Source organism: Myxocyprinus asiaticus, chromosome 5, assembly GCF_019703515.2.
Source record: "Myxocyprinus asiaticus isolate MX2 ecotype Aquarium Trade chromosome 5, UBuf_Myxa_2, whole genome shotgun sequence".
NCBI classification, from domain to species: domain Eukaryota; kingdom Metazoa; phylum Chordata; class Actinopteri; order Cypriniformes; family Catostomidae; genus Myxocyprinus; species Myxocyprinus asiaticus.
The window spans coordinates 46,092,496-46,366,952 of NC_059348.1; the positions used below are offsets into that span (position 1 = coordinate 46,092,496).

General features: G+C 39.3%; 4 protein-coding genes, 1 non-coding gene and 1 pseudogene across 14 annotated transcripts; all 6 read right to left on the reverse strand.

Annotated features, from left to right (window-relative positions):
• Positions 1–9,247: 9,247 nt before the first annotated feature.
• On the reverse strand, positions 9,248–80,036 carry LOC127441017 (kin of IRRE-like protein 1). Its single transcript, XM_051698133.1, has 15 exons — positions 79,905–80,036; positions 34,510–34,662; positions 33,122–33,271; positions 32,476–32,633; positions 31,567–31,717; positions 31,331–31,436; positions 31,100–31,248; positions 29,899–30,026; positions 29,421–29,547; positions 28,780–28,880; positions 18,045–18,261; positions 17,274–17,381; positions 16,615–16,739; positions 14,037–14,117; positions 9,248–10,201 (listed from the first exon to the last, which is right to left on the reverse strand). Exons 1-15 carry the CDS (start codon positions 79,948–79,950, stop codon positions 9,650–9,652), a joined length of 2,352 nt encoding a protein of 783 aa, XP_051554093.1. The 5' UTR covers positions 79,951–80,036; the 3' UTR covers positions 9,248–9,649.
• A 7,456-nt stretch (positions 80,037–87,492) lies between these two features.
• Positions 87,493–196,460, reverse strand: cadm3 (cell adhesion molecule 3). 7 transcript variants are annotated; one of them, XM_051698997.1, is made up of 12 exons: positions 196,258–196,460; positions 191,429–191,620; positions 117,829–117,978; positions 115,048–115,200; positions 113,775–113,912; positions 113,498–113,668; positions 112,297–112,387; positions 107,499–107,671; positions 106,855–107,232; positions 104,327–104,347; positions 94,917–95,042; positions 87,493–90,486 (listed from the first exon to the last, which is right to left on the reverse strand). In XM_051698997.1, the coding sequence occupies exons 2-12, from the start codon at positions 191,553–191,555 to the stop codon at positions 90,368–90,370; spliced, it is 1,647 nt and encodes a 548-aa protein (XP_051554957.1). In that variant the 5' UTR covers positions 191,556–191,620; positions 196,258–196,460; the 3' UTR covers positions 87,493–90,367. The 7 variants fall into 7 exon arrangements, with proteins under 7 accessions (XP_051554957.1, XP_051554958.1, XP_051554959.1 ...); XM_051698998.1 differs by lacking the exon at positions 196,258–196,460 and adding an exon at positions 195,728–195,907; XM_051698999.1 differs by lacking the exon at positions 196,258–196,460 and adding an exon at positions 192,181–192,217.
• An 11,168-nt stretch (positions 196,461–207,628) lies between these two features.
• On the reverse strand, positions 207,629–207,702 carry trnar-ucu (transfer RNA arginine (anticodon UCU)). The gene has a single exon. It is a non-coding gene; the product is annotated as a tRNA-Arg (tRNA).
• A 1,984-nt stretch (positions 207,703–209,686) lies between these two features.
• sdhc (succinate dehydrogenase complex, subunit C, integral membrane protein) lies at positions 209,687–213,352 on the reverse strand. The gene is made up of 6 exons (XM_051698111.1): positions 213,291–213,352; positions 212,339–212,401; positions 212,100–212,201; positions 210,775–210,836; positions 210,505–210,668; positions 209,687–210,303 (listed from the first exon to the last, which is right to left on the reverse strand). The coding sequence occupies exons 1-6, from the start codon at positions 213,305–213,307 to the stop codon at positions 210,199–210,201; spliced, it is 513 nt and encodes a 170-aa protein (XP_051554071.1). The 5' UTR covers positions 213,308–213,352; the 3' UTR covers positions 209,687–210,198.
• Positions 213,353–218,035: 4,683 nt separating this feature from the next.
• Positions 218,036–236,178, reverse strand: LOC127441211 (sodium/potassium-transporting ATPase subunit alpha-2-like; annotated as a pseudogene).
• A 2,237-nt stretch (positions 236,179–238,415) lies between these two features.
• mpz (myelin protein zero) lies at positions 238,416–259,929 on the reverse strand. Of its 4 annotated transcripts, none has more exons than XM_051698572.1 (6): positions 259,775–259,929; positions 258,819–258,982; positions 254,963–255,176; positions 249,902–250,031; positions 248,964–249,012; positions 238,416–240,790 (listed from the first exon to the last, which is right to left on the reverse strand). In XM_051698572.1, exons 1-6 carry the CDS (start codon positions 259,818–259,820, stop codon positions 240,773–240,775), a joined length of 621 nt encoding a protein of 206 aa, XP_051554532.1. In that variant the 5' UTR covers positions 259,821–259,929; the 3' UTR covers positions 238,416–240,772. The 4 variants fall into 4 exon arrangements, with proteins under 4 accessions (XP_051554532.1, XP_051554533.1, XP_051554529.1 ...); XM_051698573.1 differs by having other exon boundaries at positions 238,416–240,902; XM_051698569.1 differs by lacking the exon at positions 238,416–240,790 and adding an exon at positions 241,962–243,357.
• Between the last annotated feature and the right edge of the window lie 14,528 nt (positions 259,930–274,457).

The window sequence follows — 274,457 nt, forward strand, 5'->3', positions numbered from 1 at the left end:
ATTTCAATTTCAAAACAATTTTAATGATTCAGCTCCAATAAACTTGTCACTATAAAACTTCTAGTTAATCAACTGAACAGTGCTGCTAATTTGTTGAAACAATTCATATTCTGATCATTGCATATTTTGAACTTGAAAAGTTATTGGCAAAAATCTGGACCAAGGGTCAATTTGAACTCAACAACAAAGAAAAATATTTTGCATTAATGTTGAGTGACTGAAAAAAGCCTGCCAAATGATTAGAGCTCAGACAAGGAAAAACCCTTTTGCATAAAGGACAATCTTGTATGATGTAGGAATGGTGCCAAAGAAACTGAATTGCTTCCATTTTAGAATTATTTTAAACTTTGCTGTTATTATCTGGATCAGCTTCCATTGACAGAACATAGAAAAATGTACAAACCCGAAATATTACGAATTTCTCCACGTTACTTACCAAAAGCCATTCCATCTCAGTTTTTTTTCAACCTCCTAGAAAAATACTATAAAATCGCTTTCAAATGCAATTTACAAATATGGAAAAGCACACTACTCTACTTTTGAAAGTGTGAAGTACAAGTACAAGGTAATTGAACAAACTGAGGTTTCACATTCAAAATGTTCCTCCACATTACATGAGCAAAAACACACACTCGCACACATTTATAAACAATTAAAGTGTCAAATATTTGTGAGGTTTTCTTGGAAGGAGGCAGAGCGTGTGTTCAGAAAAGAGTCTGTAAGCTCACTTTGACACTTGTTTTTTTTTTTATCCTAAAATGTTACATAAACCAGCTTTCAGAGTTAAAAGCACTGGTGGCATTTACCCAGATACTCAGATCTCCAAGACCATCCTAGTCAACCAATCAGAAGAGGCAGCAGACAGCTAATCCTATGAGGAGTTCGGGCAGTGCAGACATTATACTGTAGAAATAGTGATAGCGTGGCCCCTTTGCACTGAAGTGAGTTGTTGGTATGAAAGTTGAACATACGGGAAATCATTTCACAAGTGATTGTCAACAACTGTAGTAGCATTCTTCAATTGAATGATTTGTTCTGCAGTATTACTTGCTTTTTTTTAACGTACACAGTAAATTACACAATCAATGTGATCCCAACTGAAATGGCCACAATGTACAACATCATATCTGTTACGTTGAGTGGTGGCACAGGTCTTAGCAGGGTACACTCTCTTGTCTAGTGCATAGCAATCAGGCCTTCACTGGGCTTTACTCCCAGATGTTATGGCTTCTGGTGCCCTCCAGCCTTTATACTGTAATTCTTCGTTCTTTCAGTAGTAGCCAATAGTGTGACTCAGAGTCACACTTCACATGGAGAAACCATCCAATGACTGCTTGCAGTGTCTCATTGTGGTGCGGAGGGATGGAGATACTGATACAAGAAGGAAGGGGATTCCTTTTTAGAAGTGGGATTTGCCACTTCTACCCATTCTGCCACACATTTGCAGACAATTTCAGAAAGGAGGAAGGATGGTAAAGTCGTACACTGTAAATAATCAGTATTTTCATCTTGTATTCCAAGGAAATGTCTAAGCATCTTTAAAACAAAATAAATTTACATGAAAAGCAAAATTGCTTAAATTACAGTGTTAAGACTTGTTCCCCTTCTGTCACTCACTCGACGTTGTGTCGATGAAGTGACACTAGGGGTCGCTCCTGGGAGCCCCAGACATCTCTGATCTTTGAGAAAAGGCCAATGAGAATTGGCGAGTGGAATTTGCATGCCACTCCCCTGGACATATAGTATAAAAGGAGCTGGAATGCAACCACTCATTCAGATTTCTTCTTTGGAGCCGAGTGGTTGTGTTCATTCGAGCTGAACTGCTGTTGGTCCATTCATCCCTCATGCTCTCACGAGCTGTTGGTCTTACGCCGCATTACAGCAGTTCTCCCCCTCTTGCGTTGTGCAGAGTACATCCCTGGGTGCTTCAAAAGCGAGAAAAAAAAAAGAGTATATTTTCTCTCTAAAAGAGAATATTTCCAACTAAAAGAGTGGCACTCACGAAAGCGTCTTTTTCAAGATGCCTTTTCGTTTGTGTATCCTTCCTTGTGGTCGCTATCTCTCCGCTTCTGACAGCCACGACCGCTGTATCTCATGTTTGGGTGCTTCCCAGGTGGAGACATCGTTCGTGGATGGTTCATGTCCTCATTGCGAGAACATGGCTATGTTGTGGTCGTGGCTTTCTTTCATCAGAAAAAAAGCTACCCCAGCGGCTCCCCGTCTCGGTCCTTCTACCTACGGGTATGAGGCTGAGTCGGTTAGCACTGGGGGCGATTTGAGGACTTCACTGGGAGCTTCTCCGCCGGGTAACCCCCCCACGGACCTCCCATTCCCCTGCATGCTTGTATGCCCCGGCCGGGTTCTGGTTTTGAGGCCGTGGGCCCGTCTCAGGACGGGTTCGCTGCCTCGTTCGGAACTCGTGAAGAGGATGAGATATCCATTGCAGCATCAGAGAGTGGGCTCGCCATGTCTGACGTGGAAGACTCGGCTGGACTCCCACCCTCGGGTATGGTGGTCCAGTCACAGGCGGACATGGAGCTGGCGGCCATGCTTGCCAGGCAGCCGTGAGTGTCGGGCTGGAGTGGAACCCTCCGCCCCCAAACCCCCCCCCCCGAACCCTCGCAGCTCGACGATTAGTTCCTGGGCCCGGAGCGCCGCTCACGGCCACGCTCCGTCCCTGTTCCTTTCTTCCCGGAAGTGCACGAGGAGCTTATGCGGTCGTGTCAGGCACCTTTTACTGCCCGCACCTGATTCACGAACTCCTCCGCTCTCACTACCCTTGATAGTGGGGCGGTGAGGGGGTACTCACTTGTGCCCGCAGAGCGCTGCCACCTGGCGGAGTTGTCCGATGCTCCCGTCCAGGGCCTGTAGGCTCACGTCGTCACTGACGGCTAAAGACTATGGCGCTACTGGACATGCTGCCTCCGCCCTGCATGCCATGGCTCTCCTACAGTTGCACCAAGCCAAGGCACTTAAAGAACTGCACGAGGGTAGTTCTGACCTGGGATTAATGCAGGAGCTGCGCTCGGCGACCGACCTCACCCTCCGGGCGACAAAGGTCACGGCGCGGTCTCTTGGGCAGGTGATGTCCACCTTGGTGGTCCAGGAACACCACTTTTGGATCAACCTGGTCGAGTCAAGAGAGGCTAACAAGGTTCGATTCCTTGATGCCCTATCTCCCATGCTGGCCTATTCGGCGACGCCGTTGGAGACTTTGCCCCAGCAGTTTTCGACAGAGGCCATACAACATATCCTGCCCCGGAGCGGCTCGAGGCCCCGCACCCCTTCTGTCGTCGCCAAGGGCGTCCCCCTGCGGAGGTAACACTGGCTCCGCCGAAGCCCGCCCCAGTGGGCCGGCCCCGCCATGGAGCTGCCCGCAGGAAACAGACGCCACCCGTCTCACGGCCGGCCACCAAGAACCCGAGGAAGACTTCAAAGTGCCCCTGAGACAGGCAGCCCAGGAAGTCGGGAACTCACCCTTCAGGAGCTGGTAAAGAGACCACTCCTTCCCCTGACAGAGGGTCGGGTGGAGAATCCTTATTTTCCTTTTATTTTGATTTCGCCGCATGCCCAACAGTCTGCGGTACCCACTTTGTCAAGAAAAGAGTAGTTCCCTCACTTCCTGGGCCTCACAGTCAGTGTTCACAGCTGTCGTTATCACAACCGCTGGACACCATTTCTCTCTGGCAGGTTTGGCGCCCCGGAGGTGGGACTTCTGCCCTTCCGTGCCCAGCTGTGGCACAAGTCTGCTCCCAATGTGATGGGCTCCACGGGTCACAAGAACGCACTTCTTCCTCCCCCGTCCCAGGCCGTTCCAGGGGTAGTCACAAGGAGCCAGGTAAGTGCTTTGATGTCCTTAGACTCGGCACGGCCACAAGTGGCACCTCAGGCTCTGCTCCATCGCGAGGCCCCGCCTGCCGGTATGTCCGACACGGTTGTTCCCTTGGTCCCCCTCGCACGGAGCTTGGGGGCATGGCTCGCGCTCCCCAACCCGTCGCGTTGGCTGATCAGGACTGTCCAACTTGGCTATGCTATTCAGTTAGCCAGGCGTCCGCCCAGGTTCAACGGCGTCCACTACACTGCGGTGAAAGGCGAGAATGCTGCTGCCTTGCGCGCATAGATCGTCTCCCTCCTCTGGAAGGACGCGATCAAGCCTGTTCCTCCAGCCGAGATGAAGAAGGGGTTTTACAACCCTACTTCATCATACCCAAAAAAGGCGGCGGGTTGCGGCCAATCTTGGACCTGCGAGTTCTGAACCGGGCTTTGCACAGAACGCATTCTAGCAAGCATCCGGCATCAAGATTGGTTCGCGGCGGTAGACCTGAAGGACGCGTACTTCCAAATCTCGGTTTTACCTCGAAACAGACCCTTCCTGCGGTTTGCTTTTGAGGGCAGGGCATACCAGTACAAGGTCCTCCCCTTCGGTCTGTCCCTGTCACCTCACGCCTTCACGAAGGTCGCAGAGGCAGCCCTTGCCCCGCTAAGGGAAGTGGGCATCCACATTCTCAACTATCTCGATGACTGGCTGATCCTAGCTCACTCGCGGGACACAGGGACCTGGTGTTCACGCACCTCAGCCGGCTGGGGCTTCGGGTCAACTGGGAAAAGAGCAAGCTCTCCCCAGTTCAGAGCATCACTTTTCTCGGTATGGAGTTAGACTCGGTCTCAATGACGGCGCGCCTCACAAATGAGCACGCACAGTCGGTGCTGAACTGTCTGAGTACGTTCAGACAGAAGACGTCGGTCCCACTGAAATCTTTTCAGAGGCTCCTGGGGCATATGGCATCCTCAGTGGCGGTCACGCTGCTCGGGCTGATGCATATGAGACCGCTTCAGCACTGGCTCCAGACTTGAGTTACGAGATGGGCATGGCACCACGGCGCACACCGCATGCTCGTCACGCAGGTCTGTCGCCATCTGTTCAGCCCTTGGTCCGACCTAGCATTCCTACGGGCAGGAGTTCCCCTAGGTCAGGTCTCCAGGCACGTCGTGGTTACGACGGACACCTACAAGCGTGGCTGGGGCACTGTGTGCAACAGGCATGCAGCCGCCGGCCCTTGGACTGGTCCGCGACTGTGTTGGCACATCAACTGCCTCGAGTTTCTGGCAGTATTGCTCGCCCTACGGAGGCTTTTGCCATTTATCCAGGGCAAGCACGTGTTGGTCCAGACCGTCTCCTCCTCTGGAGTCAGCAGCGGCTTAAGTCACTGCGAGACACTCATATCCCGGGCAACCTCAACAGCAAAGTGGATGCACTGTCGTGGCATGTCACGCTCAGGGGAGAGTGGAGACTCCACCCTCAGGAGGTCCAGTTGTTCTGGAGTTGATTCGGTCAAGCGCAGGTGGACCTGTTTGTTTCCCGGGAATCCTCCCACTGCCTGCTCTGGTATTCTCTGACCGAGGCTCCCCTCAGCACAGACGCGTTGGCACACAGCTGGCCCCTGGGGCTGTGCAAGTATGCGTTTCCCCCAGTGAGCCTACTTTCACAGACATTGTGCAAGGTCAGGGAGGATGAGGAGCAGGTCATCCTAGTGGCACCTTATTGGCCCACCCGGACTTGGTTCACGGACCTCACACTCCTTGCGACAGCCCCCCCCCAGCAAATTCCCCTGAGGAAGGACCTTCTTTCTCAGGGACGGGGCACCATCGGCACCCACGACCAGACCATGTCTGGCCATTGGATGGGACGCAGAAGACTTAAGTGGCCTACCACTGGCAGTGGTAGACATGATCACTCAGGCCAGGGCTCCCTTGATGAGGCACCTGTATGACCTGAAGTGGCATCTGTTTGCTAAGTGGTGTTCTTCCTGACGTGAAGACCCCCAGAGATGCGCAGTCAGATCAGTGCTTTCCTTTCTGCAGGAGAGGTTAAACCCCCCCAGAACGTGCCTCGTTCCCTCGTGGGACCTCTCCGTGGTCCTTCGGGGTCTACGGGGAGCTCCATTTGAGCCCCTAGAGTCAGTAGAGTTGAAGGCACTCTCTTTGAAGACTGCCCTCCTGACGGCGCTCACCTCCATCAAGAGGGTGGGGGACCTGCAGGCATTCTCTGTCAGCGAACTGTGCCTGGAGTTTGGCCCGGGTGACTCTCATGTGATCCTGAGACCCAGACCGGGCTATGTGCCCAAGGTTCCCACGACCCCGTTCAGGGATCAGGTGGTGAACCTGCAAGCACTGCCTCAGGAGGAGGCAGACCCAGCCTTGGCGTTGCTGTGTCCGGTGCGTGCTTTGCACATCTACTTGAATCGCACGCAGAGCTTTAGAAGCTCCGAGCAGCTCTTTGTCTGCTTTGGGGGACAGCGGAAAGGAAGTGCTGTCTCCAAGCAGAGGTTCGACAAACATTTGTAGAGCAGCAGGCTGGGCAACACCTTTGCGAGGTTCTACAACCTCCTGGTTGAGCCGGTTTTGTCCCATGTGTTGTCAGGTCCAAACAGGTAAGTCTCGGGACAGCTGGCAGGGCGTACCGCTTGCGCATAGCACCTTTCCCCTCCCTTGAGGCGAAAACGTGTGCTCTTTCTCCCAGTCCCGTTCTAAAATGTGTGGACCCTGGATGTCCTTCCTCCTTAACCCTGTGGCTGGCGAGTTTTCGGAGAAACTCACTGCCGGCCCAGTACGTATGCTAATTAGACCCTATACTGGGGTAGGTGCTCCACATGCACCGGATACCCCATTGGTAACCGCATGTGATGTGTTTTCCGCAAAGTGGTTTCCCCGTTGGTAAACGTAAGCGTCTTCCTCTGCCCTGGGTCACCGTGTCTGTAGAAACTCCTCCCCACTCGGGTAGGACCTACCACGGGACCCTTCCACATGACGTGCTTCCGACTAGACTCGGTAAGACCATGTGATGTATTTCCACTTGAAAGCCCCCCCCCCTCTGGGTGGGGTGTGGTCTCCACGGTGTCCTCCTCTTTGGAGGGACACCCCCCAACATGGACCTTAAATGGCCCCCAGCTGAATGATTTTGTTTCTTTTGGGGAGAAAAAAGAGAAAAGGCTACGGCTGGTCCGGCCGGTCATCATTTTTTTGTGCAGTCGACTTGTCCCTGAAGTGCAGGGGACCGTTTGACGGCCACAAGAGCGTTGGGGGAGGTTACGTGATGGTCGGGTGCGCTGGCTACGAGGCACACAGAGGTCTGCCCATCTCGCCCCGCTAGTCCACGTAACACAGTTCAGTAGTCGTGGCATTTTGTATAGGGATCCCCTAGTGTCACTTCATCGACACAACGTTGAGTGAGTGACAAAAGGGGAACGTCTCGGTTACTGTCGTAACCTCCGTTCCCTGATGGAGGGAACGAGACGTTGTGTCCCTCCTGCCACAACACCGAACTACCCGCTGAATGGGCCGGCTCCTCAGTGCAAAACCTGAATGAGTGGTTGCATTCCAGCTCCTTTTATACCCGTATGTCCGGGGGAGTGGCATGCAAATTGCACTCGCCAATTCTCATTGGCCTTTTCTCAAAGATCAGAGATGTCTGGGGCTCCCAGGAGCGACCCCTAGTGTCACTTCATCGACACAACATCTTGTTCCCTCCATCAGGGAATGGAGGTTACAACAGTAACTGAGACGTTTTCGGAGAACATATCTAAGATTAAGTTTAATCAGTCAACTCATTCAATATTTTTCTTGTTTTAAACCTAATTAATAAAAGTGCATAAATCTCACTAAATATTGCTAGATTTATGCTTAAAACAAGAGAAAACTATTTGAAAATGGGGTAAGAAGAATAAACTTAATTTAAGATAAATAAACAATAGAGCTGTCAAAATTAACGGGATAGCACGTGCAATTAATTAAAAATGTTTAACACTTAATTTTACTTTAACGTAATTGAGGCATTTACCAATTTGACATTAGATTCGGACATTTTATTCAGCTCTGTGTACGTTCTGAACACTAGGGATGTGCGAGACTAGTCGACTAAACTGTTCTGATGCTGCTAGTTGACACTGGAATTACTAGTCGGTTAATATTTCCCCCCATTAAACTGATCAACATTTTTACACATTTGGCTTTATATTTTACTGAGGCTGCGCTTAAATTACTGTCATATTAAGGTTACATATTTTAATTTTTTTTTCTTTACCAAACAGCTGTCATATTAGATCAATGGCTAATGCACGACGGCACGTTGTGAAATACGCGCAACTTTTCAGCGCATATTTTGTCTCTCGTAGACTTGGCTTAGCCTACCTGTTAATTATTTTCAACAATGTACTGACTGTTTTAATATGTTAAGTAACTTTTACTTGGTGAATTCCGCTTAGAACAGGCTGGGTTGCTCTGTTGGTTCTGCACTATTCATTCAGTTGTTTTCAATAAATATGCTTGTTAAATATTCGCTAACGTTGATTCAGTGAATGCGTGTCATGTTCTATATTTAATGTACAATGATCATAATGCAAGGTGAGCACGACGCAGATAAATGCCCCTTTTCGGTGGAATTTAGTGACAGATTTGGAATAGATGAAGTATTTTAAATGGGTTGCATAAACACTTTTTTCTGTTTTCTGAAGGTTGGTTTCTTTTTAGACTAGTCGACTTCAAAATTTTCGTTTAAACGTCAGTGAAATTAGTTGTTCCGCACATCTCTATTGAACACTGGTTGAAACAGGGTGGAACCTTTGTGATGTGTCCGGGGGCATTACAATGACGCACACACCACAAACAAACACAAAAGGGTTGTGTCAATGATCAAGCTATGGGGAAAGGACCTAACGATATTTGTTGTACAAAACAAGAAATATATATATAAATAAAAGGATAAATAAGACGATTTTGCTGTGAAATATTGTTGAGGATGAGATTTTAAGAGATTTTATGTGCATTGCAATGAATACACAATCTATGGGGACTAGTTAATCAAGCCACCACTTAGACTTTAGGAAATGTATAATGTTACTTGAATTGCTGCTATTTTAGTGCATTTCTGTCTTTATACTGTTGAAGGCTTTGTTTGGAATATTTTAATAAAGCAATATTGTTACATATTGTTTTGTTTTCTTTCCTAGGAAGAAAATAAATGCAATTTTACAGAAAAATAAGTATATATTGAGTGAAATTTCAGCCCTTTCAAAATCTGTGATTTATGGTGATTAACTATGAAAAATTATGCAATTAATCATGATTAAACATTTTCATTGTCTGACCACACTAATAAAAAAAAGTCTTAAAGGGAAATTCTGCCATCATTTACTCAAGTACTTTATTTATTTACATTCCACAGAAGAAAGTTTTGGAACAACATGAGGGTGAGAAAATGATGACAGAATTTAAAATTTTTGGATGAACTACAAAATCTTAAGCAATTTTGCTTCTCAAGTAAATTGATTTTGTTTTCAGAATGTTTTTATTGGAAAACAAGATGTTGGTTAAGAATGATTATTACACTCTGACCTGTATTTTCCTCTTCTGTTTCAGTCATTTTCTTTTAATCAAATGTAATTTGGCACTTTTTCTCTCAAAAATGTCTCTTGTTGATGTAAAGGTAAAAGCAGTGTGTGTTTGCACATTGTTGTTATGGACAGAGAGTTTGGGACCATAACTGCTTGACGGACTGGTTTGTAAAAACAGAACACTACCTCTGTGTACCACATATGTATTTGTGTCCAGGGAAGTGCTTTCATGTGATGGAAAGTGTGTGTCTGTGTTTGTCTCACACATGAGTCTGCATTCTCTGCGTGTGTCTCTGAGAGTACTCCGTAGGAGGGGTTGAATACGGATATTGGGCGGAGCTGGTGTATTTTCCTACACCAGTGTCTTGCCCCACCCCTTGACTTGTCCCCTGTCCTGTAGGATACATTTCATAGGCTGGTCCTGCCTCCAAAGGTGGGGCAAACCCCATCCTGTACTGAGGTGTCGTTGAATAAGCGTAGCTGTCAAAAGCAAGTGGATTGGTTGATTCCAGCAGGCCACGCTCTCCAGAATAGTCTGTGGCCTTGGAGATAGGGTTGGGTGGGGCTTGGATTTGTGACGCCCTGGCAATGGTGTTAAAATGAGCGTAGGTGTTGTGTGCCATTCGAGAAGCCGGGCGAGGCTCGTAACGGCCTGTGGGCGCGGGGTGTATGTTGGTCACTGGGCTGCCGGCTGAAGCGGAAACTGAAGCAGGATTAGGTGGTCGGAATTCTTGGTACAGCAGGGAGCGGGTCGAGGCGCGAACCTCATCATGCGTCGTAGCTCGAACGTTGTAGTAGCCATTAGTGGGGTCCTGGAATGACAAACATACAGTATTCTTTCACTGTGCTGAACTTGGGTGCATTTTTCAGCCTGATCTCATGAAATTTACATGACCATGGCAACATTTTTGCAAACCAAAATTTTGTGCTGTATTAGACATTTGACTGCAGTTTCCCAGTGAAATGTCCAGCAGGGGTCACCAAAAACAAGTGAAATGATGTTGTAATCTCATGAGATTTGTAAGGTGAATGGAGGTAGATGGATGTTTTAATGAGTAAAATGTACCTCCCTAACCTAAAACTTAAGCCTAAACCTAACCAATAGTGTCCTAAAAGATAAATAAGAGGTGAACAAAATAGACATTCTTACCCTTAACGAACGCCTAAGCCTGACAGCCTGAATGTCAATACAGTACAATACAACGTACTGTACATTTTATATATACTATATATACTATTTTTATTGTATAATGTGTATTCTATATTGTGTGTATTGTATACTGTACATTGTATGTTATTATTTGTATATTGTGTTATGTGTAATTATGTATATATTAGATTTTAAATTGTATTGTGTAAAACTGATGTTTATTGTAAATTGGTATATGTCTCATCACTGTCACGACTACTATGTTGCTCGGAACTGCACCCAAGAATTTCACACACTATTGCACTTGTGTATATGGTTGTGTGACAATAAAAGTGATTTGATTTGATTTGATTTGAGCCTAACCGATAGTTTTAGTTTAAAAATCAAATTCGACATGAAAAGCAAATTTTTTCTAAAGCAACCACGTCATTTTGTGTCGCTTCTATGACACCTTGTTTTACTTTCACTTTCGTTTCGAGCATCCTTGACCGGGTTCGAACTAGAGGTCTTCACACAAATTTGTGCCCGAACCCAAAGAGACCCGGAAATGTACTACCTGGACCCGAACCCATCTATTATTAGAAAGCTTAGACACGTACCCATGCAGAACCGAGAAATGCCGGACCCAGACTGGACCCATCTATTATTTGAAAGCTGGGATCCGGACCCAGCCGGGAGACACAGACCCGATCAACACCGATTTCACAGCTGATTGCTTAATTTAGTTAATTTAGTTAATTAATTTAATAAAGTTAATTTACAAGTTGTGGAAACAAAACTGTGTGTGTTACCTAATGTAACGTTAGTAGCCTAGTAGTAGAAAGTTGGTAAAATACATCCAGGTTTTCTGTGATTCCTCTCTTGCTGATTGAAACAGCGTAGCTAATCCACTCATTGTTTCACCTTCAAAAGTCCACTTGCTGTCACGGTGATGGATGATAAATTTGACTTTGCAGTTTGTTTGTATCTCGCATAAGATAACTTTGACTGTTTGCCTTTTTGAACTATAATAACGTTTGCTCGTTCATTGCCACGGCTGCTGATGTTAGCACTGCTAATTTGCTATCGTGTGCCTTAACTCTGCTCTGCCTCTGATGTCACTCAGCTCGTTGTGGCTCCACTCCATTTTTCACCTTATTTCCCGGCCCGCACTTTCTCATCCTAGTTTTACAATGTTGCCAGTTACAACACACACACAGCACCATCATCATCAGCGCTGTCTGATCACAGCCAGGTCTTCTCGAATCGACTCGGGTATTACACATAATGTTAAACAGACCCGGGACCCACAGCAATAGAATGGGATGGGTCTCGGGTCCTCAGGTTACGGTGGACCCATGAAGACCTCTAGTTTGAACCGCAGTCTTCTGAGTCCAAAAAAGCATAGTAGCCTATGTGTCTGGTCTATGTGCATGTAGGCACTGTGTAGGATAAATCTCTGTGTATTTGTACAGCTCTATATGTATGTTAGTGTAATCATTATGTGTGTATAAATGGGGATGTTGTGTATTTGTAAAATCAATGGGGCTCATTGATAAAAAAAAATTCTATATAAATCGTCTGTAAATCCATCTGTACGTATTGTAAATCGTTGCATTCAATTCACTGGCACAATTTACGCACAAATGTTTTAGGTAAAATTTACTCAGAAATTAGTTTGTGTTTCATGAATGAGGCTCATTGTACCTGTAGTACAATCAGGGTCCAAAATGAATGCTGACCAAATGTAACGAAAAATATATATATTTAATGAGTTTACTGCAGCGCATTAAGGTAAACAGATTTTTCGTGCTGTCCATAACTGAAGGGTTTGAACACAGGACGGGGCTTGAGCTCTGAGATTCTCCTCTGGACTATTTGACTAAAGTAAGAAATAGAAAGACAATTTTTAAATAATAATTGGTATAGGCGTTTTAAAATGTAAAGGTGGAGGGATGGCATAGGAACTGTCACCAGTGCGATGGAAGCAGTCCCTTATATATATCTGGTAAATGATCCTCCCGAACTTATGTTTGGAACTTAATATTTATATAGATCCTCATGTGACCCCACGTCCACATGTGTGGACATTGTATTTTGGCTTCGCTATATGCAACGCATAATTTAAATGAATTAAAACAGACTGAATACTGTTCGAAAGACGCTACACTGTCATTTAAGGGTAAAACTTCTGGCGCACCGGATCATGTGACACAACAGCATGTCGTTGACATACAGGAAGCGCTGCTACTGGTGCAGCACCAACAAAAGTGCCTCTGGTAAGAAACCTCTTTAAGTTTATTGATAAATACCTTTTTGTTTGTAAAGAGTAGCGCCTCTAGTTTCATTTGATATGCGGCTTTAAAACATCCGTTAATTTTTCGCGCGTCAGCATACTGATAAGCATGATGTCCACATATGTTGAAATTAGGACTGCATTCCCTCAAAAGCTGAAAAAACATGTAAGTTATTTTGAATATTTTTTAACGTTAACACATCTGTGGGTCAATTCCCTTCATTTTAATATACATTTTGTTATTGTTTTATTTTGTTATCACTGTACAATATGGTTCTATTCATTAACATTAGTAAATGCATTCCTATACACGATCAGAATGCTATTCTGAGATGTGGGTTGGCGCTGTTTTGGCGGCACGAGGGGGACCTAAACAATATTAGGCAGGTGGTTTTAATGTTGTGGCTGATCGGTGTATATTTACTATGCATTTTCACATTGAGAATAAATGTATTCATGCAAAAGCTGAAAAATTTTGCTTTCAGAGGATTTATATGAAAATAAGGTGCATTTCTAACTGTTCTGAGACCAGTGCATACAGACAGTTCTGGAGGTTAAATCATTCACTAAATAGGGAGCAAGTGAGCAAGGATGCACCCTATAGCCCTAAGTTTTAGGCTGCAGATGATGTTTGGACCACTCAACATGTTTAGCAGACATGGGACAATGATAATCAGTACATGGATTCAGAATTGTATAATATATAATTTTATTTTAACATGGTTGGCAGTGATTTGATGATGCTGGCCATTACTTTTAATAAGAATTATTAATTCAGCTTTATAGAAAATCAGCTGTAATGTCTATAATGTCTCAAAAACATGAATAACCAACACTCCTGGACACATAATAAACTATTAGATGAAAAAAATCGAATAGTTTCTAAATCTAAAGACTTTCTATAGCTTGGTATTACTTAAAATTTCACAACTTAGTCCCGTTATCCACATATGTATGTCTGAAAACGATATGCACTAGAAATTAGGATAGGAGGATAACCCATTTTCCATTTCCAGTTTTGATTGGGTTAATGTTCCTATGTCGGGGTGGTTGCGATGCTCAAACAAACAAAGCCACATTGTTGACACTTTTTGGGGCTTCTTTACAACTATGAGCATATTAAACTGGGATAGGGGAAAGTATTTAATGCTGAAAATGTAATATGCATCACCAAGGGCAGCACTCATTTTATGTGTGTGTGTGTGTCCACTCTGTTTCTTACCTTGGGCTCATACTCCTCCACCTTTGGCTCCAGTGTGTCACTTTGCAAGTCTTGCTTCAAGTCCATGTCATCTTTGAAAGGCTGGGTGGAGGGAGAAAGGGAGACAGAGGGAAGAAACTAAACCATCAAACAACAAAACACACACACAGAGAGAGGGAAGAAGAGAAGGAGGGAGGGGGAGGAAAACAGGATATCAGGTTTATCAGAATTGAAGAATAGATGTTCTTTAGTTTGTGGTTGAACAGGCAAGAAAGTATGTTTTACAACTGTTGACTTAAAAAAAACTTTACAGGCATACTACAGGAACAGTTAGAAAAGCTCAAATGTATTTATTTATTTAATTTATGTGCATAAAATATTTTGGTAACACTTTACAAGAAGGTTCTATACATTAACATAATGCATTATGTATCATGAACTAATAATGAACAATAGTTTTTGGACAGCATTTATTAATCTTGGTTAATGTTAATTTATCAAATTTATTTGTTAATGTTAGTTCATAATGCAGTACACAATGCATCATGTTGCATTGTATGTTTACAACATTTAATGTAAGAATGTGTAGACAATAGACATTAACAATGTGTTAACTGATGTTAATGAATAACGCCTTATTGTAAAGTGTTACCATTTTTATGAAATAATATGACACTGTCATTGTTAAGGCCTAGAAATACTATGAAGCTATAGTCACAAATGTAATAATGTTCTTTTTTAGGTTCACCTCAAAAAGCCCTTTCTCTACTCTTTCACAGCTTGAGAATAAAATCAAGTATAATGGTTAAGTAAACCAGACACTTTAAAACTTCAGAATGAAGTGTGTGTAGTTCTCCCTATATGGATTCTTCCTGTAGTGCCTCCTAAACTCATTGTCATTTTAGAGATTTTCCATTTGTCGAGGTGTGTGACAAGGAGGAGGGCGGGGCCAGGCCATGACTACGCATGCCCAGCCCCCAATTGGACTAATCAGCCGAGAAGAGGGATAAGTGCAACGAGATGCAGTAGTTCGGGAGAGAGAGAGAGAGCTACAGGCAGCTGCCCTGTATGCATTTACATTTGTGTGTCTTTGTGTTTAAGTTTATTAAAAACAATACTTTGATGCTTCATCTGGTTCCCACTGCCTCCTTGTCACAAGGTGAAACTACTTTATTGGCTAGAGTTTCAAGTCAGGTATTATTTTGAGATTTCAGAGGTGGAGAATCCCTTAAATCCAGTGGTGATTCTATTGAACTTTGTGAGATATGACATCTTAATCAATATATTGTTTGTCAATGTGGCTTGTTAGGGCAAAACGTTATTGCAACACATCATTTCATTGTCACTCAAAGTTAATTGCTCTAGTATGACTCTAGTATAGGCTAATTTTCAATTAAGTATAACAATTACAAAGTTGAAATTTCAACTCCAGTTCTCATTTAATGTTATCTTTTCTTCTTAATCTCCTTTTTCTAAATTTCTTTATTTTGTGTGCTCACAGCAAAATAGTAAGTCCTTAAAGGAATAGTTCACCAAAATGAAAATTCTCTAATAATTTACTTGCCCTCATGCTGTCTCAGATGTGTAAGACTTTCTTTCTTCAGCAGAACACAAATGAAGTTTTTTAGAAGAATATTTCAACTCTGTAGGTCCATAAAATGCAAGTGAATGGGTGCCAACTTTTTGAAGCTCCAAAAAGTACATTATATTCATCATAAAAATAATCCATATGATTCCAGTGGTCTAATTAATGTCTTCTGAAGCGAAACGCTATGTGTGTAAGGAATATATCAATATTTAAAACGTTTTTTTTTAATAAGAATGTTCGTTGTACCTTGACGAGGGTGGAGTTCAAATTGCCTCTCGCGTGATGCAAGCGCGAAAGCCTCCTCTTAATAGAAACTCATCCATAGATACCTTATTAGCAGCTGCTTCTGTGGGCCGCAATACTGTTTCCACACAAAAGAAGCTAATACAGCAGTTTGAGCAAGGAGCTCAGTCTAAGGCATCTCCTACACTCACTCACTTGCATTCAAACTGATTCAAACAGCTCTCCTTTCCAAGATGGCGCAGCAGTTAATGTATCCAAACCAGCCGAATGAGGTATGTATGTATTAATATTTATGGTCCTCGGTTGTAAACAACACTGCACCTCTGTATTTTTTTGTATTTGACGTGCCAGTTCTCACGTGAACTTGCCAACGTGCTTTCACTTGACCCTCATGAATTTTTTGTAAAAAAAAAAAGAAAGTTTCAAATATTTATCTATTTCTTACACACACACACAGCGTTTTGATTCAGAAGACGTTAATTAGACCACTGGAAGCATATGGATTATTTTTATGATGCTATATGTACTTTTAGGAGCTTAAAGTTGGCACCTAATCACTTGCATTGTATGGACCTTTAGAGCTGAGATATTCTTCTAAAAATCTTCATTTGTGTTCTGCTGAAGAAAGATATTCATACACATCTGGGATGGCATGACACTGAGTAAATTATGAGAAAATGTTCATTTTTGGGTGAACTACTCTTTTAATATCAAGCTTATTTCAAATCAGACAACCTGGAAGTTTAGGTTTTTGCTAATGATACTCACGGAATACATAGCCTTTACCATTCGCGTTGCCGTGGATGCGCTGGCGGTCTCCTCCTCAAGATTGTGTGTCTCCTTATTGACCGTTTCCACCTTAATGTCTGGCTTCAACGTGACTCCACGACGACCTGGAAATGTAACAGTCAAGTCAAGTTTTGTCCTGGAGTAATCAGGGGTTAAGTGTCATACTCCACATTCATTTTATTCTTACCTTGGATTGAATTTACAACCTTTGTGTTAGCAGGCTAGTTCAGAACACCTTCACGTAGTAGCATGAATTATTATACCGTGTTTTACCTAATCAAAACTGATACTTTGTATTTGATATTAGTTGATCCAAAAGCTGCGATTAATGGGGGAAAAAAAGCATAAAAACACTTACCAATAACTTTTTATCATAATTTACCAAAGCTTTTTTCTTGCTGTCTCCTAGCCAAAAGAGGGTACCAAACTACATAATAACGTTAAATCAAGCTGCAACCACTTAATTTGTTTCTTCTATTTTTTTTATCCAGTTTTTAGAATATTGCCTTTTTAAATTACTTGTATTTTCATTTTTATATTCTTTTCTGAATCCCACTGATAAACTGGATAGATTTTAAAACAAAACAATTCACATGGAACATGTGCCACACAAATACACGCACACACTGTGTACTCACTGCCTTTGCGTTGTCGATAAAGATAGAATATCAGAGCAAACAGGAGGAGAAGAAGCAGAATGGAAGATCCAACAGATCCACCTGCTATCACACCTACAGGCACTATATCTATGAGAGAGAGACGGGTATAAAGCCTACAGACACTACTGATAAAAAAGAGAGAGAGAGAGAGAGAGAGACAGGTATAACATCTACAAGCACAATATCTGAAAGACAGACAAGTATAATACAGAAGCAAAGTCTTATAGAGAAAGAGATGGGTACAAAATCTGAGAGAGAGTAGTTTAGTATATAATATCTATGGGGTCTATAGACATTGTATTTGAAATAGAGAACTTTTTTTCTCCCCGATTTGGAATGCCCAATTCCCAATGTGCTCTATGTCCTCGTGGTGGCGTAGTGATTCGCCTCAATCCGGGTGGCAGAGGACAAATCTCAGTTGCCTCTGTGTCTGAGACCGTCAGTCCGCGCATCTTATCACGTGGATTGTTGAGCGCGTTACCGCAGAGACATAGCGCGTGTGGAGGCTTCACGCTATTCTCCGCGGCATCCACGCACAACTCACCGCACACCCCACCAAGAGCGAACCACATTATAGCAACCACAAGGAGGTTAACCCATGTGACTCTACCCTCCCTAGCAACCGGGCCAATCTGGTTGCTTAGGAGACCTGGCTGGATTCACTCAGCATGCCCTGGATTCGAACTCGCGACTCCAGTGGTGGTAGTGTAATAGAGAACTTTTGTATCCACTGTGTATGTGTATTCTGACCTGTCTCCTCTAGGGTGATGATCATGGTTCCTGGTCCAAAAGTGTTCCATGCAGTGCAGTTGTAAGTGGACTGGAAGTCAGATTCCATGACGTTACTGATGGTGAGAGTGGAGAGAACAGCGCCCCCCTGTGACGCAGGTCTGCTCTGTTCCACTGTGTACCTCTCTAACAGCGTCCCTCTCTCTTTTTCCCACACATTCTCCTTCCAGGCCCAAACCTGTATAGAGAAACATGCATATATACACAAGCACACATTAGTAAACAGTGAAATGTGAAAGTAATACTTGAATTATGAAAATACAACAGCATCTACCTTATTACAGGTACAGGTATACCTCAGGCATTTTCACACCTGGCTCGTTTGGAGCATTTGTTTCAGAACCTGGTGCGTTTTTCGCTTCGTTTAGGCATATATGAACACGGCACTCAGATCAGCTCCAAAACACTCAGACCAATTGCAAACGAACCCTGGAGCAGTTCGCTTGTGGTGCAAATGCAATCCGACCCAACAGACCAACAAACCAAACCCAAATAAAAAACCATGAATATACCTGATGGATCTTTGGAGAAGATCTGTAGGTCAGCACTTCACTGTAATTAATAATCAAAACATGGATAGCCATATGATTCCTGAGGTAATTTGAGTAGGATCGCTTCTCTTTTTTGGATAGCTGCAGAATACAGGTAGGACAGCATCGGCAACTTTATGACAGATACTGTATATACACAGGGGCATCGCTATAGACTTCAGTGTCATCCGGGGCTTAGACACAGGCCATATTATAATGTAAAAATAAGAAGAATCCTTCCTTCCATGACTTAAAAATGACCACCCTACCTGTCAAATAATAATTATATTAAGCACAACACGGCACCAGTTCAGAACATTATATAAGCAAATGTCAGGTGCACAATAAACGGATCAAACATGTTTTAATTTAAATAGCAGAGGATCAAAGCAAGAATTACATATTTTCGGCTCATTGTTCATTGTGCAGAAACTAACGCTAACAATAAAATCAAAGTCATTTAACAATTTCAATTTGCAATTGTCATTTATCATAATATTTTGAGAATTAAGTAAAAATTACGAAAAGAAAGTTGAAGCATTATGAGATTAAAGTGGTAATATTTTGAGAATAATTCGAAAGGAAAGTAACATCAAAATGATGTGATGGACAACAGCAAAGTGGAGCATCTGGGTCTTTACATACAACACCACTAACCAGGGAGATAACCTGGCTATGCAACCGAGCTGAATTTGTGGGAAGTTTTAGCAACCTCTCTGTTCATAAATGAGGTGTGCATTAATACAGGAGTTTTCAACATGTGGGCGCCTGTCAAGGGAGGCGCGGGATATAGGCTTGCACTCAGGTTAAGTGAAAAATAATTGGAACTGCTGTGAATTATACTGTATATGTCCATAACAAGATATTGTATGTGGTATCATGCCCTCAGCTACAGTATTGTTTAGAGAGGAAAACCCAACAACAGCACCGAGCTGGACTGTGCAAATCTGTCTGGTTCTTTCTCCTGAATAAATTACATTTCCTACAAAACCGCTGAAGAGTCCGGATACTAATAACTCTGTGCTGATGCGCCAAAAGACCACGGATGATTTAACTACATCCTCCATATCCATCTCTTTTATTAATGAAGCTGCTGGCTCAGCATCCGTTCTATTGTTGTGATAATGATGCTCTGTTTAGCCTAATATTGAGATTTTTTTCCCCCTCAAATATTTCTACTTTATTCACACAATGCTTTATTCTAATAATTTTTACTTTATTCTCAAAATGTTATGACTATAATCTCAAAATGCTATGACTTTATTCTAATAATTTTTACTTTGTTCTCATACAAAATGTAATATCATAATGCTACAACTTTATTCTCGTAATTTTTACTTGATTCACAAAATGTTATGACTTTATTATCAAAATCGTATTTTTTTTTAATTCATCGTGGTAATAAAACACCATCGTGGGATCACCGAGTACAGTTAAAAATAACTTTAATTTGTATAAATGCAGTTTCATAATTCCAGGTTGTTTTTAACAAAGCAAAGTTTCAAAGCTTGATAAACGGTATGAGAGTGTTTTTTTTCCCCCATTTTCTTTGGTGTGCAGACTTAAGTACAATAATTTGACAAGTTCAATGTCATTTGATTTTAAAGCACTGTTACTCCATGCACATGACATGGAAATGTGAACCAGCACGGGCAGAGCACATATACAGGCAGTCATTTTTGTTTGACTTTAATGTGAGATTTATCATTTTAAAACATTTGCTTTGTGCTGTTTAGGCTTAAAGCTCACTGTGCTGCTATTTTGAGTTGCGTTTGAGGAAATTCCTTTGCAATTAACATTCTTTATTCCCGCGTAGGCCCTACTGACTCCCGACTAAACCCGAGTAACCAAACAAGATGACTGGTGCATACATTAAAATCTACTTTGTGTGTGCATTGTTAAAAACAAATGAAGATTAGAAATGAGGCTTATAGATTATATATTTAGAAATAAGGCTTGCATAATAAAACCTCCGTGCCTCTGATACAGAAAAGCTGAACTCCCATGAGAGAAAATAGAAAGCTCCCATTCGAGGTGTTCGTAACGATTCATCTGATGAACTTGAGCATGAACAGCAGGTAAATGTCAAAGTACGAACTGTCATTTAATGCAAGTTGTGCTCACTGTCCAGAATTAATTTACATTTGAAGCCAAAACTGATGCCTGCCTTGTTGCTTTTGGACCCTGATGTAATTAACATTAAGCCTTACTTTTTTCTTTTTTTTTTTTTCTCATCACAAAAAAGGATCTAGCTACGCTGCTATATATATATATATATATATATATATATAAAAAATGTAAGTAATTAGTGCGTGAGAGAGAGCTCTGTGACCATGAGAACAGGCACTTTTCAATGCAGAAATAATGCAAAAGCAACTAATGATGGATAAATGTGACTTCGACACTGTTTTGGTCCATTTTTAAATGTTGCCTTGTGAAAGCAAACTGAACCAAGAAGAAAGTGCAACATTGTTACAATTTTAGCCAATGCTTCTGAACAAATCAAATGAGATAAAGGTCAGAAAACGCCCTTGAAACACAGCTTCAGTAGTGCTCTAAGGGCCATGCATCTGCTGGCTTTTGGGGACATATTCATGTAGAAAAAAAGTGGACCATGTTACCTAAACAAATAGTGATGTGATGATATTTTACACTTTTATGTGCTAAAATATTGAAATGCACAGATTAATATGTCATTTATATAGATTTGTTGTTTACTTATTTATATACACTACTGGTCAAAAGTTTTGAAACACTTTCTTTATTATAATTTTTTTTACATTTTAGAATAATAGTAAAGTCATCAAAACTATGGAATAACATAAATGGAAATATGGGAATTATGTTCCAAAATAAATCAAAACTGTGTTATATTTTAGCATCTTCAAAGTAGTCACCCTTTGCCTAGAATTTGCAGAAATGTACTCTTGACATTTTCTCAACCAACTTCTTGAGGTATCACCCTGGGATGCTTTTAAACAGTATTAAAGGAGTTCCCATCTATGTTGGGCACTTATTGGCTGTTTTCTTTATTATTTGGTCCAAGTCATCCATTTCAAAAACTTTTTTTTTTATTATAAAATTTTAGTTTTGTAATGAAATAATTTTATATGATGGCACAATTATATTTTTGTCTACAAAACTAATTTCAAACAGTGTTTCAAAACTTTTGACCGGTAGTGTATAGCATATTAATTTCAGAAATTTTAGGTGAAGCTGTGTTTTCTTAAAACAATCACCACTGAGCCTAACCCTACCCCTAAAAGAAAACTTTTTTAGAATTTAGAAAACAGTATTAGCTTTTTTTAAAGTATACATCGACTTTCCGATTAACCCTGTACAAAAAATTCCACTTTTTTTTTATGTATCATATTTGATACATTAGGCTTTAAAGGTCATTATCCTCCTGAGGCCCAGCAATTTCATTTTCTTAGCCTATACTGTACATGCTACTGTGGTAAATCCTGGGGTATTATCAGAGGACTCCCTGGGCTTTTCAGAGATACAAAATGTTTGAGAGTTTGGCTATGATGACAACTTCCTCTCCTTGGTCTATAAATATGGATTGAAATGTATCACAGTCCAATTCAGCACAGCATTTTTTCAATAAACAATTTTTACATATGTATTTTATGCACCAAACACTATATTGACATTTAAAATTGGGAAATTGTAAAACTTTTGTCGCTGGGTCTCTGAAACTTATGGTAAGATAGCATCATCATAGCTTGTAATGTAAAATAATGAGATCTTTATAATGACAGAGCAGGCTGCATATATTAAAATACACAGAAATATTAGTTCACACTTTAAATATATCTTATAAAAAGTATATGTCAGAATTTTTTTTTTTTTTTGTGGTGGGCATGAATGGAATGTAAATAGTGATTGAGAGATATCCCTATAGATATAGCTGTTGTATCATATTTGATACATATGGATTTCAACAGGGTTTTTCAATAAAATAATATATAAAAAAATGTAACCAAGCACAAGTTCCTTATATTCAGCAAATGCTCATTTTAAAATATCAGTAACAATATAATCATTACTGTCACTTCTACTTTATGAATATAAGCTGTCATTTATCCCAACATAAGAGTCACTTTTTGAGCAAGTCCGCTGCCATTTTAAATAGATCAATGTAAACGCTGAAACAACCTTTTTTTCACAAATAACCACTAGATGGTGCCATAAACATGTGAATCTTACACACTATAGGTCGTTTGGTTCATCAGCTTGAACGGAGAGTGAAACAGGAGCTGTCAAACGTTGTGCATCATATTTGATACACAGCGTTATAGGGTTAAAGACGACCCCGAACTTCCGCAAAGGGAGCTTTTGTCAGATTTAGCTCACTTTTGTGGACAATTTTGTTCTCAAACTATAGCTCAGTATATAAGCATATACACACGCATTAGTAAACAGTGACGTGATCATACAAAGTTGTGACAGTCACATTACACACACTCTTTCTGTGTCTCTCTCTTACTCTAACACACACACAGGCAAGGGTTCACAGACACTAACACATTTTTAGGATTTTGCTCTGAACTGTGGAAGTGCAGATACTTCATACAAAATGAACAACACTCCATCAAATATTCACAGCGCTAATGTGGGGGTGGGGGGGCGGGCCACAGGAAGGATGAGAGGATGAAGAACAAAAGTATATGGCCCTTTCCTCTTCTCTGCCTTACTTCCTCGTTCATTCCATTATTCATTATTTCATAACTACTGTCTTCACTCTTCACATTAAGGCTACTCCTGTTGTGCCATGTCTGATTATCCAGAGAGCAATCAGAGAGAGAGAGGGAAGACTGAGTATGTGCCCCTATTACTAAACTTACGCTCATTATGACTAGTCTTATTTTTTATCATTATTTTATTACTTTGATAACTTGTTTAATAAATGTTACCTTTGTAAGTCATTCTTACAAAGGTTGAATTATAGCCTCAATAATCGTTTACTTTCATTGCATTTTTTGTTCTTACACTGAAAGTGAATAGTGACTAGGTGCTGTCAATCACTTACATGTCTCATTCTTTGAGTTTTAAGGATGACAGTCATATGGGTTTGGAACACTATGATGGTGATTAAATGATGACAAAAATGTTATTTTTGGGGAACTATCCCTTTAAATGTGCTATTTCATTTTATTTTATACCATTGTTTTATTTTATTTGTTAATACTACTTGTTTACTCCACTGGCACTATTGTTTGATTTATTTTGCACTGCTTTGGCAATACAAATATACTGTTATTGTGGATGAATGGTACATGTACCGTTTTGTTGCAAAGGAAAGAGATAAAGAGGAGGAGGGTGAGACAAGGACAGGTGGAGGGAAGAAAGTAGAGAGAGAGAGAGAGAAGTAGGAAAGAGGCAGAGCATTGAGTAAAGTGCTGAGATTGTTAAAAGCTCACTCATTTGTCTGTCTTGTCTTGTCATCTGCTGGTGATAATTGACACTGAAAGGTACAGGACTTTGTTCTGCACTGTCACTCTTTTTCTCCCCCCTCCCCATCAGCCCACCTCATCTTTCATCTCTCTTTTAATATCTTTTTGACCTCTATTTTTAATGCTTCCTTTGACATTGCACTGCCTCTCACTCTCTCTCTTTCTTACACACACAGACACACAGACAGACAGTATTCAGTCAGGTCTAGTGTGACGATTATGATACAAAGACAAATGCAAATGTACAGTAGAAATCACCGAACTGGCACAGAAAAGATTTATGATGTAAATTTCAGACGCAGCACATCCTTAATTTGTTGCATAATGTCGATTACCACAAAAAATTGTTTTGACTCCTACTTTATATATATATATATATATATATATATATATATATATATATATATATATATATATAATATATATATACATTTATATATATAAATTTATATATATATTATATATATATATATATATATATATATATATATATATATATATATATATATATATATACATTTATATATATAAAAGCAAAAATCATGCTAACAGAAAGGCACTTACAATCAAAGTGCATGGGGCCAGTCCATAGACCCATAAAATATACAAGGTATAGCCGCAATATACAGTTGTGCTCAAAAGATTGCATACCCTGGCAGAAACTGTGAGATTTTGGCATTGATTTTGACAATTGACTGATCATGCAAAAAAAAACCTGTCTTTTATTTAAGGATAGTGATCATATGAAGCCATTTATTATCACATAGTTGTTTGGCTCCTTTTTAAATCATAATGATAACAGAAATCACCCAAATGGCACTGATCAAAAGTTTACATAACCTTGAATATTTGACAGACACACAAGGTGACACACACAGGTTTAAATGGCAATTAAAGGTTAATTTCCCACACCTGTGGCTTTTTAAATTGCAATTAGTGTCTGTGTATAAATAGTCAAAGAGTTTGTTAGCTCTCACGTGGATGCACTGAGCAGGCTAGATACTGAGCCATGGGGAGCAGAAAACCACTGTCAAAAGACCTGCATAAGGTAATGGAACTTTATAAAGATGGAAAAGGATATAAAAAGATATCCAAAGCCTTGAAAATGCCAGTCAGTACTGTTCAATCACTTATTAAGAAGTGGAAAATTCAGGGATCTCTTGATACCAAGACAAGGTCAGGTAGACCAAGAAAAATTTCAGCCACAACTGCCAGAAGAATTGTTCGGGATGCAAAGAAAAACCCACAGGTAACCTCAGGAGAAATACAGGCTGCTCTGGAAAAAGATGGTGTGGTTGTTTTAAGGAGCACAATACGACGATACTTGAACAAAAATGAGCTGCATGGTCGAGTTGCCAGAAAGAAGCCTTTACTGCACCAATGCCACAAAAAAGCCCGGTTACAATATGCCCGACAACACCTTGACATGCCTCACAGCTTCTGGCACACTGTAATTTAGAGTGACGTGACCAAAATAGAGCTTTATGGTCACAACCATAAGCGCAATGTTTGGAGAGGGGTCAACAAGGCCTATAATGAAAAGAATACCATCCCCACTGTGAAGCATGGTGGTGGCTCACTGATATTTTGGGGGTGTGTGAGCTCTAAAGGCATGGGGAATCTTGTGAAAATTGATGGCAAGATGAATGCAGCATGTTATCAGAAAATACTGGCAGACAATTTGGATTCTTCTGCACGAAAGCTGCGCATGGGACGCTCTTGGACTTTCCAGCACGACAATGACCCTAAGCACAAGGCCAAGTTGACCCTCCAGTCCCTCCTTCTGGAGTGGCCATCACAGTCTCCTGACCTTAATATCATCGAGCCACTCTGGGGAGATCTCAAACGTGCGGTTCACGCAAGACAACCAAAGACTTTGCATGACCTGGAGGCATTTTGCCAAGATGAATGGGCATTTATACCACCTGCAAGAATTTGGGGCCTCATAGACAACTATTACAAAAGACTGCACGCTGTCATTGATGCTAAAGGGGGCAATACACAGTATTAAGAACTAAGGGTATGCAGACTTTTGAACAGGGGTCATTTCATTTTTTTTCTTTGTTGCCATGTTTTGTTTTATGATTGTGCCATTCTGTTATAACCTACAGCTGAATATGAATCCCATAAGAAATAAAAGAAATGTGTTTTGCCTGCTCACTCATGTTTTCTTTAAAAATGGTACATATATTACCAATTCTCCAAGGGTGTGCAAACTTTTGAGCACAACTGTATATGTTAACATGATTTTATTGTGATAAAATCGCTTACCAACCATATCTGTGCAAAGTAATATCTAATGTTACAACTTCATTGTCATGACAATGAAACCTTGTAATCCTGGCATTGGAAATAACAGATATGGTTAATAAGCAGTTTTATCACACTAAATTATCAGAATCAGAAACAGAATGAGCTTTATTGCCAAGTATGCTTCCACATACAAGGAATTTGTCTTTATGACAGAAGCTTCCAGTGCACAAACAATACAACAATATTATAGAGATAATAATAACAAAAAAAGAATAAAGATAAAAAGTGAATAGATATATAAGTATATATAGAAATACACAATAAGACAAAAATATATATATAAATATAGTATGTACAAATACAAATGTTATATACAGTGCAAGGGAATGTAATGCAGAAGAGGTAGGATATGTTAAATAATATAACTGACTGTGTATTGCATGTAATTATAGTACAGTTTTTAACAGTTCATGAGACGGATAGCCTGAGGGAAAAAACTGTTCTTGTGCCTGATGGTTCTGGTGCTCAGTGTTCTGTAGCGTAGGCCAGAAGGCAACAGTTCAGAAAGGTAGTGGGCTGGGTGAGTGGGGTCCAGAGAGATTTTACCAGCCCTTTTCCTCATTCTGGAAGTGTACAGTTCTTGAAGGGAGGGCAAGGGGCAGCCAATAATCCGCTCAGCAGTCCGAACTGTCCTTTGTGGTCTTCTGATGTCCGATTTTGTAGCTGAACCAAATCAGACAGTTATTGAAGTGCAGAGGACAGACTCAGTGACTGCTGAGTAGAACTGGATTAGCAGCGCCTGTGGCAGGTTGAACTTCCTCAACTGGTGAAGGAAATACAACCTATGCTGGGCCTTTTTCACAATGGAGTCAATGTGGGTCTCCCACTTCAGGTCCTGTGAGATGGTAGTGCCCAGGAACCTGAATGACTCCACTGCTGCCAAAGTGCTGTTTAGAATGGTGAGCGGGGTCAATGTTGGTGTGTTCCTCCTAAAGTCCACAATCATCTCCACTGTTTTGAGCATACTGAGCTCCAGGTTGTTATGACTGCACAAGTGAGCCAGCCATTCAACCTCCCTTCTGTATGCAGACTCATCGTCATCTTGGATGAGGCCAATGACAGTAGTGTCGTCTGCAAACTTCAGGAGCTTGACAGAGGTATCCTTGGTGGTGCAGTCATTGGTATACAGGGAGAAGAGTAGTGGGGAGAGCACACATCCCTGGGGGGCACTAATGCTGATCGTACATGTGCTGGAAGTGAATTTCCCCAGCCACACTAGCTACTGCCTGTCCGTCAGAAAGCTGGTGATCCACTTATGTTATTATGTGATCTACTTATGAATTATGTGGTTGTTCCTGTGGTGATTCTGTTTCCTGTTCCTGTTCCTGCTAGTGCTCGTGTTTGTAGCCTGCTAGCCTGCTTAGCATTGCTTATATTCCTATTTTCAGCATTTAATCTTTAATCTCTTCCATTTTTTTGTTCACATTGTTTTTTCCACTTTTTACTTTTAATGCGATACAACTACTGTACGTGCATTTTACCGCGCACACCTGTCTTTCTACTTTTATCACGCTTAAACTTCGTACTTTACCACATGCATTTTTTACACTGATCTTTACATCGATCACATGTTTACTATAGCTTCTTCCATCAGCAGTGAGGGATTTACATGTGATAAATGTAAAGAATTAGTCAAGCTGATGGAGAAGATAAATTAGTTAGAGACACGCATCCAAATGCTAGTGGAGGTCAGTGAGAAAGTGAAGCCGGTAGATACTGTTTCGGATGCGGGTAGTACAGTGAGCAACACACACACTTTGATTCCGGCTGTAGAGCCCCTGCAGCAGGGCATTTGGGTGATGTCTCGGCAGCATACTTGTAGGGCAAAGCGACACCACTCCCGTTCCTGTCTCAAATACTCAGTACGCCGGTTTTGACCTCGGGATTTTATCCTGAGGTTACCAGAGCCTGCTAGATCCATCTCCAATCCTGCCTGATGTCCGACTCCCACTGTGTCGCTGAGCCAGACTTCACTTCAGTCTACTAAGACAGACTTCACAGAGTATGAATTGATGCAAACTCAAAGACATGGGATTCTTCATGAGTCTCTGTCTGAAGCATGGGCTCAGGATGGAGTTCACCAAAAAATACCTATATCAACTTGGCTTTAAAAATGCAGATTTCATCACTGAACAATTAATGTACAGCAAGTGCTTTAACAAAAATATTTACTTCACATTTCGACTTGCACCCTCCAGCACGTTTACCCTTCTAGGCTTCCTTTGTAAGTGAACACATCAAAATTACTATCTCTGGTAATCGATAGCATGCCACATACTGCAGGCTGTTCTTAGACATTAAGTTGTGAATAACCCTGAATATTTCTTTAAGCTGCAAGGATGAAATGCTGTAAAGCAACTGTATATGTGTGTGTAGAGTGCGATATTAACTCACAATTTTGTCTGGTGGAGGGGTGCTGGCAATGTAGCACTTGATTTCTGCCTTCTCTCCTCTCACGGCATACTGGATTGGCTCACTTGAGATAATTGGAGGTCCTGGACAGCCAGTCAGATCGTAAGAGATGCATATCATGCCGCCCACTTTTTTAGCAGGCTTGTAAAGTTGTTTAAAGGGACAATTCATTCACAAATGAAAATTCTATCATTATCTACTCACAACCTTAATGAGTAGGTGGGGCTCCCACCTTCACAGCCAATGGCGACCTTGGATGTGAAGCTCCAAAAAGGACAAAAGTACCATAAAAGAGGTTCATACAACTCATATGTGCAATATTCCAAGTCTTCTGAAGACATATGATAGCTTTGTGTGAGGATCAGACTAAATGTTAAGTTTTAATTCATGCTTTGCATCCATGCTCTCAAATGTTGGTCATTTCCAGATGTTCAAGCCTGGGTCGTTCACAATAGGTAAACATGAGGATGAGTAGAATTTTCATTTTTGGGTGAACTTTGCCTTCAAACACCACAGATCATTTAATTTACAGCTGTGTAAAAATGTTTGAATTCCAGGTTCACTCATGTGTATATTTGTAATAGAGTGCTTTTGTGTGGCTAATATGCGTGTGTGTTACTGACCATTGACAGTTAGTGTGACCTCTGTCTCACCGACGCCAATTCTGGGCACGATAGCTTTACAAACATACTGCCCTGTGTCCGCCTGACTCACAGACTTCAGGAATAACTGATTACTATTACTGAGGACCTGAACAAGAAAGAGTGGAATACAGAAAGATAAACAGCATTAAAGAAAGATTGGGAAGGATCTGGGTAGGATGGAAAGAAAAGAGTTATCGTTTCGCCTGTTTAAAATGACTCTTGTTCAACAGTAGGGTGTTTCTTTTTGTGTGGGTTTAGCAGTCTACAAAAAACATCTTCTTGGTCCTGATAAAAATGATGGAAATGTAAAGTGGAAATTCATGCTGGTTTAAACTGGTCTTTTAAACAGGGTTGCACAGGTGTAAGTTTTTGGTATAGCTAGTCAACTGTATATCTAACATACTACATAATTTTTTGGTAATGCATTCTGTAGGGTGCATATCTAGTTCACACTAACCATACTAGAGCCCTTCTTGGTCCATGTGAGGGTGAGGGGAGGATTTCCTGCCCACTTACAGTTGAGTGTGACATCAGAGTCAACATCAACTGTTACGGGCCTTGGCTCCACCACCAGAATTGGACCAACTATGAGAGAGAAAAAGACATGAACAGAGGAGTTAATGGCAACAGATGAGTGAATGAAAATATTAAATGTTTGAGACTATAATGGACAAAGATTCATTGGAAAAAAATATAGACCAGTGGTTCCCAACCCTGTTCCTGGAGGCCACCTAACACTACACATTTTGGATATCTCCCTAATCAAACACACCTAAATCAACTCATCAGCTCATTTGTGGAATCTCCAAGACCTGAATTGGGTGTGTCAGATAAGGGAGATATACAAAATGTGCAGTGTTGGGGGGCCTCCAGGAACAGGGTTGGAAACCACTGATCTAGACACATGCATATACACACATACTGTATAATTGCTCACACACATATCCAAAGACCAGTGCTAAATCGTTTTATGTGCAATGGATTAATAAAATGGTTGCTGGAATTATGCACACTAACTGCAGAACATATTCAATCTGCCCTTTACAGGAAACACATTTCCACATATGTAGGTGTATTTGGCGTTTTCTAGAAAAGCAGTGCATTAGCACAAAGAAAACACCAAATCTGAGCATACTAAAAAATCATACTTAAAGCTGATTTGTATTAATAATTTTTTTGTGTGCTAAAATACTTCTATACCAGCTTAATATGTAGAGACAACTACAGTACTATAGATGTATGGATGTATGTATGTATGTATGGATGGATGGATGAGAGGAGGATGGATGATGGATGGAGATGATGGATGGAGAGGATGGATGGATGGATGATGGATGGAGAAGAGGATGGATGAATGGATGGAGATGATGGATGGATGAAGAGGAGTATGGATGATGATGGATAGAGAGGATGAAGAGGAGGATTGATGGATGGATAGACAGGATGCATGGATGGATGAAGAGGATGGATGGTGAAGGATGGATGGATGAAGAGGAAGATGGATGGATGGATGGATAGATTGAGAGGATAAAGAGGATGGATGGGTGAAGGATGGATGAAGAGGAAGATGGATGATGGATGGATGGGTGAAGAGGAGGATGGATAAATTATGGCTGGCTGGATGGATGGATGGATGGTTGGATTTCAGAGATACTCACAGTGAACGTCCACCAATATACTGACATTAGTGCTGCCCACTGCATTAAAGACCAGGCAGGATACAGGCTCAGTGAAAAATGAGTGATCTGCTGTCGTCTCAAACACACTTTCTCTTGCTCCATCCAGAATCACACCTCCTTTAGCCCACCTACAACACACACACAGGCATATTAAACTTAAGCACAGCACATCACTGACAAGGGGCATTAACCCACGCACAACACACTAACCTGTAGCCCATAATGGGAGGGTTGGCAATGGCCTGGCAGGTAAACGTAACTCTTTCTCCTTCTAAAACCGAGCGAGGCTCAATCGACAGAATGACTGTGGGAGGATCTGGAGAGAGAGAGAGAGAGACAGAGAGATCATCAAGGTCCTTTTTCTGTTGTGGATGTAAAGTATGCTAGCATCGCAGAATGTGTATACAGTATATACACACGTACACACACTCACAAAAAAAACTTACGGTGGATGTTGAGAGTGACAGTGGCTCTTTTCCCTAGAGGGGCGGCCAGGTTTGAAGCTATGCAGGTGAAATTTCGTCCTGTGTCTGTGTCCACTGGCTGGATCTCCATAAAACTGCGTGTGGTCACCCTCTTCCTGTCTGCTAACAGCTCCTGAGGGGGTTGGGGGGATTGAGACATAGAGGCAATTAATAATGAAAGATAACTGCAAGTGTGTTCAGTACATGTGTGGTAAGAAATATCTGTTGTGCTGTGTGTGACTGTGTATATATGTGAATGCACTTGTGTCACATATGCCCTGTTACCCCAGTCAAAGAATTCTACAGGATGTATTTAACATTGCTAATGAAATTTCTATCATAATTCTGAAACAATCCTAAAAAATCGTGATGGGATCAAATAATAATGCTCAAAGAATCAAATAAGATCGTACTGAATAAACTAAAATTATTCTCTTAGGATCTTAATTGATCCTTAGAGGACTCATTAGGATCCTTGAGGATCAGTAACAAACCTGTACATTCATTTACTGTTTTTTTTCCTTCTAAATATAGGTTTCATGATCACAAATGTGTGTCTGAATGTTCTTTCACTTATATGTCTATGATCTTTATGTGCACAAATGTCTGTTCTTTGTCAAATGAAGCTGTAGACAAAGTTGACTTTATCTGACACAACATATTTTGGGGACATATGGCAAAATCCTCAATTGGACAAATTAATTATAAAGTAAAAAAATAAAGTACAGTTTTCTTTATTCTAAAAATGCATAAAGTTTTCTTTTAAGGTTAGGGATTAGGTATGGGTTAGGTTAGGTTTAGTCTATAATAATTACAATTAGCTTTCTATAGAAATCTGTGACATGTCCTCTAAGCTAAATAACGTTTGTGTGTGTGTGTGTCTTTACTCACAGTGCTGGTATGTGCTCCCTCTACTATAATCCCATCTTTGTACCATTCTATGGTTGACATTGGCTTTGCTCCTCTAGACACACAGGTGAGGTTATATGAGGTTCCTGCAGTCAATAGGATCTCTGGAGAGCCCTCAATTACAGGACCTTCAGGGGGGACTACACAGACAGACAGAGAGACAACAAAGCTGAAGGTGACCTGCACACTGTGATAAAATAATTATAATAATATAATAATATAAACACTTATGTTCTGTACATGTGATTAAAAATGCCATTAATACCACCAATATGAACAAATATTTTGTGCTTTGTGTACATTGTGTTCTCTATGTGTGGACATTTTGTTGTGGCATTGTTGTTGTACAAACACTCAAGATTTTCACGATTACACCCGTGTATATGGTAACATACGGTACGTGACCATAAAGTGATTTGATTTCACAATAGTGTATGTGTAATGGCAATGTACACCTTTGTACAGCTTTACATATAGAAAGAAGACATAGAGGGAATGTAGTTAGTAGAATTGCTCCAAGGCAGCAATACGGCTCATACTTGTGCACAGTATACATACTGCATACTGAAGAAATAGTATGTAGTAGTAAGGTAGTATGCTATTGTGAACATAGCTAGTGTGCACTCACTCAGAACAGTCAGTTTGGCTCTTCTGGACCTCAGAGCAGCTTCAGTGGCCTGACACTCATACAGCGAGTCATCCGACAGGTCTGCCGATGTGATCTCTAAATTATACTGTCCAACATCCATGATACGCAATACACGATACCGCGGCCATGCTGAAAAACACACATACATGCTGTTATACACATGCCATTGCATCACACACACAATAAACCGCCATCTCTCGGTTTCATGCTTGTATCATGTTTTATTGGATAGTGCAATTATTGCTTTTATGAGAAGATGTCATTTTCTTTCTGGAAATGTCCCAACATAACAATATGTACAGTTCAAATATATATACTTATTTTTTTCTTCTGAATGCGTTAATGTCCCGGTTTCATGGATTTCAGGTCAGTAAAATTATACAGTCCAAAGGAATGCTACAAATGCTCCAATTCTGAAAACTCCAGCAAACTTTAAATTTTAAAACACCCATACAGATTTCCACATAATAACATCACATTTACTTACACACTTATTCACGTATTTTGCAGTGGGCTTGTAGTACATGTGTTTGTCAGCAGAGGGCAGAACTCCAGCACATTGGCATTCAGACTGCACACTTTCACATACACACACATTATGACATCATCGATCTGGATACCAGGAGGACAAAAGTATTGGCAAGGATCACATCATCCTTTAGTTCAACCAATCAACAAGCAGATGTTCAACCTGTGTGTGTGTTTGCACTTCTATGTATGTGTATGTGTCTGAGATTAGAGCATGGACAAAAGATCAACATGTCTAAAAGACAAATAAGGCGCGAGACAGAGGACAAAGAGAGAAAACAGCAATGTCTGGACAATGAAAAAAAAACGATGAATTAATTCTTACATCAGATTAAAAGGAGGGGGGACAGACAGAGAAAGCATATACACTACATGGCTAAAAGTATGTGAACACCCCCTAGTAATGGGTTTGGCTATTCCAGTAATTTCCAGTTTGAGCAGAGACCTTTTCTGTTCCAGCATGACAATGCCCCTGTGCACAAAGCGAGATCTATCAAGAAATGGTTTACTGAGTCTGGTGTGGAAGAATTTGACTGGCCTGCATAAAAAACAGACCTGGTCCCAACTGAACAACTTTGGGATGTACCCTAACATAAGTGCCTGACCTTACTGATGCGCTTGTGTCTGAATGGGAGCAAATCCCCACAGCCATGTTCCAGCATCTAAAGTTTTTCTAGAAGAGTGGAAGCTGTTATAGTATCAAAGGGACAGATTAATGCCCATGATTTTGAAATCAAATGTTCAACAAGCACATAAGGGTATGGTGTTCTGGTGTCCACATACTTTTGTCCATATACTGTATATTTTATGGACCTGGTGTAATTGAGTGTGTTGCTCACCCCTCAGGTCCTCTCCGATGCCAAGAGCAAGCCCGTCTTTGGTCCACTGTACAATGCCGGTGTAGTTAAACACTACACAGGACAAAACCACTCTCTCCCCAACCACAACGGACTGATCTGCAGGCTCCTGAGAGAATCGAGGACCGCTAAATACTGAGAGACACAAAGAGAGAGAGAGAGAGACACAGAGGTGAGGTTCCACCTTAAATGTACATATACTATAAGTAAAAGGGTTAGTTTACCCCAAAATGAAAATCTTGTCATCCTTTACTAACCCTTATGTTGCTCCAGCCAGCAATCACATTCACTTTAATTGCAATAAGCTTGAGTAAATGACGATAGAATTTTCATTTTAGGATTAAATATCCCTTAGTATCCCCTTATGTATAATATTAGAGTGTAGTTTAATAAAAAAAAATAAAAAATAAAAAAAAAGGTATTTTTTGACAAACATATCACACACAGACTCTTGAGGCCAGATCCCAGATTTTTTCACAATTACATTATCTGTGAAGAAATATTACTCAAAATGTTGTCACTATTCCTATCTCTTCCCCTCGGGCACACTCCACTCCTCCAGGATTACTGGCAACAATACAGTTAGCTAATTAAAGCAAAAGTCATTAATAAAAGGAAGGGAAAAAGAGAAAGGGTGCACCTTGAGAGAATTTCACTCTTCCTCACACAAGCATAGTTCTACAAAAATGACACTTCTGCTATGATTTAATCACCCTCATCCAAACCCAATCCAAATCCAATAATTTACTTACTCATGTTTCAAATCCGTGGAATGCCAAAAAATAAATAAATGCAGAAAAATTTACAGGATGCTTCTTTTGTTTCCATATCATGAAAGTAAAAGGGAACTGGGGCTGTAAGCTTTCAAACTGAAAAATAAGCACCATAACATTTAATAAAAAAACCCAAGAAAAAAGCACCATTAAATCATAAAATTAGTCTGTGCAACTGGCTATATAATTCCTCTGAAGCCATACGATAGCTTTGTGTAAGAAATTGAAGTCGCTGAATCTCTAAAATGGACTGCAAAAGTCCTACAGTATACAGAGGCAACATGCTCATTCAGACTGAGGGGGCACATGCCCCCTTAGCTTTTTGAGCCAAGAGGATTTTGAATGGATCATTTGAAATTCCAAAAAAATTTATTTGTACCTTCGACAATTAAATTAAATGATTATAGCATGCAAAAAAGAATGTCTGTGGCAGAAGTCATTATTTACTTGTCTAAATTTTGTCAATCCAATCGAGACACATCTGCTATAGGCGGCATCCCTTGGCTGCTTCAGAGATGGCTCTCATGGGGAAGGTCAAGCACCAAGAGAAAATGCGGTGTTATGTAATAAAAACTAATTAAATGCATCAACTTCAGTGCAGTTAACATTTACCAGCTATGTCTGATCTCTGTGGAACAATCAGTCATTTTTCATTGTCTAAAATAGCTTATGTCTATGTTTTATCAGTTGCTGTTCATTTACTTTGGTGCTGAAATGCATTTGACAGGTTTTGCGGCGTCTTTACATTCTCTTTTCTACATGTTTAAAGAAAGCAGCAGCTTATTATCTTATTTCAGGATGAATCATCTCCTTTTAGTCATTATACAAACTTTAAGTAATGAAAGGCAGTTATACATGGTTCCTTGGTAGCCACGGGTTCCGTATTTTCAATGGGAGAAAGGTGGCAAGCAGCAGAACAGATGGAGGCGGCAGCGCTTGTCAAACTCAGTTATGGGTCATCAGCTATTTTGTCTTGCATGATTGCATACAATAGTGGTTTTGACCTTGGTGCCCCCTCAAAAAACAAAAAGTATGTGCATTATGCCCCTGATCATATATACCACACTGATGCCATTTGATGCCAAACACTATAGGTTTTTGGATTTTATGACCAGATGTCTTTAACATCAAAGGCACCATATTTGATTTTCAGTGAATTATGTGACTTTCAATATTAAACTATAAAATCCATTATAAAAATACAAATTAATACATGTTTAAAACTATGATTATCTAAACAAAGAGTGAAATAAACATAATCAATTTCAATATTTCTTAACTGTGTGAAAATTATTTCTATAATTTCTTTTTTTTTAATTATGACATTTACACCACACCAAAACATTTTTCCCCTCATAATGTTTTTTGAAAAGATGGTGTTCTTGTTACCCAAGTCGACAAAATAGCATACTTAAGATGAAATATGAGACATGTGATGTGTGAAGAAAACAAAGAAAAGGTAAATATAATATGTGCATGGAATATTTTTATATACAGTATATATATATATATATATATATATATATTATGCTATCATTATGCCAAAGTATGCAGAAACTGGGATAATATTATTTGTGTATATTTAGGATACATAAAACATTAGCTATGAAAGTAGTCTTAGCAGGATGGAGTCTGAAATTGTATTTAAAAAACATTAAAAATGTAATTTGCATCACTGTCATTTTCACCATAGAATACAGAATTTGAGATGCGGTGGAAATAAAAGTGTGGTTGGAATTTTCTTGACTTTCAGAAAAAAATGACAAAAATTACATAAATATCCTATGATGCATGCTGTACATTGTTAGTAGACAAATTAAATAAACTAGTGTGAGTGTGAAAATGTTGTAACAAGACTTTCTAGAAGTCACATGGCTAAAAATACAGAAGTTGAGGAAACACCCATATATGTAGAAGATTTTAAATATATTTTAAATACACAAATCATATGAACAACATTTATATTTTTTTAAAGATTTTCTCCCCCTTTTCTCCCCAATTTGGAATGCCCAATTCCCACTGTGCTCTAAGTCCTCATAGTGGCATAGTGACTCGCCTCAATCCGGGTGGCGGAGGACGAATCTCAGTTGCCTCTGCGTCTAAGACCGTCAATACGCGCATCTTATCATGTGGCTTGTTGAGCACGTTACCGCGGAGACATAGCACGTGTGGAGGCTTCACGCTATTCTCCGTGGCATCCATGCACAGCTCACCACGCGCCCCACGAGAGCGAACCACATTATGGTGACCACAAGGAGGTTACCCCATGTGACTCTACCCTTCCTAGCAACCAGGCCAATTTGGTTGCTTAGGAGATCTGGCTGCAGTCACTCAGCACGCCATGGATTTGAACTTGTGACTCCAGGGGTGGTAGTCAATGTCTTTACTCGCTGAGCTACCCAGGCCCCCTCATTTATGATATTTTTAATGGAACAGAGCAATGATGTCAGAATTTTCATGTTTGGGTGAATACATTCTTTCTCTGGTTGTGTAACTAATCAAACTAGCCCTTTATACATGTTATCATAAGGTCTACTGTGAAAAAAAATAATTCTCTAACATTAGGTTCCTGAATGTTTCCATAATTAAACCAGTCTTTTCCACTGTCCGTGTTTTGTGATTGGATCGTAGGAGACATGACATCATCTCTTTTTGAGGTGCAGCTGCTTATATCAGTGCAAAATGGCACTGCCCTGTGTATCAGAATGCTCAAAGCTCTCACTGGGTTACCTATTCATCAGTGATGAAGAAGTGCCCTCAGAACAAAGACAAAACATCAGATGTCTGATTCATATTCTGATTCATCTTCTGTGAGTCTATGTGTGTGTGTATTTCTGAAAACTCTAAAGCATTTCCAGATGCTACAGTATAAGCAAAACATCCCTGAACCGCTGCTGCCAAATTTGAAGCATTCAGAAAAGCAGAGCCAAGTGCAAAATGTTATGGGGAGACAGAGAGAGAGAAACATTTCAGACACAATTAGGAAAAAATGAAGCAAATGGAGCAGGATTTCTTGATGTTTTTCACTCCTCAAGTTGCAGGCGACTGTTAAGTTTGAAAATCTTCAAATCCGGATACAAATCCGCTTATATTTTCCCAGTGTTTACACTTACTTAAGATATAACTGACTGTGTTTCTATCAATACCGCACCAAGACAGGCATTTTGAAATTTATTTGACCACCACACAGACACCTATCCGCGTTACTGTGAGCTCTTTCACAACACACACGCGCACAAAAAGAAGCCGTCTGTCAGACAGTGTTCGGGGGGTAAGTTTCTGAAAAGTTGGATGGCAGGGGAAGAGTCATTTATATTAACAAGGAAAGCAATCCCTTCAGTAATATTTATCAGGAAAGCCCTACCTGATTGGTAGGAGAAACTATAGCACTACCCCTAATCATAAATGTAACCAATCAGGTAGAGCTTTCCTCATAAATATGAATGAGTCTTCTCCTGCCATCCTACGTTTTGGAAATCCACCTGCGTGGGAGCCAAAATGAGGAAATATAAAGTGATCTTCAAGAATTATTTGAGTAGTTTCTCTCTCTACTCCCTTTACCGTCTGACCTGTTAATGAGATCGTGGTTGTCTTGTGATCGACCAGTTGTTGTCTTGCGATCGACCAGTGGTTGTGCGATCGGATCCCTGTACCATCATGCCAATTTGATCAATTTGAATGTCACATCATCAGGATTTTCCATCTGAAGCGAAAGAAAGCGTGTCTCTCGTCCCATGAAAGCGAAAAACCAGTAGCTGCAACACAGCTATGCAGCATTTCGTTTAATCTTTCAGGCAACCAAAGTTACGTAGTTACCTATACAGTATTCCCTTTCAAGAAGGTAACTTCAACGTTGTGTCAGAAGCTGATGCTATGGGAGCCATATACCATAATACAGTAGCACTGATGTGCAATGCCTACTAGCATTACAGGCTAGTCAAAAGCATTGCTGTAGCCATAATTTTGTATTGAGAAACAGGAAGGGAGGCGGAACAGTAAACCAGTGGCTCAATGCCAAGACAGAGACACAAGCCATACTGGGTATTACAGCAATGTCTCAACACATATTCCCAGTTAGCTGGAAGGACAGGAGCAGAGCGACTGCTGCAGTAGCAGTGGGATATACTGTACTTTGAGCATGGATGGAGATAGTCCTGCATCCAAATGCTCTTTTATAAAAGAGAGTATTGTTTGCCTAGGGCAATGCTTTGGGTTCTCACCGTGGGTGGCATTAGCAATTAGTGGGAATAGATAGACCACAGCTTTTAATCTAAAACCAACATTAACCATTTTATTAGCTAGTGATCAACCCTGTTCCTCTGAGAATATGCGGAAGGAGAAGGCAGATACAGTATATGCAGGTATAAAGCCTGTCAAAGGTGTTAGGGGAAGCCCAACCTGCAGCCAGACATTTGTTTTCTACAGACACGCACTTTGCCCATGACTAGGAGGAGGCCATACTCATGGGGAATTTGTATGCCTTGTAAGTCATATGCGAGCGCAATAGCATCCATGACCCATTGAGTCATTCTTTGCTAAACCCTTTGTACAGCCTCCAAAGCAAACAAATAGTTGTTCTGATACCCTAAATTGACTTGTTCGGTCAATTTTCATGCAAAATGCCCTCACAGGGCAGAGCATGTGTAGTCTCTTAGCTGCATCCATCTGTAAAGGGGGTCGCACACCAGACGCACCTGGCGGACGACATGGCGCATTCTAAAATTCGAAGCAACTGTTTTCAGTGAAGGTAAACACACCGCCGCTGCCGCTCGGCATCTGCCAGCGGGGCCCAGCTACGATTCCAGAGGCTGCACAAATTTCTGTCGCGCCACTGGGCGCATATTTCCATTAAATTCAACACAAATCATTATTAAAGGATATATATTATTTACTCTAGCCTTGTTCATTCTTGAAGAGGGGGAAAACCTTGATAACTTTTGTGTGTACTGTGTTTGATACCTGTGCCATATCCTAGCCGCGGCATGGCGCTTCTCATCCGGTGTGCAACCACCTTAAGGGAGGAGGGGAGAATGCTTGAAGAGTAACAACCTGAACCTTAAAAGGGGTTGCAGGACTTTGGGCACACAAACTTCCCTGGGTTTAAAAATAGAGGTCCCTAACACGTTTGACTGATGCCAAAGCGAGTAGCAGCACAGTCTTCAGTGAGAGTGTGCTTAAGCTTACCGCCTCCGTGAAAAGGCTCTCCCAAGGTTATTTTTCTCCATTAACTAACATCTTATGGAGTTTTGTGTTCCTTGCCACAGTCGCCTTTTTTAGCAATTCTACAATTATTTTATTCACTTAAACCTCACAATGAGGACCTTAAGACATTACAGAAACTACAGCTTCATTTTCTGTTACAGCATCATTTTCTGTAAAACTGCTTTGAAACGCTGTGTGTTATGAAAAGCACTATAAAAATAAAAATGACTTAAATAGACTTGACTTGACTGCCCAGGTGCCAAACGCTGAACATTCCTCATACAGGGCTACCCAACCTGTATTGGAAGTGTCTGTGGTGACAACTTTGCATATCCCCATATTGGCAAGTGTAACACATTTCCGATAAAATTCGGACCTCCTCCAAATAGCTAGCGTGGCTTAGCAGCAAAGCATCACTAGGAGTCGGTTGTTACCATGCCGCCAGACATGATGAGGAACCCTCAGGCTGAGCCAGTGCTGAAGGGATCTCATCCGTAGAAAGTGATGCAATAGCAGGGTCTCCCCTAGCTTGAATTTCTTCAAATGTAGGAAAATGGACTGAATGAGCTTGTCGGTCATATGAGCCGAAATGGCTACCTCGTCGAGTTTCATTCCTAGGAAGGAAACTTGCTGACTGGGTACTAACACTCTTTGCCCAATTGACCCTCAGTCCTAACTGCTCCAGATGTGTGAGCAACCAATCCCTGTGCTTGCATGTCTGTGCCTTTCATTGACCTAGTAAAAGCCAATCCTCAAGGTAATTCAATAAGTATATGCCGCTCAGCTTCAGCGGAGCTAGTGCAGCATCAAGATGGGAAAATCCTTTAAGCTCGGCGCGGTCCAAAGATGTGAAGGCTGCTGCACCTGCGACGTAAGTTCCTGCAGAGTACTGTGAGCACCACATCTTGACCAGCTGGTCATTAAGCTCGGGATAAAACGGCCCCAGCCTCATTAAAAAACTATTGTTCAGTCGATATTTCGTCGTTAACTCTTCTTATGACACCAACACAGAGAGCGTTCTCTCCTCTGCCCTGTAGAAAGTTTACATCTTCTCCCAACTCGGAAACTCGGGTATCAGGTAGGTGCCTTGAGCATGGGTAATTACTCCATCTGTGGCAACTCTCAGCTGTGATAGGCAGTAATGCTGAAGCTGTTAATTTAACTCTGTTTCTCAACTGCAGTGTAGTAGTAATCCGAGCGATCATGGGTAGTACCGGAACTGTTATATAAATAAAAACAATAGAATTCAGCGGTATGTCCCTAGATATATAGTTGCAATCGAAATTATTCAACCCCCCCCAAGACAGTAAGGATTTACAAAGGTAAGCTTTTCTGATGACCCAGAATTTTTTTACATCTATATCAGTTGAGTGACACATTCAAATTCATAGTGTGAATATGTAACCTAATATTTCTAAATAGCAGGATTTGTTTTTAAATACAGCCATGTCATAATTATTCAAACCCTATTGCATGTAGCTGTTACTTAAATATGTAAGGCTACACAAGTAATTGTTTTAAAACAAAATTAAGTCATCAATCTGCAATGGCACTTATTTAAGTTTTAAAATTTAAGTTTAGTGTTGTAAGCAAAAATGTATTTCTATACAGAAAAATGCAATTAAAAATAAGCTGTCTCAAAAACTAATAGAAGAGATTATTTCATTACACAAGAAAGGTCATGGCTAAAAGTACATTTCCAAGGCATTTCAATTTCCAATAGACAAAGTTGGCAGCACCATTCATACATTTTTTAAATATGGTACAACAGCAACCTTCTTGGGGTGTGGAAGAAAACAAAACTTCACCAAGGGAAATGTTGACTCGAATATTCAAGAAGTAAAAGGAAAGACCTGTGGAGTCCTGGAAGAAGGCTTTATAGACGTATGACACTAAACTGAAAATGAGTTTTAGACCCATGGGTCAGCAGTATGTCAAGGAGTAAAATGACAAGAACGACACCATCCCCACAGTCAAGCATGGAGGTGGGTCAGTCCTGTTACAGGGGTGTTTTGCAGCTGCAGGAAATGCCTATCCTGACTATGTGACTGACACCATGGATTTCTTTCAGGTATCAGGCCATTTTGGCATGAAAAAGGTGATGCCTTCAGTGTGTAAATTGAAGCTTGGTGATCACTGGAATTTCCAGCAAGACAATAACACCAAGGATACATCCAAGTTGTCCAAAATCTGGTTCAGAGATAGGTCGTGGAATGTCCTTAAATGGCCCTTTCAGTCCATCATTAAAATCCCATTGCAAACCTTTGTTGGGATTTCAAGGAAGCAGTGGCAGCACAGAAACCAAAGAATATCAATGAGCTGGAAGCTTTTGCTCATGAGAAATTTGTAAAAATTCTAATAGAGAGGTGTCCGAAGCCTGAGAACACTTATCTGAAACATTTATTTGCTGTTATTAAGGATAAAGGATGCTCCACAAATGATTGACTTTGGGGGTTGAATATTTTTGACGACATTTGTGGAGAGAATTAGTTATTTTTTATTTTAAAACTTGGGTAAACTGAACACTTTGTTCTCAAAATCACTCAAATGTGTATTAAAAACTTACTTTGACTGTTTACTGAGGTTTTAGTTGATGTGTTTTAATTCACATCACCAGAATGTATTGCTGGTCAGGGGGGTTGAATAATTTTGATTGCAACTGTACAAGTATGAGGGTATTTATCACTTTGTGGGGACCAAATATCCCCATAAGGATAGTAAAACCCGAACTTTTTGACGTTGTGGGGACATTTTGTCCCCATGAGGAAAACAGCTTATAAATCATACTAAACAATGTTTTATTGAAAATGTAAAAATGCAGAAAGTTTTCTGTGAGGGTTAGGTTTAGGGGTAGGGTTAGGGGATAGAATCTATAGTTTGTACAGTATAAAAATCATTATGTCTACGGAAATTCCCCATAAAACATGGAAACTAGTGTGTGTAAACGTGTGTGTGTGTGTGTTTGTTTGTGTGTGTATGGGTGGTTCAGACCAAATAATGGTCCCCACAAGGAAAACGGCTTAATACTAAATAATGTCTTTATGAAAATAATAGTAAAAGTGCAAAAAGGTAAGGTTAGTGGATAGAAAATATAATTAGCTCAGTATAAAAACAATAGAAGTCAATAGAAAGTCCCCTTCGTGATAAAAAACTGTCCAGTTGTTTCTGTTTGTCTTTCTCTTTATCCACCAGCTTTACAGTAATGTCTGTACCTGTTTGTGAGTCTATATTCTTTTCTACATATTTTCTGTTTTCTGATTTCTACAGCAAAAGTGTGAATATAGCTCTCTCTCTCCCCCACTTATTCCTGAGGGAAATGTGAGTAGAACAGAGGGAAACAAACAGATAAAACATAAATTGTTGCTTTTATTTTCAATCTTTCTCTCCCCTCTGATGCCATCCCCCTCTCCTTCCCTCCTTCAAATATCCTCATCTTTTATCTTTCTCCTTATCTTTTGCTCCTTCCTTTATTCAGCCCATGCTCTTGTGTTTTGATTCCTCCTCCACCTCCTCCTCCATCTCTTCCATTTACTGTCCATTCATACCGTACATTCACATATTTGTGTTGATGTTGTGCACTTTCCTTTGTCTTCCACTCTGAATCCTTTATCTCCCTCTCTCACAGTTCTTTCTTTCTTTCTTTCTTTGTAAAATTGTCAAACCTGTTATCTCTATTATTTAATAACAGATAATTGTACTTGAAATGTAACAATTGTGCTTAGATTAAATTTCAAGTATAATAGAAAGGGTGCACCAATTTTTATCACACTTTCCTTGTCTTTTATTTTTACTTTTCTGCACTTCATCATGCAGCGGGCTAATACCCTGACTTAGAGATTGATATCTGTTGTCATAAAATCAGAGATCCTCCTCTCAAAATCCAAACACAAGTAGTCATAGGAGATGCATTTGAGAAACATGTTACAGTAGACCATGACCACTTGTGATCGGATCACCAGAAATGCATCTTAGGCTAATACTAGGTTTAAACAGGATCAAAGAAATCACCTTGTATGACTCTCCCTCTGTGATACAGCAATATGCACACACACAACCAAAATTTCATCCAAAAACACAAGTAATAGCTATATATGTATACCAATCGCTGTGTAAAGTACCAAAACAGCAACTCACAGTACTCAAAAAGCACACAAACACACAACAAAAAATGTTCTTCTGTAAACACCAACATGTCATGTACAGGGGTAATATGGTTCGAGACATTCTGCAAAACCACTCAAATGTCACTCAGCATACTAGGGGGCCTCAAGGGGCCCTGGTGACCCTCAGCATTAGCAGTGGTACAGAAACAGGACAGCGTAAATGATTTGCCAAACGTTCTTCATTTCATTAATATTTAATTTCACACATTCCTCCTGTCCCAGGAATCCAGCGTATAAAGTGATGCTCAGAGGAGCAGATGAGAGATTTGACCCCAGAGAAATGCTGCTGAAACATCTACATCCACAGACTATGTAAGTGACCACAGATAAAAACTGGGCATTGCAGAACAAACGACTGAGGATCACACACTACCCAACAGTCAAGTTGATACGAACACAACAAACAAACAGTACACAGAAATACGCACCCAGCCGTTAAATCTTGTTGGTGACATCATAGAGGTACTAATTCTCCAGCCACAACTGAATTAATGTTTCCTCCTTTGTGAAGCTATACTTCAACATTTGCATTGGCTGGTCACTGTGACTTCAGATTTGAGTCATGGAGCATCATCTTCTACTAGATTTACTCTATATTTAGCTCTAAAATATATATTTTTTTGATACACTCTGACTAGATGGAATCATAGTCTGAAGGTAGAAATCAGAGTCTGTACCCATCCTGTTCCATGTTATATTCAGTTAAATCTGTCAACTCCAACTGGCTCAAAATCTGAGAACTGAAGCCAACAAGAACTGAATTGTTAATCAGGGCTAAAATTGGTGTTAAAGTCAGGTTGTGTAATCCAGCCGTTAGAATGAGATTGTGATGTCCTCATAACAATGGAATTATTTAGCGTTCCCGACTGTCTTTGTTGGGCACATGCTGCAATTTTTACCTTCCACAATTCATCATATAAAGATTCCTATTAAAGGAGTATTCCAGATTCAATACAAGTTAAGCTCAATCGACAGCATTTGTGGCATAACGTTGATTACCACAAAAAAATAATTTCGACTCGCCATTCACTTACAACAAAGAACAAATTGTGGTTACAGTAAGACACTTAGAGTGAAAGTGAATGGACCAGTCCATTATCATTAAAACACACTCAGTTTCATACATATAGACACAAGATGTAAACATTATACATTAACATTCTTTACTGTGATAAAACCAGGGATTTACTGATTTTACAGTGTTTACCTAATTACAGGGTTTACCGGTGTTACGCCGTCATGACAACAAAGTTGAATTACTGAATATAGTTTTACACAGATAAGGTTAGTAAACAGTTTTATTACACTAAAATCATACTAACATGTATAATGCTTACATCTAGGGAAGTGGCACCATTCACTTCCGCTGTAAATGCCGTACTGTAACTGCAATGTTTCCTTACATTTTTAAATAAACGAGGGATTCAAAATCATTTTTGTGGAAAAAAACAGTATGCCACAAATGCTGCTGATTGACCTTAACTTGTGTTGAACCTGGATAATTTAATCATTAAATTTCACAGTTCACAGAAAAAAATGTATGTCAATTAGACAGCAGTGCTGTACCTCTTTAACATGATATTGAATGTGTTAAAGAAACATAAAAAAAATATACATTCAGCAATGTGTTTTCTTTGAATCACTTGTGGTGCTTGCTAAGGCAAGTATTACCAAAGACTTTCTAGCAAGTCACTCCACTGTCGGCATGTGGGTTAGCGAGTTGATACCTCAATTCATGGGGCTTTCTCAGGAGAGGTTTGCTTTTACTTTTCTATGTGTTAAGATTTATGAAGATAAACAGTTTAAACAATCCCCTAGAAATACAAAGAATAAGATACCCAAGACAAATCTAGGGATGTGAATATCATAGAGACTTTGGGGCAGTGTTAATTTTTACATAGCTTTTTATTTCAGTCCTAATTTAAAAAAATAAATGTAGTCAATATTTTGTTGTCATATTGATTTATTTTAGTCAATTTTACTCAAAAAATGTGACAAACGCTGTGACAAAAATGGCATATAATTGTAATCAACGAAAACACAAATTTTAGTGGATGATAGTGTTCAAAATGACAAAGACATGTGTATACAAAAACATGTTTTTACATATATATACTATATATATGTATGTTCGCAACATACAAATGGAGGCTACAGAGTAAACAAACACAATTGTTAAAGCACACTTTCTGAGGTTGTCCTGAATTATGATGACATTACAACTTAGTAAAAAAAAAGTTTAAAATATTGATATATTTTTTACACACACCCAGCGTTTCACTTCAGAAGACATTAATTAGACCACTGGAATCATATGGATTATTTTTTATGATGGCTATATGTACCTTTTGGAGCTTCAAAAAGTTGGCACCCATTCACTTGCATTTTATGGACCTAAAGAGCTGAGATATATACTTCTAAAAATCTATTATACAGTTATACACATGGAATGAGGGTAAATAAATTATGAGATAATTTTCATTTTTGGGTGAACTATTCCTTTAATATCTTGCAGTATTATTTTGTCAACAGTATGTTTTAATTAAAATAATTTGATTATCGTCATGATTAGCATCTTTTTGTCTTGTCTTCATTATCATTGACAAAATCAAAAAACAACGTTTGCCAATTAATGTTTTCGGCATTAATTTCATTGACAAGATTAATACTGCTTGGTGGTTGGCTCTAGTGGCCAGTAAGCAACCAGAACACCCTAGCAACACCTTGGCAACCACCCTCAACACCCTAGCATCATGGCAGCCAGTTGTGCACAAGTAAGCACTACTGACAGAAAAAATAGTGTGACATATTCCACTTGCAAGTGCTCCACTGAAAACTAGAGCATGCAGAGGGTCGTGTCCCGAAAATCCAGCGCCCTCCTCTCTATCTCCCTCTCTCTCTCTCTCCCTCTCTCCATACATCCAGTTATCTCTCTCTCTCTCTGTTTCCATCCATTCTTCCACATTCTTCCCACTACCGCTTCCATCCAAATCCTAAAGTTCTGTTGCCATAGCAACAGCTATCGTCTGCAAAAATTACCCCCCAAAAACTCTTTCTTTATGTGCATGCTTGTTACTGCCCACCCTATGCAGACAGTCTCCACTGAGGGTGTTTGGAGAGACAGGAAGAGAATCAGAGATATTGAGAATCAGCAAATTAATGCAGAGAGACAGACAGACAAAGAAACAACAAGCCTTTAGGGATAGTTTACCGACAAAAATTCCATGCAAAGAAAGCGAATGGCAACTGAGGCTAATATTCGGCCTAACATCTCTTTTTGAGCTATGGAAGAAAGAAAGTCAAACAGGTTTGGAATAACATGAGGGCGCATAAAAGATGACAAAATTTTCATTTTTGGGTAAACTATCCCTTTAAATCTAAATGACAAACAGAATGACAGACAGGCACATCCTCTTAGAATAAAGCAGAAAACACAAAGACCTTCTGCTGAGTGCAAAGAAAGAATGAACAGGTATGATGGGGAGAGCCACTGCCATGGCAACAGAAAAATGAGTGAGCACGAAAGCGGGGTAAGAGGAATAGAGGTAGACAGACAGGGGGTTGGGGGCGGGGTTGAGCATGCCGTCACCATGGTAACTAAAGAGGAGGGTATCCTGAGAGAGAGAGAAAGAGACAGGCTAAAAACACAAAAGACACATTAAGGAAGAGGGAAAGCACATTTCTCGTTATCATCTCTCCATCTCTCTCATTCTTGTTCTCGGCTCACCAGTGCACCCACTCATTCAAGCAGAGCTGATCTTTTGTTCATCTGACCATTTATAAACAGGATCGTTCACCCTAAAATGAAAATTCTGCTATCATTTACTCACTGTTATGTCATTCCAACCTTGTACGATTTTCTCTCTACCACTGAAAACAAAAGGAGATGTTTAGCAGAGTCTTTCTCACTATGAGAGTGGATGGTGACCAAAAGCTCCAAAAAGGACAAGAAAGTAGAGGTCTGCTACCTGACCCAAGCCCGACAGGGCTGTCAAGTTTCAGGCCAGGTTCAGGTCAGTTTTTCCAAATATTACTTATAACTGAAAAACGACGTGCGTGAACAGAAGAGTTAGGGGCTGTTCACACTGAATGTATTCTGCGTGCATCTTCGCTGTTTTTGTATGTAAACACGTGCTGGACCGATGTCTTTGACTGCTGTGCTGTGTCCCGCTGTTTTTTCTGCGTCTCGCACAGGACCGGTGCATTTTTTTAGACACTGTGTCTATTAAAAAATAATTTAAAAAAAACAACTTTGACACAACTGTGTTATGTTTAATTAGCTGCGCTGTGTCTAGCTTTTTTTAGTGCAGGTGTCACAAAGATTCAAAGATTCAGTGTTTTGAAGAAGTTCAGTTTTAACAATTTCCAATATTACAACTTGGTTGAAACCCTGTAATCCCAGTATTGGGTTAGTAAGCAATTTTTTCACACTAAAATCATGTTATCATGTGACTATACTTTTGAAACAGTGTGTGTTTAATTTTCATTTTAATTATATATATTTTTAGACTGGCCCAATTTACTTCCATTGTAAGTGCCTTACTGTACCTGCTTTTTTTTTTTTTTTTTAAGTGAGGGACGAGTCAGAATTATTTTTTTGTGGTAAACAGCATTATGCCACAAATGCTCTTGATTGAGCTTAACTTGTATTGAACCTAGGGGTGGGAGATATGACCAAAATATTATATCATGATATCACTAATTGTTTGTCACAATATAGTAAATGTTTTCCAAAAAATGTATCTATAAAAAAAGTTTATACTGTACATTAAATAACCATATTTTGATGCCTATTTTTTTTTTTTTTAAATCCAGTCATTTAATTAAATACTTTATAAATGAAAACTACTTCCTTATATAGAATTTTATCTTTATTTGGAACATGACTGTAACACAGACTCCGGAGAACAGAGGTTAAGATCCATGTGCGGTTTAATAGTAAATGTGCATCTCATAAACAGACAGGCAGGGTAAATCACCAGTAATGGAACAGCGTAGGCAGAAGAGAGACGTAGTAATAAACAGGCAATGGTCTGGGCAGGCAGCAAACAATCACAGTAAGAGTCCAGGTAAACAATGGGTAAACAAGGCAGGCAGCAGATTATCAAACAGTGGCTAACAGGCAGGAGTCGAACACAGGCAGGCAGAATAAACAGAGGTAAACGCTCAGAAATGTTTGCAGGAGCAAAACAAGACTTTGCAATGACTATTGTAGGAACAGCGCTTAAATAGTCTATGAAATAGAGAAAAGGTGTAAGTGTAATCAGTCCAGGTAGGCATGCTGGGAAGTGTAGTTCAAGGTGCCCTCAGAACTCGGGCGAGGGGGACCTCTGGTGGTGAGCAGGAGGAATTCTTGAATTCGTGACAGAGCCCCCCCCCCGTGAGCGGCTCCTGACGCGAGGAGGCATTTGACGCCGGGGTCTTTCACGGGGTCAAAGGGCAGGTCTTTCCGGATGTGTCCTGTGAAATTCAGTGGTGAGTGTGGGGTCAAGAATATCATCAGCTCTGACCCAGGATCGCTCATCCGGGCCATACACCTCCCAGTCAACTAAGTACTGAAGAAAGCAACCCCGACGTCTGGAGTCCAGGAGCTCTCAAACTTGATAGGCATCCTCGCCATCCATGATTATGGGCGGGTTTGGATCATCGATCTCCTCCTCCCTCGGGCCACCAGCGGGTTTAAGCAGGGAAATATGGAAGGTGGGAGAAATGCGGTAGTTAGTGGGCAGATGAAGGCGATAAGACACCGGAGTAATTTGTCTAATAACTTTGAAAGGACCCACATACCTTGGACTGAGTTTCTTGCAAGGCAGATGGAGATGAAGGTCACATGTGGACAGCCAAACCCACTGGCCGTGAGTGTAGATGGGATTGGGGCGTCGATGACGATCGCCTGTTCCTTCTGCCTCCTAACAGCTTTTTGGAGGTGGACATGAGCATGGTCCCACACCTCTTCACTCCGCTGAAGCCAGTCATTGATAGCCGGTAGCTCTGTGGGTTCTCCAGACCAGGGGAACAGAGGGGGTTGAAATCCCAGCACAAATTGAAAGGGGGCCATGCCTGTGGATGGCTTCTTAAGGGAGTTCTGTGTGTACTCAGCCCAAAGCAGATAACAGCTCCAGTCAGCCTGGTTCTGGTAACAATACATTCTGAGAAAGCACGTGATCTCCTGGTTTAAGCGCTCGGTCTGGCCGTTTGATTGAGGGTGGTAACCTGAAGTGAGACTGATGTTGATGTTGAGTTGTTGAAAGAATGCCTTCCAGACCCGGGATGTAAACTGAGGACCCCTGTCAGAGACGATGTCTTCAGGTAGTCCGTAGAAGCGAAACATCTGATGCATAAGATGTTCTGCAGTCTCAAAGGCTGTGGGGAGCTTGGGCAGAGGGATTAATCGACATGACTTAGAAAATCGATCAATGACAGTAAATATGACGGTGTTACCATGAGAGAAAGGGAGATCAGTGAAGTCCATGGCGATGTGAGACCAAGGACAATGGGGAATAGGCAAAGGTTGGAGAAGTCCTGCAGGAAGTTGCCTGGAGGATTTGTTTGCTGCACAGGTGGGACAGTTGTTGACGTAGGCAATGGTTTCCGCCTACATGGTGTTCCACCAGAAATGGTTCCGAAGCAGTTGTAGTGTGGCTGCTATGCCTGGATGTCCGGAACTGGTGGTAGTATGGACCCATTGTAAGGTCTTTTCCCGAAGGAGTTGTGGAACGTAGGTTTTCTCAGGAGGGCAGTCAGGAGGAGTCGGGTCCTGAATCTGAGCTAGGGCGATCTAGATCATAATATCCCATTGAACCAGAGCCAAGATTAGAGACATGGGGATGATGGGTTCAGATGTCTGGTTCTGAGTGTCAGACTCAAACAGACGAGAGAGCATCGGCTTTGGAATTCTTGGAACCTGGACGATAGGTAATGGTGAAACTGAATCGAGTAAAGAACAATGCCCATCTAGCCTGCCTAGGATTCATTCTTTTAGCAGAGTTAAATATTCAAGGTTTTGATGGTCTATTAACACGAGAAAAGGATGTCTCACCCCCTCCAGCTAATAATCGCCACTCTAATCGCCATTCTTCTAGAGCCACTTTCATAGCCAGCAATTCTCGGTTGCCCACATCGTAGTTTTGCTCAGCAGGAGATAGCTTACGGGAAAAGTATGCACAAGGGTAGAGTTTTGGGGGCGTTCCATGACGTTGTGAGAGAATGGCTCAGATTCTCAAGTTAGAGCCATCCACTTCTACCGTGAAAGGAGTGTTGGGGACAGGATGGTGCAGGATGGGAACGGAGGTGAAGAGAGACTTCAGGTTCTTGAAGGCTTGGAGGGTAGTTGCAGACCAACACAGTTTGGGGCCCCCTCCCCTTAACATGGATGTCAGCGGGGCAGTGGCTGAACTGAAATTTCAGATAAATCACCTGTAAAAGTTGGCGAACCCCAGGAAGCGTTGCAATTCCTTCACGGAAGTAGGCTGAGGCCAGTTTAGTACTGCACATACCTTACTGTCATCCATGGCAACCCACTCTGTGCTGATGACGTAGCCAAGGAAAGACACAGAGGTCTGATGGAACTCACAATTCACGGCTTTGGTGTAGAATTGGTGGTGGATCAAACGCTGAAAGACTGTTCGAACATGGGTGATGTGTTCTTCCAGAGAGTTTGAATAAATGAGGATATCGTCGATGTAGACAACAACCCACCGGTTAAGCATGTCTCTGAAGACATCATTAATGATGACTGGAAGACCAAACGACTGTTGGCCAATCCGAAAGGCATGACCAGATATTTGTAGTGGCCACTGCTGGTGGAGAATGCTGTCTTCCATTCGTCCCCCTCCCTGATGCATATGAGGTTGTATGCACTGCGAAGGTCGAGCTTGGTGAAGTATCTTGCGGTGAGTAACTGTTCATGTGCTGCTGGGACCAGAGGTAAAGGATAACAGAACTTTACCGTAATGTCGTTGAGAGCACGGTAATCAATGCAAGGACGGCTAACGAAGAAGAACCTGGCTTCCGCGGGTGAGGTGGATGGTCGGATGAAGGATGCCAGTTCCTCTTCAATGTAGTTCTTCATAGCCTCAGACTCGGATTCAGACAAAGGAAAGATCCTACCTCGTGGTAATGTAGTGCCGGGCAACAGTTCAATAGCACAATCACTGGAACGGTGAGGAGGAAGTTGAGAGGCTTTGGCCTTACTAAAGGCTTCCACGAGGTCGTCATACTCAGAGGGTGGTTTGAGCACTGAAGAGGGAACCTCCATGACAGTAGTGGAACGGATGGAAACAGGTGAAATGGGCTTTAGGCAGCTGGAGAAGCAAGTTGAGTCCCACCGGGAAATCTGTCCTTCACGCCACGAGATTTGAGGATTGTGTTGCTGAAGCCATGGTAATCCAAGTATCACAGGGTTGTGAGGAGAATGAATGATATAGAGGTGTGTTCTTTCAGTGTGAATAGTGCCAACTTGGAGGGTGATGTCCATAGTGGTGAAGTGAACATGGCCGGTTCCCAGGGGGTTCCCATCTAACGCTGCCACAGCCAAAGGAGATTCACAGGGGATTAGTGGTATCTTGAACCTCTTGGCTAAGCCCTCATCAATAAAATTGCCTGCAGCACCAGAATCGATCATGGCTTGAGTGGTGATTATGTTCTGACAACCAGTTATAGTGACGGGTACTTTAATACAGGAAGAAGTGAAAAGAGGAGTCAAGACGTCACTCACTGCCGGTTTAGATTGGACTGGCCGTAAGGGACAGGTTGCTCGTAGATGTCCAGCCTGACCGCAGTATAAACACAGATGGAGCTTCATGCGGCATTCTCTCTCCTCCAACATCAGATGAGTGTGCTCAATCTGCATGGATTCAGTTCCAACAGTGCTGGATATGGTCTGTGAAGTGACAGTAGAGAAGTGGACCGGTCTTCGAGAGCGGATGAGATTATCGAGGCAAATGGCTAGGTTGATAAACTGGCCCAGGGTTCTCCCTTCATCGCGGCATGCCAGCTCGGATTGCAGTTCCAGATTGAGTCCCCTTCGGAAAAGCAACTTGAGTGTGTCCTCTACCCATATAGTCTGCGCGGCGAGAGTGCGGAATGTAAGCGCATACTCGGTAGCGGTGTCCTTCCCCTGTTGGAGTGAGAGTAACAGCTCACCAGCATTCTTTCCTCCCTCGGGATGCTCGAATACTTCTCGGAATCACTGGAGAAAATCATCAAAGATGGTGAACCGCGAACCCTCACAAGAACATATAGCAGTAGCCCAGTCCAGAGCCCTTTCGGTTAAAAAGGGACAAACAACTGCTAATCGATCCGATGCGTTCCTCTGATAGAAAAACACGATACTGACCAGAGTTCAATCTGAGACCAAGATAAATTATTTCCTGTGAGGGCATCAGACAGCTCTTTGTCTCGTTTATTTTGAATCCCGGATTCGCTAAATGAGACACCAGCGTCTCCGTGATGCACGCTGGGACGGCTGGAATAAATTGCTTTACCGAGATGGCAGCCGTTTGCTGTTGTACAGATCCCTGTCAGTACCCTGGCCAGTCTGCTGTGATGTCCAATCGATGGAGAGCTCCTTGCAGCTGGGGTGGGGGGTCTTTTTCCACTGGCGGTGGAGAAAAATAGGGATCCTCATTATTCAGCGCCGCGACCCGCACCCTCCTTTCCAAAACTCTCAATACGAAACGGGAACAATGCGGGCAACACTCGAAATTAGCGAGTGCGGCCTGTGCGTACCTGACCCTCAGACAGGCAATACATAGAGGGTAGGAATCCTTCGGCGAGATCATTGATCCACAAGTGCACGGATGGGAGGGATCCTTCCCCTTCGCTCAGCCACTCGGTGAGCTCGTAGTTGCCATGACAGAACCCAAACTCAAGAACATAGAAGCGGTTCACCACAACGTGCCACTTGATTCTGTGTTAAACCCCTTGCCATATAGATAGAAGCAATAACAGCTCGAAACTCTGCAGAAAAAACGCAAACCCGCCTCGACACACTGGTTCACACCACCCGGAGAAAACAATATAATACAGCAGAAAATATATTCACTTTGACTGAATATACTTGCAAAAAAGAACAGCCGCGTTCTGCGATGTACCTGAACAGCTCACCTGATGAACTTTTAAGCAACCACTTCTTACGAGTCCTGCTGAAGATAGCTTCCAAAGATCTTCACAGAGAAGAGAATGAGAATGAAGTAGGCACCAATGACAGTGGTTTATATACGGAGGTGGGACTCCCTCATCACTTCTGTGATTGGGCTGTCAACTGACAGATTGGGTGTTATTGGTGCTTCCAGGATTGGCCCCGCCCGAGGCGTTACACATAGGGGCACTGTGTATTTATTTATTTTGTTAAATGTTCTCCTTCTCCAAACACCTTCACCGCCAATCCATGTCTTGCTTTTCCGGAGAAGTTAGGTGCAAGGGGTTTCTGATGCATTGTTTGATGTTTGTGAAGCAGCAATCCACGCTATATCCCACTGATAACAGTCGCATCTCTTTTGTCTGCTCCTTATTTTAGAAAGGGAAAAAAGTCTCATTCAGGTTGTGTCTACACCTATTGGGTCTGATGGCCTCAACAGTGCCAGTCAATTTTTTGGGACTACTGCTGAATTAGAGTTTCAGCATTGGATTGCAGCACAGCCCTTGTGTCCTTGCTGTCACTTAAATCGCAGTGTAAGAGTGACGTCAGAAGGGATGCTCACTCTCTGTCACTGGAGAATCCCTGCTTTCCTTCACAAGGAACCTCTTTGGGGGTGGTCTCTCTGAGGAAAGTGTTGACGACAGATGTATTACTCACAGGTTGGGGTGTGGTGTGCAAACGCAGAATAGTGAATGGAGTTTGGCCCATATCACTACCGAATGCGCACATAAACTTTCTGTAGTTACGGACAGTGTTTCTAGCATTGAAGAACTTTGTACCATTCCTTCAAGGCCACAATGTCATAGTCAGATCGGACAACACGACAACAGTGGCATACTGTTTGCAGGTTTATGAGGGGCACGAGACATTTGAACAGGGTGTCAAAACCACTGGTTCCATCATGGGATCTGTCCGTAGTCCTGAACGTGCTTTCTCAGCCTCCCTTTGAGCCAGTTGAAAGTATAGAATTAAAGGTCCTTTCGCTAAAGGCAGCTTTATTATTGGCCTTAACAACTGCAAAGCAGGTTAGTGAACTACATGCTTTGTCAGTTCATCACTCTTGTATGCGCTTTGCGGTGGATTTCTCGAGAGTATCTCTTAAAACGAATCCAGCCTTTGTGCCTTGAGAGCTCATTCTCCCAGAGGCATGGCTACCTCATGGGCACTGTTTATAGGCATTTCAGTCTAGGACATTTGTGTAGCAGCGAGCTGGGCATCGCCTCCCACTTTTGTCTGATTTTACAAATTTTGGTTGCCAAAATTTGGTTTATCATGTCTACCGGTATATCCGGAACATTCCTGCAAACAAACATTAAAAATAAAACAAAAATAAAACATTAAACAAAATCAATGTATTCTTTACTGTAAGAATGTAAGAAAAATATTTTGTAAGGCTGATTTGATTGAGAAGTGGTTTGGCTCAGATTGAAATGCTAATTCCTGTACATTAAATGAAAGTTTCTCCTTTTTTAAATTCCGAAATGTCAGTGTTGTACTGAAAGGTAAATTTAACATCTAGTCAAATTAGCAGCCAATAAAAATAAATATATCACAATTTAGATACAGAATTAGTTCAAACTAAAGAATGACACAGACAGGAATGCTAAAGAATACTAATATTCTACTAAGGTTTATTAGTGGTTGACTGCTTCTTTATTCAAAATTTGAGTCATCTTCCTGAAACATATGATGTTCTTTTTCAGCTTTTATTTAACTTTACTAGCAGACAAATTTCAGATTTTTAAAAAAGTACTGATTTTGTATATAGTGTTCTACACGGATTGACAGTATACTTGGCCTCTGCATGTTTCCATCGAGAAAGACTGTTTATGAATATGGAATCAGTTTAAGCATTATCAGATGTTTAAAAGTTACTGTAAATCATTTTATAACAACGAGCAGAAACCAGAACCAGGCAACACACTTTTTTCAGCCACCTCCGCTGGCTTGTTTTTTTCACACAAGACTAATGTTTGTTTTTAAGGGCACAGAATTGTCAGGTTTCATGTAAACATGCCAATGCCAAATGTCAGATGTACTAACTAAACCATGTTTTAGATCACCTTGAACCAAGCAGTACACACAATGGGGGAAAAAAGCATTTCCAAGTCCAAAGATATTGTTCATTTCATTGTTGTACGTGCAGTACTTAATTTATGATCCATTTTTATTATCCATTTTTGTCTTATTTGGTAACACTACACATTATAGTTGTAGACTTTAACATTCCGTAAAACAATAGTTAACATGAAATAACAATGGACAACTTTTACAATGAACATTATTTATTAATCTTGGATAACGTTAATTTTTACATATGTAGACAAATACATTATTAACATGAAGTTTAAGTGATTCATTTGTACATTAGTTAGCTAACTATTATGAACATTAAATATATGAACATTAACAATGAACAACAGTATATTTAATAATTAACATTAACCAAGATTCATAAGTTCTTTAAAAAAAAATTCACTGATAATTTATGATACATTAAAGGGATAGTTCAGACTTTCTGCCATGGAACACAGAAGGCAGAATTTAAGTTTCACTAATTCACTAATGCTCTTCTATCATTAATTGCAACTGACAGTCTCAGTCACCATTTATTTTCATTGCATCTTTCTTCCATACAAAGAAAGTCTCCTTTTGTGTTCTATGTGAGAAAAAGAAATTCAAATGGGTTTAGAACAACACAAAGGTGTATAAATAATGACAGAAATTTACTTTTTATAAATGTTTGTGAATTAGCAATTCAATAATGTTAATTTATGTTATTAACTAAGCCCCTTTTATAGCTTCTTTATAATTGCTTTTATACTACTTCAGTCATTTGAGCGAGCACTGATGTTTCCTCATCATCCAGTGTAATTTTATTCTCTTGTTTGTCATGTTTAACTACAGTCCGCAGTCTTGTGCATGAAAGGTGCTTTGTGTTCTGCATTACATCTGATTGGACATTGGTGACGAGGGTCAGTTTCTGATTGGCTTAGGCACTTTGTTCTGTCCAGTTAGCTCTTGTTCCTCCCTCAAATCATTCTCACTTTGTTCACTCTATCCCTCTCTCTTTTTCTCTTCCTCTCCCTCCCCAACCTATAACATCTCTGTAATACATTTCTGTGAGTTTCAGCCAGTCCCTTTGTGAGTTGCTATGGTTACCAGGTCTCTAGCACTCCCCCACTTCACCCCATCTCTCAAGATTCTGCTTCAAGGGTTGCTATAGTAACAGATTTATTTAAAAGAGAGAAAAAAATATTTCCCCCTTCAGGCCTCCCTCTCTCTTCCTCAGCGATCACTGCAGTGCTTTCACATACAGTATACTTTCAAACACATCAACAACAGACTGATGATGTAAGGTATTAGATTAGATGACATCACCTATGACATCATCAGCACATGACGTAATGTACACCATAGACAGCAATACAATGCATGATCAGAGACATCAATAAATACCATATATCTGAAGAAACGCAAGTAGCACGCACAAACATACAGGTGCATCTCAATAAATTAGAATGTCGTGGAAAAGTTCATTTATTTCAGTAATTCAACTCAAATTGTGAAACTCATGTATTAAATAAATTCAATGCACACAGACTGAAGTAGTTTAAGTCTTTGGTTCTTTTAATTGTGATGATTTTGGCTCACATTTAACAAAAACCCACCAATTCACTATCTCAAAAAATTAGAATACATCATATGACCAATAAAAAAAACATTTTTAGTGAATTGTTGGCCTTCTGGAAAGTATGTTCATTTACTGTATATGTACTCAATACTTGGTAGGGGCTCCTTTTGCTTTAATTACTGCCTCAATTCGGCGTGGCATGGAGGTGATCAGTTTGTGGCACTGCTGAGGTGGTATGGAAGCCCAGGTTTCTTTGACAGTGGCCTTCAGCTCATCTGCATTTTTTGGTCTCTTGTTTCTCATTTTCCTCTTGACAATACCCCATAGATTCTCTATGGGGTTCAGGTCTGGTGAGTTTGCTGGCCAGTCAAGCACACTAACACCATGGTCATTTAACCAACTTTTGGTGCTTTTGGCAGCGTGGGCAGGTGCCAAATCCTGCTGGAAAATGAAATCAGCATCTTTAAAAAGTTGGTCAGCAGAAGGAAGCATGAAGTGCTCCAAAATTTCTTGGTAAACGGGTGCAGTGACTTTGGTTTTCAAAAAACACAATGGACCAACACCAGCAGATGACATTGCACACCAAATCATCACAGACTGTGGAAACTTAACACTGGACTTCAAGCAACTTGGGCTATGAGCTTCTCCACCCTTCCTCCAGACTCTAGGACCTTGGTTTCCAAATGAAATACAAAACTTGCTCTCATCTGAAAAGAGGACTTTGGAACACTGGGCAACAGTCCAGTTCTTCTTCTCCTTAGCCCAGGTAAGACGCCTCTGACGTTGTCTGTGGTTCAGGAGTGGCTTAACAAGAGGAATACGACAACTGTAGCCAAATTCCTTGACATGTCTGTGTGTGGTGGCTCTTGATGCCTTGACCCCAGCCTCAGTCCATTCCTTGTGAAGTTCACCCAAATTCTTGAATCGATTTTGCTTGACAATCATAAGGCTGCGGTTCTTTCGGTTGGTTGTGCATCTTTTTCTTCCACACTTTTTCCTTCCACTCAACTTTCTGTTAACATGCTTGGATACAGCACTCTGTGAACAGCCAGCTTCTTTGGCAATGAATGTTTGTGGCTTACCCTCCTTGTGAAGGGTGTCAATGATTGTCTTCTGGACAACTGTCAGATCAGCAGTCTTCCCCATGATTGTGTAGCCTAGTGAACCAAACTGAGAGACCATTTTGAAGGCTCAGGAAACCTTTGCAGGTGTTTTGAGTTGATTAGCTGATTGGCATGTCACCATATTCTAATTTTTTGAGATAGTGAATTGGTGGGCTTTTGTTAAATGTGAGCCAAAATCATCACAATTAAAAGAACCAAAGACTTAAACTACTTTAGTCTGTGTGCACTGAATTTATTTAATACACGAGTTTCACAATTTGAGTTGAATTACTGAAATAAATTAACTTTTCCACGACATTCTAATTTATTGAGATGCACCTGTATATGTATTTGTTGCTTGGAATGTCCTCATGTACACTTATGAAAGTGTACATTAGGGCATTCCTAGCAACACATAAAATTCTCTCTAAACTCTCATCAGGTAAGCTTAAACTTAAACAGAAAATATGTAAAGCCTGTATTTATACAGAATTAATATTTCTCTCCATTTCTTTCTATTCACTCTTGGTCTATCTGTAGCTACATGGTGTTAAAGAAAATAGAATAGCTTCCCAAGGTCCCACAGATATCTTAACAATTTTACTAATTAGACTAATTAGACTGTATTAGACTAATACACACTTATTATATTATTGTAATTACTGGGCCAATTACCTAGGCCTGTTACATGCCACACCCTCTAGCATGCTAATATGAGATGGTACTCTGGACTGTTGACCCTGAAAAAGATTCTGAGAGCACAAGCTCAAGGGATGTTAATTACTTAAATATTCAATCGGCTACATATAGCACATATATTTCACACTGCAATTTTAAATAATAACATACTTAAAAGAAATCTGTTTCTCTGAAACATATTTCTTGGACCAAGTATTGGGCAAACGTTCTAAGATTAGAGTTGTTTTTGAACATCAATTTATGCATAAACACATACCTTAAGGGTAGTTCAACTATTTATTATAAACTCAACTTTATGTCATTCCAAACAGTATAAAGTATTTGATACAAGTATATTTTTTTAAGTACATAGTGTCTCCTAAAACTCCTTGCATATGTTATGGACACTACTTATATGGTTACTGTTTCATAAAAAACAAAAACAAATGCATGCCGTATCATTGAAACATGCATACTGTAGATATCCATGGTTCCCTGTCTGTCTGTCACTCACTCGACATTGTGTTGATGTAGTGACACTAGGGGTTCACTCTTGAGAGCCCCAGTCACCTTTGTTTTATTCAGAAAATGCCAATGAAAATTGGCAAGTGGAATTTGCATGCCACTCTCCGCCCCGGACATACGGGTATAAAAGGAGATGGCGTGCACCACTCATTCAGACTTGTTCTTCAGAGCCAAGCGCATGTGTGTGTGTGTTCATCCCATCACCTTATTCCTTGCTGCTGGAATTTATGGTGCATATCAGCGGTCACCTTCGCACGGTCGAATGTTGTGTTTCCCCTGGGCGCTTCGGCGGCTGAGTCCACAGGTGTTAAAAGAGTATATTCCAAAAGAGTATATTTCCTCTAAAAGAGCTCGCACAAACGATTGCCATCTTTTTAAAGATGTCCTTTCGCCTTTGTGCTACTGGGTGCGGCCGTTATTTCTCCCCACCGGATGGCCATGAGATCAGTCTCGAGTGCTTGGGTCGCCAGCACGCCGAGGCAGCTTTCATGGAGGGGTCATGTTCTCACTGCGAGAACATGCCCATGAGAATGTTGCGGTCACGGCTCTTTTCCTTCTTTGTGAAGCAGAGAGCCACCGCGGCTGCTTCCTGACCCGGTCCGTCCTGTGTTGAAACTCAGGTGGCTGCATTGGCGAGCGCTGCGGGCGATCTGGATGTGGATATGGGAGCGTTTCCGCCGTCTCAATCCCCGCGGACCTCCCAGCCCCCAGCATGCTCGTTCTGCCTGGTAGAGTTCATGAGCGAGGTAGGCGGTCCGCTTCAGGGCGGATTTAACATCTCGTTCGGGGCTCACGACAAGGATGAGTTATCGGCTGCAGCATTGGAGGATGGGCTTTTGCTTTCAGAAGTGGACGAATCTTCTGAGCTCCCGATCTCGATCGGTAGAGTTCAGGATGAGGCAGACGCTGAGTTGGCAGCTGTGCTTGCCCGGGCAACCACGAACATCAGGCTGGAGTGGAACCCTCTGCCCTGCCCTGAGCGTTCACGGCTAGATGATTGGTTTCTGGGCTCGGAGCACGACTCACAGCCGCACCCCGCCCCAGTGCCCTTCTTCCTGGAAGTGCACGAGGAGCTCACGAAAACGTGGAAGGCACCTTTCTCTGCCCATACACGCTTCGCTGGCTCATCCACCCTAACTACCCTCGACGGTGGAGCGGCTAAGGGATACATCGAGCTTCCCCAGGTAGAGCGCGCCATAGCAGTGCATTTATGCCCGCAGGGCACAGCCACCTGGAGGAACCGACCAAGGCTCCCTTCCAAGGTGTGTAAGTTTTCTTTGTCACTCGTGGCAAAGGCTTACAACATCACGAGTCAGCCCGCCTCCGCCCTACACGCCATAGCCATCCTGCAGGTTCGCCAGGCCAAGGCGCTTAAAAAGCTGCACGAGGGTAGGACCGACTTATGCAGTAACTGCGTAACGCGACCGACCTCACTCTACGGGCGATGAAAGTCACGGCGCGTGCCCTGGGCCGGACGATGTCCACCTTGGTGGTCCAAAAGCGGCACCTGTGGCTCCAGCTTGCGGAGATGCGTGATGCCGAGAAGGTCCACTTTCTCGATGCGCCTATCTCCCAAGGGGGGCTCTTTGGCGACACTGTCGAGGACTTCGCCCATCAGTTCTCGATGGTGAAGAAGCAGATGGAGGCCATCAAACATATCCTGCCACGGTGCAACTCGGCCGCCTATAGGCCTCCAAAGTCCCGCGCCCCGTCTGCCTCTCACCAGGGCCGTCCTCCTGCAGTGTCAGCCCTGACTCCCCCACCATCGGAGCCCATACGCTGGCCTCTGAGAAGAAGATCCTCCCACTGGATGGCGGCACCGCCTGCCCATCAGCCGGCCGCCAAGAACCCCGGACGGGCTTCAAAGTGGTCCTGAGACAGGCGACCCAGGGATGAGGCAGCTCTCGTTGACTGGCCTGACCAAGGTGTGCGCATGGGCCCCACTCCCGCCCCTGGACCAGCATGAGGTGAGTATCCTTGTGACATTGCCGGGTGTCTTCTGGACCCCAGCACTCAAATTGTCAATAAGAGCAGTTTCCTCATTCCCTGGGTCATTCTCCAAAGAATGCTCAGCCCCTCCGGCCCTCGCGCTCGTGGAGGCCAGGCGCTGAAAGTCTTTCTGGTCAATGAGCGGGACACGAGTATCTCATGTTCCCTTGTTTTCCGTCGAAAGAAAGCTGGCAAACAGGTAAGTACGGTGGTTCTTGGGGCCGCTCGCCCGCCCCAGCCGCTGGCCACTGCTGCGGCCTCATGAGGCAGCATGCACTCCACGGATGATCTTCCCGGTGGGGCATCTGCTCTGCCTCGCCACAATCCACCCACCCCGGGTGTGATAAAACTATTTGTCCCCCTGGTGCCGTTAGCGCAGAGGCTGGATTCCTGGTTAGCGCTTTCCAGCCCGTTGCGATGGCTCATCAGGACGATTCGGCTTGGCTACACGATCCAGTTCGCCAGACGGCCGCCCAGGTTCAGTGGCGTCCTCTCCACCGCAGTGCGAGGCGAGGATGCCTCAGTCCTTCGGGTGGATGTTGCCACCCTTCTGGCGAAGGGAGCAATAGAACCCGTCCCCTTAGCCGAGTCGCACAAGGGCTTTTACAGCCCTTATTTTATCGTGCCCAAGAGAGGGGGGGTTGCGCCCAGTCCTGGATCTGCATGCCTTGAACAGAGCCTTACACAGGCTTCCGTTCAAGCTGTTGACGCAGAAGCACATCCTGACATCTGTACGACATCAGGATTGGTTCAAGGCCATCAACTTGAAGGACACATACTTTCATGTATCGATCCTTCCTCGACACAGACCCTTTCATTGGTTTGCCTTCGAGAGACGAGCATACCAGTACAAGGTCCTCCCTTTCAGTCTGTCCCTGTCCCCTCGCGTCTTTACCAAAGTAGCAGAGGCGGTCCTGGCCCCGCTGAGGGAGAAGGGCATTCGCATCCTCAATTATCTCAATGACTGGCTGATCCTAGCTCACTCGCAAGATCTATTGTGTGCGCACAGGGTCCTTGTGCTTCGGCACCTCAACGGACTGCTTCAGGTCAACTGGGAAAAGAGCAAGCTCTCTCCTGCACAGAGCATCTCTTTTCTCGGTATGGAGTTGGACTCGGTCACCATGATGGCACGCCTCACGAACGAGTGTGCACAGTCGGTGCTGGCCTGCTTGAGAACCTTCAGGCAGAAGGTAGCGGTCCCGGTGAAACAATTTCAGAGGCTCCTGGGGTATATGGCATCCTCGGCGGCAGTACTTCCCCTTGGGTTGATGCATATGAGACCGCTCCAGCACTGGCTACAGACTCAAGTCCCGAGGTGGGCATGGCGCCACGGCACCCAGCGCATGACTATTACACCATGGTGTTTCCAAACTTTCAGCCCTTGGTCAGACCTGGCATTTCTATGGGCAGGGGTTCTCTTAGAGCAGGTCTCAAGGTGCGTCATGGTCAGGACGGATGCCTCGAATTCAGGCTGAGGCGCTGTGTGCAATGGGCAGGCAATATTGGGGCTCTGGACAGGGCCCTGCCTGCAATGGCACATCAACTGCCTAGAGTTGCTGGCAGTATTGCTGGCTCTGCGGAGGCTTCGGCCGTTGATTCAGGGTAAACACGTGTTGGTCTGGACGGACAACACAGCGACTGCAGCATACGCTCACGTCGCGTGTCGCAACTCGCCCGCCACCTCCTCCTTTGGGGTCAGCAGACGTTGAAGTCTCTGCAAGCCACTCACCTCCCGGACATCCTCAACAATGCAGCAGATGTGCTCTCATGGCAGGTAATGCTCCACGGAGAGTGGAGACACCCCTGTGCAGTCCAGCTAATTTAGGAGAGATTCAGGGAGGCGCAGGTGGACCTGTTCGCCTCCTGAGAGTCCTCTCACTGCCCCCTTTGGAACTCCCTGTCCGAGGCTCCCCTCAGCATGGATGCCTTGGCGCACAGCTTGCCTCGGGGCTGCGCAAGTACACGTTTCCCCCAGTTAGCCTCGTTGCACAGATATTGTGCAAAGTCAGGGAGGACAGGCAGCAAGTCCTGATGGTTGCGCCATACTGGCCCAACCGGACTTGGGGAGGGCACGCTCCGGCACCTGCGTGGGAAGATCCACGGAGATGCGCAGTCTGGTCTGTGTTGTCCTTCCTACAGGAGGGGCTGGAGAGACGGCTGTCTCCCTCTACCCTGAAGGTGTATGTGGCTGCTATAGCAGCATATCACGATACACTGGATGGGAGACCCTCTCGGTAGCACGGCCTGATCACCAGGTTCCTCAAAGGCGCAAGGAGATTGAATCCCCATAGACTGCGCCTGATTCCCTCTTGGGAGCTCTCTGTGGTCCTACCTGCCTTACAGAGAGCCCCCTTTAAGCCCCTGGAGCAGGCCAAGCTTAGCACTTTGTCGCTTAAGACGGCCCTCCTGGTGGCGCTCACTTCTATTAAGAGGGTTGGGGAACTGCAGGCATTCTCTGTCACCAGCGAATGTCTGGAGTTCAGGCTGGCACACTCTCATGTGATCTTGAGACCCCGGCCCGGTTACGTGCCCAGAGTTCCCACCACTCCCTTCCGGGATCAGGTGGTGAACCTGCAAGCACTCCTTTCAGAGGAGGAAGACCCGAACTTGTCGTTGCTGTGTCCAGTTAACGCCCTGTGCATCTATCTGGACCACACGCAGAGCTTTAGATACTCGGAGCAGCCCTTTGCCTGCTTTGGAGGTCAGCAGAAGGGGAAAGCTGTCTCCAAACAGAGATTGTCCCATTGGATTGTGGATGCCATTTCTCTGGCTTACCAATCACAAGAACTGCCGTGCCCTTTGTGAGTCTGGGCACACTCCACCAGAGGTGTTTCATCCTCCTGGGCACTGGCGAGGGGCGCCTCTTTAACAGACATATGCAGAGCAGCGGGCTGGGCTACACCCAATAACTTTGCGAGGTTCTACAGCCTGTGCATAGAACCGGTTTTGACCTGAGTGTTATGGGGTAACAACAGGTAGGCCGGGCAGCCGGTCAGGTGTATCGCTTGCATTACGCCTTTCCCCTTCTAAGGTGGTAATGTGCACAATCTTGTCGACAATAGTTCCCCGCAATTGGTGAACACTGGTGGCGAACTTGGTGGAGGAGTAATGCCACCAGGCCCAGTACTCGTGGTATGCCCCTTTTCAGGTGAGCCCGTGTACTTGGGCTCAATGCTCCATACGTGGTGATTCCCCCTCGGTAATCCCATATGGTGCGTTTCAACTGATCGTTTTCCCCTCAGGTGAACCCTGTGTTTCCCCTCGTCAGAGCTCTGCTCTGCCTCAGCCACTGTTGCTGTGTACCCTCTCCGTAGATAGGGTCCTCCCCAGTGGCATCATTCCATATGTGAACTTCCCCGTTGGTAAGTCCATGTGACGTATTCTCCACATGTTAACCTCCCTCTGATAGGATGTGGTCTCCGTAGTGCTCTCCCTCCTGGAGAGGAAAGAGCACTTCTCCAGCGCTAGCAGGTGCTCAGCGGGAAATTGCTTAATACAAAAATCAGGAAAGGCCACCGTCTGTAGCTTCCTCGGGTATGTGCCTCCTCCCAGCCTTATCGGGACCAGGGAGACACCTTACCTAACTCGCTGGAAGGTCATGACGTGGTAGAGCGCTCGCTGCGAGGCACACAGCAGCCTGCCCGTGTCCACTCCTCCGTACCTCGCGACATGGTTCACCACCTGCGGCGTTTCGTATAGGAACTCCTTTTGTCACTACATCGACACAACGTCGAGTGAGTGACAGACAGGGAACGTCTTGGTTACTAATGTAACCTCTGTTCCCTTATGGAGGGAACGAGATGTTGTGTCCCTCCTGTTGTGGCGCCGAACCGACCGCTGACATGGCCAGGACTCTCTCTCAGCTCCTCAGCACAACTTTGAATGAGTGGTGCACGCCATCTCCTTTTATACCCGTATGACTGGGGCGGAGAGTGGCACGCAAATTCCACTCGCCAATTTTCATTGGCCTTTTCTGAATAAAGCAAAAGTGACTGGGGCTCTCAAGAGCGAACCCCTAGTATCATTACATCGACACAACGTCTCGTTCCCTCCATCAGGGAACAGAGGTTACATCAGTAACCAAGACATTTTCATGTTTTTTCTTTCTGTGTTCCACTGAGGAAATAGTCTCACCTATCCATTTTTTGGGAGTTAAATGGAATAACTTTTCATTGTCATTCTGCCTTTATGTCAACCTTTCATTTCTCTATTATTTTTTATAGGTAGACTTAATTTTCTGTTGCTATTTTTTGTTCTGCAATTCTATGAAATTACCAGTTGTGCGTGTATGTGCGTACAGTCTTCCACATGCATTAAAAAACCATTAGAACAATGCCATAACCAGATGTTCACATGGTTACAGTTTAAAAATAGGAGGACAAGTGTGTTTGTGTGTGTGCGTGTCCACATGTGTGCTTGAGAGTGTGTACACCTGTATTCACGCTCTCCTGTATGTACAAAGAATCATCCTTTACCAGGCGTACACGTATGTCTTCACACCTGTGTCCCAGTTATTCATCTAATGAAATTACTGCTGCCTACCACTAACCCACAGGAGAGATCTCCAGCCCAGACAGATCTGGGACTAATAGTTCTTCTACATGGGCAACGGACTTATGATAAATTAGATGTTTCCTGATGATCATCTCTGTACCATACATTTAATTTTGTTTATTTACAACATCCACTGGATTTACAATATATACATATATACAGACATAGGGCTCGCTGTCCAATTTAACAAATGTGTGTTTTCTCTAGCAGTGGTTTTGTATTTTGGTTTCAGTGCCATTGTTTTTAAGCATGTTGTTGCTTTTTTATCAGGGCAGGTTGTCACATGTGTTCTAACTGTATTATATTTATACATTTGATTAATTACAACATTTGTTGACCAAGACAATGGTTTGATAGTTTTGTATGTTACCTTTTCCATTTTTGGTGTTTCATGAATCATTTTGTGCCTCATAATTATTTGAATTTTTAAATTCTGCCGAAAAACCTATTATAGACTGTTAAATATAGGTGTAGATTTAAAGGGATAGTTCACCCAAAAATGAAAATTCTCTCATCATTTACTCACCCTCATGCCATCCCAGATATGTTTTTTTTCTTCAGCTGAACACTAACGAAGATGTTTAGATGAATATTTCAGCTCTGTAGGTAGGTGAGAAAAAGATAAATATTTTAGTCCTTTTTTACTATAAATTCTCCTGCCTGCCCAGTTGGTGGCAATATGTACGAAGAATGCGAATTGCCAAAAACAAAAGAAACATGCGAAAGTGAAAGTGGAGATTTATAGTACAAAATTTAAATTTTGATCTGTTTCTCACCCACACTAATCAAATCTTTTCAGAAGATATGTATTTACCCAGTGGAGTCTTATGGATTACTTTTATGCTACAAGAAAACATTCCTGCAAGTTCTTCTAGGCACGCCATTGTTCCATGAATTAGACAACTGGGGCTGAATCCAGAGGTAACGTGAGGGCAACCACGGGGAGTGTAAGAATTCAAAATCTCCTCATAGTAACTGAGAGCCTGTATATGAATGGCTATATTCATGAGCAGAAATCATACTGTATTATAATGGATTTCAAGGCATTGAAGATGTTCTGGTCTTTTACCGCTCATCCACTAACCCTACTGACTCTGGGTCACTGTAATGCTTTACACCTTTTTTTCTTATTAGGTCACAGTCTAAAACCTCACAGACAAAGACTTGTTGGTATTGCAAACTCTGCTGTACTGGCATAAAAAATGAGAAAGTAATGTAAAACCTCAAGATTTGATATTGTGTGATTTCACTAACCTTTATGTTTACTCACAACATTGGTCTTCACTTTTAGACTAAAGCCAGGCCTTAACCCAAAGCTCTGCCTAAATCTTACACTAAATCTTATTTAAGTCTTTTGGCTCTAATTGTGACTTAATGATTCTGTCAAATATGCAAACCATTCACTATGAACAAACATACAGAGATATACTATACTGCAGCAGGTATAAGATGTTGCTAAAGTTGGAACACTATTTTGATTATTAATTAATAAAAATAATGCTTATGTAAGGGAGATGTTCATATGTAGAGCTACATTAAAACATTTTTTTTTAAGATTTTCACATTTTAATTTCATAATAAAATTCCATTAAATTGAATTGAGTAATCTTTAAAAAATAAATAAATAAATAAAACATTTTTTTTAATTAATTTTATTTTGTTAAAAATGACTCAATTCAATTGATGGAATTTTGTTATGAAACTAAAATGAATGGATCTTAAAAATAGGCTAAAATATATATTTTTTAAGTGTGCTCTGGTCAGGCGGAAAGTGAATATTTTAATCTCTGAAATTGTTAAAAGACACTGTCCTATCCATAATATTCTCAGTGAGTCCACTGTATTTCGCTAGGTGGCCGTAATTTCCAGTTGGCTACAAGTGGAAGTGCGACTGGTTGCCGTTTTATGTGTAGCCGGTCTCTGCTTGCTTGCATGTCATGCGGTAAGATTCTTGCTTTTTAAATGTTGTAAGATGTCTTTAAAATTTCCCGGACAATGTGTGAAGTTAATGGTTATCCTAATAATCAATCGAAACTAAAGTTTTGTTAAGGCGCTAATAGGCTACATAGATTTTAAGGTTAGTCAGGTTCTTCCATTGATGGATAATGACTCACAATAACTAAAATGCTTCTATTTGCGATATTTGGCCATCATCCTGAAACCCATAATCATTAACAGATAGGTGAGGAAGAACAATATTGCCTCGCTATAATTCTGTGATCATTTTGTTCTCAAGTTTCTGTCATTTTTAATGCTGTGTTAGTACATAACATAACAAGTGTTTATGCTTAACCGGATGTTACGCCCACATCACCCGCAAAGCATCATGGGACTCAGGAATATTGTGGATAAAGACAAAAATTTAAAATGTAATAAATAAAATAAGATATAATAATTAAAACAATGATGAATAAGAATTTAGAGGTTTAACAGGATGCTAACAATTATTTCTAATGTAAGCTAAATAGAATAAACAAAATAGAAATATTTATTAAAATAATCGTTTACAAAAACGAAATCTATTATTTATTACAATAAATTCAAATAAAATACACTATGAAACACAATTTTTGTTCCTGGGTAGTAATTTATTTTCTAATTGCTTATGCATCAAAAGTATAGAAAATGGCTATTATTCCCCACAAACTTTGCGTTTGTGACCAGGACAGTGATAGTTTGATATTGACCTATTTCCAATGAGAAAACAGGCGAATTTGTGTCTTTTCATTCACATAAAGTCAGAAAAAAACAACATATGAATCCAAATTAACATAAATTTATACTAAGGTAATACAAAAATGACTACAAAAGATTTATAAGTGAGTAGTTTTTGGAGATTTACGATTATACTGTAAATCACTTTCACGAATCAGCCCCCAAATGTAGTCTCCCATCATGTTCTCGTTATACTGTCCTTGGTAGCGGCGTTCAAAGTCCAGTATATCCTGATGAAAGCACTCGCCTTGCTCCTCCGAGTATGCTCCCATGTTCTCCTTGAATTTATCAAGATGAGCATCAAGGATATGGACTTTGAGGGACATCCTACAGCCCATTGTGCCATAGTTCTTCACCAGAGTCTCAACCAGCTCCACATAGTTTTCAGCCTTGTGATTGCCCAGGAAGCCCTGAACAACTGCGACAAAGCTGTTCCAAGCCACTTTCTCCTTACTAATGAGCTTCTTGGGGAATTCATTGCACTCCAGGATCTTCTTTATCTGTGGCCCGCGAAGACACCGGCTTTGACCTTTGCCTCAGACAGCTTAGGGAAGAAGTCTTGAAGGTACTTGAAGGCTGCCGACTACTTATCTAGAGCTCTGACAAATTGTTTCATAAGGCCCAATTTGATGTGCAGTGGTGGCATCAGCACCTTCCAGGGGTCCACCAGTGGCTCCCACTTGATGTTGTTCCTCCCCACAGAGAACTCAGTCCACCATGGCCAGTCCCGCCTGTGGTATTGAGCCTTGGTGGGACCCCAAAGGCATCCCAAAAAACATTTTAAAATTAAAAACTTTCACAATTTTAAAAATTAACAAATTTTATAACATAAAATTCAGAGCAAGAATTGTCCATCTTACCTTCCAGAGTTTTTTTTGCAGTGCTCGCAGGTGAAATGAGGTGTCCAGGGTTTGTCTTGATCCCCAACAGGAATGCCGAAATATGTCTTGTAGGCCTCACACATTTTAGCAGATGCTTCCACAGAGTACTTTTTTGCTCTTGTCTTGATCAATTGGACGCAGACATAGCTAAATACGTCTGCTGGATGCTTGCGGCCTATTGATGCCATCTCAGAAAAATGCAGATATGTATCCACTTAGGCAGCTGGAACTAAACTGAACTGGTGGGCTTAAGATCCCTGTATTTATACTACTATTTATATTACTAGAAAGTTCTAAAAAGTTCTAAAAGTTACTCCAAGTTAACTCAGCACTGAATCTATCTGGAATGTTCTGGAAAAAATTTAAATTTCAAAATATCACTGTACTGGTCACAAAAGCAAAGCTTGTGGGGAATAATAGCCATTTTCTATACTTTTGAGGCATAAGCAATTAGGAAATAACACTTACTACCCAGGAACCAAAAAATAATAAATAAATAAATAAAATGGTTACACAGTGATATCAATAGTCTATAATAAAATTACAGCATAAATAAAAATTTTCATAAAAAAGCAGACCTTGCATCAAAAATGGTTGGGAACCCCTGGATTAGCCACTGTCAGCTGGAATAATTTTAATTTGTGTATTATAGATATCTGCTTTGGGTGTCTGTTGGCTTTAGATATTGTATGCACAATTCAGGCGCAAGCCCCTGCACCTTTCATTCACAAATCTAAAGGTGCCCTTTTGGTCGTCCAGAAAAAGGGGATACATTTTAATAAGTAAATTAAAATAGTTAAATAAAACAAAATTAAAATCTCGTAATAATTTCACAATAACAGTAATAATGTGTTATTATGAGATTTTTTCTTTTTCTTTTCACTTTCGTCTTGAACGAGCTTTCATTGGTGTCCCCTCCCGCAGCAGTGCCCTTCAAGTGAGCAAAACCGCCCCGGTAGGAAAGCTCCTCAAAAAAAACGCTTGAGGGGTGACATGATGTTCTGGGTACATGCACAAATACGCTGTTGTCCTCACTCTTAGGGTGGTACACGTCGGGACAGGTGAGTTTTTTAAGTAGGGTTTAGGTATATAATATATGGAAATATAAAAATAATAATATATATATATATATATATATATATATATATATATATATATATATGTGTGTGTGTGTGTGTGTGTGTGTGTGTGTGTGTTTTTAATATATATACATATATATTATATATAGGCCATCCGAACTTGTTTCGCGCACGCACTCTCACTCACAGATACGTACGAACAGATGAGTTAGGGGCTGTTCACACCAAACGTATTTTTGCCTACGTCTGCGCTGTTTTTCCATTGTTTTCCTGTGTAAACATGTGTTGGACGAACGTCCATACATGCTGCACCGCGTCTCGCTGTTTCTTCAGTGTCTCACGGAGGACTTGCACATTTTTAGACACTGTGTCAAGTTAATAAGAGCTTTAGGTTTCAAAAATGCATGCCGAGACACTTGCGTTCTGTTTCAGTCGTTCCACTGTGTCTGGATTGGATTTTTTTTTAGCACAGGTGTCACAAAGATTTAACGTTCTGAACGAGTTCAGGTTGCAGAGAGGTGACTGTTACAATGTTTAACATTGTTCTGCAACAAGCAAAGATTCAGCGCTTGATAAACGGCAATGTTTTTAAATAAGACAGGAATATATTACTATTGTATACAACAAATCCTCAAAGTAATAATAATACTGTATCATATTATAATGACAAACTGGACAACAATAAATAATTGTTGGGTTATAATATTAATAAATAACAACTGAATTCCAAAATGTTACTGGGTGAAGTAGTAGGTTTTGCACACACACACACACACAAAAATTGTTTTGTAAAAATATATGTAGGTAAATATTGTTTTTTTTAATCACTGTATTGTGGAAAAACTGGAAAACATGCATTAATTATCTTTAACAAGATTTTGAATGTACTTGGCTATAATGGTTGATAGGATGAATTTAAAATTATGATTTAAAATAAATTTTATGTAATTTTTTAAGCAAACATTTTCGAAATGGGGCCCCAGTTTAGTCGGATGCTTGGGGCCTTAGAAATCGTAAACCCGCCCCTGCTGACACCATCATTGTACCATGGTTCTGCCATATTACTGGGTTAAGGTCCTGTATATTTATAAATATTAACGATAGAATACAGAAAATATCATTATATGAATATTAAAAGAAATAAAGAGAAAGTAATATAAGAAGTGTTAGTTATATAAAGGTGATGACGAGGTCAGAGTGGAAGCAGCAGAGATGGCAGGATGAAGCGAGGAAGCAGAGATGAGAGAAAGTGAAAAGAGTGATGAGACAAGAAATACATTAGAGCCCTGTAACAAGAAATGACACTGTGCCATTACCAGGGTAATGCCATGGTACTGAATGATTGATCATGTTCATACTTCATGATACTGTTTTGGTACTCCAAGGTACTTTAAAAAATACCATGGTTTTACTCTGACACATGTCAAAAACATGGGGTTATCAGAGACCATGTCTGAAAATAAATAAATAAACGTGTAATACCATGGTGCTTTTTGTGAGAAATATAACAGAATAGGCTGTTATTTGTGAAAAAGGAAAAATTGAAAAAATTATGTACAGTATGTACAGTTGAAGTCAGAAGTTTACATACACCTTAGCCAAGTTCATTTAAACTCAGTTTTTCACAATTCTTGACATTTAATCATAGAAAACATTCCCTGTCTTAGGTCAGTTAGGATCACTATTTTATTTTAAGAATGTGAAATGTCAGAATAATTGAAGAGAGAATGATTTATTTCAGCTTTTATTTCTTTCATCACAATCCCAGTGAGCCAGAAGTTTACATACACTTTGTTAGTATTTGGTAGCATTGCCTTTAAATTGTTTAACTTGGGTCAGACTTTTTGAGTAGCCTTTGTTGGGCCTCATGTATTCAGATAGAGGACAAAGGCAGGCATAACTCAACGTAAAAACATAACTCAAGCCCCCACCTTCTAAGTCGTAAATCTTACTGATAAAAATCATGCCAAAATCAAACAAAGGGAGTCCAAAACAGACTACAAATCCATGAAGCCTTGCTCACTAAAGGATCGAACTCTCAACTCCTATTGGATGAGGCACACAACAGAACGTTCCTCAAACATGACATCATCAGGAGTTGAAATACCTCTGAAATGTTTCGTGAGTTACTTCCAGCGACTTTGTTCACCGAATATAGACGTAGCTTTTTGCTGCTCTCAAGGTGCAACCTCGTGGCACAAGGAAGTAATGTCTGACTTGAAACTGTAGCCATACAATCTCCATCTCGCTGGACGAGTTGAGATTACTCTGTGTTCAACCAAACACTCTAACGGATCCGAAGGAAACCGCCGAGCAATTCGCATCTTCATCCGTTTGCCTACAGAAGTGAAGGGATTAAAGATTTCTCTTCCATCTTCAATCAAGTCGACATTTCTGAGTTCTCCGCCAGCCCGCCGAGAATCAACAGCCGTACCACCCGCCGACAGAGCGAGGAAACGGCCTCCCGTCATCACCCGAGTCTCAAGGAACCAGGTCAGAGTTAAAGGATGGAGGAAAACACATTCTACCTGTGTCCTCATGCGACTCAAGTAAGAGGTTTACGTCTGGGCAGAGATAGAATGTTATTGTGTGTTATTCTTGTGTTTCAAGGTTTTTGCTTGTACAGTTTACGGACCGCCATGTCCGCTCATTATTAATACTCAGGGTATTAATTATCACAAATTTGTTTTGCTGTATTGTGGTCCAACCAAATTGGACTGTTGTGCAATTTCGCCATCGCGTGTGAGACAGCAACTGAGTTCATCCCTTAAAGAGTCAAATAACGCGGGACTGTTTACGAGCCGTCCACCGCGTCTCTGAGCGATGAACTAAACAGCTGCTTTCTCTCCCATGATCGCGAAATCGGCTTTAGGGCTGTCACTTCTCTCTCTCTCGTACTAATTACACACACACCCACACACACACACACACCTTATGTGTTATAGGATTATTTTTATTTCCATATCTAATCATATCACTGTTTAGTTTGTAGTTGTAAGTCGGAAGTTTATTGACTGCATTGTATTAATTATTAATTGATATTACTGCATAAATAAACTTTTGTTTATATTACAAAGAGAAGTGTTTGTTTTGCATAAGCCTGTGTCATGCTGATGGGATGTCAGTGCTCGGATTCAAACCTTCATTCATTGTTTTTTTTCCCGAAAATCGATATTCTTCGGATGTCGATTTTCCTAAGGAAACAGTCTAATATTGAGACTGTTTTACTATTTGGTTATTAGTCCCTAATTCCAGGGTGGTGCCCGTCAATGTTAATCCTTATTAATATTCTATTGATTTTTGATAATTGATAATTATCTTTGATGATTGTTGAATTTGAATGATCAATAAGCTAGTGTTAATTTTAGTTAATGTTTCATCGATGTTAACAATTAACGATTATCTTTGATAATTGTTGATTTAAAGGATTGAAAAAAGCTAACATTGATTCTCGTCAATGTTCTATTGATTTTAATAATTAATAATTATCTTTGATAATTATTAATTATTGCTAATAACCAAACCAAAACGTAGCGCATTACATTTACTGGAGCCCCATATGAGGTTTTAATGAGTTAGATTCAAATGATTCATTTAAATATTAATTAATAACTACAGAAATAATTATTAATTATTTCTGATAGTAACACTGATCTAAACAACCAGTAAAGCCCTACACCTTCCACAAGCTTCTCACAATAAGTTGCTGAAATTTTGGCCCATTCATCCAGACAGAACAGGTGTAACTGAGTCAGGTTTGTAGGCCACTCCAAAACATTGACTTTGTTATCATTAAGCCATTTTGCCACAACTTTGGAGGTATGCTTTGGGTCATTGTCCATTTGGAAGACGCATTTGCGAGCAAGCTTTAACTTCCTGTCTGATGTCTTGAGATGTTGCTTCAATATATCCACATGGTTTTGTGAAGTGCACCAGTCCCTCCTGGTGTGCTTCCTGCCTCCTCCTCCACGTGACGCGTGACCTTACCAACCAGCTTACGTCATCCCTCTCATGAGCGCACGTCACAGAGATGTACAGAAGCGAACATTTGTAGTTAAAAAGTATATAAGTATTGTTTTGTTTCTCGAAATAATCAATCGTTTGCATTCAGAAGAACTTTATTTGTAGACTGGAGTCGTGTGGATTATTTTAATGCACCCTAAATATGCATTTTGAACCTTCAAATAGATGGAGTACAATCACTTGCATTGTTTAGAGGAAGAGGCCTGAAATGAAATCCTAAAAGTCTTAAATTCTGTTTTGATGAAGAAAGAAACATCTTGGATGGCCTCAGAGTGAGTAAATTATCAGCAAATTTTCATTTTTGGGTGAACTATTCCTTTAAAATACATAAAATCCTTTCAGAATCTAATTGGATAATTGTCTAAAGGCTTGACATCATTTTCTGGAATTTTCCAAGCTGCTTTAAGGCACAGTTAACTTAGTGTATGTAAACTTCTGACCCACTGAAATTGTGTTAGTCAATTAAAAGTGAAACAATCTGTCTGTAAACAATTGTTGGAAAAATTACTTGTGTCATGCACAAAGTAGATCTCCTAAACGATTTGCCAAAACTATAGTTTGCTAATATGAAATCTGTGGAGTGGTTAAAAAATTAGTTTAGGGGAGCCTGGGTAGCTCAGTGGTAAAAGACGCTGGCTACCACCCCTGGAGTTCGCTAGTTTGCTAGTTTGAATCCCAGGGCATGCTGAGTGACCAGGTCTCCTAAGCAACCAAATTGGCCTGGGTGCTAGGGAGGGTAGAGTCACATGGGGTAACGTCCTTTTGGTCACTATAATGTGGTTCGTTCTTGGTGGGTCACGTGGTGAGTTGGGCGCAGATGCCGCAGTGGATGGCGTGAAGCCTCCACACATGCTATGTCGCTGTGGCAACACGCTCAACAAGCCATGTGATAAGATGCATGGGTTGATGGTCTCAGGCAGCTGGGATTCATACTCCGCCACCCGGCAACCATGAGGACTTAAAAGCGCACTGGGAATTGGGCATTCCAAATTGGGTGAAAAAGTGGAAACCCCCCCCCCCCAAAAATTTTGTTTTAATGACTTCAACCTAAGTGTATGTAAACTACTGACTTCAACTGTATATATACAGGAAAATGGTTAAATACTCAAAAAGCAAAGAAACTAGTTAAGTATTTCTAATTAAAAATTTCTTCATTTAAAAAAAAAAAAAGTGTCCTTTTTTATCCTTTCGTCCCTGTCCCTGCTAAGGTCTGTGCACGTCACTGGCACGATTGTTTTATTGTCGTTATCATTCAAACAGAAAGGCAGAACGTGACTGCAAGCTGAGTTTGAAATAATTCAATTACAAAAATATACGATAATAACAGCCTTAATCCTGGTCATGGTATGTTTATAGAAGGGCACTTGATCTGGTAATGTTAAAAGATAACACTGCAGACAAATTAAAAAATAACTTCATTTTCTCTTCTGTCCTCCCTCAATCTTTTCTTTCCCTCCCTTTGCATTCCTTTCCTTGACAGATTGAGTCGGCCCTGTCTCCTTATCTCTCTATCATGCTATCCCTCCGTCACAACATGTCTGTGTCACTTGGTGCTCTCACTCTCAATCTGTCTATCATTCTCTCTCTCTCTCTCTCTCTCTCTTTCTTTTCTCTTAATCCTTCCATCAGTGAAACTTGCTGACACTTACTGCAAACAGGATCTTTTCCCATCACTTTTCTATCTCTCTCTCTCTCTCTCTCTCTCTCTCTCTCTCTCTCTCAATCACCGTCTTCACAAGAAAATCTGCTAACAAGTATCAGATCTGAGAAAACGCACTCTCTGATTTTCACCTACACATTTTACAGATTTTTGCAGACACACACTGGTTGAATTTGGAAGTACACAAAGGCGTTATTAACCCTCATGTTCTGCTGAGACTGGCTTTTCTGTCTTTATTTTTGGGGCCCTTGAGACCACAATGATGTATGTATGTGTAAATGTAATGATATTTTTAAAGCTTTAACACTCTGTTTTATCATGAAGTATATGATATTTTCAAAATCCAATGTTTCTTTTAGGTCTTAATTTAACCACAACAAAAATACAAAATAACTGGCAGGAATGCACAGCTATGCATCTATAGCACAGCAATCTATAGCATTTGAAAACTGATTGCATTTATTCATGTTTTATTCTTGCTGTCGGATTAGAAGCTGTGAAGTATCAACTTACTTCAATGTTAAGCATGTTTGTTGAGCTATTTCTGTAAAACTGCCTTAGACCCCAAACAGAACATGAGGGTTAAATACACTGTTTTTCTCACAGAAAGAGAAGTCCACTGAAATTATACTGTCTCTGTCATATGTCTCAATAATGTCTCTTAATACATTCTAGGAAATGTCACACATTTTTGTCAGCATGTGGCCACAAGGGTATGGACTTCATATATATATATAAGGTCCAAAAGAGGGGATTTGAGCTTATGCACCAAAGCTACTTGGAAATATAAGCCCTTTCAGTATTTGGTGCGGACGTCTACAGCTTTTGTTCTGCTGCTGGTTTACTACATACACATACACACACACACACACACACACACAAACACACACACACATTCACATATATATATATATATATATATATATATATATATATATATATATATATATATATATATGCAAATCATAAAAAAATGTGCCTGTTGCACTTACACTTCTCTAATGTTGTATTATTCTAGTGCGTACTCCATTGAAATTTGGTATGGTAGCACACTGTACTAGTAAAAAGTGAAATTGTGCAGTTATCTTAACCCTTAATAATACTGAAAAGGGGGTCCCTGCAAATACTGAGGACATGCGACTTTATATATAAAGTCTGGCATCAATCTCACAATCTTTATCTAAGTAAAAAGGCAGCATTTTTTGAGTGGGCAGCTGACCTCGAGGCAAGTGTTCCAATTTTGTCAATGTTATTTTCATGATATCTACAAGCTATAAAATGTTAAATAACTGTATTATGTGGTCCCTAATGTGTTGAAAAAAAAGCAATGGATGAATTTTTAGAGGTACCTTTATATACTTGCCCTTTTTAGGGTTAAAAATGCCAATGTCTACTAATGCTAATGTTGTCATGTTGATTCAGTCATATAAAATAATATTTTTGAACTGAATGAAACCAGTTTGAATTTATACTAAATTTTGATGTTACCACAGGAAGCACATTTTAGGTTATTTGATAACTTTTGTTTCATTTGGTTTTATTCTTCTAAATAAATAAATGTAAACATAATGAACAACCAGCAGCAACACGTTTTTTTCCGCTCTCTTGGCCTCAAAGCGGAGGAGATCGCTCGTGCGAGGGAATAAACTTTACATTCACAACGCTACACTTCACACTGCGGTCACGCTCACCCGTGTGTCTCCTTTACAGCCACTGAAATTACCTCACTGACACAGGCTGTGGCTTCTTCCCACGTTTACCGTCAGATGTTGCCCAGCCCTTTCTCACCGTCGCCTCCGGGCGCGAAGTGATGCGTCTCGCGGATACCGGTTTTCTACGGCACAGTCACGCGCGCGGGAGCAAGACGGGAAGCACGAGACTCTTAACTACAAAGCGCGCGCTGCACGGCATCGGTCCACACGTACATGATCCAGCAAACTGTTATCAAAGGATAAATATGTCAGTGCGGTCCCTGTTGACTCTTTCTAGCATAGAACATTTTATGTCAATGGGCAGAAATTAACAAATAAATAATTATCTTATACACACGCGCGCGCATCTTCTGTAAGGTCAGTGGGCACATACTGTTCAATACTCACCTTTCATAAATCTCGATACGAATAGCTCATCCAACAAAGCGCTCTTTAATCTACATTGTTTCCACAGAAACACAAGTTAAAACACTGTCGGCTGTGTGCGAGAGAGAGAGAGAGAGAGAGAGAGAGAGAGATTGAATTGCACCTTGCTCGTGTCTTACCTCTGTTAACACCGATGGCCAAAGTTAAAATCCAGAGCCAAATCATGATGAAGCCTGTCTGCTTCGCTGCCACTCAGTGAACACACCATCAATTCATACTCTTTGACTGGACTGAAATCCCATGAACCGTTGCTGATAATGGCAATTACGTCCAGACGCCTCTTTGGAGCGGACCGCATGCATGCATTCACCGTTCAATCAACACATATTTGCTCTTCACTCATCAGCAGAATCGAGCGTGATGTGTATGGAGAAGCCCACTGGATCACTGCAAACAGCCCTCGCAGGAATTCTCGCTTTCTTTCTTTCAGCAAATCTCAGTTTTTGAGTGTTGAGGAGAGACGCAGCGCTCTGAGATCACCGGAGGACTCGCTAGGTACTGCGCCGATGGATCTCTCTCTCTCTCTCTCTTCTCTCTCTCTCTCTCTCTCTCTCTCTCTCTCTCTCTCTCTCTCTCTCTCTCTCTCTCTCTCTCTCTCTCATTGCGTTTATCGTCCTTGCACGCTGTTCAATGTCACAGCAGCTACGTCAGTAACAGCAGATACTATAAAACATTTGGACACGCATTGTGGCACTGCAGGCTGCATGTCAAAATTCCCCAGCTGTTAAATCAGAGTACAATAAACCATCAATAAAGAGAATTAGACAGGGGCAAGTTGTCACAATGGCTCAAGGGCATAGCAGCCGCAGGGGTAAAGGTCCTCTGAACTCTTTAAAAAAGTGATTTGGTCCCCTGCACGTTTTCAAGCTAAACCCATATCGAGTCCAAATGGTGGATTTGTCTACAGTATTCTTTGCATTTTGTTACTTTGGGCTGATTGAGCGACCATCCAGCCAATCACAGGTGAGTTTCATGAGCCGAAACAACCCTTACTTAATAGGCCGTCAGTCAGACAGTCTAATCAATGCGGCTCCATTCATTTCTACAAAGCTGCTTTCACCAATGCTCATTTTTCGGAGTCGCGTGGCACCATGCGAGGGTCGGACGTGTGAACGGCGAGCTCTGCGCACTTTGCTAGTTTTTAATACTTTTTGTGTCATAAACTGGTGAGATTCTATACACCCTGTTCCATAACTGTTCTATGAAGACATTATGTCAAAGAATTCAAAATCCTCGGGCTCTGGAGACATTAAATGACACTTACATGCTCAAGCTGATACCCCTGATACCACAGACCAGGGACTCGGTTTGGACGGTGCGGCGGGAGAGATTCAGCATCAACTGTCGAGCATGTCGGCAATGCTGGCGAAGGTCGTTGCTGACTTGGAGGATCTTGCTGTAATACGCAGATTGATCACTGCCATGGAAACAAAATTCTCTGAGTTGGTTACAAGAGTGTCGGACGTCGAGAAACGGATCGATTATCTGGAGTCATCGGAGAGGGAATTAGCTGCTAATCCGCTTCGAACAAGACAGTTTGAGAAAAGTTGGAAGTTGGACAATGTCCGAATTGTTGGAATTCCTGAGAACGAAGAAGGCCGAGATATGGTCAAATTCCTAAACAAGCTTTTCCCGAGTCTGCTCAACATAACAGGCCATTAGCTGGAAATTGAGCGAGCTCACAGAGTTCCAGCTCAGAGATCTGCTGAGGGAAACAGGCCCGATCAATTCTGGCCAAATTTATGAGATCATCCGATAAAGATCTTGTGTTACGCGAGACAAGGAGTAAAGGAAGGCTTTCTTGGAAGAATCACAGCATTTTCTTGTTCCTAGACTTTGCGAATTCGACGAGAGAAATGTGATCGATTCAAAGAATGCAAGAAACTCTTACATCAACGGAAGTTCACTTTTGCACTGATGTTCCTGGCCAAATTGAGAATAGATGCTATGGATGGCCGGAAAATATTTACATGCCCACAGCAAGCGATGTCCTTCATAAAGTCAATGGAATGAGTAAGTTAATGTGTGACACTGTCTATGCAGCCAAGTGGACCTGACTCACTGAACATTCACTTGACCATCTGAGGAATTGAGCGCCTTCTTTGTTTCTTTTTGTGCTGATTCTGCCTAGTGGCTGGAGTATGTTTTGTGGAGTAACATTCCTTCGGGACAGTTTGTGGATGAATCTGCACGTTCTTTGTGCTTATGCCTCCTATTGGTTGGAGTTTGTTCTGTGGAATATTTCTTGCAAAACAATGGAGTGATTAGGGCATTTTTTTGCACTCATGTAACAGCTGAGTGGACCTGACTCACTGAACATTCACTTGACTGTCTGAGGAAACTGGGCACCTTTATTGTTTCTTTTTGTGCTGGTTCCACCTAGCGGCTCGAGTTTGTTTTGTAGAACAACACACCTTCGGAACAGTTATGTGGATGAATCTACACATCTTTGTGTTTATCCCACCTATTGGCTGGAGTTTGTTTTATAGATTATTTTCTGTTGTGTAATTCTGTCTCACAAAATTTGTACAGAAGAACCGGACTTGAGCAATCCGACGGGAAAGTTGTCGCATGGACGCCGGTTGGCGCTGTTGTGCGTGGAAACAACCACACTGTCTTTTTCCAGAGCAGCCTGTATATCTCCTGAGGGTACTTTTGGGTTTTTCTTTGTATCCCGAACAATTCTCCTGGCAGTTGTGGCTGAAATCTTTCTTGGTCTACCTGACCTTGGCTTGGTATCAAGAGATCCCTGAATTTTACACTTCTTAATAAGTGATTGAACAGTACTGACTGGCATTTTCAAGGCTTTGGATATCTTTTTATATCCTTTTCTATCTTTATAAAGTTCCATTACCTTGTTACGCAGGTCTTTTGACAGTTCTTTTCTGCTCCCCATGGCTCAGTATCACAGTGCATCCACGTGAGAGCTAACAAACTCATTGACTATTTATACACAGACTCTAATTGCAATTTAAAAAGCCAAAGGTGTGGGAAATGAACCTTTAATTGCCATTTAAACCTGTGTGTGTCACCTTGTGTGTCTATAACAAGGCCAAACATTCAGGGGTATGTAAACTTTTTATCAGGGCGATTTGGGTGATTTCTGTTATCATTATGATTTAAAAAGGAGCCAAACAACTATGTGATAATAAATGGCTTCATATGATCACTACCCTTAAATAAAAAACATTTTTTTTGCATGATCAGTCATATTTTCAAAATCAGTGCCAAAATTTCAAAATCAGTGCCAAAATTTCACAATTTTTGCCAGGGTATGCAAACTTTTGAGCACAACTGTATGGAGAAAAAGAAATCATATAGTTGGCGCTTTAATGTATCCCTTTTGCAAAATCTTGAATTCGAACAAATGTTAAAGGCTGAAATCAATGTTTATATGGAGACTAACTGGTCCTCGGTATCCTCTGTGGGCGTGGCTTGGGAGGCACTTAAGGTGGTTTTTAGGGGTCGGATCATACAGTATGCCTCATTCATCAAAAAATCCAAAGCACGAGAACTCGTGGAGTTGGAAGGGAATATTAAAAGTGCCGAGGCAGAGCTGAAGCTCCGAATGTCGTCTGATGGCCTCAGAGAATTGACCCAATTGACATAAAGATATAATACTATTTTGTCATGGAAGGTGGAGTTTTGGCTATTCAGGGCAAGACAGTCATACTTTGAGTCAGGGGACAAAGCAGGGAAGCTTTTGGCTAGATATATAAAGCAGAGAGAGACTTTTTCTACCATTCCCTCAGTGAAATCTGATGGTGGTGAAATAGTTACCTTGGCCATTGATATTAATAATGCTTTTAAAGAACTCTATCTTGATCTCTATAGTTCCACGTCTTCGTCTACTGATGAAGATATTAGAAACTTTGTGGATCCATTAGAACTACCTAAACTGATGACAGAGCAAAAAAATTCTCTTGATTCTGAGATAAACTTGGAGGAGCTTGGCGAGGTAATTAAGGCCTTGCCTACAGGCAAGCTCTGGGGCCAGATGGCTTTGCCACTGAATTTTAAGATCTTATGCTACAGAACTGGCTCCACTTTTGTTAGAAGTTTATACAGAATCATTAAAGAATGGAAAGCTTCCGCCAACCATGACACAAGTACGAATCAGTCTGATTCTTAAAAAGGACAAAGATCCAAGCGAGTGTAAGAGTTACCATCCAATTTCCCTGATCCAGCTAGACGTAAATACTGTATATTGTCAAAAATTTTGGCCAACCGATTAAGTAAAGATACGACATCTCTTATACATATAGATCAGGTGGGGTTTATTTAGGGCCGTAGCTCTTCTGCTAACATTAGGCGTTTTATCAATATCATGTGGTCAGTGGTGAATGATCAGACTCCGGTCGCTGACATCTCACTTGATGCCGAAAAGGCATTCGATATGGTAGAATGTGATTATCTTTTTAAGGTTTTGGAAATATACGGGTTCGGGAATACTTTTATTGGATGGATTAAGTTTTGGTATAAACAAATGGATTAATTTCAGATTATTTTACTTTGGATAGGGGCATCTGGCAGGGTTGCCCTCTTTCCCCCTTATTGTTCTGTCTTGCCCTGGAACCATTAGCAGCCGCGATAAGAAAGGAAGATGATTTTCTAGGAGTGGTGGCGGGAGGTATGGCGCATAAGCTTTTGTTTTACGCAGATGATATTTTAGTATTCGTCTCCGATCCCACGAGATCTATGCCTTGCCTCCACAGAATTATTAATTCCTTCTCAGGATACAGAGTTAATTGGTCTAAATCCGAAGCTTTGGCTCTGACAGCGAGTTAATTTTGACCCCTTAATAAAAAGGTTTTCGAGCGATGTGTGCACGTGGGCTTCATCACTTTTATCTATGATTGGGTAAGTTAATGTTATTAAAATGATTTGTATTCCAAAAACTACCTGCTACAATCTCTCCTTGTAGATGTGCCCCTCTCTTATTTCAAGCATTTTGGTAGTATAGCGAAGTCCTTCATTTGGAATGGTAAACGTCCCAGATTACGTTTCAATAAATTACATAGGCCGTTTGACAAAGGTGGGCTAGGCCTACCCAAGATTTTGTTTTATTATTATGCATTCGGTCTCAGACATTTGGCTCACTGGTCACTTCCACCTGAGAGAGCCCCTCTCTAGTTTTGTATTGAACAGAAAGTTCTTGCCCATATTTTGCCATTGCAAAGCCTTTCTATTAAACTAACTGGAGAAGTTAAGTCACACCCCGTTATCTCGCATTTGCACGCGGTATGGATAAAAGTGTCTAGAGTGTTTAATTCGGACATTTATTAAAATGTTGCCTCAAGCATATGGCAGAACCCAATATGATGTATTAATAAGTCCCCTTTCTGCTGGTAGGGAGGTTAATATGCTCGGTGACCTATATGAGAGTGGAGTGTTGAGATCTTTTGAGAATATGGGTCAACATTTTATAATTCCCAGATCTCAGTTCTTTAGGTATTTACAGCTGCGCCACCTGCTCTGTACTATTTTTGGGAGTAGCATACACCCCACTAAAGTGGCAGATACTCTGGAAGTGGTGATTACTGCTTTTGGAAAAGGTTATGAGACTCCAGTGTATTACTCCCTGTTAATTCAGTGTCTGGGGGACAGAGCTTCAACTTCTCTGAAGAGATTATGGGAGAAAGATTTAAACTTGGTATTGGAGGAGGGAGCGTGGGCTAGGATTCTAAAAAAGGTCAAGTCTGCATCTAGAGATGTAAGGGTGCATCTGAAGCAATTTCATATTTTGCATCGATTCTATTGGACCCCCTCTAGATTGTATAGGCTTGGTCTTAAAGACACACCCACCTGCTGGCGATGCCAATCAGAAGACAGGGACACAACCCATGTTTTTTGGGGATGTGTTAAAATCAAAGAATTTTGGTTGAGGGTTCAGAACTTCATGTGTGACATAGTGGACACTCAATTTTCATTTTGCCCCAGACTGTGTATTTTGGGTGATGGGGCAGTCCCATGATGGATATATGGAGAGCTGGGTCCTGACCGGTGTGATGATTGCAGGCGGGTAATCCTCAAGGGATGGAGGTCGTCTGATGCGCCCTAATTTCATGAGTAGTGCATCGAGTTGGGCAGGGTGTCGACATCTGAGGAGACAGTATATAGAAGGCTAGGCAACCTGGATATATACATCAAGAAATGGGGCAGCTATCTAGCCTTTTTGGAAGGCTCTCGGGTAGGGGCCAAGGAGAGAGACTATTTTTTTTTATTTTTTTATAATAATGACAATTGTGCATGTGCACAATTTTATTGTGATTGATTAAATAATTTATTCAGGACAAGGATGTTTTTTTTTCTTCCATAAATGTAAGTTGTCACACGTCTTATGTAATTTTATACAATTAATTTCTTTACCATTTCAGCTGGCCAAAATTAGTTTTTGTTTTTCTTTCTTTTGTTGGTATATTACCTTTTCCATGTTTTGGTTTCCTTAACAGTTTCTTAAATGTTATACTGATTAAATTTTGTGTTTTACGCATTACTGTAAATACAGATATGTTGAAGAAGATTTTTCTACTCAACAGATATAATATAGATATAGTATTTCATTTTCAAAGAAAAAACACTTTTCTTAAATTATTGTAAAAACAGCATATATACAGTGTGTACACTGTATATACACACAAACACACTCACCGAGTATTTAATTAGGAAGATTATGGTCCTAATAAAGTGCCCAACGTGGTCTACTGCTTTTGTAGCCCATCTGCCTCAAGGTTCGACATGTTGTGCATTCTGAGATGCTATTCTGCTCACTACAATAATACAGAGGGGTTATCTGAGTTACTGTTGCCTTTCTGTCAGCTTGAACCATTCTGGCCATTCTCCGTTGACCTCTCTCATCAACAAGGCATTTCCGTCTGCAGAACTGCTGCTCACTGGATGTTTTTTGTTTTTGGCACAATTCTGAGTAAATTCTAGAGACTGTTGTGTGTGAAAATCCCAGGAGATCAGCAGTTACAGAAATACTCAAACCAGCCCATCACGCGTCTTATGTAATTTTATACAATTCATTTATTTACCACTTCTGCTGGCCAAAATTAGTTTTTTTTCCTTTATATATATATTATACACACACACACACACACACACACACAACTTACATTTATGGAAGAAAAAAAACATCCCTGTATATATATATATCTATACCGTATATATATATTATATATACTGTATATATACACTCACAGAGCACTTTATTAGGTACACCTGTACACCTACTTATTCATGCGATTGTCTAATCGGCTAATTGTGTGGCAGCAGTGCAATGCATAACATTTTGCAGATACAGGTCAGGAGCTTCAGTTAATGTTCACATCAACCATCAGAATGGGGAAAAAATGTGATCTCAATGATTTTGAGAGTGGCATGATTGTTGGTGCCAGATGGGTCAAAAAGTTTTTTACCTAATCAATGTGACTAAATTAGGTTACAATATATATATTTTAGCCTATTTTAAAGATTTACGCACTTCGATATCATAACAAAATTTCATCAGATTGAATTGTGTAATGTTTAACAAAATTAAACTAATAAAACTTAGAAAATTCTTTGAATTTTGTTATGAAATTGAAATGCATAAATATTAAAAACAGGCAAAGTATTCTTGGAGTGTATTACAAATGCAAATAACAGTAATAATATTAAGAATAACAATATTTATAATAACCACAGAAATAAGGTTAACCCAAATGTATATTTATTTTGAAGTTAACAAGGGATCTCTTTTTTGTAACAAAAAGTGAATACTGTCTAAACAGACCATCAAACAAACGGAACCCACAATGATGATGACCTCAGAGTTTAGTCCCATTTAGATGACATCATTGGCCATAATACAAACCAACATATATAACAAATTAGCTCCACATGATATGAATATTTATGCAAAAGGAAGACTTATCTTTCAAAAATTAATCTAACATAACTTCATTAAACAGAATGTAATAATACTTTTATTGTTTCCTGCATCTGTTTGATGGGCCGGCGTGAGAGTCTTCCACACACAAACACAGACACATGCACACGCATACATCTGTGTGCCAGTGACTTTGCTCAACTGAGTGCGTATTAAAACATTTTCAAGGCAACACTAATTACATGAAGTTGTTTTAAAAAATGTCAGATTATAAAACAAAACATAAGTCATGGAAACTTTTATCTACACCTTCCAGTCTAAGACATCTACTCATACAAAATGAAGAAGAAAAACCCCCAGAATGGAACATAAGATTGCAAACAACAGTTTACACATCTACAGCAGAATAAAAGTAAACAACATAATTTAAAAATGGATTCATCACTAACTGGAAGTTCTACTGCTTGAAAAGGACAAAGAGAGAGAGAGAGAGAAAGTCGTGTGGGGGAATGAATTGCGTTAACGCCATCTTGTGGCAGACGATTGCAACAGCTTATCTCAGAAATGTATTGTCTGCAGGCATTAATAAGGTATGTGGAGGGAGACTGAAGGCAGAGGACGGGTTTTTTGTTGTAATTGATCAGTTGCCTTTTTGTGACCTACACACACACACTCTATATGATTGTTGCCATGGCAACCAAACCTGTCCCACCACGCGAACAAAAACATAACCGAAACAGCATAACGATACTTAGCTTCTATAAATGGGGCAGACGTAATTTTATACAGAATTGTGATGTGTGCTTCAATAGGCCATTTTCATGCCTACTTGATTTCCTACAGTAGTTAGCAACTACACCTCTGCTTCTTGGTCCCGGTTTCACAATTCTAGAGAAACAATCCTTTCCTTTATGTAAATATTATTTTATTTTTGGTCATTTGCACTGTTTAGAACAAGAATTGATGGGTAGAGAGGAGGAAAACGGATCTGGAAATATCCAATGCCAAAGTGCATTGCCCACATGAGCACCAAAGCTCAATATGTTGCATGTGCACTAACCAGTAGGCTACAGCTCTGACCCTCTCCTTCAAGTAAATAGCTATGCAAAAGGAAAGACAGAGAGACCAGAGTCACCTGATTAGCACTGAAGAAGGAACAGCCTGCTGGATCTCCTCCATGCTGTATAAGTAATACATGACAGATTAAATACTCCAAATTTGTCATTAAACAAACACGATTAGTCAATTTATTTTAATACTGGACAAGTTTGTCTCTGTTTATTGCGTGGTGTAAGCGACTCAACCCTTAAGCCTCCTCCAAAACCACCATGGCCTGTGGCCACTGACGGTACAAGGCTGGAAAAATCTGGATCTTTTGGGGCAGAGAGGAGCAGCAGACGAAGAACAAAAGAGACAGAAAAGGTGTGGAAATATGGAGGGTTGATCAGACAGAGAGAGAGAGAGAGAGAGGGAGAGAGAGAGAGAGAGAGAGAGAGATGAAGAGCAGTATTGTTTGTGTTACCCTGCTTTTTCTGAATTACCTGCTACTGAAGAACAGAACTGATTTATTCCTGAAGGTGGCGTGAGTGAGCTAATCACTTGAACTGATACAAAAAACAAACAAAACAAAACAAAAAAACAATCATTGCATTCTGATAAAGGAGGTGGAACCTCATTATAATTAATAATAATAATAATAATAATACCTTCCCAGGCTGATGTGCTAATGACACTAGACTGTTGCACCAACAGTAAACACCAGAAATGAACTTGAAGAGATAAGAGCATAATTCAAACAAATATTTCTGAAGTTTCATAACACCACGTTTTTTTTTTCTTTTTTTTTCCTATAGTCCAGATATTTTTTTTAATCAACTCGGCATTTCTACGCATGTAAGAAAACCAGGCAGGCTCAGAGAGTATATACCACAATATCAGAGAGAGAGAGATAAAGAGAAGGAGGGTATATTTACAGCACACTGAGTAAAAATGATGCTATATAATCATATATAATATATATGTATTTATAAATTTATATTGGGGTCCCGCACAATGACTGCAGGGGCTGCTGTCTTTGCCTGGGTGTTCTGTGTGTGTAATAGTTTGCATGTATTTAGGTATTTAGTATGTAGTAAGTAGGTCTGTGTATGAGTGTGTAACATTGGGGTGATTTATGAGTGTGTGTGTGTGCATGTTTATTTTAATTTTGTCTTTAGTTTTAAGTTGCTTGTTGTTCAGTGTGTTTTTCAACGGTTTTGGTTGCAGAAAGTTCATGTATGTACGTCACTGTGTGCATGTGCCACAGCGCTTGTGTGTTTGATCTGCACCGTTTCAAAGGAATCAGTGGAGATGAGCGAGGAGTGGTCACTGTCATATTGCCTTTATGTACGTTTTTTTATTGTTTAAGGTTTGTCATGTGTGTTTGCTCATGTGTGATTATGGCAATGCAGACATGGCGAGTGTGTGTGTATATGTAAGTTGTATGAACCCATGTGTGTAAGTGTGTGTGAGAAAATGAGCCCCAAACATCAGTGCATAACTCTCACTTCCCTGTTTTGCGTGTTGAAGCTTATTTGAGGTTCTTCAGTTCCAACAGGTCAACACTTTGTTTTTTTTTCTCTCTCACATATTCCCTCTTTCTTCTGTCATCCCCTGTCAGGCTGAGTGAACTGAAGCGTGAGAAGGAAGAGGGTACGGAGGGATTGATCTCTAGATGAAGTACTCTTTTTTGTCATCTACCCCAGAGTGGCCGCCCTCAGCGTTAATGATGGCTGTGTCTGCATCAGGAGCGTCATCAGAACCTTTCGCCTCATGAGTCAGGTATGTACCTGGAAGAGAAAGAGAATTGGGTGAGTAGTCCATTTATAATGCAAGTCAAGTTTTTTGCGCCAATTACAAGTCAGAATTTAGTTTTTATGACTCTCATTTCATGATTTTCATAATTTCATAATCTCGAACCCTTAGAATTAAAGAGACCATTTTTTGCTGCCATGCCTTCTGTGTAAATATCCTCAAAGCAATGAGATACAGGGCCCTATTTTAAGAGCGCTAGCGCCAAGCGCAGCGCTATGCCATAAGTCATACACGCAAAGTCAATGGGCATGGCCATGAAGTTTTTGTATTTTCATGCAAGCATGCGCTAAGTCTAGGCGCAAGTGGGTTTGGGAAAATTGTGGGGGCAAAGCGCTAATGGGCTGGGCCAAGGGCAATTTAACTCTTCTCCGGTTATTGCACCATCTGCGTCCTATTATATAGTCCATTCCCTGTCAAGCACCAGCGATATAAACAAAGACAGCACATTCATAAGAAGTTGGTAGTGTAAATGTACTGTATGCAATGAATTAGAAAAATAGAAATATGGACTTGCGTTCTTTTGTGCATTAACTGCGTCCTTGTGGAATGTCAGGCATAATTCTATGACGGTGACACGCTCCTTTTATACGCAAGGAAAATGTGGTTCTCGTCAGGATTTGGATTTACGCTCTGTTAAAATATAAAGAATGTAAGTATTATTAATAATTTTCATCTATTGACACACAAATCATGGCTAGGATTAAAGGTGATTGTATCGGAATGCTCTTCACTTGTACAGGTCGATTTTGCTTTTAAAAAACTTATTAAAACCCGAAAAAATTAAACCAAAAATATTTCTAAATTCAAATTACACTTAAAACGAAATGAAAATATAATCAAAATAAGGAAGTGGTCAAAAAAATCATACCAAATCCAAACATTTTACCCTCTCCAACTTCTTCCACTGGCCCCTTTTGCAGTGACTTAAAAATCACTCTATGACAACAGGTGGAAAAATACCAATATAAATTAGATCATAAATACAGTACAATTATACATATAAATATAATAATAATCATTGAAAAATAAACCATGACTTATAAATAGGTTAACACAAATCTCAAATCAATCAAACTTTGTTTCATAAAATGGCTACAACTGACATCGTCATTTAATGTTCCATTTTCAGAGTTTGGACAAAAACTTTATTACCACCTGCTGGTGGAATCTCCAAAACGCAAATGTAGGAACTGAATTTAGACTTTGTGTTGAAAACCAACGTGGTTATGAAACGCCTTAGCGCAATTACCTATTTCTCAGGAAAATAGCTAATTGCCCTTTGCGCCACTTCATTAACATAAAATTCACCCACAGTTTGCGCAAACACTTCCACCAACGGCCACTTGCGCTGGCATGAAAATTGCGCTTAGAATTAGTACTCTCATGAAAACTGAATAAGACGTAGCGCACGGTCGTTGCACATAGAGCTGTGCTTTGTGCGCTCACGAAAATAGAGCCCACAGTGCTTATACCCTGATACATAAACTGCAGGTAGGCTGTCGGGTCCAATGTACTGTAGTTTGTGCTGCTTCATCCTTCCATATCAGCCTCTTTTACAGTCTGCATTAAACTGTGACAAGTTCACTTAGCAACCTGTGCTGAAACATGCCACACAAACTATTGAGAGATGACCAGGGACCTTGTTAAAATCACAACCATACAGTCAATGTGGCATAATGTTGATTACCACAAAAAATATTTCTGACTCGCCCCTCTGCGGTTACAGTAAGGCACTTAAAAATGGAAGTGATTGGAGCCAATCCATAAACTCTAAAATACATTTATTTTCAGAAGTATAGCCACAAGATGAAACATTATACATGTTAACATGATTTTATGATGTGATGTGTGACTCTTACTAACCTTATCTTTGTAAAGTTATATCCAATACCGGGATTACAGGTATTGTAGTCATGACAACCAAGTTGTAAAATTGAACATCACTTCACACAGATAAGGTCAATAAGAAATTTCATGACACTAAAAGCATGTTAACACATATAATCATGTGGCTATACTTTTATATTTTAACATTTATAGAATGACCCCATTCATTTCCATTGCAAGTGCCTTACTGTAACCGCAATTTATTTATTTATTTTTTTTTACATAAAGGATTTATTTATTTATTTATTTGTATATAATTTTTTTGTGAAAATCAACTTTATGCCACAAATGTTGTTAATTAAGCTTGACTTGTATTGAGCCTGGAACATTCCTTTAATTAATTTGGGTTTCTGACATTCAAGTATTTTAAGAACAAGCTGTTTTTGCAGTTTAGTTTCAGTAATAGTTTTGGACTGGGGAGGAAGTTCTGAAAGTATGTTTTCATAGTACATCAAAAAAAAAATAAAAAAATAAAAAAAATAAATAAAAAAAAATCAAGGGAAATTAGATTCATCATTTAAAGCCCTGTATATTTTCCATAACTCTAAAACCAGGCTTTTTTTCCAGATGAAGCTTTTTTTTTAGTTCTACGCCATAAGTCACAGACAGATACAGAGGGAGAGCCGCACAGCTGTCATAATCTGTTTACAGCATGTCTCTGTGTGGACACAGTAACACAGTCTGTCTGAGTTAGTGTTGACTGCTTGTACTCTTCAAAATTTTTATTTTAAAGTGGACATATCATAGAAAACAGGACATACCCATACTGTCAGAACTTAAAACCTTCTTACCAGTCCAACCAGACCATTTATGGAAACTAAGACTTAAAACAGCTCTTTCAGAACATGTCACGTTTATGATGTCAGAAATACTAATATTGGGGGTAAATGTACAAGTAACATGGGTTATGCAACCATTACTTTTGCCAATGTCATAAAGATCAGCATCAGTCTTGTTATGTGTACTGATCAATAATGAAGACAAAATAGTTTTTAAAAATGTAACCTTTCAGCCAGGGCCATTCTTAGGATGGTGCAACCGGTGCTTCGGGGGGCCCTACAGCGATCGGTTCTACCGCTCCCACCCCCCCCGGAGCTCGATACCGGCTGGGAGATCGCTATCGCAGGGGACCCTGGCCACGAACACATTTGATGTGCATGTGACATTTATAGCAATTATATACGGCACATTTATTACGATTTAATACCAAGGAAGCAGCTTAAAATTTCCTCATTTCTATGTTTTCCTGTTATCAGAATGAGCAGCTGTTTATATTTGAATTTTTGACATTTTTGCCCAGCCCATTTCTCTTTTCCATTTCCTCGCTGCACCATTCTCCAGTGAGACAAGTGGTTCATTTACAAGTATAATATCCCAGTCAACAATGAGATCACTTGTCGAGTGTCTAGAATGTGTTTGCTGATAAAAATATACAGGCTCATTTTTAAAAAGATGCTGACAGGACAGGATGCTGTCAAACTCTCCAACATGACTCTCAACACAGTCCCAGAAGTTTATACTGTAAGTCCTCTAGATGTCCCAGGTGTGTGTATGTGTATCTCTTTGTGTCTGATCCTAGACGTTCCTGGTTTACGAGGAAATTTTGCTATAAATGTGGTTTATGAGGACATTTCTAGTGTCCCCATAATTCAAATCACTCAAAAAAATACTAAACAATGTTTTTTTTGAAAATGTAAAAATGCAGAACGTTTTTTGTGAGGGTTAGGTTTAGGGGATAGAATCTATAGTTCATACAGTATAAAAATCATTATGTCTATGGAGAGTCCTCATAAGGATAGCCGCACCAACGTGTGTGTGTGTGTGTGTGTGTGTGTTTGTGTACAGGTTTAACCTCCATTGTGGGTACCAAATGTCCCCACAAGTATAGTAAAACCTGAGATCACCTACATTATGGGAACAGCCAGCGGTCCCCATGAGGGAAACGGCTTAGTAAACATACTAAACGATGTTTTTTTTGAAAATGTAAAAATACAAAAAGGTTTCTGTGAGGGTTAGGTTTAGGGGTAGGGTTAGGGGATAGAAATTATTGTTAGATCCGTATAAAATCCATAGAAGTCTATGGAAAGTACCCACGATGATATAAAACAAAACTTGTGTGTGTGTGTATGTGTTTGTGTGTGAAAGAGAGACAGGGATTGCTTTGTGTCTGATTGGGATGGTGTGTGTGTATGTGTGTGTAAATGTTTATGCTACATTGTGGGGACCAAATGTCCCCACAAGGATAGTAAAAGCTGAGATCACCTACATTGTGGGGCCCAGCCAGCGGTCCCCACGAGGGAAATGGTCTATTAAACATACTAAACAATGTTTTTTTTAAATGTAAAAATGCAAAAAGGTTTCTGTGAGGGTTAGGTTTAGGGGTAGGTTTAGGGGATATAAATGATCGTTAGATCTGTATAAAAATCCATAAAATACATGGAAGTCTATGGAGAGTCCCCACAACGATATAAAAACAAGTTTGTGTGTGTGTGTGTGTGTGTGTGTGTGTGTGTAATACCTTTATGTCTGATTAAGTATCTGCCGAGGACGATGAGGAGACAAAGCATGATGAAGACAATGACAGCAACCACTCCACCGATCACTGCATGGTCTACTCCTGAGGGGGTGGACATCACTGTGGGGTCTGAGAAATGGAGAGCAAGACAGATAAGACAGTCAGAGCCATGCAGAGAGGACAAGCATTGTTCACAATCAGAATAAAAACAGAAAACACATGTCCTAAGATTATTGACATGCAAAATCAGAGAAGAATTGTAGAGAGACTACAGTTGAAACATAGAAGAATAACAAGATTTTGTCACACCCAGTCTTGAATATTTTGCAATAAAACATGCGATATAGAAGTAATGGTTCGCTTCATCCTTTTTGAAGTATGTGGAAGCTTGGTTCTCTGTTTGGAATTGATAGCAACAAGAACAGGGTTTTTTAACAACTCCTGCTCCGGTTGAAATGTGCAATTTGATTTTGAATGTTAGTCATGTTCCTGAAATGTTTCACTTTAAAGTCCATTTACACCAAAAGCAACACAGCAAAGCAGCACAAATTGCCAAATTTTTTAAACTGAACTTCACACGACGCGTGGCGGCATATTTTGTCAGGCTCTGAGAAAAATTTGCATACCTGAATGCAAGAAAATAGCGCACCGGACTTTCACATGCTTTAATGCAAGATACAGTACAATCAATCTTATAATACTGCATATGTTTTTTTCATGAACAAAGCTATTAATAAATCATTTAAAATGAAAATTATTCTGATTGCACAATCATTTGATAAAGCGATGCAACTGTAAATCGATTTTTTCCCCCGGCCCTAATGGATAGCACTGATTATCTCAAGAAACAACTTTTTGCTTTTTCTCCCCGGTAAGAGCACACATGACATTTTCAAGCAAACAAACTGAACTAAGATATCTCCTAAGAGATGATCACCGCTGATAGCTTTTTTTATCCTGCTCAAATGTTATACCAAAATAACAAACAGGTCTTGTTTCCTATTATTTTGCTTTAGGTATGAAAAAAATATATATTTTTATAATGCACAAAGAACATTTTTAATTGGCTAGCAGTTACTACACAGTGTCATTTTCAATCTAGTTTGAAGCCCCAAGAGCCTGACCTCTGTGTTTGAAAGCAACCACATGAATAATCAACAGAGAGATTTCAGCAAAGAGTCCATCATAAGCTTCAGTGACTTTGCCTGGACTTAGAGTGCGTGAACGACATTCATCACTCCCACCCATGGCACAAGCTCTGTCTCCCTCTCAAACAATACTCCATCAAAACAAAAGACAAGTTAACAGTCACCCTGACGCTCACACACTTCAGAAGAAGAAAACAAAGATAGATGAGAGTGAAGAGGATGAAGGAGGACAAACAGAGTGAGTGCTGAGTGACATGACAAGAAGCCCTGAGAGCAAGAGAGAGAAAATAGAAACAGACAGAAAAGGAGAAAAAAGGGGAAAGGCAAAAGGAACACATGAAGAGGTAGAAAACGCTAAGAAAAAAAAAAAGAGTTGAAGTCTCTTATAGGGGTCATGACTGGAGTTAAATATGTGTTTAATATTAACATTTAAAGTCAGACTTTTAAAAAACAGTGATATTAATCTCTCAGTGGTGAGTACTGCTAACATTATTCATATTCAGTCAGGAAAATTACACATAAAAGTCATTATATCATACTTATTTAAAGGGATCATGACATACTCTTTTTTTTATAATTTTATTATCTTCCCTGAGGTCCACTTATAATGTTAGTATAGTTTTTCTTGCACCAAAACAGTCATAATTTAGTCATATATAATAATTTTCCACCCTGTCTCTGGCTTTCTGTCTGAAAAGCTCAGTTTCAAGCTATCTGGCCCTTTAAGACTTCAAGTCAAGTCAAGCCATTTTTATTTGTATAGCGCTTTTCACAACACACATCGTTTCAAAGCAGCTTTATGGGAAATCATGCATTAACAAAAAAAAAAAAAAAAAAAAAAAAAAAGAAACTGTAATATCCATAAAGTCTTAGAGTGATCATTGTGTAGTTTGATTAAATATGATTGTAAATTGTGTATAAAAATTTTATAATTAAACAATAATTGTATTTATAACCCCAGTGAGCAAGCTGAAGGCGACTGTGGCAAGGAACACAAAACTCCATAAGATGTTGGTTAATGGAGAAAAATAACCTTGGGAGAAACCAGGCTCACTGTGAGGGCCAGTTTCCCTCTGGCTAACCAGCATGAATATAATGCCAATATTAGTGCATTAGTTAATTTGTGTGCAGTGCAAGTCATGGTTTACAATTTGTAAATTAAGTAAGTGTTAAGGTCCAGTGTTTAAAAAAAATATTTTTTATGAACTTTAAGATTAATAACTAATGTCTCTGAAGTTCATCCTGGATTAACTGCAGAAGTTCACATAGATGCATTGTCCTTTGTTAGTTGGCTGATGAAGGCTTTTGTTGGCAATTAAATGATAGTCTATGTATTCCATTTCAAGAGTGTAGTCCATCAATAGACAAAGGTGATGCAGGCAGAGATCAATGAGATGCATCGCATTTCAACCGGCATGTCATTTCGGTGAGGTTCGGTGGGGTCCATACTAAGTCCAAGGTTCAGGCAGTGGCATATGAAGTACCCGATGTCTTACAGTTGTAGTTGGCATCAGTTCATCCTCGGAAGTCAAAAGACTAAAGTGATTTCTGGCTAGCACCACCTGTAGTTTGTCGTCATCACTCAGCGACACGTAGCAGTGGAGTCCGACACCAAGCAGGAACAGAGCTGGATCTGGCCAGCTCTGGTAACCATGGGATATGCATTGGGAATATGGTTGAGACATGGAAACAAATAGAATAATATTAGCATAGATGCCATTCAGTTTTATGCAGAGTTATAGACCATGATAGATTTTTCTGGTCTGTCAATGTAAACACCCACTGTTCTGACAGGCTAACATCGTGCAGCCCTTCCAATACAGCCATATTTGAAATGCAATCTGAAGAAAATGAACAAACTCCACACAACATTAAAAAAACTAAATTTCAGGGTTAACACATTACGTACACCCTGAATATATTAAAATGTTTACTCAAGCAGCACCATAAACTATCAAACAGTCATGACATATTAAATATTCATGAATGAAATTATTACTTACGTTTTTGCGGTCCAGTAGTGCTTTAACTGCCACCTTTTTCAATAACAGTTCCTTTGCAAAGCTTGAATCATATTGTGACTGGTTCACAAGCAATCCACTCTGATTTGAGCCAAAAACACACAATCCACACTGAAATGTTCTAAATATGCAAACGTAATACAGTCCATGGTGATGTTGGGTGCTTCAACTGGCTTCAACAGGCCAAAACAGAGACGCTGTCTTCACAGGAGCGACATCTCACATCTTCTGTGTTTGTTTACACACACAACTGAATGCATTTCTACCAGTCAGTGGCCACAGCAGAATGAGACGCGTTTTTAAAAGTTGCGATTATACCGCCCTTAAAACACAGTGCACATCCCCAGAAATGTATCAAAAAGATCAAAGACGTCCATATAGTGCATGTGTACAAAAGACTAACAATGAAAATTAGCACAGATGGGTGCAAAATACAACAGCAAGAAAGCAAACAAACAGCAAGGTGAAACAGAATGGGAGTCTACTTTTTGGAGTAATAACTCGACATGGTGTCTTTTAAAAGTGGCGCGAGATGTATGATAACAGTCAAAGCCATTCATCTAGTGTAGAAAAGCATTTAAATCCAGATAGGCATATGAAGGTGTCCTGTGTAAGTCCCTGTTTGGCGTAATCTCCCATGACAGGCCCATCTCTCTCCTCTTCACCTGTGTGAGTGTGACTGTCTGAAGAGGCAGTCCAATAGAGATGTATTTGGTCGTTGTGACATCACAAGTTCCACAAATTCCAAATCAGCCGTTTCTAGAGCCTGGTTTTTCTATTAAGGAGGAAGTTTCAGTTCTGAAACTTACAGTATGTTTTTATAGTACAATGACCTCTTATATATTAAAAGATCAAGGAAAATTTGATTCCTTGTGTCATGACCCCTTTAAGATGAAAAAAAATGTAGTGTGTAGCACATAAACACTTTGTTTCAAACAGTTCCTTTATAAAGGTTAGGGATGCAACGGTACATGTATCCGTGCTGAACCGAATGGATACAGGGCCTTTGGTACGGTACACACAGTCACACAAATGATTACATATCTTAGCATGAGTGAAACCAATAAAACAACATATAAATAACAACAAAAACCACTTGGAACCAACATGATAAAAGATTGCAGAGCAACACGGGACCGTACGGAACCAAAAATTAACAGAACAGGGCCTCATTTCCCAAAAGCATCGTAAGCCTAAGTAGATCATAGAATCCAACTTACGATTCATCTTAGTTTTGTGGCCCATTTCCCAAAAGCATTGTAACTTAAGTAGTACTTGAAAATGCTTGTAGAATAACGAGTGCTCTGGAGTATTCGTACAGCGCTAACAGCATCGTAAGCACATAGACTTATGCCGAAACCTGCAGGACAATCGTGAAATTACACTTTATACAATTTAAATACAAATAGCTACACTTTATGCTGAGACTTTAATATCAGGATATATGTGTTTTATTTATTTTTATTTTAACAGACAAGTCTAATAATAATAATAATAAAAATCAGGGCTCGACATTAACGCTTGTCTAGGACAAGTGGATTTTTAAAGGGGCAAGTGAAAGAAAATTTTACTTGCCCAACCGGACAAGTAGCCTGATTAAAACATCAATAACAAAAAAAAAATAACCGGCTATATTTGTAATATAGCATAGGCCTGTGTCACTTATTACAAAGTTTATATTCTTATTCTGCTGTTGAAAAAAATTGAGAGTGCATCATTTTATCATTCCCTAGCGATGTAGTAGCTGCGCGCTGTTTGACTGAGAGAAGGTTTGTGTGTGTGCGGCGCGTTTAACATGCTCCGAGAATGCTCGCGCCTAAACGGTCAAATACATTTAAAAATTCTGCCAAAATGCCTCTCTTGGTAAGGTGTTTATGTAAACACAGAGAGTTATGTCCAGTGTTGGGTATGTTACTCTCAAAAGTAATTAATTACTAACTACTAATTACATCTTCTACAGTGTAATTAGATTACTGTACTGATTACTCTGTCTGAAAAGTAATTGTATTACTTATTACTAATTACTTTCTAAAACCTTTATCAACCTCAACCAGATGAAAAATACAAGGATAGACATGAAACTGTTCTTTTAACTCTTTCAAATAAATTATATAAAATCAAATAAATTATTTTATGAACTGGGCAAATAATTTAAGGGGGCAGCGTTAAATTAGAAAACATACAGTACTGTGCAAAAGTTTTAGGCACTTGTAAAAAATGTTGCATAGTGAGGATGTCTTCAAAAATAATGACATAAATAGTTTTCATATATCAATTAATGTCACACAAAGTCCAGTGAACATAAAAAAGCTAAATCAATATTCAGTGTGACCACCTTTGCCTTTAAAACAGCACCAATTCTCCTAGGTACACCTGGACACAATTTTTCTTGGTTGTTGGCAGATAGGATGTTCCAAGCTTCTTGGAGAATTTTCCACAGTTCTTCTATCTGTTTAGGTTGTCTCAATTGCTTCTGTCTCTATATGTAATCTTAGACTGACACGATGTTCAGCGGGGGGCCTTGTGGGGGCCATGACATCTGTTGCACGGCTCCCTGTTCTTCTATTCTAATCATTTCTATTTGCAAAAGTAATGTTTGGGAGTCTAACATTTATATTTCCTATTGACACACTAAAGCTGAAGATATAAATAACCATCTTAAGACAGATGCTTTTGTGAAACATCTTATGTGCCTAAGACTTTTGCACAGTACTGTATATTTTAACATTAGACATTAAATTTAGATTTTAAATTCACTATTGTTTTATATACAATTGTTCTATAGTCTATACAGTATTTAACACAACTACATCAGAAGTAACTGTAATTAAATTACTTAAAAATTAAGAGTAATCCTTTTTTTCAGTGAAAAAGTAATTTAATTACAGTAATTCATTACTTAGTAATGCATTACACCCAACACTGGTTATGTCTAAAGTGAATGTAAACATTGGGGGTTAAGCTGATTTGTATCGATATGTAGGACTTGTACATTTAAATGTAACCTAATAGAACTGCCACTGTCTAGTGTATCCTTAATATTAATCAAACAACAATAACAAGAAAAAGACAAAACCATTCACTGCTCTTGGCTGGATAACATTACTAGTATAACTCTAGTATCAACGTATTAATATTATTCATATATTCATATATGAAAGACCAGTAGCAGTTTTATGTCAAATTCATTCTGAATGTTTAATTGAATATTTGATACTGTTAATTTCTTTTAAAAGCTGTTAAAAATCACTGTTTTATTTATTTATTTTTTTGTTCTAATGTGTTTTTTAATTTTTTTTCTATTCATTTCATTTCTATTTATTTTATTTTGTTATTTCATTACTGACTGTTTACTATTGAATAATAACTTAATTATTTTATAATTAACAAATTAGTTAGTGTTAGGCTATTATTTGTTGTGGTGTTGAAGCTGGTATCAGAAATCATCAAATTTCACTAAAGACTACTGACATTTTGGTATTAAGACAATGTATATATTGTGTATGGTAGATCTTGCTGCAATAACATGATGGAAAAGTAGATCTTATTCCAGTGAAGTGTGAAAACCCCTGCTGTAAATGATGGTGACGGATGTTTTCCTTTATTTGACTACCGTGCGTACATGTAACATAAAATAACCTCCCCTACCCAGCACAGTTTACATTTCTGTCTCAGAGAATCTAGTTGATTGCATAGGTATAATACTATTAGGTTGGCCATCTTTCGTAATTTGAGAAAACATATAATCGAAACATGTTACTACTTGAGCATGTAACAATACATGTCCTTTTTTCTTTCTGGACAAGTAACTTTTTTACTCGGACAAGTAAATGACCAATTTACTTGTCCGAAGGACAAGCACATCACAATACTTAATGCCGAGCCCTGATAATAATAATAATAATAATAATAATAATAATAATAATAATAATTATGATTATTATTATAAAATACATAAAATAGTCTAAATGGACAAGCAAATAAAGTTATTTGTGTGGACTAGTTGGACAAGCTGGTAACAACAAAGTTGTGGCATGATTGATGCAGACAACTGTATAAATTAATATTAGAAAGAGAAGAAAAATGTAATTAACTTGCTGGCGTGCATGAAAATCATACGTATATATTTGCTCATCATCCTACATTTATTTGGCAGACGCTTTTATCCTCGTCTCCTCTTCCTCTCTGACACCCAAAGGCTCTCTCGCCAGTACTACAAGTTGTGTAGCACCGCACTTGCAGCATTACTGTCATTGTTATCACTTTTGGGAGTAAAGATCAGACCTCCGCTTTATTGGTGAATGTCCATAAAGCACATCTTCTAAACGTCTCCTTATTTTGCGCTCCATGATAACGCAGAATGATATTCAATGAATGCTTTTAATTAACAGGATCAACACACAGGGCCTCCACTGTCTTCACTAATCCGGGAAGATTTTTTATCGAGAGGAATCTGTGAAAATGAAATATTAAAAATGCACACATGATTATGGAAGCAGATTGTGTAAAAAAAAATTAATATGCAGTTAATTAGGTAGAATATTTAAAAAAAAATTAGAAAATTTTTTAGCAAGGTAAATTACAAATTGTAAATTATTGCACAAATATAATGAAGTTACAATGACGAGCAGCACTATAAGGTCACATGGACAACAACTCTCTTAAGTACTGTAGCACTTAAAGCGCATCCTTGCACATTCATGTTAAGTGCAGTTTTGGGAAACGCACGTAAAAAATAATGAACGTCGTAGAAAACTCTCTTAACCGCTGAGATCGATTGTTATTGGGAAACGCAGCCCAGAGCGGCAGACGGTACACTAGAATCTGCGGATCGGATTAATGCATGTGAAGTTTATGCAGACAGTTCTTTTATCAACGTGTGTGCTGCCCTGGTGGCTTTCACTTTCGCGTGCTGTCTCCATGTTTATATCCACGTCTCCCGCTGAACGCACTTAGATGCGATTTACAATATGGAACACCCTTTCTGTTTTATTGACTTTCAGCCTTGTATGATTTTGTTTCTTCCGTGCAACACAAAATGAGATATTAGAGCAGGCATAATGTTAGCCTCAGTCACCATTTACTTTCATTGTTTGGAAAATGAACTTACATTCTGCCTAACAACTTCTTTTATGATCCAGAGGGTTTGGAACAAATGATGGTGAGTAAATGATTACATAGATTTATTTTTTGGGTGAACGATCCCTTTAAATGTTTACAAACCTTCACTGAGGTTTATGACTCCATCACTGTTCTATGAGTTTTGTATTATTCATAAGACATTGTGTCATCATTATATTGATGCCCTATGCTATAATCTACGTGTTTAAAACACTGCAAGGTAGAGTGTATATGCCTGTCCATACATATTGGCAAACTTGACATTAAGTCATCACTTTTTTAAGTCTTTCAAGTACAAATGTTCATGCACACCAATCACACTCCCCTTTAAAACAGGGGTCTGGGGTATGGTTCATGGTGACTGCAGTGCAGTTTGCAATTGACATGAAAGCACTCCGGCCTAACTTGCGTATTGTGGTGTGTATCGTATCATAAAGTAGTGGGTGATACCCAGGCCTAGTAGAACATGGGTTTGTACCAAGCAATTGCTCACACTTGCAGAGTTTTTAATATTAACATATATGGGCTTATCTTCCTTTACCAATCAGGGTCTGATAATAACCAGATTGATGAAGTGGACAGCTGTTTTTGATACAAGATCCATTTCCATGTCCATGTCCAAACGTCTCATTGCTGATGTTATGATATAACTTAGTTTTGCTTTTTCCAAAAGGCTACAGATGGTTGGACCTACCCTGTAGCAAGAAATTGAATTGTACTTCCAAGACATCGATACAATAATATATCTCATTCCCGTGGTTTTTCTAAGCATGATTGTTTTCAAATTGGCTGAAAATGCAGTTTTCAGTGTCAGCCTAATTGAATTCTAAGCTTTCAATGAACCAACAAATTCGAGCTGATATTAATGTTTTCAATGTAATACCAAATGCTTTGCCTTCATTAACAACATCCTTGCACCATTAACTATCTTCTTAATGACAGATCAGTTCTGTAGCTGAAACAAATGCCCACATCCTTCATAAAGTTAGACCCCTGAGACAAACAGACAGATGGAGGAAAGACAGAAGAGATACATTCAGAGAGGTCCAAAAGGGAAAAACAGTAAGCTAGGAAGAAACAGAAAGACAGCAAAAGGGAGAGAGAGAGAGAGTGAAGACAATACCTGCAGCGTTCTCTCCGGCTTCTTCAAGAGGATGAAGGGATGAATGGATGGGTAATGATGAGTGGATGGATGGATGAGGGCCACATGAGTGTGGGAGCACATGATGTGAAGCAAGAGTGCAAAAAGAGAAGGAACAAAGAGAAAAGATGAAAGAGATGAACGTGTGCAAGTATGTGTGCATGTGTGTTTGTGGGTGCTTGCTCAACAGAACCAAATAAATAAGTATCTCTGAAGAGTATTAAGGAGGATTTTGTTACCGAAATAATGAAATAATTGAAGCGAATGTTTGCTGGAGGGGAGGTGCGGTGTAAGATTGTGTTTCTGGATAATCAGAGGCTTTGCTGTGAGATGTGCCGGGTTAAATCCTAAATTACAGTTAAAGCTGACAACAGATGCTGCTCAACATGCTTCTTTTATACAGCACTGGAGATCTCAATATACATCTCTATCTCCTCATACCATATGCACACACAACCTGCTTGATCATAAACTGACATATTTAAGCTGATCTGCCCACACACTAGGGATGGCCATTTTGGTCATTTTGTCTTCTGGACTACTCAGCTGTGCTTTTTTTAATAGTTGGTCTATGGACATTACATTACCATGATGCAGTGCAATACAGCAACAGACATCTTTGGCCATTGCTGTTTTCATCTTGTGCCACAAACTTCTAGTTTTTAAGATGCTGTATCAAGTTAAACACCCCCTAATGAGCATTGAGTGCTGTTACTGCAAGTCACAGTGTTCAATGCTAAAGCAAGTCTGACGAATCGGACTGCAAGGTACTGCTGAAAATACAGTAAACATTAGGCCCCCTTTTAGCTAATTTGTGAATAAAGTAGTTGTTTCTATAGGGTTGCAATACCAAAATTTCATGGTTTTCAATACCAATTTCGATACCACAGCAAAAACGAATTTGCTGTTGAACATACTCCTTTATTTAAAAAGTACAAGTCTAAAAATGTTTTATATAAATGGCCTATTAAATTACAACAATGGCATGTAGCATTTAAGTATTAATATTCTTGTATTCCTTCAAATTTTTCAAGGAATTATTCAAGAGAAGCACACACTCAAGTTAGCAACAGAAAAAACGTTGAAATGAAATAATAAAAAATAATAATAATAATTAAAAAAAAATACAACTTAAAGGAATATTCCAGGTTTAATAAAGTTAAGCTCAGTCTACAGCATTTGTGCCATAATACTGATTGCCACAAAAAAAAGTTTTTGACTTGCCCCTCCTTTTCTTTAAAAAAAGCAAAAATCGAGGTTACAGTGAGGCATTTACAATGGAAGTGAATGGGGGCCAATTTTTTAATGTTAAAATACTCACTGTTTAAAAGGTATAGCCACAAGACATGAACAATATGCAAGTAAACATGATTTTAGTGTGATAAAATCACTTACAAACCTTTTCTGTGTAAAATTATAGCCAATTTTACAACTTTGTTGCCATGACGATGTAATGTCAACAAACCCTGTAAAAAGACTGTAAAAATGACAATTTAAACAACTTTACAGCTCAAATAATACAGGAGTTTTAACAGAAGAATGAATGTAAATGCTTTATACCCTCCAAATATTGGACACATTCAATACCATTGTAAGTGCCTCACTGTAACCTCGATTTTTTGCTTCTTTTTTTTTTTTAAGAATAGGATTAAAATAAATTTGGTGGTAATCAACATTATACAACATTTGTAATATAACAAATGCTGTCTACTGAACTTAACTTGTATTGAACACGGAATATTCCTGTAAAATACACACTGTTTCAAAAATATAGCCACAACATGATTATAGTGTGATAAAATCGCTAACCTTATCAGTGTAAAGTTATATCCAATATTACAATTTCGTTGCCATGACAACGCAACCTCGGTAAACCCTACGAGTGTGATAAGCGATTTTATCACACCAAAATTGTGTAGATCACAGAATTTCTCACACTAAAATCATGTAAACCACATAATGTTTGTCTTGAGGCTATACTCTTGAATAAGTGTTATGTTTATTGACTGGCCCCATTCACTTCCATTTTATATTGCTTGCTGTAACTGTGATTTCTTTATTTTAAATAAACAAGGGTCGAGTGGAAAATATTTTCTATTTTTAATCAAAATTATGCCACAAATGCTGTTGATTGAGCTTAACACAGAAGAAACCTTTAAAATGAGTTGGTACTCAGTACAACCAATACTGTAGAAGGGTATCGACTTGGTACCAAAGTACCAGTAATTTTGACATCCCTAGTTGTTACTGGATTTTTATCAGTCTAAATCTTCTTCTTCTTTTTTTTTTTTTTTTTTTTTTTTATAAAGTTTAAAGTCAAGTCACACAATTAATGTGTTTCCAAGGTCAATAATTGCTGTCATTTCAGAGTACTCATGCCCATCCCAACAACACACACACACACACAATGTACACAGAAAGCAGTAACTATGATCAGTTCCATATCAATGTATTGCCACAATTGCATATTAAAACCATAATTAAGTTTGTACATGTGCACAATGAATTACCTGTAAAGGTGTACACTCCATTCAGCTGGGGGACAGATGAAGGAGTGACGGGAGGTGATAAGGGGGGTGACGGAGGGGTGTGAGCAGGAACAGAGGAGGGCGGAAGAGAGAGATCAGGGAAGAGAGCGTTGGAAAAAGAGGTGGTGGGAATTTCAGGAGAAGGAGGGAGAGAGGGAAAGGTAGTGGGTGAAGGAGCAAGAGTAGAAGTGATGGATTGAGTGAACGTAGGGACAGAGGTGGAAGAGGAGGGAGAAGGGTACGTTTTACCCTCCGTGGAAGCTGAAATGGAGGGATAAGGAGGAGATGTAGGAGAAACAGAGGATGAATGGAAAAGAGGAGGAGGAGAGCTGAGGATGAGGAGGTCTGGATCTCTTAGATCTTGGAAGATGAAGGGAGAGAAATGACAACAGAGAACGACAGAAAGGAGGGATGAGAAATGGATGATGGATGGGAAGGAAAGTGGAAGAGAAAATAAAGAGGGTGTCATGCAAAAAGAGAAACAGAAAGAAAAGAAAGTAAATTCAGAAAAAGAGAAGTGAAAGTAAACATAAAACAATTACAGAAACAAATGATGACAAAAACAGAAAAACAAACATGTTTTTTATCCATCCTTCCCTCCCTTTCGTTTGTCTCTTGTTAAGTACCTTGCACCAGGAGTGTGTATGATCCCTCCCCCTTGCCGATCCCGTTATCAGCCTGGCACCGATAAACGCCATTATCCGACTTGTTGAGAGATTCAAAGCGCAAGAACGCACCATCCACCTTCGCCAGTGGGGGAAGCTCTCCGTCTTTTTTTTCCCACTCGAATGCAGTTGGTCTGTTAGTGAAAGAGAAATTTTTTTTAGAGAGATTACAAAACATATTCAGTGTTTTGAAATTTCACATCAAAAGAAAAGACGAAAGAGTCATTTAATTGGGCAGATTGAAGGGTTTTTTGCAATTTGGCACACCATCAAAAGAACATCATACACATGATACACATCACAGAGGGAGTGGAGTACGTCCAGAGCACAGCAGAGCTGAATCACTTGAGAAGTGAAATGAATCAAATTCAAGTCAATCAGAGGGGAAGTTAACCATGTGACCAACAATTTAACAAACCACAGGTGATTATTTTTATTTTTAAAAAATCGTGTTTAAATGCCTATACTACCCAGGATCCTGAAGGGAAACGATCCACTAATCAGAGAATTGCGGACAACAAAGCACACCAAACAAGCTCTGTATCAACCACCTACTCCCATGTCACACTGTGAATGTTGCAATCAAGTCGGTCCCCCAACACTGTCAAACTACTTATTTATTTGTATATATCTGAATATTTTGCTACACAATTAAAATGTATTGTTTCTATATAAACTACTTCATATCAATAGTTTTATATTTTTACATAATTTTTAATTCGACTACGTCATTCTCACTGCTTCATAAAATTGTGAATTTTTTTATATATATATAATGAGTATATGAAATACATTGATGCTGATAAAGTGGGCAGGCACTATTGCACTCTATTGCAAAAATCACATCAAGTTAAACACTTCCCCATCTACCATTGTTTGTGAAACAGACAGTCCCACTTCAAACTCACACCATTGGTTAAGCCAATGTTGCTTTGTCAGTCTGCACAAACAAACAGATTGCAATTCCGTTTGTTGCCACTAGAAGAAATTGAGCAGTATAGCATAATAGTAATCCATACCATTCCAATCCAATGGGTTTTGGGAGAGGACAGAGCAAATGTAACTCTTTATTCACTGTATACCTTGCCACTGCTGTCTATAGGCACGATCATGATTCAAGCTTGATTACACTTCCTAGTGCTTAACGCTTACACAGAGCCCTAGCTTGTGCTAGGAAGTGTAATCAAGCTTGAAATCACAATCGTGCCTTGAGAAAGCAATGGCATGATGTACAGTGAAAAAGTCAAAAAAAGTTCCTGTCATTTCATTACTGGTTTTAAGTAACTAAGTTTTAATAAATGTGTAATTTATTGAGAGATTTTTGAATGGGAATTTTACGACAGCGGAACTTTACAGTTGCAGTCTGTCACTCGAGTCAAGTTCATCACTGCAGCAGCAGCAAGCGCACAAAATAAACACTTTCTTTCATCACGCAATGCATTAATTTTACGCCAAGACAAGCAGATATTTCAAGATTAGAATTGCAGCTCCAACTTAAGAAAACTTGTTGCGGAGAGTTTTGTCGTTTGTGTTAACGTGAGCTTGTCTGTGTTGTGGTGATGGTCATTTTCAGGGTGATTCTGTAACTATGGGCTCTTATGACCTCAGTTTATGAGTATACATTTTTAAATCAGTGCTGAAATTTATCAGTGCCTACTGTATAAATCCATGTTAACATCCGTGTTAAGTGTAAATGCCTTTTGCTCTGCTGATCGCATGCGTGTATGACTACTGGAGCACATCTCTGTGCAGGCACACTGTACAGCAACTTTGCATTTGACAGATGTGATGTGTTTTTCTCATGGACAACAGAGAACAAGCTTAAATAAGCCTAACAAGCTTCCAAATACAGAGATAAAATGCAGTTTATCCTTACTGTACAGAACTAATGATCTAAATTCTTTCTACACTGAAAATACTGTAACTACACTGAACTAGAATCCATGCAGGACTATAACCCTGTAAAGCCGGACATATGAAAGAATTGTCAGAAAGTTATTATTATTATTATTATTATTATTATTATTATTATTATTATTTTACATTAAACTGTTTTTAGTACCATTAGACAAAATATAAAAAGAAATTGTTTTGAAGAAATCAAAATGTTTTATTTTATGTTTCATATTTGATACATTAGGCTTTAAAGGTCATTATCCTCCTGAGGCCCAGCAATTCATTTTTGTATAGGACATTTGTTATTTAATTTTTCTTAGCCCATACATGCTACAGTGGTAAATCTTGGGCTTTTCAGAGATACCAAATATTTGAGATTTTGGCCATGAAAACTTCCTCTCCTTGGCCTATAAATATGGATTGAAATGTATCACAGTTCAATTCAGCACATCAAATACAATATGAATAATATATATATATATATATATATATATATATATATATATATATATATATATATATATATATATATATATATATATATATATATATATATATATATATATATATATATATATATATATATATATATATGAAAATACACAGAAATATTAGTTCACACTTTAAATATATCTTATAAAAAGTATAGGTAACACTTTAGTTTAGGGATCAGAAATTAGACAGCAATTAATGACTAATAATTGGACTTGTAAGGGACTAGTTATGGGCTTGTTTGGAATTATAAGGTATATATTAGGCCTTTATTCGGTTGATTTCTTACCCTCGACTAATAGCCTCTTTACATTAGTTTTTTCCTAACAATTAACTTATTAGGTAAAAACAAAAGACACCAATATTTAGTAAGGTGCAAAATACATCCTTTATATGTTGTCATTACACTATGTGAATGTGCAACTTAGAAGTATAAAAATAAATATAAAAGACAGAAACATTTGATGCTTAGTGTAAATAGTAACAAAAAGCATTCTGTTTGCACTAAGGGCAAATAGTGTTAGATGCTACTTTCACCCCTAATTAAATACTCCCATACAGTATAGGGGATTAACTGCAGCATGTTAATTGTGTTTATTTAGAGTCCCACAAACACCCTACACTAACCCCTACCCATAAACCTAACCCTAACCCTAACATTCCCTGCTTTGTTGAAATACTATATGCATTCTGCATGTATTTCAAACTTATAAGCCGCACATTTACACAGAGTACCGAGAACCTATAAAAGATGTATTTTGCATCATACTAGCTACTGATATATTTTGTTTTTAGCTAAGAAATTCATTGTTATGACAAAAGCAAATATAAAGGGGCTATAAAGCAAGAATAAGAAATCAGCCAATAAAGGCTTAATAAATAATTTATAATGTCAAACAAGTCCATAACTAGTCACTTACAAGTTTAATTATTAGTCATGAATTACTGTCTTATTTCTGATCCCTAAACTAAAGTGTTACAAAAGTATATGTCAGAATTTTCAAAGCTCTGTGGTTTATTTATTTATTTATTATAGTGGGCATGAATGGAATGGTGATTGAGAGAGATACCTCAAAAGTCTATTGTATCATATCTGATACATCTAAATTCAACATGCTTTTTCAATAAAATATTATACAAAATTTTAACCAAGCATAAGTTGCTTATATTCAGCAAATACTCAAGTAAAAATATAATCATTACTGTCACTTTTACTTTATTAAAATAAGCTGTCATTTATCCCAACATAAGAGTAATTTTTCATGCAAGTCCGCCGCTGTTATAAATAGATCGATATCAACACTGAAACCCCTTTTTTTTCCACAAATAACCACTAGATGGTGCCACAAACATGTGGAACTCACATACCATATGTTCTTTGGCTTTTCAGCTTGAACAGAGAGTGAGACAGGAGCCAGCAAATGTTCATACCTATCATATTTGATACATACCGCGTTATAGGGTAAAAAAGCGATAGGACTTAAAAAGCGGAGGTAGCCATGGTAAAGCATGATCTTGCTTCATTTTATTCAGCATTAAATATGATTGTGCCTGTGGAAAATTTTCACGTTTTTCACCGTAATAATTACTAGAAACTGGTTTCTAAACTTCTCTTCTAATTGACAGATTCATCCAAATCTGACTAGCATCCTTAAAGTGATATATCAGTCATAAATTAATGTTCTGTCATAATTTCCCTGCCCTCATGTTGTTCCAAACCTGTGTGACTTTCTGTATTTTGTCGAACCCAAAATATGTTAGACAGAATGCTAGAGACTGACAGTCTCAGTCACCATTCAAAAAAACATGCAGTTGAAGTAAATGGTGACTATAAGGAAAGAGAGATGAGTGACAGTTCATCTAAATGGGATGAAAATGTCCATTCTGTCATACTGTATATCAGGGGCTTTAATGAGCTGTAATGCAATCCTGCACCAGCAGAGGGTAATATTCAATTACATTAACTGCACTTTCAGCAACCAGGGAGAAATATGTATTTTATTAAAACAGGCTTAAGTAACCAAAAATGTAATAAATATATCTAAAATAATGTTTCATCCTTCAGCTCCAGAAAGGGAGTGTTTTTGAACTTAGTGACATCACAGAGGGCCTGTACTTAAAACAACTCTATCTAAAGATGTCTCTGATCTCTATGTCTTTATATCTCATGTAACATCAACACAAATATACTTGTGATACAGTCAGAAGTGTGTGTGTGTGTGTGTGTGTGTGTGTGTGTGTGTGTGTGTGTGTGTGTGTGTGTGTGTGTGTGTGTGTGAAATAGAGAAAGGAGATCAATAGGTTGACCATTTCCAGCTACATACATAAAACATGAATTTCAAGGATGGAAATAAGTGTGTGTGTGTCTTACTCTGGGTTTCCGTTCCCCACACACTGCAGGTAAAACTTCTCTGCTTCTCTGGGCAGGTCACTCTCAGGCTGAATCCATATACTTGGAGAAACTGCAAGAAGCGCACACACACATTTAATGTTCTTTTTCTTCTTGTGTTTATGGTGCTTTGGTCTTCGGTTTAATGTATTATACACAACAGTAGGGTTTGATGGTATGACCATAATCCTCACGGTATGAGTAATTTTATGTCACTGTAACAATATAAATCATACAATAGTCTTTGCTAAAATCTTTGCTGAAAATTCAACAAAAATACTTTACGTATTAATAATGAATAGTGCAGGACCATTAGAGCAACCCAGCCTGTTCTAAATGGAATTCATCAAGTAAAAGTTACTTAACATATTAAAACAGTCAGTACATTGTTGAAAATAATTAAACGGTAGGCTAAGCCAAATCTATGAGAGAAAAAATATGTGCTGAAAAGTTGAGCATATTTCACAATGTGCAGTCGTGCATTAGCCATTGATCTAATATGACAGCTGTTCGGTAAAGAACGTTATCCAATAACAGTTACGATGTAAAAAAAAGTAGCTATAGGATAGAAAAACTAGGCCTGTGATGTACCCTAAAATAAACGTACACATAAACATGTGCATTCTAAACATGACATGCACATAGAATAAAAGATAGTTTAACCCGTTAAGCAGTTGGCACCTCATTGAAAATAGCCTTCATCCCTAATCAGCAGATTTAAAAAAATGGCATACCTAGCCTAAAACAGTCATTTTCTAGGCTGCTTACTCAAAAGCATATATTTTTTGATGAGCAAAATTAACACGTTGACCTGGTCACCTGAGGAGGCTATCCTGTGTTTGAAAAAGCCTGCTTTTATCAAATGAATTACATGATTATGCCAATTAATTAATCAAATTAATTGCATATATCAACGAAATCTCTGCCAGAATAATCAACGAAGCTGTAAGTGTAACCTGTAAGTGGTTGTCTGCGACTCAGTTTGCTGAGCAGACTGAGTAAAAGTTTTTTTGCTTTTGATTTTTTCAAAATCTCATCAAAGATATACTGCGGTTGGAAGAGTACAGTAGAATCTCTAAAGCTTGACACATTTTTACTGTCTCACTGTACATACCATCATACCACCCAGCTTAACACAAAAGCAGGATGAAATAAGCCTTTTTTGGGACACGTTTTGTCTTACACAAGACGCTGAGTGGCTGCTCTGTCTTCTTGTCTCCATTGGCGATGGATGGGTGATCCACCACACAGGCGATCATAGCATTGTTATCATTCCTGGTGACAGTGAGGGTGAGCTCGCTGGTTACTGTGTAGGTCGGTTCATCTGGGTTGGATTCCACTACATCAGGACGGCCTAAAAACACACACACATTAAACTCTATTATTACAGAAGAATTTGGTTTCAAAGTGTATTTTTGACCAGCTCTCTGTATGTAAATGTGGGAATATACACGATTTACCTTGTAGCTCCTCATTATCTCGGTACCAGTGTAGTTTAGCAGGAGGTTTGCTGCCTGAACTGGTACAGGTGAGAATAACTTTGCTATCCTCCTGAACAGCATCTTCAAAACCTGTTATCACAGGCTTACCTGGAACACCTGTGGGAGAGGAAGAGACAGAGAAAAAGAGAGAAACAGAGAGAGAGAGGGAGAAATAAAATAAAACAAAATTTTTTAGATGTGATTTGAGGGAACTGAGGGCATCTCTGTCTAAATAAAAGCAAACAAATAACACATCTGCTCCATAAGTTCACTATCAACAACTAACTACACGGAATTTGCACCCTAATAAATCCGCTAAATGCTCTGCAGTTTTCTGCATTCAAATATTTGACATTTACAAATTCTACATGTTCACCCATCTCCTACGGTTCATTTATATAATAACTGATTTAATAATGCTTTCATCAGCCAATAAAAGTCTAGTACTCTCAGCTTCATTTAGCACATTTAATATTTCAATCAATTGCGCATTTCTGCGTATTTTCCCCAACAATTAGTTCAGAAAATATGAAAAAAGTGCAGATTCCATGTGGGCATAGTCACATCAAGCATGCTTACCAATAGCACCTGGTGCTTTTCAAAAGAGGGGGAGCACAGATGTCAGATATCAATGGCAAAATAAATAAATAAACGTACTTGGATTTTGGTGTCTACAATATGGCTCCCAAAACAGAACTATAGATATATTTATAATGTTTACAAATGCCATTGACAAAATAAATACATTATAAATGCTGCCACAACAGACTCCTGTTATAGTGCTACTTTGAATGACAGCAATGTTTTAAGCTTCAAACGCTGTCAGTCAAGTACAACAGCATTTCAATTAATGACCCTTTGTTGCAAAGATACATAAATAGATAGCCCAATGTCCAATAAACAATAGACTTTCAGTCGAGCACACCGTCCATATGGGACCCAAAATGATATTTTTAAACCCTGTCGTCCAATAAACAACCTTTGATCCATTAAAAACAAACATACATTTTTAATATTTTATGTAATATATTGAAATAAGTGTTTGAAAGAAAGAAGGAAGTAGAAGAAAAGGAATACTCTATGTAATACAGATTATGTATACAGAAAATGTCATTTCTGCATTTAAAATGAAATTATAAGGGACTCTGTGCTGCTGTTCCATTGTAGTCTTTAAGCAATCGCTACTGACACCTACCACCTTGATTGTCAATGAAACACACACACACACACACACACACACACACACACATACCAAGTACAGTAACGGTGGCCCGTGCAGTCCGTACAGGCATGGTGAAGATGGAACATGTGTAGTCTCCATCATCTGACAGCTGAACATTTGCAATGGTGATTATCAGTTCTGTGGCCGTGGACTTCACCAACTGGATACGGTTATCTCTCAGTGCTGAAAAGAGACAGCAGATAAGAGGAATGAAAAAAAAAAAATGATAACATCAGTTTCTTGCACCAAAACCAGTCGTACAGTAAGACCTTTAAACAGGCATTTTTGCTACTGTATCTTTAAAGGGGTGGTTCACCCAAAATTGAAAATTCTGTCATCATATATTCACCCCCATGTTGTTCCAAACCCTTATGACTTTCACTTTCGTGTAATACAAAATATGCTAAGCAGCATGCTAGCCTCAGTCCCCATTCACTTTCATTCTCTGGAAAAAAGATGCTATGAAAGTGAATGGTGACTGAGGTTAACATTCTGCCTAACATCTTTTTGTGTTTAACGGAAGGAAGTATTATCGGTTTATTTTAAGTTTGTTATTCTGGAACAACACAGGTGTGAGTATAGCATTTTTTGGGTGAACTATCCCTTTAAGACATCTATAAGTTAATAATCTCTGTTATGTGGTTTATTAGGGCTGGCCAAAATGGCTGAATACGTAAACATGGGCGACCATATATTAATGTGCTCAAGGTTTTGACATCATAACATTAACAATATCTAAATGACCCGATTTTGGAGATTAGTTTTCATTGATGGTCGTTTTGGACTGGGAAGGGAACTTTGTAATAATAAAAGTTTGAGTATGCCTACATGGTACACCAAACTATTTGGTTTTAAAAGAGGGCTACATCCCATGGGGGGGGGGGACTATTAAGGACTGTTATTCTATGAACATGTGCTACACGGATGGCTTTCACTGTTGCGCACCGTCTCCCTGTTTATATCAGCATCTCTCGCTGAACACGTTTACATATGCTCTTTCCACGAATGTTGATGGGGGAGAATAGGGTGGCAAATGCCACAGATGGGGCCCACCTGGGAGTTGTGGGCCCCTGGGCTTCAGCCTGTGTAAGGCCGTGCATAAATGCGCCCCTGCTGGCTGCATAAAACAGCAACTTAATACAGTGTGGCTAGCTCCAGTTCAATTGCCTTTCAACACCTTTACGTTATCTAATTAATATTCATGAGACAAGCAGATAATGTTTATTAGAACCCCCATCCCCAAGTTTTTAGATTGGCCCCTGAAATTAAGATCAAATATGAAAAAGTACAGCAAAATCTTAAAGAAAAGAATATGCTAACATGTCTCTAATGCAGATTTACAGTACATGTGTGTGTGAAAGAGAGTGTATGTGTGTGTGTGTGTGTGCTGTGTCTTCATGTTTTATCAGTAAATGAAGGGCACTAATTTGTCTTCATCAGCTGCTGTTCCTCTGTCCTCCATCCTGCTCTTTCATGCACACACTCCTCCTTTGTCATTCATCTCTTTATCTTTCTCTTTGCTCATCCACCCATCCATTGCTGCTCCACATTAATTTGTTCTTTATCTCACAACACACTTTTGTGAATCTTTGCCTCTTTTCTACAGTATCTGTGTGCCTGTATTTCTCTCCTCTCTTTTTGCAATGCACCCTTCTGCCTTCTCTTTCGATAGACTGTTTTCTATCTCTTTCTTGGCTCTTTTATTTGATTGTGCTCTCTTCTCATCTTCTTGTGTTTTCCCCTTTAATCAGGTCTATGCTCTCTCTGTGTTTCTCTCTCCATCAACTTGCCTTCCGTGATCACAGAGCCACCTGTTTGTTTTTAGGGTGATATTAATGTTTTAGGAAGATGTTGCTGCCATTCTTTTTTTTATTTGGCAGTTTGGGAAGTGAGAGGTCTGTGGAAAAATGGTCAAACAAAAATGAATTTCCTATAAGGACTAAGAGGGCAAGCAATTGCAATCACTAACTGCAGTCATAAAGGAGATCAAGTAAAAGGAATTGTTAAAGGAATACATTATTTCACCCAAAAATGATTCTGTCACCATTAACTCGCCATATTTGAATGTATGCAAATGTGAAATAGATTTAAGAGTTGTGATGGAGGGGAAAATTTTCAGTGAACAATGACTCACATTTTGGTCTGTTCCATCATACATCTAAAAAACTTACAGCAGACAAGTTGTATGGACTAGTTTCACAGTTCTGATTTTGCCATTTTTGGAACCTGACAGCATCCCATTCACTTTCATTATATTGACGTTTAGCATAACAACCACTTTTACAGGGATAGGTGGACTGCATAAAACCAGACTTTGCATCAAAAAGATCAACCCTCGAATAAAACATCAATTCTACATTTTGTTTTGTTGTTTTTTGTGTTTTTTCACTGGTGATTTTATTATTTATTTAGCATGAAAATGTATGCATATCATAAGCTTTGTAGTGTAAAGAAATTAACTTTATTAGAAAATAGTTGTGTAGGATAGGAATTATTTCTCATTCCGCTAATCTGAGCAGAAATGCTGAAAGGCGCAAGCAGTCTCAGACAGCGCTCTTCTCTGATGCTTTACTCTCAGTACTCATTCAAACAGAACAAATCAGATAATGGACAGAGACAGAGAAACATCATCTGGAGTTATTTCACACTAAATACGGCAAAGCGAAATGAGACGTTTATTTAAATTAAGGGTTTTAAAAGACTGATCGTTTTCTGAAATATATTTTTATAAACAATAAACAAATAGTATAATCAGTTCTAAAGGCATGCCTGCCTATACTGTACATACAGTATATATATATATATAGTCACCTCTCTGCTCTCCGAAGTACAGGGTTTGCTGTGCCGTGTTTGACCACTGGAGAGAGGAGTTATCGTTTTCCTTTACGTTGCAGGTCAGGGTCACTGTTCCGCCCACTGCCACTGTCTCATCTTGGGTCACTGGCTGGAAAAGTTCCTCATCTGGTCAACAGGAAAGAGACAAATGAGAAGATATTAAAGTCAAAGAGAGAGAGAAACAGGATGGTCTCATGAAAAAATAAAGAGAGAGAAAGAGAGAGAGCCATAGGTGTAAATTAGATGCCTCGCCCACATCATCATGGTGTTTGAATGTACAGCTGTGTATGTCTCATTGAAAAAATGAAGTTGTCAGGTAAACGTTGTCTCGATCTCGTGGTTCGGGAGTCAAGAGAGAACAAAAATGAAGACAATGTAGTGCAAGTGTAGAAGAGGAGGGAAGTTATTTGATATTATAATAATAACTCAATGGCTGATGTCTCCAAGATTCAGAAGAAATTACAGATAGATTGTACAGTATGTGACTTCTGAAAAGTTCAGAATGGAAGATATGCAATAAGTGGTGTTTGCTAAAACAAGAATCATTATTACTATTGCTCATATTCTACATAAGATTTGAACAAACCCTTAAAGCTAAGGACAAAACATCGACATCTCATCGACATCAAATCGTCCGACACTGTTTGTGTAGTGAACATGAATACTACCTCAAACTGTACTGCTCGTTAAGGACAAGTGTGCTTTTCTAAGTGACTGGACTAGTGGATGATTAAAAGAATGCAAAAATCCTACAGATTTACATTGAAGAAGGAATCCAAGCCAGGGACTTGGGCATGGGTCCTTTGATTTGAGCCTGTAAGCAATCATTGTGGTGTTGAGTTGTGCATGGGCAAGCACCACTCACATTTTCTTAAAAAAAAAAAATCATTGACTAAAACAAAGTACAAATCTAGCTGTTTGTTTTCATGTTGGTTGTTCAGTGTTTGTGGGGATTGGGGTTTGAGCTCTTGAGTATTACACATATTAAGCCCTTCAGGCATCTGACAGATGACAATTCAACTCATTAATTGTAAAAATGGTATCTGTGTATCTGCGTGTGTGCGCGCGCGTGTGTAAATGTGTGTAAAGTCCAGATGTAATGCCAATGTGACTATGTCAGTATGATAACTCTGCCCAGAGCAGCCCAAGCTCCACTTTACCCAATAATTACCACTTAGACTATAATCGATGTCCTTTTTTATGCTGACCAGAGCAGGACGAACTCTGGGCTAACACTGTCTGAATTCGGGGCTAATTGTGCGATGGAGAGCTAATGATTACGTGATGTTGGTCAAATTCTGGATTCAAAGAGATTAAACGTAGGGCAAAAGTTGGCAGCACGTTGGGCATATGTTGGCTGAATGCTGGGTAAACATTGCTAATTGCTAGGTTAACATTGACTGAATGCTGAGTTAGTCTTTGCCCATTGCTGTTTTATCGCTGCTTTAACACTGGCCTAATGATTGATTAATACTTGCTTTTGTAGATCCCATTGTTGGCTTGATTCAGGCTAAACACTGGCCTAATTCTAGCCTGATGATTTGCTAGTGCTGGAATTAGCCTACTCAACATCGCAGGTGTGCTGGGCAAGCGTGAAGCTGGGCTGAACTCAGCCTTATTAGCCTAAAAGGCTTTAACAAGAGGCTGTTTTTAAAAATAGAGGGAGAAGAGAAAGGATGAGAAAAGGCTAAGTCTCAGCATAACAGAACATCTGGCTATTTGTGTGTGTGTGTGTGTGTGTGTGTGTGTGTGTGTGTGTGTGTGTGTGTGTGTATATACATGTTTATACCTGAGATCATCTACCTTGTGGGGCCCAGCCAGCGGTCCCCATGAGGGAAATGGCTTATTAAACATACTAAACGATGTTTTTTTGAAAATGTAAAATGCAAAAAGGTTTCTGTGATGGTTAGGTTTAGGGGTAGGGTTAGGGGATAGAAATTATCGTTAGATCTGTATAAAATCCATAAAATGATGTCTATGGAGAGTCCCCACAATAATATAAAAACAAGTTTGTGTGTGTGTGTGTGTGTGTGTCTGTGTAAAAACCTCACGCAAAGCGAGACAACAGTTGAATTAGAGTTAGCTCTCTAAACCCAATGAACATATGTCAACGGATAATAGGCTAAAATTAGCCTTTAGCTTTAGTGCATGCAGTGCTGGCTACTTATTGGCAACCAATTAGAGTGGTGTTAGCAGTTAATAAGCGATTAGTGGGGCAGATCCACACTCTCTGTGCAGTGGACAACTGCTGCAGGGGGCACTTACTGAGGCTCTCAAAATGGCATCTGACCCATTTAACTGTTTATGTCAGGACAATGACTCGACTAAATCATTGAGTGGATGGAGTGCAGAGCAGAGAGTGAGTTAGGGCTGCACAATTAATTGAAATAATTAATTGTGTGAATTCATTATAATTATATGTGAATTAAAATCTGCTGCGATTTATTAAAATAAATAAATAGCATGCATGCTCTGCATGCTTCAAAGTGAAGCCGCAGCACTGATGTTACACATTCTTAGAGCAAGTATGTGTGGAGCTCATGATTTCAGCGGTGTCAGAGCACTTCTGTTCCCAATATGTGGTCGCTTCACATGAAATCCATCTCTGGAGGTGCTCTCAGTTTGGTTCACTTTGTTTGCAGTGCGGTTCGCACTGTGCTCTGATATGAGAACGCAAAGTGTACAGTGTTCACTTTATTTTGACATTCACATAATTTCAAACGTTGCAGCATTGCACAGTGTTTCACCAGACTTTAAATGAAAAACATACAGAAAAAAAAAACATACAGAAACGTAAATATCTTCCTTCTTTCTGTTCCAGCGTATTTCTTCTTTCAGAGCTTTGTTGAAGCAGCAGACAATTTGCATCGCTTTGCACACACTGATGAGCACAAGAGATACTGTTTCAATGTGATTTTTTTCCCCTTTAGCCTGTATATTTAACCAGCAGCAATAAGAGATGTTAAATGTTTGTAATATCGCAGTTCAAATCACAATTGCAATATTTGACAAAATAGTCGCAATATGATTTTTTGGCCAAATCATCCAGCCCTAGTTTGTGTGTGAGATCTCATCAGTCTCATTCGACCAGTAAAAGTCAACAAAAAACATTGTTGACAACCCATTTTAATTATGTAATGGAACATATTTTTGAAACAGGATTTGTAATAAGAAAAAAAAATCTAGGTTTTGATTTGACTAGGGATGCACCAATACCACTTTTTCTCTTCCGATCTGATTCCGATATCGGAAATCTCAATATCGGACCGATACCGATCCTGATCCGATACCAGTGTTGTTTTTTTGCATAATCAGTTTAGAATATCTTACATTATTGTGTGGAACTAATTGGGTGTACTCTTTAATATGTAAAGAAACACAAACCTCTAACTACACATGATTTCAATATAAATGTGTAGCTTATTAAGAAAAACATTATTGTTAACTAGTATACTGGATAATGTAGCAAAATTAACAGTAATTCCAGTATAAGTCATCAGTAGAAAAGAAGCTGTTTTTTTTTTTTCAACTTGTATCTGGACTTTAAAGGATTCAGATCTCTTTTTTGTTCAATTTAGTTGTAAGACATTAGTCCACTTTTCATTCGCACAGTTATTTTTTGGAACACATTCAACTTAAATATTATTATAATTTGTAAACAAATGATAATAATAATAATATATTATAATAGTAATATATAGTAATATATCTCAATCGTGCACCTTTAACTTTTAAACCCTCACGCTTTTGACGCTATTTTGACATTCTGAACTCTCCAGGAAGCTCTGTATGTGTCTGTTTGTAGTCAAGTTCACAGTAGTTTAATTCGTTTCTTATTCAAATTCTGGTAAAAAAAAAAAAGAAAGCACCTCCAGTGCCATTCTAAATGCATATTATAAGTGAACCGAACTTTTGAGCATCTACATCTGAGATGCTGTTTGTGAGTTTAGCTCAAATATTGTGCACCGCTGTGAAGGCTATAAATAGCCGTGAGCGTGTGCATAAACAGAGCAAAGCCATTCACTAACGCGCTGGAGCTGTGCGTGAATTTTATATATTTACTTATTAAACACAGCCTTTTGTGATCCACAGAGCTATCGCACATCTTCAAGTGGCTTTGAATAAAATGCACGAGTCATATAAACTACTTTAATTGTGTTTTTATGGTTATTTTATTTCATTTTTTGAGCTTGACAGTAACGAACATGACTAACACACAGTATCGGATTTGGATCGGGCTCATCGGACCAATACACGATCCGTTTAAAAACGTCAGTATCGGAGCCGATACCGATCCAGGTATCGGACCAGTGCATCCCTAGATTTGACCAAGTTTTACATTGGACATCAAGTGGCGAACCAACATAGTACCAAACTTGTTTATTGTACAAAAGTTTGTACAAAACATTCAATATTTTCAAAATGGTTTTAATGTATTCTAGTTTAGGGCTGTGCCGATACAATTATTTCCAGTATCGATATATCGTAATACTTTTTCTCACGATATTACATAGATAATTTTGATACCTGTATCGATATTCTGTATTCACATCATGTCCAACATTTCAATAATAAAATAGCAGGTCATCAAAACATGCGGGAACTATGAGACCAACAATTCTCAGTGCGCTCAAATAAGTTTATGTAAGTTGTGAGAGTGATTAAAATTGAACCCACATGATTCGCTCACTTGGAAACATGCAAAGTCTCTCACGCAGTTTCAATCACGATCCAATTATTATTTTGTGATGTATCGCAATTGGATTGCGGCATACATTGATCAGTCACAACATTAAAACCACCTGCCTAATATTGTGTAGGTCCCCCTTGTGCCGCCAAAACAGCGCCAACCCACATCTAAGAATAGCATTCTGAGATGATATTCTTCTCACCACAATTGTACAGCGCGGTTATCTGAGTTACTGTAGACTGTCAGTTCGAACCGGTCTGGCCGATCTCTGTTGAACTCTCTCATCAACAAGGCATTTCCATCCACAGAACTGCTCCTCACTGGATGTTTTTTGTTTTTGGCACCATTTTGGGTAAATTATAGAGACTGTTGTGTTTGAAAATCCCAGGAGATCAGCAGTTACAGAAATACTCAAACCAGCCCGTCTGGCACCAACAAACATCCGTGCAATTACCTGATCAGCCAATCATGTGGCAGCAGTGCAGTGCATAAAATCATACAGATACAAAGGAGCTCAAAGGAGCTTCAGTTAATGTCAACAGAGAATGGCCAGGCTGGTTCGAACTGACAAAGTCTACAGTAACTCAGATAATCGCTTTGTACAATTGTGGTGAGAAGAATATCATCTCAGAATGCTATTCTGAGATGCGGGTTGGCACTGTTTTGGCAGCACGAAGGGGGCCTACACAATATTAAGCAGGTGGTTTTAATATTGTGGCTGATTGGTGTATGTATCGCGATACATACAGTACCGTGTTGTGGCGGCTCATGATGTCGAGCTCTAGTCTCGGTCAAATATTCTTTTACCTTGCATAGTTTTGTTCATGATTTTTGAGGATGAGGGTATGTCATGCAACCTGTCCATGTTGGCATCTGCCTGATTTGGTTATAGTTTCTACGAAATGACAAGTGAATTTGCGATGAGTTTGATTGGATCCTTTGAAGTCGACAATTAAAGATCTGGGATTTATTTAGCTACTGTGAACAATCAAATAGCTCCTTCTATTTTATTATTTGCATTTACCATTGTTTTTTTCCTGCTGTACACCCCCCATCAGAAAATACTTTCAACCCATTTTTGGGTCGTGACCCTACCAGTTGCGAACCACTGCCTTAGAGAATATACACACACAGAACTGATTTAAACACACCCAGACGGTGTCATTCATCATTGCATCTCTCTCTCTCTCGCTCTCTCTCTCTCTCTCTCTCTCTCTGCCATTCTCCAGGTGTCTCTCGCTCACACACTCACACACAGATATGTGAGGGTGTATAATGCACACAGCATATATTTAAAGCAACATAGTTTACACCCTCCCCACACAAATGAGAGAGAGAAATGGATGGAAAATAATGGCGGAGAGGACGGCTGCTGAAAAGAGACAAAAGCATAAGATTACAGATAAACAGATGAATACAGCAAAAGAGTGACGAAGAAAACAAAAAGGGGAGACAGAGAGAAATAAATGAGTGAGAGGGAGAGAGAGGTTGAGTGTTTATATGTGGGAGATAACACAAGTTGAAGTGTAATAAATACTGTCCAAAAACAGACAGTGAAAAATGTCCCCTTCATCTCTCCATTTTCCTCTTCCTCCTTTCTCATCTCTCTCCATCTGTGCCTCACTTCTTTTTTCCTTTTCCTCCTCCTTCCATCTGTCTCTCTCTGTCTCCATATTTTTCCTCTAGTATTCTGTCACCTCTATGCCCTCTTCTTTCCGTCTCTCTGCCTCTGTTAAGATCTCTCTGGTTCTTTCATCGCATATGTAGATATCTTTTTTTTTCAGCTTCATTAACATTTGATTGGCATTAAAGATCCTATTGGTTCTTCCCTGATGTCCAGCTGTGTGTGTACAGCAGCTGGTGTAGATGAAGTCATCGTTGCATTATTGATCGGTCAGACTGTGTAAATGTATACGATTTGTTGAAGATTTGGTTTGATCTTGCAACTGCTGGAACACATTTCCTTAACTGTAGTCTGCCAATTTGTGGGATTAAATATTGGTTCATGGAGTTTAATGGAGGTTTATGGAGTTACAGATGTTTATGGTTTGAGTCTAAACCTTAAGATTGAAATTAAGCTTGACTCTGCATCTGACTCTATGGATTTGTTCACATGGCACATAAATCTGATTTTCTTTTAAAATATGATCTTTAGGGCTGTCTGCACTGTCATTTTCAAAGTGATGAAATCTGATCCATTTGTTCAGACAGTGAAGTGTCTGATATACCTACACAGTGTATCAGTTGCCACGGAAATTCCTAAAGTATCAGCACGATGCCAAGAGAATATATTCTACAACAAATGAGAGTAGCTGTCATTGTGAAAAAAGAGAGGATAGAAAACGGATGATTATGATGGCCCATGATTATTTTCATTCATAACATCTTGCTATGGTATTGAACTCATGAATCGCATCAGACAGTGTAAGCACCAAAAGCATTACTGTATATACTGTACACATTCATGCATATGCTGTGTCCAAAACATTCATTATCATTTAATACATAGTGAAAGACACATGTAAGCATAAATGAGTGAATTCATAGACAGCTGTAGACACTACTGTGTTATGTACATTCAGCTAACCAAATGATAGTGCACAATACTTTTGGATCCTTTATAGGCAACAAAGTCAAACACGATGGTTCGCTGATAGTTTCTATTGCCCCCATGGGTGGCGTTTGAGGCATCTAGACTAGAGTATGAGCGCAGCCTCTGGAGGTGAAATATCAATATAAATCACTGACAACTTGTGAGGATTTTCCTCTCTCTATTGTATATCTGTCGTAATTGACAATATTCATTCTTTTTTAAAATTTTTATCCTTACTTGGAAATGTTGTTAAATCTTGAATATGAATGAATATTTTATTATTTCGATTAGATAATCAGGTGTTATAAATTGAAGCAAGAGCAAGCAAAGAATAATGTGAGTTCACGGCCCATCAGCAAATATTGTATATTGTGTCTCTACCTTCATATCTGGTGAATAATAATAATAATAATAATAATAATAATAAAAATAATAATAGTAATCTGGTGACATATATAAAACCCTTCATCTGGTGATTATATAGACAATATATAAAAACTTATTTTGATAAATGTTTAAGGCATTGTAATGGAAAAATCAGTCACCATTTATGGTCTTATATGAAGCATAGATTTTTTTTAACTATTTATGTAACTGGTGGCGTAGCCATGGGTGGGCTGGGGTGGGCCTAGACCCACCCAAATTAGACTCAGAATACTGGGGATTATTCTTTGACTTCACATTTATATTTATAAAGTATATATTTTATAAATAAAGCATAAATTCCGATTCCTGAATGTCTGTTTTCAGGAAAATTGTAACACATTTGTGAAACTAAGAAAATAAAACGAATAAATAAATGGCAGTGTGATCTGCATCACTTCTGCTTGCGAATGGTCTTTTATCGATAAAAATGGTGTGCATGATGACATCATGCCTAAAAAAACACTTTGTCGCATAAGTTTGGGGTTATTGCAAAAGAAATCTGCCCATAAGTTTTTTCCATACAGAAATGTGTGTATATCGCTAATTGTGTACCGCTAATATCGCTAATGCCTCCCAGATGACCTCAATCTTTTTTCCTCCAAAGTTTTGGTTAAATGGGGAGAGTATTGAGACAATTAATTGAAATTAGCCAGCTTACTGTCATTTTAATTTCACAAATAAATGCAATCAGAAGACGAGGAATTGCAATCAAAAGGGAACAGCTGCCCTTCTGATAGGACTGTAATATTGGTCCTGATGTTGCACCTATCGCACTGCACCAAGTAGTTGGGGATACTTTCGGTCTTACTTTAAGGACCATCCATCGATGTGTATATGCTGTTTGCACAGCTATTAAAGAAATATTGATGCGGTGTAATATCAGGGTTTACATATGATACATTCCTGATATTCAATAAGCTATTTTGAACAATCATCTAATCTAAAGTATTGCCATCACAACTGCATTATGTCCCACATATTTTTCCAGAAACTTTTCACAACCAACTGAACTTGATTGTCATCTAAAATTAATTTTAGCGTCATAATGCAATATGCATTTTCTGAAGAAGCTCAGCAAATGCAATCTGAGGTAAAGAGGGTTAGATTAAAAATATTTACAAGTTTTAAAATGTTCAAAAGTTAGTTTTCTGAAAGTGAACTCAGCACTGGACAAGTAGTTCTGATAGTTTATAGTCTTGAAAAAGTGTAGAACATTCTGAGAATGTAATTCAGCCGACATCTTTCATCTACAGAACAGGGTATGGCTAATTTAAGTTTATGTAAAGAAAAGGCATATATAGGTCTAAAAATATATATTTTTTTAGTTTGGTAATTCATTACTTTAATTTAATGCTTTATTCATTTGGTAATTTATTTAATTTGATATAAGGATTTTTGCCAGCGTTTTTTCAAAAGTAAGCTAAACAATAATTAGAACTGGGCTATATGTTAGTGTTACAAAAAAGCACACTGAAGCTTTTCTCCTAGTATTGTGTATTTATTTTTTATTTAAAACACAGAAATGATGTGTTTTTTGTATTTTGGGCTAATTCCATGATTGACGTCTATTATTTTGAATGGTGTGGAAAAGCAAGTTTAATAAATAAACGTATGGCTACCTCGATTAAATTAATCCCAAAGAGTGGCAATTCTCCATTCTCCGTGCACTATTCGATGATAAGTGCATGAGAAATATTTGTGTTGGCACTCCTGGAAGTGTCATGACGCAGATGTGTTGGCAGCACCAGATCTGTGCAGATATGTCATTAAGACCAATCCATAACAGTACGAGTAATGCTTCACGTACAATAAATTGGCTTTCAAGGATGTATACCTTGTCGTCATGATTAACACAGGCTAACGATTGGGGTAAATTCTGCCATGTGACACTATATTTTTGCGTTAATGCCAATTCTCTCAACAAAAAGTGTTTCCAAACCAGTTTTTCATGACATTTGAAGTATCGACATATAGTTTATGCGCTAGAGTTAAACAGAAAAATATTATGTCAACACTCGTGAAATTTTAGTGATAATTTGCGTTTCCATCAGCTTTATTTTGATGCGCTAAAATTTTTTCACAAAAAATCCTTGGATGAAAACATAGTTACTGTCGATAAACCCCTCTAGAAACTACATCAGCAGGGTGATCTGCCAGTAAGTGATGGTGCGAGCATGAGAGTTATTTTATAATTTAAAACAATTGGACAGAAGAATTTGTCAAATTGGTGCTGGACTTTGTCTTAATGTATGCAAAACAGGACATCTTCCTTCGTGGGAACAGAGAAACTGATAAGGAACAAAGGTAACTTAATGGAAATATTTAAACTCATTGCAAGATATGACCCCAGCATTAAAAACAGACTAAAAACAATTCCTAGAAATGCTACTTAGCCCCAAAATACACAAGAAACTGCTTGAATGGATTGCTTCTCTGTAAATTCAGCTGAGCAACACAAATCTCTGTTCTTTCAGTTAACCTCTCTCGGTGATCTCTGCAAAGGGAATTTGCTTGACTCCTTAGACAATGATGAAATGAGCAGTACAGTCAATTTCAATGCCTGACACCTTAGATTTATGATGTAGGACCCCTCAATCCAAATGAAGATGTGTCAAAGGTTGGCCAAAGGTTATTAAACTATTATTATTATTATTATTATAGCTGCCAAGGAATTTGATTTTATAGATAGGTGATTGAAATGTAATTATTTGGATTATGCTCACATTATTTCATTGGAACACTGGTTGGTTAGGCATCGGCATGGCTTTTATATAGGCTTGTAGAAGTTTTATGTGTCACAACTTTTTTCCTGCTAGCTGTAGCTCTCGCCACTTTTCCTTATCTATTCGTTCTCCACTTCTGTGTTTATATATATTGCAATCTGTTCAGAATCATGCCAAATCATTATGTAGGCCTATATCTTCAGTTTATGTCTAATTGAAGTTAGGTTCTTTCTAATGGAAAGCTTTCTAGCAGCTTTTGATAAAATCAATGATGCCTTGTTTTCTTAGGTGATTTTGGGTTTGCTTATAGTTAAAAGTCCAGTGTTATATACTAAATCTTGTTATTAATGGGATTTTGGCTGCACAGTAAACTGCATCTGAGATTTCATTAAATTTGGTTTCTTCTAGCTTCTTTGTATGGGCCACGCAGTCACAAGAAAGACTAAGAATATATTTAACTCATTCAATATAGCCTTTTGATACTAAAAACAATTAATCTGTTAACAGCTTTCTTCCAACTCCATAGTTAGTATCAGAAAATGTCAATATCGCTTGACCTCTAGTCTATCAATTACTAAGAGGTCATAAAAACTGCATGCATGAATTAGAATTTTTTTTTCTAATTTTTTGACACTGGCACTGAAATTTAATATCAACAACCCACTTACTCAAATGGACACTAGTGCGTTATACTGAATGCAGTATATTAATAGGCCACTTGGAGGTTTTGTCGACATGACCCTCTCCAACCCCCCACTCATTGCCAGCTGTTGGCCTATTACTGCCCAACACCAACTACTCACACAAACACCCTTTTCTGCCCTATAACTGCCCCCCTGGGTGTGTCTGCCCTTATCCTTATGTCATCCCCCTCTTTTTCATTCTTGTCTCGTGTTTTCCTATTTCTCTCTCACATTGCACATATGTAAGTCTTTTTGGATAAAAGCGTCCTCTGAATGAATAAATAAATATGTCAATGTAAATATATCAACCTACTGTCATGTCTTGTAAGTTTTCAGACCAAGATAAGCAGTTCTGCCGAACAGAAAGACAATTTCACATTAAGATTTTCAATATTAATGATATTGGAATAACATAATTGTTAGCGCATCATCATTTTTGTGATTCTGTTGAGCATACACACAACCACAATATTTGCTTGTTTGAGTTGCAGGGTCAAGTTGACACTTAAAGTGTTCTCTGAGATACTGTATCTTAGAACATAATACAGGGAATCCACTGTAAATATGGAGGCTGTGTTTGTAATGTACCATCAGTGTAATTAATGTAACATTACTCTCTAAATCTCACATGCTCATTTGACTACAAAAAGCCATAAGAGACTTAAGCACTCACTGTTAAAGGACATAAAAATTGTCTGTCATGAGTCAGGACAATAACACTCTACCACAAACAATGACTTACAAAAAATAATATAAAAATCTCATGATTGAATGATCTGTTTTTCTGTCACTTTCCCTCTCTTTTTCACAGTTGTTGTTAGTCATGGCGCCTCCCTCTCTCTGCCTGTCAAACATCATTAGTTCATTGTCTCACCCCCCAGAGAGAGAAACAGGGCAGGGGGCAGCAAGGACAGAACCACCCAGAGAAAAAGAGAGAGGAGAGGTAGATGGTAAGAGAAGGGCTGTGTGCAAAATCAAGTGACCTGGCTACCTAGACAACATATTTTGGCATCATAAGCACTAAAACACACTAAAAAGGCTGTCTAGGTAGGCAGCTCACTACGTTTGTTTATAAACATTCGAATGCACCTATCTAATACTAAGTAGGCAGCTGATAGGTTCTATGTGGCTGCAAATGGCCGCCTTGGTGTGGAGCTTCCCAGTTCTTTTGCTGCTTTTGTTTGTTTGTCCTGTGTTTAGTAATTTATTTCCGATCAGTTTTACCAGAGACGAGCTGCTGATTATTCGGCAGCACACGCCAGATTGTCCTAAGTGTCAAAAGCTGGATCTCATTATATATATATATATATAGAGTATATAAAGTGGTGCAGGTCTTTTAATTACAAAAAAGCCTGAAATACACACAAGACTCCTATTTTGAAATGTCTGCATTCCCAGTTGTGAACACACTGACAGATGATTCGCTGAGAAAGTTACTCTGATTCAAACTGCTAACCTGAGCTTCTGAGTTCACTTCACCAGAGACAGAAATACACTGGATGATTGCTACACAACAATAAGGGATGCATATCGCTCTGTCCCACATGCAGCTTTAGTAATCTTTGATCACTGTCTGGTTCATCTTCTTCCGACCTATAGGCAGAAACTAAAATCAGCTAAGTAAAGACTGTAAAAAGATCAGACCAATGAAGTAAAGCTGGAACTACAAGCCTGCTTTGACTGCACAGATTGGAGTGTTTTTGAAGCTGCAGCCACCTACCTGGATGACCTCACAGATACTGTGACATCATATATCAGTTTCTGTGAGGACATTTGCATTCCTACTAGGACTTATTTAACATACAACAACGACAAACCATGGTTTACAGCAAAACTCAGGCAGCTTCGTCAGGCCAAAGAGGATGCTTACAGAAGTGGGGATAAAATCTTGTACAATCAGGCCAAATACAGACTGACAAAGGAGATTAGAGTGGCTAAAAGAAGCTATTTTGAAAAGCTGAAAAAACTGTGGAGAGGCTGAAAGACTTTACCAACTACAAGACACCATCCCCCAACACTGTAGGGAATCAACAACTGGCTAATGACCTGAATGTGTTTTACTGTAGATTTGAAAAGCCCAGTCACACAACACACACCCGCTCCAACCTTCATAGCACACAAACATTTACACCTCCTGCCACCACCCCTCCCCTCTCCTGCTACTCAACATGCTTAAGATCTGTGAAGAGGATGTGTGCCTGGTCTTCTGGAAAAAGAAGACAAGAAAAGCACAGGGCCCAGATGGTGTTTCACCCACTTGTCTAAAATCCTGTGCTGACCAGCTGGCCCCCATCTTCACACAGATCTTCAACAGATCACTGGAGCAGCGTGAAGTTCCCTGCTGCTTCAAAGTCTCCACAATCATCCCCGTCCCAAAGGAACTGAAGATCAAAGGACTTAATGACTACAGACTCGTCACTCTGATGTCTGTGGTCATGAAGTCATTTGAGAGACTGGTGTTGGCCCACCTGAAGGACATCACTGGACCCTTTCTGGATCCCCTTCAATTTGCTTATAGAGCAAACAGGTCTGTGGATGATGCAGTCAATATGGGACTGCATTACACATTTCAACATCTAGACAGTCCAGAGACTTATGCAAGGATACTATTTGCTGACTCCAGTTCAGCTTTTAACAGCATCAAGCCTGCTCTCCTATGGACTAAATTAACCCAGCTCTCTGTTCCTGGCTCTATCTGTCAGTGGATCACCAGTTTTCTGACAGACAGGCAGCAGCTAGTGAGAATGGGGAAATTCACCTCCAGCACAAGTACAATCAGCACTGGTGCCCCCCAGGGATGTGTGCTCTCCCCACAACTCTTCTCCCTCTGCACAAATGACTGCACCGTCAAGGACCCCTCTGTCAAGCTCCTGAAGTTCACAGACAGTGGTGGGCCGTGCATTAAAAGTCTAGGCCTTCAGTGTGATTCATGCCATTAAGAAAACACAGTTTCACAATGAATAAGACACCCTATGCCTTTGGGCATCATACATTATGTCGCAGCTAACTAGTAATACCAATTGACATTTTAAAAACACGTCCATGCACGAAAGCCAGAACTTGAAATTACACTTAATGCTCAAGCAAGCCTAATTTTAACTGCAGCATGACTGTTTTGTGAAATGAACGTCTCATGAACAGACATTCAAAAATCATAATTTTTAATATGAATCTACCAAGGAGGTAGATTCTAATCTAATAATATTTGCGATTTAAATGTTGCTTTCAATAAATTTCCTTTCGTCAGGGTACACGGTTATGCTGCGTTCCATGCAAGCTGGATGTGGGATATTCCTACTTGATATCTCCAACCATAAATGCATTCCATTCCCCGATATTCGGAACTGCAATGCTCCCGTTAGCTTAGCAGGGGTTTGACTCTCATTAAAGATGTCTCCTAGCAACCCAACTGATAAACAATGCTGCAGTGCTAGCATCTGTGGTTCAGGTGTACGATTATCAAAAGAGATTATAATGTTTTATACACCTGTTTCTGCAAGCATTTGTTAAAAAACCTTTAATATCATGTCATGTGGAAACAAACTCATTTATCGATATTACTTAATAAAGTGAATGTTTATCACTAACTTTGTATATCTCCCTGAGTTTCGACATGTTTGTGTGACATCATGCCCCTGCATCTCGGCGAAATCGGTGTTGAGAAATTCTGCACGAGCCTACAAGTTGTAATTCTGACTTCAAGATGCATTCCATTGCACTTTTCCTAGTAGGAAGTTGTAAAATACGACTTTACGAGCTGAATGGAACGCAGCACTACTTTTAAAAACTTGATCTACTGAATGCTCCAGCAACCTAATTTGCACTTAGAAAACTCCTGATGAAGTGAAAATCAGTCCTCCTTTCATGATTAATAAATTAAGCAATCACACGGTCATGCAGAACATCTCAGGTTTTGAAATCCATAAGGATCTCTTTCTCAATGGCGATAGCCGCTGTAATGACAGCCGACTCGTCAACAAGATCTCACGCACTTTGCTTTCAAATTACGTCACTTAAAGCGTGATTGTGTCACTCAAGGCCAGCTAGAAGGCCTTGACTGGGACATATCCTAAAGATCACACCCACCAAGAACAAATAAATCAATCTGATTGGCTGATGAATCTGACAATATGACTTTAGATGCGCATTCATTGGCACTGTTGAGGGATTCTGTGGAACTTCTGAAGGCCTGAGAGGGTGGAGCTTAAACTCACGCGCTGCTTCGGCTAACGAGCTTGGCTTTGGGCATGTGATTTGTGAAACAGTTGTCACGCTTCGCTTGTAAGCATCAAGGAATAAACTCTGACTGGATACACTTTTCGTTTTTCTCTATTTGTTTGTAGATTAATTAAGAATGGAAAGTGATTAAAAATACATAGGCAAAAAGGTGGTTGAGAAATATATGAAAAATATTTTTTTTTTTGCCATGTTAGGCCAGCAGAGAAGGCTTTGCTGGCCCTGAGAATTCGCCACTGTTCGCAGATGACACTACAGTCATCGGCCTCATCCAAGATTACGATGAGTCTGCATACAGAAGGGAGGTTGAACAGCTGGCCATATGGTGCAGTCAAAACAACCTGAAGCTGAACACACTTAAAACAGTGGGGATGATAGTGGACTTTAGGAGGAACACCCCAACATTAACCCCACTCACCATTCTGAACACCACTGTGGCAGCAGTGGAGTCATTCAGGTTCCTGGGCACTACTATCTCACAGGACCTGAAGTGGGAGACCCACATAGACTTGATTTTGAAAAAGGCCCAGCAGAGGTTGTACTTCCTTCGCCAGTTGAGGAAGTTCATCCTGCCACAGGTGCTGCTGATACAGTTATACTCAGCAGTCATTGAGTCTGTCCTCTGCACTTCAATAACTGTCTGGTTTGGTTCAGCTACCAAGTCAGACATCAGAAGACTTCAAAGGATAGTTCAGACTGCTGAGAGGATTATTGGCACTTCTCTACCCACCCTGCTAGAACTGTACACATCCAGAGTGATGAAAAGGGTTGGTAAAACCACTCTTGACCCCATTCACCCAGCACAATTCCTCTTCGAAATGTTGCCCTCTGGCCGGAGCTACAGAGCACTGAGCACCAGAACACAGGAACAGTTTTTTCCCTGAGGCCATCCACTTCATGAACAGTTAAAACTGCCCCCAAATACTTCCCTTTGGTCAATGGAACCATGTGCAATATTCAGTCCAATCATTCCTACTTATATCAATATTTCATTTATATTTTTTAATATATCCTACCTCTTCTTCAATACATTACATCACCTGCACATATCTGTATATCTGTATATAAAATATTCTATCAACATTATTGCACTATTGTATATTTCTATTTTTTATCTGTTATATCTTATTTATTTATTTTTATGTCACTATATGTACACATGTTTCAATGTATGTGTTTGTATGTATGTATATATGTTGAATTCTCTTGCACTGGATTTGTCATCATGACAAATTCCTTGTGTACGTAAGCATACTTGGCAATAAAGCTCATTCTGATTCTGATTTGAATGTTTGAAGGCACATATGATGCTCTACAATGCTGTGTAGGTAGGCTGCTTACTAGATTCTATTTGAATGTTCGAATGCAAACTATGATGACCAAAAATGGTATCTAGGTAGGCAGCTTAATTGGTTATGCAGTTTGCAGGCTAGGTGGCTCAGTGGATTCAATTCAGACATTTTGAACACACCTATGATGCCCAAAAATGTTGTCTACTGTAGGTAAGCTGCTTGGTAGGTCCATTTCAAATATTTGAACACACCTATAATGGCCAAAAAGCTAACTAGCAAACTATGATCCATTTAAACATTCAAATGGTCCTAGGGTGCCCAAACATGCTGTTCAGGTAGGCAGCTCACTAGGTACTATAAAAAAATTCTGTCTAGGTGGGGAACTCATTGAGTTGTATTCAAACATGCCTAATATGCCCACAATTTCTATCCAACTAGACAGCTTGATAGGTGTATGATGCCCAAAAATGCAGTCTAGGTAGAAAACTCACTAGGTTGTATTGAAAATTATCCTGTCTAGGTTGGAAGCTTACTAGGTTGTATTCAAACATGCCTGTACTGCCAAAAAATGCTGTCTATATCTATACAAAAATACAAAGTCATCTCATGAGATTTTGTATGTATTCTTATGTAAAGTTTGGTTCAAGCCAGGGCCGGTCAACCCATTAGGTGACATAGGCGAGCACCTAGGGCGGCATCACGTCGGGGGCGCCGATCTACTGAGCCAATACGTATGTGGTCAATCTGTGTTGAACAAAATGCGCCTTGTTTGTTCAGATTACGTGTTGTGGCACCCCCCACAGAAAAAACAGACTGTGTACTAAATGCCTTACTACCATACTACTCTTACTGTTTCTGTTATACCTGTGTTGGCAAAAAACAGTGAGAGTAGTATGGATAGTATGCCATTGTGAACACGGCCATAGACTCACGAGCACGGGGCTTGTGAATCGAAGTGATGTCCGATGCGTGAATTAATCAGTCTTGATCAGTCAAATGGGGTAGGGTGCCAAATGGGGTAGGACCGGCACTGGTTCAAGCAAATGTACATTCTCCTACATTTATTAACACCTATAGAAATCTACAAATGCTTATGTGTACTGTTTAAATGGATTAATATTGAATCATTCATAGAATTAATCAGTTAATTACATTCAATTTATAATCAATGAGATTAGTTAAATCCCATCACATTTATTTAATGCAGTTGACATTATAATATGATATTTTAACAGTTTCATTCAGTTGTGTGAATTCTGCTGCCCAATACAATGTTTTAAAGTATTATATCACTTTAACCAAGACTAAACTTTAAAATGTTACAATGAATAAAAACTTGTTTAATAATTTATTAAGCATTTAATTTTATTTTTGTTCGTCATGGGGCATAAAAGTAGTTTTCAGAATCTGCCAAAAAACAAAGTAAACCACAAAAAGCACCATAAAACAATAATAAAATTAATCCATACATTTCTTAGCTATAATCCAAATCTTCAGACTGCTTTCTGTGAAGAACAGTCCCAAATTACAAGCCTTTTATTCAACTATCTCCGTCTCCATCCGCTGCATCGCCGTTGCGCCCACCGTTACTGTCAACCCGCGTTGGTTAGTTCCACCTCAAAAAGCATTACAACCAGCGGTTTTACAGAATGCTCATTGGCTCTCAAGTGTCTTATGCCATATTTTGTAATGAATATGTTTGAATGAGATATGACAGCGCCGTTATGGAGTGCATCAGGAGAAGATTTACAGTGATTAATAATTTAAATTCCACTCTCTACCTCACACAATGCTATTGTATGCCATCAGGGAGCACATCGGGTGCAGCGCATCACCCTTTGGACTACTTTTGTACTGAACTTTGCCATTTTTCTGAATAAATGTTTGTGATTACATGTATCTGCCTGTTATGTGTTTTATATGCTTAATAAATGGTTATGGTTATGTTTAGGAGTAGGTGTTGGATTAGCGGCTGTAAAATATATATAAATTAATATATTGTATCAAAAATTATTGCTACTGTACATTAATCTACTTGTTACATGTTTTATATAGTTGAAATGTGGTTATGTTTAGAGGTTCGGATAGGGTTAAGGGATGTAAAATATCTATAAAACAGTAAAAATTTACAAATATATTTATAATTGATTTGTGTATTAAAATACATTTGTAATGGATTCGTCAATATTTTACATTTCTAAAGCTGTAAATATGTAAAAACATTTACATTTTAGATGCTTTCAAACGTCCATATTGTACATTTTAGTGTCTATCCAAACGTACAAACATGTAAGCTACGTATATTAATGAGATCAGGCTGAAAAATACTGTCTAGCTAGGGAGCTTAAAATACTGTCTAGCTAGGGAGCTTAAAATACTGTCTAGCTAGGGAGCTAAATGGGTTCTTTTCGAATGAGCATGTGACACCCAACAAATGCAGTCTAGGCAGAAAGCTCACTATAGGTTCTATTTAAGCTGCTGTCTAGGTAAGAAGTAGGGCTGGGCAATATGACGATGTAATCGGATATCGACGATGTCTTACAAAGATCCTGATGCCGATTGCGAACAGATGATGATCGACAATATCGGGAAATGGCAAAACCATGGATCTGGGAAGTCGGCAAATATATTAAACAGTGGCCAGGGTGTGAAACTAGCACCCGCTACCCACAAAATACGATGACACTGAATCCAGTTCGCAAGCTTCTCATCCAAATGTATTTCATGCACGGGTAATTTTGCTCATCTACCCGCAACAGGCAGGCGACCTGTAAAATGTCTCGGAGTGACATATGACAAGAAATGCTGTTAGTCACAAAGACAAGCACTTGAAGAAACACACTTTATTATATTTTTAAGAACAGACAATGTTCTTCGTGTTTCAATAAATGAATTACATTTTTAAAGCAAAATCAATAAAGCAAAAAAATTCACCTGATTCGCTGTTTGTTCAGAGGCGTGCAGCACGAGCCTGTCATGTGGAACAAGCGCATGTGAAGAGTTTTCACTATTTTTTCTCTGTTTCATTCGTCTGAAAACTGTTTGCAAGAATAATGTAATCTGTGAGAATGCTGCAAATTATCTCTGATCATCACGGGAGTGCTGTGAGTTTAGTCAGTTTTATTTCCACATGGGTAACATGCATTGTGAATGAAAATCTGCAGGTTCAGTAATATTTATCTTTGTATTAAATAAGCAAAGACAGAAGTGATTAAATCATAAAGTAATGCAAGACACATTCACCTTGAACCTAAAATTGATTTCTATTTTATTTTCTTTAAGCAGCATTAACTGTATTACCAAAATGCAATACAAACACACATTCAATAAGAACACACATTTGGCAGCATTATTTTGGGAACGCAAGGGAATTTATTAGGCTTATTTATTTTGATTATTATTGTCTTTACATATATGATTGTCTTTAGTTCTTAATCTGTAGGCTATTAGTAATTTTCCATTTTTTGTTGTTGACGGATTCTTATGCAAATGGAGCCGTTGGAGATGGTGGAGGTGGGGTAGGTGGTTAAATAAGATTTTTTGATCACTTTGTTATTTTATTGCTTTTTTCGTTTAGTTTAAAGTGCAATTTGAATTTAGAAATGTCTTTTTTTTTTTTATGTTTTTCATGTTTCAATAAATAAATAAAATTTTTAAAGCAACATCAATAAAGCAAAAAAATTCACAACCCTCAGCAGGGGGTTGACGATGTAATCAGATATCGCGATATTTTAAACGCAATTATCGCTAAAATATTTTTTACATATCACCCAGCCCTAGTAGGAAGCTTACTAGGTTGTATTCAAACACGCCTATGATGCCGAAAAAATACTGTCTACATTCGAACATGCCTATGACACCCAAAAATACTATGTAGCTAGGCAGCTTAATAGGTTCTTTTTAAATGGGCATTTGATGCCCAGAAAATGCAGTCTAGGTTGAAAGCACACTGGGCTGTATTAAAATATACTGTCTTGGTAGGAAGCCCACTAGGATGTATTCAAACATGCCTGTAATGCCCAAAAATACCATCTAGCAAGGCAGCTTAATAGGTTCATATCGAACGGGCCTGTGATGCCCCAAAAAAATGCAGTATAGGTAGGCAGCTCACTAGGATCCACTCAGATGTTCAAATGCATCTATAATGCCCAAAGATGCTGTCAAGGTAGGCAGTAGATTAATTTTTGAGACACGGCCAAAGAGAAAGTGTACTTAATGCTTTGGCAGGTATCGAGCGGATTCAAGCCAATAAAGCACTTTAAGAAATAAGAGGTCAATTACAAGGAGGAGGAGATATGACATCTCTTTATCAAGCAAACAGACACACAGTGACCTCAGCCACCATAACGTCACAATAAACATACTCACAGGACTAAGAAACACTGCCTTTTAAACTCAAACTTCAACTCTGACTGCTAAGCACGTAACCCTGAGTCACACCTGACACACTCGTCTATCTCTCCTGCTCTCTCTCTCTCTGCATCTATCTCTCTCTCCCTCTCATACACAGTCTCACAGATGCCAGGAGCCTCCAAGGGCCTTGTGATGGATAGAACCAGAGAGAAGAAAGAACAGGGTCCCGAGGGAGAAAGAGAGATATAGAGACAGATAGAAGGAGTGACAGTGAGATGTGAAGAAAAAATGAGGTGGGGGGGGTACCATAAATTAAATCATTTGGGATCAAAAGAGGAAGGTTGCTATGCAACCAGACAGTGGGAGGTTACTAGGGGCAACTGCTGTGACCTGAAGCTTGACCCTCAAGATGATGCAACCCCAATCTCTACACACACTCGCAGAAAAACCTATTTTCCGTTTTTGCTTGTTTTTGTTTTTTATTGTTTTGTTTTTATTTTAAGAAAAGAAAGAACAGAAAAAAGAAAACATCAAAGAAACATTGCATCAGTGGGAGATATTAGTGTGTGGTGGTGTGATTTTATGTATGCACTGTGTGTGTGTGTGTGTGTGTGTATATGTGTCTGTTCCACATTTTTCAGCTCCAACAACAGATGATGAGAAAGTTGGAACAACAAACACCAATATACAACTCTCTCCCTTTCTTTCTCACTTTTGTCAGTTAGAATCGCTGTTATTTTTAAGTATGATGGGAATAATTTCGGACAGCAGCACAAAGACTCCCTGTGCTCCCTAACAATCACACTGTAAGCAGCCCCTCTCTCATAATTAACACACACTTACTTCACAAACGACACGTCTTTCCTGTATTCAAATAAGTCCTGTTGACAAATAAGATGTACTGTATATGACCTTATTATTAAGTATACATTTATATTTTGTTAAATGTACATATACTGTATGTGAAAGGAAAAGTGGTTAAAATTTAATTTACATATATTTTTAAGGAAAAGTGAATAACTGGCTTAACTTTTATTTCATGTAATATGAATATTGTAACAAGTTTTTGTACTTGTAAAAAATATATATAATTTTACTTTCCTAAAGCTCTTTGAAGTTGACTTTAAATGCATTACATTTATGCATTTGTCAGAGGCTTTTATTGAAAGTGACATTGCATTTAAGCTATACATTTTATCATTATATGTACAGTAGGTGAGTCTATAAGACAAGCGTTAAAATTTATCGTTTTTCAAATGATGCGTTATAGTAAAAGTGTTTCGATATCATAACATAGCAGTGTATGAATAATAGTGCGAAAAATAAACATTTATAATGTCATAATCAGCCGTTGTACTCGTGATTTGTGTTAAAGTGAATAAAACACACTGATGTTGTAGCATTTCTAGTGTTCATTTCACCCGGAAACTGTGACTAAATGTATAATCCGGCATGTAAAAGTCAGTTTGCAAAAATGTAGGTAACATTAGCTGCTTTTCCATCATCTGGCAAGACAGTTCTCATCGTAAAACCATACCGTTCTGTGCCAATCCGGACCAGTTGGCATGGTTACAGTTTCTTTTTCCACTGTGGTGCGTTACAAATCTGTCTTTTGGAGACACTGTGAGTTGTAAACATTGGAGTGAGTGCGGCGCACTATGGAGGATGATCGCATAATCCAGTTTTTACGACTGCTTTTTTCCCCTGGTATTACTCTGCTAACAAAGAGCAAAGATACAGACCATGTCGCAAAAAGGAAAGTAAAGAGAAAAGGGCACAAGGTTTTCCATCATTTGCTGAGGGCTTGTGTTTACCACCGGACACGAGCATGCAGAAAGGTAAAAGTTCCCAGACTAGCTAAAAAGGATATTTTTTGACAAAATATTATACCGTATAAGTATTATATTAAAATAGTATATGAGAATATATGATGCATTTTAAGTTTAAATGAGCTAGTAATTACTTCCCTGACAAAAAAAAAAGGCATGTAGAAAAATAAATGTAGGCTACAATACTAGTTAAACCATCATAATAATATCATGAAGATACACTAAACGAGTCGCCATGTACTAAAGCCATTTGTAAGGGGGTTTCGAGGAAAGGAGGAGGCGAGAACCGGCTTGACAACTTAAATAATAATTTATTAACCAAAAACCCCAACCCAAAAACACACAACTAAAAACACAGCACAGCTGTCTGTAATTCTCTCTCTCTCCCGAACTGTTGTCCCCAGCCGCCTTTATCCCTCGCGCGCCCCATCAGGCTGATTGGGGACCGGGTGTGTCTCATTCCAGCCCGGCCCCGCCCTCCTCAGCTCTACACCATTCTACCAGCATGATTGAGAATGGTTGAGTACGGTTAGCTAACCATGCAGAGAATTCCGGTCCGAGAATGGTTTATAATCGTGCCATGCCAAACCAGGGCTCCAGACTAAAAAAATGACTTAGGAGCCATTGGCTCCTAAACTGAAACTTTAAGGAGCCAAATGGCTGTTTTTAGTAGCCAAATCACAGATTTCCTCGATTTAGATTGCTGTTCAGAAACAAGATAGAAAGCCAAAGAAAAGGAAGTCAGCTGATAACCCATTAATCAGAGGTTTAATAACAGTTTATATAGTTGAGGAGATAAGTTTGCATTCCCTTTTGTCTCATAAATGTTCACACCCCTTTCATAATTTTGTGAACATTGTGAACAAGCTTCTCTCATGACACATATTCCTTCAGAAGACTTGGAATATGGCACACAAATCGCATGGACATCTTTAATCTTTTTTTTTTTTTAAGCTTTAAAGTGAGGCACTATCAACTGTCATTGTATTAAAAGATGGACCGGAATTATCACTAAAATTTCTCCTTGTGTGTTACACATAGAAAGAAAGTCATACAGATTTGGACCAACAGTCATCAAATTATGACAGAATTTTCATCTATTTAACAGCATTACTTTAATTATATAATCATTTTAAAAATGTTGTTTAAAGTTGTTTTAGACGTATGGCATGTCACACTGCAGGACACTGTCAAGTCAACTCGCCACATGTCTTTAGTTTGAGTGGCTAAAGACTAGGGCTGAACGATTTTGGAAAATAATCTAATTGCGATTTTTTTTACCAATATTGCGATTGCGATTTACTATGCGATTATTTTTAAAGCTCTTTATCATCTGTATTATTCAACAAAGACAAGTAATAAACCATTGTATAGTATGAACAACACAATATTAGATAGATTAAACATAAACTGTTCTTTCCTATAGGCCAAGCCTATATGTTATCATGAAATTAGGTGATGTAGTTAAATAAAAATATGTCAATCACAGTAGTATATATTGACTGATCTGTTGAACTTCCAGCCTTGTAAACATGTAATAATTATCATGACAACATAAAGCACTGACAAATAAGCCTGGTGTAAACATTAATATGAAAGTCAGTAACAAATCACACAAACTAAAGTGCAGATTGCAGAAATATAAAAACAAATCTGTGGCTTTACCACACTCAGTATTATTCAGATAATTCAAAGTCACTGTAATAAACATACATGTAAACATGTGGATTGCACTTTTTAAACACTGTCTGTGAACTTTACTAGACAGTCTTTAAATAAATAAATAAACTATACATATACATACATACATATATATATATGTATGATCTCCAGTCAGTAACATAACATACAAAGTGCAGAAAAGTAAAGGAGAACAAATATCTGCCTGTACCTCTTTGAAAATATTTAGGTAAATCAAAGTTAAACGTAATATAAACATGTGAATTGTACTTTTAAATTAAATCTTAAAAGAAAAAGAAACACTGTCTGAACATTAATATAAATATTAATCTTAATTATCTCCAGTCAGTAACAGCAGCACACCACACAGACTAAAGTGCACAATTAGTATGGCACTGCCAGCCATAATGATCCTACTGAATGGTTCTCAGTAGCTCACAGGTTTTTTGCTAGGAAAACCAGCATATCCAGTTTTGCTGGTTTTAAGGATGAGCGAGTGCAAGTCACTATATTCCTTCCGGTGCTAAACAGGCGCTCCGAGGGGGCACTTGTGGCTGGTACACAAAGATACTTGCGGGCTATCTTGCACAGTCGTGGAAAGTTGATCTTGTGCACCTTCCACCAGGCCAAGGGATCGTCCTCTCCGTCAATGACAGGGGTCAACAGGTAACTGTTTAACTCTGCCTCCGCGACATCTTCAAGTTGCACAAGCAAAGCAGAAGAGGCCACACTCGTTTTGAAAAGGCTGCCAAGAGTCTTCTTTGCCTTTTCCCCAGAGGGCTGAGCACTTTGAGACTTCTGAATTGAAAAACTTCCGTTTTCAGTCGGGTCTTAATGGCAGGGATGTTGTCTGCGCTGATGTACTGCGTTTTGAACCTAGGGTCCATGAATGACGCAACATCCAAAAGCTCCTGGGTGTTGGGGTCACTATATTTGTCACTGAGGTATGCCAGGACCTTGGTTTTAATCGACCTAGTCAGGTCAGTGTCCTCAGCATCTTCAGCCAGGACTAATGTGGCCAAAAGGTGGAGAACTGGCTTGAGGTAGGAGATGCTCACATACTCCTCTCCAGAAAGAGCGTCTGTAAATAGACTCCAACACTTCAATATCCTACCAGGTTGGGATGAGGGAGCGTGCATATCGGTCACCTGATAATACATGGGATATGGCTTTGGCCTGTTCCAGCACTCTGTCAATCATCTTTTCTTTGGATCCCCATCTATTTGAGCACTCAGTTATGAGGGTGTGCTCAGGAAGTTTGAGCTCCCTCTGTGCCTCAGACATTGCTGCCTTCTTCTTCCAACTGTGGGAGAAGTGACCCACCAGCTTCTTGCACAGCCCTATTGCTCTTGACATTCTGTCATCTTTGATTGCATTTTCTGGGAAAAAATAAATAAATACAAATAGTGTAATTCATACAATTTGAGTTGTGTGATACAAGGCTATCACCATTACACACACACACACTCACATTCACTTTCTCACTCTGAAACTCACACTCTCACAAACACACAGTCACACACTGTCTCTCTCTCTCACACACACACACACACACACACACGAGATACTAACTTACCAATGGCAAGATGTAATCTGTGGCCGAAACATTGGAGCCTGGTCCATTCATTAAGCTGTGCTGCCTTCACCATATTTGATGCGTTGTCCGTCGTAATGCAGACAAGGTTCTCTTCGTGGAGATCCCAGCTAACAAGCCCCTCTCTCAGGCCTGCTGCAATATTCTCCCCGCGTGGTCGTCTGCGAAGTAGGCAGTTTGAAGACAGCGAGCTTTGAAGTCAAAGTCTTCCGTAATGAAATGCACCGTAAGACTCTGATAGGGCTCCGCTGTACGGCTTGACCACATGTCAGTTGTAGCAGCGAAAAACTCCTTTGTTTTCAGCTCCGCTGTGACTCTCTGTTTGCATTTTTTGTGTAGCTCCAGTATGGCGACCTGGCTAAAATATGTGCGGGAGGGCATGTTGTACCGCATATCCAGTGTATTTATCAAAGCCGTGAACCCAGGCTTGGTCACCGTACTGAGGGGCATCATATCTTTCGCGATGAACTTTGTTACTGCTTGAGTAATTTCCATGTGCCGTTTTGAAGTACGTTCATATGGAGTTACGCTTAAAAACATTTCGGTCAGTGATCCCTGCCGGGTGGTATTTGGCTTACTTGACACACTGGTGTTCGGCTTTTTAGCAATGCAACTATCGTACATGGCTTTGTGGTGTTTTTTTAAGTGCTGATACAGGTTAGTAGTATTGCCCCGTGAGGTAGCAAAGTTAGCAAGGCAGGTTTTGTACAATACCTGACGCTGCGCAGCATCTTCTTTTTAAAAGCCAAAATAGTCCCACCCAACTGACATACTGTTCCTCTTTGACACTAAAATTTAAACAGTGTCAGGTTCTGTCGAGCCTGAAGCCATTGTACAACAGGTCAAGGTACAGCTTAGCTTGCCAAGTTGATGCTTCCTCTGCGGACTGGTTTACTCTCGCGTGTCACGTGACCAGTGTGTAATCGCAGCCTTTGCGGTTAAAAAATCTTGTTTTATCATATCGCAATATTATCGCAAATGCAATTCATCATTCAGCCCTACTAAAGACACAAAAATGTTTGACAAAAATGCACACATATGCAGTATGAAAGCACATATACAGGAGGCCTACACAAACAAACACTGCATTACTCCACTGTGGGATACCTTGTATTCATTCATAAATGATAGAATTTACAGACTGTACAGAACACATGTACAGAACATAGACCAACATACTCAAGGAAGTATGAAATATTCAGTTTGCGTTCTCTGTATCTCTCTCTCATGGAAACACACACACACACACACACACACACACATTCATCTTTATACAGCTCTTTGCTGTTTCTCTTCCTCAGTTCTTCACTTTTATCTTTAATACTCTGAGCATGCAACTCTCCCTTTCTCTGTCTTCTCTCTCTCTTTCTTTCCTTAGCTCTGTCACTGTACATGCTTTCTTCTCCATGATCTCCCTCCCATTTCTCTCCATTCTCATTCTCTCTTTCTCTTTCTCGTTCCCTAGAGTCTGACAGCAGGAGACTATTACACTCACAGACGGAACCTCTCTCCTCCAATTTCTCTATGTCTGTCTCCCGTCATCCCCCTCTCCTTCTCTCTCCCTCCTGTGCATTTGCGCTCCCATTCCTTCCCACTCATTCGGCTCTGTCTTTTCCTGAGTAGATGTAATTGGTATCTATAGGACACTCCCTGAGCGAAAGAGAGAGAGAGAGAGAGAGAGAGAGAGAGAGAGCTGACATACACTGCAAAATGGAAAACAGACAGCACAATACACCAGAGCAAACACAACATACTACAGCAGCGTTATCAAGAACAACACAACAGATCAAAACATTCAACATCATGACACTACAGAGCAAACAAACAATACAAATGACAACACATCAGAGCAAACAAGCACAAAACAGTACCTGGGAGTGAACAAACAAAAGAGATCAGAGCAATCAAACAAACACAACACATCCGAGCAAACAAACACAACACATCAAAGTGACCAACAACAACACAACAGAGCAAACAAATACAGCACATATCACAACACTCCAGAGCAAATGAGCACAAAACAATACACTGGAGCATACAAACACAACAAATCAGAGCAAACAAACAAAACACAATAGATCAAAGTGATCAACAACAACACAACAAAGCAAACAAACAACAGATTCAAATTTTATTGATCACAGTTTGCTCATACATCAACTTTATGGAGTCCTCATTTATGGCTCATTTAAGTATCAACTTTGTGTAAGATGTTTCCCCTAAAATTCCTTAGGAGCACTTAAAATAGACAAATGAGAAAAATGTTTTACATAAAATAAAAGTATATAATTATAAAATGAATGTGGATAGCATAGACATTTTTTTCTTTGAGCTCAGATGTATTTGATAAGAAATATCTGAGTTCATATTGAAATCTCTTGAGTTTCGATTGAAGACTTAGATATTTTGGAAAATCGGGATGCCAGTTTGTGAAATTCTTGAGAACTCTACTGAAACTCTAAAGGAGACATACATGTGAAATTACAAGTTTTTTTTGTTTTAGTTTTTAGCAGAAAAACTTGACAGCCAGGTTACTTAACCAAATGTCTCCATGTATTCTTACTGATATCTAGGGGACATTATAAAGATATCAATATTTGGGTTTATTCTTTCCAATGGGACAACACATCAAAGACAATAAAACAAAAACAAAAACACACACACACACAACACACCAAAGCAAAGAAGCACACAGCAGCATAACACAAAATTGAACCAAGATACAACTTTAAAATGCACAGAAACTATCCAAAACAAAACATGACTTTAGGAACAGGACAGAAAAGCCAGAAGAAAACTCTCAGAATTAGTCTATCCAAAGAACTCGATTCATGCAAACCTGGGAGATGCTATTCAATGTCCAAAACAGAACACAGCTATCGAGTGTGGAATACCACAAAACAGTCCTGAGCAATCTGCTGCAGAGCAACACATATTAGACCTGAGCATTAAAGTGCTGTAGAACAAAGTGAACAATCTACTGCAGAGTCAGGCCATGCCAATCTACTGTTGAGTACCACAAATTAGGCCTAAAGACTGTTGGACAGCTAGAGATTATGAAAGAAAGAGAGAGCAGTTTATTGGTTTACTTTCATAGAGACATTTATGATATGCTTAGAGTGTGTTTTGGTCACTGTGCTTATGTGTCTTAAGTATGTCAGTGGTGACTGTTTTAACATTTAACAGGAAGCACAACTTTCCCTTAAACCCAACCTGGTCTCACAAAATCACAATACGATACAAAATTTTTGCAAAAAGATTTTTACATGGTTCGTTGTGTATATCACGGCAGTTCTGGTGAAATGAACACTAGAGGCATTACAAAAATTACTTTTATTTATTTTATACAAATCACAAGTAAAACAGCAGATTATCAGTTCATAAACACTTACTTTTTATCACTTCAATGAAAATCTAAGGCACAGACTTGAATGCTTGACTTTAATGGAATAAAGATCCATGTTAAGTGGACAAGAGGCTTTAAAAATGTTTTGTGTCCTACCCTGTGCTTCATTTTGAGTTGTTTTGAAGTGAAAGTCTGTCAAAACACATTTAGTTTTAGCGTTTATCATTTTGTCTTTTGCCCACTTGCATTTTTAAAAACTGCAGTTAATATTATAAGCTAATAAAGTTCTGAGCTTGGTCAATTACTGTCGTTAAGTAATTTCATGCATTAGTATTAGTTTGAGAAACAGTTTTTTGGAAGCAACATTAAAGACACCAAAATAATAATCAGATCTGTGTACACCTTTTGCTATTGATAAGTGACAGCTTCCTTGTATATGTGTGTGTGTGTGTGTGTGTGTGTGTGTGTGTGTGTGTGTGTGTGGGCAGGTTTAAGTGATTTATGAGGACTTTTTTTAAGTTACCATCTGGTAATTACAAGGGTGTTATGCTATAAATGTGGTTTATGAGGACATTTCTAGTATCCCCATAATTAAAATAGCTTAAAAAACATACTAAACTATGTTTTTTTGAAAATGTAAAAATGCAGAAAGTTTTCTGTGAGGGTTAGTTTTAGGGGTAGGGTTAGGGGATATAATCTATAGTTTGTACAATATAAAAATCATGATGTCTATGGAGAGTCCTCATAATGATAGCTGCACCAACATATGTGTGTGTGTGTGTGTGTGTCTGTGTGTGTGTTGCATGTTCTGGATAAAATGTAATCTTAAAACCATAAGATGTTCTCACATTTACTTTTATGCATTTAGCAGATGCTTTTATCCAAAGCGACTTACAGTGCACTTATTACAGGGACAATCCCCCTGGAGTAACCTGGAGTTAAGTGCCTTGCTCAAGGACACAATGGTGATGGCTGTGGGGATTGAACCAGCAACCATCTGATTACCAGTTATGTGCTTAGCCCACTACACCACCACCACTCCTTCTTGATCAGTGTCTACTACTGGAACTCAATAAACTGCAAATAAACATCTTGCTGAAATATCTGCTGAACCACAGTGTGGGTGGAGGAATTTTTAAAGCATCTTCCTTAGAGAGTGTTGAGTCCAAAAGTATTAAATTAAACTGCATCTCCAAAGCTGTATACATTTTAATTTAATTTTCCCATTGATCAAGAATTACAGCCATACCGAGTTATTCTATTTCAGAAATTACTGTTCCAAAAAAATTATATTATTATCGGGTGTCAAATAACAAGAAATGAAGACTACAACCATGACTTGGTTTACATTAATCCAGCAATTCTTTTTGGCATAATTTTAAAAATCAATCCCCTGATTGAGTTTAATATAATAATGGAAAAAATAAATCCCATGATGAGGTTACACAGAATAATATAAATTAATCCCCTGATCAGGTTGAGAGTAATGAGAGATACACTTGAGTAAGCAAAATGAAAATTTGTCATAGTTACTGAGATGGAAACATGAAGACGTGCAGAGGACAAATCTTAGAAATTACAATTACAGTTATGAGAGAGACAGAATGAAGTAAAAAAGACGTACAGCAAAGATTTTACATTTTAGTGGTAAATTTAAACAGCAATGCTATATCAAATTGTTGTATACATGCAAAGAGGACAAAAAGAGGGCAGGTAAAAGATGGACTGTGCATTAGAGAGAGAGATTTTCTCTTAACCGTTACTGAGGGGAAATGGTAAGCTAATGTTCTTTAGTCAGGAAGAAACAGTCAGACATCTCTTTGTTCCGTTGACTCATCTTTCCATCCATCAAAGCGGCTGCCTCTTTATAATACAGCTTAACTGTTAGCATCGTTCAAGGTGAAGTTTGAAATTAATCCCAAGAAAAGAGTTTAACTTTAAAACCTGGTAAAGCGCTTAGTTGACCATGTTATATTGTCAATGCTAATGAGCATAAGTCCCATTATCTGTCCCCATGACAGATAATGGTTATGCTCAGAATGGAATACTAGTGTACTTCTTTAGAATATACTGTGTAGAGGTAGCCCGATGTATCAGTTTTTCTGATTAATCAGTGCTGATAGTTGCTTTTTTTTATCACTATTGGCAAAAATCTATGGCGATAGTTGCGATAGTTTTTTCCTCATTTTGTCATTTCAAAATAAGATGCCCCCATGTGTTTCGGACTTGTTTATACTTAAAAGTCCCGCGTTATGCACCAAATCTGAATTTTTTTTGGGTTTCATAATGTATTTCTTAAAAGAGTTCTAAGCCCTGAACCAAACCAACCAGCTCTGAGTTGAATCACAATGTTACAAAAAAACAAAAAGTATTTTTGATACATTGAAATTAAGATGAGAAGACAAAGGCACAAGTCGTAAGTGTTTATGTGTGTATTTTACGATTTTAATGAGGGTATAAACTACAGTCCCATGAAGCATTGTGAATGATGTAATCGAAATATTGATTTAAGGGGGGCCTGGGTAGCTCAGTGGTAAAAGACGCTGGCTACCACCCCTACAGTTCGCTAGCTCACTAGTTCGAATCCCAGGGCATGCTGAGTGACTCCAGCCAGGTCTCCTAAGCAACCAAATTGGCCCAGTTGCTAGGGAGGGTAGAGTCACATGGGGTAACCTCCTCATGGTCACTATAATGTGGTTCGTTCTCAGTGGGGCACGTGGTGAGTTGAGCGTGGATGCTGCGGTGGATGGCGTGAAACCTTCACGCGCTATGTCTCCATGGCAACACACTCAACAAGCCATGTGATAAGATGTGCGGGATGACGGTCTCACGTGGAGGCAACTGGGATTCATCCTCCACCACCCAGATTGAGGCAAATCACTACACAACCATGAGGACTTAAAAAAAAAGCACATTGGGAATTGGGAAAAAAAATATTGATTTAAAGTTATTGATTATAAGTATCAAATCAATATATTTAAAGTATATTGTGAAATATTCAGATACATACAAACATATAAGTAGTTTGAGAGTGTACAGAGACAGACACTGTTGCATCATTTGCACTGCGTCATGGAAGTGGGCGGTCGCTGCTGGGCTTTTTTGCCATGGTTTGCTTGCCGTAATTCTCTGATTGATGGATTTTCTCCCTCAGGATCATGAGCAGTGTAGTTCTTTACCAGGAATTTTGCTAATAAACATGATTTGAAAGCTTATAGTGAATGGGATATTTTGCAGCTGATATTACTTCCAGGGTTATTCGTTACGCTGGAAATGTAAAGTCAAGTCAAGCATTTTGCATTGTGGAACACAATATTCCTTGCAAATTTTTAGCAAATGCATGCATAAAAAAGATGCACAGTGTGCATACTATATACAGACATTTTAAGACTACTATGGCAATATTCTATTCCAAACATAGGAATAAGATTTCCATTGAGCCATTGGTGCCACTATGAGTCATTCACAAGCAAACAATGAGCATTTACCACAGTCAATTCTCCTTTTTCACCCACAAATATACACGTTAAATCAGTGACATGTGAGTTGTGTGAGGGCGCACCACATACTGGAGTGTTACAGTTCACGCAGCTCTTACCCTCTGGAATGCAACATTGATCCATGCCATGAAGGAAACTATAGAAACAATGGGTGTAATTGTGCTGTGCATGTAAAGTACTTCTCATGGAGTGACAAGAAACTTACTGACGGTGTGTTTTTCATTCAGAGCTAGCTAATTAATTCTAACGAGTATAAAAATAGATCTCTCACCTGCTTAGGCTACAGAGAGAGAAGCAGAGAGACAGACTGTATGGGTGTATGTGAGTGTATTTGATTTCCAGTAATCATTGGTCAGGTGCCCAAACATTAAAGGAATGTAATGTGAACCATCCAAGCTTAAGTCATGTGACTGGTTTTAAGTGGTGCATGAGACGAAAGTGTGAATGTGTGTGAGTGTGTGATAAAGCTGTTTGATATGATATGACGTAGTATGAAAAACCCTTCATCACTCTTTTCTATACCTCTCTTCTCTCATATCCAGCCCTCATCTTTCCACTTCCTCCATTTAGTATCTTTTCCATTCCTCTCTTTCTCTCTTCAATCTTTCCATCTGTTTCCATGTATTGCTTCATCCCATGTTTGCGCTACTGCTACCTCTGTATGCCTTATTACTCTCTCTCTCTCTCCAGTCTGTTTATTCTGTGTCTGTGGTCCCTTTTTGTGTAGCATTCATTCACTCCTCAGATTAGAAACGCTTATTACTCCTCTTTTGTCTCAGCCTACAGAGACGCTGCTGAATCAGACACACACATACTCTACATACACACAAATACACATGTAGGTTCATTGCAGCTTTATGTATGCATTCTTTCAAGTCTATATAACACTCCAACCACACAAATATCTTAAAGCTGAAGTGTGTAATTTCTGCGGAACCATCGTCACCAGTCGGAATGGCAAAAATACTGAATGTTTTCAAACAGGTTTCCAGAACACTCCCACCGTCTGACTTTGGTTGGACAAAAAGATAGTCCCACCAAATAGCAATTTATTTCAAATTTAGTTATAAAATGAAATTGGGTCTCTTAGACTATACATTTCCTGAGACTGATGGGTTTGGTTTAACTATGCTCAGATTCAAAGAAAAATGAGAGAGACTATTTTATAATCCACATATAGTATAATCCACATGGCTGGAAAATACTCTGGGTATTGACACAATTTCCCAATTTTCAATCCGATTCACAAGCTTTCAATTCGATTACAACTTAGATTCCAATTCATTTGGGTATATTTCAGTTATAATGCTTATTTTGCTTACATTTGAAAGAAATTCTCTATCAGCTCATGCTGTTAATTATACAGAGGCCCTTACAACTTGTTCCATAACGAAAAGATTAATTTTACAAAATTCATTTTATCAGTCATATCACATTTTAGATGTACAAATTCCATGTATTTAAGTCATACATTTATTTTGTTACATGTTTATATGCGTAAGTTGTTCTATTAAAGGTATAGTTCACCCAAAAGTGAAAAATCATCATTAAGATGACAATATGTGTATGACTTTCTTTTTTTTTGCTGAACACAAATTAAGATTTTTAAAAGAATATCTCAGCTTTCTAGGTCAATGCAAGTGAATGGTGGCCAGAACTCTGAAGCTCCAAAAAGTGCATAATCGCAGCATAAAAGTAATCCATATGACTCCAGTGGTTAAATCCATGTCTTCAGAAGCGATATGATAGGTGTAGGTGAAAAACAGATCAATATTTAAGTTCTTTTTTTACTATAAATTCTCCTTCCTGCCCAGTAGGTGGCGATACGCAAGAAGAATTCAAATAGCTAAAAACAAAAGAAGAAGAATGTGAAAGTTAAAGTAAAGACATGAATCTGAAGACATGTATTTAACCACTGGAGTCGTATGGATAACTTTGATGCTGCCTTTATGTGCTTTTTGTACCTTCAAAGTTCTGTCCACCATTCACTTGCATTATATGGACTTACAGAGCTGAGATATTCTTCAAGGAAAGAAAGTCATACATATCTGGGATGGCATGAGGGTGAGTAAATGATGAGGGGTGAACTATCCCATTAACAAATATTCACACTGATATGTAGAACAGGTGCTAAAATGGTACTGTCTCATTTAGAAAAGGCGCAGTTCAGCAAAAGCATCTAAAAGAAGTGTTTTGGTTGAGCGCATATTAACAACTGTGGAGTCGCACAGCTTTTTTACCACATCAGTGCGATGTGTGATTAGAATTAAATGTTTCTATTTAGTTTTTTGTTTTTGATCAACAACTTACTGTAAAGAACAAAAAGGACATTAAAAGAGACATTATTTAATAACAAATGTATTGCATGTATCTTATCTTTGGACAAGATCCATGCAAGATCCAAATTTATATTTTAACCAAGACTTACTGGACAATCAAAAATCTTTGGAGCCATTTTTCTCAGTTTCAGCGTTTTGTAGTGCAGAACAGAGTTTAAAATTTTTTGGGAAATCTTGCTTTTAATGGCTTGCTTATAATTGTCTTTGTATTTTAACATAGAAAAAATGACATACTTCAGCTTTCAGGCATAAACAAGCTATTGAATGTTTCAAAGATATTACTCTCATAAAAAACTACGTTGAAAAAAACCACACAGCGCCCGTCTCATCGCTCAAAATCCTGGTGAAAAAAATGCAAGCTTCTAGCGGCATGGAACAGCTGAAACGGGCCACACAGCAAAGCTTTCAGAGCGAAATTGCTGAATAAAACAACACAGGTCTTTCATCCTCAGCCAAACTAATGGGTGACTCTACAATGTGCTGCTTTCATCACAAGCACGCTGTGTGTGTGGACATCTGAGGAGTGCTGCTGCACAAACACATACACACATATACACACAAGACTCTAAGACTTTATACATATTACAGTTTCATTTTCTGTTAATGCATGATTTTCTGTAAAGCTGCTTTGAAACGATGTGTGTAGTGAAAAGCGCTATACAAATAAAAATGTCTTGACTTGACACAGCTCAATATTCTCTATAACGCTGACACTTTTAACCCAAAGACACATGCACAAAGACATCTGCTCATCTCTCCCTTTAAAACACACTATTTCACATACACACACTCTGTCACTCCTCAGGAACACTTGAGAGAACTCTAGATGTTTGATAATTGAATCTGAACAACTCAAAAAGTGAAGAATGAACCAAATCAGGCTAAAGGTTAACAACATTCATCATTATAAAAAGGCACACATACGCTGCTCTCTCTGGCCCCTAGCTGCTATTCAACAGACCCACACTACTGAGCACTCCTCTTCCCTCTTATAGACAGTTTAATAAAAAAAACACTGTGCTTCACAAGTGCACTGCCATCCAATTAGACCACAGGAAAGTTTGGAAAATATTATTGGTTACAACAGGGAGATCGGTGGAATTTGAAATGACTGTCTCTGGACATGGTTAATTTGCTGTTGGTGATTGGTGAAATTATTGGAGAATGTTTTTGGTACAATTATTTGATTTGATCTGGGAGATTTGTCAAACACAAGGAGATCTGAAGTTACGTGGAGAAAGGGTTATATGAAAGAAGGCAGATATTGAAGCTGTATTTCATCAGACTGGAGTGAGAGAGGATGGTTTTAAAAAGATTGAAAGGCTATACTGAGGAAAGATGGCATTACAGAAGCTGGGTTCAAGAGCACAAGGTTTACAGAGATTGAGTTTACATACATCAAAAGACATTAAAAAAAAGTACAGCAAGTACAAAGATTTTCATTTGGTCCTGGTCTCAACCAGTGGTGTAGTCGGGGCATACGCAGGTATACGCCGTATGCGTACTTTTTTCCCAGGGCTGTTTGCGTATAACGACTTCTAAGGATCAATATTTGCATATACCCTCTGAATACCCACTTGTTTTGCTGCTTCAGAAGTACATAATCTACTGTTGTTTCCCTTCAACTGTATTGGATGCTGTTTTGTGAAACTGGAGATTCTTTGTTGTAATTGGTGCATTATCACTTGAATTCTACCATTCCCCGCACATGACAACCATTGTCACCGCCATCATCAACTGAGGGAATTTATGACTGTGAGTGGAGAGAGAGAGTCACCCTCACACTGAAGCAGTGTCAGGTAAAATGAATTAACAAAATATGTAAAACGTCCTGTAAAATAAGGAATTGTCCCATAATTAAGGGAAAAATTGCGTTCTGTATGAAATCCATACACGTGCCATTTGTCACGTATTTTAGCATCACACACCCAAACTGCTGAGAATTTTTCATAAATCGAGAGAAACGGACCTGAAACACACACACCTTTCGCGTGAGTTGTGTGAGATTTCGGATGTTGCTTTACACGGACGCTAAACTTGACAGAAACGGCTGGGGGAAAGATCAGTGACAATCAGTGGACGTCTTCTGTCGTGTTTTCTGTCAGAAGCAAGATAATTTTGTCAAAATCATATAGCATTCAAGTACATGTTAATTGTTTCTCACCATTGGGATTTTAAAACACCAGTAAACGCACTTATTCATGACATGCCATTACATTTTATTGCATATGTCAGAGCTTGTTCTGGAAGAGAGAAAGAGGGTTAAGAAAAACGGCCTTACTGCATTAATTAAAAATAAAAGTACAGTAGTACAGGTTTAGTTAAAACACTTAACGTGATTTTCTTTCCCTTCCCATTTCCTTTATGATACACACGATGTACTGCCAAAACAAAGACACTAATCTAATGAGAAATACACTATTTTCATGTTAAGTCTTTTCTCTCCCTTTCTCTCTTCTTCTCTCTCTGTGAGTCTCCGCCGCCCTTTCCCTCTCCCCATGCCTCCCCTCGTCTCTCCCCCAGGTTCACAGGAGGCGGGGTGGACCACTGGCTGACAGAATGGCCGGAAGGGAAGCGTCTCCCCTTAGTCAGAATCGGGTGGGGGTGGAGTGTGACGAGGAGGAGGGCGATGGTGCACGGCGCTAAATCAGCTGATCAGCAAGAGAGTGAGATAAAGGGGAGCCAAAGGCACCAGTTAGAGAGAGAGAGAGAGACGCACGCGGCCACGTTGTGTGTGTGTCCTTATGTTTTATGTTGGTTTAAGTTTATGTTTACCATTAAACTTTATGTTGACTGTTCAGCCGGTTCCCGCCTCCTCCTTGCCCATCCTTATACTGTTACAGTGGTGCCGAAGCCCGGGAGGGAGGAGGGATGCACTGTCCATCCGCCAGGGGAGCAGCCACGGCTGTCTGCCTGGGCACGGAGGGGTTGCTGCCGTCCGCCAGGGGAGGAGACAGCTGGCGTCCGCCAAAGGGCGGTGGAGCGGTTGAGGACCGGGCAACAGCGTGTCCAGGAGCAGGCAAGCAAGTTCATCTCTCTCTCTCTCTCTCTCTCTCTCTGTGTGTCTCTCTGGCATCAAATTGAGAGAGAGCAAGATGCACGCGGCCGCATTGCATGTGTGTCTGTGTTTGTTTTATGTTGAGTTTTACATTCAACTTTACGTTGACTGTTCAGCCGGTTCCCGCCACCTCCTTGCCCATCCTTGAACTGTTACAGGGACATTCACACTGAACGCGTTTTTGCGTCCGTCCATGCTGTTTTTCAATGTTAAGCAGCGTCTCGCACAGGAGCACCTGTAAATATGGATCATTCCTACAATTCTTTGTCATTTAAGTACCAATCACAAGTCTGTGTGGTATTTATATTTATATTTAATTTCACCCAATTACAATTTTCATAGGCTTGTTAAAAAGAATAAAGACTTTTTATAATGTTACACACTACTGTGGGCTTAAAAGTTCAATTTTAAATAACTGAAATCCTTTTTTATTGCAATGTGTCACTTCCTCATGTCCCAAAAACTGCACGTCAAACATATTTGACAGAAATAAATGCAAAATCATTGGATTTCAAAATTTTTTTTTCCCACATACAGTTAAGAGTTTAGTGTTACATTCTCTCACTAACACGTATTCATTTGTAGGGGAAATGTGTCATTTTAACACTGATAGTGTAGGTTTTATGTGTGTCCCTTGATTTATTGCCCATCCTGTCCTGTCATGATACCATCCTGGTTACTTTCGTAACCTCTGTTCCCTAATGGAGGGAACGAGATGTTGTGTCGATGTAGTGACACTAGGGGTCACTCTTGGGAGCTCTAAACACCTCTGATCTTTGAAAAAAGGCCAATGGGAATTGGCGAGTGGAATTTGCATGCCACTCCCCTGGACATACGGGTATAAAAGGAGCTGGTATGCAACCACTCATTCAGGTTTTGTGCTGAGGAGCCGAGACAAGGTCTCAGCCATTTCAGCAGGTAGTTCAGCGTTGTGGCAAGAGTCTTGTTCCCTCCATCAGGGAACGGATGTTACGAAATTAACCAGGATGTTCCCTATCTGTCACTCACTCGACGTTGTGTCGATGTAGTGACACTAGGGGTCCCTATACAAAACACCACGACTACTGAACTGTGTTGCATGGACTAGAGGTGCGAGACGGGCAGACCTCTGTGTGCCTCGTAGCCAGCGCACCAGACTGTCACGTAACCTCCCCCAACGCTCTTATGAGCGTCGAACGGTCCTTTGGGAACAAGTCGACTGCCCAACAAATAGGGACAGGCTAGCCCAACCGTGGCCTCTTTTCCTCTTTTTCTCCCCAAAAAGAGTGGAATTTGTTAACCGACTGGGGGCCATAAATGTCTACATCAGGGGGGTGTCACTCCCAAGGGGAAGACAATGCGGAGACCATACCCCGCCCAGAGTATTTTGAGTGGAAATACGTCACATGGTCTTACCGAGTCTTGTCGGAAGTATGTCATGTGGAGAAGTCGCCTGGTAGGTCCTACCCGAGGGGGGAGGAGTTTCTACAAGCATGGTGACCGGGGGCAGAGGGGCCTCTGCCCAAGGAAGACGCAGTTTACCAACAGGGAAACGATTCAGCGGAAGATATATCACATGGGGTCACCTATGGGGAACCAGCGCATGTGGAGCACCTACCACAGTACAGGGCTTAGTTAGCACATGTACTGGGCCGGCAGCAAGTTTCTACGCAAACTCATCTGCCACAGGGCTAAGGAGGAAAATCATCCAGGGCTCACAACTTGTGAACACGACTGGGAGTCAAAGGCGCATGTCTTCACCTCATGGGAGGGAAACGGCGCTATACGCAAGCGGTACACTCAGCCAGCTATCCCGGAACTTACCTGTTCAGACCTGACAACACACGGGACTAAACCGGCTCAACCCGGAGATTATAGAACCTCGCAAAGGGGTTGGGTGTCGCCCAGCCTGCTGCTCTGCAGATGTCTGCCAAAGAGGCGCCACTGGTCGATTCGGTACGATGAAGTAAGGGCTGTAAAACCCTTTCTTCATCTCAGCTGGAGGGACAGGCTCTATCGTGCCCTTGCGCAGAAGGGTCGCAATCTCCGCACGCAAGGTAGCGGCGCTCTCGCCCTTCACCGAGGTGAAGCGGACGTTGCTGAACCTGGGCGGGCGCCTGGCAAACTGAATCGCGTAGCCGAGTTGGACGGTCCAGGTCAGCCATCGCGACGGGTTGGAAAGCGCAAGCCATGTGTCCAAACTCCAGGCAAGGGGGACCAAGGGGATAATCATGTATAATCATGGGAATACCACCGGGTGGGGCCTTGCGGCAGGGCGGAGCCTGAGGCGCCACATTGTGGGGGCTCGAGCCCCGTGGCCATGCTGAGTCCAGGGACATCGAAACACTTACCTGGCTCCTGATACCCACCATAAGATTGGTCGAGGAGGGGGGAGGAGGAACATCGTCCCCCCAGTCCATCGGAGCCAACCTGGTGTGGGCGTGTTTGTGCCACAGCTGGGCGCGCAGGGGTGGGGGGTACGCTGCTGGAGCACCAAAATGGGATGGTGGACGGCGGTCATGATGACGGCCGTGCACACCTGACATATGACCCAGAGAACAAGGAAACCACTCTTTTGTTGAAGTTTTGGGTACCGCAGCCTCTTGGGCATGCGGCGAAAAAAGAAAACAAAAGATTCTCCTCCCGGGCCTCCGACCAGGGGATTGAATGGTCTGTCTACCAGCTCCGTAGAAGCGGATCTCCTCTTCCCTGAGTCGCCCGTCTCAGGGGCGCTTCGAAGCTTTCCTAGGGTTCTTGGCGGCCGGCCGTGTGACAGGTGGCATCTGCTTCCTGCGGTGGGCTCCACACCGGGGCCGGGCTGCGGGGGTGGGCTGCGGCGGAGCTGGTGCTGTTGCTGCAGGAGGACGCCCTTGGTGACGAGCAGACGGGGTGCGGGGTCTGTCTGCTGCTTCACCGCTGAGAACTGCTGGGCAAAGTCCTCGACGGGTTCGCCGAATAGGCCAACCTGGGAGATGGGGGCATCAAGGAACTGTGCCTTGTCGGCCTCTCTCATCTCAACCAAGTTGAGCAAAAGGTGGCACTCCTGGACCACCAGGGTGGACATCGCCTGCCCGAGAGACCGCGCCATGACCTTCATCGCCCGGAGAGTGAGGTCGGTCGCCGAGCGCAGTTCCTGCATCAATCCCGGGTCAGAACTACCCTCGTGCAGCTCTTTTAGCGCCTTGGCTTGGTGAACTTGCAGGAGAGCTATGGCGTGGAGGGCGGAGGCAGTTTGTCCAGCAGCACCGTAGGCCTTAGCCGTCAGGGACGATGTAAACCTACAGGCCCTGGACGGGAGCTTCGGGCGCCCGCGCCAGGTGGTGGCACTCTGCGGGCACAAGTGCACCGCGAGTGCCTTATCCACCTGGGGGATCACCGAATACCCCTTGGTCGCCCCACCATCGAAGGTAGTGAGAGCGGGGGAGCTGAAAGATCGGAATCGGGCAGAAAAAGGTGCCCCCCATGATCTTGTCAGCTTCTCATGCACTTCCGAGAAGAAAAGGACCGGGGCGGGGCGGGGCACGGCCGTGAGCGGCGCTCTGGGCCCAGGAACCAATCATCGAGCCGCGAGGGTTCAGGGGAGAGTGGAGGGTTCCACTCTAGTCTGACGCTCGCGGCTGCCCGGGAAAGCATGTCCGTCATCTCCGTGTCGGCCCGAGACTGGGCGACCACACCCGAAGGAGGGAGCCCAGCCGGGGCGTCCGTGTCAGAGTGGATGAGCCTGCTCTCTGATGCTGCGCTCGATAACTCATCGTCTTCCCGGGCTCTGAATAAGAGGTCGAACTCGCCGTGAGACGAGCCAGTGGTCTCATCCGAGAGCCCGACCGGGGCAAGCGAGCGTGCTGGGGAATGGGAGGTCCATGGGGGTTTACCCGGCGGAGGTGCTCCCATTGAGGTCCCCAAATCGCCCCCAGTGCTAACCGGCACGGCCTCATACCCGTAGGTAGAAGGACCAGGGCGGGGGGCCGCTGGGGTGGCTTGCTTTCTTACGAATGCAAGCCGCGAATGCAACGTTGCCATGGTCATGTTCTCGCAATGAGGACAAGACCCATCCACGAATGATGTCTCCGCGTGGGCAGCGCCCAGACATGTAAGACAGCGATCGTGGCCATCAGAAGTGAAGAGATAACACCGCAATCAGGAATAACACACAAACGGAAAGGCATTTTTAAAAAGACGTTCTGCGTGTGCCACTCTTTTAGAATGAAAATATACTCTTTTTAGAATATACTCTTTTTGTTATTCTGCCGAAGCGCCCAGGGGCGTTCTCTGCACTCCACGGGTGCAGAGGTGGAGAAGGCGCTGAAATGCGCCGTAAAATCCAGCAGATGAGGTGGATGAACTCGTGGATGAATTCAGCTTCAATGAATAGAACCGCTCGGCTCCGAAGAGAAAATCTGAATGAGTGGTTGCATACCAGCTCCTTTCATACCGTATGTCCTGGGGAGTGGCATGCAAATTCCACTCACCAATTCCCATTGGCCTTTTTTCAAAGATCAGAGGTGTTTAGGCTCCCAAGAGTGACCCCTAGTGTCACTACATCGACACAACGTCGAGTGAGTGACAGATAGGGAACATGATCTTTCATTGAAGATATATGTTAGGAAATGACATCACACACACACTGGAGGAGGACATCAGCCATTCTGCAAAATTACTTTGAGTTATTTTAAGTTTATAACTCTATTGTTTTATTTATGTTTTCCTTTATTTTGTGGTGTTAGACATATGTGGTCAAGCATAACATGTCCACCCTATTATGGGATAATGGTAAATTAATATAATTGTAAAATTTCAATATACAGTATTTATGTTAACAGAAATAAAATCATAAATATTATTTTAGAAATATGTTTCCTAGTTATCAATCACAGACCATGCTCATTTATCCACTGAATGTCCACCCTGTTATTGTCCACCCTGATGCTGCCCATTTAACTGGATGGACAACTGAATTTTTTAGTAATTTAGCTTGGCCAGTATGTCTAATACAATCTTTCATATGTCCCTCTAATGACGAAACATGAAGAAACTTATAAAAGTATGTTTTATTTTTCAAAAGTTTCAAAGCTGGAATGTCACCGAATTGTAGGAATGACCCATTTACGATATGTACAGAGTTGCAGTTCCCCAGCTCTTAATAAACAGATAATGCAGTCTACAGTAACAGTAAAGTACAATCTACAGTAACAGACAGCACCTAGTACTAGGACTACACCACTGGTCTCAACATAGACAAAAAGATAAAAAAAAAAAAAAAAAAAAAAATATATATATATATATATAAGTGACATATAGAGGCTTTAAGACATTTTGTTTTTTTTTTCCCATTGTTTGGGTACTTTTTCCTGTGTCCTTGGTCTTAGGTGGAAAGTTTCATCGATTTAGACTCTGGATAGATTGAGAGCACCTGATGCAATCAGTTAAAGACGAAGTCAAGACGATTTTATCAAAGTGACAGACAGAGAGAATCTTCAGAACCAATCTCAAACTGGCTGCCATTTCTGAGTTCTTCTAGAAAAAGAACTTGCAAGAAAGTACAGCTCTAGTAAAATGCAAGAGGTGAAACCGCTTGTGACAGTTTAATCATGATGTTCATACCACTTAATAATAACTTAATTATTTTATTTATGAGTCATTAAACAAACTTTATAAAAAAAAAATTAAAAACAATTTAGTTTCAGTTTCAGTTGTTTATGTTAATTCCAAAATGAATACATATTTATGCAATATGACATGAGCAATAGTGCTGTTCTATGGACTGTCAGCAAGGCTTTAGATCTACTACAGATACAAGGCTGTAGGTAATCACTGCGACTGTGATGTTGCTTTCAAAGAACAGACCTAAAGAGCACAACAGTGCCTACCCATTTTTTAAGTCTTGGTTCCGGAAGTATTTTTCCTGTTTATATTTTCCATAGAGATTTCAAGTACTTCATAAAAGAGTTCTAAGCCGAGCTTCGAGGTGAATCATGACATTGCAACCTTTGATTTTAAGCAAAAAATATTTGAAAATTAGACAAAAGACAAAGGTACAAGGCTGTGTACTTTAAGTCTTTCAAGAGAGAATGAACTACAATCCCATGAAGCATTGCAGGTGACGTAATAGAAAAATAAATGATGGAAAATGATAAAACTATGGATTGAAGTTGTTGATTATATGTATAAAAACAAAATATATTTAGTTTATTGCAAAATATGCAAATATATACAGTATGTATACAGTACTGTGCAAAAATGTTAGGCACTTAAGATGTTTCACAAAAACATTTGTCTTAAGATGGTTATTTATATCTTCAGTTTTAGTGTGTCAATAGGAAAAATACATTTTAGACTCCCAAACTTTACTTTTGCAAATAGAAAATTAGAATATTAGAATAGAAGAACAGGGAGCCCTGCAACAGATGTCATGGCCCCCACAGAGCCCCCCACTGAACATCGAGTCAGTCTGGGATTATATGAAGAGGCAGAAGCAGATGAGACAGCCTAAATAGATAGAAGAACTGTGGTGAATTCTCCAAGAAGCTTGGTATATCCTATCTGCCAACAACCAAGAAAAACAGGTTTGCTCATTCATAACAACTGGACTTTTTCACCACACTCTTCTCTATGTAACAATACTACTTTTGAATTCCATGCTATTACTACAATGCAGGTTGTAGCTGCCAAACTTTCTCGAGGAGTTGGATGTCCTGCTGTCCTCCTTCCCAGAGGATGGTAAGCCACTTGTGATTCTTGGTGATTTCAGCATACACCAAGACAAGCCCCAGGCCATTGAACTGAATGCTAATCTGGCCTCATTTGACTTGGAAAGTCTAAGCACCACAGCAACTCACAGATCGGGCAACCAGCTGGACCTCATTTTTACACGTAACTGTACCAACTCAAATATTCTTGTTAGTCCTTTACATGTCTCTGATCACTACTTTGTTCAATTCAACATGACTCTCCCATCTACATTAAAACAGACTCCACCTTTGGCTTCCTTTCGCCATAACCTCCGTTCACTTTCACCCTCTTGCCTTTCCACTGCTGTCTCTACCTCTCTTCCCACACAAAATGTGTTTTCCACCCTTGATGTAAACACTGCCACAGACACACTAAGTTCTACTTTAACAACCTGTCTAGACAACATCTGTCCTCTCTCCTCTAGGCCAGCACATACTAAACCACCCAGCCGTTGGCTCTCTGATGTCCTTCGTGAACATCAGACTGACCTCAGGGCAGCTGAGAGGAGATGGCGGAAATCTAAAGATCCAACAGATCTAGGTAAGTACCAGTCTCTGCTTGCAACTTTTTCAGATAACGTTAAATCTGCAAAAACGTCCTACTACCAGAACAAGATCAATAGCACCACAGACACTTGCAGCTTGTTTAGAACGTTCAACACACTTCTCTGCCCTCCCCTTCCACCATCTGACACATCACTGATAGCAGATGTCTTCACCTCATTTTTTACTAATAAGGTTACAGCCATCAGCAATACATTCTCAGCACCTCACCCTGTCAAACACCCGTCTCCTGTAAGCAACTCCTCTGTCTCTATGTTCTCTCCTCTGACTGACACTGAGGTCTTTAAACTCCTCCTCTCCAACCACCACACCACCTGTTCCCTTGACCCCATTCCTTCTCACCATCTCCAGGCCATCTCTTCATCCATCCTACCCGCACTCACACACATAATTAACACATCTCTTCTTACAGGCACTTTTCCCACTACATTTAAGCAGGCTTGAGTAACCCCGCTGCTGAAGAAACCCGCACTTAACCCCACACAAATAGAACACTACAGACCAGTCTCTCTCATCCTATTCATGGCAAAAACACTTGAAAGGGCAGTTTTCAATCAAATCTCTGCCTATCTCTCACAGAACAAGCTGCTGGATGACAATCAGTCAGACTTCAAAAGTGGACATTCCGAGATGCTGAGACAGGTGAAAGCTGAATCCAGATCATCCGTCCTGATTCTGCTGGACCTTTCTGCAGCCTTCGACACAGTCAACCATCAGGTCTTACTCTCCACCCTCTCTTCCATGGGCATCACAGGAACTGTGCTTGGCTGGTTTAATTCCTATCTCTCAAGTAGGTCCTTCAAAGTAGCCTGGAGTGGTGAGGTGTCCAAGCCACATCAGCTACTTACTGGTGTACCTCAGGGTTCAGTGTTTGGGCCACTTCTCTTCTCTATATACACAACATCACTGGGACCCATCATTCAGGCACATGGTTTCTCTTACCACTGCTACGCTGATGACACGCAACTCTACTTGTCTTTCCAGCCCAACGACACCACAGTGACTGCTCGAATCTCTGCCTGCCTGGCAGACATCTCGGCCTGGATGAAGGAACACCACCTGCAACTTAATCCAGCCAAGACCGAACTCCTTGTCTTTCCAGCCAACCATGCTGTTGAACACAACATCACCGTGGAGCTGGGTGCAACTACAGTAATGCCTTCTAAAACGATCAGAAATCTAAGGGTAACCATCGATAACAAACTAAATTTCAATCTCAAAGACCGCAAGATCATGTAGATTTACACTCTACAATAGCAGGAAGATAAGACCCTTCCTCTCTGAACATGCCATACAACTTCTTGTTCAGTCACTTGTCATAACTAGACTGGACTACTGTAACGCTCTCGTTGCAGGCCTCCCTGCATTTGCAATTAGACCCCTGCAAATGATCCAGAATGCAGCAGCACGTCTTGTCTTTAATCAACCAAAGAGAGCGTATGTTACACCACTCCTTGTCTCTCCTCACTGGCTGCCGGTTGATGCATGTATCAAGTTCAAGGCTCTGATGCTGGCATACAGAACAGTCACTGGGTCTGCTCCAGCATACCTAAAATCATTTCTGCAGAGCTATGTGCCCACTAGAAGCCTGCGATCGGCTAAGGAACGTCGTCTTGTTGTACCAACACAAACAGGCAGCAAAACACTTTCCCGGACCTTCGGCTTCATCATACCACGTTGGTGGAATGACCTTCCCAACTCCATCCGTGAAGCTGACTTACCTTCAGTCTTCAAAAAATGGCTAAAAACACATCTTTTCCATGAGCACTTAACCAGTCACTAAAAAAAAAAAAATTTTTGAATACTATTCTGATGCTAGTGAAATTTTGTAATATGGCACTTTTCATACCACTGTCTCCTTAAGATGATTTGCTTTTGTTTTCCTCTTTTGTAAGTCGCTTTGGATAAAAGCGTCTCCCAAATGAATAAATGTAAATGTAAACTGTGTCCAGGTGTACCTAGGAGAATTGGGGCTGTTTTAAAGGCAAAGGTGGCCACACCAAATATTGATTTAGATTTGTTATGTTTACTGGACTTTGTATTATGTTAATTGATAAATGAAAACTATTTATAACCATTATTTTTGAAGACATCCTCACTATGCAAAATTTTTCACAAGTGCCTAAAACTTTTGCACAGTACTGTTTGAAAGTGTAGGGAGACTAATTTGATTGTGTAATTCGCAGTGCATCATGGTAGTAGCTGCAGAGCTCATTTGCTGTGCTTTGTTTGCAGTGATTTACTGATTGGAATATCTAGGGCCCTATGAAATCCGTTTTATTTTATTTTTTCCCAAATTTCATTTTATTTTTTTCCAAATTCTATTTTTTCTGTTTTATTTTTTCTGAATTCTGGTTTTTAAAGTTTAATTACATTTCTTTTTTTTTTTAAACAACAACTGTCTAATCAAATAAATTCATAGAACTTAAATCAAATGAAAACAGAACAATTAATTTTTAACATACTGTTTCACTAGTCTTCTTAAATTGAGCTTTTATTTTGATGGAAAACCGAATGAAGCACTTTTAATTTACATGTTTTTTGTCACGGTTTGTTGAGGCAGGACCCAAACGCAGAGTACAAACAAAGGGTTTTATTAAAACAAAAATCCAAAACCAAACACAAACTACCCTGTAGGGGAAAAACACAGTCCAGGACAGCAAGCACACAGACAGGCTGGGCTGGAGTAAAAAAGAGCAGAACACAAGACCGACAGGAACCGACAGGACGAGAGAACAAGACGAACTGACATAGGACAGCGCACACGAGGAGACTAAAAAGGCATGAAATTAATAGGTTAACAGGCAGGGCAGGTGAGACAAATGAACTGATAATGGGCAAATAAGGACACGGGGTATGACGCAGGACTGAGAGACATGAGGCAAAACAGAAACAAAACAAGAACTGCACGAGCGCATATCGTCTAGACAATAAGGCAACATGTGTTCATGCCAACCGACAGACAAGACAAGAGAATGCATGGCAACGCCAACAAAGCAATGCCATGCACTTTCACACTAGACAAAGCCTGAGTGTACATCGAAAAGCAAACAACATGCAATGCATACAACAGGCCACAAAATGAGACAAGACATCTGTGCAAGAGTTTGGCCACAAATAAAACCGGCATCTAAGACAGAAGGGACTGAACCCTAGCACAACATGAAGTTGGATCGTGTCCCGGACGAGCAGTGCAAAGCGTGCGCAAACGCGAAGCGCACCCGAGGTCGCAAAAGACAGACACAACAACTGACATGAGTACATGCCACCAAGATGACATATGAGCAATGCACTCACGTCAATAAAAGACAAGACATGGAGCATGAGTGTCCAGATCCCAACACTAGAACCGAAACTGGACCAGACAGGAGAGTCATGATCCAGACACCATGCTCTGAACATGAAACACAAGACCGACTGAAGAGCGCACAGCAGGGAAACCACAACCTGAAGCCTTGCGCTCACACAGAGACAAAAATCGAAACACAACACAGACACAGAGCGAGAGTGTCAGGATCCAGTCACCATAAAAACCCAGACTGACAAAGCGACAGGAGGATCCTGACACTTTTTGAGGACAGCTTCTCACTTCCGGATAAGACGTTATTATTTCATAATGATATAATGTTTTTACTTTAATTATGTGCTTTCATACATTTAATTTATCCATTTGTCAATATGCTAAATAGCAGAACTTCTGAAACGCCATTTCTCCAATCAGACTAAAGGACCTATTGTAACAGTTCCCTACTGTTAGATAAACTGTAATACCAGCACTGCACTCAAAATGTACTGGGTAAAACAATACCAATATAGTTTTTACGTGTTTTTAAAAGCAAATCAAAGGATACTCTAGTAAATACTATGCTCAGAAATTAACTTATAATAGCTTCTCTAAACATGTGATAATTGGAGAGAAACATAAAAATGATTTGGAACCTCTGCTGTGTATTCATTTCACAACGTGCAGAAAGGAAGCACAGCTTAGACAAGATCCTCACCTATTCTTTGAAAAATGATTGTCAATTTAAAAATGAGCAAAGTGCTCATGTGAAGTGCTCGTTAAAGTGATAAAAAGAGCTGCATTATTAAAACGGAGGCAGCAGAGAATAGGATGATTGTTTTTGAGTGTTTCAGCAAACACTCAGTAGATCCCCTTCGCTAATGATAGCTTCACTAATCATAGACATCGCAGCAGAACAGCAGGCCACAGGATCACATAAGGGATAAACAAATTTACCAGTTCATCTGTTGGTTGCAGACAGATCATATTATCAATGATTGCGGATCATTTCCCAGAGGAGAATGACCTCTGCTTGAGAGCTGGTGATGCATCTTGCTGTCAGAGCAGCTAGTAAGCTTTTGCTGAAAACATGATTCATAAGATACCAATGCTGCCTTCAAGTGCAACTGGAAAGCTCCTACTTTTGAGTTGTGTAGTCCTTATTACACATTCAAGTCGGAAACAAACAAATATCTAACAAAGTATCTAAAAAGTTATCGTAGAAATCAGCAAATAATTTGCATAAAGCACTGCGAAGGGTAAGTCATTAGCTTTACATTATGTATGTTCTGTTAAGTAGGTTATCTATTTGTATTTTAGTCATGACAACTCTTGGAATGAAGTTTTAAAATGTTTATTATGAAAATGACAGTAGGTTTGGTCTCGTCGGACTAGATCTGCTTTTGTTGCTGCTGCTGCTGCAGAGCAAGTATGAAGACTTGCTACTGCTAGACATACATACAGTAGACATGCAACAACTGCTGTGGCAGAAAACAAGACACGGACATATTCCTGAAGCAGATCTAGACCAGTGTAGCTGGGGAGGAGGAGGGTAATTGCGAAGAAAACTCTCATAGCATGCGCAGCTTGCTGGTAATGTGCCAGGTAAGCTTATTTAAATATTTGACGTAATTGGTCAAAACAAGTTGTTTGGCTACTGAGATCACATTGAGGGAACCTATCGGCTTGCACCACAGAGTTTCCTGACTGAACTTTAGTCCATTTATGTTAAAAAAAAATAGTGCAAGTAATTTTCTGCTTTAAGGCATTTCATTATTTGTCAAAAGCTCCCAGTAAAACACCACACACATGAAAAGGGGAACATGAATAACCCTTTTATAATGGTTTTAAGGTCGTTTTAAGCTATTGCTCTACCAACGCATGTAAACACAGGTCCGGTGTTGCGGGTTTTTGAACGTGCACAAAAGCACCACTGCTGAAAAAAATCAGCAAGTTAGGTGTACTCTTACTGTGTCAAAGTTTTCTATTTACAACTCTCTTTTTAGGAGCTTGAGTATTGTAACTGACCACAGACATGTTTGCTTTGCTCATGAATGCAGTGTCAAATCAGAGGTGTTTAAATAGTTATAGGTCTATCAGTTATCAGTTTCTAATCAGCAAATTTTAAGCAGACTCATCCACAAATGTGGGTTTTATGTTTCACTTCTGTTCACAGTGGTAAAAGTGTTAAAGAAACCAACCTGATCTCATAAAAACACATTATACCTACATTTTTGCTAAATGATTTTATCCGGCTCGTTGTATGTATTGTGGCAGTTTCCTGGTGAAATGAACAACAGAAATGCTAAAACAATGACTTTTATTCTTTTTCACACAAATCACACCTCCCTATAGCACATGATATAGCTTGCAAGACTATACATTTTAATGTTTGCTCAACTGCTACTGTTGCACTTACAATGCAAAGGACAGGGGTACGAGTCCTGAAGAGCATGCGAGTCGACACGTGAGACGAAAGTGTCATAGAAGCACTGAAAATATCATTGTTATCACCTTTGCTTTTTATGACTCTATCAGTTAGGTTCAGGTTAAAGGTTTAGGGTATGGAGGTAGGTTGTGTTCATTTAAAACTCAATATATCATAACTTTTAAAATCTTTTCAGTTTGGAAGAAAATTCAACTCACTTTTAGTGCGACTTAATGTACATTGAACCTTGAAACTGCAGTGATACATGTAGAAGCCACGTAACATCATTACGTGGGCAAAAATTGTCACCACAGTCACATCTTGAGATCAGGCTCATAGAAACATTACCTAATGCTCAAAAAGAAGTTTAAGAACCAAAGTGAAATGCACAATTGGCAATTTGGAATTGTCTTTGATTAGTTAGAAGTCAGGCCACTATAAATTCTATTAAGCAAAAATTGATAATCACAATTATAAGGCCATGGGAAATAATCAACATTTATGATATCTGTCATAATTGTTCCGCCCTAATACAACACCTTATTATTAAAATACAGCATTGAAATTGAACTTTGCAAACCCATTTACCTCCATCTACTGCAGAGTTGCTTTCAGCTATCTTTTTTATGTTGACTCAGCCATTCCAACATCTCAACTCTGGTTGAGAATTCCATGTTTCCCATTGGTAAATACAACCTTGCTTCGAATTCAAGTGCAAGTAACTCGTGATTATGATATTTCTGTCTCCACTTGAGGCCCGCACAAGTCTATGGAACTGACAGGTTTGCTTGCTTCCTTGATCGCTACAGTCTCTGCATTTTGTTGCTTTGCTATTCTCTCTCTTTTTCTTCCCAGGCCTTCTGCTCCACAGAGTTACATTTCTACAGTTAAATGCTGGCAACAGTAAGAGAGAGAGAAAGAGAGGGAGAAAATGTACGTTGTACAACAAATAGCCAGAGGGATGTGTGAAAGAGCGAAAGAGAGCGAGAGAAAGAATCAGCAGCATTAGAAAGGGTGCCAGCAACAAATCTGTCCTCTGAGTTAAGTGAGCCACTGGCACTTACACACAGCTGTCCCACCTCTAAATCTCATCCACATTAATGATTGGCCAGCGTTACCACCCATCATTTAATTCCTCATCATTATTGGCCACAGCTGGAGGAGCCAAGTTGCTCAATCAAGCCGCAGCCACATGTTACGCTGAGGAACTATACACAACAGCAATTTCAAACCGATCGCATTTCCCAGGGAACTTTGCAGTGGTAAACACAGCCCCGGGGCTCAACCTGAATGCAGGATGTGCGATCCAACTGCCAAGCAGCTAATTGGAAATGCTTTCCTCCAGTGAGTTGACATAGCTCTCATTCCTGTGGACCCACGCACAGTTCTGCAGAACCTCTGAAGCCCACTACAGCTTCGCTTTAGCTTGTTGCACCATTATGACATAGCACAAGGCAGGAGAGAACCAAGTCCATGTTTTTATTCATAAAAGATATATTGCAGGCGATGTCGGCGGGATAAAAATACCCACATAAAGTGGGCCAAACTGCTTTGAGTAGAGTGCTGTGATGTTTATCTGGGAATGTTGTGATGTCATCAGCACCATGGACACTTCTAGGCCTGGGTATTAATAGAGATATCCTGATTCAATTCGATTCCGATTCACAAGCTCATGATTAGATTTGATTATGATTCATTTTGGTATTTTTCTTGCATATGAAAGAAATTCTGTCTCAGCAAATGTTGTTAATTATACAGAGAACCTTATCACTTGGTATATTAACAAAAATATAAATTTTTCAAGTTTTATTTTATCATAAGTTTTTCATCATTTTGGTCTCATTTTAGATTTTACAAATTCCATGTGTTGCATCAATAAACATGATGTTTTGAAATTGCAATCATTACACTGCATACATATTCAGTATATACTATATATATATATATATATATATATATATATATATATATATATATATATATATTTATATACTGTATATGTACAGTGGTGTGAAAAAGTGTTTGCCCCCTTCCTGATTTCTTATTTTTGGCATGTTTGTCACACTTAAATGTTTCAGATCATCAAACAAGTTTAAATATTAGTCAAAGATAACACAAGTATACACAAAATGCAGTTTTTAAATGAAGGTTGTTATTATTAAGGGAAAACAAAATCCAAACCTACATGGCCCTGTGTGAAAAAGTGATTGCCCCCTAAACCTAATAACTGGTTGGGCTACCCTTAGCAGCAACAACTGCAATCAAGCATTTGCGATAACTTGCAATGAGTCTTTTACAGCGCTGTGGTTGCTTGCAGAATTGTTGTAATTCAGCCACATTGGAGGGTTTTCGAGCATGAACTGCCTTTTTAAGGTCATGCCACAGCATCTCAATAGGATTCAGGTCAGGACTTTGACTAGGCCACTCCAAAGTCTTCATTTAGTTTTTCTTCAGCCATTCAGAGGTGGACTTGCTGGTGTGTTTTGGATCATTGTCCTGCTGCAGAACCCAAGTTCGCTTCAGCTTGAGGTCACGAACAGATGGCCGGACATTCTCCTTCAGGGTTTTTTGGTAGACAGCAGAATTCATGGTTCCATTTATCACAGCAAGTCTTCCAGGTCCTGAAGCAGCAAAACAGCCCCAGACCATCACACTACCACCACCATATTTTACTGTTGGTATGATGTTCTTTTTCTGAAATACGGTGTTACTTTTACGCCAGATGTAATGGGACACACACCTTCCAAAAAGTTCAACTTTTGTCTCGTCAGTCCACAGAGTATTTTCCCAAAAGTCTTGGGGATCATAAAGATGTTTTCTGGCAAAAATGAGACGAGCCTTAATGTTCTTTTTGCTCAGCAGTGGTTTTCGTCTTGGAACTCTGCCATGCAGGCCATTTTTGCCCAGTCTCTTTCTTATGGTGGAGTCATGAACACTGACCTTAACTGAGGCAAGTGAGGCCTGCAGTTCTTTGGATGTTGTTGTGGGGTCTTTTGTGACCTCTTGGATGAGTCGTCGCTGCGCTCTTGGGGTAATTTTGGTCGGCTGGCCACTCCTGGGAAGGTTCACCACTGTTCCATGTTTTCGCCATTTGTGGATAATGGCTCTCACTGTGGTTCTCTGGAGTCCCAAAGCTTTAGAAATGGCTTTATAACCTTTTCCAGACTGATAGATCTCAATTACTTTCTTTCTCATTTGTTCCTGAATTTCTTTGGATCTCGGCATGATGTCTAGCTTTTGAAGATCTTATGGTCTACTTCACTTTGTCAGGCAGGTCCTATTTAAGTGATTTCTTGATTGAGAACAGGTGTGGGAATCAGGCCTGGGTGTGGCTAGAGAAATTGAACTCAGATGTGATAAACCACAGTTAAGTTATGTTTTAACAGGTGGGGCAAACACTTTTTCTCACAGGGCCATGTAGGTTTGGATTTTGTTTTCCCTTAATAATAACAACCTTCATTTAAAAACTGCATTTTGTGTTTACTTGTGTTATCTTTGACTAATATTTAAACTTGTTTGATGATCTGAAAAATTTAAGTGTGACAAACATGCAAAAAAATAAGAAATCAGGAAGGGGGCAAACACTTTTTCACACCACTGTATGCAATGTATTTATACTCACAGCTCAATGACACTCAGTGACCACTTTATTAGGTACACCTGTATGCCTACTTATTCTTGCGATTATCTAATCATAGTCATAAAATCATGCAGATACAGGCATGAGTTTCAGTTCATGTTCACATAAACCAACAGAATGGGGAAAAATGTGATCTCAATGATTTCGACCTTAGCAAGGTTTTTGGCGCCAGACGGGCTGGTTTGTGTATGTCTGTAACTGCTGATCTACTGGGATTTTCACATACAAGTCCTACAACATGTATGCACAACACGAACCTTATCGAACTTTGAGGCAACCTCAGCTTTCTGTTCTTGGCAGACAGAAGTTGAACCTGACATGGTCTTCTGCTGTTGTAGTCCATCTGCCACAAGGTTTGACGCATTGTACATTCTAAAATGCTGTTCTGCTCGCTACAATTGTACAGAGGAATTATCTGAGTTACCGTAGCCTTTCTGTCAGCTCAAACCAGTCTGGCCATTCTATGTTGACCTCTCTCATCAACAAGGCTTTTCCATTCGTAGAACTGCTGCTCACTGGATGTGTTTTGTTTTTGGCACCATTCTGAGTAAACTTTAGAGACTGTTGGGTGTGAAAATCCCAGGAGATCAGCAGTTACAGAAATACCAGCCCATCTTTCACCAAAAATCATGCCTCGGTTGAAATCACTGAGATTTTTTCCCCATTCTGATGGTTGATGTGAACATTAACTGAAGCTCTTGACCTGTATCTGCATGAATATATGCACTGCACTGCTGCCACATGATTGGCAGATTAGATAATCACATGAATAAGTATGTGTACAGGTGTTCCTAATAAAGTGGTCACTGAGTGTATACACTGGCAGCCAAAAGTTTGGAATAATGTTCAATTTTGCTGTTTCAGAAGGAAATTGGTACTTTAATTCACCAAAGTGGCATTCAGCTGATCACAACGTATAGTCAGGGCATTACTGATGTAAAAAACAGCAACAACACTATTTGAAAAAAGTCATTTTTGATCAAATCTAGACAGGCCCCATTTCCAGCAGCCATCACTCCAACACCTTATCCTTGAGTAATTATGCTAAATTAATAATTTGGTACTAGAAAATCACTTGCCATTATATCAAACACTGCTCAAAGCTATTTGGTTCGTTAAATGAAGCTTAACATTGTCTTTGTGTTTGTTTTTGAGTTGCCACAGTATGCAATAGACTGGTATGTCTTAAGGTCAATATTAAGTCAAAAATGAAACAGCTTTCTCTAGAAATTCATCAGTCAATCATTGTTTTGAGGAATGAAGGCTATACAATGCTTAAAATTGCCAAAAAAACTGAAGTTCCCTATCTGTCACTCACTCGACATTGTGTCGATGTAGTGACACTAGGGGTCACTCTTGGGAGCCCGAGACACCTCTGGTCTTTGATAAAAGGCCAATGAAAATTGGCGAGTGGTATTTGCATGCCACTCCCCCGGACATACGGGTATAAAAGGAGCTGGTATGCAACCACTCATTCAGATTTTCTCTTCGGAGCCGAACGGTCATGCTCACTGAGCTGAATCCTACTGTTCATTCAACTCTGCTGGATCTGACGGCGCATTTCAGCGGCTTCTCCCACCTCTGCACTGGTGCACTGCAGAGAACGCCCCTGGGCGCTTCGGCAGAAAAAAGAGAGTATATTTTCCTGAAAGAGTATATTTCTCTAAAAAGAGCGGCACACACGGAACGTCTTTTAAAGATGCCTTTCCGATTGTGTGTTATTCCTGGTTGTGGTTGTTACCTCTCAACTTCAGACGGTCACAATCGCTGTCTTTCGTGTCTGGGCGCGACCCACACGGAGGCAGCGTTTGTGGATGGTTCATGTTCTCATTGCGAGAACATGACCATGGCAACGTTGCGGTCGCGGCCACCCCAGCGGCTCCCCGCCTCGGTCCTTCTACCTACGGGTATGAGGCCAGCGCGGCTAGCACTGGGGGAGAACAAGAGGGTAAGTACATCAGAGTCTCTAGTTTGAGAAAAAGACACCTCACATGTCCTCAGCTGACAGCTTCATTGAATTCTACCTGCTCAACACCAGTTTCATGTACAACAGTAAAGAGAAGACTCAGGGGTGCAGGCCTTATGGGAAGAATTGCAAAGAAAAAGCCACTTTTGAAACAGAAAAGTAAAAAGAAAAGGTTAGAGTGGGCAAAGAAACACAGGCATTGGACAACAGATAATTGGAAAAAAGAGCTTTTGTGGGATCAGCTAGACTGTAAGGTGCATGAGAACTGCCCGACAAGACAGCCACATCTATGGCAAGTGCTACAGGAAGCGTGGGGTGAAATGTCACCTGAGTATCTGGACAAACTGACAGCTAGAATGCCAAGGATCTGCAATGCTGTCATTGCTGCACGTGGAGGATTTTTTGATGAGAACTCTTTGAAGTAGTTTAAGAAATTCTGAATTTTTTTTAAAATTGTAATAGTAATTTTAATTATTTCATTATTAATGTCCTGACTATACATTGCCACTTTGGTGAAATTTCTTTCCATAAGAGCAAAATCTGTACATTATTCCAAACTTTTGGCCGCCAGTGTATATTAGGGATGTGCCCGAAGTGGAATACCCTACTCGGAAAGGCACGAATAATGACTTCAAAATGAATAACAGATTCATCCAAATAATATAACAAATATTTGTTTGACTGATAATCCAAGAAACACAAGCATAAAGCGACATTGAAAAATGAACATATTCTAAATTACAACGAATTTATGAATCTGTGCAGCCAATATTTCTAAAGTGTAAACCTTATGAATGAAAATGCGCATGGTGTGATTTCAGATCGGATGGCCGCGGTCTCGACTCCGTTTACAGTCTATTATACAGTCTAGTAAATTGTGCGTTTCTGGAGCTTCTCAAGTGTAATATTAACTAAGATACGACATCATGTACACTTGAAATGTCTATGTTAACATAGCTCATCCAGCCGTGTCTTAAAGTTGACAACATTTATATTCACATCAGCGATTAAGGTAATTATTAGGGATGCACCGATACCACTTTTTCTCTTCCGATCCGATTCCGATATTGGAAATCTCAGTACCGGCCGATACCGATCCCGATCTGAGACCAGTATTGTTTTTTTGCATAATCAGTTTAGAATATCTTTACATTATTGTGTGGAACTAATTGGGTGTACTCTTTAATATGTAAAGAAACACAAACCTCTAACTACACATGATTTCAATATAAATGTATAGCTTATTAAGTAAAACTTTATTGTTAACTAGTATACTGGATAATGTGGCAGCAAAATTAACAGTAATTCCAGTATCATCTGTAGAAAGGCTTTTTTTGCAAAAACATTTCAACTTGTATCTGGACTTTTGTTCAATTTAGTTGTAAGATATCAGCTCACTTTTCATTCACACAGTTATTTTTTGGAACCCATTCAACTTAAATATTATTATCATTTGTAATAATAATATATTATAATAGTAATATATAGTAATATATCTCAATTGTGCACTTTTTGTCACAGATCCACCGGTCTCTCTCTCTCTCTTTCTTCCTCACTGCCGTCAGCGCTCACTCTCTCCTGAGTTCTGATTACACGCACCTGCATATCATTAGTGGCTAATCAAGGACTGCATATATACCCCGCTTTCACACACACTCTTTGTCTGTGCTCATCGATAGTACTTCTGAGACTCCACACCTTTCTACTATGTCAAACATACCTGTGCCTTCATTATTGCCTGCAAGTATCATAAGACTGTTGTGAGTTATTTGTTCATTGTGTCTACACCCTGTCTGGATATTACTCACCTGCTGTTTGCCACTCTGCTCAATTTGATTTACTCACAATGTTTACATCACTGTTTCAATCATCTGTTCAATAAACCATGCTACTGAGTTCATATCTCTGCCTCCGTGAGTCTCTCCGTGACACCTTTAACTTTTAAAACCCTCATGCTTTTATTTTGACATTCTGAACTCACCAGGAAGTCCTGTATGTGTCTGTTTGTAGGAAAATTCACAGCAGTTTAATTCGCTTCTTATTCAAATTCTGGTAAAAATGCAGCTCCGATGCCATTCTAAATGCATATAAGTGAACCAGACTATTGAGCATCTACATCTGAGGTGTTGTTCGTGAGTAGCGCTCAAATATTGCGCACCGCTGTGAAGGCTAAAAATAGCCGCGGGTGTGTGTAAACAGAGCAGCGCCAATCAATAACGTGCTGGAGCTGCGCGTGCATTTTATATATTTACTTATTTACTTTACTTACAGCATTTTGTGATTACAGAGCTATCGCACATCTTCAAGTGGCTTTGAATAAAATTCATGAGTCATATGAACTACTTTAATTGTGTTTTAATTGTTCTTTTACATCTTTTTAGCTTTACAGTAACGAACATGACTAACACACAGTATCAGATTTGGATCAGGCTCGTCGGACCGATACCCGATCTGTTTAAAAATGTCAGTATCAGATCAGTGTATCCCTAGTAATTATCTGGTTAAGACTTTATTCCGAAAAAAGTTAAAATGCTCCATAATGGTTGTAGGATATTAGGTGGAGAAGAGCAAACAATTGCTGGCAATATGACTTGAATTTAGAAAACCCAACCTTTTAATCCTGGAATTCCTCAACGTCATAAATTAAAAGATTCAGATCACTAGGTGCCAAGAAGCCTAGCTGAAGCACACATCTGGCCAATAAAATGAACAAAAGAGGCCATTGGTCAGAGGCCCCTCAACCCATGGGATGGTGACATGGAGCGGACTCAGCATGAACTTCTGAACTTCCACACAGAGCTAAAGCACGCTTTCTTTGAAAGGTTTCCTTGTTAAAGCCCTCGTGTTTGCACAATCCTAATTTGAAGACATCTCATCTTAATCCATGAACATCTCACAAAAAGTCACTGTACATCGCTGAGTTAACCCTCTAAAATGTACAGAATGCATTTGGACCCAAAATGTACACAATACCTAGCCTTGCTAGATAATTCTAAAATTGACTTTATGACCTGTGATCACTTTTATAACTGACAAATTAATGATTATAGCCTGATGTACCTTTTAAAATATGTGTAGTGATTTGTAATCACTTATAACTGACAAATTAATAAGAATAATCTTTAATCTTGTATTATTAATTTCATTCTACTAAGAATGGTAACTATTCAAGGCTTAACCTTATAATATACCATGACAATCAGGTTTCTCATGATGTGTAATATATTATCCATGTTGTAAAACCAATGAATTGACCAGTATGATTTGTAATCAAGGATTTTCATGTTTTGTTATTTACATGTATAATATTCATGAAAGTATGTCATATTTAGTATGTAAAGGCTTGCTTGTTTACATAGATAATGTTGATTGTCTCTTGCACCGTTTTCAAGATATAAAAGTTCATGATTAAACATTCACTAGTATGAGCGGGAAGTTTGTAGGAATCCTCCACACAAAGGATTGTAAATCAACTTTGAAAAGGACAGACCAGTCAACCATGTGCCTCTGAAAAGCCACTTCTGATTGGCTCAGGACACCTTTGAAGTGCGGCCAATTTCAGTTCAAAAGTTTCCTACCAAGGAAGAACTCTCTTGGTCTCCTCTCTTCTTCGGCTCTCTTGTTTCTTCCAGTTCCTCCGCGCTCTTGCCCTCGTGGCTTGCAGCCTCTGTGCCATGTAGGGTCCAAGGAAACTCGGGACATGAAGTCCCGAGGAAGCCTCTCACTCTCTACTCTATGGTTCGCATCCACAACGGGAGTCGTGAGTCCTCCTTGCAGAAGGCCTCACTTCAAAGTCCACCTCATCATACATCGAGACAACAACTATCAACAATCATAACAGAGTCCAACACATCGACGGAATTAACTTTCTTCAAATGCCAAAGAACCAAGCAACGCAAGGAAATGCAACGACATGCAAGTACATCTCTAGACTTTTGCTAAAAGTGCTGGTGTATTATTTAAATACTTTGGGTAATCCAATTGCAAATCGATTTAGACTCAAAGGATAAATGGTTATTAAGGCATTGCCAACAGACTCCATAAAGTTCATTTTCTCTGTATTGATCATTCTGTCACTTTACTCACCAACCTGTTTCATGTTGTATGTGTTAGATTAGTGTATGTTTAGAATAGCAATAAAGTTTGTCTGTTTTCAAAGATTATTTGACTGTGGTATATTTTGATAAATAATCTCATCCCTGTTTTTAAAAGATTTAGCTTCAAAGCTATACCTAAATATGTGTGATATTATTTTCAATAAGCCATGAGAATAATATTACTCCAATAAGTAAATGAATCATAATTCCATTATTAAAGCTAATTCCTTACAATAGAAATTGTGAGCGGATACAACGAGACGTTGTATTATGATTTTAATGGTGGAGAATTTTATTCAGACAAATAATCTAGTTATTTGTCATTTATCTTTCTTATAATGGTTGTCGAACACGACTAATTCCATTATAAATTTCCTTATATAATGATGTAGAATAAGGACAGTTTAATTTAATTCCTAGCTCACTTACTGTTCCTACATGGTTTAAATGCTCCATAGAGAATTCATTTATTCGGAAATTCCTGCTTATGTAAAACAAAGAAACTGTAACTTGCTCTGTCATTTTTCTTCTTGTTCTTCTTTAAACTGTGCTAAATTTGAGAATGTTAAGTGTTCTTGAGCTCTGAAAAGGTGCTGTATAAATTTACCATTATTATTATTACTTAACTAAATAATGGTGTCCTATCGTAAAAATTCCTCATAGCCTTACTGGACTTTCACCTGTTCCTAGGCTATATTGATTTATTATATTTCTTTTAATGCTTGAATTTATATTTATTATTCACTGCTAAATGTGTGCTTTACAATTCACATTTTGCTTGACACCTCCTGCCTCCAGAATAATGTTGTTATACATGAACAGACGAATGAAAATTCTGCTTCAGGCAGATATTAATATCAGAAATACCAGGTGAAACAACATAACAACATATGTTAACAACATATTCCACAGTTAATGTGGCCAACAAATTCAGCTTCATCTGGTAAGAATTTTTTTTAAATTATCATTTAATTAAATACTAATTGTAAAATAATAATAATAATAATAATTATTATTATTATTAGTCTAAAAGGCATACACAAGGCATATTTTATTAATAGAAACTATAAACGTAAGAGTAAACTAAAAATGAGTGTTCAATTTAGTTCTAACGCACTTCCGGTTTAAGTCCCACCCACACTCAATTCTATCCGAATACAGAGACAGATCCAGATAATTTTGTCATATGAACAAATACAGATAATGGCTTCACTGCACACACGTAGTATATATGCTGTATATTATTACATGTTTATTGTTTACATGCACAATTTGTACTATTTGATATGTAGAACAAATGCTAAACTGTACTCTAAGAATAGCCGCAGTTTAGCAAATGAGAATAGAGCCACTTGGCTTCTTTAATGCATATGGCTATGTGTGATTAGAATTAAATGCTTCAATTTTTATTTTCAACTGACTGTAATGAACAGAAAGGATATTAGAAGAGACATTATTCAATGACAAATGGATTGCATGGATCTCATCTTTGGACCAATATTTCACAAAACGAATCAAACCAAACTTGTAACACTCAGTGAAAGAATCTTAGAGCTGAACTTCTTTGCAACAATACTACGCAATCACTGGCCAGTGAAATCTGAAAATTTACTGGCCATTGGCTAATCACAGACATTTTTTGTCACATAGCGTGTAATTAGGTTGCATATGCAAGTGATTCACTTGCACAGTAAAGGGTTGTGCACAGAGTAAAATATCGATTTTAGGATTTTAAGAATCTATATTGGGATTAGGGCTGGGTGGTATTTCGACTTTTTAAGGTATATTGATCTATTTTCAAACGAGATATAGGATGAGACAATACTGTTTATATTGATATAGTTTGATGTTGCGTTACATACAGTGCTGGGTAAGTTACTCTAAAAAAGTTATTAATTACTAATTACATCTTCTAAAGTGTAATTAGATTACTGTACTAAATACTCTGTCTGAAAAGTAATTGCATTACTTATTACTAATTACTTTCTAAAACCCTTATCAACCTCGAACAGATGGAAAATACAAGGATAGACATGAAACTGTTCTTTTAATTCTTTCAAATAAATCATATGATAATTATTCATGAATTTAAGGGGGCAGCGTTAAATTAGAAATCATATATTTTAACATTAGATGTTAAATTTAGGTTTTAACTTCACTATTGTTTTATATAGAATTGTTCTATAGTCTAGACAGTATTTAACGCAATTACATCAGAAGTAACTGTAATTTCTGAAAAATTAAGAGTAATCTCTTACTTTCCTTTTTTTAATGAAAAAGTAATTTAATTACTCTGTAATACATGACACCCGGGGGCTGGGAAGCTCAGCAAGTAAAAGACGCTGATTACCACACCTGGAGTCGCAAGTTCGAATCCAGGGCATGCTGAGTGACTCCAGTCAGGATTCCTAAGCAACCAATTGGCCCGGTTACTAGGGTGGGTAGAGTCATGTTGGGTTAACCTCCTCGTGGTCGCTATAATGTGGTTCTCGCTCTCGGTGGGACACGTGGTGAGTTGTGCATGGATGCCGCGGAGAATAGCGTGAAGCCTCCACACACGCTAGGTCTCCGCAGTAACGTGCTCAACAAGCCACGTGATAAGATGCACGGATTGACTGTCTCAGATACGAGGGCAACTGTGATTCGTCCTCCGCCACCCTGATTGAGGCGAGCCACTAAGCCACCACGAGTACCTAGAGCGCATTTGGGAACTGGGCATGCCAAATTGGGGAGAAAATGCATTACACCCAACACTGGTTACAATACCGTTTCTTCTGTAAAGCCATGCTGTGTTTGCATCTCTCCTCTCACAATCTCCGCGCAACCCCACCCCCACTCTCCCTCTGCATCTACACGCAAACCCGGCCCCACTCGCTCACAAGCTCTCCTGCAACATGGAGGGAGACACGGTGCCATTTCACACTGCCGAAGAAGACCTGGTTAGTGAAAAGAAAAACAATGATTCAATTATTTGGAGATGGTGTGTATTTAAAAGATCAGATGAGCAGCAAAACAGCTGTGCGCTGTTTGACTGACAGGCGTCTTGTGTGTGTGCGGCACACTTTACATGCACATGTGCTCTGAGAATGCTCACGCCTAAACGGTCAAATACATTTAAAAATTCTGCCAAAATGCCCGTTTTGGTGAGGTGTTCATGTACAAACAGAGAGTTATGTTTAAAGCGAACGTAAACACTGGGGGAAAAGCTAATTTGTATTGAAATGTATGACTTATAATTGACTTTATAATTAACAAATTAGTTAGTGTTAGGCTATTATTTGTTGTGGTATTGAAGCTGTTATCAAAAATCATCACAATTCACTAAAGACTACTGAAATTTTGGTATTGTGATAAATGTATATATTGTGTGGTAGATCTTGCTGCAATAACATGATGGAAAAGTAGATCTTGAAAACCCCTGCTGTAAATGATGGTGATGGATGCTTTCATTTATTTGACTACCGTGCGTACATGTAACATAAAATAACCTCCCCTACCCAGCGCAGTTTATAAAGAAGAAGAAGACTTTATTTTTTGTCACACATTATACATTTTGAACATATACAGTGAAATTATTTTTTTCGCATATCCCAGCTATTTCTCCCCTACCCTACGCAGCGCAGTTTACATTTCTGTCCCAGAGAATCTAGTTGATTGCATCATGTAACTTTAGAAAACATACAACAGAAACTCTGATATGTTACTTGAGCATGTAACCAGTACATGTCCTTTTTTACTCTGAAAAGTGCATTACCAATTTACTTCACAATGCTTAATGACTAGCCCTGCATGTCCTCTGTAGAGAATGCCATAAACAGGTTGCATCCAAAAGTGGAAGCACTTCATACCTCTTCCACCATCTACAACAGCACCATAAACTGCAGTATGAGTTAGACTTCGTGCTGCTGCTGCAACCCCGGCTGCAAAGCATTTGCAGCCTGAAAAGTCTTCTGCCCCAAAACAAAGCGCGTTGCAAGCTTAATTTACCATCTCACAGATGGCTTTACTTTAACTGAACATTTAGTCCACTTCGTAGAAAATACCGAGATATATATCGTGTATCGCCATTAAGCCTAAAAATACCGAGATATGATTTTTGGTCCATATCGCCCAGCCCTAATTGGGATCAATGAAGATGGAAATTAATCAGAAAATCTGTTTTTTTTACCCAGCCCAAGATACTTCCTTTAAACCTTGTATTTTATTTTTCATTTGATGAGATGGACACTGTTTTGACTGTATCTTAAGCTACATGATGTAACAACACTTTATTTAAAATTGCTTTGCTACAAAAGCTAAAATAAATGTAAATGTGTTGCGCTGTATCTTGATTAGAAAGGATCTCTTTTAAAGGGTTTTTTGAGATGTTTTGATTGGACAGCTCCTTTTCTCGACTTCAGATGTTTTAGAATTAAATAAATAATTTGGCTCTGCATAAATCAGAAGGCAGATTATAACTCTTCAGGGAAAATATGAATCCAAATAAATAATGTTTTGAATCTCTGTTACAAGAAATCCATAACAATAATTCCCATTTGGGAGCAGCAATCAGAAAGGAAATATCAAAATGTCATGGAAGGTTTGGAATGGAAAAAAAGGCTCACAGAGTGTTTTTCTGAGCAATAAACTGGTTGCTGAGGACAGGCTATTGCATTTTGCAAAACAAGTATGTCACAGGGCAATTCATGGTTTGGCATCGCTCTATTCCCAGGAAAGCAGCTCTCATCCTGCAGCCGCGTAACACAGATAGCATCTGTTTTAAAAGCTTTGGATCTCAGCGTCGTGTCTGAGTAAACATATTGTATGCTGATGAATCTAGGGTTTCACAGTGTCAGCCTACAGTTATTTAGAGTTAAGATGGAAGATAACAAATTAGCAATAAGGAATTAACCACCGACTGTGTCTACAATGCAGCGAGAGCATCCAAACTCCTCTGCAGAATATGTGCCTCAAAACTTAAGGTTAAGGCTCAGCATTTACATTTAAATCAAATAACTTCTATTTAAAGGCTTCAAATCCAAGCTTTTAAATCCAGCAGGACAAACTTCAACCTCATCTTTGTAACGTCTTTTATCTTCTGTGATTTGTTTAATGAGGTCACAATGGCTTTCAGGGTCTAAAATTGCATTGTTTTAAGGTTCAAATGAAGGAAATGTTCATACGCTTCTTGCATCAGCTCATGAATATGAATCTATGAAAATTCATGAAAAGTGCTTCTGTCCTGATTAATAACAGGAGATTTGCATCAATCCCAGCTTCTAATGCAGGAAATATGAGAAAACAAAACAGAATAAGTGTTTAATTCAATCAGACCAGCCACTCTTACATCTCTAGATAGTAGATACAACCATTTTGAACTCACAGAAGTCCCAACACTTAGCCTTAATCTAATGGGTCAAGCTTGTACACAAGCTCTGCACAAGCCCCTTGACAAGAGATGGCTTTCTAGAGCGCACAAAGTGAAGGTTCCCATACCCAGCAAATAAAAAAAATGCCCACTTTAGTTTTTTAGAGTACGCTCTCAATTGTATCACTTTCTAATACATAGATAAGCTCTCGTTCAGCAGAGATTTCTGGGAAACTACATTTCCCAGGAGTCTGTGACGGGTTCTAGAGACTGTAGACAGGAAATAATGTCCTTTCTCTGACTTTGTTTCTCTCGCTTGGGGGTTCCAGCGTGCAAATGACGCCAACACAAGGGTGACTTTCACTCTCCCCTTCTCTCTTTCTCTGTTTTTGTAGGTTTACCTCACTCACAGAGCCACACACACAATCTCAACACACCTACTGATCTCACGCCATGTCTATTAAAACTCTGAAGAGCCGTATACTGATTACTGATCTTTATCCAAGTCTACATCGAAACTGGACAGCTACACTGGTGCGGGGCCAGGGGAGCAAATTCACATTCATTACATACCTCAGAGCAGAGACACTTTTTGAATGCAGCAGCTGAGATTGGAATGGACTAAAGGGAATCTGTGGTTCTGTTCTAAGAATCTTAAAATATGGGATCAGAATAACATTATAGCATCTCCATCATACTCTTAACCAATTTGCCTTTACATTAAGAAAGCCCCCACATCCAGATATGTGAATTTGTTTTCTTCTGCTTATTATCTTTTCATCTTTCACTTTAGCTTAATAAATGATCAGGATGGGAAAGGAGGAATGTGGCACAAAATCTGAATGATTTATTTTTGTCAATATACTGTACCCCTGTACCTTATATATTTAGAAAATTCTTCATTCTATTATTTTGTATATTGGCTAATCACTCACAGGCAGACCTTTGACTATCATCATAAAGGTCTGACTATGACAAAGTCTTGTTATTCTGTCTAAGAACTGCCAACGTGAACAGGCAGGGGCCATCTGACCACCATGTAAAGCGAACAACCACAGTTTGCAGTTTTCAAATGACATTTATTTGTGTGTAAATCTGAAATTGGATATAACGCTGAGAGCAAAGGGGAATATACAGGTGTGCTCAAGGATGTCTTGTTTATTTGCTAATAAGTGTCTCAAACAAATGTCTTGAATATCTATCAAAGATTCAATGCCATGGACTTATGGAACTTTGGCAAAAATGAAAACAGATTAGTGTGGCTGTGGCCTAAGAGGCCTAGTTTTGGTCAAAATCTAAGACAGCATGCCATCCAACAACAGAGCTGTGTCAAACAATACAGATTCTGCAATATCGCACAGTAAAAATTCCAACACCAAACAGAAGACTATAGCTTATCCTGCAAACAGTCTCACAGATGAGTGTTTCTATCAGAAAAGACTCGGGATGATTGGAATTAATACGAATGTAGAGATACTTATATCATTTGGCATAAGCCCCGCCCTACAGTTCAATGCTCAGATACTTGCTCGAACCGTCAGATCCTGCCGAAGGCAATGACGGCAGGGAAGCGGAGCTTACCCAGATGCAGGACGGGACCTAAACTGGTGGTGATGGGGTGCATGGGGGTGAAAACAACGGAGGTATGCGAATGATGAGAGACAGCTGTGCAGGCTTATAAAGCAGAGGCTGTATTGTGACTGGATGAGATGCCTTATAGAATGACTCCTGAGATCTTCTGGCTAGAACAATGCTTACACTTCCATTTCCAGTGTAGACAGCTTGATTATAAAGGGAGTGATTTAGTTTTGACAAGGCGTGCCGCCCATGTCCAGTTCAGCCTGATCTCACAGTGAAATCGGAAAGTGTAGATTGACTTTTCTTTCATCAAAATCGGTATACGTTGACCGAAATTTTGAAACAATGCTCCCAGTGGCCAAAGCAGTATGTGTTATAGAGCATATGGGCATGTGTAAGCTCCATTTATGTCCAGGAGAGGTCACTAATAGTGAAGCAAGTTGTTTTCAGCTTTACAGGACATTATACAATGAAGAGAAAAGCAGGTCTCCTAAGCAACCAAATTGGCCCGGTTGCTAGGGAGGGTAGAGTCACATGGGGTAACCTTCTCGTGGTCACTATAATGTGGTTCGCTCTCAGTGGGGCACGTGGTTACTTGTGCGTGGATGCCGCGGAGAATAGTGTGAAGCCTCCAAATGCGCTATGTCTCCACGGTAACGCGCTCAACAAGCCACATGATAAGGTTGATGGTCTCAGATGCAGAGGCAACTGAGATTCGTCCTCCACCACCTGGACTGAGGCGAGACATTGGGAATTGGGCATTCCAAATTGGGGAGAAAAAGGGGAGAGAGAAAAAAATGAAGAGAAAAGCATATATTTATAGATTCTATCCCCCAACCCAAACCCAAACCTTACCTTAACCATTAGTGGAGTAACAAAGTAATGTTAGAGGGAAAAGTGAAAACTCCGAATCATGCTCGTCATTGATTATTTAAACGTGGTTACTACATGGCTTTGAACCCTAGTCTCCCACGCAGCTGATGCAACACGCTGCCAATCGCACCAGGTGGAAAAGTAAATACATTGAAACCACTGCAAACATGTCTAATAAGAATGCTGCATGTCAGTGTGTTGGCATACAGTCACCGATCCTAGGGTACCGAAACTATCAGAATCATCATGCTGACTTCATGTGGGATCCAGATTAGACACTGTGTAACTGTAGGTTGTTTATGGCTGCCAAGCAACTCTGCAACTTGCCACATAAATAAAGAATTCAGAACTTCAAACTCGGCTCATCCAATCACATTTATAATGCATTATTGCTGTAAATCTTCTGTTTTTAACTCAAGTTAACTTATACCACACACCTCTAATTACATGTATCATTCAAAGTGAAGGCAGCTTCTAAGAAAAAAAGACAGCTTACTAGGTTTTGGAACAGAGCTTATATCTTTAAAAAAAGAAACAATGCAATGTTGAACTTTTTTAAACAACATTTATTTTAACATTTTGTTTAAATGGATAACAAAATGAATTGTTAATGGCAATAGAATGGTGTTTAGAGACAGATATGGCAACCTTGGTATTAGTAGCCATATTTCAGTACTCTGGGTCCATTGCAATAGCAGGACAATACTTGTCTGTACAGATATACACAGAGGAGAACAATAACAGCAGTAGCCATGAAAGAAAGAACATTCTGTATCTCTCTTTAAAATGTAACTAGTAAATCAAGTGAGACTAAACTGTAACATAATTTAAAAAAAATTTTTTTTCTTCTATAAACCACCTAAAGAAATCAGTGAATATTCTGAAGTTTAGCAAATCATAGACTAAGGTAGTTACATAGAGTTTTCCCCATACAAAAACATCTCCTGTGGGTCACCAGGGGTTAAGATGTGCAAAGTGGGTGGATAATTTGTGATCTTTCGTCTGACTAATCAGTTTTTTAGTGATCCATTACTCTGCATTATTTATGCTAATTAGCTATTCTCTTCAGGTCCATTTGTAATGAACATTCCTCTAAAGATCTCCTAAAGGCACTGGATAACAAACACACACATACACACATCAAGAGATACACAAACCCCACTACACCTCTTTAATCCTGACATACTTTCACAAACATGAGCACATGTCACCATCAATAAGGTTATTAACAGTTAGATACTAATATCAAATGAAACACTCAGCCCAAATGTGCACTTGTAGCAACACAAATCAGAATCAAACTGTGTCTCAGCTCAGCAGACGGGTACAACGTAATGCTTCAACAGACCAACAGCAACCACACAACACTGCGAACAAACAATAAGGCTCATTTAACCTTGCAGTGTCGCTTTCGATGATTCTGTGACAGTTGTTAAGTCCAATGAAATGAACCCCAGAGCTGCACAGTCTTCTTTAAAATGACCTTTCAGAATTAATCAAGCTGGTTATGGAGGATATCCAGATGCCTCCACCACATGTTGAGCTGCTCACAGACATGTCACAGAGGATGTAACACACATATCAGAGGCCATCAGTGAAGAACTGAGCAACACATGTGCACACACACACATGCAGACACCAGAGACCAAGAGTGAAGAACTGAACCACTAACCCACACACACACTGAACTCATACCCACACACACGCTCACATGCACACATCAGAGACTATGAGTGAAAGGCTGAACAACTCTCTCTCACAAACACTGACATATACTGTACGTCAGATACCTCATGAGTGAAGAATATAGCCTACATTTATGACTGAAAAGCTAGGTTATGGTTACGGCAGGGTTCAGGGAAATGTTTGCGAAAGCTGATGGAACCAGCAACATCACAAAACAATTCAAATGTATCGAAAAATTGGGGCATAGACAATCACGGACAGAGAGCCATTTTCTAAAACACACAACATACACACATAAGAAGTCAAAAAAAAATTCCACATTTTAGAATAAATAGTACGACATCAAAGCTATGAAATAACACAAATTATTATTAACAAAAATGTCAAATCAAAATGATCTTATATCTTTGGGTACGTTTACACGACAACGATGTACTAAAAACGGAAACGTTTTTCCTTTGCGTTTTTGAAAAGTTTCGCGTACAGACGACAACGGTGTCAAAACGATCTCCATTCACACGGGTCACTTTGTAAAGAAACACTACGCACCTGCGCACATAAGCATTCTTCCACAGAGCGGTGAATACAAACAATGAAGATGGCGAAAGCATCGAGCAATTTTGTCTGGACGGACGATGAGGTTGCTTTATTATTACAATTACTTTGCTGGAGAAGCGTCAAGAAACTCAAAATCTTGAGCAGCACAAACACAGTCCTGTAGTCCGCCACTGTAGTTTTGAATGTCTCGCGCATTGTTTTGAAGTACTCACGCGCATACCTATAGACTGAACTCTCAAGATTATTCAATAAACTCTGCTCATTTTTACCATCACTTCGTCTCCTGCCTTCTTCTGTTTCCCCCCTGCTGACTCTTGGGCTGGTAGGAGAGTAAGTTAACATAACAAGCTGCTGGTGTTGACTGGTTTTGGATATCAGACAGATATATGATCTGATATATGGATATCTATGGATATCTTCTGATGGAGAGAGAGGTCTTGTGTACACTGGATCTAACATGCATTTTCACAGCCTCATGTTTTCATATTCTAAGCATATCATTGAATACTGTACATGGCATCACATCTCTGTCTATAGGCTATATACATATGCGGTGGGTGAATGATTGCAGGGTTAAGGTACATCAAATACAATTAAGTAAATAAATAAATAACATTTAAAATACAAATACATTTTTCCCATCTGAATCCATACATTAATTTCAGGATTTTCAAACTGCAGGTTCTGCCTACTGTACAATGTTCACACTCCATACAAAACACTCCAAATGAATAAATTATTGATTATTATTTGCAAAGACACCAGTATTCATACTGATAATTATAAATCTCAAATTGATGCCTATCAATCCATCATTCTTTATATAACACGTAATACGCGTGCGCATGACATCACCGTTTTCACAAATACGTGTTTTTGTATGTTTACACAGAGACAATAATGGCATCGTTTTCAAAAACTTGCACTTTGAAACCTGTTTTCAAAAGTTTGCGTTTGGCGTTTTCAGGCCCCAAAACGCTATTGTCGTGTAAACAAACAGCCAAAACGAATAAAAAGTTTTCCATTTTAAGTTGAAAATATTGTCATGTAAATGGCCCCTTTGATTCTTCAGAGTAGCCACCCTTTATCTAGATTACAGCTCTGAACACTCTGGGCAATCTCAACCATTTTCACGAGCTGCCACCTGGGATGCTTTTTAAAACAATATGGAAAGAGTTCCCATGTATGCTGAGCACTTGCTGGCTGCATTTCCTCCACTATCCAGTCCAACTCATCTGTTTCAAAAACATTTATTATTAAGAAGTTCATACAAATGCACAATTTATATTTGTCTACAAAGCTATTTTAAAGCATTTAAGCAGTTTTTTTAAGATCACAAGTCAAGTGTGTCCAAACTTTTGAAGCATATCCTCCCACCTCGGATACAGTATTCAACATGTCCACACACCAGGGCCATTTCTAGCTATAAGCGGTATAAGCAGGCGCTTAGGGCCCCTGAGCCAACAGGTGCCCCTGCAAAGCAAGGTTGCTTTTTTTTTTTTTTTTTTTACATACTAAATGCAAATGTAAGACTCAGGCATCTGTTATGGCTCAATAAGACAGCTATAGGGGGCCCCCTTGTGGCCTGAGAGGGAAGGGAGAATGTAATGATCCAGTGATGGGTGGTGTGGGGGTTCTGGATGGGGATTGCGGGGGCCTCCAAGTGGGATTTTGCTTAGGGCCCCCATATGCTCAGAAACGCTAAACTCTAATGTGCCATCTATAAACACTCTCCTCAAACAACCTCTGCACTACTGCATAAAAACCAAAATATGGGTTTTATTATATATGCAAAAAGCATGTACACACTCACATTTACATTAAGGTTGCAGAGGGCTATTGGATATGCAAAGGCACGAAAAAGTGCAATAATGAATAATGCAGTAAGCAGCAAAAACAGCTGACAGAGTTTAAGTGTGTGTGTGTGTGTGTGTGTTGTGAGAGAGAGAGAGAGAGAGAGAGAGAGAGAGAGAGAGAGAGAAAGAAAGAAAGAAAAAGAAAGAAAGAAAGTTTTCAATAGTAGACTGGGAGGAAACAATTATAAAAGTCAAGCCATTTGCCATTTCTGGTTTTAAGAGAGATATAATAAAGATTCTGTTTGGTCTTAAACTCCAGAGAGTAACAATGTAACAGCCGTACACCTACACAAGCCAGAGGACTGATTCAGCTCAACTCTTGAGATTGCCAGCTAGGATTGTGTAATGTGCGTGCATGTGCTTTAGAAAAGACAAGAGATGGATGGATGGATGGATGGATAGATAGAAGAGAGAGAGAGAGAGAGAGAGAGAGAGAGAGAGAGAGAGAGAGAGAGAGAGAGAGAGAATTGCTGAGTTCCCAAAACAGCAGAACACAGCAGAAAATTCCTCTGGAGCTGAAATGAGGAGGGGGTCCCCTGTGCCCCATGAACTTATTAACGGCTCTGTGATTCCCTTGTAATAACAGAAAACAGTGAAAACATGAAGGAGGAGCAGATGGGTGTGCGTGTGTGGAAAGGGGTTTCTTACCGTTGTTGTTAACGTCGTTGCTCCGAACAGAGGTAGCGAGAAGCACCGTAAAGGCCACGAGTGCCCTGAAAGCGGACCGTTGGATTGACGGGAATGCCATACTGTCACGCGCGCGCGTCACGCTCATCCGTCCGTACGTCAAACCCAATAGTCCTCTCGAGGCACGGAGAAGTGAAGAAGCTCACCGAAGCCCTGGCGGACACACACAAACACACACATACACACTTATTAACAGACTGAGAGCGCCGACTGGCCGCGTTGGTGCTGAGCACATACAGTACACTATAGACTCGTTACTCGTCACGCGCTGCCCCAGTGCTTCCATTGATCGTCTCGTGTCCCTCGCTGCGTGTGATGTGACGCAGTGATCGAAAACATTCCCTTCCCAATTCAGTACACGAGAAAACGATTCTGCATCGACAATTGCTACGTGAAAGATTCGCTTGCTGACAGATTCAAGATTTGTGAAGTGCGAGGAGGGACGTTTTTCCTGGCCGTAAAATTCTCCCGGTAGCCTTTAATAGCTCGCTCATTATTCTCCCGCTCTATGAGCTAGGTTAAATTAGTTTTGTTTTTGATATTCCAGACACATTCAGCGATAAACGGCGATAACTCTTAAACGGCTTAGAAAATATTTTCCAAAATAGTATTACTGTAAAACATGGAAAGCTAATAATATTCTTCAAGCATGTTTTCATTATTTTATTTGAAATATTTTATTTGCCAGCAAAAGCCGTCGCAATGTGAGTTACCCCGGGAAGAGGTCCTCCTGTCTCAGCGGCAAGTAAGGGACCGTGGAGAAAGTGCTAATCTTTTTCTTCTTCTTCTTCTTCTTCTTTTTTTTTTATTTAAATTTTTTTATTTTTTATTTATTTATTTATTTATTTTTGTAATAGCTTGGTGTGTGGACTGCATGTCAATATAAACCTTCTTTTTGTAATAGCTTTTTTGTTAAAGGACATAGAGACACGAAACCAACGTCATTCAATAGAGGAGGACAGGGCACAACTTTCACAACCATTCGTTTTACCCCTAGTTGTTGAATAGGGAACAGCACACCCAAAATTAACATTCTTTTTGTAATAGCTTTTTTGTTTAAATACATGGAGGCACGAAACCAGTGTCATGTCCCTGTTCATTCTGAGTCCGACAGTGAGTAGGAAGAAGAGGATGAGATTGACCCTTAGTCAGCCCCAGGACCAGCCCATCAGCAGCCAGGACCAGCCTGTCTACAACAAGCTCACCAACAGCCTGCAGGAGCAGGAATATGGATGTCAAAGATTGGTGAAATTGAATGGTCTTCTGGCCCAAGGAATGAGCCAGCCCACATGGCTGACAATGTTATAAGGAGGCAACCAGGGCCAACGTGGATGGAGGTTACTCGTGTGCAGGACATAAAGTTTTCTTTTTAAGTTTTCATCCCAAACACCATACAGAAAAACTTCTGGACAGCACTAAGTTTGAGAGAAGTCATGTTTTTGGGGAGAGGTGGAAGGAGATGGACCAAACTCATTTACATGCATACTTTGGGTTAAAAACACAAAAATGTTGTGGCTCCATCAGACCCACAAACATTGGGTGAACAACATACAAATGAACACCACTCAAGGATTTAAAAACCCAATAATGTTGTGTGTCCATCAAACATTGGGTAAATTATCTTCATATATTTCAGATTGTGTGATTGCCTTGCACGGCTAAACCATAAATGACAGCTTGTGTATTGCCTACATTTCACATTAATTGCAAAATGTACAGAATCTTGTACAGAAAATAACACTTTTTTATTTCTATATGGCTATACAATCTTTAAATGTGCTAAAGTTTTTACCCACAGATCACACACAACCACTTTATTTTCTTAAATTTGATGATGTCTTGTTTCGTCATGTTGACACAGAAGGAGTGGTACCATCGTTCGCAGTTACTGCACTGAATCTGGAGGGGGGGACATTGTGACAATTAAACTTTGTACACTTTTTTATTATAAAAAAACATATTAATGTACAGATGAACTTTACTATATTTGTTCATAATACATTAATGACATTACAATATTAACTTCTACATATAATCCTATACACTTTTATAAATTGTGGCAGATAAAGAAATATGTGCTTTTGATTAACTTAATAAAAGTTGACTAGAACATTTGTTATGATGTTATTTGTAACATTAGGTTAACTGCATCAAGTAGTCAGCAGGGCAAGGCTTGACCTAAACCTGTAGGTACTTAGTAGGGAGTTAAATATAAACACCTATATGTAATAGTAATGGTTCACTCATTACTGTATGGGTCTTTCATACACAGTACTGTCTATACAGTATTGTTTTTAATTCATAGCTGGGCAACAGTTAAGTATAATATACACAGATATTTACTACATCATGCCTGTTTCTGTCTTGACAGCTTACTGCACTGCAAATCCTGTTTAAAGTTTGCTTTCCACTAATATGTTTAACCAGAATTTGGCACGTAGTACATGTACTTTGGCACTGTCTTGTTTGAATGACATGTTGCTAGTTTCCTAATCTTTTGAGATACAGCATGTCTCCTGACACACTAGCATCTGTACCGGACAACAAAGTTTGTTGGTGATCTGAGGTATGCTATGGGCAGTTGCATATTGTATGTTGAATAACTACATCATTACTAAAATGTATTTATGGTCACACCAGTTAGCATCAGAAAGAAGGTTCTACACAATACATCATGTGTATAAATTCTAGTAATTGCAGGAAATTGTCATTACCATTTAACCCATCCTGCAACACTTACTTAAATGTAATGAAAATGCTACAGGAGCAGCCGTTACTGAAACTATACCTTCAAGAACTGTAGAGATGGTTGTGTTACTGGACACATTGCTAATCAATTGAAATAGTAGTTTATAGGTATTACATTTTACAATAACTTTATGTGTTCAGTAGTTGTCTATTACCGATGAAGATTCAGTGTAGTCCAATGAATAATGCTTGTTTTCTATGTTATTACTTGTTACCTACACAGGCATTACTGTTCTTCAGTATTTGTATGCAGCTGTGTGGTAACAGTTATGACATGATCACAACGTTGTGTGAATTACAGTGATGTGTATGTCACAGGACATATTACAAAAAGAAAGTTAATTTTGGGGTGTGCAGTTCCCTATTCAACCACTACGGGTAAAAAGAATGGTTGTGAAAGTTGCGCACCGTTCTCCTCTATTGAATGATGTTGGTTTCATGTCTCTATGTCCTTCAACAAAAAACACTATTACAAAAAGAAAGGTGTTTTTGGACATGCAGTTCCCTATTCAACCACTAGGGGTAAAACGAATGGTTGTGAAGGTTGCGCACTGTCCTACTCTATTGAATGATGTTGGTTTCGTATCTGTATCTCCTTCAACAAAAAAGCTATTACAATTTTTTTTTTTAATTTTGGGAAGTGCAGTTCTCTATTCAAACACTAGATGTAAAACAAATGGTGGTGAAAGTTGTGCACTGTCCTACTCTATTGAATGACGTTGGTTTCGTATCTCTATCTCTTTCAACAAAAAAGCTATTACAAAAAGAAAGTTATTTTGGACATGCAGTTCCCTATTCAACCACTAGGGGTAAAATGAATGTTTGTGAAAGTTGCACACTTTCCTCTATTGAATGACGTTAGTTTCGTATCTCTATCTCTTTCAACAAAAAAGCTATTACAAAAAGAATGTTAATTTTGGACATGCAGTTCCCTATTCAACCACTAGGGGTAAAACGAATGGTTGTGAAAGTTGCGCACTGTCCTCCTGTATTGCATGACGTTGGTTTCGTGTCTCTATCTCCTTCAACAAAAAAGCTATTACAAAAAGAAGGTTTATACTGGACATGCCGTTCACACATCAAGCTATTACAAAAAAAAATTGCACTTTCTGCACGGTCCCTTACTTACCGCTATGACAACAGGACCTCTTCCCAGGGTAACTCACATTGCGACGGCTTTTGCAGGCAAATGCTCATAATATCGAGTGAAAATAATGAAAACAAGCTTGAAGAATATTATTAGCTTTCCATGTTTTACAGTAATACTATTTTGGAAAATATTTTCTAAGCCGTTTAAGAGTTATCGCCGTTTATCGCTGAATGTGTCTGGAATATCAAAAACAAAACTAACTTAACCTCACAGTGACAGCGACGGAGAGAGGAAAGGTCGGGCAGTTAGAGGGACAGCGAGGGCCTGAATAAAGATGTCAGATTGTAGGAGAGGATACTGTTCACAGTGTGCCTCTTCAGCCTCGCCTCATCTCGTCTGTCGCGAAGAGGAGATGATGATACCTGCTGCAATTCTATGACACGCGACCCGAAACGGGGCTCTCGCGCCGTCTCGCTCACTCCTCAGCTCCTTTCTCGCACTTCTCTCCTCTATTTTCCCTTCTCTCCCGCTGAGTACCAGTCCCGTTCTCACACCCGCGCAACCGGGACACCCCACCGAACCACGGAAAACAGGAGCAGGTGCTCACAGTCCGAGCGCGCTGAATGCAGAAGGAGCGGCAGGAATGCTGGTAAAGCTCGCGATGGGAGGGGACGCGCGAGGGGCAAAGCAACACATAAGCGCATTAACAGTAAGCCTAAGCACACTTGAACATCAACCCTTTAGTTTAACAAATCGGAGCTCGTTTAACGGTTTTCATACCGGTGCGCCCGTAGGAGAGATGCGCGCGGATGCAGGCGCATTCCAGAGCACGAGCGTGCCCTTATTTACAAACCTGACAGGTGTCTCCCCACTGTATACGCGCCAGAACGCCAACGACAATAATGCCCCTGCGTGTCCGGGTGCTCAAAGGAGGGCAGATTACAATACGCACCGATATATGCGCTCCTTGTGATGCCCGTCGTCTCCGTGTGTTCTGGAGTGTCGGACCCGTCTATGCCTGCTGGCGCTCGCGCTAAGGTCCCAGTGGATCTGTCTGTCTTGGTACTCGTTCTGTCCTCCGCTGTCTTCTTGTTTTTCTTGCCTTTTCTTCTCTCCACGGCTACCGTTCACTGCAGCAAAACAGTCTGTCTGAAAGCACTGAGAAAGGGAGGGAGAGAGGGAGGGGGCAGGAGCCGGGTTGGAGGGGGAGGGGTTGGGATTTTAATACGATTTGGCCGTGCCATTTGGATAACGGGGCAAGAGCAAACTGCCTGAAAGAGATTATTATTATTATTATTATTATTATTATTATTATTATTATTATTATTAAGTGTGGAAATAATGCACACATTGTATGTAGCCTCGCCTGCTTGTATAGGCTGTTGGCGCGAGGTGTGGTCTAAAGAATCGAGTCCCCGAGCGCGCCGGGCCCTGGAGACCCCGCCGGTTGCTCGGGAGGCCCGTGCGAGAAGAGGGGAAGAGAGGGAGGGGAGGGCGTTGCTACTCGCGAAAGGATTTAGGGATTAGTTCTGCACGCGGATTACTCGCTGTGCGGTGCGAGAGGACGCACGGGGTTAAACATGGACGACTGCACGAGAGGCAGATACCCCAGGCCAGGACTCGGTCACTGTGACTCGGCCTCAAAGAGCCAACCGGAGCCTCGGGGCGGGCCAGCTCATGGCCCAAATCACTGCATGCATGTGTTTAACTTTACCAATCCACAGTCTATCGTGTTTTTTTTTTTTGTTTGTTTGTTTGTTTGTTTGTTTGTTTTTTTTCACGGCGTAAAAAAACATGAAACAGATTAGACAGTGCAAAACTGATTGGCCATGTCATCTAGCCCAAAGCAGAAATTAATCGCTTTATGCGGTAAATAAAAGATACAGTATGTTTGTAGTGTTATCATCCCAGCCTGTTCACGGACGTCAACACTGTCTAAGTCTTCATCACAGATACGGATGAGACAGTAGTTACATCTACTGGTAGAGAGGCTGTACTGCGAGCATTCCGGTATTCCCAGAAAGCGTCGACTACATCAGTTTACCGGAACAGTTCAGCATATCGGACTGTGTTTTTATTTAGACGCCTGCTATATATTTCTGTCTGCGTCAGATGGACATTTGCATTCTTGTGTTTTTAATCAGCGTCCATCCCCTTTTCAGAGTGGATGGACGCTTCCCTTTTCATCATTTTATAGACACGCTGACGTCATTCTCCGCAGAGCTGTGATAGTCCACGCGGTCGAGCGCGTTCGCCCATGACCTGCGCAATTCTTTGCAGAAGCGCAGAAACCAACCAACACCCTATAGTTTCTGACTGCCCCAGAAGTGCAATGGTGAGACAGGAAAAGAGCGATAAGCTAAAGGGAGTGTCTCAATTATTAGTTTTAATGACTTGCTTGCTGTAAATCTATAGGTCAGATATAATTGGCCTCTCTGTCCACGAGCATTCATACATACTTTGAGTGCCTGTGGAGTGGAAAGATTACATTAATGTTCCATTTGTTAAGAGTTTATAAAGGGGTTCATTAAAGACTAATAAGTCATTTCCAAAATCATCATAAATCATTGAAATGCAGTTGTAACAACATGAAGAAAAAGGGTGACTTCCATGCAATATTTTGTATTACATAATGAGTTTTTTAACTTACGTCTTATAAAACCTTAATAAATGCACTTATTCATACTTATTTTAATTAAAACTGTAACATTTCCTAAATTCATGCCTTATGTCATAGTGCAGCAAAATAGACAATTATAGTGAGATTAAAAAGAGGGATTATGCTACAGTACACTTTGTGTTTATATGAGTCAACTGTAATGTCTTGACTCACTTGTGCTGTCACTTATTTGTCACGTTGATGTCAAAATAATTTTGCCACTCCGAGTGGTGTCCAATCTTTTCTAAAGTCCTCTGCAAAAACACTTTCCAGGTCTTCATGCTCTTTCACAGCATATATCATACAGTATAATATAAATCCATTAATTATAAATGATGTCCATAAAACCATACAGAACTTTATGTACATAGGTTTCTGATGTTGGCAACTCCTTCTTTATATGTGTGCACTTTACATTCAGGAACATATTCATAGGTTACTAATGTTGAATAAGTGTTATTAAGCATTTATAACATGTGAGGTAAAATGGATCTCTATATGGCAAGTCACTATATTTGGCAAGTATGCATGTTGTTACTATAATTGCATATCAACTATTTATAATGCATTTGTAAATAACTTAAGTCATCAATGAACCCCTATATAAACCCTTAACCAAGGGGACACAAAAGGGATAGTTCACCAAAAAATGAAAATTCTCTTATCATTTACTCACCCTCATGCCATCCCAGTATGACTTTCTTTCTTCTGCAGAACACAAACAAAGATTTTTAGAAGAACATCTCAGCACTTTTGGTCCATTTAATGCAAATGAATGGTGGCCAGAACTTTGAAGGTCCAAAAAGCACATCAAGGCAGCATAAAAGTAATCCAGAAGACTCCAGTGGTTAAAGCTAAACTATAAAATCTCATCCCTGCCCAGTAGGTGGTGATTTGCACAATGAATGCGTTTTTGTTGATTTACATTCTTCATGCATACCACTACCTACTGGGAAGGGAGGAAAATTTATAGCAAAAAAGGACTTAAATATTGATCTGTTTCTCACCCACACCTATCATATCACTTCTGAAGACATGGATTAAACCACTGGAGTCATAAAATCAATTAATTTTATGCTGCCTTTGTGTACTTTTTGGAGCTTCAAAGTTCTAGACCAACAGAGCTGGGATATTCTTCAAAACTTCTTTGTTTGTGTTGAGCAGAAGAAAGAAAGTCATACACATCTGGAATGGCATGAGGGTGAGTAAACAATAGGAGAATTATTATTATTTTTAATTAATTTTTTTGGTGATCAATCCCTAGGAGGTAGATGAACAAGGCAAAAGAAATTGTACCTTAAAAGACTGGCCAAATCACACATGAAAGGGAAGCATTTTAGTTATATTTTCAGGGGATGAAAAATGGATTGATATGGGTAGATGAGTGGATGTAAATGAGCTCAGTGGACAAATGAGTGAGTAAGGTAGTCTCTAGTGAACATATACAACTTGGCCTGGTTGGGCTGAGACAGAGTAATTCATATGAATTAATAAAAGATTGAAGGAGGGTTTCCTGTAAGAGGATTTCCCGTAGCATTTGATCAGGCAGCAGAGTGTAGGTGAGATCCCTCTCTATCTCCATCCCATAATCACTGGGAAAAGCCAGTCATACCATAGTCTGGAAAATCAATAGGAGACAAGTCAAGTCATTTTTATTTGTATAGCACCTTTCACAACACACATCGTTTCAAAGCAGCTTTACAGAAAATCATGCATTAACAGAAAATGAAACTGTAATATCTATAAGTCATCATTGTGTAGATTGATAAAATACGATTGTGAATTGTGTTTAAAAATAAGTAATTAAATAATAATTGTATTTAGAACGCCAGTGAGCAAGCCGAAGGTGACTGTGGCAAGGAACACAAAACTCCATAAGATGTTTGTTACTGTGGGGGCCAGTTTCCCTCTGGCTAACATCATGAATATAGTGCCAATAGTACTTATGTACAGTATAGTGCAAGTCATGGTTTAAAATTATTAAACTAAGTAAGTGTTAAGGGTCAGTGTTTAAACAAAGATTTTGTATGAACTGTAAGATTAATGACTAATGTCTTTGAAGTCCATCCTGGATTAACTGCAGAAGTTCACATAGATGCAATTGTCCTTGTTAGTTGGCTGATGATGGGTTTTATTGGCAATTAACTGATAGTCTATGTATTCCATTATAAGAGTGAAGTCCATCATTAGACCGAGGTGATGCAGGGAGAGATCAGTGAGGTGCATCGCAGTTCAACCGGCCAGTCATTTTGGTGAGATCCGGTGGAGTCCATCTTAAATCCAAGGTTCTGGCAGTGGCATATGAATTATCCCATGTCTTATGGTTGGAGTTAGCATCAGTTCATCCTCTGAAGTCCATCGTAATAGACGGAAGTGATGTTTGGCTGGCACCAGCTGCTATTAGTCCTCATCACTCAGAGACGCGTAGCAGTGGAGTCCAACACGAAGCAGGAATGGAGGTGGATCCAGCTGGTTCTGGTGACTTCAGGATAGGAGTCCCGAGGTTGAGATAGGGAAACAAATATAATAATAATAATAATAATAATAAACTTTCTTTTATATAGTGCCTTTAAAGAGGCCTCTCAAGACGCTTTACATAGAAAGGAAAAATAACAAATAAAAATACAGAGCTTAATACAAATGGATAAAACATGCATCTCAAAACAACTAATGATAAAACACAGTAAATAAAGTGATAGTATTAAATTAATTGAATACAACAGTATCAATTAAAAGCATCCCAGAAAAAATAAGTTTTAAGACATGATTTAAACTCACTAAAAGACTGAACTTCTGTTAGTTCTGAGTGTAGAGAGTTCCATAGCTTCGGAGCATAAGAAGAGAATGCCCTGTCACCCATAGAGCATAAACGAGCCTGAGGAACAGTTAAAAAAACAGATTTAGAGGAGCGGATATCGCGCTTTGGTGTGTACATGGTTAAAAGCTCAGACAAATATTGGGGAACCAAACCATGCAAAGCCTTGTAGGTAAGCATAAAAATTTTAAAATCAGCACGAAACCTGACAGGGAGCCAGAGCAAGTATTCCAAGATAGGAGTGATGTGATCACTTGCCCTGGCCCTAGTCAGGATTCTGGCAGCCGAGTTTTGCACATATTGCAATTTATTTAATGTAGATTTTGAGACTCCGCCAAGGAGAGCATTGCAATAATCAATGCGAGAGAAAACGAAGGTACTGATCAGCTTTTCAGCCACAGAGAATGATAACATAGGGCGCAGCCTTGCAATGTTTCTGAGATGATAAAATTATGTTTTAACAGTATTTTTTACATGTGGATCAAATTATCAAATATAACACCCAGATTTTTCATTTTTGTTTGAAGCTCCAAAACTGAGCCCTCAATGGAAAGAGTTAAGGAGCCAGCCTTCTGAAGCTGGTGAGGAGATCCAATAATCATAACCTCTGTCTTATTACTCTTAAGACAAAGAAAATTTTGAGCCATCCAAGTTTTTATCTCAGAAATGCAGTTTGAAAAAAAGGCATCTGCCAGATTTTCACCAGATTGAGAATTAATATATATCTGTGTGTCGTCTGCGTAGAAATGATAATTAAGACCAAGTGATCTTAAAAGCTAACCAAGAGGAAAAAAATAAATACTAAAAAGTAAAGCGCCCAAAATTGAACCCTGTGGGACACCAGAGTGGACTGAACCAATCTCAGACCTGTTACCACCTAGAGAGCCAAACTGCCTACAATCAGAGAGATAGGACCTGAACCAGTTTAATGCAGTACCGGAGACACCAAAGACAGATTCAAGACAGGTGAGTAAAACAGTGTGATCAACAGTGTCGAAAGCAGCACTGAGATCAAGAAGGATGAGAATAGAAAAAGTCTGAAGCCATTAACAAGTCATTTGTGACCTTGACTAGAGCCGTTTCTGTACTATGACATTTCCGAAAACCAGACTGAAATGGCTCAAAGATATCATTGAGAATGAGGTGATTGTGTAATTGAGAGGCAACAGCTCGCTCTAAGATTTTGCAAGGAAGGGAAGATTTGAAATGGGATGGAAGTTGCTCAAATTGTCCAAATCCATATTAGGCTTTTTTGGAACTGGAGTTACATCAGCAATTTTAAATGCTGCAGGCACAACACCAGTACGCAAGGAGTCATTTATTATGTCCAAGACAATGGGACACAGAGAGGCAAAACAGGATTTGAATAGACTAGTCGGTAGAGGATCAACTATGTTAGTGGTAGCTTTCATACGTGATACCTCATTAGAGTAACATGGTCGAGTTGAGAGAAATTTGTGCCGGAGAAACAAGACAGGCTGAGAAATGAAACAAAAAACAAAAAACAGATGTGGTAGCAAGAATATTTTTCAGAACTGTGTCTGTCTTAGTGCTAAAAAAGTCTAAAAACATGTTACACAGTGGAAGTGATGCAGGCAAGGTGGTAGAACAATTACATTTCAGCAATCTATTAATAGTATTGAATAGATGTCTTGGATTATTTTGATCATTTAAAATTATTTCAGAAAAATAACAGGTTCTGGCTGTCATGTAAGTTGTCTTTCCAAGCCTGGAAATATACATTCAGGCCAGAAAGATGCCACTTTCGCTCCATTTTACGACAAGCAGCCTTCATTGAGCACAGATTGTCATTATACCAGGGAGCAGAACGCAAAGAAGAGATAGTCTGTGATTTCAGTTGAGCAAAATCATCTAAGCCAGATGAGAGAACAGTGTTTAACAGAGAAATCTTGTCTTCAAGAAGATCAGAAGAAGAAAAATTTAAAAGAAACTTAAAGAAGAAACAATAGTTTGTAAAAGCTGACAAATCAATAGATTTCCATTTATGATATTGTAGTGTGAGAAAAAGAATTAATGTTTGGTAATTCCTTATTAAAAATGATGGCGACAGAGGAAAACTCAGACACAAAAGAACCATTTGCAATAACAAGGTCTAAGGTGTGACCTTTGTTATGTGTAGAACAGTCAACAAACTGGATCAAATCAAAACACTCCAATAAAGACAGAAAGTCCTTTATCAATAGTATCAATACTGAGTCTTTTGAATCAATGTGGATGTTAAAGTCCCCCAAAATAAGAATTCTCTTGAACTTGAGGCACAGCAGAGACAACAAATCAGCAAACTCAGACAAAAAGGCTTCATTAGTCTTTGGAGGTCTGTAGACTATAGCGATGATGGTAGTGTGAGGTGCAGAGACACTCAGAACGAGGCACTCAAATGAAGTGAACTGTGGTACAAACACTGGACTTATGTTGTATTTTAGGTTGTGAAGCACCGTAATACCCCCACCTCTGCCAGAGAGTCATGGGAGGTCAAACAACTCATAGCCCTTGGGAGTAATTTGATTAAAGAGGAAACCATGTTTCTGTTAAGCATAAAAAGTCTAGTTTTATTTCTGTTATAATGTCCGATAACAACAGGGCCTTGTTATTCACAGAGCGTGCATTAAAAAACTCTGTTTTAACCAGACTCAGAGACAGAGAAGAAGACGGGAAAACCTCCAGACATGGAAGCGATGACATATTGTTAAAGTCAACGCCAGTATAAATCAGTCTTTTGGCTTTCCGCCGAAACAGTGGAATAGAGATGGCAGTCGAAGACAAAGAGACAAAACTGCATCTTGAACTGCGAGTTGGATGCAATATTCCTTTATTTTGACAAAGTTCATGAGAGTCTTTTTGGCAAATAATAGTTCCATTTTAAATTCAGTAGCTGCCGTGCAGTGTACCTTAAAGCCATGAAGGGACCCACATCCACAGTAGCCTCAAAGAGTCGTAAATCCTGAGCAAGGTGACAGCAGGGTTGACTCCACCATAGGAAGCTCACATATAATAACAGCAGTCCAAAGTTTAAAAGGTAATCCCACATCGCAATGAAGAATAAATAAAATAGTGCTCAGACTATAAAAACATAAAACATCAAGGCTCCGAAAATCCGCGCTACCAGTAAAATAAATAAATAAACATTTTAACGGTGAGAGGAGCGGCAGCCAAATGTGGCAGCGTTCCCTAAATAATATTAGCATAGATGCCATTCAATTTATTGCAGAGTTATAGATCACGATCAATGTTTCTGGTTTCTGGTTCCGGCAGACCTAACTAAAGCAGCCTAATTGTGAGTTGAAGGATAAATTAGGTGTATGCCTGGCTAAATAGATGAGTCTAGACTTAAACTGAGTGAGTGTGTCTGCATCTCGAACAGTGTTAGGGAGACTATTCCATAGTTTAGGAGCCAAATATGAAAAGGATCTACCTCCTTTTGTGGATTTTGATATTCTAGGAACTATTAACAGGCCATAATTTTGCAATCATAATGAACGTGATGGAATATAGAGTGGTAGAAGGTCACTTAAGTACTGCAGAGTTAGACCATTCAAAGCTTTGTACGTAGTTAACAGAATTTTAAAATTAATACGAAATTTAACAGGTGGCCAATAACGATGATAAAATGGGGCTAATATGATATTTATTGGTTCTAGTCAGCACTCTGGCTTTTTTATTTTGAACCAATTGAAGTTTATTTATTGATCTTGCTGGACATCCTCCCAGTAATGCATTACAATAATCTAGTCTTGAGGTCATGAATGCATGAATTAGTTTTTCGGCATCAGCAACAGAGAGCATGTGTTGTAATTTAGCAGTATTTCTTAGGTGGAAGAATGCTGTTCTACAAACATTGGTAATTTGATTTTCAAAGGACAGATTGGTATCAAATATAACACCTAAGTTCTTTGCTGTTGAAAACGATGTAACAGTACATTCAAGTTATATTTTAGCGGCTTGTTTTTAGAGGTTTTTAGTCCAATAATTAGTTTTGTCGGAACTGAGGAGATGGAAATTTCTGACCATCCGATCTTTTATTTCATTGATACACTCTGCTAATTTGGAGAATTGTGAAATTTCATCAGGTTTTGAAGAAATATAATCTTATTCCACGATTCCTGATAATATCTCCCAGGGGAAGCATATACAAGGAGAAAAGCAGAGGCCCTAAAACAGATCCCTGTGGCACTCCATACTTTACTTTTGTTTGGTTTGACAATTCCTCATTTACATAGACAAAGTGGTAGCGGTCTGCTAAATAGGGCCTAAACCATGCTAATGCAAGTCCTCAAATGCCAACATAATTCTCTAGCCTATTCAAGAGAATGTCGTGATCTATCGTGTCGAATGCAGCACTAAGATCTAAAAGCACTAGAAGTGAAATGCTGCCGCGATCAGATGATAAGAGCAAGTCATTTGTAACTCTGATAAGTGCAGTCTCTGTATTGTGATGGGGCCTAAATCCTGACAGAAACTGTTCATATATACTATTTCTCTGTAGAATTTAACATAGTTGGGAGGATACTACCTTTTCTAGTATTTTCGACATAAACGAGAGATTTGAAATCGGTCTATAATTAGCCAGTTCTCCAGGATCAAGTTGTGGCTTCTAAGCAGTTTGATAACTGCCATTTTAAAGTTTTTGGGACATTTCCTAAGGATAGCGAGGAGTTAATAACATTAAGAAGAGGTTCTGAGATTACAGGGAATACCTCTTTTAAAAGTTTAGTTGGTATTGGATCTAACTTACATGTTGTGGCTTTTGATGTTTCGATAAGGTTTGATAGCTCTTCATGACCTATGATGGCGAAGGATTGAAGTTGCACATGAGGAAAATTATGAGACACTGTTTTCTGAGGTACTGTGACAGATGATTGCATAATTCCAATTTTATTTCTGATTATTTCAATTTTATCAGTAAAGAAATTCATGAAGTCATTACTATTGTGCTGCGACGGAATATCTGGTTCAGTTGAGGCTTTATTCCTAACCAATTTAGCCACAGTACTGAATAAACACCTAGGATTGTTGTGGTTAATTTCTATGAGTTTACTCAAATATGCTGACCTGACAAATTTTAGTGCCTGTCAGTAGCTTTTTTCTTTAATTTTCTTTAATCGAAGGGGGGGCGACACTATCAAAGAGTGCTAGATAAGTCTGTATCTATATTTTCTGTTATTTCATCAAGTTCTTCTAGGCTTTGGGGCTTACTGAGTGTATGAGATAGATCTGGAAGATTATTAGTGAAGCTATCTTTAGTGGTCGAAAGAATAGTTCTACCTGAACGATAGCGTGGTGTAGATTGAGTAACATTAGCTGATCACAGCAAACAAGAGACGAGGTAATGATCTGAGATGCCATTGCTCTGTGGTAGAATTTCTATATTATAAACATCAAATCCATATGACAGAATTAAATCTAGCGTATGATTATGGTGATGAGTTGGTCCTGTCACATTTTGTCTGACTCCAAGAGAGTTGAGAATATCAATAAATGCTAATCCCAAAGTGTCATTTTCATAAGTATGTGAATGTTGAAGTCACCAACAATTAAAGCTCTATCTACAGTAACTACAAGATCTGATAAAAAATGTGCAAATTCACCAAGGAAATCAGAATAAGGCCCGGGTGATCTACATAGTGTAGCAAGGGCAAAAGATGACAGTTTTTTTTTATTTATATCTGATGATGTCACATTAAGCATTATTAGTTCAAAAGACTTAAACTTATATCCTGTCCTCTGAGTAACACCAAAAACTTCACTGTAAATTGTAGCAACACCTCCTCCTCGACCCTTCAGACGAGGCTCATGTTTATAACAATAACCTGGGGGAGTAGATTCATTTAAACTAATATATTCATCCAGTTTAAGCCAGGTTTCAGTCAAACAGAGCGCATCCAAATTATGATCTGTAATAATTTAATTTACAATTAGTGCTTTGGTAGAAAGAGATCTAATGTTTAGTAGCCCTACCTTCATATGATGTTTATCTTTAATTATTATTATTATTTTTTTTTTAAGTTTGACCATAATAATTTTTTTTTTCTAAATTATTTAGTGAGAGTTTTGTGTTTGGTAGTTTGGGGAACAGACACAGTCTCTATGTGATTTCTAAGTGATACAGTCTCTATGTGTTGTGGTTTATGTGACCTGTGTGATGTCTCAAGGCAGCTAGCAGACGTTTGGATTAACCAGTTTGTCTGCACTGATGCCTCTCTCCATCTTTCTGGCAGGCTTTCATTCTTTCTCCACCTCCACCTCCCTCTTTTTCTCTCTTTCTCTCTCCCCAGTGCAATTCAGGTTAATTCTCTTCACGTTAGTGGGGCTTGATTGGCAAGACCACAGACAAGAATATTACAGTTGAACTGATTTGTGAGGGCAAAAGGGACAAGAATGCATTAAAATGAAAAATGGCAATTTTTAGTGTATGAGAAATGTATGATAAAAGCTTGAAAACCAAGAACACTGTGTAGCATTACATTGGCTGAATCTAAAGCTACACAGTGTTCTTGGTTTTTCAAGCTTTTATCATACATTTCTCATACATTAAAAATTGCCTTTTTTAAATGCATTCTTTTCCCCTGATTTTCTCTACCTTCATAAGCTCTGGTTGTCTTTATCATACATTTTTTTATGCTCTTTAAACTGTAATAATTTAAGTTTCTCAAACCAACAGTGTTTAATTAACATGCATTCACATACAGTGTGGGTTAAATCATAAAGATGTATTTTTGCATTGCATCCTCAGCGTTCAAATGACGGATTAAAGTCTGCACGCATCACAAACGATATTGTCCATTTCTACATCAAAAATGCCATCAACCAGCGATGGCATCCTTTTGAACTCATCTCTGCCGGGACTCGAACCCGGAGCCTCTGGATTAGAAGTCCAGCGCGCTATTCCATTGCGCCACAGAGACTGAGCCTCACAAAATAGCGTAAAGCGAGGTCATATTCTGCATCAGTTTCCGCATCCCGCAGCATCAGGACCAGTTTACTATTCGTCCAGTAATTGCGCCCTGTTCCGCTAGGGGGAGCTCAGTCCCCTCTTCACACTGCGCAGCAATGGCGGACGGCCACCCTGCGTGTCCGAGAGGTGAAACGAAAATGGTTTATTTTATCAGTTACAAAAATATTAACACGGACCTAGCAGAAATAACAGGGCCTGAATAACACCGTTATGCTATTTAGAGACCGCAATAACTCAAAAATACCAATTGTTCACGAGGCTGGATTTTCAACATCCTCTGTGCAAACGCTTTTCTGGACCATCAGAATTAAAAGAACTGAACGGTAAAATAAATGTATCCCAAATTTGTTCGTTGCATTAACAAGTCAGATTTCTGTATCGATTTCTTTAAATGGCATTAATTTGTATTTTGGCAAATCAGCCCGTAAAAAAAAGTCTGTCAGGTTCGGCATCACTCCACACTTGTTAACCCGATGCAATACTAAGAAACGAAACACGTTTGTTTATTCTTCCGCTCCTATAAACTCCATCTAGTTTCAGATAGAGATAAATAACCTTTAGATCGTGATTTAGTTTTTTTAAGTGGTCGGGAAGAGAAACGATGAGAGAACAAGTGCTCCAGGATCGAGTGTTTCAATAAACATTACGTGTAGTGATTGAGTGAAGCCCGTAATCTAAACCAATCCATTTTATGGCATTAACATTTAAATGAAAAAGCCCACAGCCATCTCTGACATTATCATTCAGGTGAACAAGATTTGAGGAGAATAATTTACCCATTGCAGTCTAACATTACATAAGGAGTTGTCTGGGGTTATTTGAAATATTAACTGGATTATAACCTCTTTTTCACAAAATCTCCTTTATTAGTGGTTACTATAAAACATTATCATTACCTTTATCCTAAAACATGAGGAAAACACAAATAAATGTTGGGTTTATCAGCAAAACATAGTGGCACCGGATGGAAAAGCTGCAGAAAATTCGGAGGGTAACCGTATACTACTTCTTACTATGAATTTCCCCTCTTCCCATCCAAAGCAAGTCTTGCTGTCATGAAATCACATCAGTACACAAGGAACGTTTCAGTTTCTTGTTCAGAGTGATTGGCTACACTGTAAAATAATTAAATGGCATTTTATCCAGCTTATCAGTATTTTTGAGTCACAGATACTAGAGGTAAACCGATATATCGGTTTTACCAATCAATTGGTGCCGATAGTTGCTTTTTGGAACTGTTGCTATCTGCAAAAATATATGGCGATAGTTGCTGGTAGTTTTTTCACCATTTCGTCATTTCAAAATAAGAGTTCCCAGTTAGTTTCAGGCTAGTTTATACATAAAAGTCTCGCGTTATGCACCAAATCTGAATATTTTCTGGTTATTTTGGGGATTTTGGTTGAACAATAAACTGCATCTGGGATTTTATTCATTTAGGACTCTTTGTCTGTGCCCTTCATAGTAAGAAAAGAACTATAAAAATTGCATTAATTAAAAAAGGAAGAAATGATGTGGTTATTGTTATAGGCTTATTTATTGCTGTTTGTTGACTTTATGTTGTTATTTTTCTTGCCACAGTCAGTCAACTGTTGTGTGGTGATATTAGGAGCTCAACTTTTAACTTAATTAGGTTTGTTGATTGTCACTGTTATTGAGGTTTGTGTGTTAAGAGTTGAGGTCTATGTCAAACAATTGTATGTACTGCTTTGCAAGACAAATCTATCTTCAGATGCAAAGACGGCAATTAACTTCATGTAAAAGTAATTGAAATGGTGACAAAATGAAAGCTCTCCTATAGCGAATTGATAGTTGGCTGAACAAAAAATTAGTAGTTCTCTCAACAAGAAGTTTTGCATTTAGTGAATAAACAAATCCAAACTGAATAAAAGCAATGTTACTGAGGACAATTATTAAGACAGTTGTTGAGAGAACTCAAATGTTACTGCATCATGTTGCCTTTTATTCAAGTTTGCTCAACAATTCTTTTTTTACAGTGTAGCTGATGTTGTCCAGAGTATAGAGTTTTTATTAGTTATGAGTTTTGCTACCCAAAGTGATGTTATTCGTCAACACACTGAATTGAAATCAAGCACAACTCAACATGGTTAAGACCATTGCAGTGACCGTAAAATGGGCCAACTGCTTTAGGACATGTAAAGGAAAATAATATAATGTAAACAAACATAAAAGACCCAAATTACTGTTATGTTCACATTATTACTGTAAGGGTCATTGCAAATTATATAAGTGTTCTGTCCCAGTTTTTCAGGTTACTGCAAAACAGAAAGCTTTTAACATGAAAAAAATAGGATTTTTTGTGTTGACATATTTTATAATTTATTATATTAATGAATTTGGTCCATAAGGACCTTTCAAGACAGACAAACAAAAGAACACTTTCTCTTCTTCATGTGTACGTCTTACACAGTCTCTCACATCCATGGGTTTACATGGCAGCAAGTGCGACTGATGTGAGAACAGTCAGAGCAATGACAACATAGCCAGAACGATAGACTTCGGGTATCTTAAAACCCTTCCCAACATCCCACATCTGAGAGACAGAAAGAAAGAGACACAGAGAGATTAACCAAAATTATATCTAAACAGAGAAAAGCTAAAATTGAGGTATTTGGTCACATGTGATTGGTTATGCTTTTTTGAGTTGAGTCATTTAAGGACATCCATGTATGAGAGTGTTAATTTATTTTATTAATTAATGCGTGTGTGTGTGTGTGTGTGTGTGTGTGTGTACCAGATGACGGATGCCATTGAAGGTGTGGAAAGCCACTGGGAAAGCCAGAGCAAATTTGCTGAAAGCAAGGAATTGGGGCCCGAAGGACATGGAGTGAATCAGATCAAGGTAATATGGAAAATTCTCCGGTAACACCAAAGCGGCAAGTGCAAACGCAGAGATACCTGAGACAGAGACAACATTATTATTTAATATCAACAACCAAGCACTGAATACAAAGAGGTTATTTAATGGTTAATGAAGAAGCATTCTTCTAAGGCAATTAGTTACCTCCGCTAAGCGCCACTCCTGTTCCTCTGTGTGAGATTGACATCATCATGGGCATAGACCACCTGCAAAACACCATTATCAAAAAAAAAAAAAACTGGATCAATTTTGTTTTGTTACAGAAAAAGAAGGTAATAAGGATTGGTTGACTCATGTCATCAAAAGTAATAATTCACTAGTAGGAAAGGTGTAGTATTAGGCTGGGCGATATATAGAATATTCTCAATATTATTGCAATGATTTTGCTGGGGATATAAAATTAGGCAATATAGTGAATACTGCAATGACTGTAGTGTGCTTTTTATTTGGCAACTACGTTTCCTAAAGACTGCGTCATTAGGCAAATTTCACGATCCTTCAGGGCTGCTCACTTCATCAAAATAAAATCTAAAAAGTCTGTTAAAAATGTGATTTGTTAAAATCAAAATATTAATTGAATTATGGTACATTTGCCCAATAGTGATCAGCTGATTAGGATGATCAGCTGAAAGGCAGACACTGGAAAGCAAACACTAACCTCAGTAAGAGTACCGCTTAAACAAATATTTAGTAGCCTTCATTTTTGTGGTTGCTACAATTTTATTATTATTTGTGGCAAAGCAAAACAAACTCTGAAAACATAATGATTATGTCCCCAAAAGAGGGGACTACAAACTTATCAATTCCTCTGATCATTTACTCACCCTCATGATATCTTATTATTGATATTTTTTCACACCAAAAGTGATTGTAGCACTTTAGAAGGCATTAATCTAACTGCTGGAGTCGTATCAATGACGTTTATGCTGACTATCTGTTCTTTTTGGAGCTTCAAAATCTGATCACCATCCACTTGCATTTAAAGGACCTACTGAGCGGAGATATTTTTCTTCAAATGTGTTGTGGTGATGAAAGAAAGTCATACACACCTGGGATATCATTGTAAATGGTGAGCAAATAATGAGAGAATTAAAATTTTGGGGTGAACTATCCCTTTAAGCATGTTTAAGAATAAAGGACTTTGAAAAATGACAGAAGAAAATCTCTGTATTAGTACAAGAACTTTCACAATGTTCTCACACAGACCACCTGACCTTCAAGTGTGTAGTTTAAATGTCTGACATTCAGATACCAATATATCAGTCTCAGAGCTGTCATGTTTAACAAGGACATTTGTCAAATATACAAACAGTCATTTATAGCTTTAGAAAAAAATGCAGAAAAGAAAATGATAGAAATTCAAACAGGAGACAGGTACTCAATGTTGCAAGTAGTTACACAAGCAGAATTCACAATCCTGCTGATGGTAAGATCCATACACAGCAAGATTCAGACTGGGTAACACTCACCCGTAGATGGTTATATGTGGCGAGACAGGTCGGTTGAGTCGTGTGTTTTTTGTCCAAAACTTGTTCATTTCCTCTTTAGCTGTGGTTCCCATAGGAACGGCACTAGACAACAGGGAAGAGAAGAGCTTTATAAGTACAAAATTTACATTCAAAAACACTCCTAAGACAGACATTCTTAGCATGAAAGATGTGTAGGGACAATCTTCGAATGAAGAAAAACACACAAAAGTAATACTCACTGTCTGTAGAGCAAGGCGCCAAACTGTGACCGTGATGTGTATAGACCCTGCCGGGCCACCATCCTTAGAGAAAACCCAGAAAAAAAATTGTCAGGAAATAAGTGAAGGAATACAAACACTAACACAAAGTTAAAGCAGTTAAAGTTTCCAATAACAAGGTGGTTCCTCAAGATTAAGTGAGTAGTATTTGGCTGGCCATGTGAACCTAACGTGGAAGCCCCCTCCATGAAGGACCTTCTCCATGAAGATTTAAACAGCTTTTATAAGCTGAATGATAAGACTGGAGTCTTCTTCTCATGCGAGTGCTCATGATTTTATACACATGTTTCAAAATAACAATTCATTTCTCAAGGAGTACAACTTTTTTTAATGAGGAAAAAAATAATGAGTGCACCTTTAATCATAAGCAACATTACAGGTCCTAGCTGCTGAATAATCAGTGCTTGGTTATATAAAACATGTGACACATCTAATCTGATGTAATTCTCCACAAGTGGAAATAAGTTCACACTGTCTGTTTATCAAAAGTACAGTAATGAGAATCCAACAGAGACAACACAAAAAGGGACAGGTTGAGAAAATTCCTGTCAACTTATCAACATTATCAATAAAATCTACACCCATAATAAATTATTTTTATAATTATTATTCATATAAAATGTAAATTACAGCACGTATAGATGCTGAAAGCAAAATACAGTGTATCTAGAAGAAGTATAAATACACAAAGCTATTACATATACATGACGTGCATTTAAACAGAACAGATCAAAGTGCAGTAAAAGGAGTTACATTTCCAACACATTAACGACGTCAGAAAACCTTCAAATATCGCGACTGCAAAATACTTATCGCTGTTTTATCTGATCGTACTGTCACAACGATAACTTTAATCTTAAACAAATTACAGCGCAAAACTGTCACATTTAAATAAGAGCATGTTCGTACTGACCTTAGAAGCAACGCCATGTTTTGGAGCTTGAGTAATCGGACGTGACGCAACCGGATATAACGACTGCACCCTTTGAGGTCCACCAGCTGCCGCCATTTTGAAAAGGTAAGCGTCATGTGAGGTCATTTAGATAAAATGGTTTAAAAATCGCACAGTTTATATTAATAGTTGGTTTTAATAACGTATACAAGCTAGGAAACAGTTACAATTCATTTTGATTTTTTATTTATTTCATTTACATGTTCACAGTTTATTTTGCAATGTGGATTCAGTTTCAAAACATGTCACGTTCAACCTTGAACGTTAAACATCTAGAGATATTAATGCAACTTCTATGTTCATTTACTATTATATTTATATTTCTGACAAATATTTAAATAGAATTGTATAATTAGAACAGTCACTAGCAATTATAATAACAATTCTATTGTATACACTTAAGAAAATCAGTCTATTATTAAGATTTATATATGTATTTTAAATGTCTGACAAATTTAAATCAAACTGAACAGTGTAATTTTTAAATAATGTGCATAACCTGAATTCAGGATATATGTGAAGTATTTAATTAAACTTATTGAGGAGGACGAACTTTAAAAACGTAGTCAAAATGTATATGTTTTAAACAATACAGTTTGGTAAGTTACAAAGCAACAGTTTTTTGTGTCAGTATCTGAACTCATTTTATAATTGGCCAAGTTAAGTATATTTGAATACATTTAATTTAAACCATTTGTTTAAATCTTATTATTGCAAATTGAATTTGAATTGAATTTTATTTTAGTGTTTACCATAGAATTGTAGTAGAACTGCATTATAATACAGTCACTCATGAAACAACTCACAAATTACAGGACTCCTACTCCCAACCCTGTGGTGGACCAACAACTGGCTGACGACCTGAATGTGTTCTACTGCAGATTTGAAAGGCCCAATCTCACACCCCACACCCATTCTGACCTTCACTTCACACAAACACCAACACCTCCTGCAACCCCCTCCTCCCCCATCCTGCTACTCAACCTGCACTTAAGATCTGTGAAGGTGATGTGAGCCGGGTCTTTCGGAAACAAATGACAAGGAAAGCTTCAGGCCCAGTTGGCGTTTCACCTGCATGTCTTCGATCCTGTGCTAACCAGCTGGCCCCCATCTTCACACAGATCTTCAACAGATCACTGGAGCAGTGTGAAGTCCCATGCTGCTTCAAACGCTCAATCATTATTCCTGTCCCAAAGAAACCAAAGATCACAGGACTTAATGACTACAGACCTGTTGCTCTGTCACCAAGGACCCCTCTGTCAAGCTCCTGAAGTTTGCAGACAACACCACTGTCATCGGCCTCATCCGAGATGATGATGTGTCTGCATACAGAAGGGAGGTTGAACAGCTGGCTGTCTGGTGCAGTCAAAACAACCTTGAGCTGAACACGCTCAAAACGGTGGAGATGATTGTGGACAAGCGGAGATTGTGGAGGAACACCCCAACACTGACCCCCCTCACCATTCTAAACAGCACTGTGGCAGCAGTGGAGTCATTCAGGTTCCTGGGCACTACCATCTCACAGGACCTGAAGTGGGAGACCCACATTGACTCCATTGTGAAAAAAGCCCAGCAGAGGTTGTACTTTCTTCGCCAGCTGAGGAAATTCAACCTGCCACAGGCGCTGCTGATGCAGTTCTAATCAGCAGTCACTGAGTCTGTCCTCTGCACTTTAGTAACTGTCTGGTTTGGTTCAGCTACAAAATCATATATCAGAAGACTACAAAGGACAGTTCGGACTGCTGAGAGGATTATTGGTTGCCCCCTGCCCCCCCCTTCAAGAACTGTACACTTCCAGATTGAGGAAAAAAGCTGAAAAAATCACTCTGGACCCCACTCACCCTGCCCATTACCTTTTTGAACTGTTGCCTTCTGGCTGACGCTTCAGAGCGCTGAGCACCAGAACTGTCAGGAACAGTTTTTTCCCTCAGGCTATCCATCTCATGAACAGTTAAATTGCCCCATTGAGCAATAACTATGTGCAATACACTTTAGTCTTTTTTATATGTATCCAACACATCCAACCTCTTCTGCCATTTCATTCCTTTAAAAAAAACAAAAAAAAAACATTTGCACTGTACATAACAGATTGTATTTGCACTGTACATAACAGATATCAGATTTGTATTAGATTTGCACTACATATGTGTATGTGTGTGTATGTACATATGTGTATAATTAAATTTTATTTTTTATTATTATCTATGTTTTGCTGCTGTTTTTGTATTGTTTTTGTATTGTTGTACACTGGAAGCTCCTGTCACCAAGACAAATTCCTTGTATGTGAAAGCATACTTGGCAATAAAGCTGATTCTGATTAACTGGCACCAACAGACCCCAAACTTTTTTCCATAAAGTTGTTCAGTACATAAAAATCAAAGGCAGGTAAATATTTGAACAGTGGATGTACTATTTTTCACACAAGTGCAAATGTAAAAAAAAAAAAATAATAATAATAAATAATAAATGATGTGTATATATATATATATATATATATATATATATACACTACTGGTCAAAAGTTTTGAAACACTTGACTGAAATGTTTCTCATGATCTTAAAAATATTTTGATCTGAAGGCGTATGCTTAAATGTTTGAAATTAGTTTTGTAGACAAAAATATAATTGTGCCACCATATTAATTTATTTCATTATAAAACAAAAATTTAATAATTATTATTATTTTTTTTTAAATTGATGACTTGGACCAAATAATAAAGAAAAGCAGCCAATAAGTGCCCAACATAGATGGGAACTCCTTCGATACTGTTTAAAAAGCATCCCAGGGTGATACCTCAAGAAGTTGGTTGAGAAAATGTCAAGAGTACATGTCTGCAAATTCTAGGCAAAGGGTGACTACTTTGAAGATGCTAAAATATAACATAGTTTTAGATTTTGTTTAGTCACAACATAATTCCCATAGTTCCATTTATGTTATTCCATAGTTTTGATGACTTTACTATTATTCTAAAATGTGAAGAAAAAAAAATTATAATAAAGAACGAGTAAGTGTTTCAAAACTTTTGACCGGTAGTGTATGTACATATATATTTGTAAAATATATTTACAAATATTTAAATACTCAAAGTCTGAAATTCACAGCAAAAATCCATTCAGTAGATGTTTAAAATCCATTCAGTAGCAATTCTATGATCCTAAACAATATTTGGCTGTTAATCAACAAATTATTGAGGATAATGATATTCAGCATGCATCATGTAAACAGATTATGCCAACTGCATGTACACAGCGTCTCTTAAATATGCATACACACACATAGACATACACAACCAGTTATACATTATACATGTCTCACAGTTGTCTGATTCTTCATTTGTCTCATTACTTAAAGGTGCAATATGTAAAAATGTTCATGTAATATTTGCCCTTTTTTGCCAATGTGTGAACGGCTTGTAATGCAACTTAAAAAATGAGCCCTTCCCGGACTTCCTAGGTTGCCTATTAAAGCCTGTAGACTGATTTTCATGCGAAGGGAGTGGGTCGCTTTTGCCGGGAAAATCCAAAGGATGTGACGTTTATGCGTGCTCCCGAGAGCCTTGCCTCAGACAGTAATCGTTTCTCTTCTGCTATTCAACAGTGACAACAAACTGCAACACTAGGTAACATTATCTTAGAGATGGAATCCAGCAAACGTCCGGCTCCCAGCACAACACCGACTCCTACACAAACTCAGAGTAAGCCAAAAAAAAACAAAACAAAACAAAAAAATTTATCAACTGAATCCCATCTGGCTAAGTGGGAACGTGATCGTGGTCGAGCGAAAACTAGAGTGAACATCGGCAGGGCATTAGATTCCTGGAGGGACCTTCGTTCGGTTTTGGGGATCAAAACCGACCCTGAATTGGCATTCTTCTTACTGGACAGGTAAGCTTACATAACTGCAAATCATGTGAAATATAGTACCATGGGGATTGATCTGTGTAATTTTAGCTAAACTACAATAGCACATGAAATGAATGCTAGACAATGTTCAAGATAATGAAAAAAGACCCATTCATTAGTGTAACGTAACTTGGTTATACAGAAAATATATACATTCTATTATTATAAAGTAGTATCACATCGATATATCAAAACGACAGTTGTGATGGAATCACATCAATTCTGAATTGTGTCAACATATTTATAATGTACAGTCTATTTTATAAACAGCTACTGTCATCATCCACCAAATTTAGCTAACAGATACTGATAAAGCTGGCTAGCTAGCTAACGCAGACATAGGCTATCATATAAATGCAGTCAAATGTATCATGCAAAGAAAAGTGATTACTTCAAATTGCAGTCTCACATAGTCAAACCTATATCCACACTTTGTTTTAGCCCTGTTCCAGCACTGGAGGGTCAAATATAATATACAGTCTCAAGTTTGTAGTAAAACAATCATAACTGTGTAATTTTAATTATGCTACCTCATCTGTCAGCATGATGTCGGTGAATCACGTTCAGTCTCTTTGTACGTTACGTAATTGTTTTGATCGATGCTCGCTCACTCGCATACCTATAGAGCGCCAGCACGAGCAACAGGTAGCTGGCTGCAGTTCACTTAACGGCCACAGGTGTCATTAATAACTAGGGTTTCTGAATCTTACATACTGCACCTTTAACCTTATTGTTTACACACAAACAGACAGACAGACACACACACTGACAGCGATTCATAGAGAGTGCAAATGTTTGGCTTGCTAATAGTAGGCCTCTTTTTCCACCCAGCCTACAAATAAAGAGAAAGAGAGCAAAGTCCATTAAATGAATAAAAAATACAGAATAAAGCCCTATTCACATGGATTCAATAACTTGTCTTTTTTTTTTCCTTTGTAATATTGCTGTATTGTGTCTTGAATTTTGAACTTATAGTAGGCCTAATATTAGCAAACTCATAGCGGCATCTAACATACAGTATGTAATCATTTTACTCACCTCCAGGATTTCGGCGCAGGATTAATTTACGGATCTCGTCGTAAACAAAATTAGCAGACTGTACGGGAATGCACAGAACCACCACATCATCCTGCAAAAGCCAAGAAAATTAGCTCTTCTAGAGAGCAGAAGATACAAGACTACACACTCTATGTTTGTGATTGTGTGTGTGTGTGTGTGTGTGTGTGTCTTACTTGAATGGGTACATCCTCAGGGCAATGTCTATGCCAGGGCAGTAGGACTGGAAGGCTGCCAAAGCCGTCTCAGTAAACAGGCCAAAAATGAGAATCCTGTTCCTATAAAATCAAAGGTTAGAGAACAGCCTTTAACAAAGACGTAGGCAAATACCACCCTCTTGAATTAACCACCAATCCTTCACACATACACACAAAGACTGACTTCATGCCCTGCTGGAAGACGGTATTCCTGCGTGTATTGCAGATGATGAGATCGGCCCAGTGCACCACAACGATGTTGGCGAAGAACGAGGTGTGACAGATGAACTCGATGACCTCACACTGCTCATAAGTCTGCAACAAACACCTAATATACAGCATATCTGAACAGATGCTTAAAGATGACATTTTGTTTTTTTATCTCTTTTTCTCCCCAATTTGGAATGCCCAATTCCCACTAATTAGTAAGTCCTCGTGGTGGCACGGTTACTCACCTCAATCCGGGTGGCGGAGGACAAGTCTCAGTTGCCTCCGCTTCTGACACCGTCAATCCGCGCATCTAATCACGTGGCTCATTGTGCATGACACTGTGGAGACTCCCAGCATGTGGAGGCTCATGCTACTCTCCGCGATCCACACACAACTTACCACGCGCCCCATTGAGCTCGAGAACCACTAATCATGACCACGAGGAGGTTACCCCATGTGACTCTACCCTCCCTAGCAACCGGGCCAATTTGGTTGCTTAGGAGACCTGTCTGGAGTCACTCAGCACACCCTGGATTTGAACTCATGACTCCAGGGTTGGTAGTCAGCGTCAATACTCGCCTCCCAGTGCCTGAATCATGCCTACACATACAAGTAAACACCCACACTTGAACTTGTGAGATTCACAGGTAAACATTTATACATTAAGACAGTGCTACTTTTTAATTTTACACTCCTATAGCATGAAAGAGCAATGTTATTTCATAAGGTTATATATTCAGTTTATTTGAGGCTTCAATCAAAAACGACATCTGCAATTCTTCACACACTACAAAGTTTACAAGTATTTACAGCTTTAAATGGCACATGTGTGCATTCATTGATATTTGTGTGCAAGTGCATATGAGACTGACCGATCTGTCAATAAGCCATTCTGATGAGCCTCTCATTCACCAGTTTTGGGATTTCAGGGCTGGCGCTACATAATGTCACTCTCTGCAGACTTGTATGCTTGTATGCTAGAGAGATCACAGGAACCTGAGAGAGAAAAGCAACAATGGACAAATATGGACACATTTAAAAATATATATAATACAAAAAATATATAATACTTGGAGAGGTACATATGTTAGATATGTCTAACATTTCACAGAGAGATATTATTTTGTACCCTATATTCACCACAGTGACCCTCAAAATGGATGCGTGGGTGTGAGTTATTTTATGTCCGGTGCCTGAGGGTGGTCTCACACTCAGCAGGAACTGGCAGTATGACCGAATGCACACACGTGTGAGTAGGTGTATCTCATCATGTCAGTGCCGAGGTCGATGCAAAGGATGGTGACAGTGCCCAGGGGCAGCGGTACACTGGCGATGATGAAGAGCAGGAAGAGTGTGATCTCTGGGATGTTGCTGGTCAGAGTGTATGCAATCGACTTGTACAGGTTATCAAAGATCAGACAACCTAAGACAAACAGTCTCGTTAAATGTATTTTATTTGTATTCCAATTTTATTGTATTTTATTTTGATTAGTACTATTATTATTATTTTTTATTATTTTTAATAATGTAAATGGTTTTTGTATTTATATTGATGTTTAGGCAATATTGTGTGTAAACAACACTTTCTTAAGATATTGAGAAATTAAGGGAAAAGATTTTAGTATCATGTTTAAAGGTGTTGTAAATGATTTCAGTGCTAATGTCTACCATTTTACTCCAAGTAGATCTGTCTGCATCCCGCAAGAGGACAAGGAACACTCACTACACTACACACCCACTCCAAGTAATGCCCTCCTCGGATCATTAAGCGATTCTATTTGTTAAAAGAACTATTAAAATCCTATACAGTCGCTGTATGATTCATGTTGTTTTAACTGTGTAAATATAATAAAGAATAACTTAAAATTATATGTGGCATTTCGTATTATTAAACCGAAGATATAAATGTTAAAATGTAACATTTCTCTATTCTGTTTTCTCCAGTTAGCTCACAAGCTAACCGGTTACCCTAATAGTTTAGCATACCACTAGCTTCTTGTCCTCTTCATTTTCATCATATTTCTCCTCACTGTCCCCACCTAGTGATAAGATGGTATGATTCTATTCAGTAGAACTCTTAAGTTGCAGTATATACAAAATTCAAAATTTTTTTTTTTAAATTCTCCCAAATTTGGAATGCCCAATTCGCAATGCGCTCTAGATCCTCGTGGTGGCGTAGTGACTCGCCTCAATCAGGGTGGTGTAGGACGAATCTCAGTTGCCTCCGTGTCTGAGACGTCAATCCATGCATCTTATCACATGGCTTGTTGAGCGCGTTACCGCAGAGACATAGCGCGTGTGGAGGCTTCATGCTATTCTCTGCGGCATCCACACACAACTCACCATGCGCCCCACCGAGAGCGAACCACATTATAGCGACCACGAGGAGGTTACACCATGTGACTCTACCCTCCCTAACAACCGGGCCAGTTTAGTTGCTTAGGAGACCTGGCTGGAGTCACTCAGCAAAATTTGTATTTTTTAACATTGTGGGTAGGGTTAGGTGTAGGGTTGCTGCAGGACTCCAAAAAAACACAACAAACACAGTGGATAAACGTTACATCCAACTGTTGCAACACTTGAGCATTTCCCTGGTTATTTGAAGGGGGTGTAACTTGTAGTGGGCGTGTCATGTAGTAGTCTTGCAGGACGCAGAAAGACCTTCTCTTGTACTTTTACAATCTTCAAGCCAGAGACTGTTTAGCCTGAGAGGAACCACCCAATATGGCGGGTGTAGAAAAGGAAGTTACAGTTACCAACTTACAGGTAAAAGAGCCAATTACCTTTCAGATACAGACATCACCTGTCAAATAACTCAAGAATGTGCATACACATTAGCTGAGACAGCCTGAAAATATAGCGTTTTTTAGCTTGATCTGAGCTAAAGAAGCACAATCTATAATACAATTTAAGTCAGATTTTACTGCTGATTTGTAATACGTTATTTGACTGTAAGCCAACCGTATTGGAGATTTCATTCTTTCCCCATACAAGTTGATAGGAGCTGTGCTTTTATGCCGCTTATGTCCATAGAAAATTGCTGCCTGGGAGTGTTCACAAGATGCCAGCCAAGATGCCGGATGATGGATGGATGGATGGGTATGATGAAAGGATGAATGAATGAAGAGGATTGACAGAGATGCAGAATGAATGAATGAATGAATAAATTAATGAAGAGGATGATGGATGGATGTATGGATGAATGAAAGGGACTTTTATTCAAGCACAGGACCTTTCTCCAAAACTCCACCCCCCCAAAGACATGTAAGTCAATCTGATCTGAATGTGCAAAATGATTTGACTGGCAGAGAGTTTCTGACACACACACACACACACACACACACACACACACACACACACACACACACACACACACAAAGAGCAGGCTGGTTCCCTGACTCTTGTTTGCTGTTTACAGGGCCACCTATTTCAGTGATATTTTTCTGGTAGCAGGGACATTGTAAGTGTGGTATTAAAAAAAAGAAAAGAAAAAATGCTTCGCCCACTATTTCTTTTGGCCTAATCCTTTTATTCCTTCTCTTTTTAGTTTTTTGTCTGTTCCTGGAAGTTGATGTCATCCCTACCCTCTCCCTCTTTTGATCCCTCTCTCACATTCCTCCACTCCAGTAACAATTGAAGCAAAGTTGTCATCCAGCAGGATCATGTCAGCAGCTTGCTTGGAGACGTCTGACCCCACGATTCCCATGGCAACACCAATGTCAGCCTTTCTTCAGAGCAGGAGAGTCATTCACCCCATCACCTGTCACTGCCACAATGGCACACTGTGACCACAGTCAGTCAGAATTTGAGAGAAAGAATCAAAGACCAGTAACCACATCAGAATGAGAATCCAATGTTCTGTCACAGGGAAAGAGTTTTTACCCAAACAGAATCAAAGACAAGTCATCCAGTTAGAATAAAAAAATTCGTTAAATGTGCGCTAATGTTTAATCCTCTCTTTTATCAGCTCAGTTGTAGCCTGTCACATGCAGTTTGGGAATGTTTAATATGTTTAATATATATGTGAAATCTGAAAAGTGTGTGTATGTGTTAAACAAAATGAAAACAAAGAGCAAATCATTTTGGTTGCAAGTTCTTCCACTGATACAGCATCTCCATGTATATTTATTTGTTGTGGGATTCTTGTGTTGTTTGGTTAAGAAGCATCTGCAAAAAAACATTGTAAGTGTGAAAGTTTATTCAGAAGACCTGATGTTTGAATCTAGTGAGATAACGCTTTTAAAAAGTGATGTTTTAACTCTTCCCCACACACCTGTCTTTGGCAGCCCTCCACAATAATGAGTTTTTGTTGAAGTGAAGTGCGAGCAAACACAATCTCTGTGTGGTTCCTCAGAATATCATCCAGATACTCAGAACTCATATCCTTCAGGTCTGAACCGTGAATTGCACAGGCCTTAGTGTCTCTAAAACACACACATACACTTAACAGTGCCTAGTTCCATTATCTGTGAGGAAGCAATAAAAGCAGACAAAAACCCATTCTACTAGATTTAGTTTACACGCGCACGCATGTACACCCTTAATCTCAAGCAAACACACAACAAAGACACACACACAGACCGTGGGTTGTCTTGGCTTAGTGGTATATTAAGTCTTTCAGTGATATCCTCCATTGTCTCATTGCCCTCTGAGATGATGCCGACACCTTTAGCAATGGCCTTGGCAGTTGTGGGATGGTCATCGGTTACCATGATAACCTGTGAAAATGGAATTTGGTCACAGATGACTGGGAGTGAATTAATACAACTTTACGAGCAACTGAAAACAAAATGTGAAGAGAAAGATGGATGGATGGATAAAGGTGCCAAATGAAGGAGTGAGTGATTGAATGATGGATGCTTAAATATGCTGAATGAATGAAGAGGATGATGGATGGATGAAAGGATGGATGAACACTGACTGAATGAATGAATGAAAAGGATGATGGATGGATGAGTATGATGGATGGAAAAACACTGAATGAATGAAAAGGATTGATGGATGGATAAATACGCTGAATGAATAAATAAATTAATGAATGAAGAGAATGATGGATTGATGGATAAAGATACTGAATTAATTAAAGAAGAGGATGATGTGACTCCAGCCAGGTCTCCTAAGCAACCAAATTGACCCGGTTGCTAGGGAGGATAGAGTCACATGGGGTAACCTCCTCGTGGTCGCGATTAGTGGTTCTCGCTCTCAGTGGGGCACGTGGTAAGTTGTGCTTGGATCACAGAGAGTAGCATGAGCCTCCACAATCTGTGAGTCTCCACGGTGTCATGCACAGCGAGCCACGTGATAAAATGCACGGATTGACTGTCTCAGAAGCGGAGGCAACTGAGACTTATCATCCACCACCCGGATTGAGGTGAGTAACCACGCCACCATGAGGACCTACTAAGTAGTGGGAATTGGGCATTCCAAATTGGGGAGAAAAAGGGGATAAAATAAAAAAAAAAAGGAAGAAGAGGATGATGGATGTATAGATGGATGGCTAAACACACATGAATGAATGAATGAATGAATGAATGAATGAAGAGGATAATTAATTATGCATGAACACTAAATTAAATGAATGAAGAGTATAATGGATGGATAGATGGATGAGTATATTGGATGGATTAATGGATGATGTATAAACACTGAATGAATGAACAAATTAATGAATAAAGAGGATGATGGTGGAATGAATGATGAGTATGATAGATAGATGAATAAACACTGAATGAATGAATGAAGGCATTGATGGATCGATGAAACCTTTAAACTGATACCTTAATCCCAGCAGAATGGCACTTGCCGACAGCGTCTAGCACTGCAGCTCGGGGAGGATCAATCATGGAGATTAAACCCAGAAAACAGAGCTGATTGATGGGGAAATTCACATCGTCAGAGTCAAACTCAATCCCCCTCGGGAACTGATAGGGAGACAGGTATAGGTGACAGAACCATGAAGGAGAAAGGCCAGAGAATTATATATAAAAGAAAAAACATACTCAGAACTCTCTCGCCAAGCCCACCCAGCTCCATGTAAGCTCCCTGAAATGCATCCTTCCAGTCCTCGTCCATTGGAAGTTCCTCACCATTGATCATTATGGAACTGCACCTGCATTACAAATAATCAGAGCTACTGGTCAGCTATAAACAAATATAGCTAATGTCACAAATGACAGCTATTGATCAGCAATAAGAATGATAATGTATTGCCAGTATTCACAGATACTGATCAGTAATTAGATTCTTCAATAGATTCTCTGAATTGAGATTTTATAGATTTTCTGTATTGAGGTCTGATGTTGATAACCTGTCCAAGATCCTCTCTAGAGCTCCTTTCATCACAAGCAGGTGTCCAGTGGGACTGTCCTCCAACTCATGAAGAGAAAGCTGAGGAAGAGCAAGAGAGATTATTTTCATTTTTGGGGGGAAACATCCCTTTTTTGTTGCTTTATTACTTTGTGTCTGGTTAGAACACAGTGTTAACCATTACATTATGTCCGCACCAGGGTCAGAAATTAATGGGGTCTCAGGGCAAAAATGGTACAAAAAGTGACAAAAATGAACTCAAAATTCATAGGGGCATAGTGGGTGGTACATATTATAGGCATGGTGGGACTTGAAATATGAGATTTCCCATAAAATATGAGATCTGATTATTCAGATTTTATGTTAATGAATGGATTAAAATTAAGTGTTCGGGGGAGCCTGGGTAGCTCAGCGAGTATTGACGCTGACTACCACCCCTGGAGTCACGAGTTCAAATCCAGGGCATGCTGAGTGACTCCAGCCAGGTCTCCTAAGCAACCAAATTGGCCCGGTTGCTAGGGAGGGTAGAGTCACATGGGGTAACCTCCTCGTGGTCACAATTAGGGGTTCTCACTGTCAATGTGGCGTGTGGTAAATTGTGCATGGATCACGGAGAGTAGCATGAGCCTTCCATGCTGTGAGTCTCCGTGGTGTCATGCACATTGAGCCACGTGATAAGATGCGCGGATTGACTGTCTCAGAAGCTGAGGCAACTGTTCTGTTAAAATAGCTAACTGGTTCCCTGGCAAATCTATTATCTCACATCACTGGTTCTTATCATTATTCCAGACAGTATGGTCATTAGAACTCTTTCTCTAACTTGACTGATGACCTAATCTTCCACTGTCATTTGATTGATATGTAGACCTCAAAGCATTCTAGCCTGATTGATCCTCGGTGGTGTCAGCCTCGTGGATCTGATTGTCAAACCACATGTGAGCAATGGTCATCCAGTTCTGAGTCAGGGTTCCAGTTTTATCAGAGCAGATGGTGGACATGGCCACAGCCTCGAGATTCTTCACCAGACAGTTCTTACGAGCCATCCGCTTCACAGTTAGAGTCAAACACACCTGAGACAGAGACAGGATTGCATGGAGTGGAAAAATGGCAATGTTTTATTGTTTTAATGGTGCTGTATGCTTCCGTATGTGTTCTCTCACAGTGACAGTAGCGAGCAGGCAACATTGGCAACAATGAGGCCAATGAGGAAGACAACGGCCTCCAGCCAGGTGTAGCCCAGAATGAGTGACAGGATGAAGAAGGACACGCCCAGGAAGATGGCCACACCTGTGATGATGTGAATGAAGTGCTCGATCTCCATGTTGATGGGTGTCTGACCCACTTCCAGACCAATGCCAGAGTCACAATGCGACCCATCACTGTGCGATAACCTGTGGCGATCACAATATCGTGGGCTGTGCCTACACATACACAGACAAAGAAACAAATTAATGAATGAAACTAATTAGAGTAAGAGAGTGCTGAAAGAGTGAACAAAACAAAACAAAACAAATATGAATGAATGACTGACTGACTGAATGAATGAATGAATGAACAAATTAATTAATGAACCAATCAACAAACCAACCAATCAATGAATGAATGAAGAAGGCACTGACCCTCAACACAGTTGGTGGAGAAGAAGCTGATGTTTCTGGTCTCCAGGTGATTTTCATGTGTGAACTCAGGAGAACGGGTCTGAGGTTCTGACTCTCCAGTGAGAAAGGAGTTATCCACCTGAGACAGACAAAAAGAAGGAAATGGAGAGGAGGGGAACAGATGCCTTCTTTTTAAATGAGGCGTATCTCAGCTCTGTTGCAAAGACTACCTGCTGATAATAAGCTGATATCAGATCACATTGTAGATCTATCTATGTCTGTCTCGCTCACTCTCTTTCACTTTACCTTGCAGCCGCTGGAGGAGATGATCTGCAGGTCTGCTGGGATTCTGTCTCCACCCTTGATCTCCACCAGATCTCCTTGAAACACCTCCTCTGCATTTATCTGAAGCTTCTCACCCTCTCGAATCACCAGAGCTTACTGAGAAAGAAAGAAAGAAAGAAAGAAAGAAAGAAAGAAAGAAAGAAAGAAAGAGAAAACTTCTGAAAATCAAGATATTCAAACTTACATTCAGACCTAGTTATTATTTTGGAAGAGGTCCTCATAGCAACTAGCAGGGTATAAGCAGTATTAGCATGGCATAAGCTTTCTAATATAAGTGGGCTATTAATTGTTAAAAAAGGGTTTACACAAATGTATATAAATAATATACAATTTCTCCATTATTTGTTTGTTTTGGCGATATTGAAGCATTTTTATGCCATTTTATCATAATTTTTTAAAGGGGTCATGGCATGCTTTTTTCCTTATGTTCAATTCTAATATTAGTACAGTTTTTAGCACAAAAAACAGTCATATGTTTGTAAAACATGATCATTTTCCACCCTCAATTTGAACGTCTTTCAGATATGCTTGGTTTTGATGCTGCTTGTCCTTTAACATCCACTGTTATGACTGGCCCTCTGCTCTTGACTGACCTGCTCTCTCCCTGCCATCTCAATGCTCAACACTGCTGGGTGGGCTTCAGAAATGATAAGGTAAAGCTTTTGATGTGTTGTTGTGGAGGTGGAAGAAGTTTTGATTTCCGAAACTTACAGTATGTTTTTATAATATAATTACTCCTATATGTCAAAAGATCAAGGAAAATTAGATTCCTCATTTCATGACCCCTTTAAAGCTTATGGTTTCGGTTTGGGATTTGGAATGACATAGCAGTTATCATACTGACCAGAGGCATCATGTTTTTGAAAGAGTCCATGATCCTGGAGCTTTTGGCTTCTTGATAATAGGAGAAGCAGCCTGTAATGATGACCACTGCAGAAAGCACCACACCCAGATACAACTGCTGTAAACCGAGAGAGAAACAAAGTTCAGGGGTCAAGGGGTTTCAAACTACTTTCACTAGGACAGACAGACAGACAGACAGACAGGCAGAAAGACAGATAGATAGATAGATAGATAGATGCTGTCATAAGCCATTTACAAAACAAAATAAATAAATACTAGTAAATGCAATTCTGTGAAGTTAAAGTAATTGAAGTTAAAACAGGCACAGTTAAATGATCTTTAACTACACACTTTCATTTATCACTGACCCTAAACTGTCCCACGAGCAGCTGGGAGTCCAGTTTACAAACTGGGGCTCATTCATCATACTGGATATGGGGCAGCACCAGAACCAAAGGTACATGCATCTAACTCAGTCGCCAAAAATGCACTCTGGTGAAGTGAGACCAATTTAACTGATCATTTTTGTTGTTAATTTTGTTTTTTAATCGGCTTAGCTTTACAAATTTAAAAAAACTTTGTAACAGGGTTCTTACGATGGGCAAGGAGGCGGCGGGAACCGGCAGAACAGTCAACATAACTTTAATGACATAAAGAAACTGAAACATAACATAAAACACACAGACATGCACACACACAGCATTCATGTGTGTGTGTCTCTCTCTCTCAAACTGGCACCTCGGCTCATCTTTATCCCCCTCCTGGCTGATTGGTCAATTCAGCACCAGGTGTGCGTCCTCACGGCCCGACCATGCCCTCCTCCTCGTCACACTCCTCCAATGCCCGATTCAGGCCGGGGATTCCTCCGGCGTGACGTAATCCCCTCCCCTCCATTCCTGGAGGGGAGGTGTTGCCCTTCCGGCCGTCCTTCTGCTTACAGGTCTTCCCCGCCTCTCTGGAGCCCTGGGAGAGACGAGGGGAGGGAGAGGGGAGAGGGAAAGAGCAAGGGGGAGGAACAGAGAGAGAGAGATAGAGAGGAGAGAGAAAAACTCACTCGCCGGTCCCCGGACACGCCGTCGCCTGGTCCTCAACCACTCCTCCACACTCTGGCGGACGACAGCTGCTCCTCCCCTGGTGGATGGCAGCGAGTCCTCCGACCCCTGGCAGACGATCACGGCTCCTCCGCTTCCTGGCAGATGACAGCAGTTCCTCTGACTCCCGGCGGCCGGCAGTGACTCCTCCATACCCTGGTGGATGGCTGCGGCTCCTCTGCTTCCCGGCGGACAGCAGCGGCAAGGACTCCATGACAGTGCATCCCTCCTCCTTCCCGGGTTTCGGCACCAGTGTAATGGGGTTCTTTTTTTTTTTATCCCCCTTTTCTCCCAATTTGGAATGCCCAATGCCCACTACATAGTAGGTCCTCGTGGTGGCACGATTACTCACCTCAATCCAGATGGTGGAGGTCAAGACTAGTTGCCTCCACTTCTGAGACCATCATTCCACACATCTTATCACATGGCTCATCGTGCATGACACCGCAGAGACTCCGCATGTGGAGGCTCATGCTATCTCCGCGATCCACTCACAACTTACCACGCACCCCATTGAGAGTGAGAACCACTAATCATGACCACAAGGAGGTTACCCCATGTGACTCTACCCTCCCTAACAACCGGGCCAATTTGGTTGCTTAGGAGACCTGGCTGGAGTCACTCAGCACAACCTGGATTCAAACTCGCTACTCCAGGGGTGGTAGTCAGCATCAATACTTGCTGAGCTACCCAGGCCCCCATAATGGGGTTCTTACAATGGGCAAGGAGATGGGAACCGGCAGAACAGTCAACATAACTTTAATGACATAAATAAACTGAAACATAACATAAAACACACAGACATGCACACACACAGCGGCCACGTGTGTGTCTCTCTCTCTCTTTCTCAAACTGGCACCTCCGGCTCGTCTTTATCCCCCTCCCAGCTGATTAGAATAATTCAGTGCCAGGCATGCGTCCTCACGGCCCGAACACGCCCTCCTCCTCATAACAAACGTATAAGGCCAGATGCCAAGAGATTTGTAAAATTGATTTTTAGAGTGAATCTAACAGATGCAAAGGTAAGAGAAAGTTTTATTTCACATAAGGACAAACATATGGGTATTTTTTCTGCTTGTTGTGATATATAAATGTTGTTTATCAAGTATGACTAATTGGTGCCATCAGAATCTCCCAGGCTTGGTTCAGCTCAATGTACAAATTGCAATTTTAAATGTTAATTCTCACAAATTATTAATCTCACATTTAGTTAAAAATATTTTTAAATGTGGAAAATGTACTTTAATATATCTAATCTATGTCTCAGGCACTTAAAAAATATTCACACAGACAAATATTCTGTAATGCTTGTACTTTTGCTTCAGAAAGCATTTTGGTTTTGGAAGAAGTGCTGAGATTTGCTAACCTGTTCATTCATTGTTTACCTAAAAAAAAATAAAAAAATAATAATAATAATAAATTACCAAAATACACAATGTTTCAGTAAAACATTTTTATACCAAACTCACTAATAAGAACCTACACTATATGGCCAAAAGTTTGTGGACACCCCCTTCTAATTAACGAATTTAAGAAAAATCTTAATGTTTCTTTATATAATGGCTTGGGCTTTGTGTGCTTCCAAATTTGTGGCAACTGTTTGGGGATAGCCCTTTTCTGTTCCAGCATGACAATGCCCCTGTGAACAAAGCGAGGTCCATAAAGAAATGGTTTACTGTGTCTGGCGTGGAAGAAATTGACTGGCCTGCACGAAGCCCAGACCTGAACCCCACTGATCACTTTTGGGGTGTACTGGAACAGCAACTGTAAGTCAGGCCCCATCGACCAACATCAGTTCCTGACCTCACTGATAGCCTTGTGTCTGAATGAGAGAAAATCCCTGCAGCCATGTTACTACATACAGTATAGTGGAAAGTCTTCCCAAAAGAGTGGAAGCTGTTATTACAGCAAAGGGGGAAATTGATGCCTAAGGTTTTGAAATCAAATGTTCATCAAGCACATATGGTGTCCACAAACTTTTGGCCATATAGTGTATATTTAAAGGTAAAATATGTAATTTCTGCAACACTAGCATCACCAAACAGAATTACAAATATAATGACTTCCCCCATCTGCTGTTGGTTGGACAGACAGATAGTCCCACCCCAAAGTAGCACTATTAGTTGGGTCAATGTTCTTTGTCTGGCTGGTTGGGATGCTTAATTACTCATAGTTCCCTCTGCATATTATACTGGGATAGGAGAAAGTATTTTCACATCCAAAAAATGACACACAAACTTTTTTTGCTCCACTTCTCAAATTTTTTCAACATGCCTGTTAAATACAACTTTAATCTTATTGGCTAGTTTAAACCTCTTTCATTCTTATTGGTTGGGTTGTAAACAGACTCACATTGTCATTGACTGGTTCTTCTACGGTGGCAGCCTGAATACTGTATGTAAAAAATCAGAGGACGGCACCGATCCACAGCAGGATGGAGAACCCTCCAAACAGCTGCTTACAGAACTTCACCCACTCTGGTGTGGTGGGCAGCCAGGTCAGTGCATTTCGACCATCAAGAGCCAGAATTTCCATGGCTCTCTTATGAGTCAAACCCTGATAGTGGAAAGAGATACAATTATCAAAGATTCCCTGCATCAACTCTGAAGACCATTAGAAGCAGTGTTTTTTTGAAGGTCACCAAAAATCTTATTCTGAATAAAATTATTCTTTGCATATTCTTGCATGCTAATAAATCAAATTTGGATAATAAAATTACAGAAACTACAGAATGTTGTTGATCAACAGCCAGAAGATTGGGCAGAGCTTGCCTTAAAGCCTCAGTAGTTGCAAGTGAGAAAGCTTTGGTTGAAGTCAAGCCTAAATCAAATGGAAAATGGCCTGGAATTGTTCATGACATATTTATGACTAAGTTCAGGCAGGAAACTCTGAATGGCGCAAACTGGTAGATTCTTTGAACTTTTAGCCAATCAGCTCGCTCACATGTGATATGTTGAGCCAATCGGCTCAGATGGTGTAAGCTGATAGTTCCTTTGACATGTAATCGGGTAGCCAATCAACTTGCATTCTCTCTCTTTGCCATTAACATTTAAATTTGCTCAGTTTGCCAGTAAGTCAGTTTCACTGCAACACGCTGCAAGAGCTTTCTCTGAAAAAGCTATTTGCTCAGATGCTTGCTGGGGCTTTTTCTTTTATCAGCTTGCACGGCAAGGTCTGCTTTTGGCCATGGCACATACAAGCGCGTCATTAACAAAGGTAAACCATAGCCAAACCAGGCACTGGAACACATCGCTAGTTTAAATCCACACATAGCTAAGTCACTAATGTAGTGGTTTCTGGTTTCAGGTGTACAGTAAGGCCCTTCAAACCCTTCATTGAAGGGGTGACATAAACTGAGATGGAAACAATATTCAAATTATGAAACGTTCTTTTCCCAGTTTATTTAACAATATTTGTGCATAAAATAAATAAATGCATTAAAATATATAAATATACAACTTCAGTGACAATTTAAATGTAATGTAGACCATAGATATTTTCGCATTGTTCCTGTTTGACGGAGTGTAAGCGGTCTGTGGCAGCCAATCAAAACTGCTCATTATCGCGCTGTAGCTCTACGTTACTGTGTCCCATTTCACAGGATATTTTAAAGGGTTCTGTAATTCATTTGTATTAGCAGAGTGACAGAAAATCTGACCACTCAAATGTACCATTTTCACCTTGGGGGTTGGACATCAGCAATCTGCACCTTCAGACTTCCGAGGAGAAGGAGTTTCACTTTGAATGCAATTCAGGAAAGTTTCACTTACAATGAACAGTGGGACATGTCCAGCTACAAGCAGAGCAAACAGCCTTAAATCCATGGTTGATTTACAGGGAAGAACCCAAATGACCGTCATTGAGTGCAGCATCTGAATAAAAAGGTATGCAAGAAACACAACTCTTGTTGTGTCTTGTCTTGTGTTTTTTTAAATGTGAAGCAGCATGTCCACATGCTTAACTCAGTGTGTCTGTGAATGTTCTAGCATTAGCAAGTCTCCGTTCTTGCTCTCAGGGTTGGGGAGCAACGAAATACATACAACTGGAATACGTATTTAAATACAAAATATAAGTAACTATATTCCACTACAGTTACAATTTAAATCATTGGTAATTAGAATACAGTTACATTCAAAAAGTATTTTGATTACTGAAGAGATTACTTTGCATTTTATTGTCATTTGTTTCATTTAATATTTAGTCCTTTCAGATGGAAAACATTTATACATATAAATGATGCGATCCAAAGTGCATTTGAACAGCGGTGAAACACTTTCTTATGATGTGTTACATTCATACGAGCAGATAGAGAAGTAAGTTTGAAGTAAGTTTGGAGCAGAAGAAATAGAAATAAACCTTGTGTAAATTGTCAGCTTTACGCTAAGCTAAAATGCTATTTCTAGCCATTTTACATGCACGTTACCAGGCACGATCATATTTTATTATCAAGAAAATTCATGTTAAATCATAATTTCTTTTTTTCTAGTAAGACCTTTGATATTAGGGCAAAAATCGTAATCTTGATAATAATTTTTGTATTCTTTTTCTGTAAAAATATCTAAAAATCCTTAAAACAAGATCAGTTTGATTTATCTTGTTTTAGAAACAACACTGCATAAGATATTTAGGTTTTTCTGAGAATGTATTTTTAATATGTGTATTTTGTCTTACTGTACTGACAGAGGTATTATAGACAAAACAAGTGAAAAAATCTACCAGTGCTGAAGAAGTAATCCAAAGTATTTAGAATACATTACTGACCTTGAGTAAGCTAATGGAATACATTACAAATTACATTTTACATCATGTATTCTGTAATCTGTAGTGCAATACATTTCAAAAGTAACCCTCCCAACCCTGCTTGCTCTGCATTAGCAGCAGCAGTGTAGTGGACCTAGTCCGCCAAGACCAATATCCAATCAATATGTCATACTCACATTAACATGCTAAATCTTTCAGAGAGTTGTCATAACTGTTTTTTATTTTATCTAAAGCTTAATAGACTAAATTATGTCAGAATATATTCTAAAGTCATGTCTTCTTGCTTATCCTTCTTACACTTTTTTATGATCTCTGAAGTCTTTTGAAAATGTAATTTATGTACTTAATGTTCTAAGGATAATCATGCAGTTTAAGAGATGTTTTTGCCTGTTATAAAATGCACATGAGCACACCGATTTTTGGCTGTTTTATAAGCAGAAGGCTGTGAGCTTGAATGCGCTGATGGGTAAAATGTCATCATAATAAAAAAACAAATCTAATTCATTATTGCAAATGTCGAGGGTCAAAGTTAAGATGACTCACTCTGGTAAGGTCAACTCCATAATGGCCGCTGACCTCGTCCAGAGACAGCTTATGATTGTCCTGTAGAAACACGCACGTACACAAATCAAACATACACTGATCAGCCACAACATTAAAACCACTGACAGGTGATGTGAATGACACTGATTATATCATTACAATGTCACCTGTCAAGGTGTGGGATATATTAGGCAGCAAGTGAACAGTCAGTTCTTGAATTTCATGTGTTGGAAGCAGGAAAAATGGGCAAGCGTAGGATCTGGGCGACTTTGACAAGGGCCAAATTGTGATGGCTAGATGTCTGGGTCAGAGCATCTCCAAAAAGGCAGCTCTTGTGGGGTGTTCCTGGTATGCAGTGGTTAGTACCTACCAAAAGAGGTCCAAGGAAGGATAACCGGTGACAGGGTTATGGGCGCCCAAGTCTCATTGATGCCCGTGGGGAGCGAAGGCTAGGCCGTCTGGTCCAATCCCACAAAAGAGCTACTGTAGCACAAATTGCTGAATAACTTAATGCTGGCCATGATAGAAAGATGTCAAAACACACAGTGCATCACAGCTTGCTGCGAATGTTGGCTGCGTAGTCGCAGACCGGTCAGAGTGCCCATGCTGACCCCTGCCCACTGCCAAATGCGCTTACAATGGGCATGTGAGCGTCAGAACTGAACCATGGAACAATGGAAGAAGGTGGCCTGGTCTGATGAATCACATTTTCTTTTAGATCATGTGGACGACCAGGTGCATGTGCCTCGTTCACCTGGGGAAGAGATGGCCACTGGATGCACTACGGGAAGAAGGCAAGCCGGCAGAAGCAGTGCGATGCTCTGGGCAATGTTCTGCTGGGAAATCTTGGGTCTTAGCATTCATGTGGATGTTACTTTGACAGGTACCACCTACCTAAAGATTGTTGCAGAACACAAACACCCCTTCATTGCAATGGTATTCCCTGATGGCAGTGGCCTCTTTCAGCTGGATAATGCACCCTGCCACACTGCAAAAATTGTTCAGGAATGGTTTGAGGAACATGACAAAGAGTTCAAGGTGTTGACTTGGCCTCCAAATTCCCCAGATCTCAATCCGATTGAGCATATATGGGATGTGCTAGACCAACAAGTCCGATCCATGGAGGCCCCACCTCGCAACTTATAGGACTTAAAGGATCTGCTGTTAACGTCTTGGTGCCAGATACCACAGGACACCTTCAGAGGTCTTGTGGAGTCCATGCCTCAGCGGGTCAGAGCTGTTTTGGCGACACGAGGGGGACCTACATGATATCACGATATATACTTCTTAAAATCTGAAATTAAATGTTACGTAAAGAAAATGAAGCCTATTTAGGAACATTAAACAAATTTGCATTATAACATTATTTTCAGCACATTTTCTGCCGAAATTCTCATTGCTGTTATACAAAAAAATCTCATACTCCTTACTGTAATGCAAGGAATTTATATATTATTTAAACTGTTTATTATTTATTTAAACTGTTAACTATTTATTTATGCTGATTTTAATAAAAAAAAATATAGTTTTGTTTGGACAGGAATAATTTGTTTATTGTATTACAGTAATGAGAATGAGATTTTTTTCACATTACAGCAATGACAATTTGAAGGTAAAATGTGCTTTACGGTACTGAAAACTGTGCAAGAATGAAAAAAAAATCTCTATATAAATATTTAGTATTGTTATAATTAATATTAAAGATATATTGTTAGGGTGCAGTATGACAGAAATTGTTTTGTGAGATTCACCCTCAAACTCTTTTTCTAAGATTAATCTTTCTTCCCCCCCCCCCCCCTCCTCTTTTGACACATACACACACTCCTATATAATCAGACAGTATTCATAGGAAATGCCCGTGTGATACTAACCCAATACATTATTTAAGTGTGCATGACACTAATAACAATGTGTGACAGAGAGTTGAAGAGAGAGAGAAAGACAGAAAGAATAACTGATGAAGCACACAGGAAGACACACTCACCCCTTTACTCATGTTCGCTGATAATGAATAAGTGACGCACAAATTTCTCCCACTCTCTCCTCACACGTGTGGAATACACTGGTGGCTTTTTTTGGAGGTAACATACCCTTCTCCACCTGGTAACACACACACACACACACAGCCTGTATTCTCCCCCCATTTGTGCCTCAGGGTAACCAGAAGCTCACTTCCCACCCCCTGCCCATACACACACACACACACACACACACACACAAAAACCCACCTCATGCCATGGAGAAGGAACTCTATGAACCTGCAACTGCGACTACTTGCCCCTCTCTCTCTCTCTCTCTCTCTTTCTCTCACACACATTTATGATTATCAGTTATTTTTACTGCCCAATTTTAGAGCAGGAGAAGTAGGAGAGGCTGAATTCTCTATCATCATGATTTGTTCATGTTGATCTGGCTTGAGGGTTTCTTTGACTTCTAAATCAGTCTTGAGACCGGGAACTGAAATGCCATCAATGTCTCAGCCAGATGAATTAAGAACTGGACCTTAGAGGAGGCAGCTGGTCTCATGGTTCCTGCTGTGCCCAGGAGCGATACTCCATTGACATAAAAATCATAGATACATCATATGCACTTTACGTGATACACTATTTACAAATACTGTAGAGTTTCAACATATTTAACTTTTTTTGTTTGTAAAACTTATCATGCAATCAGGGTACTCTGTTTATGCTGTTAAGTGACATACTGCTTATCCTGTATTTATCAGTAGTATGGATCCTACTGAATTTAGTCACATTATTTGATATTCAACTTTAGTGTGCAATCCAAAGCAAATTTTAAAATTAAAACATTTATTAATATAATTTGAATGTCAGCTAATTTGCATGTCCTCATTCATCAACATTACATTTTTATGGGTAATATAGATTTTGCTTTTATTTTTGCTTCTATTTTTCTTCTATTTATTTTATATATATATATATCATGCTTTCGCTGTGTAGCTTTAGTTTTTTTGAATGCTTTATGCATTTTCTGAGCAAATGCAGAACTTATCTTTGTCCATCAATTTCTGTTCAAACTAATTATGGTTACATTTCCCCATTGAAAATAATTATTTGATTAAACAATCAAACATTCAATGCTGAAACATTTTGAATGAGTGCCACACTCTTACGCTTAATAATTTTAAGATATATGCATTTCAATTTCATAATTTTTTTCAAGTTAATTTGAAGAAAATAAACTAAATATTTTAAGTTTTATTAATTAAATTTGGTTAAAAATTACACTATTTTATTTAATGCAATTTTGTTATGAAATTGAAATACATAAATCTTGGCGGGTTGGAGGGTCAGTGATCAAACTGAGCATGCTCAAAAGCCTGCGTGTTCTAACTTCACCACCAAACTTGACATTGTATGTGCTCAGTGTTTAAAAATGTAAGTTGCTCTGACTTAAATGGCATAAACATTGAAATTATTGATTGTTTTAAGTAAACTCACTTATTTGACATTTGACATGTTCAATCAACTTTTAAAATTGAGCTTATCTGACAAAATTGAAGTTGGAATTTTTACAGTGAAGTGAACTTAACTATTTAAGTACAAATAACTAGTTACAAGTAGACTTAACTCATATCTGTGATTAAAGTATCATTGTTTTTATTTAATTATTTAAATAGTATGCAATGCGTTATACAGTATGAGTTACACAGTATAAGAAATTATGACTGGACTGTAGGTCAGTTAAGCACACTGGATTCTCCTTAGTACTTCTTTATGCACATAAAAATGCACTTTTCTAAAGTGTTTACATTTGGAGAGGGATGGCTTGAATTTAACAGGCTCAAACTAATAACCAACTAATATAGGTAACACTAATAACCATAATGGTAACTCACACAAATCAAGACTACCAACCAGCTACAACAAAACAACAACTATATTAAAAAGAGCTAAAACTATTAATTCTTAATAACAATTAATATATTTGCCTGCATGTTCCCTTGTTTAGTATAAGGACCACTTGAGTGAATTTATTAATGACAACTTAGGGTTTAGTGTTATGTTAGCTTGATTAAAACTTGTAAGAACAGTAAAAATGTAAGCTTGAATCAACACATTTTTTATTTGAGATAACGTTTAGTATTTACAGTGAAGCTATGTAGTTCCTTACTAATAAATGTCTCTTCTATAAAGCAATAATTTAAACCAGATTTGCTTCACTGCTTTCTACTACTGTTTATTCCATTTAAATCCAATTCAAACACACACAAGCAAGGGATCTGATTTTTATTGACGCTTTTCTGAATTATTTGAACTTGAGATTTATTTTCTTTTTACAACACATTTAACAGAAATCCACAGTCAGATTGGTTAAAGTCAACATAAAAGTAAAAAAAAATAAAAAAAAAATAAAAAATTAGAAGTTGTAAAATGGAACTTGAAGAGAGAATGGTTAACCAGACCTGCACCAATACAGGTGCACAATACGTACAACATGGGAATTATCTGATATTTAAACACAATTTAATGGCAGGTACCATGTGGCTGTTCGACATTTACTCTGAGATGCATAAAAAGCATCTGTCTGTGGGCTAACAAACATATAATTTCCCTCAAGCCCTTGCAGTTCTACAATTTTTCTTAGCATTCCAGATGAGAGCCTGTCTCTAGCTCAGGGCTGACATGCACAAACATGAAGACTTTGAAAAAAGGCATATCCTGTGAAACTGAGATCATTATTGGACTTTGGCTTGGCTTTTCACCCGAATATGAATTCAGTCTTCCTCCCAGCATTTCAACTTTCTTTCACAAAAAAACATTCAGATATTTTTTTTGTCCATATTGCATAACATCCTGTGGCCTTGGCATGCAAACAGAACCACCACATGAATTTTGCCATGTCAGTCAAAAGAAAGAGCAGAAATATTATTAAACATCATTAAATTCTATTACATTTCTCCTTTCACATAAACACATAAACAGTACTAGGGTGCTACTGCACAGCATTACTAAATGTACATAACCAGTATTGCTATAATGTTGTCTTTATGCCGTTTTGTTCTCCTAACATGTTTATGGATTACAGACATGTCCTCGGACCTAAAACATACATATGCAAACGTGTGATAAACATGCATCTTTCATAGTCAGCAGAGAGCTAGCTAGATTAGCATTTTTTGTTCGTTTTTTGTCGCAATTGCGACGTAATGGCCAAATGCAAATTTTCTCCTGTGGGCGGAAGCGGGCAGAGAGAGCACTGGAATTTTCTTACCAGCAGAAACAGGGCTATGTTCGGAATGCTATACTATCATACTGCTTACTGTGCAGTATACTGTATACTGCCTACTATTTTAATAAAATAGCAATATACAGTATGCGTTAAATAATACCATGATACACAGTTGTCACATGACATCATCATATCGCATGTTTAATTTAGCGACAGGCATCCAGTAAAAATAAAATTATTTTGCCATTTTTATTCAAGTTTGTGTAAAAATACTGTACCTTATGCAAAAAAACTTTTGACAGCGCAATCAAATAATGAGTCAAGAAAAGATGCTTTGTTGTATACTGCACACTTTGCCGAATAAGGTCATCCAGGTATTCCATGCATTCGCACAGTTTGCACATTATACATGCTATATACTGCAGAAATAGTACAAGTAGTATGGTAGTATGCTAATCCGATCATAGCCGAGGTGGTGGAGGATGAATCTTTGTGATAGTTAGAGTAGAGGAGGATGAGAGAGTGAAATAATGACTCGAGATGGAGTGATGAGTCTTACTATACACAATATGTGTGGAAAGCATCAAAAGAAAGTGCTACAAGACAGACTTTTAAAGGGTTAGTTCACCCAAAAAATTACAATTCTGTCTGTATTTACACACCGAATTATAAGGAAGAATGTAAGGGACTGACAGCCTCATTCACAATGAAAGTGAAGGGTGACTGAGGCTATCATTCCTTAACATCCGGCTTAATGTATTCTGTTGTTTTCCACGGAAGAAAGTTAAGTCATACACGTTTGGAACAACATCAGTGTGAGCAAATTAAGACTTTTCATTTTCATCTATGGGTGAACTATCCCTTTAAAGAGATAGAAAGGGAAAGGGAGAAAGATAGTGTGTGTTCTCCAGTTACAAGTGAGTGTTAAAACAACCAGCTTTTTGTCAGACAACAGCTTATGCCGACAGACGTGAGAATTTGGCTTAGAGTATTCAGTTTTTCTCACGCTGTGTGTTTGTGTGTGCCTTTTCTAGCAGTATCAACGTCATTCTGTGGATTTCAGTCACTGCAGTCAAAGTAAACACACACACACACACACACACACACACACACACACACACACACACTAAGACTAATGTAAGTCAGTGTGGATCTGCTTTAAACTGTGTCAGAAAACTTTTGCAGCTCCAGATTCTTCAGAAGACTCTTAAAATTGCATATTTGACTACATAATGGGACTGTTAGTGTGTGTGTGAGAATTGATGGAGCTTTGACGGACAATGGACATGCAGACATAATATTTTAACTGTGTTTGAAGTGTTTGTGTGATTCTATGGCTAAAAATACAAGTCATATATTTAGCATTATGTAAATGAGGGTGTTGGGGGAGAGGGGGGCTACTTTAGGGGGCCGGACTACAGTGGCAGAGGAAGTGATGTAATAGCATCATTGTATCAGATGATGAAAGAAGTGAATTATAGATGAAACAGTCACATATAAAATAATAATAATAAAGTGTCAGAAAAACTATAAATAAGAGAGATTAGAGGATTGAAAGTCCAAAAACATGCAGTAAAACAGAGAAACAGAAAAAACACAAGAGATAGAGAGACAGAAGGAGGGAAGAGAACGAGAAAAACGACAGTTAATATCAAGCTTCCAAAGTAACTTTGTGAACAAAATAGTAGTGTAAAAAAATTTGTGCCTAAGATTGTGTTCTTGTATTAGATGGCATGTGTGTGCTGTCAGAGCTGTGAGAAAGAGAGAGAGAGAGATGAGAGAGAGAGAGAGAGAGAGAGAGAGAGAGAGAGAGAGAGAGAGAGAGAGAGAGTCACTTAAAAAAGAGAAAGGTTCACTATTCTGTCACAATTACAGCTCTCATGAACATGAGTGTAAGAGTGTGAGTGTGTAATAGAAGGGCCTCAAAATTTGTTGTGAATATGTGATGCTGTTCAAGTGTTATTTTCTAACGAGGCGTGATGCTACAACTTTAAAGGGATAGTTCACCCAAAAATGAAAATTCTCTCATCATTTACTCACCCTCATGCCATCCCAGATGTGTATGACTTTCTTTCTTCTGCCAAACACAAAAGAAGATTTTAGAAGAATATCTCAGCTCTTTAGGTCCTTACAGTGCAAGTGAACAGTGATCAGACATTTGTAGCTCCAAAAATCACATAAAGCAAACATAAAAGTAATCCATAATACTCCAGTGGAATCTTCAGAAGCAATATAACAGGTGTGGGTGAGAAACACAACACAACAATATTTAAGACATTTTTTACTCTAAATCTCCACTTTCACATTCACTTTCAGATGAGAAAGTGAAACTAAACAGGAACCACATGTGACTTTCAGATGTAAAAGTGAAAGTGGAGATTTAAAGTAAATAGGACAAAAATATTGATCTGTTTCTCACCCATACCTATTATATTGCTTCTGAACATATGGATTTAAACACTGGAGTCATTTTTATTACCTTTATGTTTCCTTTATGTGATTTTTGGAGCTACAAATTTCTGATCACCATTCACTTGCATTGTATGGACCAACAAAGATGAGATATTCTTCTAAAAATCTTCGGTTGTGTTCAGCAGAAGAAAGAAAGTCATACAAGTCTGGGATGGCATGAGGGTGACTAAATGATTGGATCATTTTCATCAATGGGTGAACTAACCCTTTAAAGCTGCATGTAATTCTTCTGTCCTCACTGAAAATGAAAATGCTGCATGAAGTGACAACTTCACAGCCAGTCAGAACATAAATATTATATACAATGTATCAATGAGATTTTACCAACATAGTCTCATGACAGCTTGCAATAATTCATACGACTTGACAAAATCGTGACAAATTGTACGTCCTGGCTTGTACGAAATGGTATGACTTTTATTCCCATTGAGACCAATCAATCAACAAACTGAATTTCAAATCGATACAATACAGGCATAAAATTTAACTAGCCTCCTCTCCAAAACGTTATTTTCTGAAAGGAAATGTCAATGAACAAATTTGGATACTCATTCCATTTTTATGCAATACAAATGACTCAATATCATGTAATACGCTTCCCTCGTCTGGCTCCAAACCCTGATGATTTCTTTCTTCCTTGGTATACAACAGTAATTTACCTATTAAAATCATGGTTGTGTTTAGGGTTTGGTTAAGGAGTTACATTTTGTGCTTAGGTTAGTCATTAAACCTGGTAAAAATGGTAATAACATTGTTCATTGGTTCGTTTATTTTTCTCTATGGGAATAAAAGTCGTACATTTTTGAATGAGTCAACTTGTATGCTTTTTTGTCACTTCTGATTATTAGTACTAATTATTATGACTTGTCATGAGACCATGTTGGATTTTACTGTTATGACAGCCCTGATTCTAAGGACCACAGTCTTTTCTGGAACTTTGTGCTTAATGTTTTCCTGCAGCTCCACTGGTAGAACATGCATTAGAAACACTAAGGTCTTGGGTTCGATTCCCAGGGAACACATTTACTGATAACATGTATTCCTTGAATGCATTGAAAGTCATTGGCCAAATGAGTAAATGTAAATGTGAGTGGACTCAAGCTGAGATTAAAATGAGAAACATTGCACCCCTCTCCTGTCTTCCTGATGTTATGATTGATATGTCACTTCTCTCCTCCAAAACTCTCCACCACCCCTCTTTTCACACCCCTCTCTCTCATTTGAGAGTGATTTTGCGCGCTAGTTGAGAGAAAAACGCGGCTGGGCTTGTTTTAGTTTGTGTTTCCTCCCTCTCTTGTTTAGTGAGTTCTAGCTCAATGGTCATAAGCACCCTGCCCTGCCTGCTTATCCCTGCTGCCTCCTCAGGGTCTTGGGTCTGGGTGGAGGCAGCCTTAACCTGGAGTTCTAGCTCTCTGCTTCTCAACCCCTATTTCTTCTCTCTGCGAGACTCTTGCTTCTTCTTCTCTGACACCGCCACCTTCAGCTTGGCCGGATCCGTCAGAACCGAAGCCTGGAAAGAGGGAGTATGGAGAGGGGAGGAGTGAGTTACTACGGGAGGAAAGAGAGAGAGAGAGAGAGAGAGAGAGAGAGATAAGATATAGAGAGAGAGAAACAAAGAGAGAGAAGGAAAAGAAAGAAAAAGGAGGATTTGTGAGATTTGGATGGTCAGATGAGTGTAATGGATTTGGAGGATCAAAATAAGGGAGGTAGATTCATTATAGAGATGAAGAAGGAGGACGAAAAAGAGTGAAGTGGTAAACGAGTGGTTAGAAGGAGAGGAACACCAGGGGAACTCTCCGTTTCTGGAAGGGAGGACAAAAAGGAAGTGGCCAGTTAGGGAGTGACAGCGTGACATCACAGCACCTGAATAAAAAAATTGTAATACAGCTGAACTTCAAACGTGGGTCGCTGAAAATAGCTTTCCTCTGTGAGGATCTGCTTCACTTGTTCGGTCAGTCACCTGAAAGGTGTTTTACAGTACATGCAACTGAATAACAGGTGGAGAGTGGAATTCTTAGTATTAATTATAGTTTTCACTTTACAACAGACTGGTATAGGAGAAAATAAGTTAGGCCTCCAAAGGTTCAGTACACCTCCTATCAGAAGCTAATTGGCTAACTGTCTAAAGGCTTGACATAATTTTCTGGAATTTTCCAAGCTGCTTAAAGGCACAGTTAACTTAGTGTATGTAAATTGATATAGTCAATTAAAAGTGAAACAATTGTTGGAAAAATTACTCTTGTCATGCACAAAGTAGTTGTCCTAAATGACTTGCCAAAACTATAGTTTGCTAATATTAAATCTGTGGAGTGGTTAAAAAATTATTTATATTTTATTATTTGCACTTTCAAGACAAATTTGATGGAATACATGAAATTTGTCTATCGTTGAAAAGCTAAAACGTGTCTAACATGATGAAAAACTTATGATAAAATAAATGTTGTAAAATTAGGGTTCTCATAATGTACCTAGTTAGAAGGTCCCCTGTACCATTAAGAGCATTAAAGCAGAGAGAATTTATTTTATATGTGAGCAAAATGGACATTATAACTGAAATATACCCAAATTAATTGGAATCTAATCAAAATCAGACGAATCAAAACAAATCGAGAGCTTATGAGTTGGATTTTGATTGAATTGGAAAATCTATATCAATACCCAGCCCTATTTCCAAGTTCACTCTTTTGACTGTGAACCAATATGGAATTTAGTACAGTCAATGTGTGTGCCACTAGTGGCGTAGAAACTACACACTTCACCTTTATGTTCTATTGTGACGTCTATAGCCAAATATGGAATTACATCCCAAAAATTCATTTGATCTTTTTTTGCTGCCTTTGTCATAGAAATGTTGTTTAAACTCAGTTTTTGCTCTGTTTGTTGGTAGTGGATTTTATACCATTTGCTATGAGTTTTGTGGTCTTTGCTAAGATTACAAAACAAAACATGGGCTGCAGCACATAGACCGTTTATCAACCTGCATTCAGTTCACTGGACATCACCTCTGAACTGAAAGATAGACTGGGTTTACATAACCAAGAAATAAAGAAATGAAAAAGAGAGATGGAAGCTGACAGGAGATACACACAAATGAGTAAAAATAGAGGTATGTAAATAGAAACCGATTACAGAATGAAAGAATGAACAAACTCTATAAAGACAAAAAGAACGCAAAAATTACAGGACTGGAAATCTGGTAGTTTGATCCTATAAGAGATGAGATGTGTGAGGAAGAAAGTGGTTTGGTTGTATGTGACAGTGTTTTCATACACTAATACAATGATTAAAGCTGATCCATGATTAAATGTGACAGCAGTTTACTGTTCACCTGCAATAAGAAGAGAGGACAGCAGCAAAGGGATGGGAAAAGACAGCTAGAAGAAAAAAATAAATGATTGTATGTAAGTGGGATAATGGCATGGAAAAGTATGCACAGAAGAATAAAAGGAGAGAGAGAGAGAGAGAGAGAGAGAGAGAGAGAGAGAGAAAGAGAATGTAAATTAGTATATGAATGCGTGGCATGTTAGCACAGAAAGAGACAAATGAACTCCATTTGAGTGCCAGCTCATGTTTTTGAAAACACTGGGTGGCTACACTGGTACAACTGAATACACCAATGGCCCTGTCCCAAATGGCACCATTAGTGTGGACTCGCTGTCTTATAGCTTTCACTTGTGTTTGTCCATGAAGACCCCAAGAGCGCCCCCTATGCGGCCCTTTTGAGAAATCTGCACTGGTGCAGATTTCATAGTGACATTACAAAGTGGCACAAAAGTATGGACTCCAAGTGGACTGCAAAGGTTGAGAGCACTGTTTGGGACAGGCCTCAACATAGATCCAATTGATACTGTCTTAGAAGTTTTAGAAGTCTTAGAAATTTACTTTGACGCTTGCGGCTATGTACTGAATATCAACTATACTGACATAGCTAATCAAGCATTAAAAAGGTTTGTGAATGGCATACAAACAAGAGCACAAACGCTGAGGTAGACGAAAGCCTGGAGCTATACCCTTTCCTACAGTCTTCTTTGCCCACAAAATCATGAACACTTTGCAAACCAGGTCTTCAGGCTATTTTAAATACACTAACATATCACTGTCCCCATTATTTTTAAATGTTTTTGTTCATATGAGCTTCATAATGTTGTGTTATGCCTGTGAGCACTTTAAAATACCTAGCAAAATAGCAGCCATTTTCAACCTGGTCTTTTCATGATTGGATAGCTATCCGATCAGGGAAAACACATGAAGTGGCCAAGTGTAAACAAGCCCTAAAACATACTTATTAAAACAAGTACAAAGTGCTTCACAAAACATAAAATCAAAACACATTCAGTAAAACACAAGTTAAAAACAAAAATTTACAAAGTAGTAAAAGCAAGTTTATACAAAAAGCTGTTCCATAATCGTGGGGCCTTCACTACAAACGCTCTATCACCTTTTGTTTTGTATCTGGATCTTGGAACATTCAGCAGTTTACGACAAGAAGATCTAAGAGGTCTAACTCTTCCGTAAAGTCTAAAAGTTCTGCTAAATAATCTGCCGCTAAACCATGTAGGCTAATGCTTCATATGTAAATAATACAATCTTAAAATCAACCCTAAAATGAATTGGTAACCAATGTAAATAAGCTAAAACTGGAATTATATGATTAAAAGACCTAGTTTGTATCAAAAGTCTAGCTGCAGCATTTTGTACTGAATGTAGTCGTGCTAAAGTGCATTGATTTAAAGTTGAAAACGAGATGAAATAAAAGCATGAATGAGATTCTCTGTATCCCTAAAACTCAAAACCTGTCTCATCTTAGAAATGTTCCTTAACTGATAAAAACAAGACTGAACTAACTTCCTAACGTGATATTCAAAATTGAAATTTGTGTCAAAATAGCCGCCCAGATTTCTCACCACTTGGTGAATATTAAGAATTTAACTGCAGAGAATGACATGCCATCCAATTTTTTATATCTGCTATACACTCTTAAAGAACATTTAAACTACACAGATCATTGGGATTTGGTGACAAATATAACTGGAGGTCATCTGCATAGTAATGAAAATTTTATTTTCAAATCACAGAACCAAAAGTTAACATATATAGAGAAAACAATATTTGTCCTAACAGGGACCCTTGCGGAACACCACAACTTATAAGTTGAAGAGGAGGACATTTCATCTCCAACAGATACTACAAAATTTCTGTTCAACAAATAGGAAACAAACAAGTCTAAAGCCATCCCAGATATTCCCACCCATCTCTTCAATGTATCATTGTATCTGTATCAAACTGTAACAATAAACTGTATCAAACACTGCAGTTAGGGGGGCCTGGGTAGCTCAGTGGTAAAAGACACTGGCTACCACCCCTGGAGTTCGCTAGTTCGAATCCCAGGGCGTGCTGAGTGACTCCAGCCAGGTCACCTAAGCAACCAAATTGGTCTAGTTGCTAGGGAGGGTAGAGTCACATGGGGTAACCTCCTCGTGGTCGCTATAATGTGGTTTGTTCTCGGTGGGGCGCATGGTGAGTTGAGCGTGGATGCCGCGGTGGATGGCGTGAAGCCTCCACACATGCTATGTCTCCGTGGCAACGCGCTCAACAAGCCACGTGATAAGATACACAGGTTGGCGGTCTCAGATGCGGAGGCAGCTGGGATTCGTCCTCCGCCACCCGGATTGAGGTGAATCACTGCGCATTGGGAATTGAGCATTCCAAATTAGGGAAAAATCCCCCCCAAAAAACAAAAAAACACTGCAGTTAAACCAAGCAACACTAAAATGGAGCACTCTCCAGCATCCTCTGACATCAATAAGTCTTTGGTAACTCTAAGAAGAGCAGTGTCTGTACTATGGTTTTCTCTAAAACCTGACTGAATTTTTTTCAAAAATGTTGTTATGGCACTGTAAAGGTGTTCCATTGCCTGACGCTCAAAAGAGGATGTATAAAGAACAAAATTGTAACCGTTTGCTTTGTGGGTGATCGTCTGTCAACAAATTGCAGAGGCTAAACGATGCTATGCTGTGCTACCAAGGTGTACGATTATCAAAGAAAGAATCATCTATCGTGTTTAAAGGTGCATTCAAGTCCTCTTTGAAGTTTGTACTTACGAGGTCAGAGATCGTACATATGATGTTTGTTCATATGATGTGATTTTAGTCGGAAAGAACGGAACCATTTTGCAATGTCATATTTCTTTCTCTCTTTTTCTCATACTGGTACAGCACAATTGAAAGGGAAAGCCGCTTTATCTATCTATTTTATTACTCTCATGCGGCAACAAATAATGATGGGAAATGTAGTTCTTATTGCACAGCTGTCACTTCATAAACCAGCTAAAATTAGTCTTATTTTCTGGCAAGCTTTCCTGTTATTCTTCAAAAACTGAATTATTATCAATAACAATTTGCTTCTGCAATGATTCCTAAATCAACACACCCCCAACTCGGAAAATCGGGGCTAAAAGAAAATCCTGTGTTTCCCACTCATAATTACTTCTTCGTGGTGGTGTTCATGTGCTCTCAACTTGTAAATACGATCATTCAGACATGACTTGAATGCACCATTTCACGCCTGTCTCTGAAAAAATTTAGAAACTTTGGCTCATTGATGCATTTTATTTGCATAAAAGTGAATGATTATCATTACACCTCAGTACATCTCCCTTGGTACCATCATGTTTGCATGACATCATACACCTGCATATCGGTGAAATGTAGACAGTTCTAGATTTCCGCATTTTAACGTTGGAAGTCTGACTTCAATGACTCCCCTACCCCCCACCATCCATTACCATAAACCAAAAAATAACTGACAGGTATTGTAGAGAGGCAAGTTTTCCAAAATACTTTTTGCTGTTTACAGAGCCTAGGGCTATCACAGGGACAAATGTGATTTCTCAGGACACCTATGTCAATTATATCAGACAGGTAGAGGGGATTTTTTGCTGGGTATTCAAAAAGCTTACAGCAGCATTATCTAATCACAGAAAAAGGAGGGAGGAGAGCAGTGGAGGACAGGAGATCTTAAACACAGCCAAGTGAGAGAGACTTGCAAGCGTGTAGTGTGCTTGTGTGTGTGTGTGTGCATCTGTGTGTGTTTGGGTGACAGTAGGTGAGCACTTGCCTGTTTTTGCTGTGAGCCTTCTTTTCCTTTGCCCTTCTTGCCATGTTTGCTAAGGGAACAAAAATAAAAATAAAAAAAATGCATGAACAATGTGGCCCTCTGGTGGCTGGAGGACTAAACCGCAAGTGAGCTTGTCAGCTAGCGGCTCATAGTTTCAGCCCACAGTACGTTCACTGACAATCTGAAGCATATCGCACACAAAAATGGCAAGTGCTGGCAGAAATCGGCAATCTGATTAGTGGGGTTTACACAGCTTCCATGAGTAAAGGCACACAGGTTTTTTATCAGTCTGTCTGCTAGCAAAGTTGTTTACATGGTACCAGGTTGATACAGTGAGCGCTTTTAAGCTAAACACTGAATTTGCCAAAGTTTGCCACGTTTTTTGCATCAAATTGGAGTTTTGTTTGAGGCACTTAATAGCAAACTAGATATCCACGAACAGAACTGTATATTCTTTGTTTCCTTAGTCTAAGTCTGTGAAATAGTACGCATGTATTGTATCCTGAACTGTACTGAGTTTCTACACATTTTCCGCTCTTTATCTGTGTTTCCTGTACATTCGTTCATGAAAACCATTATTTCATTATTTTTTACAGTTTGTGTTGTTTTTTTTGTAAAAACACCACAAACTGTTGTTTATCATTTTACACGTCCATCAGACATTTTTTTCTCTCTAAGTGGATGGTTCTTTGACAGAATAAACTTTTGGTCAAAGGTCTGGCTACACGAGACTTGTTGACTTAGTACTCTCCATGTTAGTTGGGGGTTCTGTCCATACCTTGCTTGTGATGTGTGTGTTTTTGTGTGCATGCTTTTCAAGGACTGGTGGGGATTTGGGCTGTGTCTTGGTAAGAGTGTGTGTGTGTATAGGAGTGTGTGTGTCAAGGCCAGGCAGAGGGTCGGGTCGGGCTTCAGGGAGCAGGTGCTCCCAGACTGACCTCATGCTCAAGCTGAACACTCGTCTGGCCACCAGGAATCGCATCAGATAGTAAATTGCTACAATGAGGATCAGCAGTCCCAACACTACGCCAATAATCGCCCCTGTTATCACACCAGCTTGAACAGGAACTGAGAGAGAAAGAAAGAACGTAAAGGTGGAAGTGTTAAGATCACCAGATTAAAGGAACAGTTAATTCAAATGAAAATATTGTCATTTCCTTACCCTCATGTCATTTCAAACTGCATGCAAACTGCACACAAAAAGGCAAATTGTTGAAGAAACTTTGTGCAGCTCTTGCTATACAACAACATTTTGTTGTGACCATGGCTGTAAAGCTAAAAAAAAATAATAAAAAAAAAATAAAAATAAAAATTCTATTATTATAAATAATATATATTATATATTAAATTATTATAGTTTTGCATTTTCAAATGAGTTTTTATCTGAATACCGTTTTCACATTTGCTATAAATTTCAGTTTAGTTTTAGTTAGTTTTATTGATAATTTTGCAAGTTACAGTTTATAGTTTTTATACAGTTTTATATACAGTATATCTTAGTTTCAGTTTTTAGTTTTAGTAATTATAGTTTAGGAATTAACAGAACACTTCAAGAGTTACCCAAAAATACAGTCAAACCTTTTTTACTCCATGTGAACGGGGTGGGTTGGGGGCAACTGACATTGCTTGTGCAGGTCCAAATGTATTAAAAACACACTAATTCATAAGGTGAACAATCAGATCGTAGAGCTAACGTAAGTCTTAAAATAAATACTTAATAAAAATAAATACTTATAATTTGTAAAAAAAAAAAAAAAAAAAAAAAAAAAAAAGAATAATTTGTTGTTATTTAAACATAAATGTAGGCTGTCCAATTACTACAACTGCTGCACAGCTAAATCATAAAATTTTACTATAAATGATAAAGAATGATGAATGATAAAGTGACCCCTTGAACTGTTGCTGAACTGAATACTGTATAATTTAATAAACACATTACTGTTTATTAAAATACACCATATACATATAAGCCTGTCAGTCCTATATTTAAGCAATATCACATGAGCAAGAGTGTTATATGGCCCTACATCAGCACTGCTGTGATTTGGCCGCAGGCCGAGTGCCATAGGTTATCTCAGCAGTGATGATTTAGGGCCATATAGAATGAACACTCCCAAGCAGAGATGCTGTAGTGTGTTAGTCAGCTTTCTGAAGATAATGTAATTTTGGTCAAATTCATCCCATTTTCTCAGTGGAAAAATAGCCATGCAAGCGGGGGGTATTCCTCCCTATTTCGCAGTAGCTGGTGCACAAGGGTCATTCACTATAGTAACCGCAATCTCCTCCACCATTTTGAACAGTATGTCCTCTCCAATGTGGAAACTCCGGTAGAGGTAAGTGCCTTGAGTTTGTGTAATTAATCAGTCTGTTGTGTTTCTCAGCTGTGATGAGCCTTAATGCTGAAGTTGTTAAACCATTTAAAGCTATTTCCTAGCTTTAGTAGTGTAGTAGTTATATGAGCGATCACGTAGTGCTGATGAATGAAAACACTGAATGACTGACTCACGTCACCTAACTGGCTTATATTACATACAAAAATGCTGGCAAAAGTATGTAATGTCAAAAAAATGTATGTAAAGATACGCATATAGCTCTTAACACATCTGCACTGCTCTTACACTTTAGTTTAGAACAGCACGAACACAAGCGGAGTGATACACACAGTGAAGTGTTGGAGTGCTGATGGTGTGAGACCATCAGTACTCATACAATGTCTCTCGTCCAATCAGATTCAAGGACTGTAACTAACTGTTGTATATATATATATAAAACAGCGAAGACTACTGACAAAGACAGTGATAATAACAATTTAGTAGCAATGGATTTTAACTGCATAATGTTAAATAACACCAGAGAGAAGACAGAGAGAGAAGAGACTGAGTATGAAGCAGCCACATCAGAGTCCACATAGGAAAAAAAACAACAATTGGGTTTGAGTTTTTGCATTCATTGACCCTTCGCTAAGCTCCGCCCCCTTAGTTACGGTCGCTCGCTCTGACAAGCTCTGCAGAACTCCCCATAGGAATGAATGGGAGATTGTTGTAAACAGCACGGTTTTTGGCAAAATATTCTCAAACGGAATGGATAATATTTTAACGTGGGCTGGTATGAAGAGTGACATTGAAATGCATATTTATGTGAAGTTTTTTCTAAAACAAATTGTTAAATTACACAGTAATTTGATTTAAAACTGTGGAGACTGTGAATCAGAATCAAGGCAAATGATTATTATAGTCACTTGAAAAGAGAAAAACTTAATTTAATAGCGATTACACATCTAATAACATTAGCATAAGTGAACAGAACTGTTTATAACGTCTCAGAACACACTCATTTTGATGCTGTGAACTGTTTATTTACAATCACTTTAACTATGACTTGAATCAATATACTGTATAAATGAATTAACATTCAGTTATTCGATTTAATTTATCTTAGAGCAAATGTAGGTATCATTGCAGATCTAATATGTTAATTTGGGAATGAGGGCTGACACGGTTTAATCCATATCATGCTCTTCTATGGAATTATTTAAAGATGATTTAAAAAAGAAAGAAAAACACTGCGTGTATCATCTTAGGGTAAATCGTGTCACTATTACAAATGACCCGGCAACAACATGTTTACATTTTATTTTAATTATTATTATTTTGATAAAATCCTGCTTAAAATTACTCAAACACACATTACTTCCATAGGCTCTCATTGGAAAATAGCAAACGCTTGTCAGAGTAATGGCGGCAGGGCAACAGTTGCTAAGACAGGATTGGTCAGAAACACTTTTAAGGTGGGCTTAACAAAGGGTCAATTACAAAATCCATCAGATCCAGCCCATGTACAGAAACACAAAATAAAATACAATATGGCCCTCATTAAATTTTCAAATTCAGTTGGACTCTGTTGTCCAATTATGCAATTTCCCAAAAATTAACAAGGCAGGTATAAGTAGTTGTAAACAGATGTAGGTAGTTTTAATAAGTTTAAGTGTATTATTGCACTCAGCAAGTAAGTGTGATGTTTCAATTTTAAAAGTTTTCTGAATACAGTGTGAATTATAGAAGATTGATAAGTGTCTTTATTTTAAGTGTAAATTTAATACTGAAATAGTTAAAAGACAACAATCCGTCATCAAGTGGGGGGTGGGGTCGTTGGATTGAATAATTTGGGTCCCCCCAGTTAATCTCCATTTCCACCACTAAATCCATCTACAAATACAGTCACTTTGCAAATCTTTCTCAGAATTTCCTTTACACACAGTTTCCGTTTACATTTTTTGTGCAATCACGGAATTAATTCGTGCAGCACTTGGGAGTGATGTTCTTGGGGCCAAGAGCAGCATTAATTGTTTAAAAGCTGCCAATTCACACAATCTAGTAGGCATACCAGTCTCAACAAACAAATTTACAAGTGCGTTTTATCTACTAGCACAGGTTTAATCATTGATGGTAATCTTCCTTTCCGCATCTTAACCCATTAATAATTTGTACTCCTTCCGATGGTTGCTTTGCAAATGCACATTCAGGTTTGTGGGATTTTTTTCCCCTTTAATTTAAACACCACAAATCGTATGATTGGACGTGACAATGCATTTGCTTTCTTCAGTTTCATAATTAAACTCGAAGCAGCCCCACACACTGTCATTTCCTACCATCCATCATTCATGTCGCCCACTGTACAAAAGGGCCTCACTCTGTTCCTGGCATGCAGCAGATGCCCTAACCCTGCCCCCACCCTAATCCTAAATATATGGAGCCTGTAAGGCTGAGGAGCCTGCCAGAAACAACGTATGGCACCTTTCTCCTATCACGATTCATGTCCCCGTCTTCTTTATCAGTATCAGTATCAGCTAACTTCACACACCACATTGCCATCTGCAGGTCTTAACCTACACAGCCACACAAGTCAGATTATTCCACTATGTGATAAGTGAGTGCTCAATGATTACGAAAACTTATTTTTTATGATTATTATTACATTTCAGTTACTTTTTCAATAACTGTTGTTAGTTTTATTTAGTTTTCCATTTACTTTGCAAATATTTATTTTATTTCAGTTTATGAAAATGTTTTAAATGTGTAGTTTTTATTTTAGTTTATGAAAATAACCTGCAAACAACATGAGCTATATTCCAAATTATCTGAAGCCATACAATAGTTTTGCATTATAAACAAACTGAAATTAAGTCATTATTCACTGATAATCGTGCTTTTCTCTGAAGCTCAAAACAACAGCATACGGGTTTGGAATGACATGAGGGTGAGTAAACAATGACAGAATTTTAATTTTGGGGTGAACTGTCCCTTTAAAGACCTTCTCTTGCACAGTTTTACTGATCTGTATTGGGTGCATTGTGTTCTTCCTTTAAAGTAACTGTATTATATGGTGTGAGTTTTTCCCAGACACAACAATATTATAGAAAAAAGTTCCAAACCACATCAATCAATGTCAACCTAGAAATGTTCTCCTTTTTCTTCAGAACAAGCCAGCATAACCCACAAATACCACATTGAGAAGTTAAAGCTACTGTTTTAACAAAAAAAGGAAACATTAATATAAATGTACTACAAAACCACCTGTACAAAAAAGCATTTACTTGATGAATAATGCACCATGTGAGGCTATTTTTCTCCAAAGTTGTGTTCTCAGAAAAAACGGTTATGACCATACAAGGAAACCACTCAGGTCCCTGCTTTGTGGTTATTTTATACTTCCATTAGTGGCAAACTTTCATCTCCCAGTGTATGATCTCCCGCATTTTGTATGCCACACTGGAATAAGATGGGCCTAAAGGCACAAAGCAGGTCTTGGTAGCTATGCAGCCAACTGTAGTGCAAGGAGAATGCAAAAAAGGAACCTGGCTGGTTTTCTAGCCACCAGCTCTCTTTCAGTTGTGCTTTCTCTGCAAAGCAGCTGTTGTGGGAGTTCAACATCTCCATCATAACAGTTATCACTTTGAATCTTTTTTTCTTAAAGACAAAATGCTCATCATAATCTATTACCCTTCTCAAACACCAGCAGACGAACACTGGAGGGGCGACCCACTATGTCGGGTGGGTTCTTGGCATCACAGGTGAAGGTTCCGTTGTCGCTGTAGTCCAGGTTCCGGATCAGAATGGAACCGTCTCGGCGAGCAGGGTTGCCAACAAACTCCAGGCGGTCCTGGAAGGGGCCTTTGTTATCTGTATAAGGAGCTCCGCCTGTGTAGTGGAAAATCTAAACAACCACAGAATGCATATGATTATGTAATTATCACATGCTTAATAATAGTAACTTAAAATGCACTGATTGTAATAAAGGAGGCAGACAAATTAGTCTCCACAAGCAAAACTACTTTTAAAATCCAATGAATTGGTAAACTGTTGAAGGGGTGAATGTTCAATTCCCTTTTACTCTTACAAGTTATATCTCATCTTTTATCATCCTCATTTATTCTTATCATATTAATCAGTGTTCTATTGTCCTTTTACAATAAGGTGCAAGTAACATGTAGGGGTGACTGAGGGCCTGACTCTGATGACAGGAATGTAATAACAGTGATTATTCATTTAGCTCGGCTCCCTGAGAATATGCATTTATATTGTACTGCATTTATTCACAAAATATATATCTTTTATAATTATTACATAATCAACTATTCTATAACCATTTGATTATATTTTAATTCAATCATAATTAATTGAATGAGAGAGAGATTTTAGTTATGACCTTATTATTATCCATGTTTTTATATGGTTCGTAAAAGCAACCAATGCATACAACATATCTACCTCATGTAATCATTGAACTGCAACATCAAATTTCTTTATGATTTTATTGTCATATTAGGTGACTATATGTGTGCTCTTTGTCTTTCTCCATGCTCTGTCCTAATTTTCCACAGATGGTGAGGCCCTGCATTCCACCAATATTAGGGAGAAGGCCTCCAGTCCTAGAGGAGATAACACCTACCCGTTGCAATGTCTAACTCATTCAGTGTTTGGATTTTTTTATGGTGCCCTCTAACATGTGACTTTGCCTTAGTCAAAAACCTCGAAGGATTTTAATTGCTCTCCTTGGTACCTTCTTGATGTAGAGAAAGAGGAGTAGTCATAACTGATAGCTAACCCATGACTTCTGCACATAATTTCTGTAAAACCAATGACGTGAACTTGATTAATGTTATGGCTTACTAATTATTGTTTGCACGAAGGTGGAAACAGACAATATTTGTAAAGTGCTAAAATGTTTGAAGTAAGTGACCTATCAGAATCTTAGAAAGTTTTGAACTGTGACATCTCTAGTTCTATTTGCATATTACTATAATTGCTTGTGAATGTTTTTGAATGGGGCACTTTTTTTCTTTCTCTTTTTGTTTCTTCTCCTTCTGTCTTTCGGAACTACTGGATCCCATTGACTTGTGATGCTTACTGGAACTGCAGAGAACAATCAGTAAACTCTCTCTCAATTAATTGCAAACCTGACTCTGAGTTTTTATTCCTCAATATTCACATTGTGGACCCAGCTGTTTCCCCCAACACTGTATTTAGTCATGCAGTTTAACCTCTTAAACTCTGCAAACCCGGAAGTTTGTGGGGAGGCACAATATGGCAAGCCATTTTATCACTTAAAACACTAAAGTCCCTGGATGCATAAGTTAGTCATATGTGGTATCATTTGAAAGCTTAGAATCTGCATTTAGAACCCCATCAATTTGCATTTAGTTACATAAAATAATAAAATAAGACCTGAAAACATTTGTGTCACAAATTGGCCCCGCCTAGAGGTTACGTTGTAGAATTTTTTTAATTAATATAAAAGTCCTTGCACTTAAATAGACAAGTCATATATCGAATGAAAGCTCTCATTCTCAGGAAGGTGACTGTACTGGACTGTAGTTTTGTTGCCATAATACCACAGTTTGAATTATTTTCAAATATATCACAAAGTTAAATTTTATTTTGGTAAGGCATAAAATGCAAATGTTTCTTTTCTGTGTTGACCACTGATCTGTAAGCTCCAAATAGCCTCAAAATTTATATCAAATCTTACCTTGGGTTGTTAGCTTTAAAATGAGTTAAAGAAATTACTTGTTTACTTGCTTGTTTGTATGTTGTGTCAAAGTATGAGAAACAAATCATCAGCAAAATAGGTTCCCATTTATAGCAGATGGAATGTTGCACATCATTGTGAAGCTGGGATTCTTTGCTTTCCAGTGACACCTAGATTGGGCTTCTTGACAACTCAGAAGTCAAGATATTCAACAAAACAGTGTGGAAACTCTTAGCTCTTCAAAAAAAGACGTTGTCTATTGGTGAGGGCTAAAATGCGTTAGAGCACCACCTACATTTCAGATCAGTATAATGCGATGGATAGTGATAGAGGAAAAATTATTTTTTCTAATACTTGCTGCCATCCAATGGAATAAATTAAGACTTTTTGCTTGAACACAGGGGACCCAGAACTGAAATGACATGCTTTTAAACTTTAGACATAAAAAAAAGACATTCCGAGAAAAATTATGTTTATCATAAAATTGTAAATATATACAAAATTATTTATTAATTATTGCAATAATTTCTTAAAATATAGGGGGTTATCTGTAAAATGAGACAATTTTTTGTTAAATTAGTCCACTGTATATGTGAACAGGGAGCTTTTAAAAGTGTGAAAAATTTCAGGCGGCAGCCCAAAAATCCTGCAGAGTATAAGAGGTTAAAAGCCACACTGTTCCATTGTGATAATTTTGTGTTAAAAATATATAACAAAATTTTGAACTCTGTATTTTTCAGTCTTATTGTTTTTTCCAGAATTCCCAGTATAATCAAGCATCCACAAACCAACAGTCTCAATGGCCAAATTACAAACTTGCATGACACATTGCTGCTGGCTTTCCAATTTTGTAAGCAGAAGTACACCCACAAGGAAGGCACTAATGTTTATTTCTATTTCACATAGCCTTGGTTTGTTAATTTGAGAGGATGTTAATTATCTCCACAAGTCATATTGTCACATTGGTCTAATTCCCAAGAGGTAGACATGTTTTTGAACAGATATCAGAGTTGCACATACCCTTTTACAGGTTTGGTGAAATGCAATTACACTGTTTATTTATTTATTTATTTATTGTTGTTGTTGTAGTTGTTGTTGGCAGTTCTAGTATAAATACTGAGAGGTTGCATGCTGTAATTGGCAATTAAAATAATTATGAAAATTGTATTTTGTCCTCAAACAAGCATTGGATTTTTGAATATTTTTTGGATATTTTGGAATGTTGACATAGTACATCTAATCATATAATTTTATTTTAATTTGATGATCAAAATGTGCACTTTATGTATGCACCTTTATGCTTCATTCATGAAAAAAACAAAACAAAATTTTAAGCACAGAATATCTATTTACAAATAAACATCTATTGTAACTTATAAACACTATTGCTTTGCAATTAAGTTGTGTGTCTGTATTTTTTGCCACTGATTTGTGAATAAATAACTTTTTTTAAGTCGGTTCTTTTCAAAGAATTGGTCAAACAAGCAAACTGGTTTGAATCAGAATCAGTCAACTTTGTACAGCAGCAAAAGATATTTTACAAACCAAGAGAGTATCGGAAAAACTAAAAGAAGACAAAAACATGAAAAGTTTATTGATACATACCTGTTTGTTTAGACGTTTAGGACATTCTTATTCGTAAAAAAAAGGTGACTTTTCTTTTTAGGTTTAGAATTAGGGTGCTGTTACATTTACTTCTTTGGGATGTCTTCATTTAGACAGCTAAGTAAACATTTTGTGTGTGTGTGTGTGTGTGTGTGTGTGTGTGTGTGTGTGTGTGTGTGTGTGTGTGTGTGTGTGTGTGTGTGTGTGTGTGTTGCTACGCACTGCAATGCTGTCTCTAGCCCCATCTGCACGGTAGCTCCACGAGAAGGTCACGTCTGGAGAAGTCCAGTGCCAGGAGAAGAAAGAGCAGGAAAGTCTGACATCTGAGCCCACAAGTGCATGTCTCTCCCAGCTTGTGTACACAACTATAGCTGCAGTCTGAGAGACTGCAACACACAAACACACAGGGTGATGAGTATTACTGACACATATACACCTCAAATCTCAAAAAGGAATAAAACTGTACTGGTAGAGACTGCTGAATGTGAAATAAAATCGGAATGTGAAAAAATAACATTAAAATATAAGTCTGCAGTATTGCACAAAATATGTTTATAATTATTAATAAAATTATAGGTGTGGAGTATTTGCACTAATTAACAAGTGTCAAATAAAGTTTTCATCAAATCAACTGTGAAAGGTAGTATAGGCTAACAGTGATATAACAGTGATTTCCACATGACTTAATTATCTTATTAAAATCTGAATTAAGTAAAATAGTAGTAATTAAAAGTAGCAATTGGAGTATTTCAAGTACATATTAGAAACTGAGTTAAAATGCAGCGAATCCACTGTTATAAAAATGAACCTTGACACAGATTAAAAAAAAGAATCTCAGTGCTTGAATTGTTATTTCTTAGTGCTGACCATGTGCTTTTCAGTAGCCTACTAAAGTTTATTCTAGTTAACATTTACCTAACCTAACACCTCAAACCTGCCCAGTCTTTAACAGGTGAGCATCAGGTGCACACACGACAGGTGCATCTAAAAGTACAATAATAAAGTGAAATTATATCCAAGTAAAAGAGAAGGTACGTTTTTTGGCTGCATCTCAGTTACAAAACTAAAAAAAAATCTCAAGTGCCATTTTTTTTATTTTTATGTCTATGTTGTAAAAAAAAAAAAAAAAAAAAAAATGGAGGAAAAGTTCAAAGGAGAGTTTTGAAATGTATATTTACCTATGCCCAAGAGCACCACAGTCGTCAGTGCCAGTACAGACAGCATGATCTCTCTGATCTCCCCGCTGGTCAGTATATGAGGGGCTTCGAGAGAGCGAGGGACAGAAAAAGGAGAAGAGATGGAGGGATGATGGGATGAGACCAGTGGGCATCAATATGATAGTATTCAGTCCATGACTTTATACCCCACCACACCCCAAACTTAAGCCCCACCCCCAACACCTCTTTATATCTTGCCCGCCAGCGACTTTATCGCTGGATATCCTAAAGTCGCTCGTGGGCGTTCCTACTTCTGTCGCTTTAACGTTATTGGTGTACTGCACGTCTGACCATTTCTCTTAAGACCACAGATGAGGCATTTTACCAGTAAAACTAAGATATCGTTTGAATTTGACAAGGATTCAGTTTTCTTGTCCCAAAATGCACACTTTACATGAGATAATGTCTTTATATAACCTGCAGCAGTGCTCAATGCATATAATTACTAAGTTGAACGATCTACAAATGTACGAATTAAACTTACTCTGATTTTTACATGCATTTTATTATTATTATTATTATTATTTTAATTATATCCATGTATGCGGTTACAGACAAATCATATAAATCAGTGAAATCGCTCACAGAAACTTCTCTGTCTTGCCTGCATCGACATTACTCAAAGGAGACGGGTGACATGAGCTCCATTGACACCCTCTCCACAGGATCTTCGGTCAGATTTTCAAAAGCTATGGCCAGACGTGCAGTCCACCAATAGCGTTAAAGCGACAGCAGTAGGAAAGCCTACTAGCGACATCAAGACATAAAGTCCCTGAACGTCTCTGATGTGATTGTCTATCTCTCACACTCTTCCTCATCATCTCCTTCTAAAAAGAAAAGTGATACAATAACCTGAGAATGAACCAGCTCTCTGACATCCCTTGGACAAGGGAAGATCGACTTTTAAGTATAAAGATAAACACTGTCTGCAGCAATTAATTGAATGACCATGAGTGTACACTGCCAAAAAAAAAAAAAAAAGAAAAAAAAAAGAAAAGAAAAAAGAAACACAACAAAAATGTATAGAACTAGATTATTAATCAGTGTTTGTCTTATATATTTAGGCCAAACATATTTTATTATTATTATTATTATTATTATTATTATTAATAATAATAAGTTTGTATAATATAGCACCTTTATAAAACCAAAGGTCAATTATAGCATCAGCAAACAAAAAAGAACCTACAAACAGAGGAAGAAACATGAAAAGCAAACGAGTTGTAATAAAGGTACAGAAAAGCAAACAACACAACAATTGAATTTAAGCTTGAAAGTAACACATACAGAAAATATATGTTTTGAGCAGTTATTTGAAATCAGACAGGGAAGCAGCTGCTCTGAGATTTGATGGGAGAGAGTTCCAAAGTCTGGGAGCAGCCAAACTAAAGGACCTAGCACCCACGGATACTAGTCTACATTTTGGGACAGCCAAAAAAGCCACCATCAGAGGACCTTAAAGGGAAAGTTCACCCAAAAATGCAAATTCTCTCATCATTTACTCACCCTCATGCCACCCCAGATGTGTATGACTTTCTTTCATCTGCTGAACCCAAATGAAAATATTTAGAAGAATTTCTCAGCTGTTTTGGTCCATACAATGCAAGTGAATGGTGGCAAAATTTTGAAGCTCCAAAAATAACATAAATCAGCATAAAAGTAATCCATAAGACTCCAGTGGTTAATCCAGATCTTTAGAAGCAATATGATAAGTGTGGGTGAGAAACAGATCAATAGTTAAGTCATTTTTTTACTGTCAATCTCCACTTTCACTTTCACATTCTTCTTCTTTGTTTTTGTGATTCACATTCTTCGTGCATATCGCCATCTACAGGGAAGGGAGGAGAATTTATAATACAAAAAAGGACTTAAATATTGATCTGTTTCTTACCCACATCTATCATATCACTTCTGAAGATATAGATTTATCCACTGGAGTCTTATGGATTACTTTTATGCTGCCTTTATGTGCTTTTTGGAGCTTCAACAATATCATACCCTTTCGCTTGCATTATGAGGACCTACAGAGCTGAAATATTCTTCTAAAAATCTTCATTTAAATTCTGCATCTGAAAGAAAGTCACACATCTATGATGGCGTGAGGGTGAGTAAATTAATTGAGAATTTTCATTTTTGGGTGAACTATCCCTTAAAGCTGGGAGGGAGAAAGTATTTTAACACCGAAAAATGTCACACTTAACCAAGATCCCATGAAATCACTTAACAAGCAGTTTTCTTTCCTATGTTGATGTATCTTGAAACAGGTGATTTGGCCAGATCAGAGGTCCCCCCTTTTATAATGGCCAATAGTCTCTAGCTATGTCACAGCAATGAACCATGATTTGCTACTTGTTAGTTGGTAGCAGGTGGAATAAGAGGGGAGGGACATTCTCTTTCATTGCATCTTTTTTCCATTCAATGAAAGTGAATGGTGACTGAGAATAACATTCTGCCTAATACATAAAGTATGAGTAAGTAAACTTTAAGGAAAAGGTGCAAATTACTGCATGATGTCACATGAAAAGGGAAGATTGATTAGAGAGAAAAACAGTGGGACTTTAAAACCTCCAGATCCTATTTCTTCACTCGCTGCCCTTTTACCAGGAAGTGTTTAAGAGATGAGACAAATACATTTATTTCTCCATCCCACTCTTTCTCCATCTCTCCAGATTTCTCTCCTCTGACGTCTTCCAGACACAACAATACAGAGAGAGAGAGAGAGAGCGAGAGAGAGAGAGAGAAAGAGAAATGGGTTAAGCTGGCATGTCTAATTTAGTGCTGCTTTCTTTCTCTTCCTCCATTGGTTCGTCTCTAGACAAAGGTTTGCATTCTTTTCTTCCTCCAGTCTCACACCCACCCCTCTTATTCCAGTAAAATGGACAAAGCATAGAGAGGGTGATATAAATACATGAGTTGATATGAGGACACTGGCACTGACTTGAGGAAGAACAAATGGAAGTAGACAAGATAATCATTAGATATGATAAAAGTGATAAATAGTTTAAAAAAAAGTTTAAATAGTAAAAAGTTTAAAGGAGAATATGGCATCAGCTGATTATGCAGAATGCAGATCATTCTACTAAAATGTGCTTTGGATAAGGGATGCTGGTGTGTTGGTACCCACTATGCTGCTCATACAGCAAGACCACAGCTAAACTACTGTAGCAAGATTCTACTGATTCACCAACTTTATAAGCATTGATTTGCTATTAAACCTGAATGAAGCTAGCAGATGAGAATTATAGTGCTGTCCACTGAGGTCCAGATCTGGTGCTTTAACTTGATTCAGTGGTCATAGTACCTAAGGTTAATGCAACTATGAGGCCCTATTTCTTAAAAGACAAGTATAAATAGTATCATGGTGTTATCATGTTTTAGGACACAGGACTACATTTACATTTATGCATTTGGCAGACACTTTTATCCAAAGCAACTTACAGTGCACTTATTACAGGGACAATCCCCCTGGAGCAACCTGGAGTTAAGTGTCTTGCTCAAAGACACAATGGTGGTGGCTGTGGGGATTGAACCAGCAACCTTCTGATTATCAGTTATGTGCTTTAGCCCACTATACTGTGGTAATAACATGTGCTTTTAGGCCTATTGTGAGGCAGGTCCTTACCAGACATCACCGCCAACAACGTCACCTATGGGCACAAACCTACATTCGCTGGACCAGACAGGACTGGCAAAAAGTGCTCTTCACTGACGAGTCATGGTTTTGTCTCACCAGGGGTGATGACTTGCATTTATCGTCGAAGGAATGAATGTTACACCGAGGTCTGTACACTGGAGCGGGATCGATTTGGAGGTGGAGGGTCTGTCATGTGTCACAGCACCATCGGACTGAGCTTGTTGTCATTGCAGGCAATCTCAACGCTATGCGTTACAGGGAAGACATCTTCCTCCCTCATGTGGTACCCTTCCTGCAGGCTCATCCTGACATGACTCTCCAGCATGACAATGCCACCAGCCACACTGCTCGTTCTGTGTGTGATTTCCTGCAAGACAGGAATGTCAGTGTTCTGCCATGGCCAGCGAAGAGCCCGGATCTCAATCCCATTGAGCACGTCCGGGACCTGTTGGATCGGAGGGTGAGGGCTAGGGCCATTCCCCCCAGAAATGTCCAGGAACTTAAAAGTGCCTTGGTGGAAGAGTGGGGTAACATCTCGCAGCAAGAACTGGCAAATCTGGTGCCGTTCATGAGGAGGAGATGCACTGCAGTACTTAATGCAGCTGGTGGCCACACCAGATACTGACTGTTACTTTTGTTCAGGGACACATTATTCCATTTCTGTTAGTCACATGTCTGTGAAACTTGTTCAGTTTATGTCTTAGTTGTTAAATATTTTTTTTTCATTCAAATATTTACACATGTTAAGTTTGCTGAAAATAAAAGCAGTTGAAAGTGAGAGGACGTTTCTTTTTTTGCTGAGTTTATAATGAAAATATCATGTCTTCACAATCTGGATTGTTTTTAGTGCTTCAAAGTTCTGGCCACCATACACTTGCATTGTAAGTATCTACAGAGAAAATTATTATTCAATATTATTATAAAAATCTTAATTTGTGTTCTACAGAAGAAAGAAAGTCATACACATCTGAGACGGCATGAGGGTGACTAAATGATGAGAGAATTTTCATTTTTGGGTGAACTATTACTTAAAGGCCATTTAGCTATATCTAATGCCAAGAAAAGCCAAAAAAAAAAAAAAAAAAAAAGCAGCTCTAAAATGGCATGCCCACTGGTTTCCAAGGTTACGGGTTCCTGCTCTCATTTGTTCAGTTTAGATCTACAGGGACAGGGAACCTTATTGCATATTTCTGTAAATGTGCCAGTTAAGCCATTTCGGCCAATTTTTAGCCCTTAGGCAGGTACAACTAAAAACAGGAAAGATGAGCATATATGAGACAAGGCAATACAAACAAAATTACATACACGCTGACAGCAACACATTTGGGATGTTTGTTGCATGGCATGCGGATGGTAATTATAGAGCATAACTGCATTGTTGACACTGGCTTTGACATTGACAGCAGGACCAATCAAAATGCACCAACAGCTGAATCCCAAATGAGAGCTACTGGAACACACAGCCTTGACTGACAGCTGTTGAATGAATGAAGGGAGAGAAAGACAGGCTAAAGAAAAACCCTGTAAAATGAGAAAATTGAGAATAGATAACAGACGACAGTTTATGTGTGGCACGCATAGACGTAAAAAAAGCAGCAGTGTATACATACAGGAATTTAAATGATTTAATATTTTTTTATATCTTTGCAAATAACAGTAAAAGATGCAAAAATGTCCAGAGAGCTTTGAGAAGAGGGTCTTCATTTTCTGTCCACCTTGCTTAAACATTATCACTGTTTCTTAATCGGATGTTCTGGTTTAATATAAGTAAAAAATAAAATAAAAAAAAAGCTCAATCAACAGCATTTGTGGCATAATGATGATTTCCACAAAAAAAATACTCTTAACTAACACTTTGTTAATATAAAAATAAGCAAAAATTGTAGTTACAGTACAGTAAGTCACTTGAACAATGGAACTGAATGTGGCCAGTCCATAAACATTAAAAACACATACAGGTGCATCTCAATAAATTAGAATGTCGTGGAAAAGTTCATTTATTTCAGTAATTCAACTCAAATTGTGAAACTCGTGTATTAAATAAATTCAGTGCACACAGACTGAAGTAGTTTAAGTCTTTGGTTCTTTTAATTGTGATGATTTTGGCTCACATTTAACAAAAACCCACCAATTCATCTCAAAAAATTAGAATATGGTGACATGCCAATCAGCTAATCAACTCAAAACACCTGCAAAGGTTTCCTGAGCCTTCAAAATGGTCTCTCAGTTTGGTTAACTAGGCTACACAATCATGGGGAAGACTGCTGATCTGACAGTTGTCCAGAAGACAATCATTGACACCCTTCACAAGGAGGGTAAGCCACAAACATTCATTGCCAAAGAAGCTGGCTGTTCACAGAGTGCTGTATCCAAGCATTTTAACAGAAAGTTGAGTGGAAGGAAAAAGTGTGGAGGAAAAAGATGCACAACCAACCAAGAGAACCGCAGCCTTATGATTGTCAAGCAAAATCGATTCAAGAATTTGGGTGAACTCCACAAGGAATGGACTGAGGCTGGGGTCAAGGCATCAAGAGCCACCACACACAGACATGTCAAGGAATTTGGCTACAGTTGTCGTATTCCTCTTGTTAAGCCACTCCTGAACCACAGACAACGTCAGAGGTGTCTTACCTGGGCTAAGGAGAAGAAGAACTGGACTGTTGCCCAGTGGTCCAAAGTCCTCTTTTCAGATGAGAGCAAGTTTTGTATTTCATTTGGAAACCAAGGTCCTAGAGTCTGGAGGAAGGGTGGAGAAGCTCATAACCCAAGTTGCTTGAAGTCCAGTGTTAAGTTTCCACAGTCTGTGATGATTTGGGGTGCAGTGTCATCTGCTGGTGTTGGTCCATTGTGTTTTTTGAAAACCAAAGTCACTGCACCCGTTTACCAATACATTTTGGAGCACTTCATGCTTCCTTCTGCTGACCAGCTTTTTAAAGATGCTGATTTCATTTTCCAGCAGGATTTGGCACCTGCCCACACTGCCAAAAGCACCAAAAGTTGGTTAAATGACCATGGTGTTGGTGTGCTTGACTGGCCAGCAAACTCACCAGACCTGAACCCCACAGAGAATCTATGGGGTATTGTCAAGAGGAAAATGAGAAACAAGAGACTAAAAAATGCAGATGAGCTGAAGGCCACTGTCAAAGAAACCTGGGCTTCCATACCACCTCAGCAGTGCCACAAACTGATCACCTCCATGCCACGCCGAATTGAGGCAGTAATTAAAGCAAAAGGAGCCCCTACCAAGTATTGAGTACATATACAGTAAATGAACATACTTTCCAGAAGGCCAACAATTCACTAAAAATGTTTTTTTTTATTGGTCTTATGATGTATTCTAATTTTTTGAGATAGTGAATTGGTGGGTTTTTGTTAAATGTGAGCCAAAATCATCACGATTAAAAGAACCAAAGACTTAAACTACTTCAGTCTGTGTGCATTGAATTTATTTAATACACGAGTTTCACAATTTGAGTTGAATTACTGAAATAAATGAACTTTTCCACGACATTCTAATTTATTGAGATGCACCTGTAGTTTCAAAAGAATAGCCACAAGACCTAAACATTAGAAGTGTTAACATGAAATCAATGTGATAAAATCTCTAACTAACTTTATCTGTGTAAAAGTGTATCAGATTTTTGGATTAGAGGGTTTCATTGTTATGACAGAAACATTGCAATATTGGTTGTAAGTATAACTACACTGATAAGATTAGTAAGTGATTTTATCACACTAATATCATGTAAGCACATACTGTATGTTTATGTATCGTAGCTATACTTTTGAACGTTTAATGTGTATTTTAAGGTTTATAGACAGGCCCCATTCATTTCAATTGAAAGTGCTTCCTGTAACTGCAATTTTGCTCTGTTTAAAAAAAAGAACGGTGGACGAGTCAAAATTAAGGTAAGTCACGCTAGTCTTTTCAGCTATTAATTACATTTTTCATGTTCATTTATTTATACATTTGGTCAGTAGCAATGTCATAAGCGGGTTACTATTCAGTCAGCCTGTCATTATCACATAAGGTCTTGATCACTCTGTTGAGGTTTATGTTACGCACTGTACATGATTCCTAACGTATATCAGTGTTGAACAGTGTTTTACAGGTATTTCAGCGTTTCCACTCTTTTCAAGGCACAAATTTCCAGGACATTTTATGTGCCCAACAAGTGAAATGTGTGCCTAACAAGTGAAAAAACAAAACAAAAACACATGCGTCCATTTAAATCGAGCTTTTATTTTGGCGTTTCATGTGTTTTTGACAGTAGTTTTAGTTTCTCACCTCCAGATAAACAGTTCCCTACATGGCCTAGTGTGATTATTAATCCCTGTAAAGCTGTGATTTAATTAAATAAAAACATAGTCTGTACGTGCTGCACACTTCAGAGTGCTCTGTCATCTCACATACAGTGCATCTGGAAAGTATTCACAGCGCTTCACTTTTTCCACATTTTGTTAAGTTACAGCCTTATTCCAAAATAGATTAAATTCATTATTTTCCTCAAAATTCTACAAACAATACCCCATAATGACAACAAGAAAGAAGTTTGTTTGAAATCTTTGCAAATGTATTAAAAATTTTTTTTTAAAAAAACAACAACAAAAAAAAAAATCACATGTACATAAGTATTCACAGCCTTCGCTCAATACTTTGTTGAAGCACCTTTGGCACCAATTTCAGCCTCAAGTCTTTTTGAGTATGATGTTACAAGCTTGGCACACCTATTTTTGGGCAGTTTCTCCCATTCTTCTTTGCAGGACCTCTCAAGCTCCATCAGGTTGGATGGGGAGCGTCGGTGCACAGCCATTTTCATATCTCTCCAGAGATGTTCAATCGGGTTCAAGTCTGGGCTCTGGCTGGGCCACTCAAGGACATTCACAGAGTTGTCCTGGAGAAACTCTTTTGTTATCTTGACTGTGTGCTTACGGTCATTGTCCTGTTGGAAGATGAACCTTCGCCCCAGTCTGAGGTCCAGAGCGCTCTGGAGCAGGTTTTCATCAAGGATGTCTCTGTACATTGCTGCATTCATCTTTCCATCGATCCTGACTAGTCTCCCAGTTCCTGCCACTAAAAAACATCCCCACAGCATGATGCTGCCACCACCATGCTTCACTGTAGGGATGGTATTGGCCAGGTGATGAGCGGTGCCTGGTTTCCTCCAGACATGATGCTTGCCATTCAGGCCAAAGAGTTCAATCTTTGTTTCTCATGGTCTGAGAGTCCTTCAGGTGCCTTTTGGCAAACTCCAGGCGGGCTGTCATGTGCCTTTTACTTAGGAGTGGCTTCCGTCTGGCCACTCTACCATACAAGCCTGATCGGTGGAGTGCTGCAGAGATGGTTGTTCTTCTGGAAGGTTCTCCTCTCTCCACAGAGAAACGCTGGAGCTCTGTCAGAGTGACCATCGGGTTCTTGGTCACCTCCCTGACTAAGGCCCTTCTCCCCGATCGCTCAGTTTGTAGGAAGCTCTAGGAAGAGTCCTGGTGGTTCCAAACTTCTTCCATTTACGGATGATGGAGGCCACTGTGTTCATTGGGACCTTCAATGCTGCAGAAATGTTTCTGTACCCTTCCCCAGATCTGTGCCTCGATACAATCCTGTCTCGGAGGTCTACAGACAATTCCTTGGACTTCATGGCTTGGTTTGTGCTCTGACATGCACTGTTAACTGTGGGATCTTATATAGACAGTTGTGTGACTTTATAAATCATGTCCAATCAACTGAATTTACCACAGGTGGACTCCAATCAAGTTGTAGAAACATCTCAAGGAAGATCAGTGGAAACAGGATGCACCTGAGCTCAATTTTGAGTGTCATGGCAAAGGCTGTGAATGCATATGTACGTGATTTTTTTTTTCATTTTTTATTTTTAATAAATTTGCAAAGATTTCAAACAAACTTCTTTCACGTTGTCATTATGGGGTATTGTTTGTAGAATTTTGAGGAAAATAATGAATTTAATCCATTTTGGAATAAGGCTGTAACATAACAAAATGTAGAAAAAGTGAAGCGCTGTGAATACTTTCCGGATGCACTGTACACTAGAGCATGATGATCATGATGAGGTGTTTTCAGTGCATGAGCGATTTATTTCATTAAATCACATACTTCTGCAGTTTCATTATCACACTGGGACATGTCGCAATTTTAATTTGATTAATTGTGCATTCAAACATTCATTTTCATTCTAATATGTTTTATTCCATGACTTTCTGCGTTTTACAGCGAATGCCATTTTTATGACTAGGTTACATAATTCTGTCCATGTTTTCCATATACTACACGTGTTTACAGCGGTATAAACTGATTCCGATAATTGCATTTTTGAAAATTAATTCACATCCAGAGGTATTAAGGCCGAATCACCATGCTACCAACCCAGGGTGTGAATTCATTTAAAAAAAAAAAAAAACATCAATGGTCTGACCGTCATCATTGTCTAAAGTTTATTACTAAAATGTTTTTTTGGTTAGCAGCATTTTGTTGGTGCACAGCAGAGATGAAAGCAGATGAGCAGAGAATCTATGTGACAGGGATTTGTTCACTAAAATATTTGCGAGGACAAATAATTATTTTCCAGGACTTTTCCATGACTGGAAAACTGCATTGCAAAATTCCAGGTTTTCCACGATGAATGGGGACCCTGATTATTAATGTACACAATACTCAATGTACACAATGTACACAGTACACAGCATTCAAATGAACTGCTAATGGAATCACACACACCAGCAGACACTAAACAGAACACGATACAATAGAAAATCCTGAAATAAATGCAGAGCATTTTAACCCTTATGGCTGCAGAGAGCCACTTATTCATCTCTGGTTGAAGAGAAGATGATTTCTAGATTTTGTCACAAGTTCTGCATTTAGATATATATTTAAACATAATAAATAATATAAGAGTACTTTTGTCAAAGTCTAGCATTTTGTTTGAGGTTATTTTTGTCAGTTTTTGCTTACCTGAAATGAGTATAATAACTAGTAATAACCTAATTTATCCCTCGTTGTAACAAGATGTGTGTGTGTTCAGCATTGTAGATGTGTTATGGTCTCACCAATTAATTTTGGTGTGTGTGTGTGTTCTGCATTGTGTCTGATTATTTTTTATTTTTTTTTCAAATTTTGACAAATAATAATAAAAAAAGTTCTGTTTTATAGTCTGACTAGTTCAGTTTTGTGTGTGTGTGTATGTGTTTGTATTTTGCACTCTTGATGTTTGGTAGTCTCACCCCTTCATATCTGTGTATGTTTTTTCTGCATTGTTTTTTTTTAGTTATTTTTTTTATTATTTTATATAATAAATAATGAAAAAAACATCAGTGATTTTTAGTGTTTCCCATTCATTTCCTATGGCTGTCACTTTTGACTGGGAATAGACTGATCAAATCAACTCCAAATTCTTTGTGTGTTCAGATATCAAATGGATGAAAAGTCACCAAGTCTCGTACCCGTCAGATAAAGGAAACCAGTTTTATTGAAGAAACAAAATTGATTTTGGTAAAACATTACCAAACAGTGCATGAGGGTTAAGCAACCAACACTGAGCAGAGCATGCTCCAGGAAGACCAGAACAGATAGAGATCATAAAAAACTGTGTACACAGCCATAAAAGTAGAAAAGCATTACATGCATAGACATTATATCTGATGACATTAGGCCTATATGTCATCAAATACACTCAAACAACACAGCAAAGGACCTCTTAAAACTGTCTGACATCACCATACTCAAGCCATGGACTGCTGCAGCAGCACACGCCTAATGGCAACAGAGCTGACATTCAACAGAGTCACGTCGGGACAAAGGAGTGATCTGTCTTTTCTTCCTCCCTCCATTCTACCCTCGGCTCTTGTTCTCACATGGCAGGGATGTCACAGGGAGCACCAAAACAAGGGATGCAGGGAGAGAGAGATGAAGAGATGCAGAGGAGGGGCACAAAATGCAGAAGAAAGGCATTGTTTGGTCTCAGAAGATGAGTTATTGTGTTGCAGATCTGTGTACTGGTGTAGGAGTGAAGAATTGGATGGAGAGAGAAATTTTGGGAGCTGTTTACTTTCTCTCTTTCTCTAGCCAATGGGGGAGGACAGAGAACGGGTTTCGTTTGACTCATTACACCGATTCTGTGACCTAAACACTCTGAGGGAGTGTTTCAGGCTGTTTGCTGATAAGTTAGTATAACATACACTGTGGTCCTCTGGGTGTGCAGTGGATTATTGACTCAGAAGAAACAGATTCTGGTGGAGAGACCTTTGAATGCTCTCACGCATATTTTGACACTTACTCGTAGGTCAAATGAATACAAGATTTAGGAAAGCAGGAGAAAAGACACACAACATCCACATGTCCTGAGAGTTTGCTGTCTTCCATAGGCGAGTCTAAAAGGGGGGCTGGGGGGTATACAGGAGGCACTACGCCCCCCAGTTTTTCTTCGTACCCCCGAAGAAACGTCTGATGCCCCCCAGAACAATGGCAAAACGATTGATGGTCAACCTGTATATGGTTCAAACCCTGCAAAAAGGGAAATGAAAGGTCAAATGGAAAGTCAAGTTGCTCATTGTGCAATACAGCGTGCAGCATGCAGCATATTTTGGCAAATTTAGTAGGTCATACAGGTATTCCATGCATACAGACAATTTGCATCCTGCACAAAAAGTACAAGCAGTACTTAATTCTATAGAAAGCCTATGTGTATCAGGCAGACCAGATAAATTCAGTTCTCAAATTATAAAAATTTGTGTGGTTATAACAGCGGCCCGTTTAATGAATGACAAAAGAGGTCATTTAACTGCACGCTTCAAGGCCCTTAAAATCAACTTACATCTGCTATCCAAACTAACCAACTAAATTCAGCTCATGGGCTCTTTTAATGAGCACTAACTTTTGAATAATTCATCCTGTATTAATTTCACATTAATTAAATTTGTATTAATTCAGTTTAATTCCATTCTCAAAGACTTTCACAGATGGGTGAAGCCTCCCGCTGTTACAAATACTCACTTTTACAAGACTGTCACACCAACACTGTAAAATTCTCTTTACAGTTTTAACTCTGACAGAAGCGCAGTATCAAAATCTGCCAGGCTCATTTCAGAGAGCGAGAGCAAACAGTGAGGGAAAGAAAGGGAATTCTTTGAAGGAAGCGACGGAGAGGACAAAAAGAGTGATGGAGAGAAAGAGCTGGATAATTTAATTTTTCGATCTTCAGTCACTGACAATAGAACCGTTCCCCAATTCATTGCAAACCGACCACCATAAACACACACACTCACCAGTCCAGTAGAAATATGCACACTCACACATTATCATCTCTGCTGGACACACATTTAAGACTTAAACTGGCATCAATCAGGGTTCCCACTCCTTTTGACCAAAGTATTTTCCAGCCATTTGAATTCACTGGATAAAGTATGTGAACCCTTTGGAATTATCTGGTTTTCTGCATTAATGGTCATGAAATGTGATCTCATCTTCATCAAAAGACAACCACAAATGTGCTTAAGCTTAAAACACACAAACAATTATGATAATTCATGTCTTTATTGAACACATCCCATTAAACTTTCACACTGCTGTGGAAACAGTAAGTGAACCCTTGGATTTAATAACTGATCGATCATGCTTTGGCAGCAATAATCTCAACCAAGCATTTCCGGTAGCTGCGGATTAGAGCTGCACAATGTTCAGAGGGAATTTTGGACCATTCTTCTTCACAGAACTGCTTCAGCTCAGCCATATTCTTAGAATGTCTGGTGTGAACGGCTCTCTTGAGGTCATTCCACAGCATCTCTATTAGGTTAAGGTCTGGTCTCTGACCGGGCCACTCCAAAAGGTGGATTTTCCTTTTTGAAGCCAATCTGTAGTGGATTTACAGGTGCATCTCAATAAATTAGAATGTCGTGAAAAAGTTCATTTATTTCAGTAATTCAACTCAAATTGTGAAACTCGTGTATTAAATAAATTCAATGCACACAGACTTAAGTAGTTTAAGTCTTTGGTTCTTTTAATTGTGATGATTTTGGCTCACATTTAACAAAAACCCACCAATTCACTATCTCAAAAAATTAGAATATGGTGACATGCCAATCAGCTAATCAACTCAAAACACCTGCAAGGTTTCCTGAGCCTTCAAAATGGTCTCTCAGTTTGGTTAACTAGGCTACACAGTCATGGGGAAGACTGCTGATCTGACAGTTGTCCAGAAGACAATCATTGACACCCTTCACAAGGAGGGTAAGCCACAAACATTCATTGCCAAAGAAGCTGGCTGTTCACAGAGTGCTGTATCCAAGCATGTTAACAGAAAGTTGAGTGGAAGGAAAAAGTGTGGAAGAAAAAGATGCACAACCAACCGAAAGAACCGCAGCCTTTTGATTGTCAAGCAAAATCGATTCAAGAATTTGGGTGAACTCCACAAGGAATGGACTGAGGCTGGGGTCAAGGCATCAAGAGCCACCACACACAGACGTGTCAAGGAATTTGGCTACAGTTGTCGTATTCCTCTTGTTAAGCCACTCCTGAACCACAGACAACGTCAGAGGTGTCTTACCTGGGCTAAGGAGAAGAAGAACTGGACTGTTGCCCAGTGGTCCAAAGTCCTCTTTTCAGATGAGAGCAAGTTTTGTATTTCATTTGGAAACCAAGGTCCTAGAGTCTGGAGGAAGGGTGGAGAAGCTCATAACCCAAGTTGCTTGAAGTCCAGTGTTAAGTTTCCACAGTCTGTGATGATTTGGGGTGCAATGTCATCTGCTGGTGTTGGTCCATTGTGTTTTTTGAAAACCAAAGTCACTGCACCCGTTTACCAAGAAATTTTGGAGCACGTCATGCTTCCTTCTGCTGACCAGCTTTTTAAAGATGCTGATTTCATTTTCCAGCAGGATTTGGCACCTGCTCACACTGCCAAAAGCACCAAAAGTTGGTTAAATGACCACGGTGTTGGTGTGCTTGACTGGCCAGCAAACTCACCAGACCTGAACCCCATAGAGAATCTATTGGGTATTGTC

Excerpts from the sequence above, each read along its gene's own strand:
- cadm3 (XM_051698997.1), bottom strand. The coding sequence starts at position 191,555 with ATGAGCGTGACGCGCGCGCGTGACAGTATGGCATTCCCGTCAATCCAA. Across the intron at positions 113,669-113,774 it reads AGATAATGAGGAGCTACAAG|GCCGTCCTGATGTAGTGGAA; the intron begins GTAAATCGTGTA and ends GTGTGTTTTTAG. Across the intron at positions 107,233-107,498 it reads ATACACACTCCTGGTGCAAG|ATCTAAGAGATCCAGACCTC; the intron begins GTACTTAACAAG and ends TCATCTTCCAAG.
- sdhc (XM_051698111.1), bottom strand. Across the intron at positions 210,669-210,774 it reads AGGAGTGGCGCTTAGCGGAG|GTATCTCTGCGTTTGCACTT; the intron begins GTAACTAATTGC and ends TCTCTGTCTCAG. Across the intron at positions 210,304-210,504 it reads TCAATGGCATCCGTCATCTG|ATGTGGGATGTTGGGAAGGG; the intron begins GTACACACACAC and ends TCTGTCTCTCAG.
- LOC127441017 (XM_051698133.1), bottom strand. The coding sequence starts at position 79,950 with ATGATTTGGCTCTGGATTTTAACTTTGGCCATCGGTGTTAACAGAG. Across the intron at positions 32,634-33,121 it reads AGCCAAACTGACTGTTCTGA|TCCCCCCTGAAGGTCCTGTA; the intron begins GTGAGTGCACAC and ends CTGTCTGTGTAG. Across the intron at positions 30,027-31,099 it reads TATATTGGTGGACGTTCACT|TTGGTCCAATTCTGGTGGTG; the intron begins GTGAGTATCTCT and ends TCTCTCTCATAG.
- mpz (XM_051698569.1), bottom strand. The coding sequence starts at position 259,820 with ATGCTGTCTGTACTGGCACTGACGACTGTGGTGCTCTTGGGCATAG. Across the intron at positions 249,013-249,901 it reads GTGTTCAGCTTGAGCATGAG|CAAACATGGCAAGAAGGGCA; the intron begins GTCAGTCTGGGA and ends TTGTTCCCTTAG. Across the intron at positions 243,358-248,963 it reads AAGGCTCACAGCAAAAACAG|GCTTCGGTTCTGACGGATCC; the intron begins GCAAGTGCTCAC and ends CCCTCTTTCCAG.